Raw genomic sequence first — 288358 nt, 5'->3', positions numbered from 1 at the left:
GTTTTATTCCATTTTCTAGTACGTCATTCGATATATGATGAAGAAATACTATTGAAAGTGAATGAGTTAGAGAAAGAAAGAGATACATAAAAAGGAAAGAAAAAGAAAATACTTTAGCTAGAAGGAATAAAGGATTCTTGTGTTCTGAGGATGAAAAGATACGCAAGGTGTAAAAAGAAAGAGAAAGATAGAAATAAAAAAACAGGTAAAGTAAGAAGGAGAGTAAGAAGAAGAAGAGTAAGAAGAAGAAGAGATTATGTTATGTTATCGCAACGGGGAGTTCATAAAACGTTGTCTAGCTGTTGGCAGATAGTTGACCGAGGTCGTTCCTTTATATTAGGCCCATAAAAGCAGCCAGCCAGTCAGCCAGCCAACCAACCAGCCAGGGAGTTTATACGGCGTCGATCGCCAAACCATTGACCATATCCACCGTTACTCGACCCTCTCTCTCTTTCTCTCTTTTTCTATCCCACTACTATCACCTAACCTCTCACTCAATTTTCCTCCGGGCCGATTGTTGTCGACGCTTTTACGCCAACGGCTAAAGAGTAGGGGAATGCGATTAATGGTTTCCCTGCTCGCTAACGGAATGATTTGTCGTTCTTTTTCGATGGCCACTCGACGAGCCATCGTTTTATCTTCACCCTCGAAAAAAATAAGAGTGGATATACAGTTTCTTTTCTTATAATTCCTAAAAGTGTATTCGATTGTGTTTGCGTGTTTATTTTTATTTATTTTTCTCTTTTCTTGTGTTTGATTACCATTAACGTTGATCTTTACTACTTGTATTAAAGTCTTACACGTCGATCTTTACTACTTGATTATATGTCTTATACGTTGATCTTTACTACTTGATTGTATCAAGGTTTTACACAGGATTCAGTCTTATACGTTGATCTTTACTACTTGATTTAATCAATGTTTTACACAATATTTATATAATTAAGATCATTTATTCTTGTTTAAAATAAAACGTGTTGTTTGAACATAAAAAATAAATTGTAACAGAAAATTGAAATAAAATGAATTTAAGTTGACATTAGATAAAAGAAAATCGTCATCAAATGGAAGAAGATATTCGTGTTTCTTTTTCTGTATGATTATCATTACGTTGATCTCTACTACTTAATTGTATCAAAGTCTTACACAGGATTCAAAGTCTTATACGTTGATCTTTACTACTTGATTAAATCAAACTCACAAGATTTTCAGCTTAATTCATAAACTGATTAACAATTTGAATCATTTATCTTCGTTTAAAATAAAATGTATTATTTGGATAAGATAAAAAAAAAAAGGAATTTAAAAGAGAAAATCATAAAATATGAATTCAAATAGACATTAAAAAAGATAAGAAATTGTCATCGAATGGAAGAGAGGACACATAAAATTGTAATGCACAAATAAGAAAAAGTAGAAGAAGAAAAAAAATAGATGACGAAGTAGGTAGTAAGAGATGAATAAGTTTTGTGGAAGTAGGTAAGGGTGGCAAAATAGCGTGCTTTGTGCGTCGAGTGAGACGGCAGTCTTTATGGCTCCGTTCGGCCATAACGACGCCCATTGCATTGTGCTTCAATGTAAAGCACCTCTACCGTTCCTGGTGGCCCGGGTGGGTCTTGGCACAGAGCAAGACTTTCTGAAAAAAAAAGTGAGTTAAAAAAGAAAACGAGGGGTTACAGAATACAGAGATAGAGGATAGAAAAGGGATGAAAAGAAGAGAGAGAGAAAAAAAAGAGAACGAATGAAAGAAACAGAAATTTTCTATCCTTTCTCTTCCTTACCATTTACTTTCATTTTATCTTTTTTTTTATCTTCTTCATATTTTATTTTTTTTCCATTCGCTTATTTTCTCATCGTTTTTTCTACCCTCATAATAATAATAATGCATAGTACGATAAAAGAAACAAATGTCTGACCACCAAGTAGTTTTACTTTTCAAGAAGGACATTGACTCGATTCAATGCTAAACGATTCTTGTTACTTTTGAATGGAATTGTCATAGAAATGTATAAATATGTTACGTTGAAAAAAATATTATTTATTATATAGGAAGAAATATTGTTGATAATATAACTTTATTGTCTTCTTGAATTTCTTTTGAAATTTACTGAATTTAATATCTGTAGACTATCTACAATATATTATTTTTTGTTTCGTTATTTGCCAAAATGTTGCCATTTAATTTCAATAATTTGTCTCTCATTATTTTTGGTCCAACAAAAATTTCTAATTTCTCAACTAGAAGTATGTAATTTTTTATTTTTTTTTAATCACGCCTGCAATGAAATAACATTTTGCATTACATCAAAGTAAATTCCTTTACTGTACACACATTTCGTATTAAAAATGTTCTGACCTATATTTTATTATATATATCACGTATGCACATTATTATGCAATTATTAATCATTCTGTTGAATATTAGAACAACAAAATATCAAAATTTTTGTTCATTTCATATAGTGTCCCAAATATTACGGTTTTTCTCAACTAGCGTAATAAACATCAGCGTTATTGTAAAAAGATGATTAGAAATAGAGAAATTTCGATTGAGAGGGAATAGAAGATGGTTGTGCGAGAGGAAGTAACAGAAAATTGGGGAGGGAAAGTTATGATTTTGATCGTTATGATTTTGTAGCACAGCAACATCGTCTCTGTGTTCTGGCAGGCACCACACAGTTTACCTCCTACCGCGTGTCATCCGTTTCCAACCGTGAGTTTCTACTTCACCCTTCATCCTCATCCTCATTCCTCTTTCCCTCTAGCTATCTTTTGCTAGTAGCATCCAGATGAAACACAACGAAGCGACTCAAACATTTGCCGTTACCGTTGTGTCCTGTATTTCATCCACCATTCCTGACTAAAATCGATTCCGCGTGGTTTCATTAAGCCTCTAAATTGAAATCTCCGTGTTTCGTTTCAAGACTTACAGATATTCTCTCTCTCTCTCACTCTCTCTCTCTCTTTCTCTCTCTCTCTCTCATTCTCATTTTAGCAATTCCTCGGTTGGGTCTTTCATTAACGCCATCGAAGCAAACTTTGCAAACTCTGTATATTAAATATTTCACAATTTTGACAAATATATACTATTATATATATTTTATATTATATATTTTTTGTATATAAAGTGTATTATAAATACATTTTCCTTTTTCTTCTTTTCCTTCCAAAAAAAAAAAAAAAAAAAAAAAACAAATAAGATTTTTAGTAGTGGTCTAAAAAGTACACTTGAGAAAAGTCCAGCATGTTGACTACGATAAATCAAAAAATAAAAAGAAAAAATGTAGGAAAACAGAGGAAGTCACTTTTTATGGCCGTCTCGACGCGTTTAATCGCAGCTACTTCGGAAGGAAGGGCTCGTCCCTATAGGGAAAAGTGAGAGGAACCTTTACGTTGGTATGTATGTACGATCACTGGACGATAATAGTGCTGGATGACGCGTCGGTGTTTTTGGAAGCATGAAGAGTGAATGAATGAGTGAGAGAGAATGTGGAATGAGGGATGAGAAAGAGGAGGATGAGGAAAAGGGCGAAGGGAATGGACTGGAGTGCGAATTATTACCGCTTCCTCGACCACCTGATTTACATTTATTGCATCGCTTACGTAATGGCCGACGCTTTATCTTCCGTTATTCCAACTAATTATCCTCTCATTCTCATGAAATATGGCCGACGTACGTTTCTACAGTATAGACGAACACTAACACGCTAGACGATGATCACCCAAACCTTTTTTTTTCTTTTTTTTTTTAGTTTTTATCGTCCAGATTTACGATGAGAAAAATAAAAATGGTACCATGCTTGTTAATTATCGTTCAATAAAAAAAAAAAAAAAAAAAAAAAAAAAATAAATCATGTTAGAAAATGTATTTCCGATAAATTATTCATTTTATCGAAAATGTTGTTTTCTTGTAAAATTTTTGTTTTCATTCTACCACCCATCACCCACCCAAAAAGATAATTTAACATTGTTCGTTACTAACTATTGGGTTGGCAAGAAAGTAATTTCGGTTTCCAAGTGTGAAATAAAATTCAATTGTTTCTATACAAAAAAAAAGAACTTTAAATTAAATAACTAAATGTTAATTAACTTTTTATATAAAAAATGAACTTTAAATTAAAAATTAAATTATTTTGTCATTAACAAAAGAGTAAGGAAACAAACATAACGTTAACTATTGCTGCAAGCCGAAATTACTTTCTTGTCAACTCAATATCTCAGTTTTACTTGTAACACGAAATCCTCGAAACAGATAGGTTCTCTCTCTCTTTATATATATATATGTAACTGTGATTTTCTGTCTCTGTCTCTTTTGATATACATTTAACGTTGCGGATAACCACGGCATCAATCATTTCTCTTCGGTATTCGTAACGTGAAATCAATCAACGTTGCGAAATAGATAACGTGTATGTCACATACATATGTATGCATATATATGTATGTATGTATGTATAAGTTACGGTAAAGTATAGATGTAGTATAGTGGATATATTTTAAGAGGACATGAAACTCTCTCTATCTCGATAAGACGAATAGAAGATAGAACTCAAACTACATATATATATATATATATATATATATAAATATACTCGAATAATCGAGATAATTACCTGCAGTCGGCAAGCTAATTAAGTTTAGATCAAGAACAAACGGATCAGAAGAAGTTCGGAGACTGCATAACCAGAACTCGGAATATAATCCCATTCTCGATAAATGCAATTTCTCTCAACTTGTTCAAATCTCTCTTTCTCTCTCTCTCATTCTCTTTCTCTTTATTTTTCTTTTTCTTAATCAGTTTCTTTCTTTATCATTCATATGAATATATATATATATATATATAGATTATCTCAAAGTTTTTTAGAAACTCTTTGAAATTTGTTCATTCTGTTTGAAATTTCCATTATAATCGAATTTAATCGGCTTCTTTAGTTAGTATCGTTAATATCCATTTCAATGATAAGTCTTTTATACTTTCTTTCAACTTCTCTTATCATTTACTTTCTTTTTTTTTTTTAATCTTTCCTTTGGTAAAGATTGTAATACTTCTTCTAATTTTAAGACGAATTTTATCAACTTCACTTATCATTTACTTTATTTTCTTTTTCTTTTGATTGAGATTGTAATACTTTGTATTTTAAGATGAACTTTATTCATCTGAAAAAAGATTGAAGAAGTAACGAAGAATCTTGAATTCATTTTTCACTTTCCAAGAAATTTTTTAATTACAAGAATTAATATCGTCGAATATTTTTGCCAATCTTCGTTGGAAAAACAATTATTCTACCTATGAATAGAACAATCTAATTTCTATTTTCAACATATGAATAAAATGTGTAGATATAAACTTTCGTAAAATAGTACAAAAATGAGTAAAAAAAAACAAATCTAAGTACTTAAGTTTGATTGACCGATCGAAAACGGCCTTGAAATGTTACCGTAAACGATTTTATGATTCTCTCGATTATTCACGAGTTGCAATTCAAACACCATGTAGTAAAATAAAAGAGAATAAGAGAATCGATTTTACGGTACTTTTATCTTTACTAACACACCCATATACACATACACACACACATATACTCACACATACTAGTATGTACTTTTAATTGTGAAGAACTTAATTTTGAACTCTTCTAATGTGGTAGAGGTTTAAATGAAATTAAAAACGAGGAAAAATGCTTACTCTTTTTAAAATTACCAAAAAGATTAAAAAGAAGAAGAAGAAGAAGAAGAATTTTAATGATTAAAAAAAAAAAAAGAAAGAAAGAAAAATAAAAAAAAAAAAAAAATGAAAAAGAAAGATTCAATTAGGCTTTACTTAAGATATATATCTCACAATGCGTTTTTTACTCTCAGATATCTCAGTCTCCTGTCTCTGGAATCAGCTTAATCTGAGATAATCAAGAAAAAAGAGAAAGAAGAAAATCAACTATCTTCCACTATCTTTCTCTCTCACTCTCGTATCTTTTAGAAACAAAGAAAGTAGTCGGGATTGTATTGCCTTGAGTGGGAGAGAAAGCTAACGTTTCGAGGAAAGAATGAAAAATAAGTCCTGAAGGGGTCGGAGACAAAATGGCTCATTGGCCACGCGTTCACCTAACTGCGTTACTCGTGGCAGGTCTATTTCTCCTCTTTCCGAGTCAAACTCAAAGAAAAGAAAAGAAAAGAAAAGAAGAAAAAAAAAAGAAAAGGAAAGAAAAGAAATCGAGGTTGGGATTGCTGGCCGGCAATCACCGTAGAAGAAGAAGAAGAAGAAGAAGAAGGAAAGAGAAAGAATGGGTTGGTTCTATTCGATAGAGCGAATGAGAAAAAGAATGAGAGAGAAACCAGGAGGGGGGGGGGGTAAAGTAACAAAACAAAAAAAAAAGCAAGAAAGAAGAAATATCCGAAAGGTTTGCCATCCTTCAGTCGCGGGTTTGGGAAATTGAATAGTGGCCGCGAAATTGAGAGAGGAAATTTGAGGCGTTTTTCTGAACTCCTAGCTTTTCTATTTTTTTTTTTACCAACACACACATACACGCACACATTCATGCACACGTCCAAATTTTATTCTCTGGCCCGTTTTCTTTCTCTTTGTTTTTTTTATTTTTATTTTTTTTTTTGGCACATAAACTATTTTATCCTTCGACAAAATTCTTTTTCAACGATAGATTGGAAAAAAAGAATTTGATGGTTGATCAAAAAAAAAAAAAAAGAAAAATGTAAGGGTTGTTCCATTTGATTTTACCTTATTATTTGAAGATATCTGAAAAAGGGGTTTGATTTTAAGGGGATGGATTTAATTGGAATCTTTAAAGATGGTCAAAAAAAAGTCAACTGGGAATTTTTGTCCACTTGATTTTTTTCCAACATCTAACTAGCTAGATAGTTCTAGGTATTACTAGAGTACGATAATTGATTAAGACTACTACTACTACTACTTCGTCGAATCAAAGATAAGTTAAAAAGGGACGAGAGGTCTAAGAAACAGGGTACCTTTAATGAAATTAGCACTTGCCTACCAGCCAGAATTCGGCTCAAGAATCTCAGTCTTTAATCAGACTTTTCCGTTTCTCTTTTTCTTGTTCTTTTTCTTTGTTTTTTCTTGTTCTTTTTTTTTTTTTTTTTTAATTTAATTTAATTTAATTTTTTTTTTGTTCACATTCTTTTCTACCATCGAACTCTCGCACTTTATTGCAAATCGACGTTTAGTGTTAGTACTAAAAGGTCGAAGAAAGTTCTTTACTCTCGTCGACTTTCAATCTGTAGGATTTCAGGCCCTTTTTAGAAAAGGGAATGAACAGAAAGAGAGAAGGAAGGAACGCGACGCTCCGGGTAAAGTAAAGTAAATAATGATTAGGGCGATTTGTATTTTTACGTCGTGCCTGATTTCTGCTGAGTAAATATTGCGAGTTTTCTTAAGATCCCTCGGTACTCCCCTAAAATCCCCACCACTTTTCTACAAACCCTCCTCCCCCCCCCCTCTCCTCCTCTTCCAACCAACCAACTCTCCCTTTTTCTCTCTCGTACACTCACACTCACACTTTATCTCCATTTCATTCTACTTTTTACTTCATCCACTACTCCTTTCTTCGTTCTAAACCCTCCCCAAGACTTGCTGCTACTCGCTACTTGCTGTTGGTGCTGCTGTTGCTGACTTTTCGTTCTTCTCGAAAGAAAAAAAAAAAAAAAAAAGAAAAAAACTTCTCTTACTATAGAATAGAAAGTCAAATGGTGATGGGTATGAGTCTTATTACGAATTGGGGCTCAACGGACGGGACGTTTATGAGGTCGTTTCACAATGATGAAATGTTTCCTTTCCATCCGATAGCATCTTGTCATTTAAACTTTATCTTTTTCTTTATTTTGTTCACCCAACTAACTCCCCCACCCTAAAAAAGAAACTCTTTTATCTTTGATACTTTTTTCAGGATAAAAAAAAAAGTGTTTTAAATTTATCTCGACGAAATTTCAACTAAACGGGATGGTAACAAGAAAAAAAGAGAGATAGATAGTGAAAGAAAGAGAGAGAGAGAGAGAGAGTAAACTGTTCGTACGTCGATTGATTTCAACGTTGACCCAACATGCGCGCGCGTGTTCATCTCTGCGTACTTCTTGTACAAGTGATTCCACTCGAACGACCACACCACGTCGAAAGCACCTATGCCGACCATTTTACGAGCGTGTAAACCGGAAAAGCTCGATAAAAAAAAAAAAAGAAAAAAAAAAGAGAGATAAAGAGAGAGACAGTGAGATAGCGAGAGGGTAGACGACAGAGAGTAGAACATCGAAGCAGCAACGATTTACAATACCGTACAGCATCCCCCAGTCTGGACCAACTCAACGAGTGGGGTGTCTACCTTTGCTTCGTTTCGTTTTGCTTTGCTTTGCTTTGCTAGGTCGTTTCGTTTGAATGCCAAACCGACTCGTACAAAATTTTCACTAACGTTTATTCTTCCACCTATACATGTATATGTAAAATAAAGAGATAGAGAAAGAGAGAGAGAGAGAGAGAGAGGGGAGAGAAAGAGAGAGAGAAGCATGCGATTAGCTCCACTCCAAGCATCCTGAAGGATCCTGTAAACGAGTTCATACATTCGCAACAACGAATACCTTCTCTAAACGGATTATTCGAGCTCGGAATACGCGGAAATTAAACGATCGTTTCGTACTAGCCTAACTGATCGTATTCTCTTACTCTGTTTAACTATCTTTAGTTATCTATTAATCTCTTGTTACAATTTAATACATGAACGAACAAATTTTCAATGAATTTTGTTTAGAAAATAAATTAATGTTAAATAATAAATTAAATAATAAATATTATATATCGTATTATTATTAATTGTGGCAATGAACTTTTGAGTTACTAATGCCATTTAATATTAATAATAATAATAATTAAATTAGTAATAAAATATAATATTATATAATTTAATATATATTAAAAAATTAATATATAATATAAAAATTATATAATGTACAATAAAATATTTTATTATATAAAATATTATATTAATTAATACATTATATTAAATAATTATTATAATAATATTAATTATTATTATTAATTGATATTAGGAACTCGAAAGTTTATTGTAGCAAATACTTAATATTATTTACATCTTACTCAAGTTTGTTAATCTAATTTAATAATAAACTAAATAAATTATTAACTATCGAGTATAGCATGGGTAAAATATCGTTTTTAATATAAAGTCACACATTAAATCATGGGATTTTCTATATTTTCTTAAACGTCCGACGATTTTCGTAGTTGTCGTAGTAATCTCTCCAAGACCATTTTCCAGCTTTGTTCGAAGTTTTGGGTCGCGCCAACTCTTGGCGAGTTACAAATTAGAAGGTAAATGGTGCGAAACGGTTCTCTTAGTAACGATATAACCTAAACGAATGAGAAAGAGAAAGAGAGAGAGAGAGAGAGAGAGAGAAAGAGAGAATATCGTTGTTAGGCAGATATTACAAAGTTGTGCGAACAATACGCCATACTACTCTAATATATTTCGTGCTTTTATTCGTAAAGTAAGATTTTGCCAAAAAGGGGATGAGGAAAAAAAAAAGAAAGTGTAAAAAGAAAAATACAACATTCTGATAACGAGTGAGATATTGCGAGATGATGAAAAAGAATAGAAAAGAACCTGTTTGTAGAAAAGTACAGAGAGAGAGAGAAAGAAAGAGAGAGAGATAGGAATAAAACGAAATAAGGAAAAGGAAAAAGGTTTTAGAAAACGGATGGAGAATTGGAATGGAGGAGAAAAGAGGAGTATCCAATAAAATAGAAGGACGAATCGGAAGTGAAGAGAAAAAGAAAGAAAAATGGGTCGACGAACTGAAGTAGAAGAAAAAGTCCAAGTGGACGAATCGGGGAGTGGAAAATAAGGAAAAAGAGAATATATAGATATATACCTATATATATATACACATAGAGAGACAGAGTTAAAGGGAATGGTAGAAGGAAAAGGTAACAAAAGGAAAAGAGAGAAGAAAAGGGGGTTTGAGTAGAGGGGGTGGTAAAGTGAACGCTCGAGTTTCGTTGCGAACGCGTTAACGGCTAACTCGAAGCAACGTTAAATTAAACAGAGGGGAGATAAGTTTGGACGTGTCGCCTAACTTTCCTTCTTCCTACGAATCCCTCTTTCCTTTCCTCCCAACCCCACCTCTTATTTTATCCTTTTTCACCGGTAATCTCGAACCGTGCCACTTATTCGAATATACACTAGTCTGATATATCACCTAAGCGCCAACTTTTTATACAAAAGTAGTAACAGTAGGTAGATAACTTTAAAAATATCTTTATAGAAATTAGTCAACTAATGATTTATTTATTCTACGTGATCAGTTTAAAGGTAGAATTAAATATAGTAAATATAGATGATAAATAGAATAGAGAATAAGATTCTAAATGAATAATAAAACAATTCTAAATAGAATAGAAGTAATAGAACTAAATATAATAGAAACTAAATAGAATAGAAAATAAGAATAATAATTGTAAATAGAATCTAATAAAAAATATTATTCTAAATATAATAGAAATAATGATATTTTATAAATATAGTAGATATATAATTAAAACTAAATAGAATGGAAAATAAGAATAATAATTGTAAATAGAATCTAATAAAAAATACGAATACTATTATAAATCTAATAGAAATAATATTTTTGATAAATATAGTAAATATAATTAAAACTAAATAGAATAGAAAATTAGATTATAAATTAATAATAAAACAATTCTAAATAAAATATTTGTTGATCATTAAATTTATCATCAAAATATTTTCCCAATGATAAATCAAACCCTTTGTTACTTATACTTATAATTTTGATTTTATTTAGAATTTTATTACAAATACAAAATGACCATAACGTTTATTTCTTTTTCCACGATTGAAAATTTCGATTAATTTAACATAAAAAAAATAAAAAAATAAATATAAATATCCACTGAAAAACATTGTTTTTTCCATTCGAACAATCCTCCCATCCTCCAAAAAAAAAAAAGACCAAGATATTTATTCTTAACAAAATATTCTCAATACGTATTATTATTTTTGAGAAGAAGTGGAATAAGTGGAAGGGGAGAAGGAGTTTGTTTCTTGATGAAGGGCAAAGGGAAGAGTAAAAAGGGAAGAACGAAATAGTGGTGAGGGTAATCGTAGGCCGGGAAGAGCTTCCGTATTTTATCTAAATGATGTCAAAGGGGAACTACCACTCCGGAGATCGGATCGTGCCCTTAGCATCCACCAACCAGACCGTTTCCATCTACCAACTCCTTACCAGTTCCTCCATCAACTCTCTACTCTACCCAGTCTTCATTTTCTCTTTCTCTTTCTCTCTTTCTCTCATACTGTTTGTCTTATATCTCACTCGTCAGTCTGTCTATCTTTCTTCCTCTATCTATTCTTAGTATCTTATATACATATATGTCTTCATTTCATGTATTTTATTTTTCTGATCTTTCAAACCCTCCATACATATATATACACACACACACACACATACACCTATTTGCATGTCATTTTATCTAACTTATCATATATGTATATGTAATGATATTTATTCGTTCTCTTTTTTTACTTTTTTTTTAGCTGTTTTTCTATTCTTTTTCTCTCTATTTTCTTTATTCCATATTTTTTCTTGCCATTTTTGCTTATTTTATTTCATAAATGCAGAGAGAAGTATATCCTTACATTTAATAGCATAAAGGTCTCTATACCTTTCATAGTATCAGCCCCTTTGTCTCTCTTTCTCTCTCTCTCTTACTTCATTTTCGTTCCTTTATACGTTTTATATGCGTACTCCTTTCTTTCTTTTTTTTTCCCCTTTTCCCAACCCTTCGTATTTCGATCGTGGTAAACTTGCCGTTGAAAAAGGTTCGCGTACGTTACCAGGCCAAGGTGAGAATCGAGAAGGCATCGCTAATGGAGGGTCGATGTAGGTGCATCGTAAAATTTTACGACTCTTAAGCCATTCCCGTATGTCCGTACCTACATATATATATATATATATATATATATATATATATATATATATATATATATATCACCTACGCTCCGCGTAGTTGAACGTGTGCACGAACCGTCCCTTTTTCTACTTTCCACCCACTCACTCTCTCTCTCTCTCTCTTTTCCTTTAACTCACCTTTTTTTTTTTCCTCCACAAATTTCTTCCCCCTTTTTACTCTCACGAGATCCCGATCTTCCGGATAAATTCTCGATTTTCCAGCTTTTACCTTCGATTTAAAAAGGTGACAATGAACGAACGACAAGAGAACCTATCGAGTAGTTGGAATAAAAAGCAAATATTTTTCTTTTCTTTTTTTTCTTTTATATAAATTTAAAGTAAATGAAATTATAAATAAAAAAGTGTAGATCACAAATTGTTCAATCAAATCAATCATAAATTATAATAATTGAAATTCCTTTATTTTGACACATCTCTTTCAATCCTTTGATAAATTACATATCCAAACCTTTTAATTGAAAAATATACAATACCCCTACGATCAACAAAAATCCCACAAGGTTTGAACAAGATCCAACTGATTCGCCACCGACCACGTTTTTTTTTCTTTTTTAATTTGTCCAACCAAGCGAAAAAGGGCCAAACGTTAGGGACTACAATGTTCTCTCTCTCTCTCTCTCTCTTTCTATGTTTTACTCGTATTTGTATGTATGCATGTTTGTTTGTTAAATACACCCACTTGGACGTGAAGTCGAGCTTGGTTAGTTGTTTGTCTTACTTTTAAGCACTCGTGATAATTATTCATCGTTGCTTTTATGGCTGGCCTTTGCTAGAAAATAATGACGAGACTTCAGAACCCTCCTCCCTCTATCCTTCTCACTCACTCTCATTCTCATTCTCGTAGTACCTATTGACGTTGGTACTTGCCAGTCTCGATCCCTTTTTCCACCATCCCTTATCCTGCTTCAAGAAGAATAAACTGCGAAAAGGAGTAGTCGTTCTCTATTTTTTTTTTTTTTTCATTTTTTCTCTCTCTTACTAACTTGCTTATACACACAAACACACATACATACATACAAACCGTGCACACAACAAACTTGAACTCACAAACGCATTCATACGCATATACGTGCATGTGAAACATCCACGTGTGTTTTATTTTTCTTCTCTTTCTTCAGTCATATTCAACATTCAAACGGTTGAATACACTTTTTACTTCTCTCTTTCTCACGATTTTATACTTTTTTTTTTTTTGGTCTATACGATATTTCTCTTTCCCACTTTATTTTTTTTTTTTTTTTTTTATTTTCTACTCTATTTCTTACTCCAACACGTGCGTACTTTCAACTTCCCAGAGCCAATATCCCCGCGGCATTGTGGTCGTCAAACGGCGTAATAACGATAAGAGTGTTCAAAACGAAAGAGAACCCTTGTCGCGTCGTCGTTTTACTACTTTCTTTTTCCTGATTTTTTTTTCTTTTCTTCTCTCTCTCTCTCTCTGTCTCAGGGTTGCGCTTGCTTACTGAAGAAAATCGTGCAACAAGAAAAAATAAAATAAAAAAGAAAGAAAGAAAGAGAATCTTATTCTTCCTACTTGTTTTTCGTCTTTCCGTTTGCCCTTTTTTTCTTTCTTCTTCTTCTACCTGATATTCTGTAATAAGAAAAAGAAAGATAGAAAAGAAAGAAGAAAAAAAAGACAGAATAAGAAAGTAAGAAATGGAATAGGACAAAAAGAGATTCGTTAAATCGAGCTTTTCAACTAACGTTGCATCTTTCGAAAAAGGAACTTGCAAGCTCGTAAAGCTCTTTTTACTCTTACCCCCTTCTCCCTACTCCCCCTCCCCCTCTCCTTGTAGTAAAAGTTGACTTCTTCTACTTCTGCATTAAACGAAGAGGATTTGTCAGTAGGAAACTTTTATTCGTATTTTTCACAAAAATATTTCGTTAATATTTTTGTACATACTTTTTTATTAAATGATATTTCTTCCGAGACAAATTCATCCTTAAATAAGTATATATATATATAATTCTTTTGATCTTCGTCTTTCCAATCGGATTGGATGAAGAAAAAAATGTAAAATGTAAAAGAAATGTTCTAAAAAAAAAAAAAAAAGAAAAATAGCATTGAAAGACTAATTATAAAATACAAAAGAAAGATAATTCTACATCGTACCCTTTGAAGGATCCAAAACTTCTTTCAGCACTTCTTTCATCTCTCTCTCTCTCTCTCTCTCTTACTCTCTCTCTCATTTTCTATTCGTTCATTTCGTCACGTTTGTTAAAATAGTCTGCGAAATTTTCCTTTCAATGTCGCGGGTTTAATTTAGAAAACAAGACAGAACTTTCGTTTGCCGCGAAATCGAGCGGAAAAGCAACTCGAACGATGAGAAAAGACGAAGATGAGAAAGAAGAAAGGGTTAAAGGTGAAGAAGGGTATAAAGGTGGTGGTGGAAAATGATGAGAAGGGGTAATGTTTGCGCTCTTCCACCCCTAAAACCTGAAAGGGTTCTCCTGTAGATTAGAGAGCCTGTGCTCGGACGAGTATCTCAGCTTTTGGGAAAGGGAAGATCACCTTTCTCTTTCTATCCCGTTCTCTATTAGGGCGCATCAACGAACCTTATTCTACCCTTCTACCAATGGACTAGCCTTTCTGACCCTTTCCGTTACCCTTTATCCGCACCGACGCTCGTTCGTTCATTCGTTCGTTCGTTCGTTCGTTCGTTCGTACGTTCATTCGTCTACCTTTATCCACCCACGCCTTTCAAGATCTTCTCGATTACGTAACAAGACAATGGTAAACGCTTTTGTCACCTTCGACTAATTTAAGACATCATTTTTGATGTAATCAAAAGTTATTTTATTAACAATTAAATCAAATAAAATGTCTGATCAATAAAAACTCTCAAATTATTTCATATATCTCATCCACCTTTTATTTTGTTTTTGTTTTGATCGAATATCTAAAATAGATCAATCAATAAACTGTACATATAGGATGAAAAAAAAAAAATAAAACATATCTATCTCATTTGGGCAGTGTATTTGTACGGTCAAGTTTCATCCCTCGACAACGTTATTTACTTTCTTGAATCTACCTCCTACCCCGTCGTGGAAAACCCGTCGTCATTCATCATAATAAAAGGCACTCGACGTGCCAGCATCCATTACTTATATCTACTACTATATATATTCCTGTAGATAGCACGCAAAGTTGAAGTTCAACCCCTCGAATAAGGTATAACGAACAAGATTCTGCATACTCGAGATGGAGGCCGCCCATGGTTGAAAGCCTTTTGTACCAAAAACGGATGATTATTATTAAAGCCAACATTTTGCGCTCGCAAGAATTAACGACTTAATTAAATTTAAGTCTTGACATTAGACGTAATTAACCTTCATCAGTTGATTATTTTTGTTTTGTTTGTATTCTTTGTTACAGACGGTGAGTACTTGGAAGAATAATTTTGGAACAATACGTAAGTTCAATTTACAAATGTAATTTATATTATAAGATTATCTTGAATTATTTTTAAATGATTGCGTTTAAAAAATTTCATTATTTTAAATTAATAATAAATTTCTTAGAAGAGATGGTGGATATACGTAACCGAGTCTAATAATAATCTGTAAATGTACTCGGTGGTTAGAAGCGAGATTAGTCCGGTGGTCAGGGACGTTGATCAAAGCAAGGATTCCTATCGAAACGCTAATTGGTCCATGCATGCTTTGTCGATTGAATTTGATTTGCTTTACGTGAGACGAAGGTTCCACAGATTGACCGCGACGTTATTGCTCTGTCATGTTCTGCGAGTGACCAAAGCATCTGCTAGACATTTCCTTTATAATAAGCAATCTAAGTAATGTCCTATTGCATTCAAAAATATATTCAACTATTCATTCCCTAAAGATCATTTAATAATCATTGTCTCTTTATTATTTTAATAATTAAATTATTATATATTATATTTACCTATACATAATCTAATTATTACATATATAACAATATTAAATCCCATCATTTGAATAAATCATATTACGCACAGATAAATTTATCGAAAGATTTCATTTCTAATTCAACGACACCAAACAAAAATCAAAGTAAGCAGACATATACTTACATACACACATATAGAAAGCTTAAGTATGTATATACAAACGCAATTAGTATTAGATATAGATAACTCGTACTCTTATGGTACTCAACGTCGATGTGACGTAACCAACGCGTAGATCCGAGCTCGTTTCTCGATCTCAACGAAGCTCAAACTGGGAGACGGAACTCTTTGATCAAAGCCAAATTAATCTGCTCGTCTCACTCTCTCTCTCTCTCTCTCTCTTTCATCTTCCTCGAGGACTACGTCGGACGATATCGACGGTCTCTAGTGTATCACCGACGGATCGACCAGTGAGAGACGAACTGGAGAGTAAGAGAGAAAGAGAGAGAGTACGAGATAAGCCATCAGTGTCAGTTTCAGAGAAGCGAAAGCGTCCACTCGACAGTTACGTTAAAACGGCTTGATATCTATCGTCCTACCAACCAGCCGAATGTCCTGTCAGTAGTCCGTGATCATCCCCATCACGAGAGTCATACACGTCAACAGCATATGCCACGCTTCCTATATCTCTCTCTCACTCACACACTCTCTCTCTCTCTCACACTATCCTTCTCCTTCTCCTTCTTTCTTTCTCTCTCACTTACTCTTACATTCGCATATTCCAGATTATAACTCATATCCATCTATATTAATTTCCGAGGTTGCACGAAGTCCAATAAACCATCCTTTGAAAATTAAACGTCGTCTATAGGTGTTCTACTATTAATTTTTAATATTATTTATAATTGTAATTTTTTAATTATATTATATATCAAAAATAATATTCTTAAGTTTAAAATGAATAATATTTTATTAAATATTATATATTAATTGAAATTACCAATAACCCATCCTTTGAAAATTAAACGTCGTCTTTAGATCTTCCCATCTACTATTATTTTATAATATTATTTATAATATAAGATTTTTTTTTTTAATTGTTTTATGTAATACCCACATTATAGTTGTTAGAAGGATTTATTAATTGTATTATATATCAAAAATGGTATTTTTAAATTTAAATAATAATATTTTATTGAGTATTATATATCAATTGAAATTTGATTTCTTTTTTTTTTTCATTTTTTTTTATTACAGTATAATACTTTAATCAATTTTTATATTTGAAAGAAATTATTGATACCACTCTTTGTTTAGTTTTGCACATGTACTTCTTAGTTGTTTATAATACATTAAATCTAGATAAGCAATTTAAGTTGGTCGCACCTTTTCACGCACGAGATAATCCACGAAATTCCTGTCTCTTTATCCTGTTAAACTCTCCTCGAGTATCTTAAGTTATAAACTTCTCTTTGTTTCGTTGAGAAAACTTAGTTTGTCTCTCTGCTGTAAAAGCTGAAGGAACGATGAAGGGAAAGAACGAAAAAGAGAGAGAGAGAGAGAAGAAGAAGTGAGAAAGATCATATCTCGCTGTTTATTAAGAGTATTAGAAACAACGTAGAACTTTTCATTAAACTTTTCTAACGAATTATTACAGTTTTAGAGAGTTATTTCTTTACTAAAGAAAAGAAACAAACAAACAAACACAACAACAACAACAACAAAATCGATAAATAAACGTTATAGTTATAAACGCATTATATAAGAAATAATAGGATTTCGTAATAACGAAAAATGTTTCTTAAAGTGCACGTCGGAGATAGTAATGTCTGCACTGAGTACTTTCTTTTTGATTTTTTTTTTTATTTTTTGATTTTAAAATGGTTCCTTCCCAAACCACACAATTTCTCATCGTTATCAAGAGTTTTCAGGTATACGAGCAAACCCGATTTTGAGAATCCTTCCTTTTCTAGAATGGCGGTTCTTTTACTTTTATCCTCACATTCAGCACGACTCATGAAATTTGGAAATCGGCTAGCAAATGAGAGAACGAGTTATTATATTTGCGCATCATGACGATGTAAATGAGCCGAGTCGTGTCGAGTGGCGACCCTAACTCGCCGTAAGTCTTCATTACGAGTGCACGTGTCGTTTGCTGTGGACTACCAACGCATTATTACGTCTCTTTTCTTTTTATTATTCGCTTTACAAAGCACGCCATTTCGATAGTACGATCAATGACTACTATATATAATAATAGAAAAGAAACACGAAAAAGTAATGTTTTAAATAATTGAGAAAAATAAAATGTCGGAAACAAATAATAAGATAAAACATGTTCTACTATTTTATAATTATAGTTTGAAAAATCTTTCTATAATACTCGACTTAAGATGTTTTTTTTTTTTTTTTTTTTTTTTAATGAGATCTACCTTTTGATTATCACGATAATTGTAGGTAAATTGAAAACACGATTGAACATTGTTCAGGTATTCCAATGAAAAGATTTGACTGTACGATACATTTGTAAAAATATTACCAAATTAATGCTTGGCAAGTATACTCAAATCGCGTGTTTCTTACCTGCCATTTCGACTAACTTTTAGTTTTTCTTTTTTTTTTTTCTACTACCAAATTCGACAAATAATATTGTTCATTTAAAAATCTACAAAGACTACTTACTTTTACAATTTATTTAACATTTAAAAACAGAAAATTCTTCATTTACTTTCGTTACATTATTTAACATTTGAAACAACAAAAACGTAGATACTCGACTAATCTCTCTCTCTCTCTCTCTCTTTCTCTTTCTATTTTTTTTTTTTTTACCACTCACCACTTTTCATCGGCAGGGATACAAGAAACAGCCGGCACAGTAATCAAACACTCGCGTGACTTTATTTGCTTGCTGCTGTTCGCTTTTTATCATCCATAAAACCTGTTACGAGTCTGGAATTTTTGATCGGAGTGCTCGCCCAAATGACGCCGATAGAAAGAGAAAAACTGAAATAGAACGAGACAGACAGACACAGAGAGAGAAACAGACAAGGAAGAAAAGAGAAAAACTGTGGTAGAGGTATCCCCCTATTTCCAACCCAACTCCCTTCAACAAACCGGGCTTGGTCGTTGTAGTTTTCTGTCCGCGTGACTTTAACCTCTCTTGATTTCTCTCTTTCTCATTCTCTCATTTTTCCCTAGGCTCGAGCCTATATACATAGACATTTTTTTTGCGATCGTCACGCTATCGTTTTACCCCACCCCTTTCAAACATTCCCTTTCTTTATTTCTTTCTTTATTTCGTTATCGTAGTCTGGGGAGGAGGGGGCGGGGTAGCGGGGGAGAGAGGGTTTGCGTTAACATGCAATGACAATTTCTCGGAAATCGTATCCACCATCGATCTCCTACTATATAATAGTCAGATTCGATGTGTTGTTTTACGTTGTGTTCTCATATTTAATTAACTACATCATTATACGAGAATATTAAAACGAATGAATATGATCGAAAGCTTATTTCCCTCGTATATTGTATTGCGTTTGATTTTATTGTATTCCAATGGGTTTAGTATAGGTACCCAATACAATATTGGTATCGACTAATCGTTGTTGTATCTTCAAAACACGTTTAACCGATGTGTTTTGATTTTTGATCGTTTTCGTTTTGTATTATTATATTCGTTTGTTTCAACGATTGTATATGATTACGAATTACAAATGAAATTTGATAACTTCGTTTCACGATAGGATCGAAAGAGGACTGAAAGTTTTGCTAACATTTGATGATGATCGAAATTCATCACGGGGAATAGTACGAGACAAAAGTCTCATTAACGAGGTCCGATCGATATATATATATACTAACGATTCTAATGAATACTAATTGGGTCTTGTCATATACTGCATATACACATGTGTGTATATGTGTATATGTATATGTATCACTTTTATTCTTTATTACGAATCAAAAGCAATATATATACATCAAATCGTATATGTATTCTTGATTATCAACTAGGAGAAAGTAATAACGTGTATATAACGTCGATAAAAACTTGGTGCAGAAAAAAATAATACAAGTGTAACACATAATAACGTGTTTAGTTTCTTATCGGACGTCAGATGTGTGGCCATTGATTTTCGATAAAGTAAAATATACGTTCATTCATGTTAACGTTATCGAGCGATCTTAATTATTGACATGATCAATAAAAAAAAAAAAAAAAATAAAAAAACAATAAAATATTCTATCTTTCACACTATCCTTCATTAACAAGACAAAACCTTACATCTTTTTTCAATTTTGACGAAAATATCAAATAAAAACAAAAAAAAAACAATTAAATGGTAAACGATGAATCGAATTATTAAGAGTCTTATGATTTTGATTTTTTGAAGTTTAGGAGTGGAAATAGGGGTGGAAAAAAGCACAACTTATATCTCTATCTTTCTTTTTCACGTTTGTTACGCAAACGTACACGGTACGTAAGCAAATATCGTTTTGCCTACGCCATTTTCCATGAGATTTTCATTTATACGTATACGCAGCAGACAAGTGCAACAACCGAATGAGGGTAGATAGAGGGAGAGGGTAGCTAGGAGGTAGGGGGTAGGAGGAAAAGGGGTAGTGTCGACACAGTGGTAGAAGCGAGCAGACTCGCGGATTGTTTCTCGCGCTTTCAACCGGACTAATGACTGCCCTTGTTATCGTGGTCTGCCTCCGGATAGTCAAGCGAGAAAGAGAGAATGTGAAAGAGTGTGTGTGTGTGTGAGAGAGAGAGAGAGAGAGAGAGAGAGAGAGTGAAAGAGAGTCGCTTTTCTAAATATAAAAATCCTAATGGCACTGTACCGTTGACTACTCGTCAAACACGTTCGCAAGAGCCATGTAACCAACGATTCGTATACGGTTTATTATAGAAAACGCGATATGCCGACGATGGAAAAGAAAGAAGAAGAAGGTTTGGACCAAAAAAAAAAAAAAACCACCACCACCCTCATCCTCCCCCTTGTCCGTTTGTCAAGTCTTCTATTTTTATTTTTTTTTTGTTTTGTTTTTCTTTATTAACGCGTAACTGAAATTCTTTTTCTCGCTTACGTCCATTTATTCTCTTTTTCGGAATATTCCTTTTTTTTTTTCATTTTCGTTGGATCTAATACGAGAAACAAAAAATACAAATAAAATAAACTTATTATTATTATTATTATTATTATTATTATTATAATTAAAAGAAGTTTTGTAGAATAATATTTCATTCTATTCGATCATATTTTATTGTTATTATGAATTTTAAGTAATGGAAAATGAACAAACAAACAAGTATTATAGAAAAAACTTCATTTTCAATACAATGTTCAATTCGCATTCGAAACATTAGACGAGAATAATTAATTATATGGATTAAATAAATACAAAATATAAATATATACCAAGCTTATGCGTAATAAATAACAAGTAAAAGACAATAGAAATGTTTTGCATATGAAAAATACGAACTACCACTTATTATTATTATCATCAACACGTTATCTAACGAAGGTAGTATTATCGAGAGGGATGGAAAGGGTGAAGGAAGAGTTGCAGTTGGCCAGTAACTTTTGAAAACTTTAATAACATCGACTCCAGGTTGAAGTTAGTTATTCCAGTGTAGTATTGCACGCGTCTCAGTGTTTCTGTTCTTCTCATTCTCTCTCTCTCTCTCTCTCTCTGTTTCTCTTTATCTATTTCCCTATCTCTATCTCTATCTCTCTTACTCTTATCACATCCCCGTGGTCGTACTAATTAAGACGGACGAGGATCCACAGGGATTAATGACACCCACCGAGTTTGCCGGCAACGTTACTTCGCATCACGACAAGTAACCACCCCTACCCAGCTCATCCCCCACTATTACCAACCTACTCTTTCTAATTGGGTATCGAGGGAAAAAAATGTATACCTTTTATCTTTTCATATATCCATTGTATTTATATACTTTTCTTTTTTTTTGTTGTTGTTTTATTTTTTTATGTTAATGTTCAACCTCTCAAACGTATCCCATTTTATTATTTATAAATCAACAATAAGAAGCAGATGTATTGTTTTTTTTTTATTAATTAAATATATTAAAGAAAATTATGGTCATAATTATATAAATATATTAATTATAAAATATATAAATATTATTAATAATTTTGTTGTTGTTAATTCACTTGATATGTGATGGTATGATATATATATATATATATTTTTTTTAGGAAGTTAATGAAATACGAACCGGCTGTGTGCCAGTTAAATTCAATTCGGTTTTTTGTATTTTCTTCTTTTTTTTTTTCTTTTTTTTCTTTTTTTGGCGAGGTACATTCATGAAATTCACTTGGTACCACATCCACTCAGTTAGAGTAAAACGGACGAGTTCATCTAGATAGAAAAGAGCTGGTTGCACGTGGTTGGTACGTACGCCGTGGTCAAATCGGAAAAGATGAGACAGGGATATGCACTCCGGTGCACGCGAGAGAATACCCATTGTGACGTTATATATATTTTCTCGCATGCATTAAAGGCTAAGTTGAATTCTTCTTCCTTTTTTTTTTTTTTTTTATTTCTTTTTATTATAGTACAATTCGTAGTTCCGTTTATTATAAATCTCGACAATTTTGTTGTTGTAAATTTTGCTTTATTATTTTCTTCATTCGCACGTAAACCACGTCTAATAAATTAAATGAGATATTATTCATCATAATTCTGATTATTATATATATATATATTTTTTTTTGTTCATAAATATTTAAAGATGTTAATTATAATTAACGTATCATTTTCTTCGTCAAATGATCATTGAGAAGATTAATAATAATTTATTTGATTATTAACACGTGTTTCGATTTACGTAGAACAGATTTTGATAAATCTTGATATTGTGGTAGTTCGTAACATAAAAAAGCATAAATTATATTTCTATAGAAGATTGTGAACGATCCCCATAGTGGATACTACTTATCTGACCGGTTTCCCCCGTTCCTGCCAGAAACGATGGTCCTTTTGTTTAAAGCCAAAGCATTGTTCCATGGTGGCAGCTACGTGTTCCCTAAGGGCAAACTTCACCACCGATATATACATATACACCTCTCTATCTCTATATACATAATATGTACATATATTTCTATATACATATATATATATATATATATATATATATATATATCGACAGACCGTACATTCCACACCCTTTTCGTGAAATTCTATACCATAGGTTCTATCGTATTGGTCTCGTAACGATATCGATAACTACCAACGCATTTATTTGTACATGTATGTTTATGTGTATTTGTGTGTGTGTGTGTGTGTGTGTGTGTCAAGGCACGTAGAACTAAACTATACTCGATGAGTATAACGTGCACGAGTGAGAATGAGTGAGATAAATAAAGAGAGTGATATGATATGTGAGATTGCATTGAAGGGATGCTGGGACACGGAGAAATTGAAAGGATCATCCTCACTTCAGTATGAGCCTTTCAGGGATTATAATTAAAGACACAATGGAATGAGAAATGTTTCAGCGTTCAACGAACTGGATGCTTAACCCTTTTCATGAATATTATTCATTTATTAATTCGTTAAAACAGCCTAACATTTTTGCAATTAGAACAACACGAGTATTGTATCGTAATTCGACGAAAAATAAAATATGTTACGCATTAGTTTTGTTAGAAATAATATTGATCATGATATAAAATAAAATTAGATATTAGAAATGTTTTTTAAATATTATTTTTGTACCTTATATATTAATTATTATATTTTAATTATTAAATAAAATTAGATGTTAGAATTGTTTTTTAAATATTACTTGTACCTTATATATTTAAATATTTTTATATATTTATTATTATATATATTAATTATTATATTTTAATTATTAAATAAAATTAGGTGTTAGAACTATTTTTTAAATAATACTTGCACCTTAAATTACTTGTAATTATTATCAATAAAATCAGTTAGTTTAAAGTAAAGAATTATTTTATAATTTTTAACATTTAAATAAATCTTCTATTTTCTAATATAATAAATAAATAATAATAATAATTATTATTATTATTCTACTAAAAGAAAAATAATAGAAAAGTAAAAGATTTACATTAAAAGAAACATAAGGCTTATATATATATATATATAAATAAAGAGAGAGAGAGAGAGAGAGAGAGAGAATGAGTGGGAAGTTTAAAGAAGGGGTAGTATGAGTGAAAGAGAAAGAGAAAGAGAAAGAGAAAGAGAAAGAGAAAGAGAGAGAGTGAGAGAAAGGTGGTGTAGAGCTCACCGACTCCCTTCGGTGTTTGTAAGCACTTACCCCGCGGCTTATTGTTACCACGGCCCTCTTTGTCGGGATTTGTAAAAGCACTCGGTGCGTTAATTCCCGGATGTCGGATTTCTCGCGTTACGTTCGACGTTAGTTGTATAGCGTAACACGCGCGATTTGTTTACTCTTCCCTCTCTCTCTCACTCTCCCACTCTCCCACTCTCCCACTTATATTTTTTTCTTTTTGTACATACATGGTACTTTAAACGCACAAAATCACTCCCCAAGCAAAACAATTTTTGATCCTTCGCAGTTGGAACAATACTATATATATATATATATATATATATTGTATTATTTATTTCTTTATTTCTATTTTTTCTTTTCTTTTCATTCTTTCATAATTTTGTTCAATTTTTTCACGATATGAAGAAGAAATATTTTCAACAAAAATATTCGTATTTGTTGGATGATCATTTTATCGATAGGAAACAAGATAATTAAATCGAAACTGGCCATATCTTTGAACTGGGATATCGAAAATTGAGTGAATAAGAACCTTGGGGGGGGGGGGGGAAGAAAAAGGGCAGTATCTTATTTCGACATAGCTCGAAGGTGGAGAAGTGGGTTTATTGTTTGACACGATCGACCGAAATCGTGGTCCTACGACGTGCCATGTGTTAGTCTCTCTGTAAAAGGTTTTTTATTCGAGCGTGACGCTCGATTTCCTACGACAAAGATTTGCTCTTATACGAGTTTCCTTTCTATCTTTTTCTTTCCCTTCCTTCTACCAAAAAATTCTTTTCTCTTCTTTGTCTCTTACTTTCTTGCATTCGTATGAACGTATCGATACTTGTTTAAAAAAATATGTGTGCAGATCACACAAGTTAGAAATGAAACCTTCAATATTATTATAATATTAGTTTTGTAATTATTGATTTAATTTTTTAAAAATTCGCGCCTGTATGAATGCAACTCAGCATACACACTTTGAAAATGTTGCTTACGAGCGCCATCTCTTGGAACGGAATTTTTTTCTGCCTGAAAGATAGGCAACCCAAAATACACAGGTGTAAAAACAGTTTGGCTTTACAAAAAATTCCGTTCTAACAGATGACGCTCGCAAGCAACATTTCCAAGTGTATTTGGCAGGTTGCTTACCTACAGGCGCGAATATTTATAATTTTTAAATTAAATAATTACAAACAAAAATAAAAATAATAGTTTAATATTATAATAATATTATAAAATAAACTATTCTACTCTGGATACTCTTTTACACTCATCTCATTCTCCCGTAACTTGTTCTTTTCACGGTTTCAATTCTAACTTGTGTGATTTGCACACATATTCTTTTATTTTTTTTATTTTTATTATTTTAAATAGTTTTAAAAGTGTGGATATTTTTCGGATATCGTTTTCAGCGAGCAGCAACGCGACCCTGATTATCACAAAGTTCGTACGATAAATCGTATTCTCGCACGCTAACCCAACGCGATAGCTCGTTTCAACTCGATGAATCAAATGCACGTACGCGTTGCATACAAGCCCGTCCTCTTACACACACACACACACACACACACACATAAACATATTTGAACACATCTACATCTAGTTACTTCACGAGCTTACGAGGAACGGGTTAGGCTATCTCGAATCTGCATCCTCGCTTCTAAACTGCGACCAATGCAATGCGCTATCGTTGAATCCATTCTAACCCACTTACCCTTTCTCGTATTCGATTGAAAGTCAGAGATTTCCGGTCGGCCAAACCGAGAACTTTTCGACCGAATAAGTAGAGAGTTCAGGAGTGGAGAGGAAAGGAGAGGAAAGGAAAGGAAAGGGAAGGGGAGAAAGGAAGAAAATCCTCGATTTTTCGATTTAACTCGTGAATTTGACTTTTCCTTACTTTAAACTTCTTTTTATCCATTTTTAATTTTTCTTTACTCGTTTTTTGTTCTCGTTTTATACGATTTTCTATGATTAAAAACTTTTCTTCGATTTTGTATTAGTGAACATTTATATATATAAATTATATTATTATTATTAATTATTATTATTAATTAATTAAAGAAACACATTTCTCTAACAAATATAACCGAATTATTGATTAATATTTATAATAATAGTTTTGTCAAATAACTTTTGATAATATTTATAATAATAATAAATTGATCAATATTTAAATGTACCAAAAAATGCAAAAAGCAAACACATACAGGATCGATCCTGTTGCGTATTTCACAGGTGTAATAAGCGGTAACAGACTTTATTAGCTTTCGGAATGCGCAGGCCGTTTAATATATTCCATTGTGCGGTGTAGAGACGATGGTAGTAGTAGTGATGGTGATGGTGATGGTAGTGGTGGTGGTAGTGGTGGTGGGTTCGACGTCGGCGTCGGCGTCGGCGTCGGCAGTGCTAATTCCGAAATTCCGGGTATTATGGCTTCCAAGTGAATTTCGGCATTTGCGTTAGACCCGGCCGCCATCGTCGAGGGAGAACAAACCTGTGTCTGTTCTCTCTCTCTCTCTCTCTCTCTCATTCTCATTCTCACTCACTCTCTTCGTTCTTGTTCTCTCTCTCCCCCTCATTCTACTATTATCATCTCGTCTCGTTTCTCATTGGTCCATATTGACCTACCCTTGCGCTTAACATTAGTAAGATATTCGCACATTTTAATCGTACCACATTATTATTATTATTATTATTATTATTACTATTATTATTATTATTATTATTATATTATTTTTAACGATAAATCTTTAATAAAATCAGAGATTTAACGATTACAATAATTTTATGCTTCTATTTGTTTATTTTTTTATTTTTGTGTGTTGTTAAAAATATAAAGGCAATTAGATGAAATGCAAAATTATTGAACTGTTAAATAAAAAGCGATTGTTAATACGAAAAAGAGAGAAAAAAAAATAACAGGAGTAAGTGAGATAGAATGAGATAGATAGAAGGAGAGAGAGAGAGAAAGAGAGAGAGAGAGAGAGAGAGAGAGAGTACAATAAACGTTCTTTTAATCGCGAAATAAATATTCATCGCAAAAAGGATGCAAAACTCTCGTGTTATTTGCAAAATTCAAATCGAATTACGCGCCGTAGAGAGAGTAACGTTTATTGGACGAAAGAAGATTAAAAACCCATTTCGCGCTAGAATTACGTTGCTCCGTTGTTCTTGTTGTTATTTCTCTCTCTCTCTCTCTCTCTCTCTCACACACACACACACACACACACACACACACACACATTTGGTCGTGTATTTTTTTGGGGGGAGGGGGGGGAGGGGGGAGGTTTCTTTTTCTTGTTCTTTTCTAATTTATTCCATTTTTTTTTCTTTTTTTTTTCCATTTATTTTTATAGTTTTCTTTCGTTCGTAAGTTTGATCCCCACGATTGGGACAGTTCTGAGTCCCCACTTCGTAAAGCTCTTGCAAATAAAACAAGAGAGTAGCTGAATCAAATGGATTAACAAGTTCGTCAGGTGGATAGGATCACAGGTGTACTTTTCCTACCCCCACGAATGTTATTTGAACGCTTAGGAATTATTCGCCAATGGCAAAGACACTATAGAACATTTATTATTTTTTTTTTTTTAATTTTATATTACTAAATTTATTTATTTTATTTTTCATTAACACAAAAAATGTTATTTAGAATTATCAAGAAGAAAAGATCTCTCAAATTGAGCAATGTTCGTACATCGAACTTTTTGACTATATTAAATATTTAATTGATTTATTTAATTATCTAATTATTGTACATACATAAACGTATGACAAAAATATATTTACTCAACTTTCAATCGTGTTTTAAAAATATTAAAACATATCGTAGCGAATCAAACATTGTATTGATCTAATTTTGAATCACTGAAAGAAAACGAGAATTGGGTTAAGTGATGTAAAAAATAGAAAACTCGAATATGTTTCCTATCGATGACAGGGGTTGTCTCTTAGTTCCTCTAGGGAAAAAACTTGTCCTATTCAAACATGAAAACAAGAAATCGTGTAGTCCCAATTCCTCGAATTCCCCATCATCGATTTTTCTAGCCAGTAATAGTGGTACATGTCTATTTCTATCTATGTTTCACATTTTTTATTATTTCTATTTTTTTTTTTAAAGTGTATATATATGTATATAGGTATATGTATATAATATGTATATAGGTATATGTGATATTCGATTTGAATGAAGAGATAGAGATATTTGGCTACACACAGTCTGTACCATGTTTCCCGACGATTTCATTTCGTCCAGTTCTGATTGTTCGTTTCAGTTATGTACTCCGTAAAGCATTCGAGGTTAGTTCGAGCTGTCGGTCGCTTGTTCAAAGTGAATTTCGAAATATCGATCGGGACACACGGGAGGAGTCCAACGGCGTACGAACGAGAGACGAGAGCGTAAATGCGATTATCACTTCTCTCGACAGAGTTATTTGCTGTTTTTTTTTCTTCTTGTTCCTTTTTCTCTTCCCTGTTCCTATTTTATTTTATTTTTTTTTTTTTTTGTTATTTTTATTACTCCTCGTCGTTTCTCTCCGAATTTTCAACTATCGACGTTCTCCCCCATTCCCACTTTCTTTTCTTTTTCTATTAACTTTCGTCTCTCGTTATTTAATTACACTAATTATTCATCTCCCAAAGTTTTCTCTCTCTCGAGAGAGAGAGAGATAGAGAAAGGAGAGAGAGAGAGAGATAGAACTCGTTCGATAATATATATAGTATATAAGATAAGGTATTATCGGTTCCAATTAGGATACTTTTTTATATTCTACAGAGGAAAAGACGTAGAGTTTCTTTATTCGTTGTGAATAAAAAAAAAAAAAAAAAAAAGATGAGCTTAACGCCCCGTAGTCTGATCCTCGAGATTAAGGATACGCTTTTAAGGAGCTTACGAATGACGATTCTCTTTCCATTGTTTCGACTTTCGTAAATTGGCTGGGCTAGTACTGCTACTCGTAAAGTAGATTACGTTGCTAATGAAGAAACCTCTAGTATAGTATATATATATATATATGTATTTGCTAGATACTTTGCACACAGGGTTTTGACCCAATTTTCGTATCTCTCATTTTTTGTAAATCCACACACACACACACGTACATATACACACACTCATGTCGAGGACCGAGAACGTTGAAACGGTTCCGCGAGAATAGAATTCAATAGGGGGGAAAAGCTTTTTCGAGCTACTCTAAAATATTCATACGTTATGATTACCTCACTATGAAAAGAGTGTTCTCTCTATACACGCGTGTGCGAAATGAATAATTATCTTTATTCATCAATTTTAATCAATGTTAGAGTCGATTATATATACATATTTCATATTAACGCGTTTAATTCAAACAATTTCTATTATATTCATTGACCTCCCCACTTTCCTGCCATTCAAACCAAAACTATTCGTGTTATTATCGTAGATATTATTCTATTTGATTAAACAAAGGCCCAACAAAAAAAAATAATAAATGTGATAAGTAAGAATAAGGTTTATACGTGAACAAGAAAAAAAAATATAAAAAATAAATAAAATTAAAAAAAAAAAAAATAGTCACCAATGAGAATACAAAGAAACGTCGTAGATAATTCCGATTTTATCTCTGGGCACTTCGTTATGTCACTTCAACGGCAGAGCTATGGCCGATGGCTGTTTCCTACTACTACGAGATCACCATCAACACTAATACAAGAATCGTTGGTTGATATCGGTGATAGTAGACAGAACAGATCTACCACCACTACTATCACCCTGCTATTGGTTGAGACCGTCACAACCACACAAGCGCGTTTGGTTTGCTGCCATCGTCATGAACGTGCCGAGCCACGACCGCGGATGTGGCCGCAGCGAATGTAGATTCGGATGAAAAAGGAAAACGAAGGGTCACCACCACTACCACCACCATCGTATTCCTGTTCCTGCTACTGCTGTCCATTTCTTCTTCGAATCGAATCGAAGAGTGCATGTGAGAGAAAAAGAGAGAGAGAGGGAGAGAAGTGAATGAGAATGAGAAAGAAAGAAAGAAAGAGGGTCGAAAGAAAGGGAACAAGGGCTCGCAAACGAGTGCCTGACTGGCCGCGACCGGTTTGAATGCTGCAAAATGTACAGCTGCACCATTCCTATACATATATATATATATATCTGTCCTTTTCTCTCTTTCATCTTCTCTTTCTCTTTATATTGCTGTCCATTTGAAGAGACATCTTTTGCTATAGAACTGAGCTCCCTCGGCACATTTCACTCCGCCCACGTTAGAAAAAGAAACGAGATGAAAGAAGATTGAAATAAATCCGAAAGAGAAACAGAAATGGTGAACTTACGTTGATCCAAATGCGAACTAAACGAATCTCTATCGGTTATATTTGGATATACTATATAATTGTAGAGGTGGGGTGTTGGGGGAAAAGGGTAAAGGTACGTCGATGTTCGGGAGCCAGGTTATACGGAAGTTTGGCCGATTTGTTATGCTTGAATCTGATAAAAGGTTCGAGGTCTAACTAAGAGGTAAGATCGCTTTTAAACACGCGAGATCGATAATGTTAGGAATAACTGGAGAAAAACAAATCTTGATTACTATTTTATTTTTAAATACCGATTATCTAATAATATATCTCTTGTCTTAGTTGTTGTTGTTTTTGTTTTTTTTTTTTTCTTACCAATCGAATTCCTTCATTTCTTTTTTATTCGTGAACGGAAATGATCACGTAGAATAATTAAAGAAAAATAATTTATCATTTTCAAAAGAGTTCAATCCTCATTAAAGAATCGATAATAATGATAAAACCCGTGAAAATGTAGAAAGGGGAAGAGTGGAGGGATCCTCTTCATCGTCGCGTTCTCGCGTTATGATCGATCCGCTTTATTACGCTCGAACGAAATGGTCCACGGGCAGCGGAACAGCATCCGAGGTGCGAGAGTAGCACAGCTAATCAGAGTTTAATATCATCCCTCGTACAGTTCTCTCACTTTCATGCAAACACACGCACATGCACACACTCACTGTCTCTCATTACCATTTACAACACATTCGAGTTGGTTCCAGGAACGTTTGCTCGCTCATACGCTCATTCGTTCACTTGCTCGTTTGGCTCTCGATTCTAACGATAAACGAACGTGTTCGGGGTTATTTAGTGGATGCAATTTTTACGTCATAATGCTCACCTCTTTTTCTTTCTCTCTCTCTCTCTCTCTCTCTCTCATTCTTCTTTTGAGATTAAAACGACACTGCATACAACGAGTTGTGTCATCCAGCAACACGGAATGGTAATGCCACTGTACTCGAACACACTCCTCGTTCTCTCGGCCTATTCTCAATGTGAAAATGTAAAAAAAAAAAAAAAGGGTTCACGTATACTAGGCCGTTCGCGAGTTTCCACGTAAAATTGGCAGGGAAAATCGTGTCGGGGTTCGGTGAAGCTCTCTCGCTAAACAGGATACGATCTCGGCGTAAATGTCGGCCTCGTGGACCATGAACATTTCCTGTCTCACTCTCTTTCAAACTCATACATCTCTCTGTAACCTGTACACACGTGTCGGTAAAACGAGTTACGAGAGTGGGAGAGGTACCAACGTTTTAATATTTTATTAACGAGCCCCGTTGTGTACGAGCGTATTATTGTGCGGAAAGTGTTCTGGGAATTCGTCGGGAAATTTTACGCTCGTTCGTTTGGGACTGTCTCTCTCATCCCCTTCTTTTTGTTTTTTTGGGGGGTATTTTTTCCTCTCTGTCTCTCTCTCTCTTTCTCTTTTGCTTCATCTCTTTTTCACGTGTGCCAACATTTTTGTGTCGAAAATCAGCACTCTCACCCCATCATTGCATACACTCCTGGAATTTTTCCGAAGTAAATTATATTAATGTTATTCGATGAATTTATATTTTTCAAAATTGTTTGTATACCTGATCAATTTTTCAATCATCATTTTTATCATTGTTGTCGTATGGAATTTTAACGAAATAATAAATAAAAGAAATGGAATTTTTTTAAGAAGATCGTTGATAATTCGAAAAAGAGATGTACGTGTACACAATCGATTATCGAATACCAACATGTTGAAAGTCTTTAAAAAAAAAAGCGAAAAAAAAGAAGAAGTTACCTCGTTTCGTTAGTCGATCAGTTTAATCAAGTGATAATCGTTTCACGATTAAAGGCGGCACGGTAAAAGCAAACCTGACCAATCAGCACCAAACACGTAATTTTCTCAAAAAGGTAACACGAGGTAATTTTTACCTTTGCGATAATTTCGAAATATTCCTTCATGTTATTTTTTTAAATACAAGTTGGTTATTTCTTGAGAGACGATCGTTAACCCGAGGACCATCATTTTACCATCATTTATGGTATATATATATAGGTATGTACAGAAGAGAAAGATTAAAGCTTGATCATTGAGGTAACTCGAATCTCATTTCTTTATCTCGATAAAAGATAATTCCAATCTACTCGAATATCTTCTAATTAACATCCAGGATCGTATCATTTTCTTCACCAATTACATTCCTCTCGTTATCTCTTACTTTTCACGATATTTCAACTATCACTTTAAATTCGTAAAAAAAAAAAAAAAACACAAAAAAAATAAAACTAACATTTGTTTTATTTTAATCTGTTAGGTATGAAAAAACATTCCAAATTGTATCAACACTTTTGTGTATGCTTTTTCGTCATAAAAATTATTGTTCAATTTACAATAGTTATTGTTTGTCAAAATTCATTTCAACTTGGCTATCTATCTCATCCAACTTTTTTTTCTCTTTTTTACTCTTGCGACCTCGAGGATTCGAAGGATCTCTCATACTCGAGGAAAGAGGTCAAGCTCTCATTATACTCGCGGCTTTGTTCGCGCGTTCGTTAAGGCGCCCTAGTGATGAATGATTATTCAGTGGCAAAGTGTAAACAAAGTTCTATTTACGTGGATGAACGCTCGCGCGTTTATATCCATACTCTTAGCAAGTGTATATACGTATATACATATACTATATACACATACACATATATATATATATATATATATACACACAACTATCTACACTTATATAGAAGCAAAACCAGGGCCGGATACGCTTTGAAATGCGAGCGAGCCACTCTCTTCGACTTCTAACGCAGTGAGCAGCAACGAAGAGAGAAGAGAGTATTCTCTGAAACGGAAATCAGCGCGAAAGCTGAGAGAAACGAACCCTGTGTAACCCTCCCTCTCTTTCTCTCTCTCTCTTTCTCATTCTCATACATATATACACATATATACACACATATACAATTGCATTCTATTCCTTTGGCTACTTGAGCCTTATGACTCCTTACACTCTAACAAACACATACATACACACATATATACATTTACTTACAACACTCTCAGAAGTCTATTCGTGGATCGACCGATTGCCAGAGTACCCGTTGACCCGATTTCCCATAACGTCGTTCCACTGTTACACGAAATATACTTACCTTCACTTCCGTCTTCCATTCAACTCCAAACATTCAACCTAGTAGTAGCTAACTCTACCTACCTATCTAAAGTACTTCACGACATTCAATGAATTCGAAATCGTTTCGTTCACGCATCGATTCTCCCCCTTCTCCTTCCCCTTCCTTCAATCTTTCCCTTCCTCTTTTACACACCCTCAGATATTCTTCATCTAAGTACACGTTTACATTCTAACATTCTGTCATTGTATCTTTTGCAATTTTTCTCTTTTACGCACATATTTCTTTTCTCAAAATTACAAATACGAGCTTTCGAGGATATTTCAGACTTGCATCAAATCGATCGATGCCCCTTTTTTTTTTTTTTAATTTTCTAAAGAGTCTGATTAAGAGTTGAAAAAAGGGATGAGAAAAAAACGTGCAGGTTTGCATATCTTCTATCCTTATCGTCTGTATCAAGGGATGAAGACAAAATAGACAAGGGGGAGGGGGGAAAGATAGAGAAAGAAAGAGAGAAGAAGAAGAGAGAGGGGGGAAGGGAGTGAGAAAGGTATAGACACACGGTCGTTGGCACGAGCTTAACAATAAGACGCGTCGGAAGTGAAAAGTGTTCTTCGTTGTGAATAAGCTTCGTAGTGAATGAGAAGGAGGAGAAGGAGGAGGAGGAGGAGGAGGAGTAGAGTATCGATGTACCACAGTCTGGTGAAAATAATTGCTGCTGTTCTGTTTGCAAAACGAACGTTGGGTGGTTTTTGTTAGAATGATCAATCGTTTGTTTTTTTTTGTTTTTGTTTTATTTTCAAATCAACAACACTCCTCAAAATATTTCAATCAATCGACGACAGATCATACATCGAAATACGAATAATCAAAATTCAACGAAGATTATCCCAAGTTTCGAACTTATTTATGAAATATTGGTACTCGTATCTCGTTTTGATTCGACAAAAAAGAAAACTATACAAAAATATAACCAATCGTAGAGATCTACGAACAAATCGTACATTTAAATGGGGTGATCGTTTCATTGAACTTGGATGAGAAGGGGTGTTGGGGTTGTTGACGATCATCGATAAATTAAAGTGCAACACAGGAAATTAAAATAACGAGTGAAATTAGGAAAAAACGAGAACGATTCTGAGGATATAGGGTGAAAGTTGTACGATTCGTAGGGACAAAAGGAAATAAATAACACACGTGAACGTAAAGAAATAAAAGAGAAAGAGAAAGAGGATCGGAAACGTAATGAAACGAGAAAGAGAAAGAGAAAGAGTATGAGAATGAGAATGGGGAGGATAGAGAGAAAAAGGGGTGGTTTCGTAGGCGCGAACACGAATTTGTGCCGACGGCAAGAGATAACTATATATATATATATATCCACGTGTAACGCCAGCAATTCATTACTCCACACCTATACCCGATAATTGCATTTTCAGGCCATTTTACTAAAACGCTCGAGTCCTCCTCTACCCTCCCCTATCTCACCCTCTTTCTCTCTATCTCGTTGATATAGAAAGAGAAATAGGGGTTGAGAGAGAAAGAGAGAGAGAGAGAGAAGTGCGAACGCATCGTGCAAAGTCCCCGCGTGCAAAGCAGAAAGGGAAGGAGGCAGGGTGGGGGTTAGACTAAAGGGCATGCTGACTAACTGCATTAGCCTTTCTATGACCCAACCACCTCTCGCTATTAGAGAGAGATAGGTAGATAAAAGGGAGGTAGTATCCAAAGGAGTTAAGAATGAGAAAGAAAGAGATGATGATAGGTTTTAGTAGAAAGCCATGCACTCAAGACTTAAGAGTGACTAAAATTAGATAATATTCGTATTATCTTCAACATTAGAGATCGATTATCTTTGATAATATCGAGTGACAGGTCTAAACGATTTTATGATATTCGATTTTAGTATTTTACCCCTACCCCCACCTTCATGGCTCTTTTATCTTCGATCTTATGCCATAGATTTTACCTGTCTATTACACGTTTCAATACTTTACGAAATTTTATTCTTTAGTTTGTTTTCTTTTTTTTTTTTGTTCTCATCTTTTGAATTAGTAATTTTTAGCCAGCTTTTAATATTACGTTAATAGAATTTATTTTTTGTTCTGTTATTAATTTCTTTTTCTCTCTGTTTCTCAACGATGTGTTCATATACGTACGTCATATACATAAAATATTCTATATAATATTTGAACGTTGGTGAAAAGTCAAAGTAAATGCAATATCATTTATCCTATAAAGTTTATTTTTGAGCGTATTAATATTGAAATCTGATAAATTAAATGAGTTACCCATTAACAAAATGATTTTATTATAGATCGGTAAAAAAAGAAGCTTTTTGTGCAAACAGCAATGTCTCTTTCAAAAGCACTCCAGTAAGCTCGTTATAAATCTTTCCTCATTGGTCTCGTGCGGTAGACTTAACGATAATGCACGATTCGTATAAATAAAACTTTGAATTAAAACTTGGACTGTGTAAGGGTTTGTAATAGTAGTGATAGTAAAGTGTATCCTAACGTTACATACACACACATAGAACATACGAAGACTTTACCGAGAGCTTTAGCTCGCGGTTTTCGTGCTTTCGAGCCAACCCAAGCACAGCCAGGATTATTGTGAGTAATGCACCAGACGTGCATACGTATGTAACATACGTACGTATGTAATGTACGTACGTACATATGACGACACTTTATGAAAATTCAAGATCATCCTTTCAAAGAATGGCAAATCTTTACTATTCGAAAATAAAACCGAATGGAAAATGTTTTTGGCTTAATTTCAATTTGCTATCAAAATAGTTATTAATAAAAATTGCGATTTTTATTACTATTAAAATTCACGAAAACATAAGTTTATATATATATATATATATTCTATAAGAAAATATAATTAAAAAAATTGTAGAATAAAACTTATGGTTATTATATTTATCATTTGAAAATATTTCGAAATCTTTTTATATAAAAATTAATGGAAAGCTTTTCACATCACAGGTTATTATCGGTTTTATTAAGAACAAAAAAGATGATTAACCAATTGGATAGATAGCGAATCTGGTAATGTAATCTTTAAGTATGTGCCGTATAATAAACCGGAAATTGCGACATTCTATCTCAACTAGAAACGTTCCAGGAACGTTGTAAAATCGACTCATTTCTTTTCGTTTTCTCTTTACGTGCTTCTCTTTTCTCTGGCAAAAGCCTTTTCCATTCATCCATTCACTCACTCACTCACTCTCCCTCTCTTTCTATCCTTCTTTCGCCGAATAAAACTCGTAAAGAAAGCTTGGCTTACGTTGGCCAATTGGAACGGATTTATCTTTGCTCTTCTATCTGTTTCGAATTAACTTTTATCTCCTTTATTGCTACGAAAATGAATTGATATAGATTATATTCTTCTTTTGGATAGAATTACGAGACACTCAAGTCGATGATGACATCAATAAAATATCTTTTGATAAGAATTTATGTATTTTAATATTGAGACAAAGGGTGAGGGGAAAAATATCGAGTAAGAAATTTTTTTTAACCCTTTTACAAAGCTACGTTCCATTTCTACCATATCTTCTTCTTAATATATATAAATTACGTGTCACGTTGTTTGTCCGCAATGGACTCCTAAACTACTGAACTGATTTTAATCAAATTTTACACACTGTGTGCAGTTTCATTCAACTTGAAAGATAGAATAGTTTATATCTCAATTTATAATCGTAATATTATTTTATAATTCGTTGACTTAAAGACGTTTGGATCGGACTGATTGTGAGCCACAGAAACACGTGGCGGGGCACCCCTAGTATATATATAAATTATAGTATAATATAATATATAAATAATTGTATGTAAAAATACAGTTAATATTAATCTTAAAAAAAAACAACATTCTTGATTTTAATTAAAGGATTAAAATAAAATGCATCGATTGTGTTAATTAATAATTAAAAATATAATCCCATCGAAAAAATATAAAAGATGGTCTTTAGTCAAGAAACCCTGTTTAACGTTTATGCGAAAATACGAATAATAATAATCGAGATTCCAAGGTTGAAACGTTGAAGAGAAAGGGTCGCTTAGATGCACAGGAGAAATCCCGGCGGAGCATAAAGTAATCCAAAGCTGTACGCGGGTTCCCAAGGTCTCACCTCGGATCCGTACCTAGGACGTACCAGAGCTCCCAGATTATTAATTGTAATTAAATTCAGAAAGCCGGATCAGAGAGAAGAGAGGATGCATGGTTTAAGCTACCAACTCGTTTCGTTTTCAACGATCTTCTCTTTTTCTGTTGTGTTTTTTACGATTTGAAAATAATTACGAAAGATTCGTTCTTTTTCGATTTTTTTTTCTATTTTTAACAAACCCCTTAAACCTATTTATAAATAATTTATTACACGGAAAAATCAATGAATCGAATAACTGTTCTAATTTATTATTCATTCATTCATTTATTTATTTATTTTTTTTATAATATTAATTTTTATTCGTGTTCTACATTAAAATTAGTATATAACGTTTAACATTTATCTCATTGTATAATATTAACTCGAATAAATAAATAAATTAAAAATAAAAATAGGTGTAGATTGTCTCCATCGGATTTTATGAGCATTTTCAGGCCTGTTGAGTTCGAAACGATTAAAAGGGCTGATTCGAAAAATCACCAGACGATTTCGTCGGAACTTCCACTCTCTTTCTCTCTACCTTTTTACGCAGTTAACTCGTTCGCGCTTTTCCAAACCTATCCTATCCTCAACGATCGCGCAAAGATAATCGCTATTTCAGATTTTATCTCTGATTCAACCGAAATCGAAATTAACCGCCCGTAAAAACGCTTAATACGTAGGTACGTCGTTTAACGGGTGAGTTTCGAAACGATTACGATCTCTCTCTCTCTTTCTCTCTCTCACATACACATACCTGAACACCATAAAAATAAAAGAGAACGATCCGTAAAATGTACCCACAATCCGTTCGATGATTATTGATCGTTAATTTCTGAATATTTTTTTGTTTCTTTACGAATCGATACTAAGAATAATCGAGAACTTGGTAGTATAGCAATCGATTTTCAACTAACCATAAGCGACAAAGTGAAATAATTTCTGACACGCGAACTAGAAAGTCATATACCTTCGTACAAAACACTTATGTATTTTATATATGTGAACACATACATATAGAGAGAGAAATGTACTTTGTATCTGACTACAGACGACGACAACTATGACGACGACGACGACGACGACGACAACGACGACGACGACGACGACGACAACGACGACGACTAGGACTATAGTAAACGGCGACGATTGTCATAAATCGTTATGCGAGAGCTTTCGTTTCCATGGGCTGTTAATACCATAGAAACCAGGGTTTGGCCATTCGCGGCCTAAGCTCATTCAAAACAAGCGGCAATCACGACTGCGGTTAATAATTCGATACCGCAAAGCTCACGTATATATTCTATGGTGTATATATAAATGGTAGGTACGTGTGTTGTACGCGTTGTATATAAGAGAAATAGAGATAGAAAACAAGGGACAACATGGACATGAAAATAGAAAGAGAGTGAGAGAGGGAGAGAGAGATAAACTTGGGGGAGGAAAGAGAGTAGTACGATTGTCGAAATGGCCAGCTCGGTTGCGGTCTAAACGTAAAACCGCGATCCCGGTAAAATCCGTTACCGCAACATCCGAAATATCGCTCGGTTTTCCTACGACTGACGTGAAAATAAGTTTCGACGAATTAATCGTATGCCAAGTTACTGTTATTGTTGTTACTACTGTTGCTGTTGCTGAGCGACGTTTGCTATATCGTTGACTATGACCACTGCAACTAAACATTCCCCTCTCTAACAATTCAGTGTCATTGTCCTTTAACGTTTGATAAATTTCTCTAACGATATTACGAAATTGTATTCATTGAAGACAATTCATTGTGAAAATTATTATTCTATATTATAAATTATCTATTTATTTGTCTATTTTATCTATTGGGTTGTTCGGATAGTAGTTTCGTTTTTATTTGATTAAAATGAAGACAATGTTTTTACTTCGAAATTAAACCTAGGGCTTTTAAGTGGATGTAAATAGTTGCATTTGATAAATTTAATCTTTCACCGATTTCACGTGTTGTTATTTGCCGATTTGCATTAACTAATACATTTATTGTGTCAAGAAAAAAATGGAATTACATTCCGAACAACCCAATATTTTAAATTTTTTATTGTAATATATAATTGTTCCTTTCGTTTTGTTTTAAATTTACAAATTTCCACGTAATATATCAATAATCAACGTTATTTTTAGATAAGAAGTTGTATTTTTTTATTTTTTTTATTTTTTTTTTTTTTTTTTTTTTTACAAGAGAAACAAACAAACCCAAACGATATTTTAATTGTCTCGTTAAAGAAGAAGAACGAGAATAAGATTGAGAAAGATAAAGGTGATGCATTAGTAGTCGTTTAATTTCTTAACTCAAACAGAAAGAGGAATATATATATGCTAATGCACTCTAAGGACTAATAGTTTTTTTTTACTTATTAAATTTGATGTAATTTACAAGAGTAAGTAACAACTAAAACGCATCAACATCAAAGAACTCGCACGTGTACGACATAAGGAAAATGTCATTCGCAGCATCCCTTCATGCACATATTTCGTTGGTCGTTTAGTTCAACGTTAACTGTCTTTAATATCAAAAGATAAGATTGTTTTTAATTATTATCTCAATGTAATCAACTTAAAATTATTTTAATTTTAATATATATATATATACGTATTCATTTTTATTATTTATAATTCAGAGATAATCATTTCGTTCTATCACACGTATGAATTGAATTTTATCTTTTTTTTATATATATATATACATGACCGAGATAAAATTCAGATAATTCATTTCTAATGATACATTTTTTTTTTGTATATAATCAATGAAACGTGAAACAATATTTTATTGATACCTTGATACTTTCTTTTATGTTTCGTTCAACTTTAATACACTCACACAAAGACAAAACAAAAAATTCGTTAATGTGAGATCAAATTTCGAATGAGGGGTTGTTGGAGATTTTCTATTATCGACAAATTGATAAATGTACGTCGACCAATGTCTGGAGCGTTCATAAACAAGACGTTAACGTGAAGAAAAGTAATAATACATTCGATCTATATTCCGTCATATTCCGTGTACTATGTTACGTTCGAGTAAAAGAAAAACGATGCTGATGATAGCGGTAGTTATTCGAGGATGAAGTTATGAAAGAAAGAAAGAGAGAAAAAGAGAGAGAGAGAGGGGGAGAGAGTATTGGAATGCTAGGAGTAATGTGAAAATAACAAGCCGAGGGATGAATCATGTTTCCTTACTTGAACAACAATCTCTATCTCGTCTATTCCTAACCGTAGATTTTATGCAGCCTTCGTCGATGTTTCCCCGAACATGCCGTATATACTTTTGAATCAATCATTGTATTTTCAATGGCTATACGTTTATTGACTTTTAAAGTATACAGGAAGATAAATTGAATTGTATAGAAAAATTATTGAAAAAAAATCAAATACTAGTATATTATAATAATAATAAAAAAAAAGAAAATTATATAATATATACAATCTTATATACATCATAAGAATATAACAAAATATATAAAATAATTTAATACAGAAAATTTAATTATTACATTATTTATATTACTATAATTATTAAATTTATTAAATTTATATTGAGAAATTTAATTGGCCAATTCCTATATATATATATATATATATATATATATTTATAATAATAATTAATTATAGATAAAATCAGGAATATAGGAACGATCGAATATTAATTTGTCATTAAAATAGACGAAAGAGAGATAATTAATTGGACAAGAGGCAACTAGATAAACGACTTCTGTCGAGTCACAAGAAAGAAAGAGAGAATGAGAGAAAGAGAGAGAGAGACTAAGAGAGAGAGAGAGAGAGAGAGAGAATACGGTGTAAGCAGGGAACGATTTACAGCGTCATTAACGAGCTCTACGAGGCAACGATAAAGGCGAAGTAAACTTTGCTAACGTTGGAAAGAGATTTACAAGAGTTCGAAACGCCGTAGAGGCGTCGAGACGAGCGTGGAAAAGCGCTCTCTCTCTCTCTCTCTCTCTTTTCTCTTTCTTTTTTAAGAAGAAGAAGAAGAAAATGCGCGAGTGTAGCCCTTCCTTGTACTTCGATAAGTTTACGATTGTGTCGACGACAACGATGAGGATAAGAACGACTACGACAAAATGCTGTTCTATTCTTTCTTTCCTTATTTTTGTATTTTTTTTTTTGTTTTTTTTTTTTTTTATTTCTTATTCATCTTTTCTCTCTATCTTTTCTCTATAAGAATAATACATTGGTCCATAAACGTTCACGTTCAGTATCTTAAATTATTTTTCCTTTTTACCCTTTATCCTGTCGACATTTCCTTCACTCTTCCGTTTCTCGTTTTCGTTTCAGTTTTAACAACGTCTACGTCGAGACCGTGATATGTGAATATCACTAAAATCTCCATAAAAATTATTTTTCAAATATATATTATATGTATAAGTGTTTTGAACAAGTATGACAATATTTAATATACTATATATAATCTTAAGTAAATATATAATATGTTATATTATATTGTAAATATATAATGGTAATTAGAATTTTATATTGTGCTATATTGTAAATATATTTATATAATACATAATAATAATTATATATAATATAGTAATATTAATATTACTATATTATATTACTAAACATGTACTATTACATATACATATTGCTACTACATATACTACATACATTACTACATATATATATATATATTACTAAACAATATATAATAATATTAACTAATATTAAAAAATTATGAATTATATATATATATATATATATATATATATATATATATATATATATATATATATATATATATATATAATATTAATTTAATTAAATTTATTCTATATATTATATATATAATTACAATAAATTAAATATATATGTATATGTATATCTATATAATAATTAAATATAAATATAATTATATATATAATATAATCATTTTTTTATACGTTTCTTAACTTACTGTATTTCTTAACAAACAAACAAAAAATAAGCAAAATATTTAAAGGTACAAGTAAGTTTGTCGTTCAATTTTTATCGTATTTAAAAATCGGCCCTTTTACCTGTCCATTTTTTGTTCTTTTTTTTTTTTTTTTCTTTGTTTTTTAGTCTTTTCCTTTCGTTATAGTATAGCACGCGGAAGTGCAATTTCGGGAGCGTCGGGATTAGCAGAACCCGCTCGAAGAAGAATAGGCAATAATACTTTTTCATTAAGCCGCGAGCTAGGATTACTGCGTCTATTGAGACCGGCCACCGGAGCAATCAAATTATATTCCCAGCGCAATCAGCTTTAGAGAGTACGAGAAAGAAAGTAAGCGTAAGAGAAAGAGAGAGAGAGAGAGAGAGAAAGAAAGAGACCCTGCAAGAGTACAAAATCGTAAAACTGAAAAACAAGAAGAAAAAAATAATCAAAGACGAATAGTCCCATCAATTCTCACCTTGCTATTTTCGATTTTTCTGATTTCCTTTTGTCTAATATCCTAGAATGTATATATATATATATATATATATATATATATATGTATTTTTTCCCCAAGAGTCCAAAAGTTTTCCATCTCACTTATATCTTTTCTATTTTTCACTTCTCTTATTAGTTACAGTTCTTCATATTAAAGTTCTTAAGACATTCATACATAAATCCTCTTTTTCTTTTTTCCACTACTTGAGACAATTCCCTTTCTTTCCTTCCCTGCCCCTCCCTATTTCTTTCCATCGTCGTCCCTTTCCGACTGAAGAGAAAATTCTCCGGAGAGCGAGAAGATTGGAAGTCAGAACTGTAATTATTTTTCTCTTACGCTATCCCCCGTTTTGAGTGTCTCTTTATAAGGAAAGTGCTCTCTCATCGTTTCTCTTTATAAAAAGAGAAAAAAGAAATAATATTTTACCTTTGTGATTACAAGAGAGAGAGAGAGAGAGAGAGAGAGAGAGAGAGAGAGAGAGAAAGAGAGAGATAAGTCGATGGTTAAAGGTACCAAAGATTTACGTACGAAAATGATTTTAAAGTTATATAATACTAGGGGTGTCCCAGCACGCGTTGCTGTGGCTCACAATCAGTCCGATTCACACGTCTTTAAGTCAACGAATTATAAAATAATATTACGATTATAAATTGAGATATAAATTATTCTATCTTTCAAGTTGAATGAAACTGCACATAGTGTATAAAATTTGATTAAAATCGATTCAGTAGTTTAAGAGTACATTGCGGACAAACAACGTGACACGTAATTTATATATATTAAGATATTCGAAACACAATTTTCACGAGGTTTTGATTCACGATTTTAATTATTACTAAGGTAATAATTTGGAATAAATTTCATCCGAAACGTGTGATTGTCAAATAAGGAAAAGTTTTATCGTAGTGTGACGAAGAAAAGGGCCAGATGTCTAATTGCAAACTAAAACTTTCTTTTAACAAATTGAAATTATTAATTGTTACATTTTTAAAGATCGTTCAAATATTTTATTAAATTGTGTTATTATTACAAACGTGTTTCACACAAAATTATCAACGTGTGTTTTGGATTATTTATACAACTATCGTAACCATTGATTGACCCGTTCTGTAATTAATTGTTGTTAATTAAATTGATCGACGTATCATTTTTATACATATACATATATATATATATATATATATGTATATATACATTTTTTCTAATTTTATTTTAATTAATTGAAAACGAGACTACAACCAATAATAACGTTGGTAGATCGAAAGAAAAAATCTACACTCTCGTGAAAAGAGTTTGTTAGCAAACGATGCGTGAGAAGGGAGTTGCCAGAAGGGGTGGGGGGGGGGAACGGGGACTAGGGGTTGTATCTTTTTGATTAAGTAAATTTAATTTTTCGAATTCGAAAACCACCACGACACATGAGATAGGTGTTGTACAAGCATGTATGTATATGTTTGTTCGTTTGGTAAACGAGAGTGCGGTGTGCTACGCGTCAATTTTGTATAATTGAAAACGTTTGTTCTAATTCTGTATAATAACGCGAAACGCCAGGTCGAATCCATTATGGTGGGTATCGACGGGTCGACGAGATAGAAACGTGTGGTGTGTGTGTGTGTACCACGTTTACTATACCTGCGAAAAGGAAGACACATGAGATTCACCTTTTAACAACAATTTTTAATACAACGTTAGAAAATTTCTATCAATTTTTTGTTCATCACAAAAGAAACAAAAAGTAGATTCACTAAATTGAATCATAATTATGTAAAGAAAATAATGTTAACAGTTTGAAAGCTTACTAAAAAGGGGTGGTAAATATTCGATAAACAAAGTATTAGTGAACGGAATAAAGTAAAAGTGTGTGTGTGTGTGTGACAGAGAGAGAGAGAGAGAATATTCTGCCTAAATCCGTGGCCGAAGAAGTTGTTACTGGAATTTTCACGGTGGATCTAACGCTCGTCGAGGTGGTTAAACTCGGCCCTCGACATCAGCACCACCACCATCACCATCACTGTTATCATCCTTTACCTAACACTATCGTACCATCACCAACAACAACACCACCACTACTACCATCGTCATTCTCGCAGCTGTCGTCGTAGTAGTCGTCGTAGGCGTGTGTGTTCTCTTACCCTGAAGCGTCAAAGGGCCAACGGCATTTTCAGTTTTCAGCCATGCACAACGACGTGATAATCGAGTGTACTACGCTTTTAGCATTAATGGACAAGTACGCGGGGTCCTGTCCTAGAAGAGAAACGGTGGTTGGTGCGAAGAAGAAGGATACAAAGAGAAACACCATGTGTATGCGAGTGAGTTAGAGAGAGAGAGAGAGAGAGAGAGAGAGATGGAAGATAAACGAATGAGGGAGTGAGATATACAGAGAGTGAAAATAGAATGAGATAGAATGAGACAGAACACGTGCTATGCTTCCACTATCACCACCAACACCACGGACAATCGCGTGATAACCGAATTACTTGCTACATTGCGTTCGCCAACACACGACGATGTGATTTTACGGGAAGGAAGCAACATGAAATAAAGGGACAGCTAGAGTGCGAAAGAGAAAGAGAAAGTAGTTGGTGAACGTCGACAAATGCGCCGTCTCGTCTAGGCAATACGTGCATCATCCTCCCCATTCAACCCCAACCATCACACACTCACACCTTCGTTCTCTTTCTCACGTAAAATCGTCTGGCAAAGGTGTCGTCGTCGCCATTGCTATTCTCCTTTCTCCATCTACTATCTCCTTGTCGACCTTCGACCTTTTGCAAATCGTATTATCACTTAGCGGTCTTCCCACCATGTCCTATTCGTTGGCTTTACTTATAAATCATTTTTATATATTTTTTTTTTGTTCTTGTACCTTTTTTCTTCTTTTGTAATAAACAATTTGCATTTTTACAATTTTTCTTTCTTTTTTTTTTTTAACAATTCATCGATTGGATGTGTGTTTTCTTGTTTTTTTTTTTTTTTTTCTAGGATTAGATTGACAATTAATTTTTATCTTTTTACAAAGAGATAAAAGGATCAAGTAAAGGGAAAGAGAAGGGGGCGTTTCACAAAACCCAAAAAGAAGAAAAAAGACATCTCGAAAATAAGAAACAAACTCACCCTATTTTCTTCGAACTTTGACCACACCTCCCTCCCCTAACCCCCACTTCTCTGTAACCCTCACCCTACGTCTCATTAGCCGAAAAGCTACACTTCTTCTTTCTCTCTTCTTCTAAACCAAGCCCCCTTCTGATTTCGATGAAACAGAATCTCTTGCCCTTTTTCGAGAGGAGGGGCACGGTTATATGGGAGTTCGTTTAACGACTACGTTCGTAGTCCTTGTCGTCTTTGTCCGTCGTTGCAAAATCCCTGCCATGCATTGAGGAGGAGAAGGAGGAGAAGGAGGAAAGTGTCTGTTTGCACGAAAAACGAGAACAAGAGTTATCCTTGCGTCATCCTAATCACAGAGAGTTTGTGACAGTTACCAACCTAAACGAAGGGGAGAATATAAAAGAACGTTAATAACTTAAATAAACATTTATTTATTTATTTTCTACGATACTTCTTTGCTCTCTTATTTTTCTATTTTTTTTTTATTAAAATAATACGTTCATTTTTTGTATGATATGATAAATAATTATATTTGAATTATTTGAATTATATTTATTATAATTTATTTTTATTTATATTTAATCTGTGATATGTGTTTTTTTTTATAATTATATTAATTAAATTATATTAATATAATATATAATTATATAATTATTAATATATATTATATATTAAATTATAATACATTAAATATATATATTACTGTAATATATTATATTACATATAAATTATAATATTATTATAGACGTTTATTATATATTAAATTATATTATTTATATTTATTATAATTTATTTTTATTTATATTTAATTTGTGTGGTTTTTTTTTTTAGAAATAATATTAATAAAAAGGGCAGTTTATTTTACAGCGTTAAGTACTAATACCAAAAAAGTAGAAGAAAAATAAATTTTTACAATTTTAAATACATTAATTATTATATAATATAATTATATATTATATTATATATACAATTATAAATATAATAATTATAATAAATAAAATAAATATAATATAAATAATAATTACGTTTTTATTATATAAAATCCTATAATCAGAGTCTTTAGAAAAAATAAAATAATTCTACCCACCCCTACAATAAAAATAATAAAAAATAATATTAACAATTCTTTAAGTTTTAAACGTTAAATTAAAATATAATTCAATGATTATAAATGAGTATTAATATTCAAACAATAATAATAATAATAGAAGAACTTTTTTTGTGTGCATATATTCGAAAGCACTAACGCGTAACAGCTTCTCGTAAAACGCATCCTCCCAGTCTAGACTCATATTTAAGGATAGACTTAGGTTCACCCGTCTCTTCTTCTGTTTTTCTTTTTTATTCTACTTCTTCTTCTTCTTATACCTCTCTTTCTCTCAGTATCTTTTCTTCTTCCATTTTCTTTCCCTCGCGAGGTTAGTGCCTCAGACGCGCAAGCAGGTGGCTTTTAGAAACTTCAAAGGGTCTTTCAAACCGCACGGTGTGCCTTCACGATCCTTTCTACATCGGCGTCCGTACGAACCCAACTCTCCCTCTCCCTCTCACTCTCACTCTCTTTATCCTTATCTTTATCTATCTATCTATCTCTCTCTTTTGGTTGGTTCGTGTTAGTAGATATATAAACGAGAGTTATACGTCGTCGTGGAAAACCACGAGACTCGGAAACACCCACCCACTTTTCCTACCTTCCAACCTACCTTCCAACCATACCCCAACACACTGTAGCAAAGTATACGTACCTCTTACCTATCTAGCTACATTTCGTTTTTTTTTTCTTCTTCTTCTTTATTTTATTTCCTTTATAGTTTTTATTTTGTTCTTTCGAAAAAGTTGTTGAAGAAATTTCGCGTGTGAAGGGCTGAGTCTCCCTCGAAACCAACCATCTCCTCTTCCTTTTCTTCTTTTTCTTCTTCTTCTTGTTCTTATTTTTGTTCTTCTTTTACAACATTTTCTTCCTCGACGAACCCAGCTTAGAAAATAAAAAAGCTTTTGTAATATTGAAATATGATATTCATAATGTATATTAAAAAAAAAAATTATTAACCGATGAAAATATTTCCATAAATTCGAGTTCTATTGAATATTTTTCAATTGAAATAATTTATTCATTTAACAATACTTCATTCGATTTGTTAACTTTTGAATTAATTTGCGAGGTTCTTCTTTTTTTATTGTTCCTCTTTTTGATATAACGAAAAATTATATATTAAATTATATTAAGGGGACCTTCTACTCTGCAATTAAAACAAATTTTTTTTTTTTTTTTACATTTTTCGAATGTATATATATGTAGAAATATTGTGTTAAAATTTCAAAAAGATCCGATGTCTCTAACTACATTTTTGGTGCCTGAACGTAACTACCTCGGACCGCTTTCCTGAGCGTTCGGCGCGCACGGACGACTCTTATCTTGTTCAATCCCTTTCTCTTTCATTGTTTATTCAAGCAGTTTTTTTTATTGTAATCTGTATAATCCTTCGTATTGTCAGGTATATTTTTCGGGGGATCAGACATAGAGAAATATATAACTGTCTGAAGATGATGATATATAGATTATTAAATTATGATGATGTTAATGGGCTAATAATTTGAATAAAACGTGGCTCATTGCTGGGCCCATTAATGGGCCGATAATAACTGCCAGTAATGGGCCGATAATAAATGCCGGTAATGGGCCGATACTAAATGCCGGTAATGGGCCGATAATAAATGCCGGTAATGGGCCGATAATAAATGCCGGTAATGGGCCGATAATAAATGCCGGTAATGGGCCGATACTAAATGCCGGTAATGGGCCGATAATAAATGCCGGTAATGGGCCGATAATAAATGCCGGTAATGGGCCGATAATAAATGCCGGTAATGGGCCGATAATAAATGCCGGTAATGGGCCGATAATAAATGCCGGTAATGGGCCGATACTAAATGCCGGTAATGGGCCGATAATAAATGCCGGTAATGGGCCGATAATAAATGCCGGTACTGGCCCGATAATAAATGCCGGTACTGGGCCGATACTAAATGCCGGTAATGGGCCGATACTAAATGCCGGTAATGGGCCGATAATAAATGCCGGTACTGGGCCGATAATAAATGCCGGTACTGGGCCGATAATAAATGCCGGTAATGGGCCGATACTAAATGCCGGTAATGGGCCGATACTAAATGCCGGTAATGGGCCGATAATAAATGCCGGTAATGGGCCGATACTAAATGCCGGTAATGGGCCGATACTAAATGCCGGTAATGGGCCGATAATAAATGCCGGTAATGGGCCGATAATAAATGCCGGTACTGGCCCGATAATAAATGCCGGTACTGGGCCGATACTAAATGCCGGTAATGGGCCGATACTAAATGCCGGTAATGGGCCGATAATAAATGCCGGTAATGGGCCGATAATAAATGCCGGTACTGGGCCGATAATAAATGCCGGTACTGGGCCGATAATAAATGCCGGTAATGGGCCGATACTAAATGCCGGTAATGGGCCGATACTAAATGCCGGTAATGGGCCGATAATAAATGCCGGTAATGGGCCGATAATAAATGCCGGTACTGGGCCGATAATAAATGCCGGTACTGGGCCGATAATAAATGCCGGTAATGGGCCGATAATAAATGCCATTAATGGGCCGATAATAAATGCCGGTACTGGGCCGATAATAAATACCGGTACTGGGCCGATAATAAATGCCGGTAATGGGCCGATAATAAATGCCGGTAATGGGCCGATAATAAATGCCGGTAATGGGCCGATAATAACTGCCGGTAATGGGCCGATAATAAATGCCGGTAATGGGCCGATACTAAATGCCGGTAATGGGCCGATAATAAATGCCGGTAATGGGCCGATACTAAATGCCGGTAATGGGCCGATAATAAATTTTATTAATGGGCCGATAATAAATTTTATTAATGGGCCGATAATCCTTTGCCCGGCGATTGGCCATCCAAGGTCCTGTTTTCAAACTTAGTATGGGGAATTATTAATATCCCTCGACTTGAAAAAAAAAAATAAATAAAAGAATAACTCCACCCCAACTTTTAACCTTTACCAACCCCTACCCCAACTTCTTCTTCATATTCTTCTTCTTCCTCTTCCTTTTCCGCGTTGTGTTTACACTTCCCTTATTATTTTCATTTCAATTCTCATTCTAATATCTTCGACAAGGAAACATTTTTATTTCATAAAAAGAAAAAGAAATGAGAAATGTTTAATTGATCATTGAAGTTGAATTTTATAAAATAACAGATTCCCATGTTCTCAACCCTTTTCAAAGTTTGTTTGCATTTTAATTTATTTTCATTTCAACTTGTTCGTACACTTTCGACGGAGACTGTATCTTTCCTTACAAATAGAAAGGGATCATAATATCTCACGATTCATAAAAAAAAAAAAAAAAGATAATAATAATTACCATACGTGTTCCATCGACTGGTGTAAGTACCTCAAAACTAAGGCACTGAAGCAAAAATACAAGCATCCTCCGGCACTTTCTAAAGATGTACAGAAAGTGCTAAAGCCTATTTATGAGGATCTGACTAAGACAGAACTGCTGGAAAGATGTTTAGGTGGACATACGCAGAATAATAATGAAAGCTTTAATAACTGCGTATGGAACATGGCACCTAAACACCTGTTTAACGGCCAAGAAGTTGTTGAAATTGCGTGCAAAGTTTCAGCATGTATCTTTAACGAAGGATTTCAAACAGTGATGAAGATAATGGAAACGATGGGCATGAAACTTGGGCCAGGAGCGATCGACTTTGCTAAAAGACGCGACGACCGACGTATCGAATCTGCGAACCGTCGAAGCTCTGAGTGCTCAAAAGATGCCAGATCAAAGTGGAAGAAGGAAAGACTGGAAGAAATTGAAGAATATGAACAAGAAGAAGGTCTATTGTACGGTCCAGGCATCGCAGATTAAGTTTAGGTAAGAATTTTTCACGATTTTGAGTAGAAAAAAAAACTTTAAACGCGTTTATCTCGAAACTATGTTTTGAAATACTAGCTCCATCGTATCTCACGAACCAGTAAACCGATTCTTATAAAATTTAATCCACATATTCTACACATGAGCTGTAACAAAGTGACGGAGAGTTTTTTCTTATATTTTAATTTTTACTATTTATTTTTAGTCAAAAACAATAAAAAAAAGGTCAAATTTATGTTTTTTTTTTGTAATTTGTCCACCATTTTTTTATTTATTGATAAAATTTTTATATAAAACTGTCACTTTGTAGCTGAAGTCATACAGAATATAAAACCATTTTACTTTTATGTTTCAGGTAAGCCATTCTCAAGTTCTGATGGAGCTATACTACTGTTTTTGCAATAAAAAATTAATTAAAATGAAAAAATAAAAATTCACTTATATAGTTTAAGACTCAATTTAACAAACCCAACAACTTTTAGATCGATATCTTTTATAGTTTTCTTGGAAAAAATTCGCGAAAATAGCCTTTTTTTTTAGGTGCTCAGAGTAGAAGGTCCCCTTAATTATATTTATTATAATTTCTTTTTACTTATATTTAATTTGTGTGATATTTTATTTTTTTTTTCTAGAAATAGTATTATAAATAAAAGGACAATTTATTTAACAGGGTTGAGTGTCAATATCAAAAAAGTAGCAAAAAAAAAAAAAATTGAAGAAAAGTTTGAGATCGTACTTCGTGAATTTAACAAAGTCCCTAGTTCGAAATGGCCAACTCAAAGTGGAAAATAACTATGATACCTTTTCACTTGTTCGTTGCAATTGTTGCTAACGAGACGCATTCGATACCGTTTTCTTTCATTTCTCTTTACCCTTGTCTTTCCTTTCCTATCTTATCCTATCTTTTCTCTTCAATTCACCCATTCTACTTCTTCTTCTTCTCCTTCTTCTTTCTCTTTTCAAACCGGCTACACTTAGGACGAAAAGAAAAAAGGATCGTAAAAGAAAAGGGTCAAAGTAGAATGATTGGAAACGTTCGTGAACTACTACGAAAAAGTAAGCCACTTGGTAGCTCGTCGAAGCGTGGCCCTTCATTCAATCGGATTTTCACGATATCAGATAGACGATCCTAGACATTGAATTAGTCCTTCATTCTTCATTTCTTTTTTTTTTTTTTGTAAAAAATTAATCCAAATTAAATACAAAATAGTTCGAGATGTTTGACACGTCTATAATCGTTGAACAAAATAATTATCCTCAATTAATTATGGTAAATAAATGTGTCATTTAATTATTTATAATAATTTGGTTAATTTGGAGAAAAGAACAAGAAAAAAAGAAATAATTGAAGTCTCGGTCAAGTCCAAATTTGGATTTTCTTCCCCTTTTTAATTTGGCCCCAAACGACGACGACGACGACGAAGACTTTGGTTCTCTCTTTCTCTCTCTTACTCTCTTTCGAGTCGATCCCGATTTGAAGGAACCTCTTGGATTTCAATTTCACTTGGAAGAATCCCCCTCGAGTTTGGCGAGTATAGAAATGCGGGATGAGAGGGACTCCACGAGTGCACTCTACGCTCAAGGACGCTCAGGATCAATATTTATAATCTTGATTCTAGACGGCCAAGGGTCTACAGGGTCCGTTCCTGAATCCTCTGAACGAAACTCGAACCAATCCCCGTTCCCCTTTATCCTGCGTAATCCTCTTTCTCTCTCTCTCTCTCTCTTTCTCTCACATTGATACTCGTATACATATAATACAAAAATACTCATACATGTACAAGAGTTTCACTCTTGTTTTTGAATGTTGTCTATTCATCGTTTATTACAAGCCCCCGTCAAAACTTTTAACGAAGCAAAACAGTTCTACGTTTCCAGGGTGGTTAGGGTGGTAAAAGAGGGGGTTGTGGTATGGCAATAAACATTTGTAAATATTAATACTAATAATCCGTATACAATTGTTTTCAATGTGTCGTACAAATATGTGATGATGCATCAACCCAATACACACGTTTACTTGCAATTCAAATTTGTTTAATTATCATTCTCAACTTAAAAGTCGGTTGGTTTCTCGAAAAGTAGCCTTGACCTAATCGATCCTCCCTCGATAGTGAAGAGGATGAATCCTGGCTCGTTGAGAAGTCGGATTTCGAGGTAAAGAAGATGAACGAGGAAGAGAGTTAACGAAAGCCGCTAATTTGACTCAAAGATCCCCGGATTAGTCGAAGATCACCAGAGGGTTTTAGTTAGGCCTTTCGTCCTTTCATCTTTCTCTCTCTCTCTCTCTCTCTGTCTCACACACATACACTGTTACATCGTCGTTCATGTTCTCTCCTTTTCTCTTACCCCCATTCCCTCCCCCACTTCTCTCCAAATCGGTTTAATCGAGCTCTAGTTAACTTCGTTAGCGCTAATGCTCGTCGCAATGTGGTTAAGTGGCTATCGCAACCTCGAGCGATTCTACCTTCTCGGACATCGAATCCTTTGCCAATTACTTTACTTACCGTCCAAGTTACCTAATTCGATTAATAAATTAGTATGAATATTTCGTTGTTCGATAAGAGATGGTTACGTTTGATCAAACGGAAACTTTCACGTATTTATGAGCTTTGAAAAATGAATGAAAACACATTTGACAAATTTACAATGCTCGTTTGAACTTGTTAAATATTTAATTGCAAGTAACTCCTTTCTAAAAAAAAATTACAAACAATTAACGAATGAAATTACTTTCGACAATTAATAACAAACATAAATATAATTAAAACGATGATGAAAAAGAAATGGTTTCAATAGACATAGAATAAGAGAAAGTAAACTAACGTCTTGTCCAAATGTAAGATAGTTGAAATCATTGAAGCGAGATTTGGTTTAGTAGTTTCTCGGCTTATGCTTGGACTAACTTCCGCGTAAATTACAGTTCCACGGACGAGTATTCTAGAAATGGGGGAGGGAGGGGGGAAAGGGAGAGCTTACTGCGCGAAGCTGGACTGATTAAGCGGATCACCTAGGTACGGCTTGCGAAGTGCATACTCTCTCCTATCTCTCTCACACTTTGGTACTCTCCAAAGAGCGTACTCGAATACCGACAACATCGAATCTTGGACCAACGGCTGGCTCACTGGAATGCTAAGCATATTCTCTCTCTGCCTAACTATGTCTACCTCTTCGTCTAACTCCTGTGGTCCTTTTCTCTCTGTGAGTGAGCCTTTGAACGACCTCGAACGTTCTCCGTTTCCTCTCCGTCAACTCCTTCAACTCCTTTAACTTTATCTCCTTCTCTCTCTCTCTCTCTCTCTCTCTCTCTCTCTCTTTTTCTCTTTCTATGTATATATATACATATGTATATCTTTCAATCTCTCTCTCTCTCTCTCTTTAAGCTTAAATAATTTCACCCCTTCTAACCTCTAACTAATTACTTTGGCCCGAATCGACAAGTTGCAACAACGCACGGTTTACGCTCGACCTGCATTCCCTAACTCCGATAATCGAGAGATCTACAATTTTCGAAAATATATATTATAAATAATAAATAAAATAATTGTTTATAGATTATATACTATTATTCAAAGTAGGTAGTCATTTCTGAACGTGTTTTTCAAGCTGGTATTTATGACACGAGATCCAATTAAACGTGTTATACAGTGACTTTAAACTTAATTTTCTATCAATCGAGAAATCTAAAATTTTCTAAAATATATATTATAAATAATAGATAAATTATTAATAGATTTTATATATTATTATTAAAATAGGTATTCACATTTCTGAACGTATTTATTAAGCTGGTATTTATGACACCATCAATGTCAGATCCAAATAACTGTGTTACACAGTGACTTTAAATTTAATTTTCTATCAATCGAGATATCTACAATTTTCTAAAATATATATTTTAAATAATAAATAAAATAATTATTAATAAATGTTTAATATTATTATTAAAATAGGTAGTCATTTCTGAACGTGTTTTTCAAGCTGGTATTTATGACACGAGATCCAAGTAACAGTGTTACACACTGACTTTGAATATAATTTTCTATTAACTGGATCTGTATACATTTTCTAACAATCCTACATTAATTTACAATAACACATTATTATTATTATTATTATTATTATTATTATTATAATTAATTAATATCGAAAGAGAAAAGAATGCTAGTAAAATTTCACTTGCCGATAATACTGCTAAGTTCTAAAGGTTAAAAAAGAATCCTAGTATATCCCTGTTTATATATATATATATATATATATATATATATATATATATATATATATATATATATATATATATATATTATATATCGTTAATAACTTCTACTAGTAAGATCGAAAAATGAAAAAAGAAAAAGTGAGTGTATTACACGTTCGTATCTCTTAGGTGAAGAGAACTTTTGATTTACGGGTAAGAGAACCGGTCCAATAGCAGGAACAGCAGTAGTAGCAGCAGCAGCCAAGGCTTTACCACTAAAACGGCAAACTTTCTCGAGGACCAAGAACGCTCTATTAGTATCATTCGTTATTTTGTTTCTCTTTTCCTTACTCATATTTCTCTCTCTCTCTCTCTCTCTCTTTCTTTCTTTCTTTCTTTCTCTCTTCCTTCTCCTTTCCGTTAGAAACTATGAAAGAGGAAGCTCTGCAGTTCCTTCGCAGAAAAGGGCCGAGCAAACTCGAAGGATATCCGGAGATGTAGAGAAAGAGAAAGAGAAGTAAAAAGAGAGAAATGGGGGATGGAAAGAGGGTGGGAAAGAGGGTTTGGAGGGTGTGGAAGAGAAACCAAGACAGTTTTTCGTCGTGGAAAACTGGTTATTGATACTGCTGCGCAAAGTTCTCGGCAAGTTTCCGAGAAGATCTCGAAACTCTCTATTTCTCTCTCTCTCTCTCTCTCTTTCTCTTTTTCTTTCTTGGTTCTTCGAGCACACAACGATAAAAACATATTTGCTCCAGCCGATGTTAACAACCACCTTTTCCGTTTCTCTCACCCTATCTCTCCATTTTCCTCCCTATCCACGAATACACTGGTAACGCGTTTGTCATTATAACTCGCACTCTTCTATACCATCATATCAGGGATGGGGGTGGAAGGGTGAGGATGGGGACCAAACTTTTCGGCGAGGTTTGACTTTTCTTTCTCACTTGTAGTGGTTTTTGTAATACGATGACACGAGCAATTTTTACGCTCGATGCATTTTAACTTTTTATCAAATACTCTTGAAGAATATTACGTTGGAATGGTAAAAGAAATAAAAATATTGTGTTTCTTTTCTTTTTTTTTTGACTTTGATCGAGAGGGTGAAATAAAAAAAAAAAAAAGCGAGAAAGTGAGATTATATTGGTAATGTCGATAAAAATCTAAAAAGAAATAATAAGCAACGGGGGAAATGGTGAAAAGTGAATTTAGTTTTTACTTTCATCGTTCGTTCGTTCGTTTCGATTTATTCGTATGAATTGAAAATCGTAATATGTGTTTATACGAAAAACTCACGATCGTTTATATTGACATTATTATTTTATTTATTATTTTTTTTTTTTTTTTTTTTTTCAGTGGATAAGCAGTAACACCATGGAAATTACGAGTGATAGGACGTCGTGGCCCAAAACGATGTTCAATCTGCTATGTTTCGTCGTTCTTTTTGTCGGCACAGTGGTATCGGCTAATGGAACGTTGGAAAAATTGCACGAAGGTAAGGTTTATCTTATAATTAAATCTGATTTAAAAAAAAAAAAAAACCACAACACACACAACACGCAAATCCAATCTGTATGTAATTTCAATCGAAATAATAATAAGAAAAAAAAAATAAAAGCATTTAGATTATTCTCAGAACGATCGTTTATTATATTTCAAAAGTTCTTTCATTTAAAGAACATCAAAAAGATCTAAGTCAAGTGGTTATCTCATCTGCACTCGACGTATCTTAACAATGCGTTGTTTCTGACAGCTAGTAAAAAGAAAAAAAGAATCTCATTTTAAATCATTCGCATTCTGGCGTTTACCACTCGGCTCACGTTAGAAGAAATTAAATTACTTCGAGTCAATCCACAGCAATTCCCCTTTTTCAAATAACATTTTTTATTTTTATTTTTATTTTTTTTTTTTTTATTTCAATCAGAATGATTTTCGAACTATTTTACAAGTTTATTTATAACCACGTGTGTTCATACATACACACACAAACACACACATATGATAGATTCATTCATTGTTTTTCATTCTCTTATTGTCTGACGATTACGAGTACGCAAACGCGAGAAAATGTTAACGGGAAGTTAAACCAAAGGAAAAAGGGGAGGTGGGGGAAAAGTGAATGAAAGAGAGAGAGAGAGAGAGAGAGAGAAAGAGATAGAAATACATAGAAACTGACAGAAAATGCAGCATATGATTTAACCATAAATTCGATCTGCATAACAAGACGACTACGTACGCACGAGCCCCTCATGAATAAAGTCACTCGTATTTCTGTATTAATCACGGTCTGTCACACCTCGCGGAACAATGAGTTTAGGTATTCTCCGAGGCGTACCTATTCTTTCTCTATGTAGTCAGTTCCTCACCCTCACACATCTTTGTCTTTTCGTCTTTGTTCTATCCACGTTTCACAACCCCTCTTAGTACTCGTCTACGTCGATTCATTCCCTTCTCTCAATTTCATATAATTTCTTTTTTTTTTTTTTTTGACTTGGTGCATTTTAATGAACCCACGTGAATCTTATCATTTTTATCATTTTTATTCGATAAATTGTAGGACAACTGTATTTCTATTGGGAGGGGTTTGAAATTTTGTTATAGAATTTTTATTCAATTTTTAATGATCAAAAAGATTCACGTGTTGACGATGATTACTTTAAATAGATTAACTATAATTTATAATATATTATTATATTATAATTTATATTAATTTATATTAAATATATTTTTTGATATTACAAAATATATTATACACAATATACTTTTATTAAATTAAATTTATATTAAAAAATGTATATTAATATTATTAATATTAATTACATTATAATATATATCACGCATTAACGATGATTACTTTAAATATATTATTATATTATATAATAAAAATATATTATAATAATACATATTAATATTATTAATATTAATATAACACTATAATATAAATATTAATTATTTTTAATTAAGATTATTACTACTAATCAATTAAAAAAAAGAAACTAGGTTCGCATCAAATACGAATATTTGTATAATAAAACGCTAACACACATTTAACTAGTGTCAAACTGTCAATTAAAAGTAATGTGAAGCTTGAACACGTCAGAAAAGCTTTATATGACCATTTAAACGATCATCAGAGTAGATTCACCGAGTTTTCCTGTAAACTATTTATCACGGTTGAAGTAGATATCTACTCACATAGATAAAGTATCTACATCAGCTTTCCGGTCGATAGCTTACTTTCTCTCTTTCCTTTTCTTTCATCATACTCTCTCTCCAACTCTTCCTCTTTTGATCTCATTTCACATATGGTAAAAGAGAGAAACAGAAATAGAAAAGAGAGAGAAAACAACTTCGTCGTTCTTGCTTCCTCTTTTACATCCGTTTTACACATCTTTCTCTCTCTCTCTCTCTCTCTCTCTCTCTCTCTCTTGCTTTATCTGCATCGTTCAGTCTCTCTCTCTCTCTCTCTCTCTCTCATTTTTTTTTCTTTTTCATTCTGTAGAAGTCAGTAAGCTATACTACAACTTCCGACCGAATAAGCATCGCTTCCGCTTCCGACGATGTTGCCTTTGACGTAACGTGTACGTTCTGTACTCTGTATAACTCAACTTCTCTTTCTCTCTTTCTCTTTCTCTTGGTTTATTTCTTTATACTTTGCCGACATAGTTCACTTCTTCTATTTCTCTGTCTCTCTTTCTCTCATAGAGAAGCAATGACCATTCCGAACCTTCCCCATTCTCCATTTTCTCCACTCTCATCTTCCTCGTATTCTCCTCGTATCTTCGTCTTTCAGAATTACTCAGAGAAATACGTTGGAGAAGTTCCTTTGGATTCTCCTACTACTTCTACTATTATCATCAAAACTTAAAGGATCGATTCTACTTCGAATCTAAGCGCTTAAGAGCCCGCGAATTCTGACAAATTCAAGCGTGTAACTAACATCAGTCCAATAAGATTAGTTTCCCTTTAAACCTTTTGCTATGGGCGTGTTTTCCCTGACGCTATTTCTACTGTATGGGCAGCATCGAAAGTGCACTTTATTTTTGAGTTATTTTGTTGCTGATATTAACAATTTTTAATTGAAATAAACAAAACAACACAGAAACAAAATTATACGTCCATAATGGGATATATGATGTGCTATAATTGCATATGTAAAATACCGTCGTATGTAAAATACACGGCATTTTATGGAGGGGTCTTATAGTGGCCCGTAGTATCTCGGTGGCATCTTATGAAGGGCCACTATAGTGGCCTGTAGTGGAAAAAGGATTAAAAATATTTCCCTTTTTTTTGTGTTGTTTTTTTTTGAGTAAAGTAATATCGTGCATATGTATACGTTGTTATTGTTGTGTTGTAATTTATTACGTAAGACAATGAGAAAATAAATCATAGTGATCGAGAATAATCGTGACTCATCAAAAATGGACCTGACTGATATTTCTTTCTTCCTATTCCATGAAAGAAATAAGTATGATCCTTTTTGCTAGCTAACATTAACCTATACATATACGAGAAATCATCACACACATACATTTAGATTGAAACATTGTATATATATATATATATATATATATATATATATATATATATATATATATAAATATGTATACGTACGAGTTCACGTCCGGTTCCGAGCTTTGTTCCTCTCTGTACGAGTTCCACGCTTTCACCGATCCCGCTTCCGGTTTCCGGTATACTTCCGCCTTGGTGGCGTCCATGAAAAATTGCATTCGTTCGTCTCCGACTGCCGAAACGTTTCTCTTTTTCTCTTTCTCTTTCTCTTTTTCTCTTTTCGTTGCGTTGACGGAGACTCGATGAAGTCGAGACTCCTTTCTGACGTTCCTTCTTCCTCTTTTTTCTAACCCTTCTCTCTCTCTCTCTCTCTCTCTCTTTCTTTAGCGAAGGCTGTTCACATCCATCATCCTTGTAGAATCCAAATCTCGGATTTTCTCTTGGAAATCTTCGTTCACCTTATCTATGCGAATTTCTGTCGTCCTTTCAATGCCGGATATTTCTCTTGTCGTGTTTCTTCCTTGATTTTATTTCTTATATTTCGTTTTACATATGTCTTTTCATATCTGATAAGAAATATGAAAATGGATTTTATTTTTTACCAATAATAATTGTTTTTATGAATATTATATTATATCAATTAATATTCGTGTTTAAAATAAGAAAATATTTAGAATATCTTATTATATTATCTATGTTGTATACATAAATTAAACAAAACATCTTTTCATATATAACAAGAAATATAAAGATTAATTGTATTTGTTTTTTTTTTTTTTTAACAATAATAATCGTTCTCATTCTTTATTATATTATACCAATTAATATTTGTGTTTGTTAATTTTGTGTTTTAAAATAATTAAAGAAAAGATCTATATATAATGTTTTTATATATTATTAATGTTGTATATAAATTAAACAAAGTTTTAGTTACCGTTTCGGTTGGCTCAGGTGTATCTAACAAAAGCTATCGAATTTTAGCTTTAGAATTAGCTTTTCGCATTATCGTAGCAAAGAGGGGACTTACATTTACGACTCGTTGCGGTTCACGACCATCGTCAAGGATGTTACCATACGATCATGAATGTACTTTCAAAGTGTTCTAATGAAACAGAGTTTAATGGGTATGTAAAAATGATTTAGTTGGATGACGGATCATCTATGGTTAATCGATCGTACAAAACGTATCCTTTTACGCGTGCAATAAAAACAAAAAGTTAAAGAGAAAACTAAAAATAATCTTCTATTCTTCTATCTAATAATTTAAACATTTATAAATATATTTTGAAGATTTAATTTCTCCTAGAAAAAAGAAAAAAAGAAAAGAAAAACGAGATCAACCGTGTAATAGAATTTTTCTTCTTAAATCAATCGATTCTAAGAAAATTACGAATGAAGTTTTGCATTAAAGTGCATTCGAACGAATTGAGAACGAATGAAACAAGGTCGAAAGACCGAAACAAATCTGGAATGCATTGAAATAGGGTAAAAAAAAAAAAAAAGAGAAAAAAAAAGTAATAAACTAAGAAAAAGGAAAAGGGATTGGATAGGAAGTGTCTCGAACGATCTAGTTATGCAACCTTTCCCCGTGTTCCTGTTGTTCTCGGTGATTGGAAATCGCTTTTGTCGTTAAGCCAAATCGCGCTTCTAGATTGCCTCGTTACCTCGAGCTATTCTGGACACCTAGGTGTCGGTGGACCGAAAAGTGAGTGTGAGTGAGAGAGAGAGAGAGAGAGAGAGAGTTTAGATAGATAGATAGGAAGATTGAGAGATAGAGAGAGATAGAAGAGCGTTCACTAAGCCGTGCTATACGTTGCAACAAGGCCTCGTCCAATTATCAGTATCAACGGAGCTCAAAGCAAAAGCGGCCACCCTTTATCCAAGGGCCCCCGCTAATTGTCGGAGACACGCCATTCTCAAAGTGCCTTTGTTTGTCGTCAAACCGCGAAATCACGAAACGTTTTAGCTCCTACCTACTACGTTAACACCATCCGATTTTAATTCATATCCAATAATCGTACGTACAAAAAAAAAAATATTCAAAAAATGATATAACATTAATCATCTCTTTATCAATATTTTTATTTAACTTTATTCTATTTAATCGTAGCCAATTTTTTTTTTCTAGTTAACTTTATCTAACTAAAATAATGTAAATTGACTATACATATATATTGAGAGTACTACTTAAAGTATATAATGAGAGTTTTCTTTCTTATACTGAACGAATTTCGAGAAGATTGATCAGCAGCCTGCAGCAGCAGCCTGCAGCCTGCAGCGTTGAAAAAGAACGAAAATTTAGGGTCAAGTAAGGGAATGAGAAGAATAGGCGAGTTTTCGGCTACCTTTTCGTGAATCCTTTTACGTGACACGACACATCGGGCCATTGGCATAATGAAGAAACTTGGCTTGGAGTAAAGTCGACCAAAATAGATGGAGGAAGAAGTGGAATAAGATGAAAAAAAAAAAAATAAGAAAAAAAAAACAAATGAAGGAAAAGAGGATTCGAAGTTTCTGGTAACCTAGCGAAGAACGATGGTTGGGAGCGTTGTAGTAACAGTGTAAGAAAGAGAAAGATAGAGAGAAGAGAAATAAGGACGGAGAAAAGTTAGGAAATTCGTTGAAGCGACGCCAAGACCGACGTAAGGACAAAGAAGGCACAAAATGGCGGACCGAGTCACGTTTGTCTTGCAGTTCTTACAAGCCTGGTCTCGCTTACTTTTTTCTCTCTTCTCTTACTCTCTTTCTCTGCTTTTACTTCAACCACCACCACCACCACCACCACCACTACCAGCAGAAGCAGCAGAAGCAGAAGCAGCAGCAGCAGCACTCCCTCAGTCACCGTTTGTTCTTTTGATTCTTTCCAGTCACTTCACTGCCACCGTAGACGCCACCACCATCGTTGCTGCCATAGTCCCGTACGCTTGGCGTCGTCGGCTTCCAAAGTATCCCCTGGAATCCTACTGGAAAAGTTTGGTTATTTAATTTCCTTCTGCGGTCTGCGGCTATACCCTTCCTGTCCCTCTCTCTATCTCTCTCTCTTTCTTTCTTTTACTTTTTTCTTCCATTCAACTGACCTATCCCCCTGTGTCTTTCCATTCCCTTTCTTATTCTTTTTCTTTCTTTTACTCGTTACTCACCAGAACCCAGGAAACAGCCATTTTCTTCTTTCTCCCACCTAACACGTACTATTCTTCTTCTTCTTCTAGTTCTACTTCTACTTCTTCTTGATTTTCTCGCAGTCTTATTTGAGTTACGAGAAGACCTTAACTCAATGTGAGAGAATATACTAAGTTCTCTTACTTCAATATGGGGAGACATCGATAGGATGATTATTCTAGGGAAGTTAAAATAGAGAGCTCATCTCTCTGGAATAAATCTTTTTGGAATCATGGAAGTAAATAAGGATTTTCTTTGAATTCTAGTATATCATATGAGACATATATGAATATATGTAATTGAATAGTCGACAACCTGACCATAGAAAATCATCAATATCTCTGCGAAATAAAAAAAAAAACAAAATTATACAAGCAGAATAACATCCTCGAGTAATTCGTTACCAACTCGAGTACCAAAAGTAGTAACATTTCAAAAGCTTCTTCTAACATATTATATAAAGATCCTTACCCCTCTCTCTCTCTTACTTTCCTCATCCCTCATTTATCCTTTCTCCCTTTATTTCTTCTTATTAAATTATTCACATTCATCCAAACAAGCTTCTGGTTGATTTTCCATCGCACTATGCTATCCAAACGAATCTTTTTTCAGAATAAGGGTACACGAATGAACATTGACTGTATATTTGTTGTAGTAGTAGATGTGGTATGTCCTGCCTTGCATCAAACTAGAAAAAAGGAAAAAGATAGAAAACAGTACGAACAACTGTTATCCGTGAACATTCTCTCTTCTTTTTACACATATACATATACACACGTGTGCATACATACTGGAAGAAGGACTTTACACGTTGGATGTAGTGTGTATATATATTCGGTCATACATGAACGCGTATACATATAGAAACGAACGGCCGGCGTATAATTCAGTTTTACCCTGAAACGACTCATTTATATGCGTTCGTTTGATTGAATCTCTCCCGCATGCTCGAGGCACCCTCTCCTTTCATTCCTCTTTCTCTCTCTTTCTCTTTCTCGTCAACGCCAACGCGGTTAGCTGTTTCAATTTCCCCTCACCGCACAAAACTGAAAGGCGTACCAGTCTGTTCCTCTTTCTCTTCCCATCATTCTCTCTCTTTCTATATATCTCTCTCTCTCTCTCTCTTTCTATCTTCATCCCTCTGTAGTAACGCTTTCCGATGAATGCTTCGTCCACGCACGATCATACTCGTTATTGTCGTCTACACTACGTAGTTTTCGTACTCGTCGCATCGGATACGTCACAAGAGTCCCGTCGCCGAAAGCAACCAATTCCATGGGAAGGGTTAGGTTTTATTTTTTTTTTTGCGTTAACTATTCCTCGCTTAGGGTTGACACTTCAGTTGAAACCTCTCCGAACGATATCGTTGAAATGTTGTCAAATCCACGATTCGTATGTAGAAAAAGATAGAAACTAGAAACGTCGAAACATAGTTTTGTTTGGGGAGGGGGAAGAAATACAATGAATGAAAAGAAAACAAAATATTAATGAAAATATATTATCAATAAAATCAATATATATGTATATATATATGAGAGTGAAGGAATCATGTGTTTATTAGTATACCAATGAAGAGTTCATAAATGAACATTCAAGAAGATGGTAGCAAGGGAACTAATTTATGACTCAAGAGAGACAGTAGAGGGTGTAAGGCGCATGATTGATTATGCCAGATGAGAATGAGGTACATTAGCAAAGGGAGAAAAGGGATTCACGCTGGACCAAATCTACACTACTCTCTCTCTCTCTCTCTCTCTCTCTCTCTCTCTCTCTCTCTCTCTCTTATTCTCTGATTCTCTTTCTCAACCGCATAACTTTCCCGTCGCAAGGTGGTTGCTACGAGATAGACAATTAGATATCCACCCTTCGTTTTCATTCGCGGGATTCATGAATATCTCTACGTTCCTTTCGTTTGCGTAATGTCGGGATTGTCTGCAGTAGACGAAGCGTGGACCGGAAGATGGAAATCACTCTCGCTTTTTCTTTTTTTTTTTTTTTCTTTCTTTTTGTCAGTCGCCTTCTAAATGATTTTCGAGGGAATTTTTTTATTTTATTCGACCATTGAAACGTTTCGATTCAACGAGTTTAATTAATCGTGATGGTTCTGATCTTCTCGTCGTCGAGAACGACCTTTTCAACTTTTCGATAGAAATTTTGAATGAAATCAAAACGACGCGTTTTCAACTAATTATCGATGATCATTTTGAGAATGGTTATCTAACGATGCACACTACAAATTAACCTTGCTTGTTCGATAATTATCGATGTTGACACGCGTTTAGACTCGTATTGATAAGTTTATTCCCCAATTTCTACGGGTTTATATATATATATATATATATATATATATATATATATATATATATATATATGTAATAACGTGCGTTGTCATATTATTAGACGGCTTATGTTCGTGAATAATCAAATTTAGATTCGTTTACGTTATCTGTAAATCAAGCTGAAAACGATAATCAATTTGTAGATGTACGTAGTTGATTTGGTTCAACGTGATATTTTTCAAATCCTTATTATTATTATTATTAAATATATACATACATACATACATTGCGGTCAGATTATATTTTAGTAAACTTAAATTATTAATGAATAATTTCGTGTAAATTTCGATGACAGGTGCTGCAAGGTGAAATGTTTCTCGTCATTAACAGGCATAAACGTTACATAGCGAGTATAATTTCAATAGTTATCCCCTATATAATGTCTGTACAATTTAAAACGAATCATATTATAATTCAATGATAAGCTGTATAAGAATAATAATTTAATATTAACATTGTATCAATTAAACAAAATTCGTTAACCTTTTTTTTTTTTTTTTTTTTTTTTTTGACTGCACTTCATTTTCTGTTTTATTTTTTATTTTTAGATTAAAAAATGGATAGAAAAATCAAAGCGTGTGTGTGGGGTAGACGTAACGATAGAATTTCAGAGACACAACGAACGATAGATACATGTATAGTTGGTACGACGATCGATCGGGTTTTCGAGTGAACACCAACTGTAATCACTCGTAATGCAGATGGTGAACCGTACCCAGTAGAGATCGAAGCATCGACAATCAGCTATATAATTAGAGGGCCTCGCCCATCGATTAAACTGCATTCACTCTGACTGATATATATTCGACTTGATTCTCGAGCCGCTCCTCTCATCTCTCTCTTTCTCACTCTATGTTTCACTCTCTCGTTCACTTTCGCACGACTAGCAATCGTCGACCTTTGCTAAACGCTGCTTAATGTTCTCTTTAACGCGATTACGGTGGCACGATTCTGTCGAGTATCAATTGTGATTATTGACTAGTAAAAGAACCAAAAAAGAAAAAAAATTAAAATTAATTTCAATAGGAATTATTAATTTTCTCTAATATTAAATTAAATTTTTTGCGTTATTTATTTAACGATTAATAAAGGGTCACGTAAGATATTTTGCATTTATTATATATATATATCTGAAATAACAAAATAATTAATTTCAATACGAATCATTATTTATATATTATATTTATATTAATAAATGTTTATAATATTTCATAAAATTTTTTTATTATTTATCTAACCACTGATAAAAATTCACGTAAGATAATTTTTATTTATTACAAATATATCTAAAATAAAAAAAAAAATAATTAATTACAATACGTATCATAAATTTTCTGTAATATTAAATAAAACATTTTATTATTATTCATCTAACCACTAATGAAGATTCGCGTAAGACATTTTTATTTATATCTATATATAATATATCTATTATATTAGAGCAATTACAATGATTAATTATCGATCGATCGGTCTCGTGTTTTTCATGATCGGATAATATTTTATCAAACTCTTCTTCAGTTCGTTAGTCGAACAAAATACGATAGATCCCTGCGATCGATACGATCATAATGGATTGCTACTGCTGCTGCTGTTGCTGCTGCCTCTGGGATATTTAGCCGCAACTCTTCCCACCGTATAGCAGCGCGTCAGTCATCGAAAATGGAAAATCAACACGAGGGGAGGGGAGGGGAGGATGGTGATCCTGCGCGCGTGAACGAAATTATCGACGTTCTATCCCCCTTTCTTCTCCACCCACACTTTCTCTCATCCTTTCTCTCTCACTCTTTTTCCATTTTTTTTTCTGTTTTGTTCCGCCCCCACCCCATCCCACCCTCCTCATCTCCCTTTCTCTATTTCTCGATCGCGCGCTCTCGTTTGACGTTTCCGTTTGTGCCGGCTGTCTCATTATATTCATCATATTCATCGACGGTGCATTGATTCACGAAATGCATGTCAATAAAAGTGGGATGCTTTTGTTGAAAAGGAATCGGGCAAAAATCGGATAAACGAATCATATCGGTATCGACGTTTGAACGTTTAAAAGGCCAGACCTTCATTGTAACCAATTTCACTGATTTAATGCTTTATGGTCAATGATCAATTTCTTTTAACAATTGGTACTTGGACAGATCGAAAAATTTGTTTTTATCGTGTTACATGTCTCTCTCTCTCTCTCTCTCTCTTTAACATTGTTTCTTTTTTTCTTATCAATTCAATTTTTCCTTCGAAGTTTTATTTAAGCAAAAAGGATATTATCAATCTTATCTAAAAATCCTCTGGCTAATATTTCCAGTCATTTCTGTCATCTTTTACAATAAAATACACGACAGATATCGCTCGTTTACAGCGGTCACGTACAACATAAGAAAAGAAAAAGAAAAAGGGATTACTTAATCCTACTAACACGTTTCTCACGTAATACATAGAAAGATTATTTCTTCTATTATCGTCATCCCTTTTTTCCATCGTTTATCTATGAAATTTTTGTTTTCACGCTATTATTATTATTATACGTCGACGTAGTTGATCGTTGGTTGAACCAGGGTCCGATGTATCGGCAGCTGCTACCGTCCTAGTACACGTTGCAGTGTTTAAACGTTTTACCTTTCTCCTTTCCATGACGTTGTTTAAATACCAGTCCAGGTGACCGTAAAACTCTAAAGATATTTCTCACAACAAAAAGAACAAACAAATTAAGAAGAAACTTCGCAATATTTAATGTTAATTAAAATCAATTTCAAAGTATAAATTGAGTCATCAATTTGCACCATTATTCATTTCTTTCAACATTGTTAATTTCGGATGAGTTAGACCTAACACTATGAAACAGTTAGAGGAATGTCTTCTTTGTAATAAACCAGACACATTTTGGCATGTCTGGCAGCAAAATAATTTTGGTTACCCCTAAAAATAGAGAGAGAGAGAGAGAGAAAGGAATGGATCCAGGTGTCGATATAAGCGTGGAGAGGCTCGTGTTCGTCATCAAAGTGGCTCCCGTGGTTCCACTCTCTACTATCCGTTTACCAAGAGAGATAGAGAGAGAGAGAAAGTGGCGACATCGGTGTCAGGACGGTGGCAGGAACGGCGACGGCAGCCCTCGTTAAGGCAAAAACGCGCGAGATGATGGATGGATGCTAAATTGCATTAATTAAATCCAGCGTGACACCCTCGGAAGGCCCGGGACACTACTGGCGGCTGCTGAGGCTTGGTATCACTCGGGCTCGTAACGTCGCCACTACGGGCTTGTCTCTGTGATGTGATCGAGGTGTGTGAGCCGTTTAAAACCCCATGGTGTGGGGTCACTTTGATGATTACACCCCCCTTCTAGCTTACTACTCTCTATTTTCCCCCGTACCCCTCACTCCTTGAAGTACTTCCACGAACGAGCTTCCTTATCCAGAAGCTCTTCGACCCGTGTTCTACCGTTACGTCATGCGAGAGAGAACGAGAGCAAATGTGTGTGTGTGTGTGTGTGAGAGAGAGAGAGAGAGAGAGAGAGAGAGAGAGTACGAGAATATTGGAATATATATGTGTGTATGTGTATGGTCCAGAACGATAGCCTCTGAACATCCGAGTTGTTGGTTGCTGTACTCTCTCTCTCTCTCTCTTTCTCTCTCCTCCTTTTACAAAGAGCTTCAAACGTTCTCAAAGACGCCTCAACTACGGTTAAGTATTTCACAGATTAGTCTGGAATGCTAGATATCTTGAAAGACCATCTCTCGAAACTCTCCTCGTAGTATTGTTCAAGATGTTCACTTCGATCTGTGATCTTCTACTTCGATTCAAATACGACGAATAGGTATATGTATTTCTCTCCTATCTTAGACTCTCTTGATTGGTTAAGGGTATGATTAGAAAATAATTACGAGTTTGACAATATTCTTATTTTTATTAAAATACGTTTTGTATTTATTATAATATTTATAATTAACTTTTCATATATGATTCTCGTTATGTTTGTGAATTTGTTATGATGATCGTTAAATCAAATTCCTTCTTAACGAGCTCCCTTTCGTATTTTTTTCTATTTTTCTTTTTTTTTTTTTTGAGAAAATAAAAAAAGGATTTCGTAAAGCAGGAAGTTTGTAAGATTCTTTTGGGAAAAACCAGGAGAGTTGGGGGGGGGGAAAGAGAGGAGGAGGCTTGTTAAGAACGTTGGGTAAATCGCAACCGATTCAATGCTATTTTACTTCTTTTGTATAAGAAGATTATATTCTATTCCTTAGCGTACGAGTTTTTCGTTTCTTTTCTTGTCATGTTTTTTTTTTCCTTTTCCTTTTCTTTTTCTTTTTTTTTTTTTTTTTTTGTCAATGGACCAACTCATGGCAAAAGGTATTGTCAAACGAGTGGAATATATTCTTTTTTTTCTTCATGCGTGTAAAAAAGTAGTACGGTGAGGATATAAAAAGAGGAGACATACATAGAAAGACAGGATTAAAGGGGGGGGGCGGGAGGGGGGGTAGAAAATCTTTTGGAAAGCAAAGATGTTCGTTGTAGTAGCAGGTGTTTTACGAACAAATTTCTTTTCGACAATTTTTTCTTATCAAAATTACAAATGCTCACACTTTTAACACTAATTTCAAAACTTTAAATATAAAACGTGTTTAGTGTGTAAATTATAAATTGTTACGATGTAAGATATTAGATGAGATTAAACGAACTGTAACTAAACCGATGATTTGCATAATTCGATCAAAATTAGGAAGATCAAAAGAAAGTAAAGAAGTAGGTGGGAAAAGGGAAATTTTGAAATATTTTCCATTTGTAACTTAATATTCGTTTTATTTACTTATTTGTATTTTCAGTTCTTTTTTTTTTTTTTTTTTTATCATTCGAACAACATTCAACACTTGAAGCGTGTTAAAAGGATTTCAAAATATTTCTTCCTTACATTTCTTACATTTTACCCCAAAATCGTCGTCTCGTACGGAACATCAAATATAGAAATATATTTGTAAACGAAAGGGATGGGGGCAGGAGGAGGAGGAGGAGGTGGCGGAGAAAGGGGGGAGGGGGGAGGGAAAAGGGAGATTTAAATCGGGGGGGAAAAAACGCGAAAGGAATTTTTCGTACGAATCTTTACCGCATGATGGTTGTTGTTGATCTTCAAACTGCTGACAAATATTTTTCATTCGTTTGTACGAAAAAAGGTGGTGTGGTTAAAAAAAAAAAAAAAAAAACACAAGAAAAGGACGAAGGGAAGAGAAAAAAAAAAAGAACGGGATAAAATAAGAAAAGAAAGATTGAAAGAGTAGTAGTAGTAGTAGTCCTTGAAAAATCTAACACGGCGCGCCTTCGAATCAACGAAGCGTGTTTTCGAAAGCTTCGCGGCTTTAAGGGTTGCGCGCCAGCTCAAACGTGTAAAAGAAAAATAGATAAAGAAAGAGAGAGAGAGAGAGAGAGAGAGAGAGAGAGAGGAATAGAAAAAGAATAGGAAAAAGAAAAAATGAAAAGAGACGAGAAGAGAATCTCAGCGAAGTACCTGCCGCGGAATAAGAGGATAATGTGGACTCGATTTGACGTTCCTGAATATTTAATATCCCGCGAAAGCCTTCTCATCGTTCGCTTTTTATGACAGTCCAGACGTTTGCCTTCATTCAAGCGAACCTAACGAAGGATCAAGCTTTCCCCCCTTCCCCATCCCCGCCCCGCCCCGCCTCTTTTCCCTTCAATCTTCTTCTTCTTCTTCTTCTTCTTCTTCTTCTTTTTCTTTATCATCATCTTCTATTTCTCATGGAAAGAGTACGAAAACACGTTGATCGATTATTTTCAAATAATAATTAAACCATTTTATAATTTTTTTTTTTCAATATTTATTAAGTCAACTATTACTGTCACGTTTATTTCTATTAAAAAGAAAGAAAATGAGATTTTATTATTTTTTATCTATTTTTTTCTATTTTTTTTTTTTTTTTTTTTTTTTTGTAAGAAAAGACAAAAGAGAAAAAAAAACTGTACTAATGTCGCGCTAGGAAAGCAGGTCGCACGCGTACCATGGCTGCTTGCTGGTGTTAAGAATAAAAAAAGTAAAAAGAAAAAAAAAGGAAAACAGAAGTAGAAGAAAAGAGGAAAAAAAAAAGAAAGAAAGAAAGAAAGAAAGAAAGCAAAAGGATTTCGTCTTAACGTCTCTCGAGAATTTATATCCCTCGAAACGTCGCTTCCAGAGAAGAAGAGAGAAAAGATTGGTGAGAAAGAGAGAGAGAGAGAGAGAGAGAACAAGTCCTTTGCTTTTCTTACAACACACACCTTTTGCCGAGAGATATCAACCTTTTGCCGTTCGCGGGTTTCTCTTTCTCGTAGTATCACCACCCCTTGCTCACCCCCAAGTTCCCCCCTCCCCTCCCCCCTCCCCCTCCCCCCCCATCATCCCTTCCTCGTCTTATATTTCAAGCGTTAAACGTCTCTTCCCAGTCGAGAATCATTTCACGCTTTTTACGGCTATTTGCTCTTGTCCACGTGAGTTTTCTTCTGAAACGTGAGAGAAAGAGAAACGAAAGAAACAAAAAAAGAAGAGAAAGGGGAAAAAAAAAAGAAAAAGAAAAAATTCACACGCGTTTCTCGCTAAGAAGCTTCTTCTCGTCCTCGGGTCACGTTGGAAGGAACAGATAAAAGAGGCTCATGCAATTCTAAACTATTTCAAATGAAATGGGATAGAGGCGATGGTCGATGAATTTTGTTGGGTTACTTGCTCGAGTAGACGACTACCAGGACTTCTTTTTTATTTTATCCTTTCCTATTTTCTTCTTCTTTTTCTTCTTCTTTTTTTTTTTTTATTATTTCTTATTCGTTTTTCTTTCACCTCTTTCGTTTTAATCCCAGCCCTTAAGCAAGGACAAGGAGAATCCTAGAAGGAAAAAGGGGTAAGGTTGCCTTCTATAACAGAAAGAGAGAGAGAGAGAGAGAGGAGGGGAAGGGGAGAGGGTCGTTCTCCTTTGTTCTAAAATTCTTACGACTTCCCTTTCGTGTACCTTCGGGTACACCAACCGAGCCTTTTTCTATCCTCTTCTCCACTTCCTCCATTTCCTTCTCCTTATCCTTTTTGCTTCCATCCTTGAGGCTTGCTGAAGCTAAAGAGACGAAGAAGACGACAAAGGAAGTGGTTTGTACCAAGTGATAATGGTGAGAGAGAGGAGCTTCGTTGCCTCTTATACAAAATCATTCTTCTTTCTTCTTTCTCCTTCCTCCTCCTACCTCCTCCTACCTCCTACCACCTACCTTCTCTTACTCCTCCTTGTTCTCTTCTCTCCTATCATCTTCCTTTTACGTTAGCCAGGGACACTTTGTACCGAACATCCAGGATACCTTGCAACTTTCTTTAGTCACTCGACTCGGCTAACTTTGGGGGTTTTCACATTAGCATATCGACTTATTCATACCACCCTTCTATTTTTTCTCTCTCTCTTTCTTTCTCTTTCTCTTTCTCTTTCTCTTTCCCTTTCTCTCATTCTTCTTCACGAAGCTTCCTTACGTATTCTTTCGTGACAATTTTCTCTTACTTTAATCTTCATTCTTTTTCAATGTTCCTGCTTTTCTTTCTTTCGATGATAGTCGTAGGTGATTCTGCCCTCAGGCGTTTTTCTCAACACCCGGTAGACGATAAGAAAGAACAGGTACGAGAATATCACACGAAGTATCACATTTTTACTTTTTTTTTTTTTTTATTTCTTTCTAAAAAGTTATCTTCAAGCATCTCGATGCATTTCTTTTCTATTTCACGGTTAAATCTAATTTCTGGGAATTTTTTTTTTTTTTTTAGGGTGAATATTATTTTTTCTTTTTTTTTTTTTTGATAGAATTTTTATTGGTTATATTTCGTATTTTAGATTTATTTAAAAAAAATATATATATATCTGTATATATACCGTGTATAATATCGTAGATAATCGTTGAATGATAATAATATAATAATAATTGTTATTACAATTATTAACTTGTGTTGATTCGTTTCTACAAACATACTTATGATATATACTGATCGCTAATTATTCGTCCAATTATATTCGCAGAAAATTTACTGACATTATTCATTACTATTATATCATTTACATTAACATTAGAAATAAACGAAACTTTCATAATCAACGATCAACATCTGATTAACAAAATATTAATTGAATAAATTGTGAAATGAAATGTTGTTATTTTTCAATGTTATAAAAAAATAATTAGAATAAAATAAATTAATTTAATTACGTTAAATCATACCTGATGAATATAATTTTCTTATCCTGGATAATGTATTTTGAATAATAAACAAATTTACGAAAAAGTTGTTAAAAATAAAATTCCTATAAAAAAAAAAGATAAAATATAATCTTAATTCTCTTAAATAAATAGAATAATAAAGAAAAAACAAAAATATTAAAAATTATTTCTTTTCTTCGTAAGATTGGCGCGTGTGAATCGCGTGAAAGTTGCGCCAGCAATGGCAACGAGTATCTACTCGGCAGAGTAGCGGCGGCGGCACGAGAATACGAAAACGTTCGAAGTCGTACGAAGGTATCCGAGCGCTGTCGTAGATCTGAACGCGGCAACGCTCGTGCGAGAGTAACAGTCGTGCCGCGGCCTCCAATGAGAGAGGATATTATTGCATCTTATTCGAGGAACTCGCGTTTATCCCGCCATAAGTCTCTCATCTAATCGTTCCTATTATTACGGGTGCATTCAAATTGAATAATAAATAATAATAATAATGTCGTGGTACCGTTAGAAATGCAATATTTTTCGTTATGCAAACGTGGTGTTCGTTTGACGTGAATAAAGTTTGTGGTGTACCGATGGAACGGATGTGACGACAAACATTGCGTCCCTTTGTTATATTTAGTTGTGCCTGTACTCTCTTCCCTAAGTTTTACCAACCTACAATAAATAATAATAAAAATATATAACCAACAAAAAGAAGAATAATATTAATAATAATAATAATAATAATAATAATAGAAGTATAAAAGCAATAATAAAAGGTGCATAATAGTGTTACTTAATATGGTAACAGTGAAGATAAGAAGAAACCGGAAGTAATAAAATACTATGCAAATTGAAGAAGTGCATTAATCTATTTTAAGATCATCTAAAGTGTTTTCTACGAGAAAGAAAGAAAAATCCTGTTGAGATACCATTTGAAAACTATTTTAATGTCTACCGAAAACTGCGACTTTGTAAAGTGCATATTAAAAAATCTAAATAAATCAAGACGTTTGATCACTCTAGAAAGAATACAGAAAGAGGATCGTTCCTTTGTTCTCGAAGGTACTACCAAAGGTAGTACCAAAGGTAGTACCAAAGGTAATACCAAAGGTAGTACCAAACGCATCAGGACCGTAGGTAATACCAAAGGCAATACCGAAGACGTTCAAGAGAAAGGAATAAAGAGGAAGAGAGGGGATAGAAAGGAAGAAGAAGAAGAACACGCTTGAATTTTCATCTCTCTCTTTTTACTAACAGGTATATACCTTGTGTGTATCCCAAGTGTATTATATCTGTACCAACGTTCAAGATTTTGTGTCACCAACCTAAGAAGAGAAAGAAAGTGAATGAAAGAGAGAGAGAGTGAGAAGAAGAAGAAGAAGAAGAAGAAGAAAGAAAGAAAAAAAAAGATAGATAAACATATACACGCGTGTTTATCATTATATTTCGGTTATTATAGTGCTGCTCGTTTAAACATTTTCCATTTGAAAAGTTCGATATATCACGTGTCATTTGAAAATTCATTTTAATTATCACGAATTTGTATTTGTTCTTTGAAAACGTGTGATTCGTGGGGGGTTTTGTTTTAAGTGAATCAAAAATAACAAAGGAAAAGATAGATGAATCTTTTTCGTTTAATTTTTTAATTCATCCGACATATATATATATATACATACATACATATATATATATATATTGATATAAATTCGTGTGAAATTCGATAAGATTTACAGTGATATCATTTTTGTTTCTTTTCATTTTCGTTACTTACTTATACACGGTACTACCAACGTTTGAAAATAATTTGTGAAAGTTGAGATTTGGGAAAAATAATGCAGAGACGAAGGTTACCGGATACAATGGCGTTCCTGGTTAGGGCAGCTGTTCTAGCAGCTGTCCTGGTGCAAGTTCTACCTAGCGGCTTGGCCAGCAGGCTTTTAGCTGCTGCTCATCCTGGACATGCTTATTTTGAACAACCTTGCTGTGGAAAATCTCATCTGAGGCATCATAAAGGTATGTTTCTTCTTTTTATTTACTATTCTCAATTACATACATTTTATATATGTATATATATATATATATATATATATATATAGTTATCACTAGATTTATGAACTGAGCCAATTTAACTCATTTCAAATTTTGTTATCTACATATACAATATATAAAATTTAAATAAATATATATATATATATATATATATATATATATATATATAACTTTAATAAATAATTTTATAAAAATATATGTTAATTTTTAATGCTGTAATAAAATATACCTTGATTCCTTTACTCTACCTACTTCTTTACATAAAGAATGTTTTTAAGTTTTTAAAAACTTGTGTATAAACATCCGTAAATTTATTGTTATATATATATATATAAGTCACTAGGTATACAAACAAAATATATTTATTCATATAAATGTGTGAATGTGTTCTTGTTATAATACAAAATTTATTTATTTCTTATATCTAGATAAATCTGAATGATCGTTTTGACAACACACATGTACACACACAACATATGTAAACACACACACACATATATGGTTTACTTCTAAATTATATCCTTTATTTACTTACTTTTTTTTCTCGTTTTTTTTTTTTTTTTTTTTTATTATATCGAACGTATTTCACCGAAGGGACATAAACCAAACTCAAACTTGAAAGTAACTCCGTAAATGAAGTATTTTCCTTTTTTTTTTTCTCATCGTCGACAAGAGAGAAAGAGGATAGGGAGAAAGTGGGAGGAGGAGGAGGAGGTGGAGGAGGGTGCTTTGAAAGTTTGCTTAGGGTAAAACTTGTACTTTTTTCATTTTCTTTTTTTTTTTTCGTAACTTTTTGTTAGCTGTTCTTTTTTTTTTCAAAACTCGTGAAGCGAACACGTGTACACGCGTTGAGTTGACGTGTTCCGCGAGTCCTGCGATCAAAACGGAATTAGAAAGTTGTGATTTTCTTTTAGTGTATATATATACGTATGTATATATATTGTGTGTGTGTGTGTGTGTGAGTATACCTAGTTTGTGATTAAATTAGCCTATATATCATTGTAGGAGGAAGCTTTGAAAAGATATAGAGGAAGAAGAGCATACACGATTTTCTAATCTTGGAAAAAAATATTATTATCAATGTTTGTTTTATTAATGTGATTTTCTTATTATCATTTGCGAATATATTATTTATAGTTTTAAATATTTTTTAGATAAAAATTGTTCGACAATAGTGTTTCCATTTATATTTTGTATAATCTCATTTATATATATATATATATATATATATATATATATAGTTTCATTATCTAACATATGATTTTTGTTTTTGTTTTCTAACAATAATTTAGATTATCTTTATCTATTTTAATATCTATTTAATGTCCAATCTATCTATTATCTATTTAATAATAGATAATCTAATTTGGATTGTCTATTATTAATAATTTAGATTAATATAGATTATATATAATAATAATAATAATATAGATTATTATATAATATAGATTATTATTTTAACAATAATTTAAAGATTATTCAAGTATATTTTTGCATATAAATAATAATAATAATAATAATAATAATAATAATAATAATAATAATAATTTATATATAATTATCAGGTTGCAATTATGCATTTTATTTTCATAATTAGTGCTGGTAGAAACAAATTTAATTTTTAAAAATGAAATCTTCATTAACATAAATATTTCTAATTTTCTAATCTAATTTTCATGACCTACATAACATATTCGCAAAGCGTAAAAATGTTACAAAAATTTCTATATATATATAAAATTTTGTATTAATCGTAAAACACGTGTATGTTGTTCTTTATAATAATCCTCATTTTAGTTTTCGTTGTTTTGTTTTGTTTGTTTTTTTTTTTGGATACGCGTAAGAGAATATTTATTATTCGTAAAAGAATATGAAAGTAATTTATCGAAATTTATTATACACGAATATTGTTGTATATTTTGACATTTTATTCATTCGCCTTTGTAAATATGTTTCACCGTGTGCGTACAGATTAAGATAGATTTAACTTTAGTACACCTTTACTCGTACTTATTCACGTTAGTAGTTAGTACATAGAAATAAATGACGTATAACATAGGCCCTTTCTAGATTAAGTCGCGATCACGTTACTTTTCTGTCAAGATGAAAAATTGTACTCGTGTTTGATAACAAACTTGAAAGACATTATCGGTTGGCTCGTATTAAAAACGTTAATTTTAAACGAGAGAATATAGAAAAAAGATCAAATTCAAAAGTAATAAAAAAAAAAATAAAAAAAAAAGAAAATTTCTTAAACGAATGAAAGAAAGGGAATGTAGAAGAAAATTTCATTTTATAGGGTAAACAGTAGATTTGTATAAATAGATATTAACGAAAAAAAAAAAAAAAGAAACTTTGATATATACAATAAAATAATATTCTTAAATGTATAATATTATTATTAATTGTAAGATCAAAAAGTTCTTTGGTAAAACTAATTAAACATCTTTATATTGATATAATTAGAATCATCAAAGAAACGTTGCCATTTTGATAGAATAATAATATGTAATAATAATTAAACGTGAAAGTGTTTTACAATGTTCAATAATCAAGTCTTCTAACACATCTAAAGGTGGGGTGGGGAGCGGGGAGCTGGGGGGCTGGGGGGGTTATTATTAATCGTCTATGGAAACTCGCATGCAAGATCATTTTATGGAAAAGCTTTTCCGTAAACTGTCGTCTTTGCTTTTAACTCGCTTTTGCAAAGTCTTTCAGTTTTAAAAGGGCGTTCGAGCGAGCGTTTGAGACGTTCACTGAAAATGAACTCGACGTTTCATCTTTTAAAAAGAGAGAGAGAGAGAGAGAGGAAATTATTACTTACTGTTAATTCTTGAATTAAATTATATTATACGTTAAACGAAAAGTTTAGAAATTTATTCGTTTAAAATGATTAATCGAAATTAATCAAGCCATGTATCATTTTTTTTTTTTTTTTTTTTTCATTCTTTTTCTCTCTCAGTCAAATTAATCGTAAAATGCAATCATCTCTCTCGTTAAAAGTTTTCTTTTATCAGCGTTAAAAGACCAAGCAATAACAAAATTCGATGAATATCTCTAGGACTATCATCAAAACGTAAAATAGACCCTTGAAAATTCGAAACTCACACTATTCCCTGGTCAATCCAGTGGTCGTGCATTTTCGTAGAAACCCGAGAGGATGATGAGGAGGTGGGTGGGGAGTTTCCCCAGTTGAATTTTCGCAACGTGCGAAAACACTTTTCGCGGTGATCCACAAGGGATTAAACTTTCCCCTTGGATGTTTTTCCTTAAGGGGTGAGTGAGACAACATATATATATATATATATATATACACCTTTCTATTATATATAAAATAGATCTGAAGGGTGCTTCTAGGTGCACCCTCAAAAACACGTGGAAAATTGTATAAGCTGAAAAAAAAAACAACAGAAAAACAGGAAAGAAAAGGATAGGAAATACACGCGTGTACACGCAGTAAAAGAGAAAAAGAGATAGATGTATGGTAAAAGTAGAAAAAACGTATCCCGAAGAGAAAAACCCTTTAGCATATATCACCAATATTATCTTGGAAGGTATTGGGGGTGGGGTAGGAGGTGGTATGGTAGCAAAGGACTGTCGAAAGGGTAGGAAAATACTGTGCCTTCTTCCTCTCTTTCTCTTTCTCTTTCTCTTTTTCTCTTTTGGTGCCACACGATATTACCAGGGCTTAGAACGCTTGGGACTGACTTCATTATGTGGCCATGGTTAGAGTGAGAGAGAGACAGAAGTATCGAATGGAATGTGGAATGGTCGGTTGGTTGGTCGTGTATGTGTGTGTGTGTGTGTGTGTATGTGTGTGTATGGTTGTTCTGCTGTTCTCTATGGTTGGTCGCTTTCCTGTGGGTTGCTTGCTCGTGTGGAAGTCGAATGTACGCGTCTGCTTCAACTCGTTGCGTTTCTCTTTCTCTCTTTCTCTCATTCCGATATAATACTGTCTTTCTCTCTTTCTCTTTTTGTACCATTTTCCTCATAGTTTCTCTATATACCTTTCTCTTTTTTTCTTTTTCACCCTATCTTTCTTCTTCGTCTTCCGGCATAACTGGAAGGACCAAACACACGCACTTTGAGAGAGTAAAAAGAACTTCACTTACGACGACGGCTGTATCCTGTCTCTATATTTTTTTTTCTTTCTTTCTTTTTTTTTTCTTTCTCTTTGCGTGCTTTTAAAGGTACAGGAATATACGATATCCTTTTGGTAAATTCGTGATTTCGTTGTCGTTGGTTATTTTTTTATTTTTATTCGGATAACGTTATCAAACGATCTCTTGATATTTTCGATCTCTCGTGCAGGTATTTTTTTTTTCTTCTTTTTACTTATTTTATTCTATTTTTTTTTTTATGCCATATTTTATAAAGTCAGGGTTGAGTAAAGGGAAAAGAAAAATCAATGATTTATAGAAATAGTGAACACATACAGTATGATAGAATTCTTTTTTTCAAAACTAACTCTCGTATTTTATTATAAAAAAAAAGATATATATATATATATATATATATATATAGTATGTTGTGCATTAAATAAATGTATAAGTATTTAAATATGAATTGTTATCACGAATCAACTTAAAGTCACGATTAATCTTCGAGTGGTCTATAATAAAAATTGAAAAATATTAAAAATAATATCGTACGTTATCATTATCCTATTTGAAATGGGGTTACACGTAAAAGCACTTAGTACCCACTCGAATTTAATTCACCATGTATTATATATATATATATATATATATATATATTGTTCATAGTCTTTTAGTTGAAAATATTCCCATTATAATGAAAAGCTTTGTCAAAGATTTTGATGCTTGTAAAATAATACAACTTTGAATAAAAAAAAAAAAAAAAAAAAAATAAATAAAAATACATATTACAATATATGGATACAAGTAGGTATGTAATAATAAAACGTTAGTTTTGAATTTATTTCGTTTTGTGTGTGTGTGTGTGTTGAATCTCATACATTAGAAATTCAATATCATTTTTATGATGAACAAAATATCATGTTACATTCTAGTAGATTACGATAAGATTTCTGTTATACTGTTCGAAGTATATACTTAGAATGGACTCCAATATCGAAGAGTAAATATACTTGTATAAATCTCTCTCTCTCTCTTTCTTAGCTTTTGACATTGCTTTCTTTATTCTGATAAGATATTCTAGGCTTTCAGATAGTCGTTGTTGTTTGTAGAACTTCTTCTTCTTCTTCTTCGAAGAAGAAGAATAAAGAGAAGGACGAGGTAATGGTGGATATCTTTTGAGTTGTGGTTCGAAGAAAATTCTAATCGAAACTTTATACCATCGGTATGTTTAAACATGTTGCTTTGTTTCTTGAATTTTTACTATGTTGCAGTATTTATTAAATAAAATAAACTATTAATTATTCGAATGATTTGATGTATATTTATTTAGTTCAATTATATTATTAAATAAATGTAAAAGTATTAGTATCTGTAAAAAAGAGGTTGAACTGTGTTGTATTACACAGGTGTATAAATATATATTTAAATTTGATTATAAATATTATTCATTAAATAAAGTCAACTATATATATATATGTATATCATGATCGTAAATTACTTGTATATTTATTTAGTCCAATTATATTATTAAATAAATGGTATCTATAAAAAAAGAATTTGCATGTTTGTATTACAAGGGTGTATACTTAAATAAATTTGATTATATAAATATTAAACATAACAAATAATGTATCAAACATCGAGTTAATAAAATAGACAAGTTTTATATTTATCTGAGAAAACATTGAAACAACAATCTCAAAATAAAAAAAAAATAAAACAAACATTTCAAATAAAATAATATAAAAAAAAAAAAAATCGATTAATTGTATTATTCAAAACGATCAATCAAATATTTTGTAAGCGTTATTCGTCGAATTACGGAACACGATTTCACACACGTGTATATTTCTCTCTCTCTCCTTCTTTCTCTCTCTCTATCTCTATCTATATGTTTCCATATGTGTGTATCTATGGAAGGACTAATTTGATCTGCACTTGCGGGTTCGACTGGTCGGCCAGTGCGATAGGATCGTGAATCTGTAAGCTCCTGGTATCGAATCTCTGCTAACTAACGGAACGGATATTAATTTCGACGCGCTTCTCAAACCGATCCATTAATCCAATTTACACGCGCATTTGACGTGTAGCGTTCCGTAGTTGCCTACGTCGGTTCCCCGTGCGTATACACATACATAAATGTGTAGTGCAATTACGTTGAACGCTCGAAAATCATCCTGGTCGATTTCCGCCTTTCGAGATTTCACTACCTTTCGCCCCACCCCCTCCCCCTCCCTCCCACCTCTCCTTTAATGTATTATATTTTCAATAGTTATTTTATTTTTATTTATTTTTTTTTTTTTTTTTTTTTCAGTTCATTAAAACCACAAACTTTGTTTCCTTCTATTGACATTTGTTCTTCTTCTAATTTCTCATTTGCTATGACAAAGTATTACTTTTTTTTTCATATGCAATTTGCATTGTTGATGCAATTGAGATTTGCGGTTCTGAATATTCTTTGATTTCTTGGTTACGTTTTGTAATTTTTTTTTTCCTCATGTAAAGAACATACACACATATACATTTATATACACAGTTAAATAGTATTGTAATTTATTCGTTCACTTTCGTTTTATTATTTAAAATTTTTTTTTTTTAAATAATCGTTTACGATCAGCACGATTATTTTTTTTTATTTTTTTTTTCTTCCTTTATTTTTTATTTGAAAAGAAAATATATATATTTCTTGTTCAAAACGTCTTCTCTTTTTTTTTTTCTTCTAGAAATGTAACACAACACTTTATATCGAAAAAAAAAAAAAAATAACGCGTTTGTGCATACGATGAAAATCGAATCTAGTTGAAGCGTGAAAAAATACACGAAAGTTCATCTCTCTCTCTCTCTCTCTCTGTCTCTCTCTCTCGTTAATCGAATTTAAATAGTTTCGAAAAATCAACGACGTGTATGCACTTAGATAATTGAAACTGATTGATTTATCAGTCGATGATACGAATCCAACCAACCAACCAACCCTACGTGTTCGTTGATAGTAGTACTACTACTATTTGCACGCGTTACCATATTTTTTTTCTTTTTTTCTTTTTTACCTTTCCCTAGGCAATGCAAATTGAAACGAAGACAAAAAGAAATTTAAAAAAAAAAAAAAAAAATAAATAAATAAACAAGAAAAATAATCTGATTTAATATGATACAAATAAATGGGTTATTAATTTTACGTAGAAACGTGATTTTTCAAATTCATTTATTTATTTATTTATTTATTTATTTTTTTTTATCTAAAAAGGATGGATGGGAGGTGAACAAAAAAAAAAAGAAATTCAGGGAATAAAACTTTTACTCTATTTCTATTGCCTTCGTTACACTCCTCCTCTCCTCCCCCCTTCACCCCTCACCCTCTCCTCACAACCTTTTGCTCCCATTCCAATTTCTTCTCTTCTTTTTTTTTTTTTTTTTATTTTTTATTTTACCAAGGAGGAGGTCTGCCTCCAACTGGCGGATTACTCAACGTAAATCCTTAATTCAACCGTAAACTCGAGAAGCTCGGGTGAGTACTCTCTTTGCAGTCCCTAGAAATCTGCGAATGATGTTTGCGCAAGTAGCCAAGTAAGGATGAAGAAAGACAGAAAGAAAGACAGAAAGAAAGAAAAAGAAAGAAAGTAAGAAAGAGAGAGAGAGAGAGAGAGAGAGAGAGAGAGAGAGAAAGATGCAAACAGCTAGACGAGAGTTTCTCTTTGGTCGCCGCCGGTCTTAAAGATTTCCAAGATTAAAAGCTCGAGAACGCAGTGTGTCGGCTTTTTCCTCGTGTTTTCCAACGTCTTCTTTCTATCTTTTTGTCTCTCTCTCTCTCTCTCTCTCTTTCTGTTTTTTATTTTTTATTTCGTTTCTTTTTCCTTTCTTGCCACTTTGCCTTCTTATGATTTTCCGTCTCTTTTTCCTTGTATATCACCAAAGGGGGATTAACTAACAACGAGAGGTCGGGATTGGTCGTCGTAGTATGGGTCACAACCACTTTGACCGTAGAAACGAACACCTTTATCTTTTTAGTTTTTAGTTTAGTTTTATATCGGTCGTCTAGACAATTTTTTTGTTTTTTAAGTAAAAACTTCTTTAAAATGGGGCTGATTTGAAAAAAAAGCGAACAAAAATCCATGGTAATGGAAACGAAACGATGAAACAGCAAGAAACGATGAAACGACAACGAAACGATGAAACGGTTGCGGTACTTAAAAAGAGAAAACGAGACAAACATATGCACATTTATAGGATTTAGCCTAAGAGAGAATGAGATAGAAGACAGTATGCATTTGTTTCTTATTATCTCGATCTCCTCTTTGTGTAGTGTTTCGTAGTCCCCACTACTGGCTACTAAGTGTTGTATATGTGTTTGTTTGTGTGCAACTGCATACTACGAAGCGTAGACTCATATTAACTCAATTGACATATTTATAAGTTAGTTCTTCGACTGACCACTAGATTATCTACGTTTCTCACAAGCAAAGCTGTTTTTTTTTTTTATAATAAATAAACCCTACGATTATCTTACTCCTGATACTTTGCATTTGACTCATTCTCTCGAGGTTTTAAGAAGGTTTTTCACTTCTAACACGTGTGATCTGCATACATGATATTTTTTTGATATTATATTTATGTGAGTAAGTGCGTTCGTGTATTTTTTTGTCGAGAATGTAATTAATATTTGCAGGAAAAAAAAATTGATTCTATTTTTTTTTCCTGCCATTTATCCGTTCCTCTCGTCATGATTTTAATAACGTCCAAAAATCGGTCATACGTCAATTCTGTACGATTAATCGATCATCCTTGATACCTCAATTCTTTATTTTTGGTATATTAAAAATTGACGTTGATTAATTATAAAGCTAGATTGAAAATTGAACGAAGTATATAATATATAAATGTATGTGTATAATATTATATATATATATATATATATATACGTGTATGTATTATAACGTGACGGATTGGGTTCGTTCTGTATATAGATTAACTTTAATAAATTATTTTTAAAAGATTCTTTAACAAAGTATATTTTATTAATAGTTATTTCATTTATGGTTAAACTATTAATTGTATTAATTACATTATCTCGTTGTAAAATTAGATTTTAATGACCAAAAAAAATGGTCGAAAATGTTTCTAAAAGATGAATATAAGTGAAAAAGAAATTTTATTTGCAAATAAAAAAATAAGGCAAAAATATTTAAAAGATCTATTATTATTAAACCATTAATTGTATTAACTAAACAATTTTGTTTATTCAATACAGTGTATTTTATAAAACAATTTTTATTTTTTAAACTGTCTGTATGCATATGTGTATATATATATATATATAAACGTAAGATCTAATCTTACGAATAAACTAACATACAAAATGGGTTGAACAAAACAGAAAAGAAAATAATAAAAGAAGTAAAGAGAGAATAGAATAATGGGGTTGGTGGAACAGAGTAGGGGATAGAAAGGAAAAGAAAATGATGAAACAAAAAGAATAGAATATGGGGGGAAAGGTAGAAAACAGGTATCCAAGTTGGAAGTTACGTAAAGGATATTCCAGCGACAGGATTACGGTCACCCCTTTTCAAAGGGAAAAACCTCTTTTACCCTCTTATCTTCTTTTTCTCTCTTTTACTTTCTCTTTACACACTCTCTAAAAACACTTTGTACAGGACGTGCAAAAATGTAGAACCCTGAATTAGGTAGAGTAGGAGTCCTAGTGGCTAGTCCACATGTAGAACAAAAACAACAACAACAACAACAACAACGAAAAAAAAAAAAATGAATAAAAGAGAGTGAAATAGTGAAAGAAAAAACAAAATAAAAAAAGATGAAATGATTTTGAAGTTACGAATAGTCGAGTATGCGATAAAAAGGATAATGACGATATAATACGTCGTCTACCATGTCTGGGAAACGTTTAGAAACGCATGTTATCACGGTTTGTACCTCTCGTTTTCATTTCCCATCCCCCATAACTAGACACCCATAACTAGAGGATCCCCTTTCGTTCTTTCATCGGTCGTTGTACTTTCTCTTTCTCTCTCTCTCTTTCATTTTTGTTTACCAAAAGATAGAAAGAGAGAGAGAGAGAGAGGTTTGAAATTTTTCGAGCGTCGAGCCACCGTAAAAAAATGGATCAGGAACGTCGGTAATGACGGTACTATAAACGCAACACACAACGGGATTGTTTTCTCGACTTTAGCTTTACCACCGTTGGAAAATAATAATATGGGAGAATCCCCCGTAATATACTACAACGCGTTAAAATGGGATATATCTCGAAAATTATTATTATTATTATTATTATTATTATAACACGTTATGATAGAAAGGGCTTGTAGAGTCTCTTAACGAGAAATTCTTTTTACCTTCTTTCAAATAATTATTTAATGCTAGGACAGTACATAATAATGTTACATATATTTTGTTATATATATATATATATATAAAAAAAGAAAAAAATTAATTAAACAATAAAAATACAATGTGTGGAAGTGCTATCGTTAGAGTAGACTCTTAAAAAGTGATTTGTTTTGCGTTAAAAGTTTACTCGTAGATTGTTGAAAGTATTCTTATCTTGAAATAGAAAAATAAAAGTAAACGGCGATAAGGAAAAGGAAGAGGAGAAGGAAGAATGGGGAAAAAAATCAGCACGACATAATATCCAAGCCGATAGAAAAGAAAAGAAAAAAAAGAGAAGAAAAAAATCATGGTTGCTGGAAGGTAAAGAAAATATCCTACCTTAAGTCTTAGGTTTATGAAAGTTGTTGCCCATGTCGTGTTGTAAACTACCCTGGGTATTACACTTTCTCATTCTCTCTTTCTCTTTATTTCTCTTTGTCTTTCTTCTGTTCACCTTATGGTTACGAGCTCCTAAGATTCGAGCGTGCCTTAACTACGCTTTAAGTTCTTTTATGCGGCTTAACGAGATTCCCTGCTCCCGGAGAGCAGCAAGCTTTGCTAAGGGGGGCGGGAGGGGAGAGTGGGGTAAAGGGGTGGATCTTCGCCAAGACGTTGCTACAATCCACCCCTCCCCACCCTGTATCGTCCTTTCTCTATTCCTTCTATTCAATTGGAACTTACCCTACGACTTGGAATGCAACTTTACGGAGAACCTGTCATGTGTATATGTATATGTGTAGTTCTGTTTGTGTGTATAGATGTATGTCAATGCATGTGTATACATTTACGTATATCCTCTGTGTAAATAGATCCTGTAGAATGTAGATCGAATGAACGAGAGAAGGTAGTAGAGAAAGAGAGCAAGCAAGCAAGCAAGCCTAAGAGTGAGAGAAAGAGAGAGATAGAGAGAGATAGAGAGAGAGAGAGAGAGAAAATACATTCGAACTGACTGCACGAGTGCTTTAGTTACGATTTGTAACGATGGGAGTTTCGAAACCCGTTTCGAAACAAGAAACGCGAACTTTCAGGCACAAGAATGCGAGCGTTCGACGGGAATGAAGATTCCAATTTCGTGTTTGCATTTGCATATAACCCCCTGCTGTTTTACCGGAATAAGCGCAACTGAAAACTTTTCGTCATCATTATCATCATCATCATCATCGTCATCGTCATTATCACATCATCAATTTTTCTTCTCAACTTGTTGAGTTAAACATAAAAAAATTAGATACCAATAAGATGATATGTATCTTGACATTTATGGTGTGTTTTTTGTTATTTTCGATAAGAAGCAATTGAAAGATTGTGATCGAAAGGGAATAAAAAGGGTGATCATCGAAGTGTAGAAAAAACGATCAACGATGAACGGCTAATTGATGGTGGTGATGGTTGTCGTTGGCGTTTTCTATCAATAAACAGTGCACGTTTATCGTCGTTTGGGTTATGTTCGGTTCTTATCAAAATACTTCATCGTCCAAAAAGAACAGGAAAAAGGGGAGTAGTAGAGTAGTAATAGTTGTAGTAGTAGTAGTAGTAGTAGTAGATAGTCGTTCTTGTTTAATCGTTCTCTATCCTTGTCCCTTTTCTTCAAGGAAGAATAAGAAGAAGGTTTCGTTCGTGTAACCCTCGAAAACCTTTCCACGTGTTCGAAGTTATCTCTCTGTTTTCCACCCTTCGACACTTATAAGAGGAAAAGAGAGAAACTGAAAATGGAATGAAAGAGAGAGAGAGAGAGAGAGAGAGAGAGAGAGAGAATAGTATATCCCAAACGATATCTACCCCGTCGCAGGAATTTCAGATCTCTCTTCTACAATTCTCACTCTCTCTCTCTCTCTCTTTTCGAAGGTTCGAAATGCCGGAAGAAGGAGAGAGAAAGGAAATTGAATCTCGCTTTATCTCGTGCAACGATATTGAAAAGAAAAGGAAGAGAAAAAAAGGAGATGAGGTAGGGGAAAAAGAGGAGTCTCTTATTCTCCCGTGAAGCGAAAAAGAGAGGATGGAAAGATAGAAATGCAGGCAGCAGTAGCAACCAACCAACCCCCCTCGTGTCGTTGGTCGAGCGAATAAATTGTTACGAGCGATATCAACACCCTACCACCACCACCACCACCATCATCATCACCTCGACACGTATACGACGAAAAAGAATTTTTCTTTTACTCTATTTCTATTTCTATTTCTATTTCTATTTCTATTTCGATCATCATTTTGCCTTGGTTGGTTGGTACTCGAAGACGTTTTCACATCGACGCGTTTGTTTCGATTCGTCTTCAGCAAGTTGGAGCAGCAGCAGCAGCAACCTCATCGACAGACCACGTTCTTCGAAACTACTCTTCCTTCCTATTCTTTCTCTTGCTAGGGTGTTATTTCTTTTCTCTTTTAGTTCCTTCTCCCTCCCATTTTCTTTTCTTTTCTTTTCCTTTTTTCACGGTTCTCGCACGAACGACCATTCGAACAACCGGTAATTCGGGTATTTCGAGATTTTTAACGTGCTGCTATGGGGGAGGAAAGCCAGTAAGAATCTCCTTCGTGCCTTAGGGTTGTTTTTCCTTTTTTTTCCCCTCTTGATACAGAGGAGTATATAACACTATCACACTCACCCCATTTTAAGGATAAGAAACAGACAGACTGGGGGTATTTTTTGACACGTCTCATACATATGTTTCTCTTTTGTGTTCTACAGTGTTTCCCTCTCTCCCTCCTCTCTCCTTTCTCTCTCTCTCTTTCTCTCTCTCTCTCTCATGTGATAGAAGATATCGATCTTATTTTCTTCTCTTTCTTTTTTAGATTTTCAAGAGACTTACATCACGTTTATATATCGTATCACTCTTGACATTTTTATCGTTCTTTTATGGTTACTATATGCGGTTCGATCAAAAAGTAAATATACTTACTTCCATTGGGTAGAATTTATTGCCCATATACTGGAATTCTAATCAATTTAACGAGTAATTAACACCTCCAGGGCAAACCAGTTTTTTTATTTCGTTCATTCAAACAAATGTATCATTATATTACAATGTATATACATACATATATTACAACTAAGCAACTAAACAACTAAGTCATTGATGATTTAAAAAAATCACTTATCGATAAAATCCACAATTATTTACTTGCCAACCCAATATATAAAAAATTTTTAGAAATTTATATACACGTGTACACATATATACATATATTGGGTTAGTAACTAAGTCATTATTGATTTTAAAAAATCACCTATCGATAAAATCCACAATTATTTACTTGCCAACCCAATATATACAAAAATTTTACAAATTTATGATTATTTAATAAAACTTTTCAAAGTATCTCTAAAGAAACCGATTCTATTATACTAACAGTGCCCCCTCCCCAAATACAACGAACCTTTCTCACGAGAATGTATGAGAAAGAGAGAGATAGAATGAGATAGAAAGAGAGAGAGAGAGAGAGAGAGAGACAGACAGAGCAGAGCTAATTATACTAACGACCGGCAATAAAAAGCTAGCGAGACGCCGACGTCCCGGTATTCGCACGCAATTACCACGATCCTCGAGGTCGAGGGTCAGGTTGGGAGAGTCAGTCAGGTCGTCTCGAATCTTGTGAGTAGTTTTCGGACTTGTTAGAAAAAACTTCTCCGTCATTGGAACGTCTACTTAGCTAGCTAGCTACCTAGCTATCTATCTAGCTAGGTAACTAGCGTGTATACGAAGAGACCCAACCCTTTTTGGTTAGGTATGTATGAACTATGAACTCGCGTGCAACTATTTCGAAACCTTGCAGCCTCGACATTGAGAATTCGTTTACATTTCTTGCAAAGTACTTGACTCTCTTGTTTTATTTTATTTCTTTTTTTTGTTTTGTTTATTATTCTGTGAATTGTATTTCGTAATTTAAATGATATCTTTGTATCTAAGAGTGTCTAGACTATATAGTTGTATCTGAACCCATTTGATAGGGTGTCTAGACCTTATGATTATATTAAATTGCAAATATTTTTAAAAATAGAATAACAATAAAAGGGAAACACAAGAGAAAGGTGAAAAATAATTTTTCACGTGTACTACAAGTACCAACGTTTTGAGATCTTTTAACGGTTCGGAATCAAGTGTCGGAAATAGAGAAAGAAAGTAGGAAATATAGTAGATAGAAAAAAAGCGTGTTTTTGTTTTGTTATTTCACGTGACATTCGCAGTCATATATGATCGTCGTTCGTGTCGACTCGTGTAGCAAGAGGAGAGACAGAGAGAGAGAGAAAGAGGGAACGGTTTGTAGGGATGAGTGAACGAGCAGAGAAGGGAGGGAGGGGTTTGGTTGTGGGTGTTTGTTGACATTACGTTTCGTACGATGTTTCCCAATGAAACTGCTTTTATTCCATATACTCTGCGTACGGATGAACGACTGTCAGCTTAAATTTCGTTGCTGGATCAATATCGACAGTAGAGTTTTGTGTTTCTACATATGTCTATTATGTTTCTCTATTTATACATGTTACGTTCTTGTATATATGTATATATATGTTTATATGTGTTCAAGCAGAGATAGATAGATACATATATATATAGAGAGAGAGGGAATGAAAGAGAAAATTTGAGATGAAAGAGTAATTTCTTCTTCAATTTAAATGTCAAGAGTTATCCTTTCAAATGTTCAATCTTTCACATGTTGGCTCAATTTACTTCGAAGTAATCCAAATTATCGACGTATTTGACGTATCTCGGAATAGTTTAGAATATTGTTTTTGGGGATGGGGGAAAAAGACAACGCGTATATTTCCGTCGTCAAGGTCTTTTTTTTTTACGAAAGGTAATAGAAAGATTCGATGGTACCACCACGAACATTGTGCGGTCACGTAACGTTGGTACAGACCGTTACGAAGGGTTATATCAACCCCTTTAATTCTTCATTATGAAACATTAAACAACCTTCTTGACTATTATACTCGTGGCAACGATTATAATAAAAGAATTTCTTTTGTTTGATTTTTTTTTTTATTGATATATGAGCATTCATAAAAAAAAAAAAAACAATATTAATCTGATGATTATTTATTGATCACAAAAAAATTTTATTGTAATTTTATTTATAGAAAAATGCATATATATATATATATATATATGATTTATCTCAGTAGAATGAAAAGATTAATTTTGAACAGATATTTGGATACTTCGTACAATTACGTGTCTCGTCATTATTATTTCTATGACAGTATATCAATATTTAATTAGTAAATATATAATGTGTGCATTCACACGTGTATGCATATGCATGTGAGTGTATCAATATAAAACTTGAATCATAGTTTAATATATATATATATAAATGTTGCAAATTTAATTAATATCGATTTTACCTTAATGGCCTAAAGTTAATATAAATATATTTCATACTATGAGTACGATGATAGCCAATTACAAACGAGTTTACTCTTAAAACGTGATATATATATAGTTCTTGATTAAGACACGCACTTTATTAACGAATCCATCCAATCGTCGTTTTAACTTCGAAATGCAATTCGTCTGACTAACGCATGTAAATGAGAGAGAGGGAGAGAGAGAAAGAGAAAGAAAGGGATAGATAGGGTTCGTTTATAAAGACACGCAAGGTTTTTCGACTTGAACAAACTTCCGGTAGCGTATATATCATCTTTGCGAAGGTCGTTACTGGAACTCGAGTCAGGGAGTAATTAGCGGAGAAAAGGGCTGGAAGTTAAATACCAGTATAGTAGTATTAGTAGATAGGTAATACTTACTAGTAATAGTAGTAGTAAAGGTAAGAAAAAAGAAGGGAGATGATAGGGTAAGGTTGAAGATCAAAGCAAAAAAGGGAATCAAATTTTCGAGTCTGATTAATTTTAACCCCCGTACCTTTTAATATTAGCAGCAAACTCTCTCTCACTCTCTCTCTCTCTCTCTCTCTCATTCTCATTCTGTCTTGTGTGTTTAAATGAGTATCATTAAATTTTTTTTTTTTGATATCTTCGTATTTCGTTGCATCTAATTTTCTTTTCAATTTAAATATTTTTAAAATTATTGATATATAGTTATTATTATTATTGTTATTATTATATTTTTAACTATATATTATTTCAATCCAATAGAGAATATAATTTAATATTATTAAATGTAAATTATTAAATATAAATATTCAATTTAAATACATAATTATATGTATTTTTTATTACATTATATTTAATTAATATTTATTATATTAAAATAATTATTAATATATATATATATATTTGTATTTATTAAAAAATTTATCAATTTTCTTTGGCAACAAAAAAATATTTCCTAAATCCTATTTTCTATATTTCCTTTATATATATATATATTTTTTTTACACAGATTTTAATTTTTTATTACAGATTTTATATTTTTTCTTTTACATTTGTATTTTGTTAATAAAATTTCCCTATTAAATTTTCTATCTACGTATCTATGAAAAATAAAAAAAAAAAAAACAAAAAAGGGGAAATGTCCATCTCGTCGAACGTCAGAGCAAATGATATTTTTACCGATCTCTCATGGACATTCAAGGGAGGTTGCGGAGGGAAGAAGAGGGGGAGTGATGGGTGCCGTTATTTGAGTTAAACTCGAAGTTTCTCTTTTCTACGTTCGCGCAAGGGTAGTAAAGTGGTATGGCGAATAGGAATGGTGTTGGTAAGGCTAGAAAGAGAATAAGAGGAACAGAAAGAGAGAGAGAGAGAGAGAAGACAAGTAGTCGCTGCACTGCATTTCTTAATTGTTCTCTAACAAGAGAAGTTGGCACTTGGCACCGTTTGTTGGCCCGTCTCACCTCTTTCCAGCACCCTCGACCCACTCACAGGAGACAGCCACCTCCTCCTCATCCTCCTCACCCTCACCCTTCACCTTCTACAATCTCACAACGTCATCTCTGAATTCTCTTCTTCTTCTTCTTCTTCATCTTTCTTATACTTCTTCTTCTTCTTCTTGCTTTTCTTGTTCTTCTTCATTCGTACCAACCTCGAAGGAGCCAGTCGTCCAACATGTTACAAAGTGATTAGTCGAGTAATACTACCATCTCTCTCTCTCTCTCTCTCTTTCTATTTCTCTTTCTTCATCCACTGTGGTATGTCGCCTAATGCAGAAGTAGAAGCAGAAACGTTGGCTTTGCAATTGCGAGTGCACTTTGCAGCTCCAATCTCTGCCTCGTCGAAAGTTTTCTTCTCTTTCTATCTAAGATCGAAATCTCATGTCACTTATCTCTTATCTCTTTCTCTTTCACGTACACCACGTACACACGTTTGGATATATTACATACGTGTTTTCTCTTATATTTTTTAAGAATATAACATTCGCAGGATTTCTCGATGATTATTTTTTTTCTAATTTTAAAATGTACGAATAAATTTATACACACACATTTAGAAATTGTAATTTGAATCATTTTTTAAAGAAAAAAAAAAAAAAAAAAATTCCTAAGATTGTAGTAAGTTTTTGGTATTTTTTTTTTTTTTTTTTTTTTTTTAGATAATTTTTTTTTACGAGTCTGAAGAAAGGAACAGGAAGTTATAATCGATAGGAACCACATATACATCCCTTTTATAATTTGTTTGTCCGTATAACATCTGTCGTTTATGTTCAATGTTGTGTAGGTTAAACCGTGCGTGTAAAAGTTCTGCATGCGTGCATTCCCTATCCCTGACACATATACACATACACACATATACGTTTCTTTTACCATCCCACGAGATATTTTGAGAAGATTAAACGTTATAACAACGTGTCTAATTATCAACGTATATCATCCGTACGAACAGCTGTATAAAATGATTACGAATTATTACGAATATCTTTTTCCTTTTTATTTCCCTTCTTTGAGTAACATATAAGAGAATATTATTCTTTGAAAATTGATACCAGGAAAGTATGACTACAATTGTTAGAAAATTTCTGTTTCGTAGAAATTGATCGCGTGAGTATGATCATTTTGTATAGAAGTGACCAGGAAATGAACCAAATTAGACGTCCATTGTACCAACTGAATGGTACCTTGAAAACGTTTGCCATTCGATGAGGATATAATCAAAATCGATCTATCTCTCTCTCTATCTACCATTAGTTTTCATTACCTTGATTACCTATGGATACTGATATATATCTCTACGTGTAGATACATTAGAAACGTTTAATATTCAACGATACCAAATGATCGATAGTATCATCCCTCTCTCATACACATACACACACACACACACTCTCTAATCAGATTTGTGTTTCTGATCAAATTCGATTTAAAACTAAATTAAAGAATAGTCACATAACATATGTAATCATAATCAACACGATATGTGACTTTCTACATATATATATGTGTGTATATGTATATCTCGTATATGTGTATCTCTTTCTCTTAAAAGTAAATTGAAGAATGGTAACATGTATATATAATAATAATCAACACGACATGTGACTTTCTACATATGTATATATATATGTGTGTCTGTGTACTTCTTTTTTACCTTTTGTTATTTCGGAACGTTTGATTATCTCCTTGCACGAGGATACTCGTGGGAATGATTTCAACCTTGTACAGCTGGTACACACCTCTCAGTCTTCACCCTGCTCTTCTAAGATATATATATATAGAGAGAGAGAGAGAGAAGTAGAGTAAAGCGGTTATTTCGTAGGGGTCTCATAAACGTACTGGCCGTTGCTCTGAGAGCCGTGAAACGAGCTTTAGTATTAAGTATTAAGACTATATATGATAAAGACAACTATGGTGTCTTGTCGTTCACGAATCACGATTTCAAGCTTAGCTTTATATATATATGTATATAGTTGTTGCAGGGGTTGGCATGAAGATAACATGCTCGAGTAGGATGTTAATAAACGTTAGAGAGATTAGTTGTGTGAGATTTTTTAAATAGGATGCTTGATATTGACAAATTTTTTATATAATATATAATAATTATATATATGTTATATTTTTGCAATAATATTAAATTAATAAATTGATTTAAAATGATTTATCGTTTGATGTTATTTGATGTTATATATTGAATATTAATTATTAATATATAATAATATAATTATTATATTTGATGTTAATTTTAATTATTGAACAATCTTATGGTGTCTTAAAAAAAAAAACAAAAACAAAAACAAAAAGTATTTTATTATTTGCAGTTATGCAAAGAAAAATTGTAATATAAGAAGAAAATATATAAAAAAAAAAAAACAAACCAAATGATCGGGTTAAGAATTTTCTTTGATAGTGTAACTCGTATTTTCATCTTTCTCTTGTTTTTTTTTTTTTTTTTTTTGGTTTTTTCTTTCTCTTTCCATTTGTTCGTTTTTCTTCAAACATAGCAGAGGGAGAACGGCGAATGGCAAATGGATAATTAGCAGGCTTGCAGCCGGCGCGGCCAGGATGGAAATAAATTTCGGTCGTAAGGAGCCATGAAGTCGGTATTTAATAGTACACCACCACCACCACCATCACCAACACCAACGATACGAGCTTTACCGTATACTTTCTTCCTACACCTACACCTATACCTATACCTCACACCCCCTTTCTTGTACCCCCTTCGTACTCTTCTTTATTGCTTTTGCATGGCTTTCGAGAAAACAGTCGCGACGTGACGCGCCATAGGAAGAAGCTTATGTTAGTTTTACTAAGCTTTAAGCTTAGGTTGAGAAAATTTTGCTAGAATCGTTGTTAACGAATTTTCTTTTCCTTACGAAACAAGAATTTCATGAATTTCTTCTACGTAAGATTTTTACGTTGATTCAAACTATTCTTTAAGCTTTATGGTTTAATGTTACATTTTCAAATCATTTTATTTTATTTTTTTTTTTAATTTTTGTAATATTATATTTTACGTTATTTATTATTTTTGAACTATTTTATAATACGTATTGATATATATAATTACTATTATTTTTATATTGCAAAATTTTCGAAAATAGATTCGACAATTTGTGTTTTTTATAGTTTTTCTATGCTTAATAATATTATTATTATTTTTTTTATTTTCGAAATATTATTATTTTATATTTTCCTTTTTAATAATTTAATTAATATTTACATATATTTTTATATAATAACTATATATTATTATTTTAAATTTTCGAAAATAGATGCGACAATTATTATGTGTTTTTTTATGGTTTTTCTATACTTAATTATATTATTATTATTATTTTATTTTTTATTATATTATTTATTATATTATTATTTTTTTTTTATTTTCGAAATATTATTATTTTATATTTTCCTTTTTAATAATATAATTAATATTTACATATATTTTTATATAATAATTATATATTATTATTTTAAAATTTCGAAAATAGATGCGACAATTATTATGTGTTTTTTTATGGTTTTTCTATGCATAATTTATTTATTTATTTTTTTTTCTAATACAGTTTGTAATAATGAAAATTGCTTACAACCATTAAAAGGATCGAAATCTAAAAAGAATTTATACTAGAAATAAGCTTTCAGAAACTGTGCTCTACCATTTTCTGATAAGCTCTACTTAATTCATAGTAATCTCCCTTTTTATTCCTCTCTCTCTCTCTCTCTCTCTCTGTCTGTCTGTCTGTCTCTTTCTTTCTACCCTCTTTTTACTTTTACAAAATTATGAGAATGGCAAAGAGAGAGAGAACTCCAGTACAATCGATGGATCTTCCGCCCGTTTTTCTATTGTAAAAATTTCTCTTCTAGGATTTAAAAAAAAAAAAAAAAAAAAATAAAATAAAATAAAATTAAAAAAAGAAAGGAGACAAGAAATGAGCAAACAAAAAGGATGATGGGAGTTAGGTAGAATGAGGAACGTGTATTTGCGCAATGACATTGAACGCAATGAGAAAAATGAGAAAAAGCTTCTTCCACTTTTCTCGTCGTTCATTCTCTGGAAGAAAAAAAAAAAAAAATGAGATAAAAAGAAGGGTAGGCAAGTAGAGAATGGATGCACTTTAAAAGATTACACGCGTCGACCTTGTCGTAGGGAAAATAAGTGCGTTAACAAATCTATATTATAGTTCAATTTCAAGAAAAGAAAAAAAGAAAAAAAGAAATAGAAAAAAAAACAGGGGGGCGAGCAGAAAACATTTTCTTGTAATATAACGAATATATTTTTTTTCTTAAAGAAGAACAGACCAAAAAAAAAAGGGAAGAAATCTTTTCCCCTACGAATCCGTTAATTTGGTGTTTTATGTCTTACATAAAAAAAAAAAAAAAAAGAAAAGGAAACAAAAAGGAAGGAAGAAATGGGAGATGAAAAACGAGAAGGAGTAAGAAACGTAAAAAAAAAAAAAAAATATAGGAGAATTAGTAGAAGCAGCTACGGAGAAGGGGTGTATGGGGGATAGGGGGAGGGAAGAGTAGGTAGGTTGGAAAAGAAGGTGGAGTTTGAGTTGGTTGGAAATCTTTGCAGATAATTACATTTTCCGCGCTGTTTACCAGTAATCATGGAACCATTTTACCTGGACGTCGGGGGTTAAAAAAGAAAAAAAAAATTATCTTTTCTCGCTTCTGGTCCTCTGGTACAACCCACTCTCTCTCTCTCTCTCTCTCTTTTTTTTTTTAACACGTTGATCCCGCGGGTAAATAACAATTTTAATTAAATTTCAAATCATTCCCGGAGGCCATACGCACTTCACCACTGAAGATCCTCAGGCTACGATCGACTGGTGGTGCTGTTGGTGAGGGTGGGGGTGGTAGTTTACTTCTCTGGTAGATATGTATAGAAAGAAAAGAGATAGTAAAAGAGAGAGAGAGAGAGAGAGAGAGAGAGAGAGAGAGAGAACAAAAAAAAATGCAAATTATTTCTCCCAACACAGGATTAGTCCGGATCATGGGGGTTTGATATACCACCACCCCTTTCACAATTTTTGTTTTGTTTTTTATATTTGCCGTCAGAGTCAGATGTTAATGAGAGGTTCATTGTATCGTAGATAAAAATGACGTTCTTTGAAATGTCAAATATGTCATTACAGTTGAATTGTATTTATTTGATATTTGTTTATAATAGAACGATAAGAGATTTGAGATTTTGTGTGTGTGTGTGTGTGTGTGTGTGTACATTTATAAATCGCGTTGATTAAATTCGTTTCACGTTTGTTGATAAAAACAAAAAGAATAGAACAAGCGTTTCTTTTAACGTTTAATTTAATTGATACGATATTTATTATTTATTATATTATTTTGATTGTAAATTTGTTACGTTATTATTTATTGTTTATTATAGCACGTTATTGTTAAATCATTTACGTTAAAGTTGTGTAACTTATATCATTTTGTGATAATACTTTTTTTTGTATTATATGAATATATTGTTATTATTATTAATAAAAAATAATATATAATTTTAGTTTTACTATTATTAATAATAAAAATATTATTATATATTAAAAAATTAGTAGTAAATACCTAAATACTGTTTATTAAACTTAGTAGTTATTTAGTATATAGGATTTTAGTATTGTATTATTTATTACATTGTATTGTAATATTTGGTATAATAGTATTACTAAATTTAATATTATTAATAAAATTATTAATAATAAAAATTCTATTATATACTATAATTACTACTAAACACTAAAATACTATTTAATAAACTTAGTAGTTACTTAGTATATGGGATTTTAGTATTATATAATTTAGTATATAGTATTTTAATATTTAATATAGTAGTATTACTAAATTTAAAATTATTAATTAAAGAATTAATAATAAAAATACTATTATATACTATAATTACTACTAAAAACTAAAATACTATTTAGTAAACTTAGTAGTTACTTAGTATATAGTATTCTAGTATCATATTATTTAATATATAGTATTGTAGTATTTAGTATATATTATTTAGTATATCGTATTTTTTTATATATTATATAATATATTTTAGTTATAATTTATTTTGAGTTTTATTTAGAAAGGGTTTTTTTTTTTAAAGGGTTTTATTTCGTATAACGCGTGACTTGTCGTCAAACGTCAAAGTACGATTATCGTTTCGTTATCTTTTCTCGTGCTAGTTATATCAAGAACTTTTTTTTAAAAGTAACTTAACGCTTAATTTTTTCTTCATTCGTCGTATGTGTCTGTGTATATCACCATCCCTACCAGCTGTGTATACTCTACCAAGTATGTACGTGTGTGGGTGTGTGTGTTTTTGAGTGGATATCGAGTGGAAGCGTTTAAAATTTTTCTACAAGTTTTCTTTTTTTTTTTTTTTTTTACGTATTTAATATCATCGTCAAGCAAGCAAGGTTTCTTTTATTTTTTATTTTTTATTTTTTATGTTTCTTTTTTTTCCTCTTCCTTTCATTCTTTTTCCTTTTCTTTTTTCCCTTTCGTACCTAACCTAACCTACCTTTTCCTTACTTACTTTCGGCTCTCTTATCTCACCCGACTAGGTAGCTCGCTTCGAACTCTATTAAAAGTTTTGCGACGTGTCGACATGCGTAGGTAAAAGCGGAAGTTAAAGGTATCCTGAGAAAAAATCTGAAGGAAATCGTTCCCTCTCTCTCTCTCTCTCTTTCTCTCTTTCCCTTTTTTTTCTTTCTCTCATTTTCTTTTTTTTGTATCCAACCTTTTTTTTTTCGTTCTCTTATCATCATCTTTTTTATCCCATTTGATTTCTTGTTTTCTTTTTCTTTTTCTTTTTCTTTTTACTCTAAAACGATATAGAATACATAATCTCAAGGATGAGAAGATGTAGTCTCTCTCTCTCTCTCAAAAAAAAAAAAAAATATTTCTTTTACTTTTCTTCAACTTCGTAGTTAAAATGTTGCCGTTCCATTAGTGCGGAATAAGATCTTTTTTTTTATTTTTTATTTTTTATTTTTTCTTCTTCTTCTCTTTCCAACCCCGAAAGTAGGGTGAATTGTTAAGCAAGATTTTCTCTTCTATTTCTCTTTTTTTCTATCTCGTGTGCCTTCCCCCCCCCCCCCGTTTCATTTCATTTCATTTTTCTTTTTTTTTTCTTACGATAAAATTCTTTTCCACAGATTTCTCTTAAAACATTTGAAATAGAAGAAGAAGAAGAAGAAGAAGCAGAGTGACTCTTTTTTAAAATTCACGTTTCTTAGCGCCTCGAGAAGAAGAATTTGAACGAAATAACTTATTTTTCTTTTTCTTTCTTTCTTTCTTTCTTTCTTTTTGTTACCAACGTTGGGTGATTATCGAAACCCAATAAGAGCTCGAGTGATTTGATTATTTTGACGATCGTCTTTCTCTCTTTCTCTTATTCTATTTCTCTGTCGAGTTTTCCACTTGTTTTCTGTTTTAATCGATTTACCTTTAGCTTCGTAATCTCATCTGTTCGAAGGGCCCCAAACCGTAAGTCTTTCCTGTTATCGATGCCCGTTACATTTGTCTGAGATTAATCGAATTGTTTTGTGTTTATTTATTTTCCCTTATTTTTTTTTTTTTTTTTAATACTTTTACTATGTAAGGTCTTCATTATCACGAGAGACATCAATTAGATAAGTAAAAGGTAAAAGGTAAAAGAAAAAAAGAAAAAAACAAAACCAAGCATTTGACGTTACGATAAAAAGCTGAACAAGACGAGAAATGTATTTTAGTTTAGTTATTAATGTACTTTAGCAACAAAATGCATTATTTACAAATCAACGAATATTGAATATTTAAATGTAACATTTCTTTATACTCCCCTTTCTTTTTCTTTTTCTTTTTTTTTTATTTCACTTTTGATCTGCCTCTTCTTCTTCTTCTTCTTCTTCTTCTTCTTCTTCTTTTGGTTTCTTTGAAGACTGGACTTATCGTTTGTTTTTATTTATTTATTTAAATACTTTTTTTTTCCTTTTGTCATTCTTTGTAAGACAGACAGATATAGATAGAGACAGAGGAAACACAAAACACTTTGCAACAAAGCTTTATAACGATTTTGGTTGGATTTCGTGTAAATGCGGCGTTTAATTAAATTTTCAACGCCCTATTTAACCAATCCGATTCGCCACTTAAAACCCCCCGTTGCTTGGGTATCGTTTAATTAATGCACTCTTGTCCATTCCGTGATATTAAATCGGATCGTGCACGAATCCTTGTATCGGTCGAAACTACTTTATTTTTTTTTGTTACTTGGATGTTGCTACGTTTCTCAAGCCCTTTCAAATTCTAATGGGAACCCCGTCCGGTATCGTTCCCTTTTCCTTATCCTACTCGAACGCGATTTCGTTTCGTTCCTTTTCACTTGGATGCTTTTTAAAGCTTCATAGTTTTCCTTTTATGTCAATTCCCTGGTAAAAGTTTTTAATTACATCAAAAGTCAAACGAACGGGATAAGATTCGAGTGTTAGCAACGAAGAAGAAGAAGTAGAAGAAGAAGAAGAAGAATAAGGTATATATTTTAACGTTACAATTAACCCTTTTAGTAACGAACCGGAAAAATTGTACTTGTGGAAAGAATACCCGATCCTGAGAGTTGATGTAATTTAATATGATTGCAAAGAGAGAAAAGAAGAAGAAAAAAAAAGAAGAAAAAGTATTTGAATAAATGTAACAATGATATTTATTAAGAAAAAAAGAAACATCTTATGAAAAAAAAGGGTGAAATAAATTAATGATGATTGTATTTGAAATATTTTGTTACAAATATTCGTAGTAATATTAAATAGAATAAATAATGTAATATAAAATAATGTTTCTTTAAAATTAACAGCATCGAAAGGGTTAAATAAATTGTTCCATTATTAATAAAAAATAAAAAAATAAAAATTGTATATTTTTCAATATTATGCAATTTTGTTAAAATATTTAAATTTAATATTCGTGGTAATAATATAAATATAATAATATTAATTTTTTAAATATAATAATTTATGTGTAATAATAATTATAATATAAAATAATGTTTCCTTAAAATTATTTGTATATCAAAAATAGTTAAATAAATTGTTTTATTATTAATAAAAAATAAAAAAATAACAAATAAAGAAATTGTATATTTTTGAATATTATCAAGGTACATACTTGCAATATTTTTTTTTGTATTTGTAATTATTATTATAATATTATTCTATATTATAATATTTATTAAATATTGTTATATATATTATTATTATTATTATTATTATTATTATTATTATTTAATTATTAGTATTTGTAATTATATTTATTAAGTAATTAAATTATCAATGTGCACATACTTGGAATATTATTTTGTATTTGTAATTATTATTATATATAATTATTTATATATTATATTATTTATTATATATTATTATATTAAATATTATTATTATTATTATTATTATATAATTATATTTTTGTTTTATTTTTTTTCAATTTTTTTTTTTCAATTAATAATTAAAAGAACATACTTATATTTGAATTACATATATCTAATTGCAAAGCTTTTGTTAAAGTATTCATCGTAGCACAAAATTTCGAGCTTTTTCATTAAAAAAGTGAGAAAGAGAGAGAGAGAGAGAGAGAGAGAGACTTCCTTCTACAAAGTTCTAAGCACAATTTAGTAAAATAGAAATGAAAGAAAAAAAAACAAAAACAAAAAGAAAAGAACTTTGAGGTAGTATAGCGTTTTGTTCGTTTTAAAAACTAACATTAAAATTCCATTAAATAGACGTACTTAACGTTGTTGCATATACCTAAAAGGGGGATACAAGAGAGGAGGTAAAGGGTTCATACCGTAGATACAGTGGCCACAAAGAAAGGACGTAAACGAGAGAAAGAAAGATATTATAATAAAAAGAAAGAAAAAGAAAAAAAAAAGGAAAAAGATATTTGTACGAGTGAGTCATGCAAGTCGACCACACTCAAATTCCTTTCCATCTTTTTTACTTTCTTTTTGCTTTTGCATAGAGTGTCACAAAAACGCAAAAATTTCCACGCAAGCTCATCGTTTCAACTTTTCTCTCTTTCTCTCTCTTTCTCTCTCTTTCTCTCTTTCTCTCTTTCTGTCTTTCTCGTTTCTTTCGCAGCACATTGCGGTTGGATAATCTTCTTCTACACGTTCATTTCGTTCAGAGTTCTCTCCTTCTTTTTCTTCTTCTTCTTCTTCTTTTACGTGCTTAGTATTTTTTTTTCTATGTCACCCTTTATATTCAAAGAACGAAATGAAAATTATTATTTCTTTTTTTTTTTTTTACACATATATATTTTTCTTATTATTTTCATTTTCATTTTTCTTTTCTTTTTATCAAATTTCAATTAAATTATTTGACGAACTTTCAGAACAGGAACAGCAACAACAATGTCTTTGTAATGTACGATGTTTTGTTTTTATTTTATTGTATTTTTTTAATTCATGTTTTTTAAAAATATTTTTTTTATAATAATTTAATTTTTATCTTTTTTTTTTTAATCAAATTTCCATTAAATTATTTGACGAACTTTAAAAACAGGAACAGGAACAACAACGTCTTTGTAATGTACACGATGTTTTGTTTTTATTTTATTGTATTTTTTAATTCATGTTTTTTTTTTCTTTTTTTTTTGAATATTTTTCTGTAATAATTTAATAAGAGATTTATATTTATGTGAATACATATTTTTGCAAATTTTTTTGGTTCGTTGTTAGTAGACAATGTCCGTTCGTAGTATCGTTGAGAGAAAAACAAAAATGTGGCGAAATAATAAACGTGTGTTTCTCCAATGCGTCGAAGACAAATATTTTCACACGCTGCTTCTATTTCTTTCAACTTGTAGTAGTAGTAATAATAATAATAATAGTAGTAGTAGTAGTAGTAGTAGTAGACACCAAGTTTCCGACTACTCGTTCTCTTCCTGGCGCGCGAAACATCCGTTAGCGGCTCGTAAAGATGTTTCTCGGAGATCTAAACGCTTCGTGAATATTTGTTTTAAGTTGAAAATGCGACAAGCGTTTCGTTCGTTCGTTCGTTCGTACATTCGTTCGTGCATTTTCTTTCCTAAGAAACAAAATATCTCAAAGTCTAAATTTGTACTAAAAATGGTTAACGCGATTTAACCTGACAACAACGACTTCAATCTGTCTTCCTTTTTTCTTCTTTTTAAATTCAATCGAGGATTTTGCAATTTTTTTAATATAAATAGATATTTATTGAATTAATTATTAATATAATTAAATATTACATATGAATAGGTATAATATTTATATTTTATTAAAGTTTACGTATTATACACACAACTCTGTTTTTTTTTTTTACACGAAATTATTAATTATTTCTTATTTTAATTTTATTTATTTTTATTTTTATTTGACATTAAATTTATAGGAATTCTAAGAAGAAAATTTGACTTTATTTAGATGAATTAAAACAAAAATTATTTTAGGATACATGCAATATATATTTATTTTTTAATTACACAAATTTTTTGGGAAATTATTATTTTACTTAAAAACAAAAATTATTTTTTTATAGATGCAATATATATTTATTAATAATATATAATATATATTTATTATATTATATTATAATATATTATAAATATATATTTATTTGAAACAACGTTGTTTTACCTAACAACAAAAATTATTTTATTATAGATTCAATATATATTTATTTTTTGATTATACCAATTTTTTGGGAAATTATTATTTGACCTAAAAACAAAAATTATTTTTTGATAAATGTAATATATATTTATTATATTATATTATATTACTACTATATTATATTATATAATATATTATAAATATATATTTATTTAGAACAACGTTGTTTTACCCATAACCAACGTTTACTTTAGCAACGTTGTTTTTCCCATAAATAAAATATATATTTATTTTTTTGTTACACCAATTATGTGGAACAATATCATTTTATCTAAAAACAAAAATTATTTTCCCATAAATGTAATATTTTTGTTATACCAATTTTTTGAAAGAACATTATTTTACCTACAAACAAAAATTACACATACATATATATATCATTTATAATAACATATTTCACAATTTTTCTAAACAAAATAAAAAATGAACAAACGTATAAATATCTATCAAACATTACCTAAAAAAATTTCTTAATAATTATAAAAAAAGAAAAAAGAAAAGAAAAGAACCAAAAATCTATTTCTATCATAAAATAAAAACAAGATGAGAAAAATATGCAATAATAAATTCATTGATGCATAAATCATTTGCAACATTAAATACTTCACGTTTAAAGATAGTAAAGGATTATTTAAGGTATTATTATTGTTATAAAGTGTTTGAGAATGACTGTCATGTTACTTGTCTCTTCTTATTTTTCACTTTCCCCATCGTATCTTTTCCATTTTAGTTGACATTGCAATAGTGTATATAGAATGCGTTCTTCGATGGCGCCGAGATGATGTTCTCTAACTTTTACTCTCTCTTTCTTTCTTTCTTTCTTTTTTTTTATTCTCTGTGTTCTCTCTGCAGAGGGCCAAGATAGTCTCCTCCTACTTTTCCAGAAATAACAGCGTGCCTGACTACGGGCACGAGATAGGCTCATGGACCTTTTAATAACTTGTCGTCTCGTCCGGTATCTTCCTTGTACCAACGACGTGCCATTTTCTTCTATCTTCTTTTTTTCTTCCCTGATTTTCATCATCATCCTTTTCTTTCCTTTTTTTTGTTTTTTTGTTTTGTTTGTTTTCTTCTTTAAATCAAACGTGTTGGAGAATATCGAGAAAAAAATAAATAAAAAAAAGAAAAGAAAAGAAAAAGACTGTTGTTTGGTTTGTATGAAATCTTGTAGAAAAAAAAAATAAAATAGTTTCTTAAGGATTTGTCGTAGATCATTCACGAAATGTCCTGCGATAAGTCCTTTGAATGGAGGGGAAGGGAATGCTTAGAACAGCAAAAATTTTCTTTCAAACTTTATCCCTGTCTCCCCCTAAAATGTCTTCGTTTTTTGTAACAGTCGAGTGCGACATCACGAGTTTAAGATGTTGAAAAGATTTCTTTTTATTTTTCTTCTTTTTTTTATCATATCTAGGTTATATTACAAAAATTTGTATTATTATTATTAACCCTTAAAGTTCTATAGTTGTATTTTTAATGTTTTGTGCATGATTATACTTTATATGTGTGTGTGTTACGGTATCTTCGGTTGACAATTGTTACCTGTAGTTAAAAGGTACTCATGCATTATTTAAAAATACATAGAAAAATAAAAGAAAACAAAATTTTAAAACTAAATTAAATTATTATTAAAAATAATAAAATTAATTATTAGAAATAAATTAAATTTTTAATTACAGTTAAATAAATATTTAAATAAAATATATATTTATTTGGAAAAATGTTATTTTATTTAAACGTATTAAAACAAAAATTATTTTTCCATAAATAAAACATATATATTTATTTTTAATTATTACAAATAAATTAAATTATTATTAAAAATAATAAAAATAATTATTAGAAATAAATAATATTTTTAATTACTGTTAAATAAATATTTAAATAAAATATATATTTATTTGGAAAAATGTTATCTTACTTAGATGAATTAAAACAAAAATTATTATTTATTATTAAATAAATATTTAAAAATAATACTTGTCATAATACAAGTAGTGGTACAAAAATGTAACTGAATGAACACTAAGAATTAATTTAAAATAAAAAAAAAAAAAAAATTAAACAATAACTTTGTCATCCATACAAATATACTCCATAAATATATTTTTTTTTAACACATACATAGTATTATACATAAACATATATTTATGTATTTTAGAGGTAGTTATGTAAGACGTGTAAGAATGTAAAATATAAGTAATAATATCGGAAGTGTAAGATTTTCATTTTTCAAAAGCGTCAGCTTCGATACTCTACTACTGCATATATTCTTAATATACCCGTGTGTGTGTGTGTGTGTGTGTGTTTGTGTGCAAGAAGAAAAAAAAGATAGAGAAGGGGAAGAACGAGTTTACGAAAAAAGGGGATATTGAAAAACGTTGGAAAAATTCGATATTCCAAAAAACTTGGACAAGACGTAGGAAAAATGTGGGTCACATATTGATATGTTCGGGACACGGCTGATGGAAAATATTCACCGCGAGTGTACGCGAATACAACACAAATGAACAAGAAAAGAAAGAAGAATATGATTGAAGGAAGAAGATGGGGTTGGGTGAGTGGGTTTTTTCGGAAAATGGGTGGAAGGGTTTGCCATTGAGAATCGTTTGACAAGGATAGAAGAAAGAAAAATATATATTAGGATGGAAAAACGTAAAATAAGCGAAATTCGGTAAATTTTAATATTTCTACATCTATATATATATACATATACATCTATATATATATATACTTTCACGACGTCTTTATATAAATATTAAATTTACCTTTTACGTTGGTATATATATATATATATATATATATATATATATATATATATATATATATAAATCTTCCTTATTCCAAAAAGAGAGCTTATACGAACATCTCAGAAAGAATTATTTTTCCACCCCATTCCTCCCACCCCCATAAATGATATATTATATTTTATATTTGAGAATATATATATATATATATATAGAATACTATAAATTGTAAATTTGTTACACAACAAAAACAAAACTACGTACTTTTCTCAACATTATTATTTATTAACGTTTCAATAACACATTCGTTCTTTTGAGAATATGTGAATAAAAATATTAAAAAAAAACAAAAAAAGATATTCCAGAAAAGAAGATCTTTAAATTTGACGAGGGGAAACAGGAGGGAGGGGGAGACGGAAAATAAGAGAAAAGTAAGGGAAAAATAATGTATGTATATATGTACATACTTGCTGCACATATATGTTGTTATATATAAAAGATAGAAAAATTCTTTATATATGTTTCTTTTCTTTTTTTTTTTTTTTTCATATATATATATATATTCTTCTTTCGTATGAGATATATTCGTAGAGTCGTTCGTTTTCTCCTAGCTGCCAAAACATATCGGCATACATAATATTTGCACGTGTTTTTCGTTTAGTAAAGGCAAACAGTTCTCTCAAAGTCTTCGATTCGTGTAACAGCTGGCGTTCAAAACGCGTTTTACCAAGTTCTCTCTCTCTCTTTCTCTTTCTGTCTCTTTCTGTCTCTTTCTCTTTCTATATACCTATCTGGGAGTCTTCTTTTCGCTTTTTTGAAATGTGGGTCAATCGAAAGGCTGCTGTCGGACCCGATCGTGATAGATTTTGCTCCGGGGTCCTTACATAGCATTCTTATCTTCGTCTACACTGACGGTTACTCCATTACCTGTGAAACGAATGGATTCGACTACGATTAGCTACGAGACTGTTTTTTTTTTTTTTTTTTTTCCTAAAAAGAATTTTTTACTAAAGCTTTTTTTTTTTGATAAAATAAAAAAAACAGAAAGAAAAAAGAAAGAGTGATTGAGAAAACTAATAACAATTCGTATTATAAATAATACAATTTTGAAATAAATGTTGAATATTGTTGATGCGATGTGATTTGTAAAAATGTGTTGGTAAATCATGGATATTGATTTGAAACAATTTATTATCAATTTGTATGTGGTAATTGATTTCATTATTTTATTTCTAAAATATGAAACTGTAATTATTATAAGCATACCTTTTTTTAAATAATATATATAGATATACATGTGTAATTATAAAATAATACTATTTACATTTTTACTTGAATTTATTTTATTTATTTTTTTTATTTTAATTATTTTACATTAATTTTATTTTACTATAAATTAATATTAATATAATTATAATAATATAATATTTAAATTATATATATTATATATTATATATTATTAAAAAAAATAATATAAAATAAATTAAATAAATATATATAATTATCTTATTCTATTTTATATATATTTATATATTTTATTTTTTTTATACTTTATTTTATATATATTTATATATTTTATTTTATTATATATATATATATGAGATCAAATATTTAAAAAAAAATTAGATAAAAATTGGATTATCTATTTAAAAATAGAAATAAATAATAATTAATAGTTATATATTATATTGGACATATGAAATACGTTTAATGTCATCTCTAATCGTTCTACCGGAATAAAATTTCAAAGAAACGAATCGAGATCTATTCTAACCGCGTGAATATTAGTCCATGAACAGTGACGTAATATACGTGACCAACCAGAGCGTGTTCACGTTTCCTCTTGGGAATATCATTTTATCGCGGCTTACGTCGGTTAGTACATAAATCCTGCGATTTATGGTTTCGAACATAGAGTAGTAGTAGTAGTAGTAGTAGTAATAGTCGGCCGCAAAATCTCGAGAACGTAAATTCGTTAGTATTTGAAGTAACACACACACACACACACACACACATACAGTAAAAGTATAGTTTTAGTTTTCTAGTATGTCTAGTTAACATTTATATACAAATTCTTGCTAGGGGACATCACCCGAGATTCGTTTGTCTGTCCGTTTGTCCGTTCATTCGATTCGTTCGCTCGTTCGTTCGTTCGTTCGTTCGTTCGTTCGTTCGTTGGTTCGGTCCAATTCCGTTTTACAAATTCTTGCGGACGTTTGTTTTAACAACCTAATAAATGATTCAATTTGAAAAAAAAAAAAAATAGAGAAATATCTACCAAAAAAAAAAAAAAAAGGAAAATATGAATTGTTGAACATTTTATAAAAAGGTCACCTACCGCTCTCATCCATTTTGCATATACACCGAATTTGTAACGTTCGTTAAAAATGTATTTTTTCTTTTTTTTTTTTTTTTCGATAGGAGTGGGTAGGTCGGGATAGAAAAAAAAATAGATGTGAACCGTTAGCATTCGTAGGTTTTAAAGTAAAAAATTAAAAACAGACAGAATATTCGTTAGTATCATAGTAGTAATAGTAGTAGTACCTTTTCTTTGATATATATATATATATATCTCTACCTTCGTTCCTTTAAAAGAGAATCTTTTCCCATTTTTATAATGTAGTCGTTATATTTCGTTGCAAAAGGGAACAAACTTGAAATATTCTACGAGTGAAAAGGGTTAAGGAAAAATTTGAACTACGAGAAATGGAAACAAATTTGTTTACTCGAGCTCCTTTTTTTAATATTTGCAAATGTAAAACGTTTAATCAATTATATATAATAAATCTTTGCTAATCCTTTACTTTTTCGACATTTCATATGTATATAAAATTTAATTTCGATTCTTATAAATACAGTATCGAATATTACCTATTTAATTTTTAGGTCAGTAGTATTTTAAATAACATATATATAATATCATAATGTATTATAAACACTCCGGGGGTATTACACCAGATAATACAAAATCTGTCAGAATATTAAACAGATAATGAGTATTTATTGTAAAATATGATTTCATCCAGCGATTGGTAACAATACCCTTTTATAAATATAACGATATTATTTATTTATAATATTAAACATTAATTATTATTTATATTTAATCAAATATATTCACCATATAATAAACTCTGACAAAATTCATTTATAAAAATGAACGAAATAAAAATATTCAAAAATATCTATCGAATAAAATAACATATATAGAATTACACACACATGTTACACACACATATCATCAATAAAAAAATTTTTTTTCTATAAACAATACTTATAATTATTTTAATTCAAAACAATGAAGAGTTTAGCATCGAAATGAATGAGATTTTCATTGTTTTCTAATGAAGCTTGAGATGTAATCAATTCGACAAAGTACTGGACACAATCTAGACTCTCACTGTCTCTCTCTCTCTCTCTCTCTCTCTCTCTCTCTCTCTCTCTCTTATACATTATCTTTAATCGAAAGGACAGGATTAGACAATAGAAATCCAGGTGTCTTAAGTCGTGGCCTTGGGTTGCAAGCAAAAGCCTCGTTCGTCTTGCTCGAATTACGCATGCCTTATCCACGCTTCGAAAGATCCACTCCCGTTTTAGGAGGATCTACGCAAGCTCAGGGTCTCCTATGTACATACATATATATGTATATATGCGTCAAGGATAATACATATTCATGAGTAAGGCGCGATAGAGTTGAAACGGGCGGAGAGAGGATCGGCCTAATGAAGTTGTTGCCTTCTTGGAAAACATGGGCCAGTGAATAAGGCGGGTTCTTGGGATCTTTGTGAAGTTGGATTAGACTCTGTTCATCTTTTTCTCTCTCTTTCTCTCTTATTATCTTTTATTTTATTTCTCTTTGTCTGTCTGTCTTAAACTTTCTTTTTCTTACAAATAGTGTGTCAGAAATATTGCAAAATCATAGCCAGAAGTTTCTCACTTTTTAAATCATTATTTCTTTCAATTTTAACAAGTTTCCTGTGTTAGGTAATTAAGAACTTAGATTTATTGTTCTTATCATTTATCATATCTTTGTTATAATGTTTAATATATTCTATGCTAATGACGAGTGAACCAAGTACATTCGTGTTAATTTTATAAAACACTTTTATATATTATACACTTGTTTCGATACAAACAAGTTGTGTTCTTCATTTCTATTTTTTTTTTTTTTTTAAATGCATAAGATTAAGGAAAATAATATCCATTGAATTGAAATTTATTTTAATCAATTACTGTACAAAAAAAAAATTATTTAATCCTGAAAAGATAGAACCTTTGAAATAATAATATAATGTTGAAATTTAAAAAGTTAATTGTCTTCTTTTCTGTTTTTTTTTTTTTTTTTAGATACACATTAAGGAAAATATCCATTAAATTAATTTTAGTCAATTACTTACAGTACGACAAGTTGAAAAAAGAAATAATTTAATCCCAAAAAGATAATTGAACCTTAGTAATAATAATACAAAGTTAAAATTTACAAACTGTTTCTCATTCAACAACACTCTCGATAGATAGAGAGAAATAATCTTAAATTAATAAAACAATTATTTCATCTACTTACTCTTCCCATCAAGTATTAATTGACAACACTCATGGTTACCTAAGTTACCCAAAAACATTTAAAAATAAATTATTGTCAACTAATAAAAAAAAATGTTCCACTATTATCCTTTTTTTTTTCAATCACACCACTTTCTAATCCTATCTTCTATCTCTTTCATATCCTTTATATTTTCTCTTAAAGTTAACAGAGTACAACCCATTGAATGGTTGGGGGGGGATGGTGGGGATGTTCACTTTTCCTGCTGTAAGCTCGTCAAGTTGGTTGCGGTCCGTTCGTGCAACTGCCGCTTGTTGACGACTGTCCACGAGCAATCCGACCGGTCTAAATTGTTTGATGTCTTATTTACTTGTCCGTCGTTCAGCCCTCACCTTCCCCCCATCCTCTCCCCCCTCTTTCTATCTATCTATCTCTCTCTCTCTCTCTCTCTCGTCTCGTGTCTCCAACCCCTTGCCTCTTGCCTCAGCCTTCTCTCACATCGTTGAGAGGATGCGTCACATGGGTTTATTTGCGGTAGTTAGAGATCCAAAGAGACCGTTCTCTACGTTGGCCGGGACCATAATTTATAGCTGGTGCAACCATTAAGCTGCCTCATGGTCTCTCTCTCTCTCTCTCTCTCTCTCTCTATCTTTCTGTCTCTCTCTCTTGCTATCTACATCGACCTAAACTCAATACAGACTCTCTCTCTCTCTCTCTCTCTCTCTCTCTTTCTCACTTGGTTCTCCAACGATTTGTCCTTCCTACTCGATAATCAACCCCTTTGTTCCATCGATTAAAATTATTATTTAATCGATACCTTTTTGCATTATTATTAATTAATTATAGTTGATTGTAATTAATTAATTATTCGTAAAAAAAAATGTTTGATAGTATGTGATTGGGTTAAATAAATGTTATTATATTTATTATTATGATTATATTATATGTTATATTTTTTGAATTATATTTTTATTATATAATATAGTATAAATATATTTTTTATTATATTTTATTTATAATATATTATTATTATTATTATTATACTATATTACCTACTATATATTTATACTATAATATACATATATTACATTATAATAATTAACATTTAATGCAATTTCAGATTGCAGTTTTATTTTCATTTTATTTTTTAGAATAATGTAATATAATATCCGATAGAGAAATGATATTTTTCTCAAGCAAATATTTGAATTCTATTTCATACGAATATTTTAATTAATGTATTAACGAATGAATTTACATTCATTTATGTAAAATGATTAATTAAACCAATTACTTTTTCTAACAGTGTTCAACATACGTGCAGTCATTAAGAATAAAGATAAAAAAGGATTGTTTTTCTGTTTCACATGTATTATTTTTTCGTTGTAACAAACTTCGAAGAAAGCCATTTAGATTCTTTAGATGTTAAGAAGAAGTAGCAACAGAAGGGGGGATGGGGTGGGGTGGGGGTGGTGGGGGGAAGGTGGAAAGAGGAAAAAGCTGTAGAATGTCTATCCTGTGACAGGCTTTGGTTTCTTGTACCACGCATCTTTCTCGCTTAGGTGGTCCAGAATGGACCAACATCAATGCCTGTCAGACTCGCACGGATAATATCCGGCACGCTTGAAAACCTACCTCCCCTGTACTTGTACACATACATCATGTGTATGTATGTGTATATCTCATTCACTTTTTTTTTCCTTCTATTTTCGTCTTCTTATACATAACTATACATACACGTATGTGTATGTGTATGTGTATATCTTGTAAGAACATCAACGAAACACACGTGGGTGGAAAAGAATACACGACAAAACATTTTCAACTCATAGCACGTGTTCGAGGATTCGAAACAGAAACAGGAGTGGTTAGGGTGATGGGGGGAAGTGGTTGAAGGATGGGGGAAGGAAAAAAAAGATCTTGCAAAGGAAGTTATATCTTAAACGATTTATATCGATGTGTTTATAATCGATTATTAATATTGAACGAATTATAATAAGCATTTGGAACATTTGAAAATATTGATATAAACTTTTTATGTAATATTTCCATATCCTTTATCTTCTCTCTCATTCTTTCTTTTTCTTTTCTTCCTTAACTATGATAAATTACATTTTTTCTTATAACCTAAAGAGGGCAAGAAAATTCAAGGAATTCGCGTCAGCTATTTCGAGAGGAGAAATAGTAGTAGTCCGCCTCTTCGATCAAGACCAGAACACTATCAAATTCACATCATTCAAAAAACACATACACTTATTTCTTATCCTCGTTTGAGATTTTCAAAATAAATCCATTAAAAAGATTATTCAAATTATTTGTGTATTATCTCATCTAATTGCAAAACTTGTTAACTTTAAACACAACCCAAAAAAAAACAATTTATCCAATTAAAGAACAAAATTAGAAATTATTTGAAAATTATTTTCAATATATTAAAAAACCACACACTTATTTCCTATCTCTATTTGAGATTTGCAAAATAAATCCTTTTAAAGATAATTCAAATAATTTGTCTAATATCTAATCTAATTTTCAAACCCTTTAACTTTAAACATCACCAAAAAACAAAAATTAATCAAATTAATCAACATAAATTTATCAAATTAGAAATGATTTTACGATGATTTTAAATATCAAACATTAGCATATTCCTTCAATGGTGTTCCATAAACTGCAAGATAATTTACTATAGGAAACTACTTCTCCAGAAGAAAAAGGAAGATGGTGCAGCAAGCAAACGTCGATATTCAAGCGTTATTGGACAGTAAATCGAGCCATGCTTAACGTGATATTTATGAGGGGATGGACTTCCTCTCACACTCTATCTTATATACAGGGTGGTACGTAAGGAAACCGATAGCTTCGAGTTGAACCGATAGTAAACGTACATATGTATAATATGCTTTCAAATCTAGTACGTCGTAGTATGATTCTCGAGACATCTAGCAATGTTACTACACATATTCCAAACGATATTCACTTCCTCCCAACCCCACCTCAACCCCAACCCCAATCTCTACCTACCCCACTTCAATCCTCTTCTATCTTCTTGCTTATGGATATACACATATACACATATACACGTGTACAAGTATGCATAATCTTGATAGCTGCGTTAGAATCAACTACGAATACGACATTCGACCTACATCGTGGGACTACGGATTTAACAGGAAAATCTCTTTAGAGTTTCTGATTTAGAAATAGCACTCATGGTGTTGAGTGTGAGAATTTCTCGTTCGTTTTCTAAGTCATTCGCGAAAATACAGCTTTGCACACTACACAGCTTGCTTACACAGCTTGATCGAAGAACAACATTATTTTACGTCCCTTGCCAACCCTTACCACCCTCTTCTTCAGTTAGAGAATATAGGTTGGTAGGTAATTAACTCGCGTTAACGTTGAAATCGTGCTACGATTTTCAAATCTATCAGAAACTGAGATCCAATATTCTTTTGTGTCTTCTTTTATTCTCTAATAAGTTTTTTTATTTACCACATAAATGTTTTCCCTTTGAAAAAAAAAAAAATGATGTATAACTTATCTACTTTGTTAATTAGAAGAGTATAGACAGGTAAGAAAAAATAGAAAAGGGTTATTGTTCTTAGAAAAAAAAAAACTAGAGACACAGACGTGGGTGGTTTAGTAAAATCGATTGATAACTATAACTATAACCTTTTCGATTTAGGACTCGAAATAGACGACAAACAAAATAGAAACTTTACTTAAAGTTTATACACTATAATTTCTCCCTCTCTTTCTCTCTCTCTCTCTCTCTCTCTCGGTTGTATTCTTGATCAAACAGAACCTGTTATTAGAACAATACTATTAGTTCGTGCTGTGTTGTTTGAGTTTCAGAAATGGGATTATTCGAGCAAGTTATTAATTTTATATATTTTTTTTTATATATATGTATACATAACTTCTTGATTTATATATACGAATAAGAGAAAGTGAGAGATAGTGAAGATAAATAAATAATTAATTAAACTTTTGTAATGTAAATACTTTTGTAGGAATTAATCAAGTGGGGAGGGTTAAAATATACGAAAATGTAATTGGTGACATTTGAAAAATTTGTTTTAATCGATGGACGAGAAAAATAATACTACGAAACCTTTTTTTTTTTTTTTCGTTCACAAGCGCGTTAACAACCCGCCTTTTTTTTTCTTTTTTTTTTCTCGATCGAACCGGCTAATTAGGGACACCACAGTTACAGGCTTTCCCTACGCTTCCCCTCGTGTTCCCTTTTGCTGTCGCGCTAATGTCGATAATCACTTCGGCCTCGTACTCGATGTTGCTATCTCTCTCTCTCTCATTTTCTCTCTCTCTCTCTCTCATTTTCTCTCTCTCTCTCTCTCATTCTCTCTCTCTCTCTCTCTGTCTATGTTTGTCGCGAAGCTTCGTTCGAAATAGTGTGTAGCATCGCATTAACACCCGATAATCTCTTCATCTACTCCATCTCTGTTCGTCGTCGTCGTTGTACGTTTATTGGTCCATTCGTTCATCGGCTTTCTCGTTTATCGATAAATTCCAAATGCAAAAAGGGACGACTATCCCACCACCATCATGCAGTGAAATAGATTTTCTTCTCGTAATATATGTAAATGCATAGAATATATATATATATATATATATATATATATATATATAATACGTAGAGTAGATTTGAAATAGATTATATTTCTTTTCGAATGAATCAAATATATTTGTCGAGATTTTGTATAAAATTTTTATTTGAAAAAAAATTAATAATAAAAATAAAAACGTAATATAATAAAACAAAACGTTTATTGATAATGTTTGTATAAGATTTAAGAAGATTCGTATGATTTCAATTGAAAAGTAGACGATGAAGGTTTGGAAGTGTGGAATGGGGGTGTAGAGGGGCGGGGGGGGGGGGAAAGGATTTGTAGAAAATAGTATTGGCCTCGACGAACGTTTTGATTACGTCGCGTTTGTTTGTTTAAGGAGGACGCGTCGCAAGGGGGTAAAACGTTAAATATAGAAACCCTTTTCCCCCTCTCCTCCCCCTCCCCCCGACCGTACAGCTAAACAAACGATTAACTCGTTGCTTAACCAAAGCTTATATACTCTTGTACCGTCTAACTAGAGTTTATGTTTATACGACGACGACGACGACGATGACGAACATCGTCGAACTAACTAGTTCTCTCCTTCGTGTTACTTCGCTAGAATGCACAGTCCAACATTCGAGAATGCTCGTTGTTGTAACCCCGAAGGTGAATTCGAATTGTCATAATAATAATAATAATAATATTATAATAATTTAGTTGGATCGCGTAAATATATCGACAAATATATATTTGCTTGAAATTGACTATGATTTTATATTAGGTGGTTTGGAATGTCGTTTCGTTTTTTGCTGACACAATAATGGTTGGATTAGTTAATGCAAACCGACAAATAGTAACACATGAGATCGATGAGAGATTAAATTTATCCAATTTAACTATTTATGATCACTTAAAAGGTTTAGGGGTTTAATCTCGAAACAAAAATTATCTTCATTTTTAGAAAAGAAAAATGAAACGACTTTTTGAACCATCTAATATATATGTGCCCATAATTATGAAAGTGGTCTAAATTATATATCTCTTGTTTCGAGATATTTAAAGATTTATACTTGAACACTATTTGAATTCTACACAATATTGAAATAACAAATATTATTTAACGATTCATTTTTGGATAATATCGTTTTCAAATTACATTGAATTTATTTAGTTTATAATAATATTGTGCGTAATAACTGATAAACTCAATTTTTTTTTTTTATATTTATTTTGGCTTACTTAGACCACTTTCATAATTATGAGCACATATGTGTATAATTTTTTATATTCACATGTGTGTTTGACTTCAACTACATAAATCGCAGTAATGAAGTTTCGTACTAATAATGTAATTTAGTAATTCGTATTTTAAATATTCGCAAAATTAAAAAATAAAATGAAATGAAAAGAGAGAGAGAGAGAGAGAGAGAGAGAGAGGGAGAGAGTAAATATTCGAACAGTGATTATAATTCCGAGATTTGAAAAAAAAAAACGAAAAATATTTATCTTCCTATATATATATATATTTCTTTCTCGACGTATAATTTTTTACATATCCCAGTTTTTCTTCTGTGTCCGTGTACACTTTTCTTTTTTTTATATTACATTTTCGTATTTTAACATTTATATTCATTATTATAAATCGTGAAAGAGAGAGAAAGATGAATTATATTCGATGTATGTTAATGAACAATATTATTTTAGAAAACAGATTGAAATTATAGTTGAAATTTTGCATTTAACTGTATTCGTGATAAATACGTGGGAAAAATTATTGTGGTGATGTACATATGTATAAATGTACATGTTACAAGTTACAATATACATATATATGTGTGTGTGTGTATCAGTATATAGTCAGGTACTTTTGTTTCCCCTGAAATGGTTTGGATCGATTGATAGATCGTTCCACGAAAAGTACGACGAATTTCGAAACGAACGGTAATTAATTTTCCGGCTATATCGCTTTTAAATGGGAAGAGTCTCGATAACCACCGACACCTGTGTGATACTCGAAAACGATGATGCTTTATTCGGAATCGCTAAAATCATCGTGAAAAGGCACACCTAGGGAATGTTACATACATCGTAATACACGTGTTATACATGCATTTATTCATACAAGTATACATCCATGTATTATATTATACGTGTAGCATAAAATCGCATGTCGGAAAATTATTATCTCTCTCTCTCGTGAAAGAAGATAAAAAAAAAAAAAGAATAATAATATAAAAAAAAAAAAAAAAAATAAAGTACCAAAATGATATGGAGATTAAATCTCAATGCACGTCACACGTTTCCCGACTTTGATTGATCTCATTTCCCAATTCTATTCTCATTTTCCGAATTTTTTGATGTTCGATAGAAAGACATTTGCATAAAATGAAAATAACATAGGTACACTTCTCTCTTTTCATCTATATCTTTGATATTTTGGTTACATTTTTATAATTAAATCGATTATACGTCATTTGATTACTTTTATTTAATTTTTTTTCTTTTTTTTTTTTACGTTCCATATTATATATTTAATATAATATAATATTTAAATCCTATTGCAAATTTGATTTATTTTACTTATTTTACTTATACATATATGTATGTATTTATTATATTATTTATGACAATTTTTAAATACATATTTAAATATATAAATAAATGTATAAGAGAGCACGCGTGCATATATAACAAAATATATTATTGTGCATATATTTATTTATATAATTTTTTTAAATATTAATTTATTACAAATTTTCTATGACAAATTAATTTTCAAAAAAGTAGTAGTAATAATAGTAGTGTGCTTTATACGTAAGATGAAATAACTAAGAACATTACCTATACATATACGCATTTATTATATTTCTTATTTTTTATAAATAAATGTATAACCACGTGTGTGCATATATATATATATATATATATACAAAATATATTAATGTATATCATCATAATTTGTCATAGAAAATTAGTCAAATTAATTTACGAAGAAAGTAGTATTAGTAATAGTAGTGTGCTTTATACGTAAGATGAAATAACTAGGAACATTAACGTCTTTTCCTTAACTATTTCTATTTTCAACGTCGAATCTAATTAAACCAGGTAGATAGTATAACGCTGTTAGACGTTCTTATCAACTAAGGAAACTCGAGACAGACGATGACGCGGTATAGTAAAAGCGTAGACGTATAAGGTAAATCGACTTTAGCTTATTATAACGGTTCGTATTCATCGTGTATCAAACAAACAGGAGAATAAGGAGGGGGTGGAGGGTTGGGGGTGTAGGTGGGGGGGGGTTGTATACATGTAAGTATATGCTTACATATGTATTCACAAAGATCCGTTATATCATTATAAACTTGAAATTTATTTCTAAACAGTATTATCAAACGATCGCGTAATAAGATAATAACGTTAATTAATAGCAAGTTCTTTACACATTTAAAAACAACCCCTCTTTTACTTATTAATTAATAATATGTTAATAGATAACCTTAATAGATATCTTCTTATATCAATTATTATCAAATATAATAATTATTATATTTGTAAAATTAATATATATATATATAATTATTATCAAATATTAATAATTATTTTATTAAAACAATATTTATGAAATTAAAATTGTTTAATTTCATATTGCATTAAAAAACAAAGTAAATGGTAAAAGAACAATTTCATTCACCTATAATAAAACTTTGATAACAGCAATGGGATTCTTAAACTAAACCATGTTACGGTTTTGTACCTTTACGAGAAATAAAGGTGCTAAATGGTTGATAGGGGGGTAAGGGTGTTGTGATCACCTTTCATTCTCTTTTTTGACTTTTGATTTGTCGTTTAACTTCGATTTTCTTTCATTTTTATTTTTCACTTTCGGATAATTGCGATTCGTTCAAGGGTATACGTAAAACCATCGATCTCGAACCGAACCATTGAATACGAAGCGACATTAAATCATATTCCATTGTGATTGGTGGAGTGAGGTGAGAGGGAGGATTGGAATATAGTAGAAGGTAGCTAATAATCCCTTACATATCTGCCAGTTAGAAGGAAAAGGGAAGTTTTCTTGAGTTCGAGGGAGAAATCGAAGTGAACGAAGATAAGGAGAGACATGGTGGTAGTATTTTAAGGGATAGATGAGGGTGGTGGTGAACGTATTCGAAGTCTTCTTTTAAATCGATAGATTTCTTTCCTTCCCTTTATTTTCTTTTGTTCCTACGTTCCTCTCTTTTCTTCTTCCCCTCTCTTTCTATGTTTTCTACCCCCCCCCCTCTCTCTCTCTCTCTCTCTCTCTCCATTTTTCCCTTTTTAGCAAAGTTTGTCCTTTTTCTCTCAGTCATTCGACATTAGCAGGATCCCTAAAACGGCACGAGCTACGTCGAGGTCCTTTTTCTTTAATTCACTCCTTGTTTTTTCTATTTTTTTATCTTTTTATTTTTCTTTCTTCTTTTTCTTCTTATTTTTATTTCACTATCTAGAAAAGAACATCGTAGCGACTGAAAATCGCTTTTTCCGTGCTTCACTCGTAGTATTTCCTCTTCGACAATTTTTATTGTCCTCGTTTTCAGTTCCATTTGTGTGTGTACGCGTCGTATGTGAATGTGAATGTATGTGTTCAAACGTTTATTCATCATTTATTGTTGACGACGAGTTTTATCGTCAAGAATTTTTCTAACAACTTACGTATTTTTCTTTTTATTTATTTTTTTTTTTATTATATTTCTTTCACTGACAATTCAACACTTTTAGTAATCATTTTTATTTCTTATATATATATATATATATAAAAGAAAAAGTACATTATTTTTCTAACACGTAATTCAATGTATTGATAAAAGATATATAATTATCTAAAATATCTAAATTATCTAAAAATATAAATATATATATATATAATTGTTATAATATAAAATTTGAAATATATGTATATTTTCTATGTGTGATAAATATATTTTTTATTATTTTACTTATTTTATTATTTTTATTATCATTGTATTTTATTGTTTGTTATTATAAATTATTTATTACTATTATTAATTTTATTTTATTATTTTTTATTATTATTATTATTATAATTATTATCCTAATAATTTATTTTTAATAATTATTTGCCCTATAAAAAAATAAAAAACGAAGTTCATAATAATAATAATAAACGTTGATCCTTGATTGATACAAGTAACTTCGTGGGTGTCACATTACCTTGGAAAATAAGCTCTCTCAATTAGTAGTAACAATCGCTTATTGTTCAAATATAAACGAATAATAAAAAAAGAAAAGAAAAAAAAAGTAAAGGTGGTTTGTATTTAACGTAAACCTTTCTCTCTTCTCTTGTTTCAGGTAAGCTCGAGTTCTTCAAAGTACACCGAATCCCGGCGTGTTTTCTCTCTCTCTCTCTCTCTCTCTTTCTGTCTCTCTTTTGCTTTTACTTTCTTTCTCTTTCTTTATAGTCACCCCCTTTATCCCCCTACTGTTCCCTTTCTCCCTTTTCCGCATTTCACGGTGAGTAAACAGCCGCGTATCGACGTACGCATAATTAGTAGCCCCCGGAGGAGGAGTAAAACCCACCAGTAGTGTAAGGGCCGTCGAAATTTCTTCAGGAAAGGGCTAGCATTTTATTTTTTTTTTTATTTTAGTAACGAGGATACCCTTTCATTCCACGCCCCATCGATTTCTCCCTTTTTCTTCCTTTTCTTTCTTTTCTACTTTTTTTTATTTTTATTTTTTTTTTATTCTTCCTCTTCACCAATTCCCCGTGCTTTCCCTTACTCACCCTTTTTCCTCCCATTCTCCATTCCATAGGCACATGTACACGTAATATACCTTACTTTTACCCCTCCCACCCTTTAGGTTGGACCTTTTTTAACTCAAATCTTTTTTTCGCTTGGCTAACTAAACTTTAATTTTTTTTTTCTTTTTTTTATGGGGTACATGCAAATTCTATAAATTTTTTTTTTTTTTTTATGTTGAGGTAGGAAAGGAAGGTGAAGGAACTATATACGATATTTATGTACTCAAATACTGGAATTTTTTCTTTTTTTTTTAAGGTTCCTATTGTTTTTTTGTTACTCGTTATATTTTTTTTTTCTTTTTTTTTTTTTTAAACATAACAAACAACGAATGAAAAGAATACTCGTGTAGTTTATATTCATTTTGTTCTTTCTCATTATCTTTCTAAGCTCATATTTTTGCGCATCTTCTTGACCTTTGACACAGTCCTCGAGACTTTTACCAAAAAGAAGTGAGTTATTAAAGTTTGTCAAAAAAAAAAAAAAAAAAGAAGAAGAAAATTGGTAGGTGAAGTTTAGGAAAATTTATGTTCGTACACCTTTAGTTCGTCGATACTTTTCGGCCCCTGGAGGATTCTCATTTTTTACGATGGTACTTTTTCAAAAGTGTATTTTAAGAAGGGACTTATTTAAGAGAAAGTTAAAGAAAGAGAGAGAGAGAGAGAGAAAATAGGTCCAGTTAATATTAGAAAAGGATGATGCACAGATTCAAAAAGAAGAAGATGAAGGAAACGTCGAATTAATTGGTAAGAAATTATTATTATATTTTTTGTTAAATAATTAATGAGATACCTTGAATATTATATTTAATAATTTAATTATCGAATATCATATTTATCTATTTATATTTATTTAAAAAAATATAATATTTAATAATTTTGGTTATTTAACATTAAATCATATATAACAATTTTTATTTATTAAAAATATTACTTTTTTTTAAATTAAATATTATTATTATTATTATTATAGTAAATATTTTATTTTATTTAATAATAAAAATATTATTTTATATTATTTTATTATTTATTTGTATTGATAAATTTTTGTTATTTAAAATAAAATCATATATATACCAATTTTTATTTATTAAAAATATTATTATTATTATTATTATTACTATTATTATATTAAATATTTTATTTTATTTAATAACGCAAATATTATTTTATCATTTTATTATTTATTTATATTGATAATATTTAAATATTTTAGATTTCTTTTTAATCCAATGAATGTTCCATTTAAATTTTTTAGTAACTCCAACCAGAAAAGACTATCATTTATAAAATTTAAAAAATAATAAAAATAATTTAAAAAAAAAAAAAAAGACGACACTTGTAATATTTCACGTGAAATGGCTCATTTTATAAAAAAAAAAAAAAAAAAAAGAAAAGAAGCATCAGTCGAGAGAGAACCATGTTCTTCGCCTACATTTCGTTGTTAAACTTCCGGGCCAAAGTTCTTCCAATTTCGTGGGACCGTGAGCAAAAGGGGAGGTGAGGGAGAGTTAGGAGGAGTTAGGGGTGTTCGGAATGATTAGCAAGAGCTAGTGAAATATCCGAAAAGTTTCTCTTCTGATTTAAGAGAGCTATGAGAGTATCTCTGTGTGTGTGTGTATATATATTCTGACTCCGATACGAGTCGAACTACCCTTTACGGAATCTTTTCCTTTCCCTACACCACCACTACCCTTCTTTCTTTATTTCCGGAAGAAACGTGGTTGTCACAAATCAGTTCCTTCGCAATATAAGGAGAAGCCACACCAAGAAAGAGAATAAAACCAAACCTCGTTGTGTGAGTATATGTATATGTGTGTGTGTGTGTGGTTTGGCGAGTTAGAACGTTTCGATTACGTTCACCTAAAAAATATTGCGTACGATCGCGTTAAGGGGTGTTAAAGCGTGCAAAGGAAGAAGAAGAAAAAAAATAAAAATAAAAAAAATAAAAAAGGGTCTAAGTAATTCACCAAAGTTGTTTAATTTATCGTAGGTTGAAATTTATTTATCGACAACGAAGACGACAATTTTCTTATCAGAAAACTACCATCCACCCATTCAACGTTTACCTTCGAGTAAAACAGATTTAAACTTGTCGATATTGTAATATATAATTGATCATTTCCGTTTCACTTTTGTCCAACGTGTCTTGAAATTCTCCTTTTTATCAATCGTTTCTTTTACATTTATTTTCTTCTTCTTCTTTCTTTTTTTTTTTTTTGTTGTTATTCTATTTTTGGTTATTAAATGACGGCATTTATCAGACGGGGTTGAATGTTTTTATAATTAAATATTGGTTTTGTAATATAAACAGGGGTGTGTTTGTTGTATTAATATACCTATTAATAGATTAATACAAAACCTGTCGATATTTTAATTAAATTATTCGTAAGTTTGTCATTATTTCATAATAAATAAATAGAGAGAGAGAGAGAGTGTTATTTTATATAACAAAATATATTATTAAATGTGGTAATCATACAAGCTGTCATTCTTTATGAAACAAACCGACACCAACATGCGATTTGATATTGACACTTAATCATTTACATCCGAACAAAATATTCATATAGAGTAACTTGTTCTATCATATAATACAATATAATAATTTATATCACCAAAATAATACCTAACATTTTTTATTATATCAGGTGTACCAAAATGTAATCAAAATTTCTTCGATTATTTCATTCGCAGTTAATTTGTGTCAATAAAAAATTAATACAAGTGGTAGAAAATGATGGACATTATTTATTATTGATTAACATTTAAAATTTAATTAATAACATTTTTAATTTAATAACAAAAAATTCTATTTATTAAATAACAAATAAATGTTTTTTTTTTTTTTATCAGCAAGCAAAATTTTGATTACTTTTCGTTAACCCCTAATATATTTGATAATAAAGTGTTAGGCCCAATTTCCTATAGAATATTATTTTTAACGCATATTAATTAATAGGATTCATTTATTGCATATATGTATGTGTATATGTGTGTGTGTGAATGTGTTGTTTGTATTTGAAAGGTAGGACAGAATGGCATAATAATAACGTGCAACCCAAAATTAGAATTTCAGTACTTGCGTCTCGACATTTTCGTTTTAATCCGATTATAAACTAATTCGGAAATGTTTGCGGCATTAGCCAAAAGCATCTCATCGTCCAAACGTGTAGAACTCCTCGCGTTTCTCTACCCCCCTAACTCAAACCCTCCCCCACCCTCCCACCCTGTCTCCCCTCCTCTTCTTTCTTCTTCTTCTTCTTCTTCTTCTTCTTCTTCTTCTACTTCCTCTTAGCTTTTAATCGACGTACGTGCAATTCCAGGAAATAATTAAGAACTTTACTACGGAGTAGTAGTTTCTCGAAGAGCGATCGGTATTCTCGAGAATGACGCGAATAAGAAGGGTGGTGTGGTGGGGGTTAGGGTGGATGGGGGTTGAGGAAGTAGATCTTGATCGCATATACGAGTAAAACGATTATTATGGTGATCCGTTTGGACTCTCTTGAATTTACTACTACTACTACTACTACTACTAGTCCTATCCTATCCTATTCGATTTTAATTACTCTCAAACTCGATTCGAGAATTGCTTCGATATCAAGCAACCCCCCTCCCACCTCCCCCCACCCATCCCCCTAACCCGTCACTTCTTCCATTTGGTTTGATTTTCTATATTCTTCTTTTACGCGTTTCTCGGTTTATATTTTTAATTTTTTTCTTTTTTTTTTAAATCGTATCTCGTCATCGTCATTATTTATTACAATTGAAAATATTTGATAATGAAAAGAAATAGATTTCAAATTAAATTAAATAACATTTTAGGAATAATAATATTTATTTATTTTTAAAATAATATTTATAATTAATTAGTTTAGATTGGCTTTAGGTTATTGGTTTTTAATTTGTTCAATCAGTTTAGTTTGATAAAGTTGAGATCAAATCGTATCTTGTTATATTCATTATTTATTATAATTGAAAATATTTTATAATGAAAAGGAATAAATTGTAAATTAAATTAAATAACATTTTAGGTATAATAATATTTAATTTTTTTCTTTTTTTAATTAATATTTTAATTAATAAATTTAGATTGGGTTTATAGATATTGGTTTTTACTTGGTTCAATCACGTATAATTTATTACATAAATAATATAATAAATAATAATTTTATTTTATAATATAAAAGACTAAAGAAGATTTGAAATTATATAAAATGAATATAGAAATAAAATGATTTTATTTTAAATTATTTAAAATATAATAATAATTTATTCTCGATTACATATCGTTAAAAATTGGTAGCTTTTTTCATGACCCAATTAAACAATAAAAAAAAAAAAAAAGAATAAAATAAATTTCATATTTTCCAAAGTTAAATTTTAAAACATTTATACACAAAAATAGTAAAATATGTTTCAAAAAAAAAAAACCAAAAAAAAAAAAAAGGAACTGAAAGCAACGTAAAAATTAATCTCCTTTAACCTCATATAAAAAAGAATATAATAATAATAAATTTAATATTAAATGGGGATTAAAAAAATAATGAAAAAAAAAAAAAATCCAGTTATAATGTCGAGTTAAACGTATAATGAAGACTTTATAAAATGAAATTATTAATTAACCCCTCCCCCATCCCCCTCCTCCTCCCTGTCCCCCCGCCCCCTTCTTTCCCAACTTCTTTAGAACAATCCTTTTAACCTTATGGTTATGAAACAACGAGGTTTTGTCTCGGATCTCGTTATGGAATAAAATAAGACGACAACGATGGTTGTACTAGTTAGTGGTGGTGCTTATGTTTTAAGTTTTCTTTTGAAAATGTACAAAGTAGATTGATTGTAGTAGTGAACCTTGAGAGAGAAAATTTCACGACAAATTTGACGAAAATTTCATACGGTTGTAGGAAACACTGTCAAAATCACTGTTTATAAAGTGTTCATCATTTCAGTACGACATGTTATTCAATTGACGTTTACAAGGAAAAAGAGAGAGAGAGAGAGAGAGAGAGAGAGAGAACAGAAACAAGCAGGGTATATGAGAGGGTGGAATGGGGTAAGGAGGGGGGAGGGGCTACCTTTGGATGAGCCAAGAGAGAAGATTAATGCTCGACGGATAGAGTCATCCATCCTCCGGTAAACGCGTCCTGAGCGCGACCTAATGGTTCGAAATCACCCTCGATCGTTTCTCACCCCCAACCCTTACTATCCGATCTATACACACACCATACCCTTAAACTTCAAAAATTAACTAACACCAGATTTATTTCATTGAAATAAAAGAAACTATCGCGTCGTTGATAATTTTCATTTTTTTTTTGTTTTTTTTGTTTTTTTTTTTTTCATATTTCTTTTTTTTTTCTCGTGAAAAGTTCAGTGAATACTTTTAATTAAAATGTTTTTTTTTTTTTAGGCAAGTAATAATTTATTATGAAATAAATTCTAATAATAAATTATATTTACAATAATAATTAAAGTTTTTACGTTACGATGAATATAATTTAATTAATTAATATAAAACATTAGATTATTTTCTATTAATATTAACAAACACGTATATGCGTTTATAGCACTGTAAGGGTTAAATCTAGGTTGCAGTACTGTAGATAATTTTTTTTTTAATTCTGTCGATAACCTCGATTTGTAAGCTTTTACCCTTTCATTGATTACAGTTCTTACTTCAATTATTTATTACTTCTTTCATTATAATCGTATTTTTAACGTCAACTTATTAATTTGGGTTATAAATGTGCCCATCCTTTTTTGCTAACTCTTTTTCATTGTCTTATTTTTTTTTTTTTCTGATACACTGATCTGTGTAACAAAAATAGGTTACTTTATCTAAAAATAAATGAAGATTTATTATTTTCAGACGATAAAATTAATTAATAAATAACATCTACCCTGAATATTATCAAAATAAACTACAAAACTAAAAACAAAATTTTCTCTCTTTTTTAGTTTCTTTTTCATTCTTTTCATTTAACATTCACACAATAGAAATTGAAATTATTATAACAACATTTGATGACAAAAAGTTCGAACATTTCGTAGACTAGTTTTTCTTAGTATCACACCCCACCAATTAACGTTCGTGTACTTACACACGTAAAACATATTTTCTCGCGTAACTCGTTGCTTATACTAATACTACTACTACTACATTCAAAAATCATCCCTCTAGCAGTTGCTGCTCAACCTACTCAACTACCCCCCCCCCCCCCAATTTCTTCCTTCGTTTGGTGCAGTTTCAAGCAAGAAGAAGAAGAATAAGAAGAAGAAGAAGAAGAAGAAGGTACACGGATCGCTGGCGTGTACCGTTAACGCTTAGATTAATGGTCCGTACTCTCTTCTATACTCGTGCCAGATAAAGGAAACAGTTATTTTTCAAAGTAATTAACTTTGGCCTTGCTGTTGCTGCTAACAAAAAACAAAACTAAAAAATACTTCTTCTTATTTTTCTTATTATTTTTATTCTTATTTCTATCATTCGTTTACCATTTCTTCTTCTTATCGTATCTCTGAGAAGATTCTTATCACTGTATCGATTTAGTCATGTTTTTTATTACTTTATTTTTTACATTGAACGATAGTAATCTCACGAGAGATGTACGTAAGAGAAAAGACACTATCCAAGGTCTTCGATGAACGTCATTGTCCATCGAGAAGTTTCACTTTAGGTAGCATGGTTTCGAGTTCTAAACTAACCTAAAGTCTTCTTCCTACTCCTCCTTTTCCTTTGGACCATCCTTTGGCTATCGTTTCAAAGCTAACGATTACATGATGGTTAACGATCGTTCAACTACACTTACCAGTCCTTTATTCGATACACATACACAGAGAATACACATAGGACACGTAAATGCAAAATATATATCTTCGTAACTTATATATATATATATTCTATCAAATCCCCCTGTCTTCTTTCAGTTTTCTTTCCCTTATCTTTTTCCATATAGGGTGTCCTATTTTAATATCAATATTTTATATATATATATATCAGTATTATAAGAAAGTTAATAATAACGATAAGAATGATGGGGTATTATAAATTTATTTTCGAGTATTAACTAAAATATTATTAATGTGTAATATATATAATATATACTAGAGAGGGGTGCCCCGACATGCATTGCTGTGGCTCACAATCAGTCCCCGATACACACGTCTTTAATTCAACGAATTACCTTATACCGCCAACTGTTAGAATCTTATCGAACTAACAGAGATAATCATGACTCTTTGTTAATAAACAAATAATCCGCGATTAATAAAATAATATTGCGATTATCAATTGAGATATAAACAATCCTATCTTTCAAGTTGGATAAAATTGCACACAGTGTGCAAAATTTGATTAAAATCGATTCAGTAGTTTAGGAGTCTATTGCAGACAAACAACGTAACACATAATTTATATATATATATTAAGATATTAAATAATTATTATTTATATAAATATTTAAAAAAATATCATATATTATATATATATGTATCTTCCTGATTTTGAAATAATATCGAATATTCCATATCAATAATAAATATTTGACGATGTCAGTCTCAATTCTAATAAGGGACACCCTTTGTATATAAAAAGAATACACACGTATACAAGTATAGGCAGTTTTCAATCGATACTTATACTTTCTCTTCTCTTCCAACTGCCTAAATCTACTCTTGAAAATGTCAGAAGAGCTTTGAACGAACGTTGGTGTCCATGGTTACCATGCATTGTTTCCTATTACCTTCTCTAAGCACAGAAAGTCTCCTCTCCATTCGTTGCCAGGTACATCTATATATATATATATTCAACTTTCTTTCGATTTCACCCTCACATTCACCCTCACAACATTTTATCCTTTTCTCTCTTTCTATTTCTCTTCTTTCTTTTTTCTTTTACTCTCTGGCCTCTTTATCGGAAATACTTAATCCTCCCTTTTCATCCTAGGTAGGAAAACAGGGTGGTTAGAGGTATGTACTGGTTAAGGGGAAAGTTGGTAGGGGGTAACTCGATCTGTGTGTTTCGAGATTTTATTGAATGTTCTTCCTAGCTTTGATTTTCTTTTTTCTTTTTTTTTTTTTGGCTCGATTCGTTTGTGTAGATCCAATCGATTTCTTTCTATCACATTCGTATAAAGAAACGATCTCATGTTAAAGTTTTACCTAGTACTTTACCTGTACTCGATAATTAGAAAGTACGAAAGGGTTTTAGTTCTTTTTTTGTTTTTTTTTTGATAGAAAAAGGAAAAATCTCAGATAAAATGGGTTTTATGAACATTTTCGTTTCGTAGATTTTTTCTTTTCCTTAATCCTTCCCCTTCAGCCTCCCTCCCCCTCCCAGATATTTTTCATAGATGAGTTTTGTTCACATACTTTATTAATAATAATCGTTAATCGTCACGTTTTAGAATAATTTTATATTCAATCGTAAAACGATCAAATTAGAATACAAAAGATAAAATATTTCAACATTGCAACACCCACATCCCCTCAGATTTATATTTTAAGATGAAAAAAAAAAAAAATACAAGAAAATAATGAAAGAAAATCGATGGAAATGAAATATTTTCTTCTTTTCTACAAACAAACAATGATTAATAATTAATAAAGAATCTAAACTTGGAACTAAAAAAAAAAAGGAAAGATTTGAAACTCAATGGATTTTTGTTGTTCAGCAAAGATTCCTTGAGAGTTAATAGTAAAGTGAACTGAATAGTATCGATTTATCTTTCTTTACTCGTTTATTTCTCTCTCTCTCTTTTTTCATTTTGAATGAGAAGAAGAAGAAGAAGTTGCCGGTGGGAGAAGTTTTAGAAACCGACGAATGCAAAAGACCCCGTTGATCGTAATAACGATTACTCGTATTTTCGTCTGACCATTCCTTTACTCCTACTACTACTACTACTACTACTACTACTACTACTACTATCCATTTCTTTATCTCTTTCTCTTTTACTCACGTCAGAAATAAATAAAGAAAAGAAAAGAAAAGAAAAGAAAGGAAATTCAGGAAGGAAGGAAGGAAGGAAGATAAAAAAAAAGTGGTTGGCTATCTTGGCAGTAGACTCCTTGAGAGAAGTAGCACTCCAACTGTAAGATAGCAAGCATCGTACTAAAAAGAGGAACGAAAAGAAAGGGGGAGGGGAAGGGGCAAGGTTGTGGATGGATAGAAGAAGGAACAGGGTGGTTAAGGGGTGCTGCTGCTACTGCTGTTGCTGTTACTGCTACTACTGCTGCTTGATGATAGTAGTAGTAAGGGTGGTTAGGAATGAAATACGCGTAGTCGAGCTTTAGCTTCTGCTTCTCAAATTATTGTATAATTGTATATTGCCAGGGAACAAAGTTGGATGGAGACCTCGACGACGTAATAACGGGACGTAAGAACGTTTATTTAAAAAAACTCGAGGTTCTTACCTGTTTCTTATTTCTTTTCTTACACACCCCTCTCTTACTCTTCTTCGTTTTCTCATTCTCCATTCCTTCTATCTTTTCTTTTTTATTTTTATTTTTTACAGTTCTTTTCCTTCTCTTCTTACTTTACTACTACTACTACTACTACTACTACTACTACTACTACTGTTGCTGCTGCTAGTATTCTTGTAAGTTTACGAAAGGAATAACTGCTTTTTTTGCTACTAGCATAAAAGTTATAAATGAAAATGAAAAAAAGATGAAGGGAGTTTATGATTTATGAATTTCATCGTGTCCTCTTCCTCCTCCTTCTCTTTCTCGTACTCTTCTTACCTTTCGGATGCATTTCCAACTACATTTTTTCCGATTCAATTCTCTTTTTAGATATATATATATATATATATATAAAGTAAATTTTATTTATTTCATATCTTCCTCTCGTTGGATTTATAAAAATCATTTATTAAAATCGTGTTTCGTAAAATTGATATGTTTCCTTTGATTATTATTTTTATTGACTATTATTATTGTCATAGTTTATCATATTTCTTTTTGATTGTTTGAACGTAATCCTCTCCCTTTCCCATATAATCCCACATCTTCTTGGTAAGTTAGATGAAACTTGAAAGGAACACCATAACATAGTAGTGAAGCCCCCATCATATATACTTCTCAAAATAAGAAATAAACTGAATGGTAGTTGACGATGAAGACGGCAAAGTAACGGCTCGAAAAGTGACTTCGACATCTACGAGCTGATAGATGCGTCCCTTATCTCGAAGAAGGGACTAAGAAATGGAAGAAGATGGGGGCTAGGTAGTGGTATTGATGGTAGTAGTGGTAGTTTCTTTTACAGGAACATCGACATCAGGACAACCTTTTTTTTTTCTTCTTCTTTTTCTTGTCATCCTTTTTTATCTCGTTTTTATCGACACCTCGACGATTTACTATAACTCTGTCCTTGTGATTCTCTCTCTCACTCTCTTTCATTGGCTCAAACGTTTTCTTTGCTCGAGTTTAGGTCCAGGTCAGGCATCCGTTGCATTAGAGAAACGAGATACGCTTGACAAGTAGATACTGGCCTATTCTAAGTGAATGTGTGTGTGTGTGTTGGTGTTTGTGTGAATGAGTGAATGAGTGAATTAGTATGTGTTAAGAATCATTTCACTTCTAACACATGTTTGATCTACACACATGTCTATCTTTCAACGACTATTTGTAAAAATATGATTATAAGTGTTTGGTCAAATGTTTGAAATGTTTGTTTGCATATTTATTTTTGGACACTGTATATTGTATCGATCAAGAGTCTGATGTTTCATTTTCTTTCTTCAGCAGTAGCTTATGGCAATCACGGATTATCCTATTTTTGTTTTTTGTTTTCTTGTAAGTACATTGCCTTTCTCTGAACTTTGACTTTTACAAACTATGTTGGAAGATGCATTCACACGGTCGAACGAATCCCCGATCTGATTTTTCCCTCCTCCTTGTTTCTTTCTTTCTTTCTTTCTTTTTTTTTTTTCACCTTATCAAAGGAAAGAAAATGAACTTGGTCGTTCGAGAGCATCAAAGGGGTAAAAAAAAAGAAAAAGACAAGAAAGAAGAGAAAGGTACTCTCGCGTGCAATGGTTTTTAGAGTATGGCACGGGCAAACATTTTCTGGATGGATGCCAAGAAATCGGTTGCTCCGAAAAACAGACCACCAAAAAGAAAGTTAACCAAAAGAATCTTGTTCGTGTCCAAAAATAATGTTCCTTGTTAATAATGGCGAATCCATCCATCCCATGAATCATCAAAAACGTGTTGTTTGTAGTATTCGAAACAAAAATGGAATTATAATCAGTTAGTATTCTTTTTTCCATCATTTTCGAAAAATTTCAATTCGCTTCGTTAATTTTAATGTATAACCATGATATCCCATTTAAATTAACACAACTGTGATATAGTACTAATGGTAAATGTTATTAAATTAATGTTATAATTCCCACAGACTTGACATATTCAAATACAGTCTGTGTCAATAGACAAACATTCAGTTCTCGTTCATTCAGTTATATTAATAACACCTTTGTAATTTACTCTATCTCTTTCTCTCACACGTGTTAGAAGGTACAGAAAACCACATGAAATAAAAGAGAGTGTGAAAGAGACCCCCTCCCCCACCCCAAGATAAAAAAAAAGGGACAGACGAAATTCGCAGAGATTGCTCAGTGTCATCGTGCAAACGAACGAAACGGCACGTACTACCAACTATACTACTCTTTTCTCAACATGTTCTGGTGCTATTCACACGTTTCGATTTTCTACCACGAAACAAGGGAACAAACCATGTACCAAATCTACCGTGTGTAGTCAGAGCCAAACCCCGAAACGAATAGAAAAAGACTCTGCATACTATGTGTTACTATAAAAAAAAAAAAAAAAAGAAATAAAGGTAACAACAAAACAGAATAAAAAAAAAAAAAAGGGATAGAGATAGGGTTGGTAAAGGGAAAATTTGCTTCTCAACAAATCGTCCAGCGAGGAAAACGCACTGAAAACGCGCTACCTTTCGATTGTTTGATCTCTTTCGACTATTTTCTATGTTGTTGTTGTTGTTGTTTCTTTTGTTGTTTAACTCACCCCTATCTCTTTGTTACTTCCTTTTTCTTCGTTTGATTTTCTCTTTTTACTGTTTACTCGGAAAAGAAGAAAGGAGAAACGAGTAGGGGTGGAGGGGGTGGTTCGAGATGGAACGAGGTTACTGCTGCGACCTTTCGACAGGGGGAGAGGAAAAAAGAGAAGTGAGAGGATAAAAATCGTGGATGGTTCACGGAAAGAGAAGGACTGAACCGTACTGTACCGTACCGTACTGAACCGGACCGGACCGGCTGTCGAAGCGGCATTTATCGAGATTGTCCGCGGGCGTTTGGACAATTCGAACGAACGGATGGTCACGTGGGAGTAAAAAAAAAAGAGAGGGAATGAGATAAAGAGGAAACGACATTGAGTAGAAGAGAGAAAGAGAAAGAGAGAGAGAGAGGGAGAGGGAAAGAGGAGGGGGATGCCTGCAGTTTTCTGTCGGATTTTGGAAAATCCTCAAAAAGCCCCAACGCGGTACGCACAGGCAGTGGTGGTTGGTGGTGGTTGTGAGGGTGGTTTCGTGTGCTCTCGTGCCCCATCGATATTTATTCGATCGTGCGTGTAGGAATTATTATATATATATATATAAATATATTCTTGTCCGTTAGTGAAAAAGCGATTTCGTATTCCCGCCTGTCATATGCAATGCGTGCTGACGTTCCATTTCGGAATCTTTCTCTTTCTCTTTCTCTCTCTCTCTCTGTGTGTGTTTTTTTCCCACAATTTTCGAACATATTTGACTCGCATTATCCTTTCTTGTTGTTTTAATACTTTTCAAATCGACTATATGTAGATTTTTATTTAATTCACAGATAAAAGATACTCTCTCGTATAACGTTGCTGATCTTCTTCACGTTTAACTTTATTTACTTTTTCTATTTGTTGCTTTTTTTTCTTTTCTTTTTGATTATAAGCCTCTTACATTTTTTTCTTTCAATTTTTTTTTTATAAAAAATTGTATCGTGACAATTATGGTTTTAACGTTGAATTTTTATCGATTATCACATTTGTTGTAAAATAATATTTGATACTTTTTTTTTATCTTCTTAGTTATCATTGGAAATCTATATATATATATATATATATATAGAGAGAGAGAGAGTTTGAGAGAGAGAGAGAGAGAGGTGAAGTGTGTAATTCTTTCTTTCTCTATCTCATGGTTTACAGAACGTGAATTCTCACGGAGATCGATTACGTTTAGTCCGTTCGAATCCCCTTGAAATGCGATCTGAAAATCGGCTGTTGGACTCCTTTGATTCGGCAACGAAAGAGGAAAATCCTGACGAAGGGCTCCCATGAGAGAGAGAAAATGTTCTTTCTTCCTTTTCTATTTTCTTTATTTTTTCTTCGATTACCTGTTTCTCTACTGGTCATTTCTCTTCTATCTATCTATTTTTCTTCTTCTTCTTCTTTTTCTTTTTCTTCTTATTTTCTTGATACAGAGGATCTAACGATTCTTCTTTCTTCTAAAGAAAAAGAAACTTACATTTTCTTCTATTTTTTAAGCATCTCCATGTATTTCACATAAATGTATATATATATATATATATATGTCAGTATTAAATTGTATAATTTAATTAATTCATAAAAACCACAATGGTGTTTGATATTTTTTAGGAAAACATAAAAAAAGAAATTTAATTATACGAGTACATAAATATTAAAATTATATATTTTATTATTTTATATATAATATATATATATATATATATATATATATATATATATTTTTATTTTATATTATATTATATATAAATATTAAAATTAATATTTTAAAGAAGTAACAAAAAAAGCTATATATATATATATAAATTCACAAGAAACAGGTATTTTATTTTATCAAATCTAATTTAAATTTTACACCTTTAATTACACTTTTTGTAAATTTAGATACCACCTAGATGAAGTATCTTATTTGGTCTTCTTTCATATTTAAATATGTCACTGTAAAATTATTTTAGAGGTTTAAGCTAAGTCATTTCACGAATTAACAAATTTCATAAAGTAATATATCAAACTTATATATGTATATATACTTGTATTTATTTTCTTTTTTTAATCTTACTCTCTTATATGGAATTAAATTTCATTCTATCAAACTGCTGTATGTGCTTGGGCCAACGTCACCGATAAGCACATTTCCACGAGACTACGTTAATTACGCGAACTAATAATACCTTTAACGTCTAGGGAAAACGTGCGTTACACGTGAAAGCAAAGAGAGAGAGAGAGAGAGAGAGAGAGAGTTTCGTGACGTTTAGTTTCACGAGTAATAGTAGTGGTAAGTCCACCCACCCTTTGCGTTTCACGAATATCTCAACGTTGGGTCGTTGCTTAAAAAGTAACATCTGGAATCGTTGATCATGTGACGAACCCATACCTTCTCCCCCTTTTTTTTTTTGCATCGACACCGGAAACTTAAATCTTTCTTTTTTTTTGTAAAAAAAAAAATGACACACCCCATATATATATATACACATTTAATTTTAATTTAATTTTCTTTTAATAGAGTATGCTTGAAAAATTGTTAATAATACTTTGATGTAATTCGATTAATTTGTTTATCCAGTTTGAAGATTGCGTTGAGAATATTTTTTTTTTTTTTCCAAGTACCTGTGTTCATTCTAATTTTTCAAGAAATAAAATAAAATAAAAACTAAAAAAAGAAACAAGTATTATCGAGAGATATTTATCTACAGCTGGAGCAAAAGTCGTAATACCGAAAGTAGAAGAAAGGTATATATATAGGAATCGATATTATAGAGAGAAAGAGAGAGAGGATTCGAGGAATGTTCGCGTGGCGGAGTTGGATGATGAAGAAGGGGGTTGGGAGGGAACGGGTAGGAGGAAAAGAATGAGAGAGGATGAGTGAGAGAATGAGAGAGTGAGAGAGAGAGAGAGAGAGAGGGTGGAAAACTCGCGAATGAAACACGGTTCACCGAGCACCGTTTGTTCTTTCCGGACCGGTGGACCGTGCAATCTTTTCGCAAATCCGGGTTACTGCGGAACTACGAACTCTCTCTCTCTCTCTCTCACACTCTTTTTTTATTTTACACACACATATAAAAATATATCCACACCTATAGTTGTTTCCTATTTCGTTCTTTCGTCTATTGGTAGTTGGTTGTATCGAAACTAGCCGTTGTCAACAAGTATTTTCATGTTTTTTTTTTTTTTCTTTTTTTTTTTCAAGAAGTCGATGTTGTGAATGAAAGAAACAAATAGAAAAAGAGAAAGAGAGAAAAAGAGAAACAGAGAAAGAGAAAAAGAGAGAGAATGACTTGACTTTCCCCCCTTCTCTTTCCACCCTTTACGAGATTTAACGAGAGGGAGAGATACGAGATCGTTCTAAACGCGAGTCGAATTTATTACGAGGTTTTCGTCATGCCGAAAGAAAGAAAGAGAAGAACACACCGATAGAGAGAAAGAGAGAGAGAGAGAGAGAGAGAGAGAACGTTGTGTCGTTTTACGATTCGTCGTTTATCGAGATTGAATTTCTTCGCACCGAATTAGATTTCCTTTTCGTCGATCCGATTCGTCTCCCTTTCTTCTTCCACCTTCTTTTTCACCTTCTTCTCTCTTTCTCTTCTTCTTCTTCTTCTTTTACTTCTTCCTTTTTCATCTTTCTTTCTCTTAACCGTTTTTCTCGTCCCGTCTGTTTCTACGAACACATCCAAAGGGCGTTTATTAAAAGCTACAATGGGAATTTCTGTGCGAATTTATTCGAGAACCCCTTTCTCTTTTCCTCTCTCTCTCTCTCTCTCTCTCTCTCTCTCGTGTTTGCGGAATAATGATCCCTCACGTTCGTACGTGTTTGTTCATACGGTATAATTAATGGACAATGCGAAAGATAATCGAGTCTAACGTAATACGTTATACTCGCGAGTGGTTTTAACGTATGTATGTAAACGAAAAATGTATATGCTTTTGAATAACAATGATTAGTATTGATATATATATATAATATGCATATATAAATAATTGCATTAATATCAATATTATAATATTACAATAATACACAATATTACATAATACACATAGTATAATATTAATGAATGAATATATTTATATATATATATATATATCTATATCTTATTCGTTGATTTGATATTACTATAACCACTATCACTACCATCACTAACATTGTCATGTAATATAATAATAATAATAATTATATAAATTATGTGTAATAAATTATATATTATATATTAATACCACATATATAGTATAATAATAATTAATTAATATATTTATATATATATATATATCTTATTCGTTGATTCGATATCACTACCACCACTATCACTACCATCATTACTATTGTCATATAAATAAATATATATAAATTATATAAATATATGTGTGTGTATTATAATTATATAAATTATATATTTTATATTCATACACATATTGTAATAATAATGCATGTATATATTTATACATCGAATCAACGAATAAAACATATATATAACATCATTGTAAAGATATCACTATCACTACCCACTACTATCAGCATCACTATTACCACCACTACTATCACTTATTACAACCTACGTTCATCTTACCAACGTATACGTCTTAACGATTGCATCGTACTAGATCAGCAGTGAGAGCACTGCGCCGACAGTAGATTAGTCTACGTCGAGCATCCACCATATGCGCCAGGACACGTCGCTCTGGTCATTAATTCCATTAATTAAGGGAGAAGCCCAGTCTCTCGTCTCTACAACGAGCTGCTGCCACATAGACAGAGAGAGAGAGAGAGAGAGAGAGAGAGAGAGTTGAGTGTGTTCGTCGTTTCATAAGAGATCCAGTGAATTTCCTATTGACCGCAAGATACAACGATACTCTCTGTGTCATGATAATCATTATTATCTATCCTATTTCACTTCTAGAATTAATAATTTATTATTTGTTAAGATTTTAGAACAATTTTATAAGATTTTCATAAAAATGATCTTATCTTACAATTCGTAAGATTGTTTTATTTTATTTCTTATAATATTTAAAGTTCATTGTGATAAGTTGCATATAGTCAATAATAGATTGCAACGATAAGATTTTTTTTCTTTTAAAATCTTTTTTTCTTATACATACACACAGACACACATACATGCATACTCATTGCGCTTTGCTCAATGAATATATTGTTGATTTCACGACAATTTATGCGTCCATGCGGCTTGGCCACATTTCAATCCCAAATTATTCAGTTCCTATCCTCCTCCACCTACTACCACTACTACTCTATATCTGTTCTATCTCTATTTCTCTCTTCTTCTATCGTAGTCTGACAAGCACTCCATCAAAGTGCATTCATATAAATAATTACATATCGGGTGGCATTATTAAATCATTCATTTCAATTCCATCCGGTCGCGCACAGGCAACAACCTATTAGTTATCGTTCTCCCAACGGGGATCGACAATAAAATCCCGAGGACAATGCGACATAATCGTCGTTCCATCAGCTATAGGAAACTCTATGTCCTGTCTCGAATTATAGGCTTGTTACGTAGATAGACTACTATTACTAGTTCTAGTTATGAGTCAACTATCTCGAGATTATCATTGACCGAGTTCACCTATTCTCTTGCAGTTGTATATTTTAATTCTTCTTCAATTCAACATTTCTCGTAATCTTCTCAATTCCTTTTTAATTCAATGTCATTTAAAATGACCCAAAAAATAATCAAAAAATAAAATTGTTTATCATATTTTACAATCATTTTTGTTTCAACCCCTTCCCCCACGTCATAATGTATTTTTCACTCGTAGATAAATGTTTCATCTATTTTTTTCTTCTTTTTTTTTTCCCGTATATTTAGACGAGATAACTATTATTTGCGAATCTCCCTTTACTCAACCCCAGCCCACCCTTTCCCATCACACGAAGTACAAACTTTGACGGTCGATAACAAAAGAAAAATTTTACTAGTGATTTTAACGAAGGGTACACGGAAATCGCGAGGGTGGTGGTGTGTGTGTGCCTGTTCGTTGATTTTCGCACGTTCGATCGCACGGAAGAGAGAACAACCTTTCTCTCTCTCTCTCTCCCACTCTCTCTCGACTCGAATTACACATTCTACCGATTATCGTTACCACGGCGGAGTGAGCACAATCAAACGTATCAGCAACGACGGATGCATATCCGAAATGCGATTATTCGACGATATCGAAAGGGAGAGAGGGAAAGATGAATATATGTGTGTATGTGTGTGTATATCTGTGTGAGAGAGAGAGAGAGAGAGAGAGAGAGAGATAGACAGTGATTGGTTTAGAATACACGTCGCGCACGCGCGTATTCATTCTATGAAATGAATACAACTGCTATTTGCGATCGGCTTGCGACAGAACTCGATGCTGGGTTCTACTGCATCCGTTTTAGTCGGTGTTGAACCGGCAACTGCCACTGCAACTGCAACTCCAATTGCAAACTACAAATGTAACTATAGTAGTTGGACGAAACCTCATCCTACCGAACGATGACGATGACGACGACGACGACGACGATGGTGACGATGACAACGAATTTGGTTCAACGTTTCGTGTAATTAAATATTTGCATTGCCATCACTGATCGTGTTATGCTTGATACCTGAATTGATAGTGTTTCATTTTGTAGAAATTGTCATTGAACCTTTGCTTTTCAAACTAAGTTTACTGACATGTACCATTTTACAAAAGATTATTTTCATATATAAATATATATATATATATATATATCTTGGTTTTGATTTTTAACTTTTTTTTAATATAAGAAATTGATTTGTTTTTGAAGTGAAATTTTTATAGACAACATTAACGATATAAATTTTTATAAAAAATAAGAGAGAGAAAGAAGGAATGAGATTAAATTAATATTTGAACGAAATTATTGAAAGTTCTAGTGTTAGTAGTGGTTTGGGTGTGTGTGTAATAAACTTAACCATATATGATTTTAAAGGAACACTCATATCAATTATTTACAAATTTTATTTGCAGCATTTTCATGTAAAATTCTTAACAATTTCAAATTAATCTTCTCCCTCAAAAAAAAAAAAAAATCATTTACGATTATCCAATTTAATAATTCGATTAAGTATCAAAGTTTTACATAAAACATTGAAGGAGTGGTAATAGTAGTAGTAGTAGTAATAAATTTCAGGATATATTTCGAAAAAAGGAATGGGGAAAGAAAGAGTAGTGGTTCGTATTGATTGATCGAGGATATAAAAATTGTTTGAAATTAGTTCGCGACCTAAAACATTACTACGAAAAACTTCAAAGATCCTATTGGAAGTTTTCCCATGGGTAAAGTAGTAGTAACCCTCTTCTTCTTCTTCTTTACGAAGAATTCGAAGCTTGCGAATGGTCAATCGTTCATAAAAAGGATACGCAAAGACTTTGGTGGTAGTCTTTCGTCCTTTTCCTACTCATTTTCTTTCTTCTTTCTTATTTTCTACTTTACCCCTGACAGACATCTCGAGACGACTATAGGGATGGAAGGTACCCCCTAATCAAAGAGAGAAAAGATATTAACGTCTCTTTCTATCCTTGTCGAAGCCGTTGAGCGTAATCATCGAAGTTATTAAGAGAATTTCGTTCAAGTGGACCAAGAACCAAAGAAACTGACGAAACCCAAAGAGAGAGAGAGAATCCTTATTTTCCTTTCTTTTTATTTCTTCCTTTTTATACTTTCATCCTGTTAACTTATTCCTATCATCCCTCTCTGACTATTTTTCTTTTGTTTTACTTTGATCATTCGTACGATTAACGATTAATTGCGTGTTACTTTTAAAACTGTTTTCTTCTTTCAATAAAAAAAAACAATTGAGATAAATTTTAATTGATTGATTAATGGATAAGAAGAATCAACGTCAATTAAAAAAAAAAAAAAAAACATACACATTCAAACTTGAACTATTTATTAAGGACGTTAGCAATATCGTAAACATTAATTAACACATTGAGTGTTAAATTTAAACTCGTAATTGGTAGATATACGAAATTCCTGATAGGTTTTCTCTTCTCTATTTAACGCAATTAGTTTAAGGCTTATTCGAGTTTAACTGTAAATTTACAACATTTCGGTGATACGAAATTGAGCGCAGCTGTTTCGACTACGGCGAAGCAATTACAAAGGAAAGTAAAGGAGCTTTATCGATGAAAATAGCACGCCCCCCCCCCACTCTTTCCCTTCTCCTTCTCTTTCCTTCCCTTTCCTTCCCTTCCCCGTGACTTATATTATAATCCGGATATAGGCTCGTGTACCAAATTATTACACAGTGGGTCCCATAAACGACCAAATATGGGAGCTACGAAAGCTCTGAGAGATGCCCATGGAAATGAAAAAAGGGGAAGGGGGAAAGTGATAGAGAAAGATAATGTCTCTATGTACATATGTGTGCATGTGTGTGTGTGTCTATGTGTAAAAGTAGTAGGGTGAAAAGGGAAAGTTTGTTTCTCGTTAATACACGGTTGAAACTTTCATTTTCGGATTTGTTCTAAATTAATGAGGATTTTAATTGGTTATAATAAAAAGGGGCGTGTGTGTGTGTGTGTGTGTGTGTGCATCAAGAATTTTATTAATGTCTTTCACTTGATAATAAGATTGTTTTAAATTTACAAAAATATTTTTATTTTATCTTACAGCAATGTTATCTTCCAAAGTTGGAAATTGAAACGTAGATCAATTATAGGGGTTTTTGATAATTTAATTTTATTAGTTGTACCAGTGTGTAGGTACTATGACAATAGTTCATCGTAAAATACAATTAAATGTCCGGGACTAATTAACAAAAAAAAAAATAAAAAATAATAAAAAACAAATTGGTTGAACTTTTATTTAAAAAAAAAACGATTATACTTTCTTTTACTCAGACTTTCCTTTACTCAACAAATTAGGATAATGGTTATTTAATAATGCCTTATCGTAAAATACAATTACCAGTTTGGGACCAATTAACAAAAAAAAATAATAATAAAAAATACATTGGTTTAACTTTTATTAAAAGAAACAGTTAAACAAATATACTTTTCTTTCCTCGAATTAATTCATGAATTATGACGTTGATTATTGAATGATAACATTACGATATATCGTGTGTCTAATGTTAATAGTAAATTTATTTATTAAATGACAAAGTTTGAATTCTTTTATTGGATTTATCGATCGATCCATCGATTTTTACTTCAAAGAAGCTTATAGAAACGGACAGGCGTCCTAACTAAACTAAGTAGTTGGATGTACGTAGAAGCACGATGTTGGGAGAAAGATAACTCGACAGCATATTGACGTCGATTGGTAGCATCAATCACGCCACGTGTTCAACACACGTGTATCAATCACCGTTGGACACTATCGGCAGCCATGATGTCCGTCATACTACCTCTTCCCTTTCCGATAAACCTTCTCTCTCTCTCTCTCTCTTACTCACTCACTCTCTTTCCTACACCCCGTTCAATTTCGTATTACGTTGAGAACGTTTTTTTCGAGAAAGAAATATCAAAATTTCCTATCAGTCCTATAGATAAGCTTAAAAAGAAGAGTGGGGGAGGGGTGGGGAGGAGGGGGAGGGGAGGGGGAGGGGGAACTTTGAACAAGATATAATAGTTGGTTGTGTAACATAAAGTTACACTTCCTCGAAACCTAAAAAGACAGTTTCAAAAGGGTCAATGAATCGGGATTAAATAAATAAATAAATAAATAAAAAAAAAAGCACAAGTAGAACAAAAATCCGATTGAAATGATGCGATAACGTCGATAAATTTGTTAACGAATTCGTCAATTCGATAACGCGTGTTGGCATCCATAAGTTTTTAATCGATTATCAAATATTTTCTTTTTAACGTACCTTTTTTTTTTAAATTTATTTTTATTATTGTCACTCGTATTCGTTTTTTGGGATAAAATACAAATGAAAATGAAAAATAAAATAATAGGAAAGATATAAAACTTAAATTACTGCTACAATAAAGGAAAAAAAAAAATGAACAAAGAAAGTAAAATGCACTTTGATAAAGCTTTGTACCTGGAGATAAACTTCTGTCATGGTAATCGAATCTCTTTGTACAGGAGTTTATTTCCCCAATAAAAAATTCTTTTTTTTTGTTCAATTTTCAATAAACTCGAACACGTGTTGTACGACTATGACGCGCGTACATCGTTTTATGAAAAAAAAAAAAATGTTGAATTGTTAATTTGGAAAATTTTCGTCACAGGTGTTACAGATCAATTAACTTTCACATAACAAATGGTAAATCTGTTAAAACCATCATAAACCGATAATTATTGTCGTCGTTTAGTTTGAAAAAAATATCTGCCCAAATTTCTCTATTCTCACCCATTTCATATCTTTAACATACCATCGTTTAATCCTCATACGTATGTGTATGTACACACATATACCATTATCACTATTTCTGTAATCTCATCGTACAACACACAACACACACACACACACACATACGTTTACTCTCGTCTGAGAAATTTTATTATATAACCCCATATGGGGTTTCGTTTATTTAAACATTAAACCACAACTAGATATTTTATTAATATATAAAAAATGCAATTTTGTAATATTAAATAAAAAAGTAAATATTCTAAATTATTTATATTATTTATTTGGATACTTTAGAATAGATTTATAATAGAAAAAAAAATAAAAATAAAAATAAAATAATATCGAATAAAAATCGTTTTAAAAATAATAATGAAACTTAAATCTACGTAACATCTTGAAGTGTTCGGGAAAAATTGCGTTTGCTAGAAAACTCGACCGTACACCGTAAGAGCTTTTTCCACGAAATTCAAACTTTTTCTCATCAAACTGATCCGCATTTAATACATGCTACGGTGTAATCCAGATTTCTCTTTTATTTTTTTTTTGTTCCTCTTGTTAGTAGGTACATGTATATATAGATATATGTAGGTGTGTGTTATAAATGTAGTACGTTGGACACCGACAAAGGAAGCAGCAGCACATTTTCATACGCTTCTCTCGTTTCAAAGGCTACCATCGAGGAGAGTAATAGAGCTTGGCGAAAAGCGTAAAGCTCGTCTTGCGACTAGCATTATTCCTGTGCATCGATAACACACCCTTTTCTGCGTAGGAAACGATTTAAAAAAAAAAAAAAAAAGAAAAAAAAATGAAAGAAGAAAAAAGGGTCATTCCCTCGTCTACGTAAAGATAGATAAAAAAAATAATGAAGAGAAGAATTTTTTTATTTTATGTACAATTATATATACATATATATATATTATATAATTATAATATAATTATACTTAATTTATTAATATTCTTATTACTTACTAGAAAAAGTATAGTAAGATAATTAAAAGGTGTTAATAACTTAATTATAAATAATTCACAGTAAGAAAAAAATAGTACAAAGATTGCAATTATTGCAATACCAACATAAGTATCATTTCTTTTTAAGTATTTTCACGTATCCCAAACGAGATTTTCCTTTTGCAATTTTAGGCTCGTAAATCTTTTATGCGAAGTACCACCATCACAGTTTCTTTCTTGAAAAAGTCCTCTCTTCTATATATTCGTTTTAACCACTAATTCCATCGCAATCTTCACCTCTTCTTCTTCTTCTTCTTTTTCTTCTTCTTCTTCTTCTTATACCACCACCTCTTTCCCTCATACCCCACATTTGGCCCCCCGTTCTTTCTCGTCTGAGTAGCACGAGGGAGGATTTAATTAAGGCGTTAATTGGAAAATGGCGAGGCTTAATCGGGGCCCATTTCCTTCCCCGTGAAAAGCTGCGACGATAACGACCAACTTTCCATGCTCGACCCCTGACCCCTCTTCTCCACCACCACCACTACCACCACCACCACCCATCCCGTTTCCTTCTTCTCTTCTACGAGTCTTCCTCGTTCTACTCAAAGTTACGTTTTTACCCTTCCCTTACAACACGCCGTGAAACGTCCCGAGAGATTCTACGATTGCGAGTTTCTAAGAACGAGAAAAGATTTTTTCTATTTTCTTTCCATTTTCTTTCCTTTCCTTTTGTTTTTTAGTTTCTTTTATTTTTTTTAATAAGATCTACTAAAATTTCTGTTACTAACGAAGTTATGGAAATTTATATCTTATTTGTTTTCGTTAAAATCAATCGGATAATTTTGTAGTTGTATCATCTGTTATAATTTGTTTTTTTTTAAGTATTTATTTATTTTTTTTTTTTAAGTATTATACATTTTTTAAAGTAATTATATATATATATATATATATATATATATATATATATATATATATATATATATATATATGATTTTATTTTTATTTATTTTTATTTTTATTAATTTAATTTTAATTTATTAATTTATAGGTTTTTATCCTTTATAAATCCCTTATATAGAATCCCTTATATAATATTTTTATTAATTTAATGTTAATTTATAATTTTTATTCCCTTATAAATCCATAATAAAATATTATAATAATTTCAAATGTTTTTATTAATTTAATTCTTATTAAATTATATTAATTAATTAATATATATATATTTAATATAAATTTAATAATAATATAAATATATTTATATATATTATATTAATAGAATAATTATATTATTAATTAATAGAATAATTATATGATAAATTATATATACTAATAGAATTATTAATTTATATACTAATAAGATAATTATATTATTTCTAGTATCTTTCGTATATATTTTGTAATTTGTTTTTTTTTTTTTTTTTAATGTTTTATTATCAATTTTTTCCTTCATTCAAACAATTCTGATATCCTTTTTTTATTTTTTCATTTTTTTATTTTTCTAGTGTTTTTTTTTTCTTAGAATTAATCGTTCATTTTATTCAATCATATATATGGTGATGTATTTTTGAAGAGTACTTATTAAAAAACTTGTCGCGTTTTGTCAAGTAAAGGTCAAGATTTCTTGAAAGAGTAAGAAAAGAGAGATCCTGTTTTCACTCGGACAATCTGATGGAAGGGTAGAAGGGCCAAGGAAGGGGGTAGTACATTGCTCTACCCTCTCTCTCTCTCTCTCTCTTTCTAACAAAGAGTTTAAGTGAAAACTTTTCTTTTAACGTTACGTAGAAGACGTTTGTCTTATTCTTTCTTCGAGATTGGAGTGACGGCAGAAGTTTTAGTTTCAAATTGTTTTTAAGGACACCGAAAGGAAGTTCCAAAAGTTCTAGGACAAGGGACGGGGGTGTAGAAGAAGGACTATATATAGTTCACTCGCTTGAATAATTTTTAACGTTTTTCAATGGTTCTCAAAAATTGCATAGAACTTTCGTCTAATTGTAAGATAAATCAATTCATTTTATTATCATTTCATTCATTAGCAAATGTGTTATATAATTAATTATTATTATAATATAGCTATATATATGGAAAGTTAAGATTAAAAATAATTTTTATTCTATGAATATAGAAATATTAATTTTCTATAAATTTTAGATTTTATATATATTGAAAAATTAATTTTAAATATAATTTTAAATTTAATTTTATATTTTATGTTGTATTATATTTTGTATTTTATCTATTATATTATTTAATTTATATTATATTATATTATATTACTTAATTTATATTATATATTTTAAATTCGAAAATTAATTAATTTTAACAATAATTTAACAAAATGTAGTTTTTTATTATAATATATTATATTTTATATTATATTATTTAATTTACAATATATTATATTTTATATTAATTTATATTATATATTATATTTTACATTAATTTATATTATATTATATTTTATAATAATTTTATATATATTTTAAATTTAAAAATTAATAATTTATTAAATTAAAAATATAATTAATTAAAAATAATTTGAAATATAATTTCTATATATACATATTTAACAGATTTGTGAAATAACACATTTAACAAATCAATTAAATAAATCGATAAGAGATTTCATCTAAATATTATTCATTTTTTCAAACTTTGTTAAACGATTTGAAAGGAAAGTCACGTGAAACTATCGATTTTAGGCCTCGACAAGGGCCGAACTATTATTGCCGAGGGCAATGAATCCTCATGGCCGTTCACGTACCAACGCGTAACCATAGTCGAACCATCGCTATCCGTTTCCTTTGCTTTATCGATCGAAGGGCGTCGAATTGCAAGGACGGTGAACGTTTTCCTCCGCCTCTTACTACTCTCATAGTACTCGTCTAACCTCTTGCAAAATGACAGGGCACAGACCAATCTTTCTCTTTCTCTCTCTTTCTCTTTCTCTTTCTCTTTCTGGGTTCCTGAACTTACACGCCTCCAGGAAGCATGGGGTTTCCGAGTTACAAAGCCACGACAAAGTATCATAGACGAGTCACGGACAACTAGTTTGTCGACGTATCCACCTGTTTTTCTTTTTTTTTTTAACCAAACCTTTTTTTCTACGTCTCTTTTAACCTACCTCGACTTACGACCTAAAAAAACCCCTTTCTTCCTAGAATAGTGTTGTCCAGTTTAAATAATAAATCTTGTATATATATATCTATGTATACTTAGCCCTTTACTTTTTCTTATTCTTGTTGTAACTTTTGCCAATCCCTTATACCTTCTCTGTAATTTCATCGTTAGTTCTCTACATAATCAATCAATTTCATCCAAATTTTATTCCTTTTCATTTCTACATTTTGCCTTGTATTATTTCTTCATTGATTTTCTACAGATAATAGAGAAACTAAGAGATTATTTAATCGTGATAAATGATCTATGATCTATTTGGAATATATACCTAGTTCAGTTGTATCTAGATACAGTCAATTTATAATGAATTGATTGAACAACTGGGAAAAGAAAGAAGAAGGAAAATAGAAATAGAAATAGATAGATAAATAGATAGATAGATGAATAGATGGATAGATAAAGTAAATATATATATATATATATATATATATATATACCTTACTTTTGAACTTCTATTATATTCTCTCTCTCTCTCTCTCTCTCTCTCTCTCTCTTTTAATTCTCGTTTTCTCGTTTTCTTTTCTTCGTAAATATTTTTTTTTTATTTTTTTTATTTTTTTGTAGAACACGTTTCGCTTTATTAAAGTACGCAAATGAATCGTGATTTTCATCGGGCCAAAAAATTCGGGTCACGCATTCAGAAATCTCTTCTTTTTCTGTTTTTTTTGTGTCCGGAACATGAATAGAGCAGGTACCCTCGTAGTACGGTCTAATTTCGAGGAAAGTCTTCGATCGAACCACCAACCACTACTACCAACCACCAACCAACACCACCAACGCGTTATTTGGAAGTCGATGCGGCGGCATTGGATATATCGTTCACGTTTTTACGGTTAATGTATAAGATTGGATGAGGGTGGTCGAATACATTTCATTTCTTTTTCATTCTTTTTTTTTTTCTCTCTCTATCTCTCTCTCTCTCTCTCTCTCTCTCTCTCTCTTTTTCTTTTTCTTTCCAGGTATATTCCGTATGTAATTGTATAGAAATTGCTAGAATTAAAAATAAAAAAACATGAAACCTTTTTCGACTGAACGTTCAATTAAATTTGAAAGATTTGTACTACACTTGTTTTATTTATTTATTATTAAATGTAACGAAACGTTTCGTTTATTATTTCTACTCAAATGAATCAAATTAACAGTTTTAAAAGTATTATATATATATATATATTTTATGATGTAGGTGTAGTAAAATAAAATATAATAGTATTTATATATATATAATAAGAATTTTTTTGGATTCACTAAAAATAATTTTCACAAACTTATATATATAATACATATTATATATTATAGTTTATATTTTTATATATTAAAAGTTATATTATATTAAAATTTATTATGTTATATTAAAATTGTGTTATTTTAAAATTATATTATATATTATATATAATATATAAAAATATATATATATATATATATATTAAAAAAAATAAATTTTTATATTAAATTTATATTAAATTAAATATAATTCAATATATAATTTATATTATATTAAATATTAAACTATATATATATTATATATAAAAATTATATTCTCCACTTGTAAGAAATTTCCTTAAAAAAAAAAAAAAAAAAATAATAATTGATAATCAATGAATCATCGGTTCGTGTTAAATCATTTATAAAAAAAAGGTATTCTGAGAAAAGATTGAAATTTACGATCGTTCAGAGTTTTATCATTTTTTTTTTTTTTCGTCTAAAACGATGAGAAAGCCAGAAAGAAATAAATAAAAAAAAAAAAGAAAAAAAATAGAAAAAAATGTAGAAAGAGTTGTACTATCGTTTGGAAACGCAATTAAGTCATCAGTCTCATCAGGGTGCTTGCTGCCGGTCGTTCTCCAAAAAGACTTTATGTCATAATTACCGGTTTCGAGAAAGAGGAGAGAAAACCGGCAAAGTTTAATTCCTGCTGCTCTCTCAGATCGGCAACGATTAAAGACTTGGAATGACATTATTAGGTGAGAGAGCGAGTTTGTTCGACGTGTAGATAGCAAAGGAATGAGATAGAATAAGAAGAAAAAAAAAAAAAATAAAAAAAAATAAAAGGAAATTAAACGAAAGGAATGACGAAGAAAGACGATCATCTTATATACCACGTGTCTTTGTTCTTCATTTTTCTTCCTTCTTTCTTCGTTCGTTCGTTCGTTCATTCGTTCGTTTTCTCTTGGACGACTTATCGTACCGATGAAAGTGACGAAACAGGTTTGTTCATCGGCATCCTTTGATTCTCTCACCGATACCTGAAATTAACTTCTGTTCTTTCATTTTTATCGATTCGCTTATAGTTGTTTACCATTAACTCGAAAATCAAACCACAAACGTTTAAATGATAGGGTTCTCGATGTTGAATAACAATTCTGCTTTATTTCATTTAATTGTTCAATAATTATAATTAGAAACATTATTTTATTATTTGATATTTAGTTAATAATTATCTGACTGTTATCGGAATTTTATTGTTAATTGATATTCAACTGTTATGATTTAATTGACGATAAATTTTGTGTTAATAATTATGATATTTCTACTTTTTTTTTTTTATATAAATAATCTATTAAATTTATTATTAAATTTTATTGTATATTTTATTTTTGTATTATTCTATTATATTCTATGCTATTCAATTTTCTATTTATTATATTTTTATATTATTCTATATTATTTTATTCTATGAAATGTTTTATTAAATTAAATTTATTTTATTTTAATATTATTATTTTATAATTATGATATTCCTATTTTTTATATAAACAATCTATTAAATTTTATTGTATATATATATATTTTATTTCTATATTATTCTATTATATTCTATTCTATTCAATTTTCTATTTATTCAAATATAATTTTTATTATTTTTTATTCAATTACATTTATTTTTTTTTTTTATTTTATTCTATATTATTTTATTCTATTAAATCTTCTAAAATGTACTTGATAATATTTAAATGTTTAAAAATTCTATATATATATATTTTTTTTTATTAAAACATTCAAACAATTCTTCTAATTATATTTCCAATTTTAATTATACAAACAATGTATGAATAAATACGAATAATATAAATCATAATAAATCAAAAAAAAAAAATTGATGAAATTGTAATAATAAAGTAATTTGTGTATTATATTTCAAAGTAAAATAAGTGAGCAGGTTTTTAAAAGCAAGAGACCTTGAGAACGTAGAGAAGAACGATAGCCTGCAGGTAGTTGAAGCAAGTTAGGCCAAGATGTAAAAGTACCAGTCGACGGGTACCGGTCAGACCGGATTGGGATACCACTTACGGGAGGTCCCAATGGACGAGAGAGACTCGTTTCTTCTTCTTCTTCTTCTTCTTTCCTTCGTATTCTTCTTATTTTTCTCCCGCCTATCTTACCTCTTTCTTTCTTTCATTTCTTTTTCTGAACGAACAAAGAAAATCGGTATTCCAAGCTGTTCTCAGAGTGTTCTTCGGTTTCCTTCTTACAACGATGACTTGTTGAAATCCATTTTCAATCTACGTATACATATATCTATATATATGTATTATCAAAAGTACGATAAAATGATTTTCTTTTATTTTTTTTTTTTAATACTCCAAAAGTCACGTTTCAAAATCGTCCTATTCTTTTCTTCATTTCTTAGTTCACGATATAACTTGTAGAATTTTAATTAAATCACATTGACGATGAATAGTTTAAATCGATTCGTTGTTTTACAAAAAAAAGAAAGAGAGAAAGAAAAAAAGAATGCACTTCTGTCGGAGTGGTGCGAATTAACTCGTTCGTTTTCAACGAAACACAAAGAGAAAGAATCTTGGGTCGTGGCCAAGTTGAAAGAGAAAAAAAATTCTACTCCACCTAGATTCGAATCGTAAAAATTGTGGGCATCGTGTTTCTACTGAAATTTAAAAAATTGAACACATACACACACACACACATATATATATATACACATTAACCTATTACCTGGCAATGACCTTATTTTGGGATGCATTTATAAATTGTGTTCTTTTTTTATTAATAACTGCAACTGAATTTTTCATACAACTTTTATATAGTAAATAAAATTAATATAATAAATAAATGATATAAATATTTAAATAATATAAATAATATTTATATTGTAATATTATATATTATATATAATAATAGTAATAGTAATAAATAAAATAAATGTTTGTTTGATAGATAGATAGATAGATAGATAGATAGATAAATAGATAAATTTGATGAACTGTAGAAGATTTGAAAAGGTAAAAATTTATTCGAGGTAATTCCAGGTAATCTCGTCGCGAGTACTTGACTGGCAAAAGTGGGTCGGGAATGAGTAGACATCGTCCACTACTTTTGCCGACAGAATTTTCGCCACAAAAGATTGGAAGAATGGGCAAGGGAGATTACTTGGATGGACACTTTTCTCGAGTGGTACGCTCGTTCTAGACGCTCTTAGACCAGCTGGGATCCAAAGATCTTTCTCTTTCTTTCTTTCTTTATTTCATTCTTTCGTTTTGTTTTTTCTCTCTTTCCATCCTGACCATCGTGGAAAATCATTCCAGTATAGTTTCTTTCTCGTTGGAATGAGAAAACGCGACTGTCTCTCGATGTTATAAAACACCTATCTACTATTATTTTCCTTTTTTTTTTTTATCTTACTTTAGTTTGATTACTTTTTTAACGTAACATTTTTCGTTTATCTTATATCTTTTTTTTTTCAAGTTTCGTTATCTTTAATACTTATTTATATCGTTCAATTATTGTGTCATTTTATTATAAATTATTCTGTTAAGTTCGTTTAATTGATCGTGGAAAATTTACGTTTTGAAACTTTATATTCATCTTCACAATATAAATATAAAAAAAGTTTTTTTATTATTGTAATAATAATAAAAAAAATTCATTTAATAGTAATTATTAATTTTTCTACGATAGTATCTGTAAATTCTTTGAAAAAACGTTTATAGAAACCATTTGATTGTGAAAATTCATTTTTGAAACTTAAAAAGAAATTTATTAAGGAATAAAATAAAAAAAAATTAATATATACAAAATAGTAATAATAAAAAAATAAATATATAATGAAATAAAATATAAAAATTAATATGTAAAAAATAGTAATAATAAGAAAATAAATGTAGAATGAAAAAAAAAATTAAAAAAAATAAATATATAAAGAAATGAAATTAAAAATATTAAACATATAAAGAAATGAAATTAAAGAAATAAATATTAAATATAAAGAATAGTAATAATAATAAAACATTTTATTTAAATAATAATTATTATATAAATTTTTCTACCATCGTATTCATAAATTTTGTTCACAAAAAATTTCTATTGAAACAACAATCTAATAGTAAGAGATGCAATTCTACGAGATATTACCATAGTCTTCTTACGATCCACTGATATTATTCCTCTCTGCATCCTCTTTCATTCTTTTTTTTTTTTTTATTTTTTCCAAGAAAGAGAGAAACACTTTTCCGTCTAGCTAGAAGGAGGAGTAGAAAGCGTGGAAATATAAGCGTGGATGGGAGGATCGTTCGATCATTCGTTAAACCTTGGAGATTAATCCGACGGCATTTGCGAGGAAAGCCATCTGTCCGTGAATGAGAAAGAAAGAAAGAAAAAGAAAAAGAAAGAAAGATAGGAAGTGGTACGAGAGAGGTTCGGAGAAAAATAGAGAAAAGTAGATAGTGAGATAGAAGAAAATAGAGATAAAAGAGAGAGAGAAGAGAGAAGAGAGAGAGGAGAGGGAGAGGATTCTCAGCAACGGCCACATCCAGGATGACTTTCCAAGAGAAAAGTAGGATTAGCGGTGGATAGCTTCTGGCTTCTGGGTAGACTTTCCATCTCGAGTCTTTCTCGCTCGTTTCTCTCCATTCTTTTTCCTTACTCTTTCTCGTGAGGTGTCCTTTAGAAAAAAAAAATAAAAAAAGATAAAGAGTTACAGAGAGAAAAAGAGAGAGAGAGAGAGAGAGAGAGAGAAAGCAATGTATTCGAAGTACGAGGAAGAAGAAAAAGAAAAAAGAAAAAAAAAAAGATAGAACGGATTGATGCGGTAAAGTCTAAGAAAACTCGTAAGGTATGAGAGAGACAAAGAAAGAGAGAGAACAAGGAAGAAGGGGTTGTGTCAGGGTAGAGAGAAGGGAAGGGGTAGATGTGACAGGTCGATAGAGTGGAAAACAGAGATGCTGATGTGATGGAGTAGCGGTATGAACGGACCAGCTTGAATCGTAGTGTGATCTTCCATGAGAAAACCCTGCAAGACGAAGAGGATGTAAAAGAGAGAAAAGAATACATATATATGTATATAAAGTTAAACTTGAGTATGTGAATGTATGTGAGTGTGTATTAGAAAGAGAGAGAAGGATAGCAATATGGTTTCTATCTTCTTTTCTGCGTAGACGTATGGAATAAAATACCTCTCTCTCTCTCTCTCTCTCTCTCTCTCTCTCTTGTCTTACTTTAACTCTTTCTCTTATTGTGGTGCTATGAGAACAGAGAGAGAAAGAGATAGAGGAAGAGAGAGAGAATGTTTCAAAGATAAGACAGAAATGTCGCGAATACAGATGGACCAAACGATAAGGCCGTCACTCGTTTGCTTTACGAGCCCTCCGGATGTCTCCACAGCTTCTCTCCTCTCCTCTCTTCTCCTCTCTTCTCCTCTTCTCCTTTTTTCTTCTTACCATTTCGCGAAGTCTCAAGAAGCTCGCGCTTTTGCCTGTCGGTGGTGTTTATCTCTTTCTTTCTTTCTTTCTTTCTTTTATTATATTTTGTTTTGTTTTTGTTTCTTTAGTTCAGTCTTTCTTGGAGTGTGAACAAAAAAAATGTCAGAGAGTTTCAGGTAGGTTTTCAGTGTTAAGGGTCAACTATAAGGTAGGAGGAAGAGATTGAAGAAATGATGTCGTTATGTGATTCAAGATATAAAACAAGATTATTGAAGTTTTTTCTTAGTATTCATCATGAGGTCATTCGACAACTTCACAGAACCTACAGTCATTGACTTTAATCTTCAATGAGTTTTTATTTTTTTTTTTTTTTTAGTATTTATATAAAATGAACATTTATCTTTAATTTGTTTAGTTTAGAGTTTAGTAAATTAGATTTTCAATGAAGTTTTAAACTGTGTGTGTGTATGAATGAAAGTATGTAATAAGGGTATAGTTTAAAAGTGGTATTATTTTAATTAATTAAAGAAAGTATTATTTAGTTCATTGAATAATATTAATAATATAATATAATATAAATATATTATTATAATTAAATATAAAAATAATATATATATATATATATATATATATATTTATTTATTTAATCTGTCAGATAGGAAATGTAAAACAAAATATGAAACTATTCCTATAACTAAAAGGAAGTTGAAAATATTTCATCTATGCAATACTAGTAACTTTCAATAATCTATTTCTTTTTCTTCCTTATCATTATTCTTCCTTTTCCTTCGTTCGATCGTCCATGAAGAACTTTTATCGTAGAAAATAAGTCTCTTTTTCGATATAGAAGTCGATTTATTAAAGCACTGAACAGTTGGTGGTACGTTACGTTTCCTTTACGTGAAACACCGTCGCCCATTGTAATCTGTTCGTTACACCGGATTACTACCATCGATAGAGGGGAAAAGAAAACGAAAAGGCATCGCGTTATTGGTGGCCATGGTTTATATACGTGATTTAAGACTCCACAAACTAAGCCGTATTATACTTTTCGCGAATCGTTTCACGTATTTTTGCGGATAGTTATTGCGATTTTTCCTTTCAAACGTCTGATTAATCGATTTAGGTTTCTTTTCTTCTTGTGTCTTAAAATATTGATAAAGAAATCAATCGTATATATGGTTTAAAATTCTTCTCTTATTTTTTTTTTTTTTTTTTTTTTTAGTGTCCTATATGTTTGAATAATCAAAATTATATTCATAGTTTTTGATTCAAATGACATTGAATGAAAATGTGTTAAATATCTACAATTGACACACACACACACATGTATATATGTGTAAATTGAGGTTTACACTTTTATGTATACAAGAGAAACAAGAAGTACCTATACGTTAATGAAACACAAAGAACAAAGAATGTCAAAGAATGTGTTTGCCTTATACATATATGTTATATATACATGTATGCATACGTATACATGTGCAAATTTTATTTCCTATTGTCTATAAAAATAACAAGTAACGATTCTTACAAGATTCCTATCCAAAAAAAAAAAAAAAAAAAAGAAGAAAAAAATATCGTAGAAGACAATAGGGATCAAACCCTTTTCAGTGAAGTTCACACGGAATGGGATACACACGTAGATATCATCGTATTGTTAGTACGGTTATCACGAGTACAAAAGTCGTGATCGATACGTGAGTCGAGTCAAACGAGGTGGTACCTTCACCGATACACTTACACTTACATTTACATTTACATAGATAGCAGAACAGAGTAGTGTAAAACACAGAGAGATAGATGATAGGAAGGACAACACGAGGACGACGATCAACGACATGGCATAAAAGTGGGACAATATTGGCAAATGAGACGGTACATTTACGAGGCATCACGGGGAGTAGGGTGGAATGGGGTGAGGTGGTTATGCAAGAGGGTGAATGGTTGTAGTAGTCGAAGGCTACCGTAATTGCGAGCATTGTTTGATACGTGAGTCCAACTGGAATCACGTGGACTCTCGAGAACCCTCTCCTTTCTCTTCCGTTTTTATTATTTTTTTGACATATTTTTTTTTGCCCTTTCATCCACCAACCCCCTTTCATCCCTTTCATATTTCGTTCGATTTCTTTCTCAATTCACTTCTGTTATTCTCTCCTTTGTCTTTCCATTTTCTTCCCCTTTCTATCTATCTATCTATCTATCTATCTTTCTTCCTTTCTTACTTACATTTTTTTTCTTCTGATTCTTTTTATCCTTCCTGTATCTTCGAAAGGAGTGTTATATTGCGCGTGAAACGAAATCCCGATGATTTACTTCTTATACTCGTTGAATTATTATTACGATACGTGTCCAAGGCTGAGTGTCTTGCCTTTCACCGTAAACGCTTTCTTCTACTTCTGAACCACGATTTCGGGATGAATCATCGCTGAAGTAGTAATGGACCGTGAATGATTATTACCAAGAGGTGACTGCCCACTCAATTGCCGTCTCGTTTTCCAAGAGAGAAAAATAGAGAGAAAAAGAGAGAATAAAGAAAAAAAAAAGAAAGAAAATATGATGATAAAGCGTTATGGTATTCGTACGATATCATCAAGTTGACTATTAATTTAATGAAGTACTACTTTAACTTTACGTATATTCTAACTATTCTTTATCAATAAAAATAGAAAAGATACTAATTGAATTATCTTATGTATATTATATATATATTTGATAAATATTATAGTAACGATAGTTAAGTATAAAAATAAATAATATACAATTAGGTCGATTCAAAAAAAAAAAAAAAAAATATCATGTGGGCAGATCACACGTGTTAGAAGTGAAACCTTCGAAAAACTAAGTTTCGAGAAAATGAGACGACTGCAGAATATCAGGAGTAGGATAATTGTAGGGTTTATTTGTTATAATTTTTTTAATTTTACATTATATGTAATATATAGATATATACATATTAACTGTATATCTATATCTGTCAAAAATTCTTTTTCACCTATCCACCCACCCACATATATATATATATATATATTATCTTTCTACGTTCGTGTTCGCAAGAATTCTAAGAAGGTATATATAGGTATAGTATAGGTGAAGAAAACCTTGGTGCTACTGCCGTTTACGGGCCATTAATATCACTTTAGTAAGTGGGAGGTATATAGTTGGACGAAAGGCAATCTGTTTTCATCCGTTCGTTTCGAAGTTCCAAGAGTAGAAGAGCTAAAAGAAGAACAAGAAGAAGAAGAAGAAGAAGAAGAAAAAGAAGATGAAGAAAAAGAGAATAGAAGAAAAGATATAGAGTAAACGTAAAAAGGAATGAAAGTAACTTCGAAAATACCAACGTATTCTCATCTAGTACGGATGCAATAATTAAGGTGAACTCCTCTCTTTTTCTTTTTCTTTTTTCTTTTTTTTTTTTCTTGTTTCCCCTCTTACTATCTTTCTTTTTCACTATCTCTCTCAAATAGGGGCGCGGTACGTTTGATACCGCGATATAGGAACCATTAATTTCAGTCACATTAACTTTCTCACGCCATTTCTAGTTTTTCCTTTCTCAATATGTGTGTGTGTGTGTGTATGTGTGTATGTGTTTATGTACACTGATAGATGTTATACTCTTATTCGTCAGAATATATATATCTTCAGTCGAATTTATTTTTCCCCTTTCTGTTCTTAATATGAAATTCTCTCTCTTTTTTTATTATATATTAATAATAATTAATATAAAGATAAAATATTTTCTCATCTATTTATTTACCTATCTTAAGATTATATTTCATTAATTTTAATATTATACTTCTCTTCTTTGAATTTTCTTCTCTCCCTTTTTTTTTTGTACATTCCAAGAAAGGTATTTTCAACTCGAATTTCTTACGTTCGTTGACGAAACGAACTTATATATATATATATATATATATATATGTACAAGGATGATCGATTTTGCAAAATTGTTTCTATCGTCGTGGTAGTAGTTTGAAGGAATATTTGAAAGTTTAGAAAGACTTTATTGAAGATCTTCTCGTTGAACCGTGAAAGAAAAAGAGACGACGAATAGCAAGCAAGCAAGCAAGCAAGCAAGGTAGTAGGTAGCTTCGTGCAAGTAGTAAAGTCGACGTGCAGCGCTACGGATAATTCTCGGATAGAAGTTGTAGTTCTTCTATAAGGGAACATACACCTTTACTGGAATGAGTAGGTAGGATATAAAGCATCAAAGACCGAATTCCAGAGGAAAACTGGTGCATGTGATTCCCTGCATCGACTCTCACGTACATCTATCTATATATAAATATATATATATATATATATATAGATATAGATATAGTTATGTATAGCGTCACGTTGCATGAGAAGATCGGATGACACGGTGTTGCGTACTTATTCTACCGTGATAAGCCGACGGATTAAGGCGAGGTTTCCTTACAACGTTACCATCATGCTTCACGCTTCTAGATCCTATTAATTTTACTTTAGAGTTGTATCCCGTATAAGAATGCTCGATGCTTGCCTGACGATCTAAAATAAATTTTCAATTTTATCTATTTCATCAAATTGATTTCATTCACGCATAATAGGATTTCAAACAAAAATGTTTTATCAATATAAAACACAAACAAAAATGATTGAAATCATTCAGTGTTTATTTAAAATAATGAATCCACAAGGAACTGTTTGGTGTGAGAAAACCCTAAAAATGTCTAGGGAATATGTTTAGTAAGAATAAAAAGTAATTTTGTATACTCCATTCTCGTCAGACTAAAGTTATACTCATTCACAGGATATCAATATAAGTTGTCTCATTCACGTAAAGGATTCTCAGGATGTCGTAGACATAACACAAGCAACGGTTGTCTGTTGTCCAGCGTTGTGCCACGTAGAAGAACGTAAACGGTGAGGGAGTGTGTTGTTGTTGTAACATGCTATCCATAAAAGTCAATGGCCCAGCGCGTTCTTCTCGCGCTGTTGTCTCTCGCAAATGCCAAATAAATGGCTCTCTGGGGTCTCAGCGACATCAACTAATACCCCTCTATAGCAATGGCACCACCACCACCACCACCACCATTCTGTGACCCTTCCGATAGGTTTCCATACGTGGCCACTGCCGGCAGGGCTAGTACGTCGGTTAGTTTGATATCAATATAGGAAACTGGACTATAGGGAGCAAAAGGGAAACATAAGTGAGAGAAAGACACGTGAGGAATATTCTAAAGGGTCAATATGTGTGTGTTAGTTCACTAATATCGAAGTCAGATGACTTATGGAAACTCTGGAGTCTGCTTCTGCTCGGTTAAACCTTTTCAACAAGCAACACCACCACCATCACCACCTTCTTCTTCATAATATTATACTTGGCCTAGGAGTTTAAGCCACGCGCCTACTTTTACCATTTCTAATCAAGTCTTTCTAGTCAGGGAATAGAGAATAGGAAAGGGAACATCACCACCAACCCACACACGATTTTCAGGAACAAGAAACACCACCTCTAAAGGGACACCGAATTTGTGTTGGGTTGGGCGCGGACAAGCTAACGTCCGTTAGAACGTGAATATATGTTCGTATTCGTTTCTGATTCGAATGCGAATGTCCCGAGACACAATGGAAATGTAATTTCGTTCCCTTTGGAGAGGTAAAGTTAGGAGAGAGAAGAACCCTGGACGTTAGCCATATCGAATTCTTTTGCGTCACTTGACGTGGGTCAAGTTTTACAAGCTCTTTTTAGTCGGATTCTTCAATCTTTTCTTTTATTTGTATTTTATTTTTGACAAATTGTATTATATACCTTGTGATCATTTCAAAATTAAACTTTAGTAGAATTTTTGTATTTCAAATTCCTTAAAAATCTACAACTCAATTAAAGGAAATTTTATTCAAGTCACCAAAAAAAAAATAGTAGGATTGAATAGACAAAGATAAAAGTTTCCTCGTTAATAATTAACAATCATTTGCAATAAAAATAATTCCCATTTTTTTTTTTGTCGAAAGGTTTTTGATACACTCGAATGCATAGTTGTTAGGGTTTTTTAGGTCGTAGTACTAACATACGTGAAGGATTAATCGGTTCGCAAGGGACACACGTACATACACACGAGACGTGAGTTTTTTCGCGCGAACGAGAAATTGTTTTCCACGCATACCTGGTAACCTGGTGGGTGGTTGTAACGTGGGACGATTTTTTTCCTAACAAAAGGGCGGCATACGAGATGGGCGCGAGCCGTCCAATTGCTTCGTGGTCGAGTGCAATTCGAGTATCTCGCGCGACGCTTGAAAATTATCGAGGACCATTGAGAGATGTACACACACACACACACACACAACACATACATGTATGTATACATACGCGTAGTGAACTCAACGAACGAGTGTAATTTTTCGAGAGGCCCGTTTTTCTTTCACTAGTCACAACAACAACGTTTTTTTTTTTTTTTCACGTTCACCTATCGAGACAAGAAAAATCATTTGGACCAGTTGCTAATCGATTTTCTTTTTTTTTTTTATTATTCTTTTACTTTCATTTCTTTTTTATTTTTTAACTATATAACTATTTCGTTAGTTCAAACGAATGCAATATGAATGCATGTGTTCCAATAAGTCAATCGTGTGTGTATTTCTCTTCTTTTAGAAAAAATATTTGATATTTTTTGACAAATATTTACTTTTGAAAAATACAACTCACAATACCACCACCCACCCACATATTAAACAACTTCTATTCGTTTCGTCTATTTTATAACTTGAATAATATTAATTATGATGTGTGATGATAGTTGAATTAATCGAATTCTGTTTGTATCTTTGATCTGATCTTCGTTTTTGTGGGAAAAAGAAAAGAAATGAAAAGAAAAAAGGAAGAGAAGGTCGCCATTGTATTACTCGAAATATCTTGATGATGTTTGCTAAGGTCTCCAGACGATGAGTAACAACTTCAATATGGCGATTTTGCCCTTTTTCCATCCCTTCGACCTTACCAGCACTACTACCACCACTACCACTACCATAAAAACTATCACCCTTTTTCTCTTTCTCTTCGTCTAACTGAGGTCGAACATACTTCACTGACCCCAAAGGGAAAGTCGAACCCCTCAATACCAACATAACCGACTATCGTAATGGTTTCTGATTGAAATCTCAGTGATTTCTTGGTTTCCTTTGTAAACGTTATCCTCAGTTGCGACATTTTTTTGGGATAAACTTTTCCTCCTTCACGTTTACTTTTAATATATTTTCTATCCAATCTCATTTTTTATGATTACCCATATCACTTTTACACATATATATATGTATATGTATATGTATATATGTGTGTGTGGAGGATAAAAAGGGCTTTGAAATTTTGAAGAGTATAGGACTATGTCATAGCACAATATAACGTACCCTTTATCAAAACTAAAAAAAAAAAAAAAGAAAAAAAGAGAAAAAAAGAACTGACATGTTTGCATCATTGATGTATGGCCAGTGTTAAAACATAGGGGTGGTAAGCTTTGTTCCAGCAAAATTTTGGGACACTGGAATGGAATATATGACGTGGAAGAAGGGTCTGCGGTGTAATAGGAGAATTATATTATCCGTGGAGAATGGCCTGTGCTGCCACGTGATTTCAACCTAAATTATAAAAATATGAAAATGTGTGAATATATATATAATATATTTTTTAATTAAATTTGATATATATATATATATATATATATATATATATATATATTTATGTTGTAAAGTAAACTTTTATAAATAGACAAAAATCTAGGAATCCGTGAAGTGCATCGAGACAGACATATCGAACAGTAGATTCTTTGAACGAAATTGAAAAACAGGGCCCTTTATATATCACGAAACATGAAAACGAACCAGTTTTCTCTCTTTCACTCTCATCGTTTTATCTTCTGTATTTTTTATTCCCCTTCTTCTACTTCTCTTTTTTTTTCTTTTTCTTTTACTCGTGAAAGTCTCTCACGTTCATTCTCTTGTTCGAGTATCACGCTTATTTCCGTCTAGAAAACTTATAAAATTCAAACGCGGGTTCGACAAAGGATAGGCATCCTCTCTCTCTCTCTCTCTCTCTCTCTTCCTTTTCTTGTTTCTTTTCTATATAGGTACACGAGAAAGTATTTTTAAAGTATGTGCGTATATAAGAATGTGTATGCGTGAAAGAAAGATAAAGATAGAAGTAGAAGTGTGTGAGAGATAGAGAGAGAGAGAGAGAGAGTGAGTTCAAAGTTAGGCCGGTGAAATTGAACTTTACCGACCCTTTGGTGCTGGTTCCCGTAACTATCGGAAATTGAACACGCATACTGGTAGTCGCGAGAGAACTCCCACGCACACTTTACAAACAACACACATCTACAAATACGAGTACTTAAATGTGTATACCTTGGAAAATGACGGGACTTGATTCTCGTGTCGTGTTGTTAACTTTCGGATCTAAACATTGAAAACTATCGGAAATCGTGCTTGGAAACATTCTTATCAAAGTAACCGTATCTTCCAACGAAAGAAATAGAAATTTAAAAGGGCTCATAAATTCAACACGAAATCCTTTCCCTTTAACTTAATAAAAAGAAAATAAATGACAATATTTGAATACTTAAAAACTTTTGAGTTACACACGTGTAATAATAATCGTTTATCATAAATAAATATATATATATATATATATATATATATATATATATATATATATATATATATATTTTTTTTTCTTTTGTACATTTCGCGAGAAGTTAAACGATTTGAAACTTAAAGATGTGTGGTATATAAATCTTAGAGAGGAAGCAAAAGCTCTTTCCACTTTCGATAAGAAATAGCCTTTTGTACAGGAAATAAAATTTCTCTCATGGACCATCCGGAATCGTAAAAACGAGCCATTTGATCGGCGTAAGTGCACCGGATAGGTTTTCCTTATCGTATACGTGCAGCCTACGAATGCATCGATGCAAGGAAGCGAATATCGAAGAAGAAGATTCTTCTTTTACTTTGCTGTAACAGCAAATTCTGATATACCGTTTGGCCAATACTGAAATTATCTTGCCGAACGATTCTTGATTCTCTTATCTCTTCTACAGTTATTCTTCGAGTATTTTATTTCTTTTCCAATAAAAGGAAGAGATCATAAGTAGAAAAGTATGTATATATATATTTTTTTTTTAACATCGATATCATTACTTTAATTTGTTCCTATCTATCACACACACACACACATAGATGTACGTATGTAAATGAAATGTAGAAATATATGTAATGATTTCAAAATAATTTCTCTTAGGACGTGAATATCTCTGTTTGAACTCAAGAGATTTGCTTTAACGGAGTAGTAATAGTAGTAGTAGTAGTAGTAAGTATATAGCTGTGGGTACTCGAGAAATAACGCGATACGAGATCGTGAAACATAATTAATCAGATTATAGGTAGGTACCAACGTATCACGTGGAAACTGTAGGTAGGAGGCTGGGTGTACTCGAAATATTCGAGCAAACAAAGCGCGCATGTGTTTCCAACGAATAACCACCACCATCCAGAACAGCTTGAAAGAGAGAGAGAGAGAGAGAGAGTGGTATACTTGTTATAATACCAGGAATGATATCGATGCTGGTTTATAACTACAGATCATATTCTTTATCTAATCACTTATAGGAAAATGTTCAAAGGGAAATGATGACAGATAATACGTTGAGTGTAGTATTGTATTATCTAGTTGGTAAAGTAGAATGGAATGGTGAAACAGCTGTACAAACAGACGTTCTGAAAATCGACAGTTTTGCGATATATCGCTTCCGTTGAGATCTAAACAAGCTGAAGAGGAAGACTAGGAACACGCATACACACGTATCTCCTCATTCTCCTACACGCTTATCTTCCAGAGACGGATGCTCCATTATGTCCACATGCCCGACATGCCAGCCGCTTCAATTGAACCGTTCGCCAGATTACCCAATGACGCATAATGCCCACCCGCATAGTCCTCCTCCACCAGAGTACCACCACCACCACCACCATCCCTAGTACTACTACCTCCTGTTCATCCTCTTCCTTCTCTTACTCACTCACTCACCACCTCCAGGACTCCCTTCCGCTATTTCGTCTCGCCCTCTCAACGCTTGGCTGCAGGTATGCAGCTTCGCGGACTATTGTAGCCCTTGCAGCAATTCCGGACACGTAAAAGCAATTCCCGGAATCCCCTTCATTGTTATGCAATCACGTTTAGCCTTCTCTCCCCTCCGCCCGATTCGGTGCAAACCAAACGGGATCATAATTTCGTTGAGGAGACTCCTAATGCCTCTGTCCAGCTACTACTACTACTACTATTACTAATACTACTACCATTACTACTCGTACGTTCGATTCTCTCCTAAGTATTCCAATACACAAGACTTTGATGTCTCCTTCTGTATATCTCACATTCTTGAGGTTCACTTACTTCGAGAAGTAGATTAGCTAGTTCTTATTCGTGATAATGGCATGCAAAGACCATCCATTATTCCTGTCCAACTGTTTCCAGTTAATCCTGTTGTGTATAGATTTGTCTTTTGGTTTATTACGTCATCGATATCTTTTATTTCACTTTTTACTCAACGTTCTCGACATTCAATTTAAAATAAAAAATAATACAATATTCTAATTTTGTATCATTTTATCGAAATGAAATCTCTGAGAGAAGAGAGTTAATGGTTAAACGCATTTAAATCGCATAGACATTCCAGGCAGTAACTTGTAACGTCGGTTTCAAGAGAGAACTTTCTATGAAGCACGGCTGCCAGGTTCACACTCGGCGGGGGCCACATTGTTTTGCTGTGAGAGGAAACTTGCAAGCTATTTAACGCCTTGCTTAAACCGCTCAGCCATGCCACAAGAACCTGCAAGCCGACATCCAAGCCTTACCTACCTACCTACCCTACCCTACCCTACCCTACCTACCTACCCTGTCTCTCCTTATCTATATATCTCACACACATACACTCTCTCTCTCTCCCTCTCTCTTTACTAGAATATAACCCCGCCTACTATTTCGCTTAGGCAGCAGCATGGTCCAACGTTAAACTTTACACCAACTTTCCTTACATATTATTCGGGAGAAAAGGCAACCCAACCGAAAGTTATACTACACGGTGATAAATTGATTAATTCGTACCCAACGTCTAACATTTAATTACACAAATTTCATCGATATATTTTAAGATCATATTATTATTAATATTATATTCATAAGTTTTAAATTCACAATGAGAAAAATTCCATTGAATATTTTTTTTTTTCTATAATTTCAATACTAGATTCAATTATTCACGTTCCATTTTGTATAAATTATATTGAAGAGATCAACTCAATCATAAATTGCTGGACGATTAACTCGAATCAAAAGGTGGGCTCCATAGCCCACCACTTCCACCCCTTATCGTTCGTTGAAACCGCATGCTTTACCTAGAATGTGAAAGTTTTCGGTTGGAAGTCGAGCGAATAGTTCGAGGGGGATTAATTCTGTTATTTACATACCACCCCTATCACGTAGGTGCCCACCACCCACTTCCAGCCATCTCTTTCCAAAGTCCAGTGATTAATGTTTTAGAATGACCACGCCCGAAGTGCAAGCAAGCACCGTCTACGATATTTATAATCGGTCTTATACACTTTGCTTCTTCTTCCACTTCACCCCCCACCTTCCTATTTTCCCCATATCTCTCTTTCTCACTCTCTCACTCCTCTATTAACCTCGAGCTCTTTATCGTGAGACAATAAACCGGACATAAAGGAAGCAAAAGCCATAGATATGCTGCAATTGAGGTGAAAAGCCAACGTGTATGATGTATATCACCACACATGAGAGAGAGAGAGAGAGAGAGAGAGAGATAATAAAGCTCATATATTTCCATATATAAATCGTATGCCTTTTTAATATTATTATTTATTCGATTATTAACTTTTATATCAACGTAATAATAATTATACAAAATAGACGAGAAATTAAATGAAATTTTTCATGAAATTGATTAATGAATTTTTATTAAACAGTCTCTATTCATATATTTGAAAGTTATTATTAAATTTCTAATTATAACGTGAATTATAATTTAATGTGAGTTTGTATGGTCCCATTGAATTGGCTTGTATGATCTATTATTATACAGGAATTGAATGTTCTTTATTATTTTTTTGTTTTGTATGTAAACGATAACCACGAGACCTATTATAATAACAATAATAATAATAATAATGATAATAATAATTGATATATTCGGTTGACAAGAGAATTTCGGATAGACCCTTTTTCCAATAATATTAAAATTATCGATCGGACGTTTGTGAATTAGGAAAACGTAACATGTGTTGTCCAGCCGTTGCAGTGTTTACTCCCACGCAAGGTATCTCGGTTAATTGCCTTTGGTCTCGTGATGGAAACAAAGTAATTATGAAAGAGCCCTTACTCGTCGAGGGAAAACTATACCGCCGCCGTCACGTTGTGTTCGTATCTTTTCTCTCTGTGCTGTGGTTCTATAAATAATTAATCATACCCTTAAATATAGGGTGTCCGTTTGCTTGATGTCGCAAAACATACAACACGCTATCACCTCACAATCATCGACGCTTTGTTAATTATCTCTCAAGGTCTGGGAAACGTGCTCGCATGATATATCGAATTTATTTTCCAAAATCGGATAATTTATTTTGGTATCGTTGTGACTCAACGTTTCTATAACAAAAAAATTATAAAAATAATAATAAAATGAAGAAAAGAACTCGCGTGACTTATTTCAGATCGACGATTACAACCGTAACGAGAGACACTAAATCAATTAGTACGAAATTTAGTTAGTCTATTTTATTATTTTGAATAATTGATTATTCTTACTCGAGAACGTTGGTATAATAATAGATTTAATGTTACTAAAAATGTTATTTTTGTTTGTTTGTGTGTGTGTGTGTCGTAGTAGATCATATATTAATGATTTATAATTTTTTCTGTTTCAGGTAAGAGATCTCATACTTCATCGTTATTCGATTAGAATATTCAAATCCCAGAATTAAGTAAGTGGTGATTATTTTATAACAATTATATTATTTATTATATTATTTGTTTTGAAAATATAAATTTAAATAATATTATTCATATCAATTTATTAAATCCAAATACACTCAGACTACCTGGCATTAATTAAAAAACGAATTATTTATAACAAATTCTTATAAACAAAATATTTATTGTATAGATTTATGGGTTTCTTATGTGTTTAATAAGAAAAAATTAATTTAAAAAATTTTTTATAATATATTGTTTATAACAAATTGTTAATTGTTATTAACAATAAGATCCAATGATAGAGGGAAGTATCCTCTTTAATATGGTTTTTGTTTCAAATTTTTACGATTTTAAATTCCAGAGATGTTTCGATTTAAAAATATGACACATTGGCCTATATAATTTCATTGATAAGTTCATTCATACATTGACCTGCGTAAATTCTTGGAATTTACGCAAACCAATCAGCTGACCAACGTAAACACTTTTTACGTTTCTACGAACACGTGTTGTATCAAAAAATTATGAATGATAATCTTTAGACTTTAATAGCTTCGGAACGAAAAGTCGTAGAAACATGAAACCAAGGTCATTTTAAAGGAAAAAATATCCTCTTTTTAATCACGTATATAAATACTATCGATATAATAGAATCGATTTTAATTTTTTTTTAATTCCCAAACTCATTTACTTGCTTCCAAATTTATTCGATAAATTTACATAATTTCTTTTAAGAATAATCACTCTTACTCGTTTCTAATAATTCAATTGGATAAAATGTTCTCTTTAAAATAATAATCTGACTTTTGAATAATAGTTGTGGACAACAAATCGGCCAATAATTTCATTCAATGAAAGTAAAAGCCATCAACTAAAGTGAGAGATTGATATCTATGACAATAACGAGGAGAGGAAGCTTTGAGAGTGCTATTAAAACAAGGGTTGATAATAAATAGAGGATGATGAATTTCCAAAAAGGGTAGATTTTTAATTTTAATTGACCTTGTTATTTCTCCTTTTTTTCACGTGATTTTCTTTTTCGTATTAAATTCTTGTCATATCGAGCGGAATATTCGAGAATGTGTGTCAGCACAGAGGAAAACTCGATGTGAATTTCAAAATTGCTTCGATGATTAACTAGCATTATCTACGGTTAACGCATTGATAAGGAATTATATATATATATATATATATATATATATATGTATGTCATAGTGTGCTACTACATACCTGATCGATGATTTGCAATGTGGGAAAATTATAGGGAATTAAAGCCGTTCGATTGAAATAAATTTTCAAGCGGATCGACTAAGTTCAATCATTCGTTTTCTCTCTTTCTCTCTTTCTCTCTTCAATATTTATGCGTGATTAACTTCTGATAATAATTTTATATTTATTATATTATAGGCATGTATATTAGTTCGACGTAGGGAGTGATTAAAACAAATCGATTTGATTTATTCGTTTGGAAATGATCAGAGAAAGAAAGAAAATAAAGGGTGGAGAAGAAGATGAAGAAAAAAAACAAATCAAAGAGTTTAATTCGAAGTTGTCGAGTAGAAAATATTTTTATCTCTGACAGGGGAACAGCATAATCCTGATATCAGCATTATTCACATTTCTTGTTTTTATTCTCTAATTAATTCTTCAATTTATTTCTTTTTTGCATTTGAATTCTCGAATGATAATTTAACGAGCGATTTATATGACTCGAAACAGCAACAGCAACAACAACACAAACTGCGAATATTGAGTGTCATTGTTTTTCATTTAACAATCATTGTTTGCTTCATCGAGAGTATAATGTAAAGAGAAGCACGTTCGACTATTACCACTTACTCGTTTCATTCGATCGTATATTATAAATTATATATATATATATATATTTTCTATCTTTCAAAATAATGGTTGAATGTGCTAGTTAATAAGCTAACTTGTGGAAAACCCAGGGTTGATTATTTCTCTACTAACCAAAACGAGTTTTCCCTATACTCTCACGTTAACAAATGCTACTCGTCCGATTCTATTTCATTAATTGAAAAGACCTCGTGATACTATTTTAGTATAACATGAAACGATATTGTGATAATATCCCCCCATCGCTCTATACTTATCGAGTACTTCTCTTTTTCTGTTTTTTTTTTTATTTCTACAACTATTATTGAAAATTCAAGTGTACAATAATTGTTGAAGTTAATATCATTTAAACTGTTTAAATTTGTTTTGTAATATAACGTGTTCACATTATTCAACAATAATTTCATTGATATATTTAAATTTATAGAATTATATTAATTTTTTATATAAAGTTTTACTCACACACACACACACACACACACACGCACGCACACATTTATCTACTAAATAATTTAATTTCAAAATTTACTATATACATAAATCAAGTTAAAGTTTTTATATACATTTCTGTATATATGAAAACAACGTGTAGGTAAAATTTATATTCAATAATTCGGGGAGTTATCTCGAAGTCGCATAATCCATGAGAAAGGAGAAACATCCATTTGGAAGGGATTCTCACGCATTGCCCTTAGGGTCACGGATATCTATGTTATTATACTAGAGCGTTAAACTAGAGTTTATGTTGGAGCCGAGAAGCAAATACTAGTCACCTAGAGCGAACGAGAGATAGAACGAGAAATAGTGAAAGAGAGAAAGAGTAAGTGAGATAGAGAGTGCGTACACACATTTACACACACACACATATGAAACTCAGTTGAACCCGCATGGTTATAGAAGCTTGTCGCGTGTGCAACCCTAACCTTCCTACCATTCGACTCTCTCGCACGCAAAACACTCTGCATTCGTCTCTAGTAAAATGTGTATATACATATATATATGTGTGTGTATGAGAGAGAGAGATAGATAGAGTAACAAGCTACATGTACAGAGAATCAACGCAAACATCGACATGTAGCAAGTTCTCTTATCTATTCCATGTGCACGTAATTTCACGATGGAAATTACTTATCGATATTGGCTTCCACTTTTATGTTGTTTTATTTCTTTTTTTTTTTTTTACTATCCTTAGTTTTTATATACGTAAATATATCTAAAAGATATCCTTAGTAAATTAAATTAATCAATTTCATTAGTTACGATAACCATAATACTAAAGGAAACTAAATAACTACGAATATATAAAAATAAACTTTTATTCTTCTAATTATTTGTTATCAATTATATTTTATAAATTTATTCATCTATTTCTATTTTACTAATATTATTAGACATTAAATAAAATTTAGATAATAATATCTTTCTCTCTAAAGGTATGATTCTCAACGTGTATGTATATATATACACATACACGTTATATATAACGTTGATGTATTCTCGCATTCATTATTCCACGATTAACGTCAGAAATCGTGATTACAAACTGAGCTTAAGCGATGCTCGATTTCACATATGTATATACACATACTCACATGTACACACACACACACACACACACACTAGTCGATGAACTAGCACGAATGTTCGTGTATTTTAGGGTCTAGAGAGTAAGTAGGACCACCTACCTACCTGTGAATACATACAATGTGTTGAGAAGGTTAGATAGAAAGGGAGGAGAGTAAGAGAGAGAGAGAGAGAGAGAGAAGGAGACGACGCATGCATTGCCCCATTGCAGGTATTGCGGTGTGCATTACAGATGTAATTAAGATAACTGAGGTGAGAGCAGCTATGCACATTGTCTGATATATGCATGGATGGATCTGTGTAAGAGCCGCCTCGAGCAACGTGTTCTATCTTATTCTCTCATACACATATACACACATGCACGCATGCACGCAACATATATATACAGATGCATATCAGTTGAAATCTCTGTTGCGTACCTTTATTCTCTATTCGTCTCTATCTATCTTTATTTTGATTTTTTTGTTGTCCTTATCACTTTTTTCAAAGATTTGATTAAATATTAGAAACACATTAGGAACGTTATCATTTTGTTAATAATATATTATCTATATATACATATAGTTATATGTCATATTTAAATGTTATATGTTATATTATAAAATTTATTATATATATAGTATATAAGATTTTTTAAAAAGATTTTATTAAATATTAGAAACATATTAGGAACGTTATCACTTTGATAATATAACATTATCTATAGATATACATTAACTATATATGTTATATATATATACATATATATTGTAAAGGAAAATTATTAGGATAGACTAAAAATAAAGAATTAAATTGTATAATAGTTTAAACAATGAAAACACAATTGTCGGAGCGTAATCGATCCGTGAAGAAGGCACTTCGTTCGCATATTAGCTTTGGAATTATACACTCATTGTGTTTTCTACACACAAACGCATACATACTCTCCCTTCAACCCCTCAAACGTTTGGATTTCAGCGTGCAAACAGTACACTCGAAAAGGTAATTACGGTATTCATGCTATTCGCTAGTTTTGATTCGAACACGCATAACGAGATATTTGGAAAACTCTCTCTTTATCTCTCCCCCTCTTTCTCTTTCTTTCTTTCTTTCTCTAACACTAATTTTTTAACCTTACCTGTAATTTTACATTTTTTTTTCTTGTTTTGTTTATCGTTTTTAGTATTTCAGACGTATCGCGATTTGATTCGATCTTGTTCACCTTTTTTTGTTGTTCAGGGGCTTGTGTTACACTTTGTAGAAAATAAAAATACCAGTAACTAGAGTCACGATAGATGTATGTATATATGTATCTATATATATATATAGGTAGAAATCATGATATCTCGATGTTTATAACATCGTCAAATCCTGTCTATCTCGAGTTACGATATTACGTTTTCGATGGACTCTCGTATTTCATTTGATTTTTTGTTTTTTATCCCCTTTCCCCACCCAATAGAAACATACCCAATATTTGATATCTCTTATTTATACATATAACTTTCAATTGTAAATATTACATTTTAATTGTACATTTAACTTTAATTTTAAGATTACCAAATTGTTGTTTGTAAGTACCAACCAACGTTGGTACAGTGGTCTTTGTTAAGTAGTCTTACCAAATTTAAGTTAAATATTACATTTTTCTTAAGTATCTGTTATATTCAATTTAGATAATTTATTAAAAACCTTAAACGTGTCAACGAATTATTATTTTTTAAATATTTTTTACACATGTCACGAAAAATAATAGCAATCATTTCTATGGTATTCTCCATTCGTCTAACCACCAAGTGAAAAGAGTATCATGGGTCTATTTCTCCCGTTTATACTATCATACTACTAGTTCACATAACTTCCTACCTTGAATGTGTTGAGCACAGTTATTAGACAAAAGTATCATTTCGTTGCGTTATATTTGGTCGTACGCGTCCAGAAAATATCTTTCTTCGTTCCTTCATTCCTACCTTAACTTGCTTTCACTATGATGATATCGTTCTCTATTACTTTTATTAGCATCATATCTCTTGCCACCTGCGAACACCTATAAACGTGTGCCAGCTGAGTATCGTTGAAAATAGCTGGTTAGAGCTTTGTTGTATACGCATCGGTTTAACGATAAAAGCTAGCGTTTAACAACAACCACTGAATATAAATTCTTATTACTCCTTTATTTATTTATTTATTTTTTATTGATACATTTATATCCTAAGGAATATTTTTAATATTCATCAATTTTTCTATTTACTTTAATCTTCATTTGGAATATTTTTATATACGATAGTCAATTACTTTTATACATTTATATATATATATATATATATATATATATATTTCCCTCCCCCCATTTTTTTTATTAATAAAACAAGGATAAATAAAAACAAATCGGGTAGTAACGTATTTGGGGAGAGGGGAAGCTGTTAAAAATCAACATTTCTACTGTAGGGTTTTCTCGTTATTCGATCTATCATTTAGACAATCGTTTTTTTCTTTTTTTATTTGTTTTTAGATCTCTCTTCGATGATCGCGTTTCCGTTGAAATTATTTCGAGCGATTATACACCGTTCTCGAGAGCGATGAGCGTCGTGAATAAAAAATATCTCCTTTATCACGAGCAAAAAGTGCCGGGGTTATATGCTGCTGCTGCTGCTGCTGCTGCTGTTGCTGGCATTCGACAAAGCCAGAATTATATTCGGTCGCGATCCACGTTCAACGATTTCTCTTGTAAACCATATTCGATATATATATATTGAAAAAATAAAAAGAATCTTAAATTTAAAATCTTTTTTTTTAAAGAGAGTGTGTGTTGGTTTTTTGATTTCTTTTCATTGAAAAAAAAAAAAAAAGAAAATTGTATCATTGAAACATTAAATGTATTTATGTTCCTAATATTGGAATAATAAAAAAGAAAAGTATTCCAAATTTTGTACAGTATCCATTATGCTGTAAATATATTGGATTTTTTTTTCTTTTTTAAAACACGTTCTAGATAATATTATTTCGAAATAAATTTCGAAAAAATAAAACAGAGAAGAAGAAGAAGAGTAAAATACGGAAAAATATTTCTAGCACGTAGAAAATAATTTGGCCAAATTTTAACGATTGAGTGGACACTTGAAATCACGCCAGTTTCAAAATTGGAATTATACACCTGTATATATTTTCACGATAAACATGTAATCTCATTTTATCTCACAATCTTTCTTTTACATTTTATTCTTTCACTTTTTTTCTTCTTTTTCTTTCAACTCTGTAAGAATAACATTATTTTGCATAATAATATCGAGTATGTAAAAAAAAAAAAACTTTTTTTCCCCCTTAAAATTGCAAAGGTTAATAGCAGTTGATTTTACAAACGAACCAAAACAACAATTATCTACATTGTTTCTCTCAGTAATTTTTATTTGATTAAATTCCTTTCAAACTTTTTTTTTAACTAAATTTCTCCAATGATTATCGAAAAGAAAAAACACACTTACACAATTTAACAATATTTGATGTAAAATAAGTGCAATAAGTTTCACATATTTTTTTTTTTCAAACCTTTTTTAACAATATCTTGGAATTATTTCCTTCTCTCCTTTTATCTTATCTTATCTGTTTTTAGAATACTGACAATGAACCAATTCGGGTAATATCTCCAAGTAGTAATACGCCTAATTACGCATCCTAAAGCTACCAAAGTTAGTAGTGAGCTTTACGGATAACCCACTTTTCCAAAAAGATCTCGTAATAAGAGAAAAATAGAGAAAGAGAGAGAGAGAGAGAGAAAGGGAAGAAACGTAGTCGTTAATGTTCTAATTTTGAATGTGTAACTCGAAAAAGATATCACTAGTGTGAGTGTATGTATATATATATTTAGATACACATACACAGATATATACAATATCTTTCTATTTTTATATGCATATCTTCTGCAGTACAGAACACGCGCATTAACTATCTACCTAGATATGCATTTTATATATACAGAGTGTCCTATTTTAATCGATCAACCAAAATATATAATTTTGGAAATGATTTAATAATTCATATGATCGATTATTATCTTTATCTATAAATAATAATGATGTTAATTACAATTTACAATCGTATATTTAAATGTGTTGATTATCAACTTATCTTTGAGATAAATTACGATTAAAAATACGACACCCTATATATTTGTAATGCATTCGTATTATATGACTAGGGGTATATTTACGCGTATAGTTTATTTTTTTTTTTGAATTTAGATGAACACGGTTACATATATTACATATATATAGATATATGTATCCACATATGCCCTTACTAATACGATTTAACGTTCTCTTTGTTCTTCTTAGCCCTTCCACCCTTGTATAAAGTCAGATCCCGCCTGTAGGTATAAATGCGAAACTTTGAAACTCGAGGACGTTGTTACGCCATTGATATTACCCGTACCAACATTGAAGGCACGAAGGAAAAACTTTGTGCGAACTTTTGAACGAGAGGAACGCGATAGCTTTTTCTTTTTTTTTTTTTTTTTTTCTTTCCTTCTTCTTCATCTTCTTTTTTCTCTCATCCCTTTTTCGGGATACCTTCGCTTCGACGCTTTCTTTGTATCTTAACGTTTGATGGAAATTCTTTTGCGTTTCGTATCTTTTTCACTCACTCACTCACTCACTCTATTTCTTTCTTTCTTTTTTTTTTGTTGTTTCATTTTCGAACGAATTGCTTCAAAGAAAATACGAAATTTTGTTTGTTTGTTAGGTGGAGTGGGGAAGATGGTTAAAACTTAGCCCCATTTTCGTGCAACTCGATAAAAAAACTATGTTTCTATTTTTTTTGTTATTTATTTATTTATTTTTTTTGTCAGTATTTTATATCAAATACATGGTGTTAGTATTTATATGATACTAACGAGTTTTCATATTGCTGCATGGTTGTTATTTTATTATAAATACCGACAATATATTTTTTATATATTAATCCATGCAATAATAATATTTTATTAACAATACTTATCATTTATTTAAAATACAGCTGAATAACAGATCTTTTAATAAAATATTCTCTCTTTTATCAAAATAAAAATTACGTTATATATTATTAGTTATGTATTACACTTACATTTTTGTTTTACACATATATATGTTAGTACATATATATATATAACAGTGGTATATATTAGTGTTAGTGTTATTTATATATTATATATATGGTATTATATTATATTGTATTATTATGTTATTAAATTATATGTATTATTATATATTATTATTATTATTATTATATTATTAGTTATTTTTTAAGTTAATTTTTTGTTAATTTTAATAATAATATAAAGTTACAAATATAATTTATACTGTATTAAAAAAAGAGAGCACAGGTAATTCATAGACATACCTACACAAACACACACATATATCTGTTAGTAAATTAATACTAAATAAAATAATAATAATAATAATAAAAAGTTACAAATATAATTTATATTAAAAAAAGGGAGCACACGTAATTCATAGACAAATATTCACACACACATATAGATGTATATGTTAGTATATATATATTTGTAGATTTTATTTCTTTTCTTTTGTGTTTTTAATCTACAATACTGTTTGCCATTGCATCGCATTGTCAGGTGAAAAAGGGAGGGTGAGAAGAGTAGAAAGGCAACGCGTCAAACCCACATCCAGACAGTACACGTCACCGACGCCGACGGGTTGAACGAAGTGCTATTATTTTCCCATTTAAGCGTATTATAGCGGATCCGATAGCATCGGAACGGTCAACCAAACGAAACGAAACGAGGAAAAAGAGGGCGGTGTTTGTGAGCCGAACCTCGTGCGATCCATGAATCCGTAATAACCACAATTATTTGTGCATTATTTCTTTTATTTTTACCCCTATATTATTATTATTTTTTTTTCTTTCTTTCTTTCTTTCATTCTCATTCTGTTTCTTTATCCTTCAGTCTCTACAGGATATTTTTTCTTTTTTTTTTGTTGAGAAGTTTTATCAAGATAAGAAACATCGAAACACATAGTGAGACACATAGTTTTTTTAATTTGTAAAAAATAGAAACACATGTGTTGTTTCAATAGTTGAAAATTTTGAATAATCGTCATGCGTATTAGTCGCATTTTATATTTTATTGTAAATCGATTCGTATGATACGTAATTACACGAGCATTCTCCGGTATTTTGTTATCTCTACCATTCATCGATCTCTCAAGAGTCTTCTCATTTATCAGGGATGAAAAATACCATTTTATTGTCCTCTCTTTTTCTCTCTTATTGTAAGTAGTGTCTCAACAGGACACGAACGAATACAAAGCGTGTACACCACTCGATATTCCAATAAACACTTGACCGTGTCTAACAAAAATAAAATAAAATAAAATAAAATAAAATAAAATGAAATAAAATAAAATAATAAAACAATTGAATGTAAATCCATCGACTTTTTGAAAGAGTATGATTTGTCGTAATGCCGAGAACCGAGTCGTATTTTGTAACAAAATAAAAAATAACAAATAAAATGAAACGTTAAATAAAGAAAAGGGTTAGTCCCTTGACTTTATCCACCCCCTATACACCCCCTCATCCTCACAGAGTAGCTTAAAATCGTTTGGTACTTTTCGTCTGAACGAAAACCCATGAAAATTCTCTCCTTCTGTTTTCGACGATCGACTCTAACCCCCCGACCCTGCCCCACCCTTCCAGTCTGGGCTGCGTATCTTTTACTCTCGATACGATTTTCGATTACTCGAACGATAATACCGTGTGGCATTTGAAACTCCACTTTCGTGTTCAGTCGTCGACGTTGTTAATCTGTCCACCGATTAAAACTATGAAAACAAATCGGCAGTTTGTAAGTGGTCTGTCTGGACACCCATGAATCCCATGAAAGAGAAAGAGAGAGAGAGAGATAACATATGAAGTGGTGGAAGATTATAATACACAAAATGTAACGATAAAATATATGTATGAACACGTGACACGAGTAATAATAACTTGTTATGAACTTTTTATTTCGTTTCCATTCATTTTCATTTCTTTTCTTTCATTTGGTTGGATTACAACGGGGGGAGAAAAAAGGGAAAACAAATTGCATCGTCACAATTGTGAATAATAAAAAATACCGAAATGTTTCCACGTAACAACCTTCGAATATGTAAAATTGTACAGTGAGAGTGAGAGAGAGAGAGAGAAAAGATTTGAAAAAGAGTGCTTCAGAATGGAGTTGCACGTACGAGGAGCAGCACGTTGATTTTTTTTTTTTTCTCTTGGATTAAACGCCATGCACTTCGATACTCTATTTCGTGACAATGCTTGGGTTGTTGTTTTTTTTTTTTTGTATTTTTTTTTTTTTGTATTTTTGTCAAAAGTACACGGTGAATGCGTCGATTGAGTGACTCGACTCGAAAACGAAGAGAAGGGTTACGAGAGGGTGGGGGGAGTGAAAGGTGAGGAGGAAGAGGTGGATGAAATCGTTAGCGTAGTATAGGCATAGTCGTAGTAGTATTTTTTTTTTTTTATTTGTTGTAGTACTATACGAAAGTGTGACAATGACTGGCTCGTTCTCGTTTGGCTTTCTAGGGGGGTCGGAAACTCTTCTACTATTTTTTATTTCTTTTTTTTGTTCATCCCTCCCTTCCTTTCTTTCTTTCTTTCTTTCTGTTTTGTTTCTTTTCTTTCTTTTTTTTTTTTTTGCTTCTTTCCTTTTATTTTATTTTCGTTTAAACTGCAGAACTATTAACGCTCTCCAGTTTTATAGGTCTCGGTGTTAAACTTCGTCCCACGGGGGTGGTGGAAACCTCGTTGCACGATTGGTTGGAGAATTCTTCATATTCTTTTTATTTTTTTTTTCTTTCTATTTTTCTATTTTTTCTTTTTTATCTCCTTTTTCATTATTTCGATATGACCTTTCTTTTTTCGGTCAATGCACCGATTTTTGACATTTGAATTTATTCAATTCTCATATCCCATATATATATATATACTGTTTCTTTTTTTATATTACCATATCTACACATATACTATGTATAGACTTTTTTTAAAATAATTATTCCTTTATCCTTTTCTTTTTTTTTGCTTTTTTTCTTTTTCTTTTCAACGTTGTCACAGATATTTTATTTTAAATCGTGATGTTAACCAAAATCGATTTAAAAAAAGAAAAAAGAAATGTATATATATATAATAAAATTATTATTATCTATAATATTTCTTTTTGTAAAAATATCGAATTCATTTATAACAGAGATTTTAAATAATAAAAGCACAGTATATGAAAAATGTACTCTCTCAACAATAAAAAAAAAAAAATAAAAAATAATAATATTCTTTTTAGTTTTGTTTAAAAGTACGAACCAAGCACCACTCTCTCTCTCTCTCTCTCTCTCTCTCTCTCTTTCTCTCACACACACACACACATAGGATACATATTCGTATCTCTTGTAAACATCGAAAGAGAGAGGTTCGCATTCGCTTCGGCTTCTCACGCTCGGTTTGTCGTTACGTTTACAGGTAACGCTTCAGGCACGATGTAATCGGCCGTTAATCGCGGATATAAATCGAGTTGTTTCGCCGATTCTCGGTTGGTTGAACGTCACTGCCCGTAGATAACGTAACTCTCGTTCGTGAACATATACAACATTCTATACACACACGTATATATATATATATATATATATATATATATATATATATATATATGCATATCACTTGCATATATACATACATACATATATATTGTGTCATTCGATAGATTTATGTGTTTATTACTTACTACCAACTGATCTGTATTTAATCGGCCACGATATATCGTGTCAATTAAATCTTCTCACTAAACGATTCACAAAAGGTTTTATTATTTTCTTAAAAGGTACAATATTAACCCTTTGAACTATCACTCCGATGTCTCAACGTATGAGACATTAAAGTTTATTAGTGATTACGGGGAATTAAGTTATTTCAGCACAACTTTTTGACACATACATGTTTCCCTGATGTTTTCTCTTAAAATAGCACAAGACATCTAATCAAAATATAGTCAAATAACAAAGATATATAAAAAAAATATATATATCATGTCCGTAGGGTCTTTCCGATAAGTCGTAAAGTCTTTTTTTCTCTCATTATTTAGTATGGCAGCCGTTTCATAGCTTCGTTACATTGCTCCGTTTCTGTTTATTTACTTTTCAGATTACTTCCATTTTTAAAGAAGTTTTCACTTCAAAAATTGTCAGCGGGTTTTGTGTTGGAAGAGAATGCGAGACGAGTGTTCACAACGGTCCGAGAACTTTTGACGAAACTTGAGAAAAGCGATAAGCAGAATTTGTAAAAGAAAGGTTTTTATAGAAGCATATCTGGCATTTTATATTGAGATTTATAATGTATAAAGAAATATTATCAAATAGTGTCACATTTCAAATACAATGGAACGAGCTCGCTTTTTTTCAATTGCTACGCTATTACACACACACACACACACATACACATTCTTTTGGTAAAAGTTCTTTAGTTAAATATGTTCCTTGATGTCTACAGATTAATATAAGTCCAATATCATTATAATCAGTTACTTGGTTCCAAAGTTATACTAAATAATACGAGGGTCTGTAAATGTGCCATTTCTGTGGCACGAAGTAGCTGCTATTCAACGTCGAGAATTGTGCGGATTGCAAAGGGTTAATATTCTTACGATTCTTACCAGAAATTGTATTTTTTTTTTTTTCTTAATCTACATTTATAAAATATACATCAAATATCATATATACAGTTGATATATTATATACAAAGTATTCGCGTATTAATTTGAAATAAAATCATGTAAAATTGTATTTTATTAAAACAAACTTGAAATCTCGCGTGAAGATAAGAATTAATTTAAATCAATGTTGTATTTCTCATCGTATTATTCCATGACATTTGTATTATAAGGTTATCATTTAATATGTTTAATTTTTTTCTTTTTTTTTGGTACTTAAGTTTCTAGATACTGTCAAATGTTGAATAGAAGTAAGAACGTCATGTCACCCCTGTCCAAACTTTTCTTTCAATCGTATTAGATGAATTAAATTACAAGTTAGGTAAAGATAAGGTTCAGAAAAGGTATATAGTAGTGGGTGGTATCATGTTAAGTGAAAGACAAGAGGTTAATTAATAAACCCTACAACCCATAATATCGTGTTTTCGTTTGTAACACAAATGTCGTGTCAAGTGTTCTGCACGAATGTTTAACCATGTTCATTCTTTTTTCTTTTTAAAATTATCTATCTATCTATCTATCTATCTATCTATCTATCTATCTATCTATCTATCTATCTATCTATCTTTAGATTTGAGATCTCGTGTTAAGAGTACTTAAGTTGAACTAATTTGAAAATATCTTACTGTTATATTACGTAAAGATTAGTAATAAGATATTTGAATGATACCATTATCAGGATTATACCCCGATCTTAGTCGATGGAATTAATGAAGGAATTATCTTAAGTATCGATCTATCGAAACTTTCTTTTTAAAGAGAGTAGAGTAAAAAAAAGTGAAAGAGAGAGAGAGAGAGAGAGAAGTAAGAAGAAGAAGAAGAAGAAGTAAAAAAGTGTTGTTAGCATCGAAATGTAGAAAACCCTTCAAGATCGAAACGAGATTACTGTAATACCTTTTACTCGTGAGAAAACTAAAGAAAACTGTGATAAAAATGGTTACCCCCACCACACCTTGAGTGAGAAAGGTATGGTATGCTAGAGAGTTTCTGATAATGCTGGTGGTGGTAGTAGTAATGGTAAAGAAGAGAGAAAGAGTAAGAGAAATATAGGAAGAAATGGTTAAGAAGAAAGAAAGAAAGAAAAAAATATAAGAGGGTAGAAAGAAACAGAGAAGGGAGGGTAAGATATACATGTACCGGAACGCCCTTATTGGGATTGCCTGTAATTTAGGGTTACGTCCGAAACTCCGAAGATTTCTTCGTTTCCTGGCAGGTGGCTAGATTGGAGGAACCAACCGGTCTTTCTAGATTGTAACGCGAGTTATTGTCTTTCTCTTTCTCTTTCTCTTTCTCTTTCTCTTTCTCGCGAAATTTATTGTCTAACGCGTACGCGGCTGCGTGCCTTAGGCCACATCAATTTCTCTTTCTCTCTCTTTCTCTCTCTCACTCTTATTCGCTTTATAGTCGAACACGAGTAATCACCACCCCTTTACTTCCCCTTTTACGAAATGTCCGTCGAGAAAAGATTCGAAGTTTCTTGGTAAAAGAGAGAATAAAGAAAATCGTTGTTAGGTATTGGTAAAAAAAGAAAAAGAAAGAAGAAAGAGGAAAGAAATAGAAACACGTCGTTAAGGGGAAAGATTTAACGAAATAAAAGGGGGAAAGATGAACGTTCAACGTCGTCAATTTTCCCCTGCGTAAAATTGGCCTTTCTTGTTCGAACGATTAGTCTTTTCTGTAACCGTGATTAGTATTTACGTTGTAGAGATATTCTTTTTAATCAAACGAGGAATGGTTGAAGAAGGAAGCGCGAAAATGAACGATTAAATCAGTGCGTGATGATTAACTCTTTTCACTCTGAGCAATTTTGAACACGTTTGAACAACTCCAGATCATTTTAACCATGAGATATCACCTGCTTCATAAGTATTTACAATATACATTTTTTTACCTGTATAAAGACACAATGTTGTCTCTACATGCAGGCGTGCAGTGTCGCTGCAGTGGCGACAACTGAATGCTAAGGGTTCAATATTTTCAATGACTTCTATCAATCTGCTTACTTAATTAAAAAAAAAAAATAATAATAATAAATAAAGTAAGAGATGCTATTTACCTTAACTAATTTCGTTGACGATAATACAATACAAATACAATAATTAAAAAAAAAGTTAGATATTCTTAAGGTGCATACGTAAAAACCGATTACTATAGCAACATCTACGTATATACGATTATAGATACATTATATGTATATAACATATATATATACATACGTCAGGTTGACAGGTCAAAGGACTGGGATGGTTTCTATTAAAATGGAACGACGTCGTATAGAAAATGGCGTCAAATGGGTATAGGCTAGCTAGCTTTGCTACTACTCTACTACACGTCAACTTGCTTGCACATCCGTTTCTATGTGTTAAAATTAATAATTCAGTTAGACTGCGGTTAATACCTATATGACGTCACTTCGAAATCGATCCGATGAAACATGCAGTGCCTCCGGAAGAGTGACGTATATTCGAACTTATGCTCGACCTCGCTTTATTCTCTCTCTCTCTCTCTTTCTCTTTTTCTCTCATACACACACTGTGAGTTCGTCCATAGGATAAATGTACGGTGGAAAGCGCGTGTTCCCCTTAAAACGTGGTCGATCGTGCTTTCGATTGATCGAAAATGCCAATCCGGAATAAAACGGTAGAGGATGAGTGGGGTGGGTTGAGTTGGTTCTGGGTGTGGGTGGGTCTGAAGAGGAGTAGGAGGAAGTGCCGTATAGGCTATTGTGTCCAGAAGAGTGACGCCGCACGAATTATGCATCGATCCCCCTCCCCTTTCCTCACCCCCTGTCTACCCACCCACCTCATCCTCTTCCTACTTCTAGTCCACGTTCTCTCCTACTATTCTTGTTCAATGTTTTGTTGTTATATTGATCGTTCCACGATTAGAGAGGATCCCTGAAACTCTCCGGATGCTGTACGATGATCTGTGATCTGATCATTTCAATGAGACTCACGTTCGTTGATTATTCTGCTCGATGATGGGGTTGTTTTTTTATGTCAGAGTTGAATTTATGGGGCACATTTTGAAAATTTTTATTTATGATTATGATCTTATATATCTTTTATATCTTTTATACAAAGTATAAAAAAATCATTCGAATATTCGTCATTTTAATTATACCTTTGTAACAACAATCAAAATCTATGAAACGAAAAAAATATGTGTCTCTGTATTATTGTTTTTCCTTTTATTTTTTTTTTCTACGATGATTTTTTATTATTTTTATTTTTTTTTTTTTTTTTTTTTTTACAAATACGTGAAAAATTATAGTTCGACGAAACTAAATCTCGTTGCAATTCATATCTGTCGAATCAATAACAACAGTCCCCTCTCCCCAAAATAAAAAAAAATATGTATTGATATTTATTCGTAGAACATGAAATAAAAAAAATAAAAAAGAAGACACATGTTACCACCGAGTGCAGGACCCAAATGAGAACAAAAAAATAAAACACGAGACTCTTTATTATTATTATTATTATTATTATTAATTTTGTTTTTTTGTCATATGCCTGCCACGTGTCATGACAATATGTATACAGATTATGGTACTCCTGCGTTACGACATATTATCTTGTACCCACCTTCCCCCCTCCCGATACGTGTGTGTAGTGAAATGAGTAAGCTGTAAAAAAAAAGAAAATAAATGAAGTGTGGATAGAAAAGAAAAAAGAAAAAAAAGCGAGAAAGAGGATAAAGAAAGGGCTGTTTCTCTCTCTCTCTCTCTCTTTCTTTCTTTCAGTTTACCAGTCCACCCCTCTCTTCTTCATCACCCCGCTGCTTATTATACCAACGATATAAAACATATTATATTGACTCGAACGGGGAGGAGGGGTGGGGTGGGAGTGGGGGGACGCGGTGAAATTATTTTCCGCGCCTTTTAATAAGCGAACCACCGTCGTTTTTGTCTCGAAAGAATTTTATTCCTCGTGGTTTTTAACAACGACCAGCAGAGCCGCCCAGGCCTCTGCCCCCCCACCAACACCCAAACCTTCGAATTTTAATCGATTCTTCCACAGAAAATTTTTTAATTAATTTCTTCCCCGAATAATTTCCTCCTCCCCTTTTCTTTCTTCCTATTCCTTCTTTCTCTTTTCACATCATCGGCCCTTCTTTTCCTTCTCGTTCTCTCTCAATACTTCGTTTTTTTTTCTCTCTCTCTCTCTTGTTTTCGTCATTAAACGAAAGCTATTAAAAGCGATCGGATTTCGAATTCTATCTCTATCTCTTACTCTCTCTCTCTCTTTAATTTGGTTTTTTTTTTTTATTTCTTTTTAGATTTCCTCAAAGGGTCGTAAAGTAAAGAAAATTAACACCGTATTTATCAAACTTCTTTTTTTAGTTATATACAAGTCAATTTTAATGAATATTTGTGAAAGAAAAATAAATTAGTTTATTTAAATATTGTGGCAATGATATTTCGTTCAATACCCTTTTATGATAATACAAATATTAATACATTGATTTGGTAGGGAATATTGTAATTAATTTTTTAAAAATGGTAGAATGGGTTATTGCGAATATTTATATACAGTTTTAGTTATGTACAAGTTAATTTTAATGAATATTTGAAAAAGAAAAAGAAAAATAAATTAATTTATTTAAATATTGTAACAATGATATTTCTTTGAACACGCTTTTATGATAATAAAAATGTTGATGCATTGATTTGGTAGGGAATATTGTAATTAATTTTTAAAAAATGGTAGAATGGGTTATTGCGAATATTTATATACAGTTTTAGTTATGTACAAGTTAATTTTAATGAATATTTGAAAAAGAAAAAGAAAAATAAATTAATTTATTTAAATATTGTAACAATGATATTTCTTTGAACACCCTTTTATGATAATAAGAATATTAATACATTGATGATAAGGGAATATTGAAATTAATTTTTAGAAAATGATAAAATCGATGGAAATGATAATTGCAATAAATATTGCTAATATTTATGTGTACAGTTTTTTTTTTTTTTTAATTTTATATCTTTTGGAATCTTCGTTTTGTACTTACGAGAGTATAATAGGCCCACTCAAGATTGTAATGAGTCCTCTTGAATTATTTTTATATCTAAAGTCGGGGTTTTATGTTATCACAGTCTTTCTTGATGAGAATGAAAGACAAAATCTCGAGTGGTAGAAGTATCAAGCTAATTCTTCCCTTTCCCTTCGTGTACTCGAACTTTTAGCGTGATTCACCCTTATTTACGTTTTGTTGAATAAATATTCATAAACTCATTTTTTTGTTTCTTTTTTTATTTTTTTTTTTTTGTTCTGAAAATCCAATCTTTTATTATCGAAATTGTCGACTCGTATCTCTCTGCTTTAGAAAACAAATATTACAAAACAAAACAAAAATATGTGTGTGTAATTTACTTTTATGCGTATACTCTTGATATTTTATTTTTATTATTATTATTATTATTATTATTATAATTATTATTATTATTGTTACGTCATGTCGATATATGTAAATATAGTAGGTATTATATTCGAGTTAAAATTATTATTCCAATGAATTTATATCTCGGGAAAATACATTTTTTATTTCATAACAACGAGAACAAATAATAATAATAATAATAATAATAGTAATAATAAAAAATAAAAAATAAAAAGTGCGTTTAAATTTACCTCTTTTTAAATGTTGTTTATTATTTTGATTTATCACGAGAATAAAAAAAAAAAAAATGGTTCGATTTGTAAATTGTTTGATTACAATAAACACCTGTGTAGTTATATTCTTGTTTTCTTTCTAACGGGTGAGATATTTAAAGTGGGAAGGATAGAGATAGGTGCAATAAAAAAAGAGGACAAAAGTATAGCAAAATTGTCGAATAGATTTGAGCTTTTTCGTCGGCTCGTTTCAAAGCTTTTTTGCCACTGGGCATTGGTATAGTAATAACAATCAACAGCTAACGGCATCAACAACAACAACAACAACAACAAAAACAACAACAATTCTCTCGTATCGTTCGCGTGTATCACCGTAATATCGTTGATACTTTCCTCTCTTTCTCTCTCTCTCTCTCTCTCGTAACTTTCTACCTTGTTGAACGAAAAGATAAAACCGCCCAAAAAACAAAAAATAAAATAAAATAGATAAATAGAAAAAAGTATAGTAGTATATTCAAAGAACAATGTAACTCGGATTACAATACTTAGCAAACAAATATATATAGATATATGTATTGTTTTTTGATAAAGTTGTACGATTGATAACGTTTCATCGGTTGATTATTATATTATATATATTTTACGTATTTATTTTATTTACTTAAATAAATAATTTATTTTATTAATCTTTTTTATTTACATATTAAATATATTTTATTTCTATATTTTAATTTACATTTTTATTTATATATTATATATATTTTATTTATATATTTTAATTTACTTTGTTATTTGTATATTAAATAGATTTTATTTCTATATTTTTTAATTTACTTTTTTATTTGTATATTAAATATATTTTATTTATATATTTTAATTTACTTTTTTATTGAATAAAAAATATTATATAATAATGTATAATTTATATATAATTATTATAATAACATACTATAATGTAATATATTATAATTACAATTATCATAATTATAATATAATATAAATATATTTTTTTTTTATTATTTTATTAAAAAAACACAGTAGTATATTATAGTAATAAGAATTAATAGTTTATAATAGTATAATAGTAATAATAATTAATAATTTTATTAAAAATCTAGAAATCTTATTCTAAGATAAATTTTTGTTGTTTTGCGTACATTTTTTTCAAAGAAAATTACTCATCTTTGATCAAAGTAGTAAATGAATATTTTTCTTTGAAATACTTTATTCTCATCTCAATTTTATTTTTTTTTTTTTTATTTTGTTTTTAACTCTTGATAAGGATGAGTCCTCCTCGAAGGTGATGCGAGATCAAAAGTGTATCCCTTCTTTCCCCCACTCTGTATCTCCCTAAACTGTCAACCGATTAATCTTATTAATTTCGTCACCCCCCCCCCCCTCCCTAAGGGTTTCAGTCTACCTTCGACAGGAATTCAAGTCGAGCGGTTTGAAGTGATTTATGAATCGTTTAATTAAAGGTTTCTTCATCGTTCCAAAAGAGAAAGAAAGAAAGATAGACAAAGAGAGAGAGAGAGAGAGAGAGAGAAAGATTGTCTTGGCACTGAGACGTTTAAAGTGTTACGGTTCATATAATAAAACCGACTATTCATACACGTCGATTTATGCTAATTCTCCCCGAACTCCTTCTGACAGTACGACGAGGGGTCCTTGTGAATTTAAAAAAAAAAAAAAAAAAAAAAAAAGAAAAAAAGATAAAGAAAAATAGGGAGCTTAAAAGATAGAAAGTGAGAGTGAGAGTGAGAGTAGATTCTTTCCCATGAAAACAAAATTTGTATGCCAAAAATATTCTGCTGATCGTTATGTATCAAAGGTGATGACATAGGAGAAGGGGATAGAGATGATGGGTATAGGGAAAGGTTTAAGGTTTGGATGGGAAATCTCTCCTTTCTTTGTGAAGTGAAAAGGATGATTTGAAAAAAAAAAAAATGTAACAGAACGGCATAACGAAAAACGGTCCAATTCTCATTTTTCTACAAGATTTGTCAAATAATAAAGATTTGGTCTGTATTCGATATATTTCTACAAAAACCTTACTTACGATCTTCCATTATTTCATTTACATACTGTACCATGCTCGTTAATAAAATATTCATAAGGATTAATCAACGTTAATAGGAATGTAATTGTAAGAAAGGTGTATATTAAAAAATTCTACAATAATTCATATAATTATAAATAACAACATTTATTAAAATAAAGTTGAGAAATATTTATTTTGATCATTATTGTTCTTAATATTATTTAATTAAGTAGATTTTCCTGTGATGATTCCATTGACTGCCAGCTACGAGATATCTCGTAGTGTGTGCTGCAATTTCAGATTAATTACAAATGGTTATTTACATTAAGAATTATTAAAAAGGTTGAATAAAATATTTCTATGGTGTAGAAAACAATAATTATCAATTATTGTAAATACCATTACAATGTTATATCAGTAACTCATAATTATTATATTTAAGGCAAGTCGCTGTAAATATGTCTGGCAGTCAATGGGTTAAATGTATGTATCGCCTTGCCATTGGAAAACTTAAGGATATTTTCCATGTTGTTGAAAATTGAATATCTCTGCGATTTTCTGAAACGAAAGAAATTATTTAAATAATTTGATAAATATTATGATATAATATTTTATTATGTGTATGTGTTATTCCAAACACCTTGTGTGCTGTCGAACGTTTTTAAGTGAAATATCAGCTGATCGATCGATTGTTTTTTTTTTTTAAATTGATTTTTTACAATAGAAAAAAACAAAAAGGTTTGTATTAAGTGAGAATAGCGTGTTTAGTAGAAATAATCATTTTTCAATTATACTTACCAAAATACATTCTATGGAATTTCATCATACTGTCTTCTTTTGGTATTTGACAAATAACTTATGATTTTGGCTAGCATATAAACAGTCCAATAAATGAAAACAAAAATACTGAAAATTAGAAACCAAAACATCAAATAATTGACAGTCATTTGTTTCATCAGTTTATCTGTAAAAAAAAGAAAAACGAAATTTATGTTAAAAAGAAAAACTCTTTGAAATATATAATTGCAGGTAAATAAGAAAAGATAACATATATATATATTGATATAGTACACTTACATTTGTATTAGAAAGACATTCGATTATTATATCTATTATGTATTAGTTGCCACACACACACACATACACAAATGAAGTTAATATCGTTCGTAATATACTGTATTAAAACAAAGTAGATTAAATACACATGGAATATATTAAAACATTGAACTCCGGTCATACTTTATTATAGGATTTTGTATTTTACAATATATAAACATATTTTAAATGTTGATATATACTTTTCTTATTAGTGTTCATTTTTGTCTGTCCTTATATAATTTTTAACAATTTCTCGATATTGTTCTGAGAAAAGTCAAATTAATAATTACTTTGTAAACAATTAATTTGCACGTATGTTTCTTCGTAATAGACAAACAATGTGAGTGCCGGCGTTCAATGAGTTCATATTTTTTTTTTTTTTTTATAACAATATTTGTGTGTGTTTTAATTTTTAAATAATATATTAAAAGTATATGTATATATAAATATAGTTTTTACTTACTCATTTTGCGTATCCTCTATATGTATACAAAATTGTAATAATTGTATATTATTTTATTATATTATAATAAAATAGATTTATTCACAGAGAAAAAATACAACAACTAGATACTCGTTACACGAGAGAGTAACATAAACTGAATGAAAATCTGATGAAAAGGGCGCTTATATAGGTTTCGGTATATGATTGGAAAAGGACAAAGTGAATGGGACAAAGTACAAAGTTAATGGGACAAAGTACAAAGTGAATGGGACAAAGGGTACCGTTATAATTCCAAATAAATCATTGCATGTTTTGACTGTTTATAAGAATAAAAATAACATATCTCAAATGACTAATACAAATCTCTGAAAATACACCTTATCTATTTATGTAAATAACTAACGGACAAGGGTAAAAAGGATCAAGTTACAATAATACGAAAGATTTTTTCTATAGATAAAGAATCAATTAGATGACTCATTGACCATACCCTAAAGATGCTTTCACATTTTAAATAGATTTATTCATTTGAAATAAAATGTATACGGGAGATTGCATTTCTATAATCATAATTATCAATTATATTAAAATTATTTTACTAATCGATTAAAAAACATCAGTATCTGTTTTTTTTTTTTTAAAGAATAGTACGTCTGAATACAGATGAAGAAGGAACAAATCGATGTTATTTATTAAACATACATTATTATTTTATTTATATATAATTTAATTTATATTATTATTTTTTTAAATAAAAAAAAATTATAATCACGTTATTAAATAATTAAATAAAATTTTATAATAGGTATTATTACAAATATATTTAATATTTCAAATAAAATATAATAATATTAATATTTTATAATAAATATAATTATATATTTTTATCATTAATTATATGTACTTATTAAATTTTATTATATTTATTGGTTATGAAATAAATCGTGAAACAATAATTAATTGTATTATCGAACAAAATTATCTATAATCTCTTTTATTTCTTTTAAATAATTTAACCAAAGTTCGAAAAGTAGAGAACCCTTTTTATGATTATCAAAATGATTGATCATTATATCAACTTTGACTAAATTTGAATAGAAAAAAGAAAAAGAAGTTAAAAAAAAAAAAACAATAATATCATCTTTTGAAACATCCTGTAAGACAAGAATGAGATGAAGATCTTTTGAGCTTTTTTAACAAATGGATTCAACTCGATAATAATTCTCGCTTTTTACCTCACGCGATAACTCATATCTGAGCTTCGCTTATTGCACTTTTTCTCTTAGCTATATTTCTCTCTCTTTCTCTCTCTCTCTTTCTCTTTCTTTTTCTATCTCGTTCGCAGCTTCCTTTAAAACAGTTCAGAATCTCCACCCCTTCCTGGTATACGTGAACCTCCGTTTTCCCCATGAAAATCTTCTTTCTCTTTCTTCAAACTTCTTTTCTTCTCTCTCCCTCTCTGTCTCTCTCTCTCTCTCTCTCTCACTTGCACCAGTCGTCTTTCTTATTTCTCACGTCTGAATCGTGCAATTAACTTTTGATCCGGATCTCTGTTTCTCTCTTGACTTTATTTAAACCATCTCTTCATTCTTTCTTTCCTTTTTTTCTCTTTCTCTCTCTATCTCTATCTCTCTCTATCTACCTCAAGATGGTTTTTTTTTTAATTTACTTTTTTACCCGCTCTTTCTCTTTTTTTTTTTTTTTATAAAACGATTAAAAATCTTCTCAATTCCTTAATCACGTATTATGTGCTAAATCTAATTTATACAAAGCTAATAACATTTATAAAAAAAAAAAAGATGATGCAATTTGTAGATCATTCGTGCATTCTAATTACTTATTTAATATATATATTAAATATTAAATAATAAATAATAAATATATATTTTAAATAATATATATATTAAATAATATATATTAAATAATAAATATATATTAAATTTCATATATATTTATTATTATTATATTTATATATATAATTAATATTAAATATAATAATAAAAAATAATATTAATTATACTTATAATTAATATTAAATATTATATTATTTCATATTAATATTATATTAAATATGTATACCTATATATATGACATAATAATATTTAATAATATATTAGAGTTGACAATTAGATAATTGCAGATTTCATCAATCATTTTCCTTGAAAAAATCCGCAATTATTTAATTGACAACCCAATAATTTATCAATTTGAGGAACATATTCGTGAAACTATACAAAATTTTGTTCTCAATGTTTTTTCTTTTTTATTATCTCTCTTATTTTCTTTCTTTCTTTCTTTATCGATGCATCGTGTAAATATTATATGAAGAAGGGAAAAAAGAAAAATAAAGAAGAAGAAGAAGAAGAAGCAATAGTAAAAGGATGTGAAAAAAAAGTCGTTGGTACAAGTTCGATATCTCGTTGATGCGAAACATAAAAGGGACACACAAACGTTAACCGTTTCGTTTCTCCCTTTCCTCCTTCACCCTTTTATCCAAAACGATACTCTACGGTATGTCATATTTGTTTTTTTTTCTTCCCTTTTTTCTTTTTTTTTTTTTGTATCAACCCACCACCGTGTGTCATGTGGCTTGGTATGTTACTATATGTGTGTGTGTATGTTTGTGTGTGGTCACTCGACTGATCCCACGTAGAGACGATTTTTGCCACTTTTTGTCGCAAGTTTGTATACGCGTAGTAGAAAACGGACGATGGTTCAACGAGAAAACAGGACGTTAAAATTACAGTCGATATAAAACGTGGCAAACGTTAACCGCTTTCCCGTCGTTACCATTACAACACGCTCTCGTCATTGTGCGGAATTCCTATCCACCCATGGGCGATGTTACCATTTTTATTTTTTTTTTTTTATTATTTTATGTTTCCTCAAAAAAGATGGGAAGAAGAAAAAAAGACAATTGTGTGTAAAAAAAAAATCGAAAAACAAAAAACAGAAAACAAAGCAAAAAGTAAAGGTACGAGTAGAAAAGACCAGAAGATGTAAAAAAAAAAAAAAAAATAAATAAATGAAAAAGTCAAATGAACAAATGAAAACGTACAGACGAAATTTCGTAACGTTTAGTTTATTTAAGTATTATTTTAATTTTTTTTTTTTTTTTTTTTTTTTTTTAATATTTGTGTGAACTTTATCAAAAATTTATAAAAAATTTTCCCATATATTTAGATTTACATGTACGTAAAATAATTTTAATTCTTTTTAGTACCAATCACAAAATTGTTGAACAAACGATAAGAATATGTATCCTTCTTTTATAAAAGATTAAAGAAAAGTTTCGTAGAATAAAAAAGAAAGTACAAGTTATCAAAAATTCACGAAACCTTTAGTTGTTTCCTAACTGGTTGTGAAAAATCGTTAAAACCACCATAAAAGCTCTACGTCGTCCCAATTTCTGACAAGCGACTAAAGCACGAATATATTCAACGACACGATCGTCGTAGGCTACCCTTAATAACGATGCACACACGAAAGCACATAATACACGTTTACATATACGTTGCCACGCACGAGAATGTCTCTCTCTCTCTCTCTTCCTTTCTCATTCCCTTAATGAAAGAGAGAGAGAGAGAGAGAGAACACGTATTGTGTTCCGTGGAAGATAAGGTTTACAACGTGATAACTGATAGGGAAGGTAGGGTTCGACCGCGATATTCCTCCTCGCGTGCTGGCTTATACCGATAAAGCTCTTCGCGAAGCGCCATTTTGTCGGCTCATGAAAGACCCGCCGAGAAACGGGGTAAAAGTAAAATGGCGGCTAAGTTCATTCGGTTACTTCGCGTGATATCTATCGTCCTTCTTTTTATTTCTTCTTCAGGACTCTGCCAAAGTCTTCTTTTCACCTTCCAACCCCCACCATGTTCTCCCAGGTTATTCTTTAGCCCTTCCATCATCACCAAAAGCACCACCACTACTTTCATTTCTTGGCCTTCTTCCTGAATCGATCTTTTACTCCTAAAGAGAGAGAGAGAGAGAGAGAGAGAGAGAGAGAGAGAGATCTTACGTAAGTTTCTTCAAAGTTCTCTCATTAAAGTTCCCGCGTAAAATTTCGGGCTTGTTCTAAACCGGTGACATAACGAAAACGGTCGACGATAGCTAGGAAAACGTTAGTAGAACTAACGTTGAAGAGGATGGTTGCTAGTGGTGGTGGTGGTGGTGGTGGTGGTGGAAGGATGGTGGTAGTTGTTGGTATCGCTTGAGGGATGGATTTTCCAGCCAAGTTTTATGTCCTCAAAAGTTTTCCACTAACGACGACGACGAGGACGATGCGTGGGAGCAGCTACTACGTAACGTCGTATAGTTACTTGTTTCTCGAACGTTTAATTATTCCAATTATTATTCCACCGAATTGCGTCTCGGTGTCTCTTTACTTGATGCTTATATACGAAATTAAATGGAAAATTTGCTTTTATATTTAGGTAATTAGTCCAGAAATTATTTATAATACTATTGGGTTGTTAATTAAGTCATTGCTGATTTTAAAAGGCCACCTATCAACAAAATCCACTATCATTTACTTTCCAACCTAATATTTATATTATAATTTATTTATATTATAAATTATATTAAATTTGTATTATATATTATATTGTAATATAAATATTATAAATATTATTATAAGATTATTATATAAAATATTATTTTAATTTTTTATTCTTTTATTTTTTTTTTAATTTAATATTATTATTCTAAAATTATCTATATTATTTATACAATTTTTTTCTTATTATATTATATTACATATATTAATATTATATATATGTTATAAATCGTTTTATGTTCATTAATTTTTGCAATACAAATTTAAGTATTCTCATTACATATAATGCTTAAAAATTTGTTGAACTAAATCAAATCAATTTGTATAAGTTAATAATCAAATATATATTTACACTATGTATTAAGGTCAAACATATTCTCTCGCAAACATATTTATGTATATAATACGTACATATGCATATGTATTTAAGTAGGAGCAAAGTTATCTCTCTCAGTGTTGATGATTCCCTTCCGTTATCCTACAAGCTCGAATTATGCACAGAATAATAAATATCCAGTGAATTTTTCATCCCTCTGAACGCACGTACCTATCTCGAACGTACATACTCGACCAACACTCTCACACACTCACCGTCTCTTACAAACCGATTTTCTTCTTTTTATTTTTCAAGCTTCGCCATCTTCGTTATGCATTCATATTTTCATTTTAATTCTTTTTTAAAAAGACCAACTCGTTCGTTCACTCACTCACTCACGAGTTTTCGGTTTACGCAAACGCGACCACCACCCTCACCCCAGTGATGGCGATTCCCATAGAAAAAAAAGAGATGAAGGATACTTCGTGGCTTGACCTTTAATTAAAAAGTAAACGAAAAATTGACTTAAAACTAAGGGGTTTGATCAAAAGACGAATAAATTAGAACAAATTTGTCAACATTAAATATTATACAATTTTATATGTTGTCACTTAGACACCATTGAATTATTAATTCCCCATTAAATCACTATAGTCAACCAACGTGAGAAGGAAACTATGAAGAAACACACGTATGGTGTGTTGACTTAAAAAAGAAAAAAAAACGATAAAAAGATATGTTTTGATAATATTCAATAATGAGAATGTATAATAAATGTGTGTGTGTGTTCGTAAAAAAAATGACACAAGCCTGTAAAAGGTACAGTAAAAAAGAAAAAAAAATAATACGTGTAGTAGTACGTGTCCACACATATATAATACACGTGTATGAGTAAGTACATATTTGAAAGAGTTAAGTGATTTAAATATTTAAGATGTGAAAATGTATTTTAGATTATCATCTGCAAAAAAAGATAGATCATGTTTGAAAGAAAAAGAAAAAGAAAAAAGGAAAAAAAATATTACAAAAAGGGCAGTATTGTTTGATGAAAATGAAAGGGTTAAGAGGGAGGAAGGGAAGAGGGGGAGGGGTGTCTCTTTGGTTACAAAAATAAGAGAAAGAAAAAGTGAGACAGGAAACTCACGTGAGAGTGTCGGCACGTAGTTAAGGTCGTAACGCGTAGTTTTACCCCTTTTATTTCGAGCCGTGAAAATTGGGACAACGACCAAGATAAGGGTGACACCGCGCAAACAAGCCAACCCTTCGCGTTCGACCCTTGTCAACAACCAAGGCTCGGAGCTGGTACTAGCAAGCTGTTTGTAATGTTAGTAACATAATACTGGTCAACATAATCGTGAACAAAAATACACGAATACACCTATATATATATATTGTTATATATTGTTATATAATAAATAAAAAAAAAGAAATTATATAAAAGAAAAGAAAAACATATGTGTGTGAATAATCTAACATTTTGTTGCAATTAATTTTTTACTGGGTCAACTATTATTTTTACAAATTGTCAACGCGAACAAAAAAAATAATTAAACGATTATCATATATATATATATATATATATATATATATATATATATATATATATATATATATTTTTTTTTTTTTTCCCCATGCATTTTCTATCGTAAATTTCTTTTTCAATTTTCTATATAACTTTTCTTTTAATAGATCACATTGAAATTTTGTAAAATAATAGATTTTTTCATTGTTACATTTAAACGTATTATTTCAATGAACAATGCACCTTCTTTTTCCTATAATAGTCGAGATAATTGAAATAGTATGAATATATGTGGTTGTGTTAGTAATCAGGAACTTTGTAATATGTTTCTAATGGATACGTTTGTACGTTGGTAATCGATGAAAGAATATTTTTAAATGAAACAACGTACAAAATACAATGTTTTATTTCTTAACAGATGTACTACAAATACACCATAAATAAATTAACACTCGTATTGTAGAAATAATTTTTTAATTAAAAAATTTTCATTTTATATTTATTTCAAACAGAACAATACGTGCATTGATTGAAATGAATATTTCACCCAGATAGATCCAAAAATAAGACGTTACAAAAGTTAGAACAGTTAAGTTAAAGTTTACCCTATCCTAATACACAAAAAACACCATACTTTTCGTATGGTCAAAAGACAAAGAATAAAAACCAGGTATTACGAGTATAGAAAGAAGAAATATCGTAGAGGAGTAGAATTTGGAAAGGAAACTTTGAAACTCTTGGAAAAGAAGGGTCGAATACACCCTTTTCGTGAGAGAGATACGGAGAGGGTAGTTTGAACATTAAGGGGGGTAGGGATGCGTGTTTCCGAGGATATTCGTTTGCGTGCCACGGCACGTGCTGTCTTGATATTCTGTTTGTCAGGACTGGCTCGCGAGTTTTCCACCCCCGTTCATCGACTTCCCCTCCCCCTCATATTTATCGTATACATTCTCCACGATATGTTCAAATACATCCATCTCTTTCTCTCTTTTTCCCTTCGTTATTGAAGGGTAGGGAAAGTGGGGGGTGGATGAGGGGTCATTTCGTGTTATGGTTTTACGCGTTACAGAGGCGTGCGGTTGTGTCACGTGCAATATACTTGGAAACGTTCAGGACACAATATGATGCAATTTCAAATGACGTTCGATATATTACAAATAGCTAATATATATTTTCTGAGTTAATATTATATTCACAGGACACGTGTCAGTTCATTTTTCTATCACGAGTATTAAAATGAAAGAAAAAGTGTAATCCTTTGTCCCATTTTCATCTTCATTCCTCGTATTGATGTCTCTTGCATTTTAATTAGTATTCAGATAATTTTTTGTTCCAACCCATCTGATTTCTGATTGGACACTTTAAAACGACACCAGGCAACATTAATATTCATTTCATGAGATATACAAGAGACATTTAAAATCTTATTAATATATACGAGTTCTAAATACGAACGTGAAGTTAAAACGAAAATATTTTCCAGCTGGTTGAATTGTCATAGAAGAAGATGAGAATAAAAAAAAAACAAACTACTTACATGGAGACATTGAAGCTTGACGTAACCCCGAAACTCACAAAAGAACGTGATGCATATAAACTAAACTTATATACATATATATACAAATGTTCTTATTCGACCTGGTTTCACGTCGTAAACCCAAACCCCCTGTCCCTCATTTTTTGTTCTCTTTTCACGATCCTCCACTAGCAGGAACACGCTTGTCTCACGTCCTCCTCCCTCAACCCCCAACCTCCAAGCCCCATCGGTGTTCCCGAGAAAGAACATAGAAGAGTTTAAACGCGTGTATTCAACGACGACGGGATGCATGCCACGGATTTTTAGTAATCCCAGGCGAGCACCTCACGTTTATGCGTCTCTCGAGCTACCTAGGTGCCATTGTCGCGTAACTAATGGAAATTTAAGTCCACCTCGTGAATCCAGCTGGCTCTCGTACGCGTGCACTCACTCTCTCTCACTCTCTCTCTAACGTTGTTTTCCCTTGGTCCCTGTTGTTAGCAGTCATGGTAGTGGTGGTAGTGGTGGTAGTGGTGGGGTCTATGCGTGTCACGTATCACTTGGCAAGACCTAGGCCTTGTATAAACACGCCTGTTTACGATATTGTTCTCTAATGCTAACGAGAAACGCTTATCTCTCTTATCAGTGTGCTTACACTTACACTTTCCTATAGAATTATTTCCATCACGATTTCTTTTCTTATTCTAATTTGTTTTAATCACATTTAACGTTTATTGTTTTTCTTTTTATTGCTTCAGGTGAGTAACTAAACGATGATTCGAGTAACCTTGATGAAATACTGCTGCTGCTGCTGATGCTGCTGCTATTTGGTTGAGTAGGAATAAATAATTTGACTTAAACTGAAACGATTGTGTAGATATTTTTTTTTATCATAGTTAAAGCGTCATAGAATTTATTTTTATCTGCTAACAAAGATAGGTTTGGTATAATAAGATTAGTAATTTGTTTTTTTCTTTCACGAAAAAGAGAGAAACACCGTTCGTTCCCCATGGAGATAAAGATAAAGGGAAACTAAAAAAAAAGGTAGATGACAAATAATCAAGGTGTATCTCGTGACGGGCATCAGAATGTCGAGGAGAAAATTTCTACGCGGTATCCGAATATAAATGTCACGAGACAACACTCTTCTTTATTTTTTCTTTTCTTTCTTTCTATCTTCTTTGTCGGTAAAAATGGTAAAAAAAAAAAAAAAAAAAAAAAGAGAGAGAAGGGCTGGCGAGGACTAAGGACGGCAGGTGCATTAGTCCAAGTCGTGTGTATGGGTCCCCAGGAGAAATCATAAGGTCTTACCCTCGCCCTTCGTAACCGTTACCGTTGCCAGCCGCGAGGGGTGAGTGCCCTAATAAATCCTAATACTAAATCACCACCCCCACCCCCTATTACTCATATCTTCTTCAGGGTGCGTGCCTTGTTGGCTCGTTGGTTGGTTGGTTGGTTGGTTGGTGGTACGCGTGCCACCAGCCTGCAAAGCACACACCCCTCCCCATAACCCCATTGTTTTTGAAATTCTAGACGGTTTCGGCTTTCATTAAAGAAGCCATGACCTTCGTGAGTACCTACACGTATAGGGGGGTGAAATTGGTTGAACGTTTAGATAATTACTATGAGAATGTCGAGGTGATAGTATTATCCATCAAGGGGTGAAGAAAATGTATTTTTCAAATATTACGACCGACCCTCTGACCGCCTTTTTGAAGGGTGAAACAAACAAAAAAGAAGATAGATAACTTCTTTTCATTTGAAGTATATTCATTTTACCTTCTTCTTTGATCGTAAAGTCTGATATCAAACTTCTTTCACAAGATTTTCTCTACTTTTGCTATGTTTTGGGACTATACTTTCTTGGATTTTTCTTACTTTACTTTAGCCTTACTTCGTTCACACGGAGAGACTTTTTTTTTTTCTACTTCAGTTATGTCTGATTGTGAGTGTATTCACGGATTTTCTACTTCAGTTATGTCCGACTACTTTCTCAGCTTTTCTACTTCGTTTGCGTTTGTTCAGTCATTTTTTCTTTTTTTTTTTTTTTTTACTTTTTCTTTTCATTTCATTTACTTTTCTACCTTTCCTACTTATCCCTTTTTTTCTGATTTTTCTACTTTGTAAAACTACATTATTGTTGGACTATATACTTCCGTTCATTTTATTTTATTTTTTTAAATTTATTTTTCATTTTATCTTGTACAAAATTACAGATAATAAAATGTTCTACTTTTCGTAATAATCATTTCTATGCATTGACTATCGACATGAAGGATAAATCTATGATATCAAGTAATCTTTTCGAGCGCATCAACATTACGTAGCAATCATGCACACGTCATAGGATAATAACGAATTATGTTAGGCTTTAATCGATACAGTAGCAGGGCCATGGTGCGGTTCTGCATCCATAACGAACCAATTAGCGTATTGTCGCTGTGTAACGATAGAATCAGATAGTGTTGGATCAGCAAATTGCATAATCAGGGTGCGGGCATGTGTGTACGGATATATTCATCGAATCGCATTTGACACTCCTCGAAATGTTGGATTTTGTTAACAGATATCCGTCATAGGATATTCTTATCGTACTGTCATTTAATCGTCAATTGAATACGATGTTACTTGTCACGTTTATATTACAATTTAATCTAACATTGATAATTGCAACGTAATATCATTTTAATAATTATTTATTAAATGTATACATTATCTAGATATTTTTGTACATTTATCTTAATCACGATTTAGTATACTAAAATTATAATAAAAAAATAAAAAAATGATAAAACGTAATTGGAATTAATCGTCGATCAAAATAATCGAATCATTCGGAATTTCAAATTCTTTTTCGGAAAATGTTTTCCCCCTTTTTCCCCTTCCTCTTCTTCTTCTTCTTCTTCTTCCGTTTGAGTATTATATCCAACATCTAGTCGTGATTCGAAGTACTTTCGGCAAATGGCGTGATTCAACATCATTATACGAAAGAAAGAGAGAGAGAGATCAACTTCTTCCTGGTTCTCTTTTTCCTTCTCCGACCAATTATTTGCTTCTGTCGAAATTAACTTTAGATTGCAAATAACTTCGAGACGGTTAAATCGTCCCTTCCTTTTTTCCTTTTTTTCCCCTCTTTTTCGTAAGGGGTTGGTTGGGAACCAAAATGTAAAACACCGTTCAACTCTCTACCCTTTCTTTTTTTTTTAATTTATTTAATGTTCATTTATAATAGTCGTGATCTACGAATTATTTGTTAAATTGAAATTTTTAAAATAATTTATTTAAAAAACCTTGTCGTTCATTTGATCCAATTAATAAACAAATTTGATTTTCAACGCAACGAAAAATTGATATTTTTTTCGAAAAACATTGGAAGTGGGGGTGAATTTGATATATCATTTTAACGCAAACGATTTAATCGAACGATAAATATTCTCGTTAATGAATAATCCACTTAACATACACTTTTCATTATTTATATACACGTTTATTCGATTCCTCCCGTTAATAGTTTTCTCTTTTACCTATCCCCAATTCTTTTTACCACCACGCTTCCTATTATCCATCCCTCTGTTCATTTTATTTTGTCACACCAAATTACGTTGTAGAATTTTCGTGAAACGTTTCACTAGCAGCAACAGCAGCAGCAAGCTCAACCAAGCATTTTGCTGTATTTTTTTCCCCTGGTCCACGTGGTCATCGATATTAACGGGTTTTATATATTTTTTTTTTTTTTTCACAAAAATTCATGGACACACTCAACACACTCACGTACGTTCAAGTAAATTGTATGCGCATACGTAGTAATTTTGTAGTAGATTCGTTGAAGCAAGAGAGTACTAGATGGATAGATATATAGATAGATAAAGAGAGTGATAGAGAGAGAGAGAGAGAGAGAGGTTGTGATGCTGGTAGCAAGCGTTGAACGGGTAGTGGAGGTGACGGAGGTGGTGGTGGTGGTGGCGTTGGTGGCGAGCAGGTATTTGCATACGAGGACGGCCCTGGTGGAGTCGATGCTGAGGGAGAGGAGTGTAGGGGGAGGGCTTTAATGCCCATGCATCATGCATATTCAAACCCCCGGCATGGTACAGCTGTACACGGAAGCTAAATCCCAACGCGCGTCTCCGGCGTGGTGGCTCTTCTCTTCTTCCTCTCTCTCTCTCTCTCTCTCTCTCTCCCGTTTGCACGCATCGTCCTTTAGTCTGTCTCATTTTAACCCTCACACCATAGATCCTTTCCCTCATCGCATTTCTCTTATTTCGCTATCTCTGTCTGTCCTTTAACTCCTACCTTTCCTGTTTCCTTCTCTCTCTCTCTCTCTCTCTCTCTCTCTCTCTGTCTCTTTCTCTTTTAGTTTACCTCTTCGATTTTCTCCTATCTCTCTGTCTCTGTTTCTGTCTCTCTTTTCATCTTTATTGAAAATCAAAATTCAAGCGAATTAGTTTGTTCTGGGTATTCCTTCGTGAGAAACGCGACTCCTATACTACGTTCTATACTATAAGAATATACACACACCACATCTGCATTCTCTGTACACTTAACAAAGATATCTAATATATCTATATATATGTATGTGTATATGTGTGTAATGGTGATGCAAAATGTGTGTACGTAAGCAAGTATAATTGCTCAATCGTAGCCTGGCCGGCGTACCTAGTAGATTCTACGATTTCCAGACTATATCTCGGTCTCTCTTTCACTCAAGAGAGAGTTCAAGAGAGAGAGAGAGAGAGAGAGAGAGAGAGCAAGGAATAATTAAACTTTGCCGACGTGGCTCTTGCTGATTGTAGTAGTTTTAGGGTATGGCTAGGAACAACCTTCCTTTCGCGATTTCGTTCTAAGGAACTCGTGGTACTATACTCGTCTTGGAAAATCTTATATCCTGTCTTGCATAGCATAATTCATCCTTTTCCTTGTCGTGTCGTCGTCATCCTTCTTGTATTCCTATTCGTATTCGTATTTACATTCATATTTGTATTTGTATTTGTCGTGGAAAATGCTTCGTGAATTTTCGCTGAGTAGAAAATCTTCGATGATTTCAATCATCTCTCTATCTCTCTCTCTCTCTCACTCTCTCTCTTACTTTCATTCATATTTTAAGGATTTATTTCCCTTACCAACGTAATTACTTGTATTTGTAGCTCGTTTCCTAAAGCATTCCAACACCACCCCCATCGTGTTTGGGATATAAAACATCGAAACGATAGCACTCTCTCTCTCTCTCTTTCTCTCTTGTGTACCTATCTACCTATTGGCCAATCGAAAAACGCATTAGCGTCTACTACGAGGGGTTGCTCGATGAATGCTAGTCGTGATATCTCTCTCTCTTTCTCTCTCTGATTCTCTCATTCTCTCTTTTCTCACTTTGAGAAGCCGATTTGGTGTTAAATGGAAACGAAACGGTAGTAAAAATTTCCAATTTTCCTCGTCTCTCATTCTCCATCTCTCGTGTCGACAAAAGAGAGAGAGAGAAAGAGAGAGAGAGAGAGAGAAGGGCATCAGGACGAAGCCCTTGGGGCAAACGACTTGAATAGGGACCAAGTCCGGGTGGGGTGGTTGTGTGGGTGTAACTGTGGGTGTGAGGGTAAAGCAAAAGCTGAGTTAGGTTGGGGTGAAAGAGAAAGAGAGAACAGACAGTTTAGCCAACTTTCAGATTTACACCCTTGCAGTTCGTTCACGGGCCGCCTGTTTCGAGACCTCCAAGCTTCGTTTGTGTCTCTCTCTCTTTCATTCTCTCTTTCTCTTTCTCTTTTCATACTTCATTCTTCTTTCTGGAAAAGGTCGTAGGTGGAGAACAGAATGAGTAGAGAATAGAAGTTGATAATCTCGGTTCTTACGTAACACAATACACCCACAACGTTTGTTGTTCAAGGATCGATATTTCATCTATCCTTGTCCATTCTTAAACATTTATTATATATGGTGACATGTATTTTAATAGATCTAATTATTTATAATTACATGCAATATTAAAATACTTCAACGAATTTGTGTTGGAACGTTTTGAATTGAACTTTGGTTGGATCAAAAATATTTCTGAACTTTAATTTCAATCGCGTATTACGTTAGACAACATTTGATAATAATTTTTTAAATAAATAATATTTTTTATAGAAATTTAGAGAAATTTATATATAGAATATATTATTATATTATAATATATTACTTAATATTACATTAATATATTGAAGTATATTACTTTATCACATTGCAATGTATATTATTTAAAATATAATTATTTATTAAAATAACAGTTCATCCTATAATTTTTCTTTAACAATCTAAATAATATACGTAACCTTATTATTTTGTTATAAATAAAAATTAAAATATTTCTAATAGTTCGATGAAAAAAAAAAAAACCAATTATAATATAATTCATCGATTTCATTTAAACTATAGGATAATTCTTTTCTCTTCGATCTTTAATGAAGATAATTTTGAGTCGAATAGATAGTCCGAACTACTACCACATTTTACTATGTATATATATAGTATGTATATGTGTATCCAGTCTCAAAGTTCTTGCAGACGAGCAGACCGAAAGCTAGACCGTAGGATTTGAGTTAACAGCGATGTGGCTTTTGTGGAAACTAGCACCTTCTCTCTTCCCTCTCTCTCTCTTTCTCTTTCTCTCGTACTTTGCTTCGTAATCAGAATCAAGCCTGCGGAAATCACAGCTCGTTCGTCTTTCTCTCTTCGGTGGATCGTCGATCTTATTTCATTCGGTTGACGTCGACTAGCTTATCAATTGTGAAAATCAGTTTAAACGAGAAACGAAGGATATATATATATATATATATAGTATATATATACTATTTTGTTGATAACGTTCATTAAGATCATAGTTCACGTATGCATGCTTTATCAATTTATCGATTTATTTAATTTAACAATAAATTTCGTTCTTTATTCTTTCTATCATTTAATAAATTAATCCTTCAACATTATTATTTTATTGTATTTTCTTATTCGTTATTCCGAATTAAATTCACATTTATGGTTTGATTATAAATAAAATGAAATTTGATATCTCGTATGACAGGTGAGATAATCTTTCGTATTACTTTAATTCAGTGGCTCGGAGGATCCTTCAAGAAAGATGACGGATTTAAAGCTTGCTGAATAAGTACCGGTAATACAGCTCGCGCTTCTCAACGTCAAAGAACTCTAAGTAGCTTATTTATTTCGCCATTTGATATATGACGGTTATTAAGGTTTGCTCGAGGGGAAAGGGAAAGGAAAAGAGAATGTGGTGGTTTGGTGATGGTGTCAGTGAAAAGTATAGATAATTCTTAAAGAAGATGAGGATTTTGTATTATTTACTTTTCACGAGAGATAATATTATTTATATTTAATCGTTTCCAATATTATATTAAAGTTAATTATAATTACCAAGCATAAAAAAAATTAAAACGAGATATTTTATCAAGAATTTTACAAATGAACATTCGATTAGTACGATGATCAATCAACAAGAATAGAAAAAAAAAAAAAAATAAAGAAAATTGTTGATCAAAGTGAAACGAAACAAAAATCGTTTAATTAGCAAAAAGAACAAAAAGTAACTTTTATCTACAACTTCGGTATATTATTATCTCCGACTATTTTGGAAAGAACAACAACCTCACTAACACTACAATCTTTTATTTTTCGTTTTTCGAGAAGCAATCCGATGTGTTTTTGGCTGTCTTAACACAATGAATGATCTCATTTTGTTGATAACTCTCTTGATATATCGCGATGAACGAGTGGGGGGGGGAAGGGGAGGGGTTCTTTTTCTAAAGAAGAGATCACGAATTGTGGGTCGCTAGGTTTCTCGGACCACACACTCCCCCATCCCATATTCTCTCTCTCTCTCTTCATCCCCTTGAAAAGACAGAGATAGAACTAGTTTTCGTTTTCAGGACGAATCCACAGAGATCATTTCGACTCGCAAGATAAGACGCTTTGGGAACCTTGAGAAGGTCTTTTTCTTTTTCTTTTTCTTCGTTTATCTGTTCGCTGTCGTCTCTATGCACGGTCTTCGTCTATTTCTAAGATTTAGACGATCTTACAAAAGAAGGAAGTCTCTCAAGAGCCCGGAGGGCTTTATTTCTAGTAGTAGTAGTTCACCTAAAGTACTTTAAGACGAACGTTGCATATTTAAACGATGTGCATGTTCTCCTTGTCTTTCTGTCTTTTACATTTCTGTGTGTCATTCTTTTTTTTTTTTTTTATTACACTTAACTTATCTATAACTCAAATCAATCTCATATCTAAATATATATATCTAAATATATATATACGATATATTCATCTCAGATAAATGAAGTTGATAATCAAAATAAATTCAAACTAATCGTATCTTATTTGAACAAATATCAAAGAGAAGATCAAAAATAAATCCATCCACCACCCCTTCTGGAAGCTCAACAAAAAAGAAAGCAAGCATTTGCCAACCAATCGCAAAGCAGAGTTGGTAGAGTGGGTGGTTGAATAAGTGGGAGGTTGAAAGCTTGGTAGGATTCAGGAGCTTGGTAAAGGGAGACGGAGACATACGAAGTGAGAGAGATAGAAAGGTCGTATATCAGAGAAGGAGGAAGATGCATTCGTGTGTTGAATGTCTGTGTATGTGTGTATGTGTACGAGTGCAGTATAGTAACCGGGCTAGAACGTGGCTTGGGACGAGGTTTAACGGCTCCCTCTAGGGCTGCCAGTTACCACGCTCCGATGCCTACCCTCTCGGCCTGTCCGTCCTCGAATAAAGATGGCCATGCCTCGCAGGACCATCCACGGGTTTATCCTCCTGGGACGACGAGTAAAGGGAATGGGCACAGGGAATGCTGCTACTGCTGCTGCTACTACGAATACTGCCATTCGCTAACGTATGTGTGCACTCGCGACAATGATTCTTTCTTTCTTTTCTTTATCTAACTCGAATTATATTTTTTGTTTGTTCGGTTTCTTCTTGAACTTTCCTAACCACCACCACCATCAACCAACTCACCTTGGTGGAACTCACTTTCGAAGAAAGTGTACAAATAAATTGTTCAGTATTTCCTACAAAATAGTCAAGGATTTTTCTTCATTTACTTCGTTTTATTCTTTAAATTATTTTTTTGAGTGACAATATTTAGATGAGTGGAAAGATTGAAAAACAAAAATGATGGATAGGATTTTCTACCCATAGTTCCTCTTTCCTTTTTTTCCTTTCTTTTTTTCTATTTAGCATCGAAACGGTAAACGGAAAATCAGTAATAAGAAGGCAAGTAGTGTAACAAGGAATAGAAGATGGTTTTTTTGAAGCCTGCTCAAGATAACGTGTAGCACACAGCAGAGATCTCTTGATATATCGGTTAGCGATATTAAAAGCCGAAAAGAGGGTTTATGCATATTCAGGACGAACGCTTACCTACTACCATGTTTTATCAGATTGCCTGGCAGCACCGTTAGGGAATCTTGACGCGTGATGTAAACTTGTCAGGAACTTGATGGATCGAGCTCAGCTCGTTGAAAAGAGGTTACACCATGTTGGTGTACCGCCAACACCCTTTTACCCTTTCTCTTTCTCTCTCTCTCTCTCTCTCTCTCTCTCTCTCTCTCTCTCTCTCTCTCTCTCTTTCTCTTACTCGTGTTCTTTTTATTCCTTTTTCAATCTCTCTTTCTCATTCTCGTTTCTATATACATCATGTTCTTTCCTCGTCATCTATCGTACTTCGGAAGCAATGTTAGACTAATTTGAATTTAATAGGGGGTTAAATTACTATTTATTCGGCCAACCACATTTCCATCCCTTGATCAACGTTATACACTTATATATACTTAAAACTTATTAGTTTGAATTCATTTATTTTTCTCTATTCAATTAATAAAACATTGATTTACACTACTTTTTTTAAATTAATTCTCTAATCTAAATTTTTTAAAAACGAGAAATTATATAATAGATATTTTATGATCGATCAAATATATTTATTGAAAACAGTATATATATATATATTCTTTTTTTTTTTTTTTTTTAATTTTTATAGCTTTTTGTTTAAGAAGCTTTGCATCGAACTATTATAGATTCTACGACTCTTCTTTACGTAAAGTATTATTTGTGTTAAATATAAATAACAGTTGCCGTAGTATATAATACCTAAACGTTTACTTTACTCGAAAATTATACGATATTCAAGAAATTCACAAAAGGATTTATATATAAACGAGGTCTCTTATTCTCTTCGAACGAACGTTTTTACTTCAGTTTTCACAGAGTGCATTTTATTCCACTCGAACGAATCTTTTCAGAATGATTTTCTGTTGATAGAACTAATAGTCGATTGAGAAAATAGATGCGTTTCTTCGTTCGAACGAAATCGCATTCAGTCGATCATTTTTTTTTTCTTTTTACTTTCTTTCTTCCCTTAGATATGACGACGAAGAATATAAAAAAAAAAAAAAAATCATTTGACCCGAATACTCAAGCGCATGTGTATACACGGTACATATATGAGACACATATATATGTGACACTATGTGTTGTTATATGATGCACATTCGCACTTAGGAATTTCATTACAAATCGTTCCATTAATTTTACACGGCTCACAGTTTGATACCTTATACGTTCATTTATCACTACTGTTATAAAATGATAAATAACATTGATCACGTTAATCGTACATACATCGTACAAGTATAGTATTCCTATAACACAAAGGTTTTTTTCACGATTTTAAAATCTGCATCGGATTTCTAAATAACGTACGATCTTGATCCATATCTGATCTATACGAAATATCTAGATCAAGATCTATAGATTGTATTATTTCTGTTTTTTTCTTTTTTCTTTTTTTTTTTATTTCAAAATAATGAAAGATAAAACGAAGCGTGAGTTACTATCAGATTCTCGAGGACCAAAGTGAGAGAGAAAGAGAGATCCATTACGCTTATGAAACACCCTAAATCCGGATGTCGAAATGAAGACCGAGTATCACAGGATCCATGAGAGAGAATGAGATGGTTGTGTTAAACGGATACAGCTACGGAAATAGGATGAAACAATGGTAGTTTGAACTGATACACATACTACATCTTCCACTACTACCACAATCACTCATCTTCTACTCGTGATTTCAGTATTATGCATTATGCTTAACACTCTCGTTATCTCATTCTCTCTCTCTCTCTCTCCTCCTCTTCATTTTATCAAAAATATTCATGCAATAAACACACGTATGAAATATAATTATTTTTAATCGTATCAAATTCAACATTATATTTATTGTAATGAAATAATAATAATAATAATTGACACAAATATTTTTTAAACGAAACGGAGTAGAAAAAGAAGAGAATAGAATAAAAGGGGTTGAATTAAAAAAAAAAAAAAGAAAAATAGAAAAGATTGCTTTCGTTTGAAAATATATGAACGCGACGTAGCGTAGCAAGGGGTCGGATGTTGCAGCAGTTGCAGCAGTTGCAGCATCTACCCGCAATAGTCTCGTAGCCAACGAGCCGAGTTCTTGTTGCCCTCGAGAGAAAGACCTCTGTAACCATAGAGTTTCGGAAGGAAAGGAAAACAAATAAAAATGTAAGGGTACCAACCTATCTAGCTATCTAGCTAGCTAGATAGCAAATGTTAGTTGCTAGCAAAATTAGAAGAGGATGATAATGTAAGAGAAGAAGAAGAAGAAGAAGAAGAAGAAGATCTGTGCTTTGTACAGTTTGTCGATTTAAACAAAAAGAGAATAAGAGAGAGAGAGAGAGAGAAACAGACAGGTTCACTTCTAGGTAAATCCCAAACCGTTTCAGTGAATTATTTCCGGCATTAGGTAAAAGTAGGACGGCATACTTTAAAGTGTTAGTACTATAGAGAAAATACAATGCACTTGGTATCGTTGTTCTATGCAGTTTCTCACATATATACAAACACGCATACACGCAAAATGATCTCTCTCTCTCTCACTCTCTCTCCCTCTCTCTCTCTCTCTTTGTTTCATTCTCATTTTCATTCTTACTCTCTCTTTCTCTTCGTACTTAATTAATCGTTCTACGCGATTTATTATCGTCTCCACGGCCATGTACCTACGACGATTTCGAAACTTCCCGCGAACAGAATACCATTTATCGTTCGAAGTCGTCCCACGAGACGACGATAGTCTCTCATTCTCCTTCTCTTTCTCTCTTTAACTTTTAGTGCAAGTACCTCTTAACATTCCAATTTAACGTACTCCCCGCTCTCTGGCGGCACGTTGGAACTCGTTAGCGTAAATACCAATGCAAGAACAAAAAATATAGTTCGTGAATTTCATCGATAGATTGAACCATTTTTTTTTTTTTACTATTGGTCGTTAAAAAGAATCTTAAGAATGTTCAACTATCTAATTAAGATTCGTTACACGTTCTATTTCTATCTTCTATCTTTTAAAAAAGATATTTTATTAAATAGAACTCGTATGTATTAATTTTAAATAGTTGAAATATCTCTGCAAATTGTATTTAATTATCAGTTGTGCTTTTAATGTAATAAATTGATTTTAAGATGAATAAAAAGTCAATGAGAATATCATTAAATTGACTATAGATAATTATTTTTATATAATTAGCATAAGATTGTTGAAAAAGAAAAATAAAAAAAAAGATTAATCTTATTCAAATCGTTCGTACGAGTATAAATATAATAGTTTATTATACATAAAAGTATTTAATTAATGATCTCTTAGAATCATTCCAGCATTCATTATCGATTTTTACCATTGAATGTTCCATCTCGTCGTTTGCTTCTATTTAAATCAGGTCAAGATTACTTAATCTTTCTGTAGTATTTTTTTTTTTTTTTTTTATAAAAATCACATACATACATATATATGTAAAATGTAAAGGTTAATATGTAGACAAAACAGTATAAACCGATATCAATGAGAAACGAGGATATTGCATGAGTTATATATATATCTATATACATATATAAAGTTTATTCGCTTTACTACTCATGTATAGAAAATATTTCGCTTGGGAAAGTTGCATAGGAAAACTCAACTCTAGTCTTTCGCCTTTTCGATCTCGAATATATACACTTGTATCTATTGGCATTGATACATACATCCACATATACACATATATGTAAACGTAGCTGAGATATATATCAGAGAGATCAAGCAGAATGGAAGAATTTCGATAGCCTTGCAAATAATATATCGCTTTTTAAATTGAAATAAAAATCCACTGGTTGCTTCTTCTTACTTTGTCTCTCTTTTTTTTTCTTTTCTTTTCTTTTTTCTTTTCCTCCTTTTTTATCTTTTTCCTATCTCTATTTCGATTTCTCGAAAGACTTATAGTATTTCGAGTTCTGGAAAGTGCTACGAAGCGTTTGCCAGATCCTTTATCCTCACGGTCTTCCATTTACCCTTAACATATCACGACCCTTCAATTCTTACCATCCTAAAAAGTGGCTAGAAATCTCAAGGACATCCAATTTCTTATGCATTACTACTTCCTATTCTGCCACACGTGGTCTTCGTTTCCTTTATCCTAAGCAAAAATTCTTCTTTCTACTCTATATATTTCCGTATTTCTATCGATAAGAGAGAAAAAGAAAGAAAGAAACTGAGAAAGAGAGGGAGAGAGAGAGAGAGAGAAAGAAAGAAAAATAGAAAAACATAGCTTCGACGAATCCAATGCATTTTTATAGGATCAGAGACTAAAATTTATTAGGGGGTAACAGCCGTTTCGTAGCTTCTGTCCTCCTGACGACCCCTTTTGCCCACCCGTTTCAACCCTACTACTATTCTACTATATATATATATATATATATTTTTTGTATTCTTTTTCTCTTTGGTGTGTCGACACAACTCTAGAGTTATCTGCAACATCGTTTTGCTCCCTGTTTTCTATCCTCTTTTCTCTCAGTCTCACTCTTTCTAGCTAACTGGTACGAGACTCTAATATATTCGCGATACGGACGGCGAAAAAAGGCTGGAAAAGAATATCAAAACGCACATAAATTTCGTCTATCCTCCTACCTACCCCTCTCTCTTTCTCTCTCATTCTTTCTTTCTTTCTTTCTTTCTTTCTTTCTTTTTCTCTTTCTTTCTCCCGTTGGGAGAGCAGCAAACCTGTCCGCCAGATATGACGAATGCATGCATATACGTAACTCTAACGCGTTCTGCCTCGGCTTGCTAGCTAGCAACGTGTCGACGAGAGAATCAAACGTAAAAGAGAAAGAGTGTAAAGTTTACGACGAGAGAGAGAGAGAGAGAGAAAGAGAGAGATATTTTCATTTGGTTTTTTTTTGTTGGGGGACGAGGTGGTTGGCGTACTATCGAAATATTGTACAGGACTCGCGTTCATTCCTCTTTTTGTATATTTTTTATGTTTTTTATTTTTGTTTCGTTTTGTTTTGTTTTGTTTTGTTTTCAATTTATAGATAGTGGATTCTCTTGTTTGGTGTAAATATTTACGAACTATATTTTATTTAATTCTGTAACAATTCACTAGGCATACATGGCTAAAGTTTTATCGAATATTTCACGAACTATCTCACTCTCTCTCTCTCTCTTTCTCTCTCTCTCTTTTTCTGTCTGTAGTTCACCAATTTCGTAACAAGCAGATGTATCGTGCTGAGGTTTTGTTTGGAGATAGAAAAAGACAGAGAAACATAATGACAAAGATAGAGAAAAGTGAAAGGAACGTATGAACGATGAATGAACGTATGAATGATTTGACATTGTATGTGAAATAACATATGAAATTGTTTCTTTAAGTTTCATATTCAATGTTCACTATAATCTGACTCAAGAATATTAAATGGAAGAACATTGACCAATAATAATCAACAGTATTGAATTTCATGGAAGACAGAGATTAATGTGAGAGATTGAGAGGAGGTTAGGGGTAGGGAAGAGGGTGGGTTGGGGGTGGCTAAAGGATACACCGCAGGAAGGACGAACCCAGTAGCGTGTTTCGGACAGGTTCCGTCCCGTCGTGTTGTCCTGTGGGACAATCTCGTGGACAGGCCGATGCCATTACCTGAACCACATTGTCCCGTCCAGAGCACACGGGATAAGCCGACGAGGTAACGTGCGATATCTCGTCTGATGTCAAATCTGACAGAAGGGGCCTAGCGATATGCTTGCTTGGTTGCATCAAAGAGAGAAAGATAGGACTAGGAAGTGAGATCAACAGAGGAATAGGAAGGAAATTCTGCAAATTCACTAAACGCTTCACATGTTGAAAGAGAAACGACCTGGATAGATTTGTATTTGTGTGTGTGAGATAGAGAATGAGAGAAAGGGAAGAGAAAAAACTAGAGAGAGAAAGGTGTCGACAGAACCCTGGATTATTGGACTTACGTTAGGGGCTTGTGCTCCAGTGTTAGTTTCCTAAAGCCTCTCTTTCTCTGTTTCTCTTTTGGTCAAGCAAGAACCAGACTAGATTGAATTATCTATCATCAGGAGAACGGGCAGCAGGGTTTTCGACCCCGTAGAAAGTCCAGAAAGCAAAGGCCGAACACTGCTCACTAATCATACTAACGTTTCCGGTAGTATGAGGGTGGTAACAGAAGAGAAGAGGAGAGGATGTGTTGAGCTGGTGTAGAACAGGATTCAGGATATTACTGGGAGGATGGAGAAAAACAGGACCTTTCCACTGAATCATTTCCCGATCGTTCCATATCCTTCCCCCATTCCCGTATGGTCTTTTTGTTAACTCGATAAACTACTCTGGTTCCTGTCACGTGATTTTCTTTGACCACTTTTTGTTATCTCTTAACATTATTACAGTTATTAACTAATTCGATTGACTGTCCTTATTTCATTAATATATATTTTTATCTTTTGTTTGTAATGGTATGACCAAGTGTGTTACTCAAAGATCACGAGTAGTAGTAGCCTTTCATCAGTGTACCCGAATCACATCAGAATTCCTGAAGCATGTCCGAGTACGTATCATTATACAGCCGGGAGCAGTGGTCATCGGTCGAAGCGGGAATCGATGTCTTTGACATTAACAAGCATCTAGAGTAGAATGCAAATTCGTGGCGTTACGCTTCCGGACGTGCCGTTCTCACGAACATGCTCTTCACTCTCTCTCTCTCTATATATATATATATATCCTTCTCTCTAACCCACCACCTTCAAATTCTCTATCTGTCTCTACCTAACTATCTCCTTACTCATTCTATCTATCTGGTGCTACTAAGACGATGAGGGTTATACTCATGCGGCTAGCCAAGATCTCCAAGAGAACCAGTACGCATATCCGTGAACCTCAAATACTACACAGGAGAGTAGGACAGATGCCACGTATTGTGTGTCACCAGTTGTTCCACGATTGTGTCTATCCTGACACATAGTATATATGTATATATCAAACTATTTCTCTCCTTCCTCTCTTCCTTTATATATATATATATTGTACTATTTAGGTGCCACAGATGTCTGAGAAACCAGCACGCTTTCATCCAGAGATCTCAACGATACCTGCTGCTACTACTCCACTCCCAAATATCGTGCTTTGCTTCCTGTCTCAGTGTGAAATCTCTGGAAATCTATATTTGTGTCCTACCAAGCACACCATGCTTGACCGAACACGAGCATTTGTGGTTTTGACAAGGTCGAGATAAGCTGTATGTCCCTAGGTGATATATCGACTTATCTATATCACTGACGGAAAATTGCTTGCCCTTTGTTTTCAACTGGTCAATATTAGAATTAAAACGTATCGTGTGAATATTTAACTTCTAAAGTTTATTTTGCTAATATATTAGAATAATTCTAACACACGAATAAATATTATAATTATTATAAAACAATATTCGTATACATTTTCTAATATACGTACAATTTAGGTAGTCCCTAAAATCACATATATATTGAAAAGGTTCACAGACATCCCTATAACTTCTCCCCACTCTTATCGGTCGTAATAATGGAAACTACGTCGTCGATTCTATTTTCCATCCCTCGGGAACTCGGCCTCTGCAAAACCATCCCCCTCTTTACAATCCCAGAAAGCAAAGCATACGGGGTGCGAGTAGTAGAGTCGAGCCTTCGTACAATAATGGTTATTTATTAGCGCTAAATCAAATGCGTTAGCACCCCCCATACCCTATTTCACTCTCTCTCTCTCTCTCTCTCTCTCTCTCTCTCTCTCTCTTTTCCACAACCCCTACGAAGAACAATATATATGATAATAGGTGATAATAATGATTTCGGAATCGATTGCCTACGGCAGCGAATTTTCAGTTCTCTGATATCGATGGAATATTATTAATGATTAAAAGGATTTCGATTTCAATCCACGTAATCCGTATTTTTATATTCTTTTGTCCTTTATATATATATATATATATATTATCAATGACAAGTAACATGAAATTCTAGGACGAATAGATTTATCATTCTCGTTTGGTTTATTTAATATCCTGGATATAAACGATTAGAAAACGAAGAATGAGAGGGTCGTGGAAGATTTGCTGATCGTAATTGCTAATCGAACGAAGGAACGTTTAAAAGAAACAATTTCAAAGGGAAGAGAAAGGAAGGGCAGGCCCTTGATTAACGATGGAGCCAAATGCGTTTCCATAATGATTAATGATGATGCTAAATATAAGCGAATCTCATTTTATATTATACTATACGTGTAATAATGTAAAACGTTCAACGATGTTGAATTAACGTTGTGAGAACGTTGAGCAATTTTATTAAGTATGTAACATCGATTAACATGTTAATGCAGATAATATATATTATATAAGTTTATGTGTATCAAGAGGTTGTATGTTTTGGTATGGATAGATACTTATAAACTATATATATATATAGAACAAGTATATGTATATATATGTGATGTAAACCACACCAAGACCACTGCTTTTCGGTTAGAATATCGAGTTGCCTTGAAACCGTAATTTCGCATCACTCGAAACCCATGGTATTCTGAAGTCAAAAGCATTCCTTTGGTAAACCCGAAGCATTTCCGATTGTAGGTATGAAAGGGCCGACTGCTAAGATAAGCTGAGTACAATGGCGACATTGATTTCAGAGAGGAAGATGCCTTATAGTATCTCTACGATCTTCTAAGGTTTCATAATTTTCAATTAATAACCGATTGAGAGATTATACGATTATTATAATAATCATCACTTTATTCCTCGTTATTACAACGAGAACATTCTTACCATAGATATTATAATATTATGATCAAAAACTTAAACGAATCTCATAACTGATACAAAAATATAATATTATTTTTGTATTTTTGTTAAACTATAGTTCTTGAAAATATGTTTTCAGTCTCGCCTCATTAAATCAAAATCAACGTCGAGTTTGTACCTAAAGTTTATCGTTCATGGAACACACGCATGACGTTTTCATATTATTTATAATAAATTAATGTGTTTTATTGCACGTCTCTGCGAAACGTAGCTAACGTAATATTTACGACCGGTTGCGACGATAACCACAAAATGTTTGGCTCTTCAACACAAACAAATACGTGGGGCTCTCTAACAAATTACACGTTTGCTAGCTAAATCCCGGACACCGAAACGCGTCCGTTACAAGTTTATTATTATATATGTATTTCGAATGTGTTCCTACCATCACACCAAATGAACAGAAAATTGAAATAATAATCTGTGAAATGGCAACATCGTTGAGAGTATATTAATCTTTATTATTAATCGTATCAATTTTCAAACTTATTATCAATCAGTTTTGTGTTCATTTAACTGTACGTTAATTATTTCAACAAAAATAAGTAAAAACCCCCTTCGATCATCACATTTTATCATACCTCATTGATAAAATAATAATCTCGTGTTATCGAAGTGATTTAACGTGACGTTTATCGGATTGCATTATGCTCAAATAAAATATAACACACGACTGTCAATATATCCAATCAAAATAAGATAAAAAAGAAAATATCATGAAATTTAGATAGGTAACATATTGTTCAAAGTAAGGTTGCTGTCTTTGGAAATCTACGAAGCTATCGTGGAGAGTTTTGGCCTCTTGTAGCATGTAAACAAGGCGGTGTAATAGCGGCTGGCGACCCTGCCCATTCTCTGGTATTGTGTGTGCATACTGATGTTTCATTAGCCGACCGTTCATACCTCCTGCTCTAGGACCATCCCTCTCTCTCATACATACACACACATGCACACATTTACCCCTCTCTCTCTCTCTCTCTCTCTCTATCCATCTATCTATCTCTATCTCCATCTCCTTGTTTCTACGTAGGACTGTCAATCAAGTTCAGCGGGCCTCCGGCTGCATCAGAGTATAGTCTACCGATCCGATCTCACCGCAACATCGCTCTGTTAGGATCGTAGTATAAGGGGATTACAATTATCCAATGTTTGAGTACTCCTTCCGTTGAATATGATCACTGTAGATAGCCTCGACCTCGATCTTGTTCAAGACTAACACGACAGCAAACTGAGATGCTTACATTGAAATCGAGTTGGTTGTTAGTTCGTTACTTATTTGAAAGCATACTATCAATACTATTTTCTTTTATTCCAACACTGATAAATAACAATCCTTATCGTTAGATTGTTCAAACGGTTTCATTACATTTCGAGTAATCAAAAAAAAAGAGCCCTAATTCGTACTCATCCGATTGTTGAAACGAATGCAAAGAAAAGGGTGGCTTACGAATCACTTTGTTCTCTTTATAAGGGGATTACAATTATCCCAGGAGTATTCGATTGCCTGGTGTTTCTGCATACCTACCATTCTCTCCTCACCCTCCCCCCTCTCTATGTTAGTACTCCTCTCGTCCACTTGCACCTACATTTGCAATCTGTTCGTTCAAATTACTCGCAGCACGCTTGCAGTTGCTAGCAGCCTGGCAATGCTCCCGGGACCTTTTGCCAAACTCTCTCTCTCTCTCTCTCTCTCTCTCTCTCTGGGCTCGTGTATGCTCCCTTAATCGTTGTGACTCTCTCTCCCGCTCTCACTCTCTCTATTTTACAAATTATAAATCGAGGCACGACACGTTTAGCAAACTAAACGATATTTTTCTAATGAAAATTTAATATACGTTTGTGTTCATATTAAACAACACACACACACACAAGTCGTTTTATTTCATTTTTTATTAAATTTGTAATATAGCAAACAAATGGATAAATCATTCTAATTTATGATTGATACAAAATAAATCTTAGATATTTGATTTTTTTGAAAGATAAATGTGTGGTGAGGTTTCCGTCGAGTCAACCACAAATGGAATCGTTTGTCCAGGGACAAGGGAATCTTATTCCGGCAAACGTCACAAATCAATTGGATGGCCGTTAAGCCCCCAGTCCAAATTGCTTTGTGCGGATCACATTATAAGGGGATTACGGTCATCCAGTTGCTCGATTACCTTTACGCCCGCGCGAATCCATTAAGTGGTCCGTTTTGCGATAGGGTGACAAGTTACGAATGTTAAAGTGTAATCACGATCCTAAATCTTATCGTTTATTCACAATGAACAATTCTATACGTCTAGATAAAAGATAATTTAATTAGTCAGGATTTCGATTGCACGTGACCCAAAACCTCCACCCCCTTTCAATCGTTTCAGCTCTCTGATCGTTCATCGGTTTGCGTGATGGTTCATTAATTTTATTCCTGTCCAATTATTTTATTCCTTTTTTTTTTCAACTTGAAATCTAAACAAGTTAATCTACTGGTCTACATAAATAAACAAACATAAACCTACCAACCTATCAACAAGTTTTAAGAGACTTTTACTTTCAACTTTTTTTAAAAAGAAGATCGGATTGGATATCGCAAGGAACATAAATTTTCCTCACGTACTACCTCCTCGAATCAGATACCTCGAAAGTATCTGGTTAGAAGGGACTGGAAGAAATGAGTGGGGGAAAAAGGGATAACAAAAAAAAGAAAGAAAAGAAAAGGAGGACAAGAAGGGTACATAGAAGCAGGAAAGCTTTCCCCTCGTAACGAATGGACTCCATTGGAACGGAAACGAACGGGACAGAAACAGTAGTGAGGGTGGGGGTGGTCAGAGGGTAAAACGAGAAAGAGAGAAAGTTAGAATAGAATAGAATAAAAGTCACGGGACATTTTGCGGAGGTCGCCTATCTGATCATTCTCAAAAACGAATCCCTAAACTGTAGGGATGCGTCCACACCCTTGGTCATCTTTCTCCCTCTCTCTCTCTCTCTCTCTCTCTTTTTTTTTTGTCTAACGCGTGTTGACCATGAAGAGAGAAAAGGAAGAAGAAGAAGAAGAAGAGTCAATGGTGGTGTGTTGGGAATGGAAATGGAAGGGTAGACGGCTGGTTTGTGCAACGTGTGTGATTACGTTGGCAATTACTCCCACCCTAAACTTAGTCAGAGGGTTAGCTAGACACCCCCTTCCTCTCTTTCACTCACTCACTCAGTACCCTCATTCTTGTATTCTCTCCAGTCGCCTCCTCGGCCGCTACTGCGGAAGGGTTGTAACTCGTTATTAGCGAGAGAGAAGGGAAAAGGGATGGAAGGGTAGGTAGGGAGAGGTGATTACAGCCCTTGGAGTAGATTTCTCAACGATGATAAACGCCAGTACGTAGATCCGATCACGAGTTGTACCTTTCTCTCTCTCTCTCTCTCTCTCTCTCTCTCTCTCTCTCTCTCTCTCTCTCTCTCTTTCTCATTCATATTCTGTTTCTCTTTCTCTCTTTTTTTTTTCGTTTTACCATCTTCATTGTAGATCGAAGGATCACGGAATGTCTAAGCGCTAACCTTTTACTTTTTTCCCCCTTCATCGATATAGGGTGGTGATAAGGTGTTCAAAGGGCTTGAAAGTTTTATCGTTTGGAATGAAGTAAGGGAATCCCGTTTTCCAGGTAGTGGTTGTAGTAGTTGTGGATCGAACGAACTACTTTCGTTCGGTTATATCCGTAATAGAACGAGCCGATAGTTGACGATCTTCCACCCTTATGGACCTCCCCCATCCACCCTTCATTCGGTTTACTTCGAACGATATTATTTGAACGTTCGAAAGAAGTGTCTCGTAAAGAGAATTCGTTTAAACGTTCGAGAGAAATTACAAGCTGAAGTTTCCTTTAAAAAAAGAGACCAAAATAAAAAACCATTTATTGTCCTCTCTTATCAAAGTTAAGATAAAAAGATATCGTGTGTTTTTTTTCTTCTTTTTCTAATGAAGAAGCAGAAAAAAGGAAAAAAAAACTATGTAATAGTAAAATGTTTCACATAAATGTTATTACAATAATAATTTTTGATAACAACCGATTAAAATAAATAATGTCATTTTAAAGTAGCAAGATTAAACGTTAGTATTGCTCAAAAAAGATAGAAAATTTTCCAAGCTCGTTTTATCTTTCTTTCTCTTTCTATTTTCTGTAGGACATTTAGGGGTGGACGGCATTAGCTTCATGTGTATGTATGTCGTCGTCGTCGTCGTAGGGGTTGTAACTGCACTCGCGAGTTGCACTCCTGTATACAGGAGCAACGGAAACCATACGCGTGGAACGAAAAGATAACGCAATTTATTTCAGGCTTTATTCATTCTCCGTGCTCGTTTCTACCCTCCTTCTTTCCATCCCTTCCCTTCTTCTTCTTCTTTTATTTTTTTACCTTTCTCTTTTTCTCTTTTTTTTCTTTTCGTGGTCCAGCCCCACTGTGGTGGGCTGGTGAACTCTTTTTGCAATTTCTTTTTATTTTTTTTTTATCTTTTTCTGTTTCCTTTTCTACCCTTTTTCTCGACCCTTTCCACTCTCTCTCTTTCTCTTCTTTTAACGTGGATTTCTTCCACTCTTCCGCGTCATCACCGCTATCACCAATCTGGCCGTAGTCGACGAGAGAATTTTAATGCGTTGTTCTCATTCCCTTCACCCCTTCCTCCACCCTTTCCCTACTCTCACCTCTTTCTCTCTCGCCCACGCTGATATTCTCTCGTTCTCATCTTCCTATTCCCTTATCCCTATCCCATCCCGTTACAACACACGGTTTTAAGGGGAGGGGCTTCATTACCAACGATAAAATCTCAAAACCCGTTTTTCGGATCTTTCCAGGACGAAAAAGCAAGCATGCGAGCACCGGGACACGAACGGCGTCAACTGTCCGTGTAACGTCGACTCTCCAAGGGTAATCGAGAATAGGAACACAGGATGATGATGGTGGTGAAGGGTGGAGGTGTAGGGTGGAAGTGGAGGAGAAAAAAATTCCTGGACAAATTCTTTTCTATATCATTTCTTCATTCTTCGTTCTATCTACCTTCCCTACCCCTCATACACCGATTGGAATTTAAAACGGAATTCGAAAAGAGATGGCACATTTTTTTAATTTTCGTAATTTCAAAATTTTTCTGAATGAATATTTGTATATTTTTTTTGAAAAAAAAAAAAATAATTTATTTGATAAATTATTTCAATCGTTTACGAAATTGAGAACAAAGATTATTAATTGTAAGTCCGATTTTATATTCAAGTAGTACGTATATATCATATATCAGACATTACGTGAAAAAATATAAATATATATCTATTTAATAAATTAATCAATTTATATTACTTTAATATATTAAATATATTATTATTATTATATATCTATTTAATAAATTACAATTCCACCAAATTTGTCCACATATCTTTGCTGCAATTGAAGACCCGTAAAATTAACCCCCCCCCCCAAAAAAAAAGAAAAATACAACACAACCAGATCTATTAGCCCCCTTTTTATTTTATTTTTTTTCTCTTTTCCCCATCGTTATTTCATTAATGCAAATCAACGCGTGAAAATTATCGAACCGGAGTTTATAAACGTGCAGGGGGGAGAGAAAACTCCGGTATCGTTTCTCCAACAACGTTGTACTTTCAGACAGAAAGAGAAAGAGCGCATATACACGCAGGGGGTTGAAGGGGTGGGTGTAGTGATGGTGGGCTGTGTGATATTGATGTTCATCGAATTCCGTACCGCCCATTAATTCACCCTACCTTTCCGATCCTTTTTCATGCCGTGCGTACTCTCGTAAATCAATTTCACAGATTAGCGAAAGTGCCAATAAGCGTATCGTTTCTAACGACTCTCGGATATTTCGATACTGGGAAAACAAAGAGAAAGAGAAAGAAAGAAAGAAAGGAAGGAAGAAAGTGGTACGATGCATAATTGACCTCGACACGAAAGAAACTTTCGATTACCATTACCATCTTCCTATGTTTTAAAGTTTCAACATTTGTATTTATATATGTATATATATTTTTATTTTTATTAATTTAATTTTAATTTATTAATTTATAATTTTTAATCCTTTATAAATCCCTTATAGAATACCTTATATAATATTTTTATTAATTTAATTTTAATTTAGAATTTTTATTCCCTTATAAATCCTCAATAAAATATTATAATAATTTCTTAATTTTTTTTAATAATTTAACTTTAACTTCTATTTATTCTATTAATTTAATTTTAATTAATAAATTATAATCCCTTTTTGTTTTATTTTTTTTTATTAATAATTTAAATCACCTATTATTAATTTAATCTATCATAGTTTCCCCTATTTACCTACTTTGTTTCAATTATAAATTTATACATTTATTATCATATATCGAAGAAATTTCTTATACGATATTAGATCTATAACCATTCCATCCCCTCTTTCGTTTATCATTAAGCTTTTATCATTAGCAGTGTCTTACGTCATAGTAAGACTTGTATAACACGTTCCAAACACAATGCCGAAGCGTACAACACTCGCTTCGTATATCGTAGGTAGCAATTAAGAAAGTTTCACCGCAACTAAACTATCGAGAAGGATCTTATTCCTATTAGACAGGAAGGCTCGGCAATAGGATGAACGCGATAGATGCTTCCTTCCTTCCTTCCTTCCTTCCTTCGAATAGAGATCGACACACGTGACTCTCAATGGAAATTCACCTTAAAGATTACACCTAGTCTATTATTGGCTCTACTACATTAACTCGATGAGTTTTGCGTAAGCTAATCAAATTTCATCCTCCTATCATCCTACATTTGTTTTAAACTCCTAACACTTTTGAGTGTTATGAACGAAATTAAACACGTTTGATAACAAAAATATTCTTCAAAATGTTTACATTGATTCAGATTACACTGTGACTGTACTATCGATCAATGATCTATAAAAATCAACATTATATGTTATCTTGAAAGATATGAACAAACAACTATCATATCTGATAACAGTTATCAACCAAATTCTGTTTTTTTGAACTCGTTTTAAACCAAATATCGATATGGATATTTAAAAAAAAAAACAAAAACAAAAAAAATAGCATCGAATAGCATAAATAAAAAAAATCTTTATTTAATCAATTTTAACCGAGCAAGCAAAATAAAAATAAAAAAATAAAAATAAAAAAAAAGGAAAAGCTTTTTTTCAAAATAATATTTTATTTTGCAAATCTTTTAAATATTTAATTTCCAATTTTGGAATACCTCTAAAAAAACCTTTATCACAAATTCATGCAATAGTCGTTTATCTAATTTATAAATAACTCTCTCTTTCTCTCTCTTTCCATCCTTCTTGTTGAGCACGCAGCCGACAGATCTTTAAACTTTAACCTTCGTAAGAGAACACCCTATTTCCACGTTGACATGGCCCAACGTGGAACTGACACGCAATACGAGAGAGACAGATAGAGAGACCCGGATCACTCTTACTTAACAATATTTAATGTCTCAACACACCTCTTGCTAAGGTAACCTACGTTAAGTCAAACTAACTTCGATCAAACCATATATAAATTGTACATGCAAACTATCTTCAACTTATATCCAAATTTATCGAGTGAAAATCATCAACAAGATTAACAGCACACACAAAAAAAATAGAAAAATAGACAAAGAAGTGTTAGACTGTTAGTCTAAACGATTTAGTATCTTAAAATCGCAGTCCCTATTATCTCGATTAAAATATTCGATAATCGAATTTTCGCGGTCTGGATGAAAGTGGAAAATACGAGGGAGAGAGAGATGTATAAGTAAATAAATAGAGAAGGAGTATTAGAGTGAGTGAGTGAGTGAGTGAGTGAGAGCGAGAGAAAAAGGGATGGAAAGGGCAGCAGACAGGGGTGGTTTAAGGGGGTTGATTAATGAGAAAGGAGTGACGTGGCGGTACGCCGCGCCACCAGCCACGCTCTCTGGCCCATTTCATCTCTGCTCCCTCTTTACCATCCCACCATTTCTTTACCAACCCCCCTCTGACGTGGTTGGTCACGCGTTTCACTTTCTCCCTCTCCCTCTCCCTCTCCCTCTCTCTTTCTCTTTTGGTCCTACCTTTTTCACGCACACCGTGTTTGTTCGTATTGTTTCCTCGTTTCTCTTTGTCCACGTTTCTTTACCTCTTTCTACTCTTCGCAGTTTTTCCCTTAAATTCCACACCACTATTTTCTCACTTTCACCATCGTACCACCATCACCACCACCATCCTGTTTCTGCTTTCTTTCTTTCTGTGTTACTTCTTCTACCTAACTTCGTTTTCTCTCTCTCTTTTTTTTTTTTTCTTATCCCCCTGTCTCGCAACCATATTGCAAAACATACGTTTCACTTTCTATCACTTTACTTTTCTTGTATTTATTTATTTATTTCATTTGCTTTCTACTTGTTCCTTCTTTAACGTTTTCTTTTTCGGTATTTGCTCGTAACAGTGTTTGTTTCGTTTCTCTGTATTAATGTTTGTTCTATTTTCTTTCATTATTTTTGTTGTTGTTGTTAAATTTACTTACAGATTCATAATAATGTTATTGTGTTTATTAATAATTAATTTAATTATTTTTTGATAACATATAAAGTTGTCAAAGAAATCACGTGAGTTAGATAATGATAGCAATTTTTTCATACAACGATCGTAGTTGTAATACTACTTTGTGATAGAAAATTGTTTTGTTCGTCTAATATGCATGCGCAGTTTCCATTCGAATGGAAAACTTTGTCCCTTTTTTTCTCTCTCTCTCTCTCTCTTTCTTTCCCCTTTTCGTGAAAACTTTATTTACATACTTTTTCAATATCGGTACTCTCTAACATTTTATTTCCGCACGATTTGATATACAAATTTACCACGTTCGTGCAAATAAGAATAAAGAAGAATTTCTAACGATTTAATAACTTATATCTTTTTTTTTTATTATTTATTATAATTCGGGGACGTGAACACTGGTGGAATTTAGTATTTGCGACTATAGACGCATATATGCGTTTGGTAAAAATTACTAACCTTATCGTTCAAAACATATACGTGTTCGTTAATATTTATATTAATTAAATTATATTTAAGAAAAAAAACTTTAATTAATAAATATAATTTATTATTTGATTAATATAAATATATTATTAATTATATTAATATAATTAAATTATAATAAAGTTATATTATATTGGTTTAAGTATAAATTATTCTGTTCCTAGAAAACATTTTAGGTAAAAGTATTCATCACTCAAATGCTTAATTAATAATAATAATAATAATTATTATTATTATTATATTCATTTAACGTTATTATTTTTCTAACGACACGAATTATAATATATTATTATGTTTTAATTAAATTGTAAAACTTGGATAAACAACTTAGAAATAAATTGAAAGCACGTACTTCTTAATAGAAATGTAGAAATGATTCTTCTCTTGAAAGTAGAAGAGGATCGGTAAAAGATACGTGACCAGTCTCGTTTTAGTTCTCCTGGGAAAGTCTGCATCAGAGAATGAGAATGAGAAAGAGAAAGATAAAATAGAAGAGGAAACACGCATCAAATGAGATAAAAGGGTCCTAGAAACTCGTCAGCTGGTCCTGTCCCACGCGATCATCGTATCTTGGTCGAAAAGTGATAGCGAATCAGTATCCCTCGAGAGTCCTGATATTCCCGGCAGCCCTTTTTCCTTTTCTAACTTCACTTTGGCCATTGTCATGCAGCACTTTCTAACGCTTGCGGTCCTACGGGAATGAATTTCAACGAAGTTTGACGTTTCTGGTTGTGCAACGTCTACCATGTTTGTACCATCTCACCTTTCTCACTATGTGTTTTTCTCTCTCCCTCTCTCTCTCTCTCTCTCTCTCTCTCTCTCTCTCTTTATCTTTCATTATAATGTTTCAAACTTCCAAAATGATTTAAGTCAATTAAAACTTGTCCCTTTTTTTTTTTGCTTTTAATACTTTCGCGAAATGATTTTCATTTCGAACTTTACAATTATCCGAGATTCGCTCCAAAAAAATAAATAAAAACCCCACCTGCCAGGTTATAAACGTACCTATATCTATATATATATGTGCAGGTAATCGTCTGAGGTAGAGAGAAAAGATAGAAAAGGGCGTTAGCTTACCTTTGGTCGACTCGTGGGATTAAAATAATAATAACGTTGGAAAATTGGACACGGCCATGGTTTGTACCCCTCCTCCCTTCCCCTCGTAATCTTCGCCAGCCATATGCTCAGAACCCAACCCTCTCCTCCATGCACGTTTAGTGAGTTACGTTGGCATTGGGTGGCCTTGGAACGACGCCAGGCGAATGTAAAAAATGATCGGCCACCTAATCTGGCATTGTGCGAGGGCGAGCAAGCAGGCAAGCACAACTCGTGTGAGGGACCACCACCATAGTCACCACCATAAAGCGTAACTTTATTCAATTGCGACTTTGCTTCGCTACGGCTCGTTTTTTAGAAGCTCCCAATGCTTTCTATGTTGAACGAAGAGAGAGAATAGGGTTGGGTGAATGTATATATGTGTATATTTGTGTGTGTGAAAGAGAGAGAGAGAGAGATTTAATCGGATCGATCGCATCCATCGTTCCTGCCGATAAGGCGATGCACATAAACACGTATTACGAAGGAGATACGAGCGAAAGGGATAGAATATATTGTACATGTTCTAAAGATATATACAGGTATATACTCTCTCTCTTTCTCTCTCTCACTCTCTCTATGTTCTTGTCTTTCGTTGACCCTGGATTATCGTGGATTTGGTAAGCTCGAAGTGGGTTGTCCTTGTCGTCATCGTCAACACGTTTTAACCATGATCCATTTCTGATATCTTATTATAGAAACGTTCTCAAATATTTTATATATTTTTGTTAAGATAATAATTGTTCATTTTTTAATTTATTTAATTTGATTTTTTTCTAAATCAAATTTATAGAATTATAATATAATTTTTATATTATTTATATATTTGTTCTCTCTCTCTCTCTTATTTAAGTTTTATCTCATTGATTAATTGAATGTGATTTTTATATTTATGAAATAATTATTCTAATTATTACATTTTTAGAATGTTTCTACTTATATTATTTACGATTATGAATTTTCATTTAACACGCGTGATTTACTACTTCGTATAAATGCATATGATGTATGTGTGTGTGTGTGTGTGTGTTGTTAGATATAGGACATAAATGTAGTTACATTCTCTAGTGCATTCCGCGATCATTAGTCAAACTATTCGCTTGATAGATGGTACACGTCCGTTGTAAGGACTCCTGGACTACAAGTAGGACTCTGTCCAAGACGATGTGCTTGTCCCTTGACGGGTCGTCTATCAGGACTGTGATGTGTCGTCGTACGTAACTGCATCACGCAAAACAGAACCGGTGATACACGTTGTGTTACACATTCCTCTACCTTATGCTAAAATTTCTTCTATTTTATTATCGTAATAAAACAAACAACAAACAAATAAACAAAAAATAAAATACAAACAATTATTATCAATAATTATAAGAACAAAACTTTGCTAAAAATTATTTTAATCTGTCTCTAAAAATAAATTTGATTTCTATTATTGTCAAATATTATATGTGTGTTGTACTTGTTATTATATCAATTGAATTTTTCTTATCAATTGACAAATAATTACATTATTGTTATTTTTAATGTTAAGTTATAAATATAAAAAAAAAAAAGAAAAATATTTTTCAAAGATTTGCCAAGTGTCATTCAGTCACATACACATATATATATATATATATATATATATATATATATATATATATATATATATATATTACACACACACACAAATGGTTGAATACTGAATAAATATTCTATTTTCCAAGCATCGAAATCCATTTTACGAGCATCGTTCGAATATAATCTTCGGTGAGGTTCATTTAAAATAGATCGAGGCTGACTCTTCTCTCTCTCTCTCTCTCTCTTTCCTTCTCTTTCTTTCTCCCTTGGAGAAGGTAAACTCGAATTTTAGTAGACCGCAGATATATGTATATCGCGTGCGATTCGCATACTCTCGAGAGAGTAAAATTTTATTCCTCCTGCGGTTTCTCGTAATCCTCGTTTCCATTGACTTTCAACGCACACACGTGGGGGGGGAGGGGGGCCCATATGTGCCCATGCGTGAGAATGTTTGATATGTGCGTGTATGTACGTATATGTATTCACTCTAGTATATACATAGTAGATCGATTTATTAATAGACAACGAATAGGGCCAGTCTCTGCGAGGGTGGGGGGAGGGGAGGGGTGAGAATCAAAAAAAGATAAAATATTCACATCGAGGTGTTCGAGTGAGTAAAATAAGTTTTGAAAAATTCGCCCCTTGTATCCACTTTCCATCTACTCCCCCATCCCTTTCCCTTCCCCTCAGCCTCCATAGACCATTTCACTCAAATATATATATATATATATATATATATATATATATATATATATATATATATGTATTTCTTCTCTTTTTTATTCTCTTTTTTTTTTTGAAAGCTTCGTGAAATTTGAATTTAATTCGACCTCCCATTGTTTTATCTCTCATAATCTGGTTCTTTTTTTATTTTTATTTCGTCTTCCACTTGATTCTTTTTATTTTACGTTCTTTAAACTCTCTTGTTGACTATAAATAATTTTTCTTTCTGTTCATTTATTTATTCGTTTTCCTTTAAATCGAATGAATGAATTTCATATATGCGAATTACATTTCTATCATTTTCTAATATTATTTGATGATACCAAATTACATTCTATTTTATTTGATTATGTTTTCTATTATTTAGTAAAATCTTAAACAAGTAAATAAATAAAAGTAAAAAAAATTGAATAACAATGTGGTTTATCTTTTACAAATACGATTTGATCGAAATGCGGTTATGGAAACGATGTCAATAATGCAATGAAGAAAAAAAGTGCAAACAAAAAACAAAAAAGAAGAAAATAATTGGATAAAAAAAAAAAAATCTCTCGTTTGTTACTTTCAATCAATAATCGAGATTTTGAGTGGAGAAATTTTCTCACGATCAAAATCGTAGTAAACAAGATCATTAAAAAAAAAAAAGTACTACGTAAACTTCTTCTTTTTTCATTCTCCTGTACTATCATTCATTTTGGATTGATACAAAAAAATCTAGTTCTTTCTTTTTTTTTCTTCAAGTATGGTATATATGATACAAATACAGGTAGTAAGAAGAGATCGAACTTATTGAACGAATTCAGAAGAGGGATAATTAAAATGAAAAGTAATTAGAGCACACCAGGTAGATGTACCTCTCATGTTTCCGATACGGCGTTACTAAATGATCGTTATTACACCGATTCGTTGGCCACACTGACTGAACGTAATGCCCATTGTGTACGTATATATATATAGAGTATTTGTAGAGTTGGTTCTCTTGGTTTGTTCATTCGTTCATTTGGTTCGTTCATTCGTTCGTTTTTAGAGCATCGTAATGTGTATATATACATGCATACACGCATGACAACGATTGACGACACCATTTGACTCACGTGACTCGTATTATTATATTCAGGTGCACTCATGCGTGACTTTGTTCCCTTTTACGTGAATACCTGTTAACGATTTTCGAATAGAAAACACATCGTTCAAGCGAGTACTCTCGATTGCGACAAATATCGCATATTCGTGCGCCTCATGGAAAAACAAATTCTGAATGTATTGTCCGATGGAAAACAAAAAATAAAACGTTATTTCACTCTCTCTCTCTCTCTCTCTCTCTCTCTCTCTCTCTCTCTCTCTCTCTCTCTCTACCAACATTTTCTTTTTTTTTATTTATTTTGTTTAGGTTTTCTTTTGTATTTTATTTTATTTTATTTCATTGGATTTGATTTGATTTGATTTTATTTCGTTTTATTTTCTTCTCGACATTTATTTTGTTACAGAAATCTCGAGTTTTTCGTGTGTGTTGGATGATATTTGACTGACCCAGATTTCGACTCTTTACTATTCACTTCAAAATCTTGCGTCTTGTTTTTTTCTCTCTCTCTCTCTTTTGCTTTCTATCTTTTTTTTTCTTCTATTAAATATATTTTCAACGAATGTTCACATTCATGTTTGGATTTAATTCATATGAATATATTTGACATGAACCTTGTGTCTCTCTCTCTCTCTCCCTCTCTTGTGAATGTAATACGATCTAACGTGAATATAAAATATGTTTAATTAAAAAATAGGGAAAAAAATTATTATTTTATTACGCTACCACATTTTTTTTTATTTTTCTTTAATTTCAACGCTCCTTTAATCAAATTAATTGAAATTTGTATATTTAATTAAATCAAGATCGATATTAAAATGTTAATAAAGTACACTGTTTAATCTATCTTAATCAAAATGAAATGAAATATCTTTAATAAGAAAAAATGATCGTAAAAAGAAAAATACCCATACATATATAAATCTTCGTTATACCCATGGAAAACACTTTCACCATATCGGGTGGGCCTATCTAACGAGCCGTAACAGCACGTCGTTTTGAATAAGTCCGATATTAAAGGGAAAAGGGACGATGCAATGGAAGGCAAGCAGGCAGCAGCAGCAGCAGCAGTAGCACCCTTTCGAAGGTAGATAAAGCGCGAGATCGGCTTTTTGCGATTCGTGCGTTTGCTAAAGATAGAAAGAGATAGAAGAAAAGTTGAAGGATGGGACAATAGTTGCAACGAGCAACGTGTACGAGAAAGACGGATAGATAGGGAAATGTAGAAATGTAAGAGAGATAGATGAACTATCTTTCTCTCTGTTTCTCTCCTTCTCTCTACTTTCAAGCTATGGGAGAACAACCCCTTTCATTCGACGTCAGCCCCTTCTGATACCGTATAAAATATAGTATTGTTCGCGCTCTGTTAGTCTAGAGTGGAATGAGTGTATTTAGAAAGGGGCGGCGTTCTTTCATATGTTAAGCAGATCAGTGTCGGCTTTGAGAAAAAGCTCAAAAGAAAAGGAGGGAAATAGTGTGAGAGGAAAAAAGATAGATAGATAGATAGATAGATATATAGAGACATGGTGGTTGAAAAGCTAACGGATCATTCAAACTACTAATGTCTAATGGTTGTTGCTTTCTTCATTTCATTCCACGTAATCGAATATAATGAACATAAATGTTGGTTATATTAATGGTTTTAATATTTATCTTTTTTTTTTTGTTAAATCAACATTGGTCATTTTATATTTTTTCTACTATAACCAAATATTCTAGACCAATCGGTATTAAATAAAAAATAAATAATAAAAAGTAATACACGTCGAGAGAGTTGACAATGTGTGCTTTTGCGTTTCGGTCAGCTCAAAAGTCAACTTTCGTAACGAGTTTTACATTCGTGACAGAGCACACTGCTGAGTCGTCTCTACACCAACGTTATTGTAAAAGTCCTAATGAAAATCTAGCGATTTTGTCCACTACCACCACCACCACCATCCCCATTGTCCAGTTTTATTCTTCATTCCTCGTACGAACGAATATTCGAGAAAATGAATTTTCACTATGGTCGCGGTGGATCCTTCCACCGAATTTAATCATTTTATTTATTTTTCAACTCGTTCACATGGTTTTTTATTCTTCTTCTTTGCTTTCAGAACACGTACGGGAATTTAGCTGCGGTATGCTCTACTACAGGACACTCTACCTTGATAGCAAAAGGGATGCCCTTTACGTCGGTGCGATGTAAGTAAAACTTTGATTTTTTTTTTTTAAACCATGTAATTTATTTTTGAACTCTGTCAAAATATTTCATGCAATTTAGTGAAATGAAACAATTGACATGTTCAATATTCATTCGTTTAAATATATATCTATCGTAATTCTTTGTTGGATTATTTTTATTATAAAAATACAAAAAAATTACAATTAAAGATATTTAATATCGAGAAATATCTAATTAATGACATTAAAACGTCAAATTATCTTAAACGGTATTATACGTTTGGTCAAAATCGATTTATCTAGGATTGATTATACTCTCGATGTACACACACTCACGTACACACATGTACAAATGCAACAAGCGTATTTACCAACACACTAAAAGCTTTCCAAATATTACTTTGATCATTTAGCGTCAATCAGTTAGTTCATTTCATTTAATCGTTTCCAAACCAAAACGTTTTGTAGTTTCCTTTCGGAATTAATCCCTTCACATGCAAAACCAACTCTGTGTGTGGTTTTTTTTTTTTTATTTTCATCCCCTTATCAAAACGTATATACACAGCACCCCCTATGTGAAAGCAATGGCTGTAAATGACATTTGCTTGCGTTAATACTTATTTGAATATTTATATATATATATATATGTTACAAAATAAAAAATGTAAAGAATCTGAGAATTACATGGAATATGCCTAAAGGGTTTTGTTCAATTATATGTACTTCAGTTAACAGTATTTAAAATTTGTAGGAAAGGAAAAGGGTTAAAGGAAAAAAATCTGAAGTTATTTGAAATTGAAATGAATTATTACAGGTGTGTGTGTGTTTGTACAGTCATAAAATGATTTTTGCATAATGAATTACACATTATCTCAATCAGTTGATTATAAAAATTAAATTTGTCAAAGATTCATGTTGTAAAGGGCAGAAAAAATTAATAATAATTGTAGTTTGTATATTTAAAAATAGAAAATGGAAAAGGTGATGTACCCTTGGCACTAATTTTCTTTTTTGTGAACTAAATACTTGTTTCAATTTGACATAACTTTTAAAAAATCTTGACAAAACTGCATATTTTATTATATAAATAAATAAATAAATAATATTGCATAAGTTTAGTATACAAAATAAAGGAAAAAAATAATGTGTAAATTTCCATTAATTTATTTTTTAAAATGTTAAAAAAAAAAAAAAGAAAGAAAAAAAGGAAAAAGATACGAGATAAATAATATTGCATATTTTTATATTATTGCATATTAAATATTATTGCATATTCAATTAAAATAAAATACAATATTTGTTTTATTATTTTTTTGTTTTTTCAAATTTAAAATTAAAATTTGCTTCACAAATTTTTAACTATCAATTAACTTGCAATAAATTTATATATATTTTAAAATGTAGAAAAAAATAAAGAAAACAACAGAAAGAAAGAAAGAAAGAAAGAAAGAAAGAAAGAAAGAAAGAAAGAAAAGATAGAGATGCAAGTTGAATACAAGTTGCACGATTTTGATCATTTTTCTTCGAGTTACGTTGAAAGGGACGGATAAAAATCCGTCTTTCCTCAAATCGGATAAGACATCTCGAACGTTATATCCCTCTCTTGAATAGTAAACCAGAACGGTATATAGTCGTTTGAAAAAGACGATAAAATAAATATGCAACTTTCTCGTCGGGCGATGTGAAAAATTCGTGCTGTAAATATCAAAAGAAAGTTACTAAGATAAACATAGATAGAAAGAAAGAAAGAAAGGAGAAAAAAAAATCGAAAGAGAAAGATGAAGAACATCGAAAAGGGGAGCCTCCGAAGCTTATGGTAATGACATCGATGAGAATAAAAAAAATAAAATAAAAAAAAAATACGCGAACGGATGAAAGCTTTTGTCTTTAAAAGAACTTTTAGTTTTTCTAACGAGATAACAGTATGAAAGAGAGAGAGAGAGAGAGAGAGATAAAACGAGAAGGTAGGACGATTCAACGAGAAAAAAAAGTATAAAAAGAGATAGATAGAAAATAGGTAAAGAAAAGTAGAGTAGACGAGTGAGAGGAGAGGTGAGGAGAGGAGAGGAGAAGAGAGGTTGGAGGTAAAAGTGGGTGGTGAAACGCGGTTACGATAAATTGCATTTTCTATAGGAAAAAGCGGGGTACTTCGATTTTAACATTTCCTGCTTTTCTGGCTTCCTTCCACGTGCTGCTTGTATTTTGTCTCGTCATCTCTCTCTCTCTCTCTCTCTATTGTATTTAGTCATCTACGTACTCTCTCTCTCTCTCTTTCTATATCTCATCCGTGAGTGAGTGTAGTACAACACGTGACTTACTAGTACAAATTATATCTTTTCATGTCCTATTTTATTCTATATATATATCTACTTACCAACTTACCCAAACTACAGAATATCGAATTCCAATAAGAATTCTGAGCCAATGAAGGAAAGCACTTTTTTCAATATTCCCACTAACTTTTCTATCTTTCTTTCCTTTTATTCTTTTTTTTTTTTTTTTTTCGTTGTTTATTTTATTTTACCTTGATATACGAAAAAAAGGGATTAACAATTTGTTCGTTCAATAAAAATAATTTTGTTATTATTATTGTTATGGATTTCACACGATCATCATCGTCATAGTTCCCACTTACTTTTTCTATCTTTCTTTCCTTTTATTTGATTGTGATTTTTTTCTTTTATTTAATTTTTATTAAATAATTACATTTAATTTATTTTTATTTTTGATTAACCATTTGTTCGTTCAATGAAAATGAAATTTTTTTATTATTATTGTCATTAATGTGACATAACAATTGTAAAATGAAAAATTCAAACAATCCCATTAGATTTCTAAACAATTCATAATATTCATTCCAATTATTCCTATTGAATTTAATCAAAATTTATATATATACGCGTATTTTATGAAAACAATAGGTATAATTGAAACGGCAATCATTTTACGTTGGAATTCATCATACAGATGAGATAGGTTAACGTCATACAATTTGTACGGGGTCACACGGTGACGAATATACCCCCCCCCCCATACATGTCCTATTCAACCCTTTTCTCTTTTCGATGCTTCCCTTTATCTTTTCTCTCTCTTCTCTCTCTCTCTCTCTCTCTATCTATCTCTCAGTTCATCTATCTCCAACTCACGTGCTCATCTATCGTATTGCACAAATCGATACCCGTGCGAGCATCGTTCCTCGTTAATTAGAAAGGTGATACCCATTAATTGTAGTTTGAGAATCGACGACTACTACGTTGCTTGCTGCGGTACGTTCTGCAATTAAGGTACGCTAATTGAACGCTTCCAATTATCAGGTCAGGCATCGTGACGTTGTTCGATGCGCACCGATATTCTGTTCTCAGACTAAAAAGAGATGACAAACATCGGGACAAGTACGAAGAACAAGAGAACTGAAAAGTACCGAACGAAGGTGAAAATGAAGAAGAGAAAAACAGAGAGGGTAGAAGATAGGGTAAAGGGGAGGGTATTTAAAAGAAATTAGTATAGGAACGTGGAAGTGAGAAGAGGGAAGAAAGAAAGGTTGTAGATAATAGGAAAATGAGGGTATTTAAAAAAATAAAATTTAAAGAAAAATTAGTATATGAAATAACAAGGTAATAAAAAGAAAGGGTGTAGAAGGTAGGGTAAAGGGTGTATTTAAGAAAAAAAAATTAGTATAAAAAAACAAGCAACAATATTATTTTTCCAGTCAATTTTGTTCCACCACCCATCGAATAATCAAACGATTGCAATATACGAATGTTTATCGAACGAAATTTGTATTTTTTTTTTTTTTTTTTTTTTAGATAGGGGTTTTAACATGGTTTTTCTTTCCTTTTTCTATTTCTATCCTTTTGCTATCTTTATCTTTTTATTTTTTTACTCTTATTTTATACGATCGTTTACAAACGATGGCTCATAAACTTCCATGTAAACGTTCCGGCTATTCGTTTTCCAATTTCACCACCGCAAAGTTCTCTTACTCGTTTCATCCTTTATTGTTAGAAAAAGAAAAAGAGAGAGAGAGAGAGAGAGAGAGAGAGAGTAAAAAAAAAACGAAAGGGAGTATTCGAGCCAAACTAATTTATAATTCGATCGATGTTAAAAAACCTGAAAATTGTAACCACGAGATGTTGGTTCTTCGATAATAGGGATATAAAAACGAAAAAAAAAATAAAATTTTAAAGGGAAGAGAGGAGGATGAGGGAGGTGGGGTGGGGAGTGAAATAGAGTGCATTTTTATCCATAGAAAAAATCCCTTTTCTTTTTTTTTTTTGGCGTTATTGGCGTTAATGCATTTTCTTTCACTTCTCTTCTATCTTTGAACCCGAACGAGCAAAGAAAATTTCTCATCAAACTCGTAATGTGAATTTTAGTATAACCAAGCGAAAAGTAACAAAACAAAAAAAAAGAAAAAAAATAAGAAAACGAAAGAGAGTAAGAGAGAGAGGGAAAGAGAGAGAGAGAGAGAGAGAGAGAGAGAGAGAGGATCGTTATTACGATGTGAAGAGTCGTTTTGCATATTCGAACGGGAAAATGCGAAGAGGATGCAACGACGTTCCGATGTCGTCGTCGTCGTCGTAGTCGTCGTTGAAATAATATCGTTACAAGGCGTTATTTCCATGCAATAAAACAAAGTTTCAAGAAAGACGACTACGACACAACGGACAAAGAAGATAAGAAAGAAAAAGGAATAAGAAAAGGACCAAGAAGAAGAAGAAGAAGAAGAAGAAGAAGAGGAAGAAAAGAGAAGAAATCGACTTTAACGTAGAACGCTTCGCTGTTTTACATCTTTCGATTAAAATACGAGATGGAACATTGTCATCTCTCTTTCTCTTTAATTTTCTCCCTTTTTTATTTTTTTATTTTTTTTTATTTTCTATCTCTTTTTCACACGCTTTCAAGTCCCGAAACATCGTTAGAACCTTTATCTTTACGCGGTAACATAAAATTTTCTCTTAACAAAACTTCATGTATGTATATATGTACGATATACGAAACCCATTTACGTCTAAAGAAACTTGGTTCATAGTGAACATAATAAAAAAAAAAAAAAGAGATAGAAAGATATAAAGAGAGACAAACGAAAGATAAAGGAGTAAATTAAAAAATCAAAGAGAATGAGAAAACAAAATAGAAATAAAAAACATAATGAATAAATGGATAATACTATCTGTTATTTTCTTCTTATTAAAATTGTGATGGGGATGAGGATCAGGGGTACTCATCCCTTAAGGAAGATTAACACTAGAATTACCACACCAGTCATTTTAATTGGTTTGACAATCTTGATATTCTTGATACCAAATATTCTTCATTATTGTACTTATTGTTATTAACATATTATAATTGTTATTATATTGTTTTGAAGATCTCAAAACATGGAGTTCCTTTTGCAAAATAATAATAAGTCAATTAATATCAAAATATTCTACTAATACTAATTATATTCCTTTTTAAAGACTAGTCATTTTGATTAGTTTTGGGTTAGTAGTTTTAGTGTTAAATAAAAGGATAAAATTATCTAATCATTTGCAAACGTGAGTTGTTTTGAAAAAAAAAAAATGGGAATCGAACACATTGAACACATTGAACACATTGACGAGAACAACACGAGTTTCATTTTGGGACAAGATTTCTTCTGCTTAAATCGCACTCTCTCAGAAACAACCCACTCCACGAATTTCTTCCAGCAAAAAGGGATCGCGAGCCAACACGTAAAAGACCTAAAAGAAAAAAAAATAGAGAGAGAGAGAAAAAAGATTTTCTTCAACCCTTAGTCCTTCGTTTTTTTCTTTTTTAAGGTTCGTAAGGTTCGTCACCCTTACCTGTTTTCTTATCGAACCCCCTTATCCAAGTTTTGCACCAAGTAAAAGTTCGAATCATCGAATCGTTTTCTCGTCCTCCTAGGATTTTGCCCAACAGGATTTGTTTTTTTTTTTTTTTTTTTTTTTATTCTTTCCGTTTGCCTTGACATTTTCTTTTACACTTTTACGGTTTACTGCATTGAGAAAACGAAACAAAAGATTGAAAAGTCTTATAAATGTGAATATTGTTTTATATTATTTTAATGTTTTTTTTTTTTTTTCATTTTCTATCGGTGTTCTCTTTTTCTCATTCGTTCTTCTCGTTTCCTCCTTTATCTCACAATTTGTTACAATTTTCACTATCTATAACTAAGATTCGAATAATTCTTTTTTATCTTATTTTGTTCTTTCTATCTCTTTCTATTTATCGTCCCGATTTGTCGTATAAATCGAAAAAGTAATCACCTACCGAATGGAGGATTTATGGTCGCAGTAAAAATGATGATAAGCGATCGATATATATATATATATATATAGGTCAGGTACGAGTTTTCGAACAATGGAGTTAATTCTCAAAGATAAACTGCAATAACTTTAGCAAATCTATTCTTCGAAACGTAGAATATATAATAATAATAATAACTCACTATAACTTCATATATATATATAGAATATTACTATATTATATATTTATATAATATTACCTTTTATTATATATAGTATTTTACATTATATTTATTTTATTGTATTTATTTAATATTTATTATTATATTCATAATATAAAAATTTAGAAAAAATATTAATTATAAATTATTATATTTATTTTATTGTATTTATATAATATTAGTGTAATTATATACTATTTACTATATATTATATTATATTATATATTAGGTCATAAAATATGAAATGTCTGATTTTGAGATAAAAATAATTCGAGTAATCAGACATTTCATAGTTACTAATCTAATAGTATTATAATAACATTTTTTAAATTTTTATTGTTCATCGTTTCATACATTTAATGATAACATTTGATTCACAAATGACAAAAAAAAATAAAAAATTGCAAAGAAAGGAAAACTAAGGAAGAAATATACTATTTACAATGAATTCCCAGATGGAAATAGATTTTCTTCTTCGTAAGACGAGAAAACGGAAAGAATCTTCCTAGCTGTGTTCATTAACGTTTCCCTCTCCCCAGTCTCCTATCCTCCCCCATGTCATTTCACTATTTCTATCTTTTTCTTTCTCTCATCCGACGATAGATTTCAAACAAGGTGAACGCGAACGTTCGTGATTTCAACGAAGATATCCTAATAATGTCGGTCACCGGAAAAAGGGAGGAACAATTGACGTTTCAGCTAGGATCTTTCGTTCTAAAGGAAAACGATCATCACGAGGCTTCCTAGAAACTAGAAAAGTGGAGTGGGGAATTTCTCTAAAAAAAAAATCTTACAACCTTGAAAAAAAGGGTAGCATTCTTCTTCTCTCATTCATTTCTTTCATGAATCATCTACGTTTTTTATTCATCTATTTTCTACTTTTCACCTTGTGTTTTCTATTCTACGTCATCGTTCTTACTTCTTATTCTTATTCTTATTCTTTTTCTTACTTTACTTTACTTTACTTTACTTTTTTTCCTTTATTTAAGTTTCGCGTTCTCATAGAAATTCCATGGTGGTTCGCGAGCATTTGCCGACGTGAAACGTCTTGCCTAGCAAAGTGCCACAATGTGCTACCACGCGACCATAAGTAAACGGTGTACGAAGAGTAATGCGTTTTCTAGACGAGTTGAATGAAAATTGTTGAGTCCTAGGATCCTAGTCTTTCTTAGAAATTTTCACATTTTCACCTACTTACCCACAACTATCACACCCCTCTATTTTATTTCCTTACATACGTATATATATATATATTTATTTTAGTAATATTACTAGATATTATACGTGTAACACGTTTCTTTTTTATTGCAGGGACAAAATCTTCAGATTGAATTTAAGTAACATCAGCCATTCGAATTGTGAGGTGAGTTTAAACATTTCATATATATTTTTAATTATATATACAGGGTATTTTTTGTTTTTGTTTTTAAAGTCCTAAGATCAAACTTACATTATGTATTATTACTGACAACAAATAAATGAAAAATATTCCTATACATTTTTGTATATATGTATATTACTGTATTTAGTTTTATACTAACGTTACTTTCACCGGTATAGGAACTTTTTTTTTTTTGATTTATTACATTGGTCAACGAGAAAGTATACAAATGTAGAACCGCGTTGATCCGGCGCAAACAATTGGCTATATTGCGGATGACTGTACTTATATTTCCTGCAGTAACTCGTATACACAGAGGAGGACAAATATTTGGCATGGAACGAAAAATCGTACGTTTCGAGTTTGCATGCTTTTTTCATTCCAGTTTAGATACATATATATATATATATATATATAACATATATTATAAAAATCATTTATATTCCCAACATAACTCTCAGCTATTTTATAATATATTTATTTAATGTTAAATTAAATAATTATTTTTATTATGAAACATTGAACAACATTGTCTTTTAATTCTATTAACATTTTTTTAAATTTTGTTAAACAATATAAAAAATAAAAAAAAAAAATAAAAAGTATAAGTGAGATAGATACTCGATCATAAATCGTTTTCCATTTGTACACTTGTACGAAAACGTCATTAGTATCAAACGTTGTTCTTTCTATCTCTCTCTGTCTCTCTCTCACTCTCTCGAGAAGAGTATGGTTTTACTCGGCCGACGATAAAACCAGTCTAGATCGTAAATCGCAAAACTGCGTTGGTACGTCCCCATAAAACTGTCAATCATGCATAGAGGCGAGCCGATGTTTCTGCGTCATTCGGACAGCTGACGCTTTTCTACGCGAACGAATACTCTCTCTCTTTCTGTCTCTTTCTGTCTCTCTTTATGGAAGAAGAAGCCAATCCCCATTTTTTTTTCAACGTTCGTACTCAACCTCTAGCTTTGAGACATTCTCTTTTTTCACCTCCTCTTTTATTCTATTTATTTATTTTTTTTTTTTTATACTTCGATTGGTTCAACGTATCTAAGTTGATGCAAACAAAATGCAATTCAATCGATTTGTATTTATTTATTTGTTTTTTTTTTCAAATATAACACTTACGTAAGACAATTTTGTAATTTTATTTGCAATATAAAAAGACGTACGTATTTTTTAATAATTTTTTAATATCGATAATTTGTATTTTATTAACATTTTACTGCAAGCACAAAAATTGTTTTACTTCTAATTGCATTTTGATATAACCGTCATTATAATATATGCAACATGTAATAATTATTGTATAATAAATTAACATTCAAATATATAATATAATATAATTTAATAACACACATTAAGAAAATAATAAGCAATAATTATTTTATAATCAAATAAAATAATAATTAAATATATAATGTAATTTAATATAATTGTACTTTGTATGATATATTTCTAAACACCACAAATATCCAACAAAATATCAAAAGTTTTCAATCCCCAAAATGATACATACACACATACATATAAAAGAACAAACAATTGTAATAATTATTCATCTTATATCAGTGTTAATTTCTAACCCCAACATTTTCACACATAAAAAAACTAAAAACAAATCGTAATTCGTTTAAACTCAAAGCACATTCGATCAAAGCAATCAAAATTACAGTACTTGAAAAGCTTCTTTTCTCTCACACACACACACGCACACACACTCTCTCATTTTGTAATCCGTATAGAAACAAAAAAACAAACAACGTAAAAAAGTAACCTGAACGTTTCACTCGTATCTCACAGGGATTTTTTTTTCACAAATATACAAACGGCCCTTTTGTACCCTTTTTTCTCCACCTACTTGCGAGCCTTTCGAAAACGTGCCGACACGTTTCGTCGAACCCATTCGATCGTGAAGATCCGATCGAAATTGCTTCGGCCCAAGGTCGACAACTATATATATAAACCTGTATGTGTGTGTGTGTGTGTAAATCGAAAGAGAAAAGAAGGGATGGAAAAGAGGTAGCACAATCCTGCCCTAACCCTACCCCTGCCCTACCACCAATGCTCTTCGAATCGAGTAGAAACGGAAAATTGCTTTTTAACCCTCTCTCACAGAGAGGAGGGGGTTGGAGGTAGTAGTCCAAACCGGGTTTTACCCTTTCTCACTTTATCTCTCATTCTATTTCTTTCTTTCTCTCTCTCTCTCTTTCTCTTTTGTTTCTAACACCCAACAGACCAGTGGCTTCGCGAAAAGAACCGAAATCCGATCGGTGCCCTTAAGCTCACGTTTGCCTTTTTATCTTTTATTTATTTATTTTTTTTTTTTTTTTATTTCTTTTTGTATCTTTTCGGCACGTTGTTCTCTCTTCGAAAAGGTTATCCCAACCTCCCTCCCACCCTTTTTCTAATTCTATTCTCTTTCTCTTTTCTTTCTGTAACGAAGTTGCATCCAGTCTCGAAAACCAACCCACACGATTTTCGTTTAACTTAAACAAAAAACAAAAAAAGACAGAATTCAACTCAACCACACCTCCACAAGCTTCTTCTAATCTCTTCGGTTAACGAAAAGTCGTGATCGATAAAAGTGAGTCTCACAATAAAAGGAGGAGGAGGAGGAAGGGGATGAGTTAAATAAAAGTGTAATTCACGATAGTCGTTAAGTTTCGTACAACACGTTTTGCGATAGATCGATTCTAACGTAATTCTAGGGAAGAGCTTTCTAAATCGACCTCATTGAATTGGAAAGCAGATTAGATCGAATAGAAAACTTGCTTCTTGTATTTAAAGTAAACGTCGTATCTCTCTCTCTCTCTCTCTCTCTCTCTCTCTTTTTCCTACTCCCTCAAAAAAAAATGAAATAAAATAAAGAAGAAAGAAAAAGGTAACGTGAGGGGTGAGAGTTAGCGAAAGTGAGAGAAAAAGAAAGAAAGAGAAAGAGAGAGAAATATTGTGTAAAGATGTCGTCTATGAGTCCCATGGGTACAATTTCAAAGCGTCGGCAAGCACAGTGTACCATAGAGGGCAAACTTTTTACTCTCTCTCTTTCTCTCTCACAATAGTCTCGAATAGGTCGATAAAAGAATGGCGAAACGATGTTCCACGATGGTCGAGGGGAAACTAAAAAACGAAAGATAGGAAGGGTGGGGGGAAGGGTTTAGAATCATTGGAAAATTCGATCGTTCTTAGAACCTTTCCACCAACACCAACTACAATCATCACCACTACCACCTGTCATGAAACTGTAAACCAAAAGCAGAAACTATACAAACTGAGTACTTTGTTGTACAACCCCCACCCTCTCCCCCTTTTTTTCTTCTCTTTTTTCCAATTCGTAAAACCACCCCTCCCTTTTATCGTTCTCATTTAGTTTTTCGGTTCGACAGATGCGACAATTGTGACAGAAACGAATTAGAATTAGGAATGGAAACGATGGAATTATTTGAAGGATGGGAAAAGAAAGTGGGCGTAAAAGGTGGGGGGAGACCTATGGGATGGTTTGGAAAGGTAATGGATTTTGATAGGGTAGTTTTCTTCCGTAAATTTATATCAATGAGAGAAAACGGAAAGGTACATTATTAATACGAAGTTTAAAATTAATTTAAATGTTTTACCTGTTATAATCATATTTTAAGTTTAAAATTATAAAACGTGTCTGTTAAGTTAGGTGTCAGTTGAATATTTCGTGGATCACGTTTAACAAGATTGACGTATTTATTCGAATTTTTGGCACTGACGTTGATCAGGATAATCATCTTTAAAAAGCTTTATCACTGCTACTAATTTCAATGAAGATATAGATTACCCAAAGGATATCGAATTTCTAAATGCAAATGTCACGAAACACGAAGAAATTTTGATAACGTTAATTAATAATTCGATTTGGTAGAAAATAATTATATTGGTAGGTAATATGTTTCACCTTAAAACTTTGCTTGTCGAAATATTTTAACCAACTTTTCTCGTTCCTTTTCGAATTTATAACGCGTATAAAAGAAAAAAAAAAGAAAAAAAAAAGAAAAAAAATGTAGGAAATAAAAAAAGATGCCGGTTGATTTATAGAACGTACGGGGAAGAACTTTAGCGCTCGGTCCCTCTTTGGTAAATGAAAATTCTCGCGAGAACATTTTCTCTTCGTTTCTTTTCCCACCTGCGGGAGTTCATTAAACGAAATATACGAAGTTTAAAAGCGTTCCCTCCGTTTAAACATTTTTTTTCATTTCTCGATAGTAGTAGTAGTAGTAGGTAGTACCAAAAACTAACCCGACAACGTTTTTACAACAATTTATACGCGAGTTTACGCGAGTATTGAAATTTCATTACACTAATATTCTACTTTTTTGATGTTCAAAAAAATAACTCGTTCGGAATTTTCTCCTTCTCTCTCTTTCTCTTTCTCTTTCTCTTTTTTTTCTCTCTTTCACCCCGGGAGCCATTTGGAAGTTTGGAGAGCTCTAAATCGGAAATCGAATCGAATTACGTTAGCTCGTGAAACATTCTTCATCGTTAACTGGGAGGGTTGTTCGTTGTAGCACCACCATGAGAGAATATAAGGGTGATGGTGGTGATGGTTGTGTGGACTTTCGGTATCGTCCGTGTTTCGCCCTTTGGCAGGGAATAAAGGAAAGGACGAGCCTGTCCATCCCAAAAAAAAAAAAACGAAAGTCTTTCGAATCGTTGCCACCCCTATGGGATGGATAACAGGGTGTATTCGTTCTCGACGCGATTCACGATCATGTTTTAGATACCCTTGTGCCTTACTATTCCCTCCTCACCCTTGTCCCGTTCTATTTTTCTCTTTTTCATTCTATTCGTATGCATCTTTCATCGAAACCTACCACCACCCTCATCATTTGATTTCCACAACTTTCAAACTAAGCCACAGTTAAATTCGAAATAGCAACCCAAAATCTCGTCAATGTTATAGAATAATAGTTTTCGATACCATTGAGAATAGAACACGCCTACTTTTCGGAAATTCAATATAGAAAACTTGTTATATCAAAATTAACAAGAGTACATGAATTCACACGAGTATTTTCTTTCCAATTGAATATCTTTTTAAAATACATATATATACCCATCAAGTTATCGAAAGAATTGTCAGATAAAACTGAGAAATAGTATATACAAATAGGAAACAATGGAGGATAGGTATATATTGTATAAAATTGCATTGAGTCCCCGACACGTCGAACGTGACTCGAGAAATAGTGGGTTGTCATTTGCTGGGACATCGAAATAATACAGTAGTAAGTACCAACGACCGGTCAGACGTACATACGTACGTACGTATGGGCGTAGACGAGAAAACAAAGAGACAGCAGAATGAGAAAGAGAAATAGAAATAGAAATAGTGAGAGGCATCTGTCTATTCGTACAGATCGATTCGATAACATCATAGAGAAACTCGTGGATACTGTCACGCGAATAAGGTGTGCATTTCTCCCCCTTTAGCACGCAACAGGGAGGGAGGAAGGAAGCAAGAACAATAGTCCTAACCCCTCTTCATGCTAATCCCAGACCTCCGTTACAATTTCATAAGAGGGGTTGAGTTAAAAGAGAAAAAGTTTCAAGTTTGTACGTCCGGTTCTCTAGGGACTTACGTTTATTCTCTCTCTCTCTCTTTTACTCTTGTTTTATCTCTCTATCTATCCATCTTTCTCATACTTTCCGCACGAGTTACACCTGTACGTGGTAAGAATAGAAAACTGTGGATTTTTCCTGTTTCTTTCTCTCTCACTATAATATCTACTTACTCTCCCCTCTCTATGGAATAACTTCAAAATCTTCTAACTTTCTTAAGGGAGAAAAAAGGGAGGAAAAAAAGGTTGAAACGTAAGGGAGTGTGGTTTGTTTCTTGCAACAAGATAAATTTATTTGCCACTCCTTCGATGGGACCATCCTTTCCAATATTCAATTTTTCTATCGAAGAGACATTTTGAGAATCACTTTTGAAAATTCCTTTGTAAAAAAAAAAAATAAAAAGAAAAGAATTATACTTGTTAATCTACAAAGTAAATTTTATCTTCGTTACTATAGAAAAGGAGTGGGGATAAATCCAAAGGGTTTCTCGTTATTCATCCTTATTGTCAAAATGATGTACATTGGCTAACAAAAAAAAAAAGGGTTTATGGATAAAATCAGCTTCGTCAGATATCACAGATAACTTACTTGTATGAGGAATTTAAAAAAAAAAAAAAAAAAAGAAAGATATAGAAGAAAAAGTGGTGAAGTATGCACATACATGCATGCATGTATGCATCGAGAAGAAGAATCCATGCTGCGACAAAATACGCGTCAGTTTGAAAAGGGGTTTCAGATGTGATAAGGGAAGAAAAGGTAGACGTTGATCCCGGCACGTTCTGGACTGATCGATTTGTGAATGGGACAATATACAACATATGTATGTCCTACCTAAGCATATATACATATATGTTCATCTCATAAAGAAATAGTCCTATTCTATTTGTTAAATCAAAATTGAAATTTATAAAAATTATAAACGAAATAGTTTTATTCTATTATTTAATTAAATAATAATTTAATTAAAATGAACGTTTTCAAACGTTAATAATAAATGAAATAAATAAAATAAATTATTTTGCATAGTTTTCGAGACAATGACAAATTGAAAAAGAAAAAGGGTTTTATATATATATATATATATATAAATTTGGTAGAAGAAAATAAAATGGAAATCTATAAACTATCCTGTTGTATTCGATAAAACACAGTTCGATCTAGGACACCACCAATGGTATTCTGAATCCTTACAATATCCCGATGGACCATCTTACACAGATATGTTTCACTATATCCTATCTGATGGATACTTATACTGAATATACAAGGACCATGAAGGAATTGGTTTCTGGTTTTTGGAGTTACGAGTGTAGGAGGAGGAAGACATTGGAGAAGTATTTCTACAGTGATGCTGTACTACTGCTTTTGCGGTGTAACCTTTTACGTTTACTCGAGCGTGATAAAGTATTAAGGAAGCTACTTCCTAGGATTTACACGCCAGTAAAACTGCGAATGAGATATCGTTCGACCGATGACCTCGCATGAGAGAAAAAGATAGAGAAACAGAAATAGAAGAAAATCTCCTCGATGTATTTCTTTTTTATTTATTTATTTTTATTTTTTTTTTTTCTTTGTCTCTTGGAAAAGTCTTCTCGTATCTCATGCCCATGGTGGTATATAGGTCTCTTTTGATTGTTGAATACTCCACGTATTTATTGTACCATTGTGTGAACAATGTACAATATCCCAAAGTATAGGGGTCGTAAGAAATTTTAGTATCTACACGCATACAGAAAAACACAATTTCATTTTGGTATTTTTTTTTTTTTTTTTTTTTAATATGCGTTTCAAATTTTGTATCTTTTTTTTATGTTTACGTGTTCTACAAATCTACTTGTTTGAATAAAAAAAAATAAAATAAAATGCATTTCTTTGAAAACAACGATAGATAACAGTTCACTTTTTATATCAGGTTTTATTTTCTAATCTTCAATCAAACGAAATTTAACGATATTTCTCGGAAATTGTCTTTAGTTTAGAGATTTATGTCATTATTCTGCGAGAAAGAGAGCGTTTAAAAGAGAGAGAGAGAGAGAGAGAGAAAAAGAGAAGAACTTTATCGCAACGATGAATTTCGAATAAGATAAGAAAGTACTGCAAAACGTTAGTTTGACGAGCACAACCGTTCCCAGAGTTCTTCCTCAAACTGCAAGCAATCTCGTGTCCTTCGTATTCCTTTCAGTACGACGACTGCTGATACGCTACTTGGCTCACTGCCGCGAGTATTATTTAATAAGGTGAAAGAGAGAAAGAGAGAAAGAGAGAAAGAGAGAGAGAGAGAGAGAGAGAGAGAACTAACGAGAACTTTACCACGATTTTACTATACCGACATACAATTTTCTTCTTATTTTATTTTACCTTTAAGAAAAGTTTAAACGTCGTATTAAACTTCATACATTATTTCAATTTACAAATCTTACTTAACACTGTCAAGTATAATATATATATATATTTTAATTAAATTTCAAATTTTTAATTTATTAACATATTTTAAACTATAAATAATAAAATTGCAAATATGCATTTTAATACGCTTCAATTTCGTGCAAATATTTTCTAAACATCTTTAAAATTTTTATTTTGCAAAAATACATAAAGTTTTGTTAATAAAAAAATGAAAGATAAATAAAAAGACCAAATCTTTAACATATTTTTTTTTTCCCCCACATCTTTCAAAATAGTCAAAGATTTTGAGAGTGCGTTTAGGGGGTTGTTTCGGTAGTAGTCGTCTGTCTAACTGTCTCACACCCTTTTCTGAAACCCTTCCACTCTCGAGCCGTTCTGCAAACATCGAAATTGTAAACAGAGAATCCCTGGATACAAGTCAAAGTAGGGATGAGGTGGGCTAAGTTATGCCTGGGTTGTGTTTTAACGATGTTAATAATTGGAGACTACGAAACGGCCCTTTATTATCCAATGTTTACCGTCAATGATACGTTTATACCCTATTTTCATACTTCAACCTGATTCTCCTCCTTTAAATTCACCCAATTTGTATGTTAATAATTTGTATTTCTTTTTTTCTCTCTCTCTTTCTCTCATTATTTATAATTAATTAAAACATCGATGTAATTTATTATTAATAGAAATAGAACATCCGATCATTGAAATTCTTTTTTCTTTCATTCTATCAAATCCATTAGAAATAAAAGGGAAATGCATTTACAAAGATGCAACTTCATAATCGATTTCAAACGTTCGTTCGATAAACGACAGAAAGAGAAAGAGAAAAGGAGACAGAGAAAGAGAGAGAGAGAGAGAGAGAGAGAGAGACCAAATTAATTAACGCTTCCAATCAACGATTTCGATTTGTATAGGTGCACAAGTCTATTTATCTCTCTCTCTCTCTCTCTCTCTCTTTCTCTCTTGGGAATATTCGCGGCTATACCCGAAATTTCATTCGTACATGTACTACCTACATTCATTTATACATATCTATATATATACATAATATACGCCTGTCTCGTGCTTGAAATATAACTTTCTCGCTATTAATCTCAAGTTTGTAGAAGCTCCTCTTTGCTTTTCCACTTCATCGGCTAGAAACCTAACAGAAACAAACCAGTGTGTATGCCCCTTTACATCCCTTTACCCACTTACAAACATCTTCTCAATCTTCTTCTATCGTCAACTACCTTATAAACCTCCCCCTCCCCCCGCTGCCTCCTCCTCCTCCTCCTCCTCCGTTCTTTTAACTTTTTAATTAGAGCAGTGACTCGTGTTTATCATCGCATTATTCCCTTTCGTACTCTTAGCTCTTCCATCTAACAAGTTTTCTTTTTTAACAAAATTTTTATAGACTCTTACTTACAAAATGATCTTTCTCACTTTCTATTTATTTTGCACGTTTTTTTTTTTTTTATATCTTTTTTCATGTTACAATTATCTTTTCATCTGTTCATAAAATCACGTTTTAATTTCTTCATTATTTGAATGAAACTCGTAATTTGTGAGTCAATTAATGTCACTTGTTTAAGTTCTTAATATTTTTTTGAATAAAACTCGTAATTTGTGAGTCAATAAATTTTAGAATTGCAATTCATTTTTATCAGTAATGTAAATTTATATTTTTACAGGTGATATTATTGTAACAATTAACAATAAGAAAAGTTTCAAATTAATTTGTTTCTTTTATCTGTGTCTGACTGTCTGTGTCTGTTTCTCTCTTAAAATTTGTAGACTTGAAGTTGGAATTCTTTGTTCGTGCTAACGAGACTTAAATCGTTGGAAAAGGTACTACTACTTTCTCTCACGAGAAAACTTGACAGAGAGAGAGAGAGAGAGAGAGAGAGAGTGAGAAAGGGAGAGGTGGGGCAAAGAAATTGGAAGGAAAAAGCAGGAGAGTGTGTATAAAAAAAAAAGGAAAAAAAAAAAATACGACGAATATTCGAGTATTGCGTGGCGCGAACGAGACTCAAGGACACTTTCGCGCGAATTTATGGCAAAAGTGTTTAAATAGCCATACAACCTCTCCGCCATCATCCTCTTTCTTTCTTCCTTCCTTCCTTCACTCTTATCCTACTTTTCGACGTTCGTCCGTCCGTTCGTTCTTGTCGACGTCGCGTAAAATCACGAGAGAGTGAGAGAGAGAGAGAAAAGAGAAAAAAAAAGACAGAGAAGGGTAAAAACAAGTACTGCTTACGACGTCTACCCTTAACCATACGATATCACCCTCTTTAATCAACGATCCATTTATAAATTCTATTTAAATATAATTATTATAATTCATTCTAATTATATATATATATTTAATTTTTATTTATATTATTTATATTGAATGAATCAAAAGTTCATTGCTATATTTTTATTCTTATTTTTGTATTAATATTTATTAAATAAATATTTGCAAAAATAATTCATTGTACACAATTTTAATATTTAATATAATTAAATTATTATAATTATTATTAAATAAATTTAATCATTAATTATAGTTTTAACAGAATAAACCCACGAACATTTGATTCATTCTAATATTATATAATTTAAATTTTAAAAATAATTATTAAAAATATTTTTATATTAACATACTTCTATAATATATATATATACCTATACATTTTTGGTATTGGATAGAATAATAAAAAAAATTTGAGGATAGATTGAGCTATCTGAAAGTGTTCGATGATAAATATATACCTTGCACGTGTGTGTTTTACAAAACGGTCAATGATATCGTTTGATGTACGCACGTTTTTCTTAGAAAAGAATATTCGAAGGGGGAAAAAAAGAATAGTCCGTAGAACGTTTTAATATTTTAGTCAACCTGATCGCAGACATCGTTCGTTGGAAATATACATAACCCTCCTAGCATCGATCGTTTACGTTTATCGGTATTCGATATCATCTTCTATTCCTTCAATGTATTTCTTTTTTCTTTTTACTATTTCTTTTTTTCCTAAACGTAGATCTGGTGGTTGAGATGTAATAATCTAATAACGTTTATAAAAAAAAATAAAAGAGGAAGAAAAATAAAATCCAAATAGAATATTAAGGGAATAGTTTGATTTAACTATAAAATTAAAGTATACAATTTAATTAAATATTTATTATATTTTATAATAAAATGGAATAATAATTATTTTATTATTAAATTTAATATTAAATTTAAAATAATATTAATTAAATATTAAATTTATTATTATTCTATTTATCGTATTAGGTCCAGGGCCAGGAACTTTTATATTTACTATCATTACTTTTACTACTACTACTACTATCAGACAAGTGTTAGGTAATATTTTTGTAATAGTTAAAAGGTAATTGATAAAATAACTAAAACATTTAAACAAGTAACTTCTTCCTCAAAGTTACATTCCAATTAGTTCGATAAATCGTACCTTCCAAACTTTCAATCTTCCTATCCATTCCCCAAGTATTTGATTTTAATAATCAAAGTAAAAAGTATCCCTCATCTATATAGAAATGAAAAGTAATATGATTTCCTTCCTTCTCTCTCTCTTTCTCTCTCTCTCTCTCTCTTTTTCTCTCTGTGTTTCTTTTTCATGTTTCATTAATTCCAATTGAACGTGACTCAATTACGACTTTCCACGCAGTTAAAGCGCGATACAAGTTAGCCTCCGAAAGGATATCCTTTACGGAAAATTTAGCAAAGCTCACATAGTGAGTTACTACCTTACCCGATTCTCTGTTATTGCAGAAATCAAATCAACGATTTGTTATTTTCCCAAACGATGAAACGTAGTAAGAAATATAGAAGAAGAAGAAGAAGAAGAAGAACGAAAATAGAAAAGAAGTCTTCCTTCGTTTCATGAAACTTTGGTCGTTACTAAAACTTATCTCTCATTGGCTCTTGGTAATTGATATGAATGACTTTTCTCGTTCAACGAGTCCCCACCCTCCACCAACCCCACCGATCAATTTCGTGAAAGGAAGAATTCTAGAGATACATAAATGATCTCTGTCTGAAACTATGAACCAAGGCATTGATTTTATGAATTAACAAGAAAAAAAAACATACATGTGTTGGTTTGAGTATTATAAAATATGATAAAAGAAACAATTGGTCATTGATATCGAAAGAAAAATAGAAATACATCGTTTTTTTTTTTTTTATAGTACAGTATCTGCATTTCCGTATATACGAGAAAGGAAGAAGAATAAAAACAAATGTACATAAACGAAAGAAAGAAAAAGAGAGAGAGAAAGGGGGGAAATGACGAGATATCTCGTTTCGAACAAACGAACACCAACGGGATCAACCAATAGCGTTGGTGGACAGTAGGAAGTCATCTTTGATCGATGGACGTTGACGCATCGGCGAGACGCATTGAAGGAAAAAAAAAAGAAGAAAAAGATGAAGAGAAAGAGAGAGAGAGAGAGAAAATAAATGGCCCTTTTGCACGAGGACGACGAGCTGCTACGGACTACGTTGTAAGGAGTAAATCACAAAAATTGAAATCCACCATATCGGATTGGAATCAATAGCGAATGCAGATTGAATCCCGAACAAAACGTACTTTCCTTCTCTCTCTTCTCATACACGTACATATACTATATATATATATATAGATATATAGATATATATCTATATATAACATACATGATAGACGAACAAGAAGAGAAAAGGGGGAAAGGGTGAGCTGCGACGGGTTCCATTAGGAAAAAGTGACTTACGGCGTCGATCGACAGCGAAAGGCACTTTTCGTTCCGGCAGAAACGTCGGGGCCCGTTTGCGAAAATTTTATGCATACCAAACTGACATTTTCACTACCGCCGGCCGATCCACTGTCAGAACAGACTACAGAGATTAGATATATATATATTGTTTTTTGTAATATTTTATATTTCTTCTTATGGGGTATTTTTTTGTTTTAATTTCGAATTTTTTAATTGTACGAGTATTAATAACAAATTGTAATTTTGTTCGTTTTATTTCCCTATTATTATTATTATAGTAATTTTAATTCTTTGATATTTGTATTATGAAAATAGGAATAAAATTGCAAATATAATTATCTATTATTTTTATTTTTATTTTTATTATCATATAATATTTTTTATTTAGAATTTTTTAATCACACGAACATTAATAACTAATTCTAATTATATCCTTTTATTTTTCCCCATTATTATTATTATTATTATAGTAATTTTAGTTCTTTGATATCTGTGTAGAAATAGAAATAAAATTGCAAACCTAATTATATATCATTATTATTTTTATAATTATTATTATTATTATTATTATTTTATTGATCAATATTTTTTTATTTCGAATTTTTTAATTGCACAAATATTAATAACAAATTGTAATTATATCCTTTTATTTCCCTATTATTATTATAATAGTAATTCTACTTCTTTGATATTAGCTTGGTAAGGAAATAAAATTGCAAACAAAATTACCTATCATTATTATTGTTATTATTATTATTGTAAATCAATAATTATTATCTATATCAGATGAATAAAGATTTTCCGTAGTATATTTCATTAAATATTCTTTTATTCATTTTAAAAACGAATCGTTTAGAATAAAATGAATAAGGAAATAAATATAACGACGAGAGAATGAACAAAAGCCAAACCAAACCCAATAGCAGTGGTCTGCCTATCGTTTTGCGAATACCTTTCTCTCTCTCTCTCTCTCTCTCTCTCTCTAACTCTCTCTTTCTCTTTTTCAAGCTTAACTATTTCATGAGATAAAAAAGAACCGCAATGGGCGCCCTTTCTGATTCGTGAATATTTCAAAGGCATCTCACATCTACCGTTAGAGTTCTCGACTGCCGGTGGTTAGGGGGTGTCGATACCCTTGGGATGACCTTACTTTTTCCTTCTTCAATATTTTAACACTGTAAATTGTACAAGCACCATATATATATATATATATATTATATATAGAACATATATACTACACATATATGTATATATATATATACACATGACCGTCACTTATATTCTTTTTAAACTTCTAAAATCTTTTCCCTTTGTCTTTTTTCCCCATCCGACAATTGATTTTTGTTGCCTCACAAGAAAAAAAAAAGAATCAGAGTTCCAAAAATGACATTATTGAAACATTTCAAGTTTATCATTGCAAAATTGAACAATCAAAAAGCCAATGATTCTGCGTGTGAATAGAAAAACAAGTAAGGAAATTGTTGTAAGGTGGTTTTCTCAAATTCTGATGATTATTAAACATACTGACAGAATCCTGTCAAAAAAAAAAAAAATTGAAATAATGTCAAGATAAAAGAACGAACGAACAAATTTGTTAGAAACTAATGACGAGATGACAACCTCTGAAGTTCTCTTTCTCTTTCTCTACTCGCAACATCATCACCTTCACCAGAAGCTTAATCAACCCGGCCCGGATGCCGAAAGTCTAAAGCCACCCTCTACTCGTCTTACTGCATTGCAACCCCTTGAATAGGGCGAATGGAGACCGACGAAGTAAAGAGACAGAGAATGAGAGAGAGAGAGAGAGAGAGAGAGAGAATGAGTAAGATAGATAGAGAGAAACTCAACTGATCTAGAGAGTAAGGAACATAAAGCATCTGAAGTGGGACACGGTGCTTGTTGGAGTAGTGATTACACGTGGACGCTTGCTTGGTGCTCTTCCTACTGCCAGAGAGAGGGAAAGAGAGAGAGAGAGAGAGAGGATGGCACTGATGCCAACGACGACGCTTGCTCAAACCGTAATCAGGCTGCCTTTCTTGCACTATCCTCTTCTATCTTCTCTTATCCTCCCAACCCAACCCATTCAACTTCACCTAACAGATCTACGAGATGGAGTCACAGATTTTCTTTAACAAAATGTTACTACTACTATTGGGTTGGCAACTAATTGCCAACTATTTTTTCATATTCATTTTATTTCAAACAAATCAATCGAAAAATCATTCAACTCACACAACCATGAATTTTTCTCTTACGTACCTACGTGTTGGATTAAGAAATGGAGTAATAAAAAAAAAAAAAAAAAAAATGAACAGATAGATAGAATGGGATTGTAAGACACCACCAAGCAGGTAGCAGCAATAATATTGTCGGTGAAACTTGGTGCATCATTTTATCGTGTCGCCTACGACGCCATTAACTTTACGGCCCCGGCGTGCCTCCCGGCATGCAAACGCCTCGACTTCCATTACCGGCACGGTACGTCGACTATTAAACAGAAATATCTTCCCGTCCTTGCACACCCTAGGTTGGGTGCCCTATCCTAAATTCTCAGGGAATTCAGTTTCCGCGGATTCGCCTTCTCCTTTCCAACCAACCACCCACTCACCCCCCCAGCCCCCTATTTCTGTCGTCTCTCGTACTCCACCATTTTCGTAAGTCTTTGTAGATCTTTGTACGTAACCAGAAATCAAATGACGTTGGTTGCTTTTATTTTTGCTTGCATTACTCAAATTTATCTATTTTTTTTTTCTATTTTATCAAAGCTCGAATCATCTTTCTAAGTACCAGTACCAAAATCTTACTCTTAGTGTGTGTGCGTTTGCATTTTAAATTAAATAATAATTTAATTTAATCTTGACTATCATTTATCTTAGATTTAATATAAAACTTATTTTATATATATATATAGGTGATTGCATTAGAAATAATCTTAAAGTAAGCACCGTAGATTGTCGTGTTACGAGTTTTCTTCTATTTTGGGTAGAAGGACGATGTTACGATGTTACGTTTATGGTTGAACCTATGTAACTGCTGCATCCCCGATGTAACTGCATCGTTATATAAGCTAAAGTCGTTAGATGGAAAAGCAAGCATCTGGTTTTCCATCCCAGGCAACGCATGCTAAACCCATTTCTACCGTTTACATCCCCTTTCGGGTGATCCTATACTCGCCATCATCATCCCCCATATTCGAAACTATCTCCATCTCTGACTCACGAGTGGATAGGCAATGATTAGTATAACGAGCCACATGAAACGAGAGAAACAGAGAGAGATAGAGAGAGAAGGCTTATGGGGTAATGCGTGTTGAGATGACTCTCAGCTTTTAATTACCGGCTTTTCTACCTGTACAAGAAAATAGGTGAGACAAATAGTATCGACAGGCCCTTAATGTACCTACATGTTGTACTTAACGCATAATGCGTACCTATCATGTGCACACACGTGCTCATACATTTGTCCAATTCTATCCAATGAGGTTGTTCTATTTAAACTTACATGAGTTTAACTATGAACCAAGTTCATGAGATAAAATCACGAGATTATTTTTCTTGTTTCTTTTTATTTTTTCTGTTTGATTAGTTTACTATTTAATATATGAAGTTCAGAAATTGGTTAAAGGTAGTCTATATAAGGGAGTGAATATTTAAGATGTAAACTGGAAGACTCGAAACAAGGTTGAGATAGTTCAAAGGAACTAATTTCGTTAAGTCCTATTACTCTGAGTTCCATGGAAATAAACGTATATAGATAGATGGTAGAAAGGAGATGAGGTGGGGGTAAGGTAGGGAAGAGAAAGGTGTGAGGGAGGGGGGGGGGGTAGTAGATTCGATTGGTAGAAACGTAAGGTGTAACTATAATGCTCCCTACTACTTCGTCTAGTCGTTTTGCAACATTGAAATGGTTTAGGAAGATTCTAGAGTAAGAAAGAGATGGTAAAGGGGTGGAAGAGGGTGGAGGAGGGGAAGGTGAGAGGATTCTTCTTCCCTCTTTCCCTTCTTCCTTCTTTTACTTGACGTTATATTGCACGTTTCTCGGTAACGAAAGCTCCGTTCGACTCGTTACTCTATGTGTGGTGGTAGTGGTAGTAGTAGTGGTGGTATTTCAAGAGTAATTGTAGTCACCGAGTACGTAGTTTCCTTAAGAAGATTATCTTAACTACGAGACTCGTCGAAATCCCTTGCGACAGTTATTATTAACGTGCCCGGCGTAGCGTTTCGCACCAAGGTTCAACTAAAAAGCTATATGTTACTGAAAAATAAATTATTATTGATATATATAAAAAAGTCTATATTATTTTATATAATTAAGGTATATATATATATATATATATATATATATATATATATGAAGTAAGCGTGTGTCTTTCGTATTCATCAACAAATAAATTCGAATAATAATTTAATATGATAGATAATAAAAATTGCACATTTAATATTATTGCATTGATTTTAACGACAATGATTAAATATTTATAAATATATTTCAATTTTGTTAATTTAATCAATAACTAATCTATCAATTTATAAATAAATAATTTATATTCCTATAATTATTTGTAACCCTGTCTAGTATTACTCGTAGTACCATAATTGTGTGTCAAGCATTCTACAAATGCACTTTAATTTATCAAACTGAACGACTACGTCACACACTCCTATCTCCAATAGGAAAAAAAAGAAAAGAAACTACCCCTAGGAAAAAAAGGGATGTATACGTCAAAGTCAACGGTCAACTTGGTTTTCCAGAGTCTCTGTTCGTCTTTTGGTCGTTTTTGGGTCGAGTCTTTTGGTCGTTGAATGAAGGAAGCCGAGAGCTTGGTGCACAGTGGGAAGGGGGAGTATTGAGGGTACAAGGGGGTACAATTTCAAGGATCGTCGGCGTTTCTGCTCGTGACAGAGTGCACGGGAGTGGCACGCGACGTCCGCAGGAGATCGATCGTTAAGGCTAACGCGTTTCGGACGATTGACCGTGCAAACGAACCACTTCCTGTTCCGAATCGTATCCGCGACCCTGTACCCAACACGAAATGCTTTGTGTGTCAGGAAGAAGGTGTCCGAATTGGTGCTGGTAGTTGGTCGTTCATGATAGGTTTGGTTGTAGTAGTAGTAGTACTGGTGATGCAACATTGTTTCTATTCTATGTTTTTCTTGTCATTCAAATTTATAATTATTTTATTTGCAAATTATTATCATAAATATGACAAATTAATTAATTAATTAATTGTGTAATTATTAATAAGTGAAATGTATTTTATATAGAAATTTGTTTATTTTTTTCCCCCTTTTTTTTTATGGAAGGTTCAACGTTTGACCTTATTCCACTATAATTCACATATTCCGAGATATGTAACTCGGAGATGGTAGTTATCTACAACATGAGAGCATTCCACTTGTTCGCGCCTGCAAAATGTGAAGAATGCACTACTCGTTCTTCTTGTCACCTCTTCGAAGTTGTAAGGTTGAGCTTTTTTGAGTGGTTGAGAAAAGGAAAATAAAAAATAGAACCCTTTGGAAAAACTACTACTGTTGTGTTGTTAGCTCAGTGAAAGATGAAACGAATAACGAGGTGAACTTCTCACACATGTATATATATATATATATGATGTATCATTTGTGTAAGATAATGAATAATAGAAATGTAACAAAATATAAAAAAGTTTTTAACAATTTTATATTATATTTTTATAACTACGAATGTGTATAATTAATTTAATTTTGTTCGTTACATTTTTTTTGTTACAGAGAGATGCCCTCAATTTAGAACCAAGTAATGTTGCTAATTGTGTGTCAAAGGGAAAATCTGAAGTAAGTATAATCGAATGAATATATACATATATATTCATCATAATTATGTTTAATTATCCTAAATTTATTCGTGAACCTTTTACACGAATAATAGAATATAAAATCTAACTAAATTTTAATAAATATAATATTAACCTTTCGTATGACACATTTAAATGAAATATTATTCAACTTATTATAAAATATCTAATATATTAAACGTATATATATATATTTAATGAAATGACAAAATATAAAGTGAGAATAAATTTAACCGCGGTACCCACGGCACATAGCATTCATAATTTTTATAACATTGTCGCGTTCGTTTCATTTCAAGTATATTTAAATTTAAAAAAAAAAGAAAAGTAGAAGAGAAAGAGAAAGAGAGAGAGAGAGAGAAAATATTCAAGGATAGAAAGGAAGGTAAGAAAGATTTTTCCTGGTCGATCGTGTTTTTCATTCCTAAATCGTTCGCATATCACACAGAAAGGTAGATGATGGTGGTGGGTGCACTTCTCTCTACTGATTCTCTCTTTTTCTCTATTTCTCTTTTATAACATTGAAGGCGGACGTTTAACTGTGAGCTTCATTTATATTCATCGTGTATGCATAGCCGAGGTGTAAGGTCCACGCAAATATTCTCTACGTGACGACAAAGCCAATTTATTTTCTGGTACCGATTGGCTGCAAAATACGCGACCGACGTGATCGAACCTCGTGGATCCTACGTAAAAGAGAAAGAAAGAAAAAAAAATATATATATATATATATATAAATATAAATCTTTGAATAAACGTAAAAAGAATCTAAGAAAGCTTTTTACAGATTTTTCTCCTCATTTCTATTTTATTTCTTTCTCTTTTTATCTTCGTGTAAAATGTTTTTCAAAAAGTTCTCATCTCGTAATAAAAAGAAAAAATAAAAAAAAAATAGAAAAGTAAAGGCGAGAATCAGCAACATATTGAAGTCCCTTTTTCCGTGGTGAGGTCTTCGTTGTCGTCGTCAGTTCTGTCATTGAACGAAAAATTCAATTTCCTTCTTGTCCTCTACTTTACAGCATTTCGACTGTCGTAACCATATAAGAGTGATACAACCTATGGGAGATGGCAATCGACTTTATATGTGTGGCACGAATGCACATTCACCAAAGGATTGGGTTATTTATGTGAGTATAGTTACTAACATATATCTATATATAATATCCCTTATAATTTGCTTCTTATTTATATTGAATTTTTGTTCATAATAAAATATATAAATTTTCATATTACAATATTATATTTAAATATTGAGAAATTTTTTTCAATTGACAAAAATAAAATTAAAAACAAAAAACAATAGAAAATACCAAAGACATAAAATATTTGATTTTCTAAACATAACAATTAATTAACGTAATAATAGAAATGTCAGTTTCCATTGGGTTGCATACAATGATTGTGTGCATCCTCGCATTACGCCTGTTCCAATTTACATTCATTAAGCAGTATATTACACCCAATGCATATATATATATATACAATTTGCAAAATAGCTAATAGAATATTATAATATGCTTTCTATATCTATGTTGTTAATACCACTACCACCATACCCATAGAATTCAATTTCCGTTTTCGTTTTCACAGAGCAATCTAACGCATTTACCACGACACGAGTTCGTTCCCGGTGTTGGGATGGGTATAGCAAAGTGCCCTTACGATCCTGCTGACAATTCAACGGCAGTTTGGGTAGAAAAGGGCAATCCCGGTGAATTGCCGGCTCTTTATTCCGGCACAAATGCCGAATTCACTAAAGCCGATACCGTCATCTTTCGTACGGATCTTTACAATTTGACGACCGGTCGAAAAGCCTTCAGCTTCAAGAGGACCCTAAAATATGACTCTAAATGGCTTGACAGTGAGTACACCAATACATTATCTTTTTTTTTTTTTTATTTCTAAACCTTAAAACCTTAAAACCTTATTTTATATATATTCATATTTATATTTAAAAAAATAAAAATAGAAACGTTAGAGAATGATCCTTCATCAAATTTTTATTTTATTTTATTTATATTATTATGAAACACATTTTTCAACGAATTATCTTAAAGATAGTAGATTATTAAATAAAAATTTAATATCAAAAAGATCGATTATCGAAATATGCGAACAAAGTAAGAATAGACAATAATTGTTATCGGAAAATGTTCAAAAGTGCATTGTGCAACTCGTTTAACCATAATAGTTATTGCGAATAAAGTACACTCCCTTTCTGTCAACTAAGAATAATCCTAAGAAAGATAGTAAGAGAAAGAGAAAAGGAAAGGGCAAAAGCGTCAAAACCCTTTTATCCCGCCACCCTCACTCCCTCCCTCCCTCCCCCTTGGTTCGTCGTTGTTCCTTCTAATATTGACACAAAGGACGCAAGTTAGAGACGGGAGAGCCTACAATTACGAGGTGCATTCGCGACAATGAAATTTCCATTAGACTTAGAACGGAGTTTTGACAGGCTTGAAAGAGAAAGGGAGAAGATGGAAAGAGAGAAAGAGATATATATATATATATATATAAAATGAGATCGCGAACATCGTCTAAAAAGCTCCCAAGTTTGGGGTGAGTTTACTCGAAGTGAACCTTGAAAGAGAAAGAAAGAAAGATAGAGTGAAATAGAGAAAGAGAGAGAGAGAGAGAGAGAGAGAGAATAAGTAGACAAGGCCGGAAAAGCGAAGAAGGAGTACTTTGAAGTAGCAAAAGCCTTTCGTATTTCGAGGGACACGTTTTCGGGGCTTAAACGATCGCGGCGTAAAGCCCTTCGCGTGTTGGGAAGCTTTTCCCCTTTCCCTTCGCTGCACCACTACGACTATCACCCTTCTTACCTTCCTCCCTTCAGTCTTTCCATTTTCCAAGACCGTTGGTAGGTTGCTTCTTCCTCGTGAACAACTCGCGACAGCCTCTTCGAAATAGTAGCAGAAGCAGTAGCAGCAGCACGTGGTGAAAAGACCCTTTAGACCATCGATAGTTACGAGAAAAAGGGAGGTGAAAGACGTTACTTATGCTGAAAAGGGGGATGGAAACCTTCGAGACAACTATCGAACGTGAAAGAGAAACAGACTATAGATGGTAACGAAATAACACTCAGTTTTAAATAACCCTCGTATAAATAAACGTTTTACCATCTCTTTTGTTCCCTAATTTAATTGTTTTCAAGTATTTGTTTTGTTTCTTATTTGTGTACTAAATTTACTTCTATAAATTATGCTACAGACCATTATTTTAATTAATACATGAATTAATATATATATATATATGAATATTTGAAATGTATTTAAAATAAATTTATTCAATATTTGAGTAAGGAATCTTATTTAAAATATAATTCAAGTAACAACTAACACATATCTATACTTACTACACTTCAATTAATTAACGTCGAGCTTACTCTGATTTAACGAAACATATTGTACTTTCTCTCTCTCACTCATTCTCTTTTTCTCTCTCGTACGCGCGAAATAGTAGCAAGCAAGGGATGTCGAGCATTGCTCAGGTGATGGTGGTTGTTGGAAATACTAGCGTGAAAGTAGTTGCCTTATATTTCTCAAGAGGGTACTCTTCTTCCATCTCTTCTCTCTCTCTCTCTCTCTCTCTCTCTCTCTCTTTTCTATCTTTGTTTTATCCCGTGAGCGAGAAGCGTGCCACTGCTGCTACTACTCGACCTCTTCTCGACCCAACAGCCTCGAATCGTCGAGTGAAAGCTGCTGGATGGTGCCGGCTCTACTTTGTATCTTTCGTACCATTCCCCTCCTCTTCCCCCACGGGATGCATGATTAGCCATTTGTTTCGTCGTTTAATTTGAGGACGGGCCCCCTTTTAACCCCCTTCTCTCTCTCTCTTTCTCTTTCTCTCTTTCACTTTCCAACCCTATACAGACTACGCTCACGCTATCAAGAGCCATTCTCCGCATCGAGTTTGTCTATTAGCAGAGGCGTTGATTAAATGCAAGAGTAAGAGTGGGTGAGTAAAAGAGGATGGGGTAGGTAAGGGGTAGTGTTGGGTGGGATGGTTTGAGAAGAAGGATAGAAGGAAGGGTGAGGTAAGAAGAAGACGACTAGAAGGAAAAGGGACCTCGAGACGAATGAATTCGCGTCTTCGAAATTCTCTTCCCTCTCATCTTATCTTCTCTTCCTATTTCTCTTCTCTTATTCGACCTTCTATGTATGTGTATGTCCCTATGTATTTACTTCACGTCTACGATGGCAACAAGAGAAAATTTGCGCCTGATATTTCCCTACGTAATAACTTTCTCTTTCCCGACTTTAATGAAGGAATTAGTAGTAGGGTTTATATTCTTTTGTCTTATTTTATTTTTATGAAAAAGGTTTCTCTAATTAATTTTATATTTATCACATTTAAACATGTGATATAATATCGAACAATTTCTATGTATATTATTAATCATTAATATTACAGTAATTAATTTAATTTTCATTCATTGATATTCATTCATACGTATGTATATGATATAAATCGATGAAATCGATTCTATTATATCGATAGTATCGAAATTCATAATTAAAAAGAGGATGATTTTTCCTTTAAAATGATCTTGGTTTCATGTTTCCACGACTTTTCGTTCCAAAGATATTAACTTCATACGATTACCATTCATAATTCTTTGATAGTAGTACTACACACGTGCTCGTAGTAGAAAAAGTGTTTACGTTGATCAGCTGACTGGACAGGCTTGCGTAAATTCCAAGAATTTATATAGGTCACTGTGTCAGATTTTTTTAAATTGAAATATCTCCGAAACTAATAGTCGTAGATACATGAAACAAACATCATATTAAATCGTACGTTTCCATACATCTTTTTATCAAATTGTTTATAACAATTAAGAATTTGTTATAAACAATTTTTTTAAACAAAACTTTTCCGTTTAATATTTCTTCAATTGATGTCAAATAATTTGTAAATATAAACATAAATAAATGTATCTGATGATTTGTTATAAACAATTTATTATTATTAATATTTTATCGACTAATGTTTGATAATATATCCATACGTATATGTATAATATTATACATATACGAATATATATAATAGAAATTTATGAATTAAACAATTTGTTATTACCAATTACGTAAGATGTATTGTATAATCAAAGATGTACGTATTAACAATCTAGGAATAGGTAGTATCTCTGTATACGCCCATCTTGTGTCTAATGAGGAACAGTGCATTCGAGATATTTACTCTCCGATCGATTGATCATTTACTATGTCCAATTGGTTTACTATCAGTAAATTAATTGTTGTATATTATCATACGTTACAATAGAACGAGCTGATTGTTTATCGTATGTAAATCATTCACAATGTATCCAATTAAAACTTACACGTTGTCTTTTAGTTAAAAACCCATAACAAACATATATATCAAATTCTATTTCATTTCAAATCATTCGTAATATTCAATTAACTAATATTCTAACATTTTGGGAATTGCTTGTATTATAAGTTTCACCATTTCTAAAGTTTATATACCAATGAATCATTTTGTTATTAATTAACTCGTTAGTAATTCGAGTAGAAACGAAACACACGTCACTATGAGAAATTTGCAATGATTTTGTGTACAACCCATTGTCTTCGCTTTTCGAAAAGTTGTTTAGAATTAGTCGGCAAACGATACTGAAGTTGAAATGGATATACGATCTATGGTGTGAGAGCAAGAGAGAGAGACAGAGAGAGAGAGAGAGAAGAAGGACTTAAGGGATACGATAAAGGAAGTGAACGTCACGAGAGTCCTTAACAAGCCCCTGAATAACTGACCGACGAGCGCCCACTTTCACGCGTCCTTGCGCATGCGAAACGAGCTTTCAACGATGTCGCGTGACTACTTCCTCCTTCTTGAATATTATACTCGTACGTTCGCTTCTCTCTCTTTCTCTCTTCCTATTTTTATCTTTCTCTTTCTCTTACACTTTCAAACTAGTTTAGTTAAACCTATTTCATCGTGCTCGTTAAGATTTAAGGTCGATGCACTTTGACTAGTATACTACTACTATCTAACTATAGTTATGTATTCTATATCCTTTTTTTTATGATCGAAATTATGCAAATTATTTGAGCACAAGAATGGCTGGCTAGGTGCCTTTTTTTTTAGTGTCGATTAAAGAAATGTGTTTATAAAAGTAACGAACATTTCTTCACTTTAAATTGTTTATCCAACACATACACACGCATACATAAATACGTATTATGATCATTATGAAAGAAGGAATGTTATTAATTAATGACATAATAATAATTAAAAAGTTAAGCATTTGTACACACAAATGTAAAATTTGTTTTAGACGCGTAAAAGAACAATAATCATCTCCGATAAAAAAAAGAAAAAAAGGTTACTCTCTTTCTCTTCCGGTGGGTGAATTAATTATTCTCTTTGAGTACATAGTATACCCCTTCGCGTTTGTTTATCGTAGACACAAACGCCTGCTTTTATGCAAAATAAACGCGTGTGCTTTCGTAGGCGATGGAAAATGACGGGGGTGGTTGGTTGGTTGGTTGGGAGATGTTTTCCACGTTTTAAATCGCTCTTGTGTCCTAGTACAAACCTTTTTTCTTTCTCTTTCATTTTCTATCATTCTTTCGTTCATTTTGCGTTGGTTTTTAACATTATGCGACGGGGAACAAAACAACAACAAAGTGTACTATGAAATATGAATCTCTCTCTCACAGTTCAACGATTAAATCGATTGTCTGACACGCTTTCGATACCGGAACTTTGACGTATCGAGAATAAACGAAAGGTTTTGGAGATATAAAAAATAAAAGAGAGAAAGTAAGAGTGTGTATAAAAGAAAACTATTGAAAATCACTAGAAAAAAAAAAAGAAAGGGAAACTATAGTGTTCAATTTTTATCGAGATGAGGCACGATGTCTGACTAGTTTCGTACTTGTTCTACTGAAAATGGAAAATACATTTGCCAAAGAAGGAGAAACGGACTATTTTCTCGCGGAAAATGTTGCTCTTGATTTCATACGTAAAGAGAGAGAGAAGGAATAATGAAATCACCTGAGGGACCAGTTTCATAAAGTCTACAAGTTTTATTCTTTTTTTTTCTTCATTCCGTATTATTTCTCTTTTCTACCCAACCCTTTTCCACATCGGTTGCCGTAATACAACAAATTAGAAATTTCATTTTCAGTCTTCATTTCCAAATGATCGCAGAAAAGGTAAATGATATAATTTAAACGAAAATAATTCGTCGAGAAACGGATTTGTAGAGAACATGAGAAAGATTATCCTTTCGAACTGAATTCGAATTGAGTTTAATATTTTTCTGTTCTTTCTGTAGAATAAATTTGACTTTACGTGCGTTGCTTATTATGTGTGGGGGCTACCTCTCATTGGTTGGATTTTCGATATATTTTTCTGTTTTGGGAAGGAAAAACGTCTGAATTCAAGAAAATTATTAGCACTCCGATGCTCGTAACGAGTGAACCGTTAAACGGTTTTACGACTGTAAAATCGTAAAACGACAAGTGGATGCTCATTAAAGTTGCGTTAAGCCGCGTGCTTGCCCGGGGCTGCTGCTTCGGCCAGTGTTAAATGAAAACTACGAAAGTCCTTAGCTTTGTTCTTCTCTCTTTCTTCCTCTCATTCCATCCTTTTTTTTGTTTTTCTTTCTCATCGTTGAGAAAAGAAAAGTACTCTTACTCTCTCCTTCTCTCTCTCTCCGTTAAGTTAAACTCGCTGCTACTTTGTAGAATCTTCTTCGAACGTCAATTTTACAATTTTCACACTCTCCTATCGACCCTTTTCTCGAATTTACTCCAAGTACCCCAAAGGTACGAGGAGTCTATGTTGAGCTAGAATTTTATACCATTCTCCTTTACTTTCTTGCTTTTTTTTTTTTTTTTCTTTCCTTACGAACGAGTTTACGAGTTGAGGCAATGAACACAATGGCAACGTTTAAAATTATCTTTATCGTTTCGTTAAGAATACTTCCTTGTTTTTTATTTCTTTTTCTTTTTTTTACCCAATGTTGTTTCTGATTTATCAACGTATACTCGTACTAATTACTTCATTTTATTTGTGTTTTACATTTTTTTTTTTTTTATTTCTTTTTTTCTCGACAACTTCTTTTTTTATTAATACAATGTTTCTTTCAATTTTTATTTTTCAGAACCAAACTTCGTTGGATCATACGACATTGGTAGTTACGTGTTCTTCTTTTTCCGTGAGACTGCAGTCGAGTACATAAATTGTGGTAAAAGCGTGTATTCACGCGTGGCAAGAGTTTGTAAAAGGGACACCGGTGGAAAAAAGATATTGTCACAGAATTGGGTGACTTATTTAAAAGCCAGATTGAATTGTTCAATACCAGGAGAATTTCCATTCTACTTTAACGAGATTCGTAAGTAATCAAATTATTTCATTTATAATATGTATACATATTCATACACATATAAAAATAATACTAAAATATTAGGTCGCATATTTAAATAAACGACACACTTTATTATTATTATTATTATTATAGTTTTTATTAGAAATTTATTAAAATTCGATATTTCGTATTTAAATAAATCAAATCAAATTTGCGAATATTAAATTACATATTTAAAAAAAAATAATAATTCGACCCATCCATTTGATATTTAAATAAATAAAATGATATTGCAAAAGAAAAAAAAAAACAATGGTTTTTTTGATTCTATGATTTCAGAGAGCATTTACAAAGTGCCAGGAGACGATACGCATTTTTATGGAACGTTTACGACCTCGACAAACGGTCTGATGGGTTCAGCAATCTGTTCCTTTCACATCGATTCAATACAGGAAGCTTTTCGTGGGAAATTTAAAGAACAAGCTACTAGTAGCAGTGCATGGTTGCCAGTATTATCAAATAAAGTACCAGAACCACGTCCAGGACAGTGTGTGAACGATACAGAATCTCTACCAGATACTGTACTCAATTTTATAAGATCTCATCCATTGATGGATTCCGCTATTTCCCATGAGAACGAAAAACCGGTATTTTACAAGCGTGACGTCATGCTTACGAGACTAGTCGTCGATAAACTTCGTATTGACTTTGTCGGCATTGATTTGGATTACACGGTCTACTACGCTGGATCCAGTGAGTCCTTTTTTTGATTTTTCTTTTCTTTTCTTTGTCTTTTTTTGTCTTCTTTCATTCTTTCTTTTCTCCCTTTTTTTCCTCATCTTATATAGCACAAGATACTACTATACCTTTGGTGTTTTTTTTTTTTTTTTTTATCTTTGTACTACCCCTTCCTCTGTTTTTTTTTCTTCTTTTCTTTCTTCCTCGTTTCATCGATATTCCGATGAAGCGTAAGAGGAGGATTCTCGTTTTATCTCAAAGCAATACACGGAATAAAGTTAATCGATAAGCAATGAAGGAGAAATAAGAGGAACGAACTTTTTCTTATCAAATTATTTACGCTCATAGGTTAGAAACGTCGTTATCGTTACAAATATAAAATGTCATATTTTTTGTTGTAACATTATTTTTTTTTTCTTAGCATCTTCAAATTGAACGAAATTTTATTCTCTTTTTTTTTTTTTTTTCTTTACGATAAGATTTTCAATTTATTTCAAATAATTCGAGAGTGTCTTTTTGTTTATGGAATTTGTAAATGGAATTTTATTTTTTTGTTTTGTTTATAATAAGATTGTCAATTTATTACAACGATTTAAAATAATTCGAGAGAGTGTGTTTTATCGTTGGTAAATTGGCCTTTTAATTCTTATCAATTTATTTTTTAAATCTCGTAGAAATATTGTTCATTAATAAGAAAAAAAAAAAAAAAAAAAGAATAAATCCACGAAGCTTTGACGCGTCTCGTTTAGTTGCGTGTATTTGTGGTATTAACGATTGTACGATAAACGTATCTCGTTTATGTCGGAGATACAGTCGTATGAAAATAATTAACTTTAACGCGATTTAATTTATGACTATTTTGTATTTTTTTTTTATATTTATATTTATATTTATCGAGAGAAGAGTTAAACCGAAGTATAAAAAGCTCGTATTTTATATTTTTTTAATTCTCCCTTTTTCTCCTCTTAACACTTTTATCTTAATCGTGTGTTATTTTATCTTAATTATTGATCGTTCTAACGTTTAAATATAGATTGACACAAAATATCGCGCGCGCAAACTGTTTTATTAATAAATTATTAAATTCAAAAGAAGAACCATTTATAATCCGTTCACTTGTAATTTTCCAATAACTCTTATCACTTTATTATAATTCAATTCAACTGAAAATCTTTTTTCAGTTACTTACAGTATCTATCGACACAGAAATTATATCGGCCACTTAATTAATTAAAAAGAAATCACATTTAGGACTTAGCTTATTTTAAATATAAACTAAAATTAAAAGAGAAAATCAATTCAATGTACACATATCCTAAGAATACACAGCTCAGGATACGTAGAATTAAATTAATAAATATTAATAAAATATAAAATATAAAATTATTTCGCGTTTCACGTGTAAAAATATAACACAAAATAAAAAATAAAAAATGATTTACAAAGTAACGATCAATTATTAAATAATTATTAAATTTTCTCGAATTAATCTAAACTTCTTTAACACGTTGAGAGCCACGTGAATTCTTAGGAAAATTCCCGTCAGACCACAACAGTTACTTCGTATTGAAAAAATAATGAAAGTGTCAGTTACCGATGACTGACGTGGTGCTTAACGTGTTTAAATATTAAAATAAAATTGAAAAAATGAATTTTGTGACACGTTTGTTACAGGTGATGGTCGTGTTCATAAGGTAGTTCAATGGATCGACAGTAACGGTGAGTCACAATCGATTCTCTTGGATGTGTTTGATGTTACCCCAGGAGAACCGATTCAGGCTATGGAAATTTCTAAAGAACATAAAGCACTTTACGTCGCATCGGATCATCGAATAAAGCAGATTGATCTTGTAATGTGTACACGACGATACGACAACTGCTTGCGTTGCGTTCACGATCCCTATTGCGGTTGGGACAAGGACAGCAATACTTGCAAGCCCTACGAACCAGGGTATGTTTACAATACATTGAATTATTGTACTAAGTATTAAGAATTTTCTAATATTTATTCTATGCATTTTTAATGAAATAATATTATTAGTTAAATAATCTTATTAATATATCAATCGTATATGTTAATTTAACTAACATTTGACGTAGAATATTTCTAGTATTGTTCAAGTTTTGTTCTTTGCAAAGTTACGAAGTTGAATTTACAAAAATCTTTTTGATAATTATCAACAAAATTATTTAGTATGTTTTTTTTTCTGCATTTTGTTTTCTCAGATTACTTCAAGACGTATCAAACACCACAGCTGACGTATGCGATAGTAGCGTTGGTAAACGAAAGCTCGTAGTTACGTGGGGTCAATCGGTTCATCTCGGTTGTTTCGTTAAAATGCCAGAAGTTTTAGCAAATCAAGAAGTAAGATGGTACCATTATAGTAAAGAAAAGGGCCGTTATCAGATAGCTTACAAGTATGGTGTAGGTGGTGACAAATTTATTGAAACTTCAGAGAAAGGTTTGGTTATCGTTGGTGTAAATGAACAGGATGCTGGTAGATACGATTGTTGGCTTGGTGGTGCATTACTTTGCTCATACAATATTACCGTAGACGCTCACAGATGTTCAGCACCTGCCAAATCTAACGATTATCAAAAGATTTATTCTAATTGGTGTCACGAGTTCGAAAAATACAAGACAGCTATGAAGAGTTGGGAACGAAGACAAGCGGTGAGTTATTATCTGATTTACTTTTTATTATTTCTTTATTAAATACCCTTTGAGTACTTCATACCTTTACCTGAAATGATTTGTAGGGATAGAATAATTTATTATTAAAGTACAACTATGTTTCCGTTGATTGATATTAATAATCAGATTCATGTAATTATAATTATTGTTTTTGTATTTAATTTTCATACAATACTCAAACCAACATTATATTATTTTATACTAATATTACAAAATACGTGTTTATGTGTACGTAGTAGTCAAAGGATTAAAAAAAAATTAATATAAAATATATTTAATAAAAAAAAAATTAATACAAAACGATATTCATCCACCGTATGCACGTAATCCCTTTTACAAAAATATTAAAAAAAAAAATTAAAAGATTCGTCTTAAAGTGTGTTTACGTAAAAAAAAAAACAATGAAAGAAACAATTTCTTGAGGAATCGGTCGGTTTTCTTGCCCTGTTTCAGCAATGCGTATCATGCCAGAACGATAGCAATCAAAATCTTCACACGAACGAAGTATATGGAACACCTTTGGTCTGATAGACCCGTTCGTTTGAAGAGGAGTCTACATCGAGCCGAGATTACGAATATCATCAGAGCGTGCTGACGATGACACGAGATGAGGGGGGTGGTCGCATTGGTCTAGCGACTAACAACAACAACAACAACATTAACAACTACACAGGAACGAGAGGAAGTGGCAACAGCAACACAACTAACATCAGCATTCGTAGTATCGTTATTAGCTTGCTACTGATACTCGGAAATTATCGATTTATTGAGAGTTTCTTCCTTTAATTGAAGATACTCCTTTGTCGAACGATTAAATACTCCGATATACCACGCACGCGCGCGCAATAAGGAGAGAAACGGGTTGGACGAAGGGAGAGAAAGAGAGAGATAAAGAAACCCTTTTTTTTTTTTTAACTCTGTTTCTTTTCTCTTCTTCTTTTTTTTTTTTTCTTTCAATGTTCGTAAATTCAATCGCAAACGTTTCTTTCTTTTTCTTACTTTTTTTTATTATAATACTATTATTAAAATTATTATTAAGGGTTTGATACAGTGCCCGTGGTTTTCTTTTTTTTACACCTCTCGTTTTGTAATACGCGAATATAACGCGTTTATTATGTACATACGTATACATGTGTCCACCTCTAATTACATATATATGTAAGTATATATATACTTCGTGAATGAAATATATTTCACGACGATCAAATATATATATATATGTGTGTACACATATATGTATATATATATATAATAGTATACATATATGTATAATAATACATATATATAATAAATATATATACATATATGTATACATATATAGACAGTAATGAATCTCTCGTTCCTCTTCGCAACAATTTTTGTAATCGCTTCGCTGTAAATAGATACACACCACCACCAATCCTTCAGACACCTTACTAACACACTCATACATTATTACATATTACATAACATGGAGCAAGTATATATATATATATAGTAAACAAAACAAAAATTAAATTTAAAAAGTGAGGGAGATTCGCGTACTTATTTAAACGTATTAAATATATACATATACATATATACATATGTACGTATATGTATATGTATGTATGTATGTACGTATACGTTTGAAAAAATGAAAATATTACACGGACAAATGGGAGGAGGGCTCACTCGCGCCTAGACGATTTCAATTGGATTTTATTCGAATGATTTTCTCTTTGTAACAATGTTTGATAAAATAAAAAGAAAAAAATAAATGACAAATTTGACGAATAGAACATTAACAAAAATTAATTCTTCGTGAGGACAACAAAATTACTTTTGTCGATCTGTGATACTGGAAAGAAAAAACCAAACAAAAACAGAAAAAAAAAGAAAAACAAAAAAATGATTAGAAAAAAAAAAACATTTTTTTGTGGGAAAACGACAAAAAAAAAAAAAAATAAAATTGATCTATGCTTTGACAAATTTTATTTTCTTACGCATGCAAAAAGTTTTTTACATTTTCTTTTTTCTACAGTTTGTTTGTTTTGTTTTGTTTTTTTTTTTTTTTTTTTTTTTGTATTTTCCATTCTCATTCACGAAAGAAAAAGTAAGTAAGTAATTAATTAAATAAATAATTAAGTAATTAAGACGAGACACGAAAAATATAAAAGGTCGTCCATGCAGTTTCGCAGTTTCGCAGTTTCTTATCGTCACGGTGCTAAAAAAAAAAAAAAAAATAAAAATAAAATAAAATAAAATTAATCTCAAGAAAAAGATCACACAACACTATTATAATCGGAAGGTGTAACTTTTTTTTTAAACTCTGCCTTCTTTTTACCAATCCTTTCCTTCTCCTAGGTTCCTAGGTTCAAAATATTTACCTTCCTCCCACCCTCCCTCCCTCCCCACCCTTCCTTCTTGTTCCAAGCAAGCTCAATACTTGAAAAATAAAAAAATAAAAAAATAAAATGAAGAAAGAAATTCGCGTAGGCGTAAGTTATGTAAATATAGAACAAAAATTTATGAAACGCTAATGTGTAAACATTTTACGTAGGTTTTAAAAAAAATGATGCAGCATCAACAACAACAAGAACAACAACAACAACAAATAATAATAATAATAATAATAATAATAATAATAATAATAATAAAATGTAGATTTTACGATGGTAGAATACGGGAAAAACGCTTTCTTGCTTCGTAATGAAAAATTTTCTTCTCTCACTTGCATTTATTTGCATTTTCTTTAGCCTATTGATATTTCTCTCTTTTTCTTATTTTATTTTTATTTTATATATATTTTTTTCTTTACAATGTAATATTTCAAATGCGTACTTTTTCATATGTATTAATTTTTAAATGTATTCTGACTATTATTATTATTATTATTATTATTATAATTATTATTATAATTATGATTAAAAGCAAGAGAAAAATAATTTCGATCGTTTTGAAAAGTAGTAACAACCTTCTATATTTAATATATCATAATAAATGGAACGCAGTTTTATGAAATCGGATAATAAAACTTTGAAGAAAAAAAAATAAAAGAAGCAAATAAGAAAAATAAGAAGAAAAAAAAAACATTAAACAGAACACCTTTTATCTCTGATTAAAATGCATCGTAAAGTATGCTAGGATTATCTTTTCTTTTTTTTTTTTTAAATTATCTAATGTACGTAATATCTTCAACATATTGTTTTTTTTTTCTTTTTATATTTTCATCGGGAGATTATTGAACTTGAATAACAAAAAAACAAAAGTATTAATAGGGAGGTCATGACACCTTTCTCTTCTATAAATTTCTTTAAATTTTGCAAAAAAAAAAAAAAAAAGAAAAATGAAAAATCTTTTTAATTTACATTTCAACTCTGACTGTGTTCCAACAAATACTAAAATGAACATTAATTTTCTTTTTTTTTTTTTTAAATTCAAATAAAAATGAAATAAATAAAAGTAGAATCATTTGTTATTTTCGTTTTGGTATATTATTTATTTATCGCGTTTTTATTATCATTTAAAAAAAAAACATTGAAAACTATCTTACATTGCCCTATTTCCTTTTTCATTTTCTTTCCATTTTCTTTTTATAACTATATATATAAATATACATATATAAATAAATAAATAAATATATTGAATCCCTTGTACAGAGGTCATCGAAGCACTGCCACTCAGGTTCGATGACTTACCTTTTGTACCTATCAGACTCGTCGTATGAATGCTGAGTATGATTTAAAAAATAAAAAAAATATAAAAACTTTAAAAAAAAAAAAACATAAATAAAATATATAGGATCGTATCTACGAATCAATCGAATCGATTCGCGTTTTAGACAATTTTTCGATTCCAAAAAGAATAAGAAAATAAAAAAGAAAATGAAAAATGATAAAATCGCGAATAATGTGCACCACCCACACGCTCTTGTGTTTCAAAACTAAACCAAAAAAAAAAAAAAAAGATAAAAATATAAATATAAAAAAGTGTACTGGAAGAAAAAAAAAAAAAGAAAAGAAAACGTCGTAGAAACTGTAAGAATTAAAATACAATAATTGATAATCTAATTCTTCGAAGTATGTACTTATTATGAGCTTCAAGTATTGAATTAGTATTATGACTTAAGGTTTAAGGGTAATTTTTTCCAAGTAAATATGAGAAAGTTTGTGAAAGATAGAAAGAAAGAAAAGAATTATCTTCAATAATCTCTCATACCAACGATTTAAATCGACTGTGTTCGATGATTCTATCGATGATTCTATTCTTGAATGATCGAAATGTAAAAAAAAATTAAAAAAAAAACAAATTCTTACGTCTAAAGAAAATGAGGGAACTCGAAAAGAAGAAGAGGAAGAAGAAGAAAAAAAATCTTTCGTTAGTTAAAAAAAAATAAAAGAATGAAAAAATATTTCAAAAAATACAATTCTGAATTGAGAGATGTGTGATTGTGTTGTAAAAGTGTGATGTGTGCGTATATATATATATATACAAATAAAAAAAAAAACTATATCGTGAATCGATCGGATAGGTAGAGTTACACACTGATATGAATGAAAGTGAAAGGTGTGAATGTGTTAGAAAGAATGTGAGAGAAAGAAATTATTATGAATAACAAAAGAAAAAAGATTAAAAAAAAAATAACCTAATTATCGTACGTCTAAAAGAAAGTTATAAAAGAGTAATGAAAGAAGAAGAAGAAGATGATGATGATGATGATGATGATGAAAAAAATAAATAAGCAAACATAATATTATCGATTAAAAAAAAAAAAAAAAATAGTAAGGTAAAACGATCTTTAGGGTAAAATGAAAACTCACCCTTTTCGATTATGTCAACCTGAACAAGAAAGAAAGAAAGAAAAGAAAAGAAAGGAAAGAAAATGTTTTCTAATCTTTCACTTTTTGTTCATGTAGCCATTCAACAAAAAAAAAAAAAAAAGAAAAAAAAATATTTTCATCGTTTTGGGTGAGTTTTCTCAAACGTGAATCGTAGGAGTGATCAAGGAAAGCAATCTAAGATGAAACTAAAATTGTTAGATATATATTATAATTTGTAAGATAATCGAGATACAATACTGTTAAGAAAAGAAAAAAAGAGAGAGAGAGAGAGAGAGAGAAAGAGAGAAAGGATGATCGTCGTTGGTAGGAAGGACGAAAATATAGAAAAGAGAAAGAAACTAATCCTTTTCGCGAAACTATTTCGAGAACAAGTGTATCGATTATGCGAACGAATTTCAAGATAATCCTTCGTCCTTTCACGTCCTGCGTTCGATCGCCTATAATAGGAGTTAGATTATATATAAAAAGGATAACACATTTACGAATAAAAGAAAGACAGAGACAGAATGATACTTACTATATATATATATATATATATAGTAAGATAGGTTTGGTTTAACACGTTGAGTGCCACGTCAGTCATTAATGACTGACAATGAAGTTCCCGTTCAGGCCGTGTCAGGCATCGATGTCTGACACTCAACTTTTACACTCAATTCAAACACTCAACGTGGCCTGACGAACATTTACATAAAAATTAACGTGGCGTTCAACGTGTTAAAGAAACATATGGGAAATGAAACGAATGAAAAGAAAATAATGAATTGAATGATGTGCATTCGAATAAATGAAAATGATAAATTACGAACTATGAAAATAATAGGATTGACGATTTAATTAAACGTGTTTAGGCGATTAGACGAGGATCGAGAATATTTGAAGGATAGTCGATAACGATTTATTCAAAATATATCATTAGGTCTAGAATGACGACTGTCCTTAGGTTTCCAGTTTTTTGAGGTAACAGACAAGTATTATTATTACGTAAAACTCATCGTACTCAGAAATAATTCTAATTTTACGTACGAATGAGTCGACGACATTTAACATACACACACACACACATACATGCAAAATGAAAAAGAGAAAGATATCATCTTACACGTATTTAAATACACACACATACATACATGCATTTAGGCTTACACGAAATAAAAATGAATAAAAAATATTGAAAAAGAAGATAACAAGAGAAAGATTTAAATAATCGGAATAATATCCTAAGCAGATTTGGGTTTATCATAATTTTCATTTATCATTCTCTTGACTAAGAATATTACACGTATACATTCACACATATATACATATACATGAATGATTCGCGCGACTCGATCGATATCATCTTGCAATTTTATATTTCAATTATTCTTCTTTTTATATTGTTTCTTTTTATTAATCTGTTTTTATTTTTCCTTTCTTTCTTTCTTTATTTTATTTTATTTTTTTTATTTACGTACACCCTTTATTTGTCCCTTTTTATTCATTTTTGACCTGTTTCCATGTGAAAGGACGTCATCACGAATGATTAATAATCCATTCGAACCATTTGAACCATTTTTAGTTATCCTTTACGTGTACCATCATATGTGTGTAGATACTTCACAAATACATTCGTACACATACACCTTTCTAGATTCTTTTTTATACTTCGGGGTTTTCTTTATTTTCCTTTCTTTTTTTTACTTATTTATCCTTTATCTTCCGCGTTTTCTTTTATTCATTTGATTTTAATTCCTTTTTTTCCCCCGTTTTTTTTTTTTTTTCTTTCATCATCCAATCAAGAGATACGACGAAGGATGGAAATTAACGACTTTGGAGAGTATAAATATCATAAATCCTTTGATGCTTGTCGAAGATGAGAAGAACATCCTTTTTAGATTTGCGGAGAAATATTATATGAATCCTTTTTTTTTCTCTTTTTTTTTTTAATTTTACTTTACTTTTCATCAAACATATCGACTTTTATACTAAAAATAAAAATATCCATGATAATTTTCTTTTCTTTTCGTTTTCGTTTTCGTTTTCAATTCGTTTCAATTCGTTACTCATCGTTTTATTTCATTTTATATAAACAATATTATTTAATAACATTTTCAATGTTCCCTCATAGTGTTTTGTATAATTGTCATCTGTTTAGAATTAGATAATTTACAAATGAAAAATAAGAAATCAAGATAAACGATTCTATATTCCTCTTTTATCCATTGCGATACAAACAAATAATAAATAAATAAATAAATAAATAAAAATAATAAAATGAGAATATAAACAAACAAAAAGAAAACTCACATACAATTAATAAACAAAGTTCATTTTTAATTAATCGACGTGTATGCGCGCGAACCGTCATCATCGACTAACACCACTATCACCACCACCACCATAATAAAACACATAACATTTTTCATTTTCAAACGAAAAAAAAAAAAACAAACAAACAAAACAAATAAATAAATAAATAAATGAAAAAAGAAAAAGAGAAAAAAAGAAAAAAATTTCATACGGTAAGAGGCCCTTTTAGATATTCACCTACTACCTAAACATCCAATCGCTATTTTTATCAAAAAAAAAAAGAAAAAAAAAAGAACATGTTAAAAATCTTTAATAGTTATCCATTGTTCACTATTGCTATAATAAAGTTTTGCTTTAATAAACAATCGATTTGTATACAGTCGTTCATTTATATAAATATCCTCATCATCCTTTCCTTTCCTTTTTTTTTTTTCTATGAATTTCAGAAAACGTCGTCTAATGTGTTACAGGTAAGTGATTATTATTATTATAATAATTTAATTAATTTATTAACCTATTCGCCATTACGGGCGACTATAGTCGCTCTCCATAAAATGCCGCGCATTGTACATTGTATAATACATATGACGAACGATTAGAGTTACTTCAAATTGAGTTTAATAAAAAGTTAATATGTTTAAATGTTATAATTATTTTAATTTATGGAGTTTTTCTTTCAATAAACACCGTCAAACCGATTCGAGTTGCCACTGTCGATTTTACTCGAGCACCGTGCACATTTTTGGCGTGGCCGGCACGTTCAGCGAAAATACCACGGCGGAGAAGTCGCCCTTAGCGAAAGGGTTAATTGAAACATTAGCAGCAGTAGCATTAAAGTATTGGAATATTAAAGTATTACAATAGATAAAACGTGATAGTTTTAATTAACACTATGACGTGTCCGGTAGCTCCACATTTGTGCCATTAGGAAATTATCGTACAACGACACGAAAAAATTTAGATTAAACGTACTGACGACATGGTGTTAATAATCTATTAATAGAATGACAAACTATATTCATTGAGAAATGTTTGTTAACCTTTAATAGTCAAAGAAAACTTTTCTTTCACCAGAAATAACGTGGATTTGCAATTTAGTATGCAATTTAGACGATTTCCATGAAAACTGCTGCTGCTGCTGCTGCTTGCTTAGAGTCCCTGCGATTACCATTTGAATAATATCTAAAGGTGAAGTACTTCTATGAAGAACAGGTGGAATAGAATGAGAGAGAGAGAAATAGAATAAAAGTTAGAAAATGTAAGTGATAGAATAGGATAGAAAATAAGAACAGTTGTTACGATAGACTTTACACTCACTCTATGACGTTTGCATATACTGACTTTTATCGTATACACGTCACACGTATCGTGTGTCGTCATAACTTTATATGCTACTTCCCTTATTTTTTTTTTTTTTTTTTTTTTTTTTTTTTTTTTTTATCTACCAACAGTGACGTTCTTTAACTTTTCCTTTTATTTAACTGTATACTATGCCCGATGACGTAGTTTCTTTCTTTTTTCTTTTTTATCATCTGGTTCACATGTAATATGCATACGACTTACTTACATCTCTTGCATACGTCATTCACGCTACACGTACAGTTTATATAAAAAGTATAACAACTTTTTGTTCTTCCTTATTACGAAAGATTTTCATTACATTAATTTATTATTATTCTTTTCTTTCATTTTCTATTTTAAAACTTTCGCAGGGCGTTTATAAATCTTCGTCAATATTCATACAGATATATTGATTTTATATCATGTTACCTATTCGCAGAATCTTTGAAAGTTTTTAAAGAAAACGAGTACAATCAGGTAAAATTTAATAAACTTTACATACGTCTAAGTATGATTATTGAAGATCGATATAAACGTTTCATTGAATACTTTCTTCACTAACTGTAGTCAGTGTTTGAAAGGTCGTGAGAATGAACACACTTGTTTCACGGATATAACATGACACAAAATTAGTTAAAAACGAATGTAAAATTTGTAAGAAAGAATAAAAGCTAACTTTCATAGCACAAAAACTATTTTTAAAACACGAACATTCTATAAATGCAAAAAATATATAATTGACAAGGCTAACGTACTGTGAGAGTATCGATCGAAATGTTTTTTTATTTTTTTTTTTTTATCTTTTACATGAAACAAATAAGAACATCAGAATTATTTGTTTTAAAAAATATTCAATACTTGTATACACAATTGATTAATCAATTTCTAATAATTGTTAATTCACTTCTCGTTGTTTTTATTTTTTTTTTCGATGTGTTATCTCAATGATCGTGGAAGGGATTGCAAAAAAAAAAAAGCAAATATTAAAAAGCTCAACACTGTCGATACAGATTTTAATTAATCAAATCACAAACGAAAGAGAATCAATCGATATTCGAATACGTTAATGTTCTTTTTGTTTTCTTTTTATCGATAAAACAAAAAAAGACAACTGGATATGAAAAAGAAAATAAATATATCACCAAACTAAAAGATTATTCAATGTTCAGGTCAGTCAGTTTCTTCTTCCCACAGATTGACAGGAATTTTCGATCATGCGAAACGCGTAATTCGGTGTCAAAGCGTTTCAATTTAACAGCCCTTCTTTGTCGCACTTGCCATTTCAACGGCATTCTCCCTTCTTTTTTTTTTCTTTATTTCTCTCTCTCTCTCTCTCTCTCCACACACACAAATACACACACACACACACACATACTTTGTAAATATTTCAATTATTCGAAAGTCGTAAAGCACGTAATAAAATCAACTTTGAAATGGTCGAACTTTTAATGGAGTCGTTCGATCGGTTTTAATTAACCATTATACGCTTGACGTGTTTTCAGTCAACACACATTCGAAGAGGAAAGAGGAAGGGGAAAGCTCAATTGTTGCATGCTTTATTAAACAAATCTAACGGGGTCGTTGCCATTGATTTTTAGATTAAACTTAAAAAACAGGAAAAGAGAAACGCGAGATAGAAAGAAATGAAAAGAAAATAATCACACATGGTAGACCATCGTGAAACCATCAGAAAAACCAAACTACGAGAGAATGAGATGAATTTAAAGTATCAAGAATAAGATAATTGGGGCACAAGATAATAATAAGATAATAATGGCACGAATAGAACAGTTGAAAATTTAAAACAGTCAATATTACAAAATATTAAATTAATGCATACTTTGAAGATTAATTATACTCATAAAAAATTGATAAAGGTGACACTACCGGGTGTCAAAAGAATCCCAAAACCATTCTACATCTGCAGAGTAATGTCACCGGTGATCTACAGTAGGTTTTAGAAGATTTGACCTTCATTTTCTTCAATGTCCTTTATGAAATGAAAATGGAGATGGAACATCGTTGTTTCGAATAAAAAATTATGTCCCTCGAGTAACATTTTTTTTTTCATTTCTTAGATCGTTTTAAAAAAGAGATAAAGATATAGAATAAAATAAAAAAAAAATTATTGTGACATTACCACGAACGATTAAAATAATTCAACAAATGAAAAAAGAGAAAAAGAAAGAAAGAAAGAAAAAAATAAATAAAACTGACAACAGGTCGGTGCAATATCGGTTTATGCAAGGTAGGAAGAAGAAGGGCAGACAAGTTATAATTAGTTTTATCCGACTGTACAGTCAGAGTAGGTGGCTGTAATGAAAACGATAGGCTGACACGCGAGCTTCGTGTAATACCTAACCGAGTCTTCGTAGTATGTACCTATTATACTATACTAACCAACATCAACAGCAGCAGCAGCAGTGGAAGTAACACAGTAAGGTCTAGTAGTCAGAGGAACACAGCAGCACACAGTAGCAGCAACAGCAGCAGCCAGTCGGTCTGCACGATATTACTATTTGCACAAAATTACCTGACCAAGATTGCCATCCCTTACGAGTACTCGAGTGTTTCGATCAGCCGCCATCGTCGCTTTCCACCAACCCTTTCTCCTAAGTTTCCACAACCCACAGACCCACGTTTAGTTTAGCCACGAGCTTTTCGTATATAATCGCGTGCGTGATTTCACGAACAACAACGGCCAAGTTTAACCCTTTCTTTTACTTTACTTTCATTTCTTCTTCTTTTTTTTTTTTTTTTTTAGTTTCTTTTCTTCTATGTTTCAAAGATTTTTCCAATACTTTACTTATAGATCGAGTATGTATTATATATTTATATTTGTTGAGGGTGATATATATGTGTGAGAAAGACAAGTACGATCAAAAGAGAAATGACTATCAAAGAGGGAATATTGAAAATTACAAACTAAATTTGAAAGCTTAGACTAACACGTTATATATACATATACATATACATATACTCGTACGAACAAACATATTATACAATTTTTTTTAAACTTTCCTTTGAAATTGGCTTCCGCTTAACGTCTAGGTAAATGATATTTTTATGATGTGATATGATAGGAAAAGTAAAAAAAAAAGAAAAAGAAAAAAAGTTATTCGAAGTTATACTCAGCTTCATCGTAATCTTTCATAGGAAAGAAAATATCTAGATATTTTCTGGGTCATAACTCATTTGTAGGTAACGCGTAAAATTGTGCTCGCTGAGAAAATGTAATAGAGGAAAAAGCTTTGTATTAAAAGTCCAACCACCCACACACCTATACCTGCAGACACATTTACAAAGAGAAAGAGAAGAGAAGAAAGTAGGTCTTTTTTTGTTTGATCTTTTTATCTCTCTCTCTCTCTCTCTCTCTCTCTCTCTGTCTTTCTCTTTTTTTTTTCTTCTCTTCTGAATCCCATCCATCATGAAATGAGAAAAGCGACGGATTGCCTTTTCTCGTATGAATATTCATAAGAGGAAACGAAAGAGATATATATATGTATGTATATGTATATAGATAGTTGGATAGAGGATGATGGGTTTTGAAGATAGAGAAGGAAGGAAACAAAAGCACCCAAGCTCGCGTATGAGGAAGAAGAAGATCATCACTATGGCGGAAATTGTTTTCTCTTGGCTCGTTGTTTTCTGGATTAGCGCCGTGTGGCTCTCGCTTCCTAATTCACGCTCTTCGTTCGACTTAAACGCGTTCGAGGATACGAACGAGGAAATTAAAAGCGGTTCTGAACCTGGGTGTACCCTAACGAAAACTATGTTGTTTCACACTGGGCTATGTTATCCTTTCGCGTAGAAAATTCTCGAGTGCGCAATTATCTTTAAAGCCCGAATTAATTAGCCCCGACTTCGAACGACGGAAAATAATAACAATAATAATAATAACAACAACAAGTAAGGATCATCATCATAGACGTTATTCATGAATTTACGAATATATGAATAAATCCTATTTTGATTATCGTATGAATATATATTATAGAACTTTGATTATTAATTAATGTTTTTATTTTTTTTTTATTTTTTTTATAAAAGCTAATATTTCATCTAATTTTATTTATGACATCTTAGTAATATATACGTATAATAATATATTATTATATATTTAAATATAAATTTAAATAAAACAAATTATACTTTTGGTTTATCAATTTGTTAATAAATCAAATTACACAATTTGGTTTATTTAATTTCCCTTCCCTTGCAACCCTAAATATTTCTAATTTTTGCTTTATATTTGACCATTTAATTTTTTACATTTATAATATTCATAATTTTCTGCATTTCGCGATGATACGTGCATAAACTGTTAGTTTCCGATTTAAAAACCTACAAAGCATTATAACCGAGAAAATAAGGTTATTTTGGGTCCACAAGTTGTTATGTTAGCACGAGCGTGCCTTCAATGGTTTATTACATTTTCTATCTGAAATATGCCATCTTTATTACGTTATCGTGGACTTTACCAAGCGCGTGTTATGAGTCAGTTTACGCCAAGCAGATTACATCCCTCGATATCCATTTATAATGACAATAATTAGCAGTTCTCCTTTTCAATTTTAATAGAACGCTAATCAGGCCAAGTTATAGTATGAGAGAGAAAAATGATCGGGGGAAAGGTAAGTGGGTTGGTTACCTCTTTTCTAGACGTTCTGGGACAACCCCTATGGGGGAGACCATTATCGACATTAACTGACATTCTTTACGGTTATGTATTTCTGTAAAATGAGTCCTTCAAAACTTTCACAGTATTTGCACTTTAATTAACACAACTAAAAGAATCAACAAACGGTTAATTTATCACAATTTAAAAAAATAACTTGCAATTTTATTTATTCCGATAAATATACATTTTTATTTTTTATTTTTATGAAATTTCTATTACCAAGCAAGAAAAATAATGTTCCTAGGGAAAATATTTCTCGACAAAAGACCATTGTTGTTTCTTTTTAACTTCGTTAATATTCAGGACAGATTTAACGGTTATTTATTCTGTGTGCTACGATTTTTATATTCCGTTTCTACCAACGACAAAAAAAAAAGAAAGAAAAAAGAAGACCGAAAAAAAAAATGGGGGAATATTTAATATATTGTATTATTGCCAGCCGCCACCAGTGTCTCTCCCCACCCATTTTCAATATTTTATTGAAACGTATATCGCAATATGGCGAAGGAAAAAAGAAGAAAGGCAGAAAGGGATGGCTCTAGCACACGCGTTTTAGCTATCAGCTCAGGGCCCACAAAATTCGGATGTGTCGTCTTTCAGTTAGGGGAAAGACTTCATAAGAGTTTATTTTATATCCTTCGACGACTATATCGTACGATTTGATTAACGGCATTTACGTCACGTATCAGATGTCATTTGTATTTTTATTTGATTTATTTATTTTATTCTCTGTAAGTATATGGTTCAATAAATTTTTTATTAATTTATGTATATTAATAAATTTATAATGTAATTAAAAAAAGAAAAAAGAAGAGAAAAGAAAGAAGAGACCAAAAATAACAAAAAAAAATAAAAATAAAATTTTGAAGAAGATAGATGTATCTTAATTTTGATTTCTTAAATTATTATAACACATTTGCGTGAAGGTGTACTCGTTTGAAAAATATCCATGAGATTTTAAAATTCCTTGCAGTACCGAAGATAAATTGGCCTCGTCGACGGTGATTCCGTTTCGCGCGACTACCATGAATTTTCTCTCTACCATCCCACCCCCTCAGTCCCTATTGCTACTGGGACACATACGCACACTAGTGCAAACGCGTGCCTAACGACGAGACGCATCCCCGTGACTGGAAATGTCGAAACGGCAGTATGCTAAAAAATGCTGACACCGAGTCGACAATCTTCCCCCTTTTTTATATTTTATCCTTATTTTATTTTCTGCTTTTTTTTTTTTTTCTATCTTCTATTTTATTTTGTGAGATGATACCGCATAAGATATACAAGTAAAAAATAGAACGTGATAGAGAAAGAGAAATGATTTAAAGAAAAAAAAAAGATAAAAATATGAAATATTAAATATATCTATTATTATATATAAAAAAAAAAATAGATAATTTTCAAGCACTTATTTAAAATATCTTTCATTTTAAAACGTTAATGAAATTATTTTAACGAGATCCATTCGTTTTATTCATTTTCAAAACTAAAGATAATATTTGAATACCTTTGAACGCTTAATATCAACATAGTTTCAATTTAATTCTATATATATATATATGGAATAATTTAATTTCACATTAAATTATTTATTCTATCACGATAATATATACGAGAAATTCCACGTCAAATCGACCATTTTTGACCCCGACTAGAGCTTAATTAAGCACTGAAAGGACTTTAAATTTTTTTTACTCACTCGTTACCAATGTTATATAACATATATGTGACACTTTATGAGAATAAAATGTCATATATATACTATACGAACAGTTGGCATTAGAAGTTCTGCGATGGCTCCAAAACACTCCTACTTCGTAGAAAATGGTTCAGCTGCATCCCTTGTCTACCAGGTCCATCGAAGAATTCCTTGATAAACCTTTCCTTGCACTCATTCACTCACTCGCGTGACTCTAATAACACGGTAAACGAATATAAGAAACTATAGATGAGTTTCTTATCGCGAAACCGACATTTTTCTTATACGGCGACCAACACTGACTCTACATACGCGTATGATTTGAATTTAATTTACTCCCGCCCGGTCACTGACTCTACTTCGCGATCAAAAATTTGACTTTAATTACTCGAACAAACATTGACTTTAAAGCTACTTTAAAAACTGCATTGCACGCAGTCAAATGCAAGAAAACAAATTTCACTCCCGGGCACTTCACATGGGCCGTTCGGTCCAAGACACCGACCCGTAGTAATGCAATTCCTTCGCGCACGATTGCAATCTGAAACAGAAATAAAAAACAATATTATTAATATCATTACTATTACAGAAAAGCATTACAATTTTTGAGGAATTATTTATTACAAAAATATACTCACTTTGATGAATGCACGATAAATGCACGATGGGTCTCCTACCCTTAGAATGACGATGAGCACATGTTTAAACCAAATAAAAGAAATTTGCGAGTTTCTTAACCGAGCAAACGAAACTTTAACATACGTCGATCAACACTGAATTTACTTGTCGACTTTTTTATATTTTATTTTAACACGATGCAACACACGAGTAAGTCATTGCCTAAACGCACGATTGCAATGATCTTCTGAAACAGAAAAAAGAAAAAGAACAATTAATATCATCGTCGTAATAAAAATCCATTGAAATTATCATAGAAGTGTTTGATAGTAAAATATACTTACTTTTAATCTGGATTGATGACTGCAAGATGGGTATCCTAAAATATTTCTTTTAAATCAGTTCTGAAGGCAGGACACAAATTAAAACCATTGAATATTTTTGATAAAATATTTCTTATAATATATATATATATATATACTAAAATGTAAATAGAAAGAAATAATTTAATAATCTAAAAGAATTGACATAATTAAAAGTTAAAGGTATTAAACGTTTAAAAAATTTATCAAAGTATGAAAACTCAATAAAGAGTAACATAAAAAATGAATCAGTTTTTATATTATTCTATGCAATGAAGAATTTTTTAAACTATTAAAATCAAAACGATAACGTTAGAAATAAAATTATTAAATAATTTAATCTGCCTTATTTTCGTCGATATTGTCTCGTTGAAAGATAGAAGACGAATACATGGTACGTTACTACGTAACCTTGGTAGAGGAGATCTCGGGAGTGTCGAACGCTCGGCAATTATACCTATGTTATCGGCTTTATGAGTGAGAAAGAGTGAGAGTGTGAGAGAGAGAGAAAGAGAATAAGATTTTCTTATTTAAGAATAAGAAAACAATACACTCGTCGACATATAAGTTATTATAAATGTGTATTTATATTTCCAGGTATTTCTCGAGCCGACGACAAAACGTAAACAGCCGATAACATAGGTATAATAGCCGAACGTTCGACACTCCGAACGTCTCCTCTAACAAGGTTACATAGTAACGTACCTCGTATTCGTCTTTTATCTTTCAACGAGACAACATCAACGAAAATAAGGCATATTAAATTATTGAATAATTTTATTTCCAACGTTATCATTTTTATTTTAATAGTTTAAAAAGCTTTTCATTGCATCGAATGGTATAAAAACTCGATTATTTTTTATGTTACTCTTTATTGAGTTTGCTGATACAATTACTGTTTTATTTAGATAACTTGAAAGATTTTTAAATAATAATATTTCTATTTTATATGAATATATATGTAGAAAAAAAGTTTGAAATGAATCAAATTTTCTCAGTTTATAAATCTAGTGTTAATTGAATTAATTGCATGTAATGCAATTTCATAGTCATTATTTGTGCATTGTCATCGTCATTCTAAGGATAGGAGACCCATTGTGCATTCATGAATAAAGATTTAAAGTGAGTATATTTTTTTATAAAATAATTTCTTAAAAGTTTTAATGATTTTCTGTAATAGTAATGATATTAATAGTATTGTTTTTTATTTCAGTTTCATATTGCAATCGTGCACGAATGGCCCATGTGAAGTGACCGGGAGTGAAATTTTTGTTCTTGCATTTGACTGCGAGCAATGCAGTCTTTGAATTAGTGCAGTTTAGAATCAGTGATCGGGCAAGTAATAAGTTAAAATCAAACGTGAATTAGAGTCAGTGTTGTTCGTCGTATAATTTAATTTCGGATTCGCGATAAGAAACTCATCTATAGTTTCTTATTTTCGTTTATACCGCGTTATTAGATTCACGCGAGGTGTGCATCACCGTGATGCCATTGAGCTTCGTCCCATTGGAATTCATTGTAAGTATTCATTTTTATTGACATCTTATTCGATTTTATTTTGTATGATTTTGGATAATATTCCAGATAACTTATCGTTTTGTTCTATTTTATTTTACAGATATAACCATGGATTCTCTTCCTTTTAAAAATGTTGAATGAATTCTTCAATGGATCTTTGATGAATCTTCGATGGATTTTGGATGGATCTTCGATGGATCTTCTTCAATGGCAAATCGAGTATTGTCTTCCATCGTCAGACTACAATACTTTTTGCGAAGTAGGAGTGTTTTAGTGCCAT

The 288358-nt window shown here is 31.8% G+C and overlaps 1 protein-coding gene across 4 annotated transcripts; it reads left to right on the top strand.

The window, feature by feature from the left end:
- Window positions 1-56790: 56790 nt before the first annotated feature.
- Window positions 56791-278234, top strand: Sema2a (Semaphorin 2a). Of its 4 annotated transcripts, XM_089173149.1 has the most exons (12): window positions 140678-140901; window positions 168412-168468; window positions 232510-232597; window positions 240360-240411; window positions 258906-258968; window positions 260008-260115; window positions 260579-260849; window positions 267129-267359; window positions 267672-268085; window positions 269745-270021; window positions 270297-270744; window positions 271219-278234. In XM_089173149.1, the coding sequence occupies exons 3-12, from the start codon at window positions 232536-232538 to the stop codon at window positions 271291-271293; spliced, it is 2001 nt and encodes a 666-aa protein (XP_089029275.1). In that variant the 5' UTR covers window positions 140678-140901; window positions 168412-168468; window positions 232510-232535; the 3' UTR covers window positions 271294-278234. The 4 variants fall into 4 exon arrangements, with proteins under 4 accessions (XP_089029274.1, XP_015182177.1, XP_089029275.1 ...); XM_089173148.1 differs by lacking the exons at window positions 140678-140901; window positions 168412-168468 and adding an exon at window positions 56791-56929; XM_015326691.2 differs by lacking the exons at window positions 140678-140901; window positions 168412-168468 and adding an exon at window positions 73996-75650.
- Window positions 278235-288358: the final 10124 nt, after the last annotated feature.

Source organism: Polistes dominula, unplaced genomic scaffold (genome assembly GCF_049000335.1).
Source record: "Polistes dominula isolate Pdom_NZ unplaced genomic scaffold, Pdom_raw_medaka contig_22, whole genome shotgun sequence".
Classification (NCBI taxonomy): Eukaryota; Metazoa; Arthropoda; class Insecta; order Hymenoptera; family Vespidae; genus Polistes; species Polistes dominula.
Note: the sequence above shows the minus strand (reverse complement) of the source record. Positions and strands in the feature narration are given on the sequence as shown.

Excerpts from the sequence above, each read along its gene's own strand:
- Sema2a (XM_015326691.2), top strand. The coding sequence starts at position 75,470 with ATGCAGAGACGAAGGTTACCGGATACAATGGCGTTCCTGGTTAGGGCA. Across the intron at positions 258,969-260,007 it reads TGTCAAAGGGAAAATCTGAA|CATTTCGACTGTCGTAACCA; the intron begins GTAAGTATAATC and ends TCTACTTTACAG. Across the intron at positions 270,022-270,296 it reads TGCAAGCCCTACGAACCAGG|ATTACTTCAAGACGTATCAA; the intron begins GTATGTTTACAA and ends TTGTTTTCTCAG.